The sequence below is a fragment of the Leptodactylus fuscus genome, chromosome 5 (assembly GCF_031893055.1).
Source record: "Leptodactylus fuscus isolate aLepFus1 chromosome 5, aLepFus1.hap2, whole genome shotgun sequence".
In the NCBI taxonomy this organism is placed as follows: domain Eukaryota; kingdom Metazoa; phylum Chordata; class Amphibia; order Anura; family Leptodactylidae; genus Leptodactylus; species Leptodactylus fuscus.
This window is the reverse complement of record NC_134269.1, coordinates 188653350-188879643: the sequence shown is the minus strand read 5'-3', so window position 1 is coordinate 188879643 and position 226294 is coordinate 188653350. Positions and strand designations below refer to the sequence as shown.

Genomic DNA, 226294 nt, shown 5'->3' with positions numbered 1-226294 from the left:
TTTATTTTATTTTTTTGGCAGTTTCATAACCCACATATTCATCACTTCATGCTCCGGGATTTTTACACTAATAACCGAGGTTCTAAAAGAGGAATGGAGCCAATATATTTATAAATTCCGAGGGCGCACTTACTTATTCCGTGACCTGAGAGAAGGACACACGGGCTAAAAATGATTCAGAGGATGATTCCAGTGCAAAGTATAAAAAAAATTCTGGTTCATCTGACAAAGTTCCTCTACCCAGTCTGTATTATGCTGGGGCCCTAAATGGCGTAAACACTGCGGTTTCGATGCGGCAGAAATGTAATAGTTTTTCCCACAGTGCTTTTTTGCTGCGGCCTGCTACGTGGAGCCTTAGCGTTATAGGGGTTTTCTGGGACTTATATATTGATGACACCTGGGATCCCACTGGGGATCCGCTGGGTGAAGGGGCCACAGCATTGAGGTCAACACCTCGGCCATTGTATAGAGGCTGTGTTTGGTATTGCAGCTCAGCCCCATTTATTTGAATGGGACTGAACTGCTGCTGTACAATGTGACCAATGAACATGATGATATCATCAGAACAGAGAAGAGGCCACAGCACTCGTGAGCACCGCAGCCTCTTCAAACATGTGATCTGCACCAATAACATATTGATTAACTATTCCAGCGGTTCTCCAAGCATACGCCTATGGGTGCGTCCAATTATTCCCAGGGATAGGTATGGTGAGTCCCCCTCCTTCCCTAATGGTAGTTCATGGTGTACAGACCCCAGATTATAATGGGACGAGGCCCAGGGACTTGATCAAACACAACAAAATGTTAATCACCTCTTCTGGGCTTCAGCACTGTTCCCCGTGCTCCTCCGGCCTCCATGATGATGTAATGGATGCTATGTAATTGCGCTACATGGCTGACATCACCTCTACACAGCGGAAGAAAATAGGGAGCAGCACAGAGCCCAGGAGAGGTGAGTAACATGTTTGTTACTGTTGGTCACTGCCCTGGAATCTCTGCTAATTATACTCTGGACTCTGAAGAGACTATAATTGTAGTTTGAGGGGGACGAACCTCCAAAATTTTGGGTTTTCTGAAAATTGTTAGAAAATCTTTATGTATCTGACATTATTTAAAGGTGTTTTCTGGGCTAAAATTTTATTTTTTAACTAGGAGAGGTGAAAAGAATAAAAATAAAACATACAGCAGACTTTTTAGTTCATCTGATAAAATTCCAAATTGTTCAGTTTTGTTAAAATCAAACCATTTGGAATATACGGGTTTGGGGAATATTCCCATCTCTAGTAAGGACGAAATCACATGTGCAGTTTTTGATGCAGTTTTTTTGACCAAATCTAGTATCCAGCAGATAGGAAAAGTGCATGTCCTTCCTTTATCTTTCCCATTCCACTCTTGGCTTTGGCTCAAAAAACTGCATCAAAAAGGCAAGTGTGATTGCAGCCTAAAGCTGCCGAAGAGAGAGAGCAAATTCTACAGAGGTTCCAAAGTCTACAGAGACCCAAGCAAGTGATCGGGGACATGACCGTTATTTTGAAAGTTTTTTAACGTACATTTGTGTAAAAAAAAAAAAAAGTAGCAAGTTACTTTGCAACTCATAATAACATGGTCCTTCCCCTGCTGATAAGCTCCACCCAATTGGCTCCACCCATGCTTGAAGAGAAATGTAGCTAGCCAGAATTTTAATTGGAAAAAAGTTGCAAATTTTTGTGCAAATGAGATGTGACTTTTTCCCACCACAACCCTAGCACTTTATATATAAGAAAATATTAGGGACTGATGGATCTTTCTATCTAATAGGGCAATTTGAGATGTGGCAGATTTATTACAGATTTATGTTATAATACATGAGGGGGGGGGTTAGTAAATATAAGATTCATGTCCAGTCCACCAAGAAATAGTTTTAATGGAGACAACAAGCCCCTGACATGTGATGTCACTTCCTGTGGCCACGTCACTCTCGGGCCAAAATCCGCCTGCCACGACTATTGCGGCTTCCAACAGTCATGGCTTCTGCCTCCGGAGTAGGCTCAAATAAATGGGCCGACTCCGGAAGTTGCTGCCGTGAGGTGGATGCCTGAAGAAAGGGCAGCTGGTTAAAATGCATCCAAATGAAAACAGGAATGCAAACAATGACCCATGTTAAGCCATAACATTGTGAGTACCGGCAACCACCATCAGGTTGTCGGGAATTACGGTTTTAACCGCACTTTTAGTTGTTTTGTTGGGGGCAATTCACTCTCCTGATTAACCCAGTAAACCAGTAAATGCTGGGGGAAACGCGTTGAGAGATGTAGTTTAGTCTAGCCACAACTAGTATCTTCTCCTGGTCACTATGTATCTTAAGGCCGTATATTGAAGACCTAGATTGCTCTTCGCTCTGATTGAGCACCAGGTTTGAGGCACTTAGCTCAGTTTGGCCGCAACAAGTATCCTCTTTTGGCCACTTTTTCTGGCCATCTTTCTGGGCTGTGCTGAGGACCTGGATTGCTCTTTATTTTGCCTTAGCATCGGTTTTAGGATAAGAGAACAATATGAGATGTCTCTGTTATTAGAAGGCTCCTCAATTCACTATGGGTGATTGTTTGCATTCCTGTTTTCATTTGGATGCATTTTAACCATTTTGGGTCCAGATGTCAGACTGCCACCATGCAGACACCGAGGAGCTATCCTATGGATTAATCATCAGTATAAAAAAAACTGCTGTTAGGGCAAAAAAAAAAACCCATTTAAGTCCAGGCACCTAAAAGATCTTGGGATGTCCCAAAATAATTGGCAGATTGGAGTTTTTGTAAGCCATACATTTTTCATTCTGAGACATGCCCAAATTTGCAGGAATTGTTTCTAAAAATGATGTAATTTTTCCATAGAGAGCGCCACTGTCATTCCATAGGCTATGTCTGGTATTACAGCTGTTACTTGAGTGGAGTTGCAATAAAACTCTTCTGAGACAGAGACTAGGTCAGGAGAGTCACCTTTCCTTTGAGGAACAACATCAGAAGTGGACCAACACCCCCAAAAGGTAGGTATAAAGGCAGCGCTCGCCCAAATGGAAATAAAAGGAAACTTTATTCGCACATAAATAAATGGTGCAAATAAAGTTTCCTTTTATTTCCATTTGGGCGAGCGCTGCCTTTATACCTACCTTTGGGGGGGGGGGGGGGGGTTGGTCCGCTTCTGATGTTGTTGCCTTGACGTCTCCTGGATGTGCTTTCTAGCTGCTGCCCTGCCTGTGTCATCTTTGTGATATGCCCTAGAGGTTGTTCTGTCCCACACAACCTCATCAGGTGAGCAGACACTTTGACTACCACTGTGTTTCTAAATTACTGCACTAGGGTCGGCTCGGTGCCTCTCCCCTTTTTTCTTTCCTTTGAGGATGCCTCTTTGATGAGCCCTGGGTGCCCAGTGGTGACTAGGATAAGGTTGCCATGTGCCAGTGACTGCCTTCAAGGTCCAGCTGGACAGTTGTGTTGCCTGACAATATAACTCTATATGAGAACTCCAAGGTGTCAGGGACTACAGATATACATATTCATTGCATTCTTGGCCTTGTAGCCCTGACTAATGGAACGGTGACGGCCGCTGTTCCTGAGCTGCCATTATTCTGCAGTCCTCGATGGTTGCGTACCTAATAGATATTCAAACAGCGAGGTATTCAGAGCGACATATGGTGGAAAAAGCATTAGTTTGTATTTACCATGTCATTATCCATGTCCTGTTTAGTGTATTTACTGTCCGCCATGTGGAGTATTAGCGATATCATGTTTTCGGCTCTACATTACACCTCTGCTTATAGAATGTACAGTCATTGAGTTAAGTATCACTCAGCGGGATAGCAAAGCAAACAGCGAGGAGAGTGGCCGGGTAATCTGTATGTGCATTACTGGTACGTGTTCACAATGGAAACTACCTCTGTCCTATTAACTATAGGGCATACAATGGCCTCCTATTGTCCGCCACAGCTTCTGCATGTGAATTCTTGGCCGGCTTTCGAGAATACAGGTACAGGAGGGATTTGTCACATACTTACCCATCAGCACTGCGGTGAGCTCTTTGCTCTCTTCCAGCTGCCATCACGATGAGTCTCGCAGCGATAATGGCTAAGATGCCAGGAGGCACATTCATAAAGCTCACCTCACCTGACCTTCCTGAAGATTCTCCGTTATAGCATGTCCTGATCCTGCTCGAATCTACTTACCGGACTCCCGTCTAGTCTGACGAGACTCATGTTTGGCCCAAGGTACCGAATACCTGGTTCAACACACCTGACTACGCATTACAATTTCTCCATGGTAGTGCATACCCAATACTTACTGACAAGTTACCGCCTATGTCCCCAAAAATCCTGTCTCTTCCTAGAACCCTCCTCGATACTTTTAAAGTAATTTTATATGTTGTTGTTACCCATAGTAAGTACACCCCATTATGTTTGACTCCACTCTGGTAATACCAGGTTCACACTAGTGCTGGGGGTACTGGTCTGTTGGAGGACACATAGATCACTAGGAGTCCCCCACAGACCCCATTGGCTCTAATAAGGTCCATAGAGTATTCATTCTTCTGAAATCAATTCTTTACATCATATCCAAGGGAACAATTAAATGAACAGTCAAAGCAAAAGAATAAGCAAAAGGGTACAAAACCCAACTAGGAAAAGAGGGGAGAAAAAGGGGTGGGGGGCAGCAGGCTAGCTGGAGTACAAGGGGGATTCAAAGGGAGATCTGTTAATTTTTAACTTTGATCTCTATGTATACAGTTGGCCTCCACTTCAGTTTTTTGTTTGCTAAATGAATGTAAAGAACAGGTCAGAGTGGAGCCTTAGACGGCTATTGGCCTGAACCTTGACCCAAAGTGAAGGGTCCCGTTGGTATACTGTATGAGACAAGACCGTAAGAGTATGTTCACACAGACAATTTTGTGGTGAATCCTACCATGCAAAATCTGCTATGGAAATCTTCCTACCATCAGCTGAAAGATTTCCTATTCTCTATCAAGTCAATGAGAGTTTTGGGCAGAATCCAACCATAGATCAGACCAAACATCTGCCTGATCTATTTCTGCGTTCCATTGAAATGAATGAGGAAAATTTTGTCGTGTGAACTTACCCTTACAATAATGATGAAAGGGAGTAGAAGATGAGAGAAGCCAAACAGCAGGGAATAGGAAAACATCACTTCATATAGACCATACTTGCCAACATTTGGATAAAGATGTGTACATTGTGAAAAATTTTGGGCATGGCTATGTCCCATCTTTGTATTGACTTGCTCCCATTTTTGTGATATGGGCACAAAATGAGATGCTATGCCCATATTTCTGGACATGACTGGCACAAAGTCTGCCCAAGTCACATATAAGGTGATTGGTTGCCCAAAGGCCCAGGAGATCACCCATTTTCAGGAGCATCCCTAATTTTCTGGGGAACAAATATCATATAGACCCCGACAATGATAGCTGCCCCCTCAACTCCTGCTTCAGATGGCTGAACAGAGGGTACTCTACTTGTAAGCATTACTCAAGGCTAGACACATAATGGGTGGGGGATCTCCTGCTTATGTTCTTCAGGGTTCCTCGAACTAAATAATGTAGAAAACTACACAAACACCTAAGCCATCCACATAAGAGTAGCTAAATTCATGACTGGGGTGAAAGCAAATACTCCCTTTCTCCTTGGTATACCCTAATATCAGATAAGATGTTTCGACCCAGCTCTAGGACCTTCATCAGGTATGGAATAGATGTAGATAGCCACTCCATTAGCTCCTGAATGGTCCTGAGCCTGCAGAATTATCAAGAGAATTTACAAGAGCTTAAATTCTGTTTTATGGCCCAAATGTCTCAAAATTGGCATTGTTTTTCGGTGAGTGCGGAGCTTCTGAACTCCTACAGACAGTAAAATAGTTGGCACAGGGGAAAAGAGACATTTTTATTTCCAAAATATTTGACCAAATTTGTTATCTCTGCCTACAATTTTGATATATAGGAAAAAATAACAAATAAAGAGTGCCATCACGCCAGTTTAGAGCGGTTGAATTGATGTTTGTCCCTACTGTTCGAGCCCCTGTGCTATTCTGTTCAATGGCCGCTAAGTGCGTCTTAATGACACGCTTTGTGAGATCACAGACAACACCAGTGAATTATAGAGTCTTACTGCCTGAAGTGTTTGTGTACAAGTCTCAGCAGGCTCGGGGTTACAGAAAATACAAGGTGAACATATTTCATTAATCAAGACACCAAGATGCCAAAGTAAGATGTTTTCTCTGCCATCTACGGGTATCCCCATCTGTCACCTGCTGGGCCTTGGCATCTGGGAACTACAAACCTGTCACTTTGTTGGAACAAAACATAACATCAGACCTTAACATGTCGACTTAATATATGTACGTCGATGAAATGCGGCGCGGGCTCCCTGTGCTGTGAGCGTCTGTGTAGCGAGGGAATGAGAAGAAGTAATAGGTGGCATTTTCCATCTGTAGATGTGCTGCCTTCTGTCTGCAGCTTTCTGCAGTTTGATGGATGAACATGGAGATAAAGACCGTAGACATCTTATGTTACTATGTAAAGGTATCAAATCATGATATGGTGAGGTACGAGGTTAGTCTGTTAGTACACTATGGAAAATACGCATACATATAGGTTAGAGGGTTTTTCTGGACTAAAAATATTGATGTCTATCCTAAAGATAGATTATCAATACTAGATCGGTGCAGGACTGACACAGAAATTAGCTGTTACATAGAGAATAGAGCAGGAAGCAGATTCTCTGAGTAGTGGCCAGACCAGGTATTGCAGATCAGTTCCACCATTACACAGAGAACAGCGCTGTCTGCTTCCTGCTCCATTCTCTATGTACCAACTATTGACAACAGCTGATCGATAGCATGTTGCCGCTAGCGGCAAAAAGAAACGAGCTGCTCTTTCCCCCAGGCGGAATCCGCAGCTGACTTAGCCACCTGGCGGCAGCACGCTCCGGGCTAGGCCCATTCATTTGGGTCTAATCTGCAGCAGAAAGCCGCAATGGGATGCCATGCACTTGAGTGGCATCCCGTCGCAGCAGCCGCGACGGAATATGCACACGCAGAATTGCGTGTGAACTAAGCCTTACACTGCCAGGGGCTGAGACAGGGGCTAAGTGGTGAAGCAGGGAGTGAAAACCCTGGGACAGCAGGACAGCACTGAAATCCAGGATTGTCCTGCTGAATTCAGGACAGCTGTGAGGTATACATAACCCAGCACCCCCGCTGATCAGCAGTGATCGGGCAAGAGCTGCTTCCTCTTCTCAGGCCAGGGCCTCCTGTAACATACATGTTCAGCCAAGTCACACATGAGGATTGAATGTAAAAACATGTCAGGCGTCTGATAGGGTATAAAGTCACGACTAGATCCGTGGCTGTGGAAGGGTTAAAGTTGGATAGCAGTCTTCAGATGTAAATTTGATGCAGAGTATAGGGTGTCGGCCATGACTACATTATATCCCGCTCCCCATCTCTACCACTTAAAGCGTCTTCTTTCCTCTCACAGTGATTGCATAAGAAATATTTAATACCTCAAATCTGAGGCGAGACAGAATTACAAGTATCACGTCCACAGGCCTGTAAGTGGGACATACTGCAATTCCCAGTTATTCATGTTGATTTATAAACTAGTTTATAGGAACTGACAGACACTTCTAGCCCCGGCAAAAAAAAATGTCTGTTCTCGACTTCAGTGTTTATCAAGAGAAAGAAAAGCCCTAGAGGAGCATCTCGGAAGGAAATCTGCTGAAGGAAATGCGGCGGTGAAGACGTGGCTGTGCGCTCAGCCAGAGGTGATAGAGCGGGCCCAACACATGTCCTCATAGGAGAAAGGTTAATGGGCCCATCACCTTCTAGGAAGCCCCAGCATGTCCCCTATCATATAAGGATTACTGAATAGTCAATCTACCTTCTCTGCTCCTACTGACTCATACTACTGACCCATAGTTATGGCCCTTAGACCAGTGGTTCTCAACCTTTCTAATGCCGTGACCCCACAATACAGTTCCTGATGTTGCGGTGACCCCATTCAGTTTGGAATGTGTGTCCATAATAGTGTGCGTTCCAGCTGAATAGTGTTGCTGCAGACAGTAGCGCGGCTTCTGAGTGGCTAAAGCCATCGGAAATATGTATTTTCTGATGGCTTTAGGCATACCTCCCAACTTTTGAAGATTAGAAAGAGGGTCAAAATATGCGGCGTGCGCAGCGTGCCACTGTGAATTTAGCCCCGCCCACTTTCATGTAGACTCCGCCCATTCTCATTCATTTTTCATGTGCTCCCACACAGTATAATCCTCCTACACCCGTACATTATATGTCCCCTTGCCATCTCTCCCCCAGTTTCATATAACCCCCTCATCTGCCCCCCAGTTTCATGTCCCCCCTCCATCTCTGCCCCCAGTTTCATGTCCCCCCATCTCTGCCCCCAGTGTCATGCCGTACCCCCCTTCATCTGTCCACAGCTTCATGTCCCCCATCTCTTCCCCCAGTTTCATGTCCCCATCTGTTCCCCAGTTTCATGTTCCCCCATCTCTGCCCAGAGCTTCATGTCCCTCCATCTCTGCCCCCAGTGTCATGCCATCCCCCCTTCATCTGCCCAGAGTTTTATGTCCCTCCATCTCTGCCCCCAGTGTCATGCCGTCCCCCCCTTCATCTGCCCACAGTTTCATGTCCCTCCATCTCTGTCCCCAGTGTCATGCCGTTCCCCCCCTTCATCTGTCTCAGTGTCATGTCGTCCCCCCCTTCATCTGCCCCTTCATTATGTTCCACCTTAATGTTTAAAACAAATGAAAACTCTTTATAATCACCTTCCAACGCTCCCCCGCCGCTCTCTCCACAGTCTTGCTTACTCACATAGTTGTAGGCGCGTTGTGACGTCATCACATCACGGCTACACATGCAGAAGTCGCAGCACAGCGTTAAAGCAGGAGCTGGCTGTGACAACTCCTGCTTTAATCGCCTGTGTGTTCAACTCATTGGCGTCCTCCGAGCGCCGATAAGTTGAAACCGGGCCATACCTCCCACCGCCCGGGACGGTTGGGAGGTATGCTTTAGGCGACCCCTGTGTTTTGGTCGTTGGACCCCACCGGGGTCGCGACCCACAGGTTGAGAACCGCTGCCTTAGACGAATCCATCTAATCCAATCCAGTAGTGCTAATTTTTTGGAAGGTGGAAGGGACAGCATTGCGAAAATTTTCAGGCCTCACGTGCCTCATACAGTATAATGGCCCCATCTTGCCGCTCCCCCCTTCACAAAATAATGGCACTCATTAATGGCCCCTATAAAATATAATGGCCCCATTACAGTCCCCCATACTGTATAATGACCCCATCACTGCCCCCCACACAATATAATGGCATTAGTTTTACATAGAATACGGCAACACACGCGACATTATTTACGTTTACTATGTGGTGATTTGTTTTCTATAAAGTATGACAGTATTCTCATACACTCTCAGGCAACCCCCGACATGCATGCCAAGAGTGGCACGCAATGCTTATTTCCCTGGCACGGCAGCCCGAGTCCTCACTGAAACAAAACTGCTATTATTATACTGTGGAGTATAATACTGTAATACTATATACTGTGGAGTCTCTTCAGACTCCAGAGTAAAATAAGCGGATCCCCAGGGGAGGTGATCAAAGATAAAAAATAATGTTACTCACCTTCCCTGCGCTCCAGAGCCGCTTTGCTCTCTTCGGGGGTTCTGCCTGATCTAGGAGACCACTAATAGGGCCTCAGGGGACTCTGAAGAGACCTCACAGTATAATAAGAGCTAGTGAGTAGCACAAATTGGAATTTTATTAATGTTAGTATAGTATACTATGTGGAGGGTCCACTATGGGACATAATACCGTGTGCAGAGGCCACTATGGGACATTATTCTGTATAAGGCTATAAGGCCCCACGTTGCATCGCTTTTTTTGTTGCAGGTTTTGTTGCGATTTTTTAAGCCAAAGCCAGGAGTGGATTGAGCAGAAGTATAAGAAGCTTCCTCCATATTTCCCATTCCTTTAGTAGCCATTCTTGGCTTTGGCTCAAAAAAACGCAGCAAAATCTGCAAAAATAAAAGCTGTGTTTCTGCAACATGGAGCCTTAGCCTAAAGGTGTTTTTTTTTTTGCACAAAACACAGGCATTTTTTTTGTGTGTGTAAAAAAATGCACCATGTGAACGCAGTTTTACATACAGTCATGCCCAAAAGTTTTGAGAATGACACACATATTATATTTTCACATGATCTGCTGGCCTCTGGTTTTTATGTGTGTTTGTCAGATATTTTTATCACATACAGAAATATAATTGCAATCATATTCTGAGTAACAAAAGCTTATATTGACAGTTAGAATGAGTTAATGCAGCAAGTCAATATTTGCAGTGTTGACCCTTCTTCTTCAGGACCTCTGCAATTCTCCCTGGCATGCTCTCAATCAACTTCTGGACCAAATCCTGACTGATAGCAGTCCATTCTTGCACAATCAATGCTTGCATTTTGTCAGAATTTGTAGGTTTTTGTTTGTCCACCCGTCTCTTGATGATTGACCACAAGTTCTCAATGGGATTAAGATCTGGGGAGTTGACTGACGTTAAAACCCAGTTGGAGGAATACTTTGTGAGGGAAGAGTCATCAGGGGTTGATCCGTCAGTTGTGTGGGAGGCGCACAAATGTTTGGTCCGTGGAATTCTGATACAGCACGGTTCCCGTCTGAAAAGAGAGCGTCGAGCTCAGGTTGACTCTCTGCTTCAAAGGATCCGCACTCTGGAGCTTCTGCACAAGCGACAGCACACTGCCGATGTATATGCTCAGCTGGCTAGCGCCAGGGAGGAGTTGCGCACGTTGGTTCTTGATAAGGCTAAGGGGACTTTGGCCAAGTGTAGACGGCACTTTTATGAACACGGCAATAAGTGCGGGCGCTCACTTGCCAGGGCCCTGCGAGCTCAGAGGTCTTCCACGTATGTTCCATGTGTGCGTTCCACTCAGGGGCCCCGGGTGCATCTGCCTCTGGAAGTGGCAGCGGCGTTTCGAGATTACTACGCCTCCTTATACTCTGTTGATCCTGATTCCTCTTCGGCCCCTGACTCTGAGTTTCGTGATAACATCCGTGCCTACCTCTCTTCTTCTTGCCTTCCTTCGCTGTCCCCAGAGGATCTGGAGTCCCTGGAATCCCCCATCGGGGAGGAAGAGATCTCCCAGGCGATTTCTAATATGGCTTCGGGCAAAGCTCCGGGTCCTGATGGCCTCCCTCTTGTCTATTATAAAAAGCTCGGCCCTGAACTTAAGCCTCAATTGCTCCAACTCTTTAACTCCGTTGCCGGTGGTTCGGCCTTATGTCGTGATTCCCTACGGGCGCACATTACAGTCATTCCCAAACCGGGCAAGGATCCCCTCCTTTGCCCGAGCTATCGCCCCATTTCCTTGATCAATGTGGATCTGAAAATTTTGGCCAAGATCCTTTCTTCACGCCTGTCCCCTCTTTTGGGTGACATCATCCATCCGGACCAGGCTGGTTTCATGCCCGGCCGTGAGGCTCGAGACAATACCACGAAGGCCATTAACCTCATCCATGGGGCCAGGTTATCGAACTCTCCTCTTGTGCTTCTTTCCACGGACGCCGAGAAGGCCTTCGATAGGGTCAACTGGGGCTTTATGGAGGAAACCTTGCTCCATATCGGCCTTCGGGATCGTATGATGAAGTGGATCCTGGCCTTGTACTCTTCCCCTTCGGCCATGGTCAGAGTGAATGGGTTACTTTCCGAACCTTTTCCCATACTTAATGGCACCAGGCAGGGCTGCCCCCTGTCGCCCCTTATTTTTGTTCTGACTCTAGAACCCTTCCTTCGGCAGGTCAGGGCTAACCCGCAGATTTCAGGTGTTGCTCATTCCTCACTGATCTATAAGGTGGCAGCTTATGCGGACGATTTATTGTTCTTTCTTTCCTCTCCTCTTCTCTCCTTGCCGGCCTTAATGTCTGCTTTCCAGGAGTACTCGGTGCTGTCCAATTTCAAGATAAACTTCTCAAAGTCTGAGATTCTCAACGTCTCTCTCCCCACTCATCAGGTTGATTCCTTGAGTCGCTCTCTTCCTTTCCGTTGGGCGCCTTCCTCCCTTAAATACTTGGGGATCTACCTTACTCCAGACCCAAAAGATTTGTTTAGTTGTAATTTTCCCCCATTACTTACCTCCATCCGGGCTGATTGTTCCAGGTGGTCTCTGAATGCTTTCACTTGGTTCGGGAGATGCGCCATTTTTAAGATGAATATTCTCCCGCGTCTTCTCTACCTCATGCAGGCTTTGCCCATCCATGTCCCCACTTCTTTTCTGACGCGAGTTGTTGATTGGTGCAGACACGGTTCGTCCAAACCCTGGGTGTATATCGAACAGGCGTTTTCCACGGTCCCTTTGCAGGCGGCTCCCTGGTTGTCTTCTTCCTTTCTCTCTTCCGTTTCCTCTCATCCCACTATTGGTCCGACTCTTCGGGTCTGCTCCAGAGGTCTCATCCGGTCCACCTTCCTTCCCGGAAATTCATCCTTTTTCCCTGTATTGGGTAACCCTGGCTTCTCTCCGGGACTTGTTGATCGTGTTTTCCGCAACTGGCGTCGCCTAGGGATCCACCGCGTGTGCCACTTCCGCAGTGATACGGGCTGGCGTACTTCGTCGGGTCCCCGAGCCCCTCCTGACTTGCCCCCTTTGGATGCGTGGCGGGAGATGCAACTCCGTCACTTCCTGGCTTCTCTTCCCGACCCCTCGGAGTTCCGCTCTGAACCTACGTCCTTGGAGAGGATTTTGGTTGGGGATGGCCCCCTTCGTCATTCTCTCTCGCTCACATATCGACTCTTAATTGAGCCTCCGGATGACTTTGTGCCCCCATTTCTGTTGAAATGGGAAGGTGACTTGTCTCTTTCTCTTTCCCGGGAACAGAGGCGTCGAATTTTCCGCCTTTCCCACTCCACCTCGATCAGCTCCCGCTACCAGGAGGCTAGTTATAAACTTTTGTCACGGTGGTACAGGGTCCCTACGAGGTTACACGCTATTTTCCCTCAGGTGTCTCCTTTGTGTTGGAGATGTGGTCAAGAAGACGGTGACATGCTTCATATCTTCTGGTCCTGTCCTGCTCTGTCCTCTTTTTGGGATGGAGTCAAACGTGTCACCTTGCAACTCACCAATACCCCCCACCACTTGGGTCCGGCCCTGTTTCTTCTCAATCATTGCGAGTCCTCGGTGAAAGTTTATAAACGTTCTCTGCTTCGCTTCTTGGTCATCGCTGCCCGTGCGTGTATCCCGCTCTTCTGGAAGCGTGTAGAAGCCCCTCCTCTATCCCTCTGGATTTCCAAGGTCAATGAGATTATGCGGATGGAAGAACTTACCTCTTTCCTGCAGGACTCGACTGATGCTTACATCAAGACCTGGTATCCTTGGTTCCAGTTTCAGGGTACCGGAGAGTATCGGACGCTCCTGGGTTCTGGTCCTCTCTCTTAGAACTGACGACCTTCACTATATCTGCAGGTCTCACTGGTACGTGGGTTTTCGGGTTTGTCTTCTGCTCGCTCCCCCTCCCCCCCTTCCCATTCTCCCTCCCCCCCCCCTTTTTTTTTTTTTTTTTTTTTGTTTTTTTTTCTTTTTCTCTTTCTCTCCCTCTCTCTCTTTTTCTCTTCTCCTCCTCTCTATTCTATCCCCTCTTTCTTTCCTACTCTCCTGCCATGGTTTGTTACTTTTTTTTTTTTTCTTTTCCCCCTTTTCATCCCTTAATTTGCCTTACTTGGTTTGTCCAGGGATTCTCCCTGATGATTCCGTTTTGTTCGGTGCTTTCTCTTTTTTAATTGTTATTTGTCATTTTGCTTTTGTATATTGTCTTTGTACATCTCTGGGCGCTGGTTGGCCCTGATGTTCACTGTTTTTGTGTGTTATAAAAATTTGCAATAAAAACTTTGAATTCAAAAAAAAAAAAAAAAAAGATCTGGGGAGTTTCCAGGCCATGGACCCAAAATCTCTATGTTTTGTTCCCTGAGCCATTTAGTTATCATCTTTGCTTTATGGGAAGGTGCTCCATCATGCATGAAAAGGCATTGTTGATGGCCAAACTGCTCTTGGACGGTTGGGAGAAGTTGATCTTGGAGGACATTCTGGTACCATTCTTTATTCATGGCTGTGTTTTTAGGCAAGACTGTGAGAGAGCCGATTCCCTTGGCTGAGAAGCAACCCCACACATGAATGGTTTCAGGATGCTTTACAGTTGGCATGAGACAAGAATGGTGGCAGCGCTCACCTCATCTTCTCCGAATAAGCTGTTTTCCAGACGTCCCAAACAATCGAAAAGGGGATTCATCAGAGAAAATGACTTTGCCCCAGTCCTCAGCAGTCCACTCCCTGTACCTTTTGCAGAATATCAGTCTGTCCCTGATGTTTTTTCTGGAGAGAAGTGGCTTCTTTGCTGCCCTCCTTGAGACCAGGCCTTGCTCCAAGAGTCTCCGCCTCACAGTGCGTGCAGATGCACTCACACCTGCCTGCTGCCATTCCTGAGCAAGCTCTGCAAGAGACGGTCCTGGCGCTTGCTGGTCTTTCTTGGGCGCCCTGGAGCCTTTTTGCCAACAATGGAACCTCTCTCCTTGAAGTTCTTGATGATGCGATAGATTGTTGACTGAGGTGCAATCTTTCTAGCTGCGATACTCTTCCCTGTTAGGCCATTTTTGTGCAGTGCAATGATGACTGCACGTGTTTCTTTAGAGATAACCATGGTTAACAGAAGAGAAACAATGATGCCAAGCACCAGCCTCCTTTTAAAGTGTCCAGTGGTGTCATTCTTACTTAATCATGACAGATTGATCTCCAGCCCTGTCCTCATCAACACCCAAACCTGTGTTAATGGAGCAATCACTGAAACAATGTTAGCTGGTCCTTTTAAGGCAGGGCTGCAATGATGTTGAAATGTGTTTTGGGGGATAAAGTTCATTTTCTAGGCAAATATTGACTTTGCAAGTAATTGCTGTTAAGCTGATCACTCTTTATAACATTCTGGAGTATATGCACATTGCCATTAGAAAAACTGAAGCAGTAGCCTTTCTAAAAATTAATATTTGTATCATTCTCAAAACTTTTGGCCATGACTGTATATCTGAATCCGGATACATAGTGGGGTGCCAGCATAAGGATGCTGCCATACGGTGCTCCTGGACACATACATTTACCAGTAATTGGGGGCTGCACATGGACTTTCTTTGCTTCTAATGGAAAAGTACAGATGTGTCCCCACGAAATAGCAGTAAACGCATATGGCCTGAGGCATCTGATGGCAGCACTTCTGTGTTATGGTTTGTGGTGTATGACTTTAGTATAGGGGTCGTCAGCCATATTGACCAGCACTCCGAGAACCTCATCTTTGATTTTTATTTTTTTTTTCATTTAAATCGGCACGCCGAACAAAAAAAGTTGCCTAACCCTGCTCTAGGGTATCATTATTTATGTATACTATATGGTGGCATTAGTTTTGTGTAAAGCATGACAGCACCTGCATACACTCTATGGTAAAATTATTTATGTGTACTATATGGTAGAATTAGTTTTGCATACATTATGGCAGTACAAGTATACACTGTATAATAACATTATTTACATTTACTATATAGTGGCATTAGTTTTATGTACAGTATGGCAGTACTGTATGGTGACATTATGTATTCAGCATTGACTATGGCAATAGAGTGGATAGTCATTTACTTGCTGTGTATGCAAAACCATTCTGGTGACACCTCCCACCAACCACCACAAAATCCTGCATATGCCCCTGATGGTCCTTATTACATCCTCTGACTATAGGTTTTACTATGAAGAAATAGAATTATTATATGTTCAATGCTATGTAAGTATAGTTGAGACTGAAATTTCCCCACAATTAAAGGATTATTTTATTACATATTATGAAGACTGAATCTGGAGTATACCGTATATACAAACAGGGCCGCCATCAGGAATTTTGGGGCCCCATACAGCCTAAGTGTCTGGGCCCCCCCCCCCCCGCCATTTTAAAACTACTTTATTTTGCGACATACCAATTCTGTATTACATTTACCTTTATTTAGCAGCTTTACAAGGCTTAATCAGGCCCCAGTTCCCTCTCCGCAGTGCCACACACCCGATGCCCCAACAATCCCCCTTCCCCCCCCCCCCCGTCCACCTTCTAACATCTTTCCACTGCCCCCTGTACCCATACCTCCCAACTTTTGAAGAACCAAAAGAGGGTTTGCCGCGCCGCGGCAAATTTAGCCCCACCCACCGTTATGTTGACTCCACCCATTCTCATTAATTTTTCATGTGCCCGCACACAGTATATTCCTCCTACAGTCACCCGTACATTATATGTCCCCCCTCTATCTCTCCCCCAGCTTTATATACACCCTTCATCTGCACTCAGTTTCATGTCTCCCACCCAATCTCTGCCCCCAGATTCATGTCCGCCCATCCATTTCTGCCCCCAGTTTCATGTCCCCCCCCCTCCATCTCTGCCCCCAGTTTCATGTCCCCTCCATCTCTACCCCCAGATTCATGCCCTCCATCTCTGCCCCCATATTCATGTCCCCTCCATCTCTACCCCCAGATTCATGTCCCCTCCATCTCTGCCCCCATATTCATGTCCCCTCCATCTCTGCCCCCATATTCATGTCCCCTCCATCTCTGCCCCCATAGTCATGTCCCCTCCATCTCTGCCCCCAAATTCATGTCCCTCCATCTCTGCCCCCATTGTCATGCCATCCTCTCCATCTCTGCCCCCATATTCATGTCCCCTCCATCTCTGCCCCCATATTCATGTCCCTCCATCTCTGCCCCCATTGTCATGCCGTCCTCTCCATCTCTGCCCCCATATTCATGTCCCCTCCATCTCTGCCCCATATTCATGTCCCTCCATCTCTGCCCCCATTGTCATGTCGTCCTCTCCATCTCTGCCCCATATTCATGTCCCCTCCATCTCTGCCCCCAGTGTCATGCCTTCCTCTCTCTGCCCCCAGTTTCACGTTCCACATTACACTGACTGACTTACCTTCTCCTTCGTTCCCTCGCAGCTCTCTGCGCGCCTCTCTCTCACTGGCGCACAGTTATGGACGCGATGTGACGTCATCACATCGCATCACATCGTCATCACATCACATGACGTCAGCTCCTCGCTTCAGCTGCATATGTGTCAGGGAGAGAGGCGCGCAGCGGCGAAGCGAGAAGCTGACCTGTGTCAGCTCCTTGCTTCAGCCGCGTGTGTCTTCAACTCAGATCTGCGTCCTCTGGATGCAGATCTGAGTTGAAATAGGACATGCACAATGACTGCTACAGGCGCCAGGGGGCCGGCACACGGTGGCGGGCCAAAACCGGGCCCCCCCCCATTTTTCAATTTGGCCGGGCCCCTGACGCCAGTAGCAGTAGTACTGCCCTATCGGCGGCCCTGTATACAAATATAACTTTCCTGTGGGTTGCCTTAAAGGCGCAGTGTGCACATCTTCAGGCAGGTAGTGCTGCAATTTTGCAGTTTTTAGATTTAACATCCAGAACAGTCAATTTTCTTAAGCACTCGCGTGTCATGTACGTCTTAAAGTCTTTATAAGAAATGATCTTAGAGTGCGATAAAAGTAAGTGCTTGGATTCCTTCTGCATCACATACCAGTTAAACAACTCGGTTTCCTAGCAGGGGAGCACTTATGGCGAGGTTCATGTCGGGCGACTGGAATGTTAATTTCTGTGATTCTTGGGCTACGAGAATTCATGGTCATCAGGGGCAATGTGAAGGTAGCAACAGATTTTTGGCAGACACTAGATGTGCCAAGATGCGCCACCTTTACGCCAATGTCTAGTCTTCATCACAATAGCAAATCCGGGCCATTGTGTCAACTACTTAACTGTATCCACTGTGTGTGTATATATATATATATATATATATATATATATATATATATATATATATATCCGTAAGCCACGGGGGTTGAAAAACAGAAGTTCTAACATTGTTTATTGCTTCAGTTTTTAATGTGTAATGCTCAACATGGGGTATAAATGACTATATATAAGTAACTGCAGCTCATCTCTATTTCAGTGATACCAAATTTCTAAAGTCTTTTAACCTAAATAAAGGACTTTGTATGTGGAAATATATAGATTTTTGTTAATAGTTCAAGCACTTCTCTTTTTTATTTCTAAACTTATGGCACATTTTCTAGCGTAAACTAAGCCCACTGAAAGGAGGTGTAAGGTTAGACTAGACCATCTAATAATGCAACAGAATTATCAAACCGGATTAGACACTGTGATAAATCTGGTGTAGTTTAAGACTGTCTAGGCTAAGTTTACACTGTCAAAAACTTAGACAATTGTTCCCATTGCTTATGTTTCCTTGGCTTCAATATGACAGGCGATCAGGCACGGCCTGATACAGTATGTGGATATCCAAACATGGTAGCCCGGAGGTCCTAGGTAATCACCTGACTACCACTGTAACCCCTTGGCACCTCATGATTGTATTATCAGAGGGCTGATAGGGTGAAAAGTAAGCCCATACAACACGGCATCTAAGGGGTTAAACACCTAGACTATGTGTTATATCTTATCGTGGTTCTTAAAGTGTTGTGTCAGCTGTATTATACACCACAAGCAATGTGTGGGCGCAGGCTGTGTGCTGTTACTATCGCTGTAGGATAGTATGAATGCGGAGTATTGACTTACTTTTGTGTCATAACATGCTATTAAGGGCAAGAAGGGGTTAAAAAGTACAACTCATACCTCAAAACAAGCCCTAATTCCACCAAATTACCAGAAAAGTGAAAATGTCTGACTCTCGAGAGGCCAACAAAAAAAATCACTGCGTTCTTCAGGTCAAAATAGTCCTCTAAAGCTGCCGATCCACTTTATAGTGCATAGAGTTATGTACTGCTGGCCCCATGCACTGTATAGCAAAGGAAATAGATGCACCCATGAACAGCTGATCTGTTGCAGTGTTCGCCTGTCATCCAGCAACCAGATATTTATATTTATCAAGGAATGGAGAAGCGCAATAAATAACTCCAAGAAACTCACTGTGTCCCAATCCCTACAAAGGGACTACACCATGGCCACCTACCTGGAGAGAATACGCCACCCCAAACACAGACAGACCCTGAGCCGGTATAGACTGAGCGCCCACAACCTGGAGATGGAGACGGGGGCGACACAGGCAGATGTACAAGCCACGGGAGAACAGACTGTGCCATCACTGTGACCAGGGGGCCCTAGAAGACGAGACCCATTTCCTGCTACACTGCACCAAATACTCAGCTGTGAGGGCCGTCTACTACCAAAGACTCTCTGCCCACATCCCAGACTTCATATCTGAAGACGAGAAGAGGAAACTCTACATCCTACTGGGAGAAGAAGAGGCCACCAGAGGAAGATGAGACTCCACGGACTGTTATACCCCAAACCACCCACCTCACCCCCCATATAGCGGTCACCAACTAAGAGGAAGATGAGACCCCACGGACTGTTATACCCCTAATCAACCCCCCCATACTCTCCCCCTCGACTCCACCCCCCACTTTACTAGCTTTGGCAATGCCAAATATCTATTCGGACGTGCCAATAAAGCCTATTTGATTTTATGTGATTTAGTCTATCCCAAACAGAAACCCTGGACAACCCCTAAAACAGATTTAGGGCTCGTTCACACGGTGTAACGTGCCGCGTGATGTGGCACGTGTACGCCGCGTGACCCTTTGCGTGCCGTACACGCTCCCATTCATTTCAATGGGAGCGGGGATCGTATGCGCCGCGCTAGTTTGCGGCCATGAATAAATGCAAAATATATGAATATATGCAGCTACAGCTATACATATCTCAATCCCGACTGTGTTTTTGACCGACGATATCTCTGTAAATCTTCCTGTGCATCTCCTCTTTCAAGTGACACCAAAAGCAAGTTTCTATGTTTTATGATGCCCGAGATGTAGCCAATTGAATTGATCCTCCCCTACCCTCATTTGCTCTTCACACAGCCTGTACACCATACATAGTGAGGAGCAGGAACAGCTCTCAATAGAGAAGCAAGGGAAAGAGCGAAATATGCAGGATTTCACAGAAAGGAGCCAAAATGTGTAAATTATGAAATTTATGAATGACACAAATATTGCCCAAAAATCTAAAATTTGGACAACTTTAGATTTAGTCACACTTTAAAGGTGGACCTCAACTTTCTGGGCCAGCAAACTACCAAAACCTTATCCAGGTTATAAATCTTATAAATATGTTGTAGCTTTAAGATTCCAGACGCTAAAAAAACCCAAGTAATAAAATAAGAACTGTGCAGAGGTGGATTTAAGTAACTCATTTCCCTGGAACACAATCCAAGTATATGTTTTGAAAGTAGATGCTGGCTCTCGCCCAGAGGCTGTCATGGTAGTTAAAACTTTTCTTAAAGGCTTAGTTTGCTAGTGCATTGTGACATTTCACCATCTGTCATCGGTGCTCTCGCTTAATTATGTCTGTCCCAATTTCTCTTCTCCAGCTATTTATTTGCACCATCTACAATGCAAATAACCTATTACTGTTAGTTAATGATGCATAAAATGGGACAAGCCACTAACCTCGCCATATCAAGATCTGAAATGACTTGAGAAATCAACATTTACTGTTATTTAAAGCACACGGAGTCGCTCTTACAATAAATCTTCCTGGGCATGTACAAGTTTTCCAATGGGATTCATGACGACAGGCTGCTCTACATAAGAAGAGACCCTCTGTATACTCACAGCTTTATGTCAGCTCCTAAACGTGTCTTCTTATACTTTATATGCGTGTATGTGCAAAAAAGTGAAGGTTAAGCAAAATTCGGTGGCTAAACCTAGATGGTCATATATAGTGTCCCTGCTCAAGACAGACTAGCTACAAGGGATGGCACGACCTCACGAGACTCAATTTATGAATATTCAAAAGGTTTTTCTGTCTTCTTGGTACTAGAAATGCTATTATTATAGAAGTGCTATTATTACAATGTGGGGGTCTTCAGACCCCAGAATATAATAAGTAGAGGCCCAGGGGATGTGCGGAACATATTAAACGGTTATTCTCATCTCTCCTGAGCTCCACCCAAGCATCTAATGGTCCATTCACATGGAGGAAAATGGTGAGGGATTTGGTGTGGAATTTTACACGTGGAAAAAAAAAGCCTCCCATTGACTTCAATGGGTTCTGCTAGCTTTTTTATCCACTAGCAGAATTTGATATCAGTCAATCAATCATTGAAATCAATGGGAGGCTTTTTTTTTCCAGCGTGGAAAATTGCACACCAAATTCCTCACCATTTTTCTCCATGTGAATGGACCCGTAAGCTCCCTCCAGGTACTCTTCAATCATTTTCTGGCCTCCTGGGTGACACCTGTACTTCATGTAGTCCATTTATTACACTATGTATTGGATATGTAGTCCATGTTTCCCTGAACGCTGTATTGCCATCATATTGCAATGTGTTGACTGTTATGATTTTTTGCACTTGCATTGTGTACGGCAGAACTGTAGTTGCACCCACTGAAGGAATTACTTTGGTCCAACCCATGGTATAACTCTATACTGGCTGCTGCATGATGCTTAGGTTATGCCAGAACAAATAAATACTATATAAGAGTGGCCGTCTCGTGTTTTGGAGGTAGTCAATGTGGAGAGTCCATCTGGTCAGTTTAGTCCCCGTCATCTCAGGAAGCAGGTACCATGACACAAGGTGCTGGAAGCCTAGCATGGGAGTGCAGAATGTTAGGACAAGTAGCAGAGGAACAAACATAGCGGACACCTGAAGGCTACTGGTAGCAGAGGTATAATAGAAGCCCAAAGGCCACAGGTAGCAGAAGTGCAACTACACGTCCTCACACGAATAATCAACAGAAAGATACACTGTCTACCAATAAGTATTTGGACACCTGTGGTAGAATAGAAAAACAACATTTATTCCTATCCAATAGTTGGTAGAACCAGCAGATGCTTCCTTACGGATGGTATTGAGCGACACAATACTCTGGGATACCTGGTGAAACTCCTGGTGTATGTGAGCCATCGGCTGGTTGCGGTTTCTCTGGCCAGCACCCGTCGGTCTCTATCTCCCAGTTTCGGGGGTCTGCCGACTTGGGGCACATTCCGACAATCACCATTCACCTTCCATTTTGTAATCACATAGGCCACTGTCGATTTTGGGTAATTTGCTATGTCCCTTAAGGATCGACCATTTCTGTGGTACCTGACAATTACCCCTTTCTCGAAATCGGACTCTGCACTTCGTGGCATCTTGCATGCGACTAATGCTAATGCTAATTCCTATTTCACAACGATGTCCACGACTGCAGATATCTTCATTTGCACGGGTGTCCAAATACTTATTGGTAGACAGTATTTGTCCACATGGTAGCAGATACACACATGGCAGAAGCCCAGATGCCAATCATATAAAGCTGAAGGACATGTGTACAAGTAGGCAGGAAAAGGTTAGGATATGACAGACAGAAGGACTAGCGTCCAAACAGGGAAGATGGAAGGACTAGTGTTGAAACATTGCAGATGGAAAGACTAGCAATCAAACATGGCAGACAGAAAGATTAGCGCTCAAACAGGACAGATGGAAGGACTAATGCAGGGTAGGCAGAGACTAGGACATAGATCAGGCAGAACAGACAGAGGACAAGCATCCATAGACTCATAGACAAGACTCAGATATCAAACAGAAACATAACTATATACAGACAAAAGGAGAGCATGCACAAGGACGCAGGAGCCAAAGAAGCCACCAGATGCTCTCAGTTTTACCAAAAAGAGACTTTTCTTCGTTTGAATGCAGACAAGCTACATGTAGGATACAGCACGAAACAACAATGGGAAACACATGAGACTCGCACGAGCTAGCCATTCCCTCCTGTTCTCACAGTCAACACTGCTGCTTTCATGGACATGGCCTTAAACTCCTGTGTCACACAATGGCGGTGTCACAATGGCCTCTTTTGAGGACAACACAGAACCAACCAAAAGAACTTCACTATCGCCACTCCTTTGTAGACTTATACCACAAGCCCTATGGTATAAGTCTACAAAGGAGTGGCAATAGTGAAGTCCTTTTAGTTGGTTGGTTCTGTATTATAAAGTTATCCTAAAGTTATCCTCCCATGGTGCAACTACAGACCACAACCAATGTTTCACCCTCAGACTAGGTACCCAAGAAAGGACAACATTGTATCGTACACTCCACATCTGAATAAATACATTGAAATAAACTGTTGTGTATGCGAAATGCGGATGTGTCAATTAGGCCCAAGGCGGTTAACCCTTTCACCCCATTACAGTGGCATCATTTGTGCTATAACTAAAGCAGTCCTGAACTGGAGAGCCACAGATTGAGAACAGTTACGCCAAAAGAGCGGAAGACTACAGATAAGATGTAATGGGATTATCGTCATATGTTCATTTACAGTACAGTATATGTAGCATCAGGGTTGATTTATCTGCACTCATTGTCCTAGTGAACATTATACCAAATCCACTTGGCTGCTCATTCATGTTGACAGCAAGACCATAGGAGATAATAGATATTTTATGTAGTCTGTCCAACCAGATTATAAAATATCTTGAATATCAATAATGCATCAAACCGCCATGTAGTGTACCGAAGTCTAATCTGAATAACATAATTGCCAGACGCCTGTTGCGACACCGGAGAGAATCAGACAGTATTGTGATAGCAGACAGAGGACGTACAGCTTGTTAGAGGAGAGCCGCTACATCTATTTTTGCAGACGGATTGCCTTTGTCTAAATGCTGCAGGTGCTTTTAATTCCTCAAGGAAAGCGCCGATGACACAGATATTTAGAACGGTCTCGTCTTCAGTTAAATCATGGATAAGGAGCCATGCATACATTGATCTTTACAAGCTGGTGCAGGGCCAGGTGCCAGCGACTTAGGTAAGATCAGTTCAATCCTTCTCGAGCGGCTGCCGGAACATTCCTGCCAAGACCATCTAATTGTTGTGCAGCTTTTCTTATCATAAAAGTTCCACTTTGAAATATGTTGCACATCCAGATTGCGTTGCCCAAAATAGGATTGAAAATCCTGGCTCAGTCACATGGGAACAAATGAATCCAGGGTTAAGCCTCTGGCCTTTGCAGCACAAACTCATCCATATTCACATATTGAAAATAGAATTTGCAAGTCTTTGACGGCATTGTCAGTTCTACATAGTTTTACGGTTATTGATTTAAGTGGGAAAAATATGAGGAGAAAAATCTGTGACTTAATACAATAATACGGCATTCAGTGTTTGCTTCCTTGTAGCTAAAGCTCGGGTCACTAAACGGTGGTCCCATGACGGGGGCTGTAGCTGGAGGGACCACAGAAGATAAGTACCTAGGCTTCATGCACGTGGCCGTGTGTGCTAGGCGCGTTTTTCACATTTAGCACACTGACCCCTTCATTTCTATGGCCCCATACACATACTTGTACATTATTATGGACCCTGGGGTGTAACTAGAGAAGATGGAGCCCCATGCAAAGCCTTTGACCGGGGGGCCCCCACATGGTATAACGAAAAGAAAAAAAATCACCCACATACAAGGATAGAAACAAGGTGAAAACAAAACAACCCCCATGGCTTCCCCAGTAGCATATAGTGTTGCCTTGCTTGCTGTGATCTTTAGCCATCATGGGTCCACAATCTTACCAAGCATATGTATAATCTCAGACCAGACTCTGACCATGAGCACATTGTCTGGACACAAGAAGTAAAGAGATGGTTTCTGTATAATGCCCCCTTTACTTGCCCCCATATGGTATAACGTCCCCTTTGCTGATCCACTATATTGTCCCTTTATTGGCCCCATACAATATATTGTTCCCATTACAGTATGGCGATACAGTATAATGTCCCTGTTACAGGCCATAATACAGTAAGTGCCCTTTTACAGGCCCCATAGAATTAAGTGCCTTCATTATAGGCCTCCATACAGTAAGGGTCCCTGTTATAGGCCCCCCTTATACAGTAAGGGCCCCGGTTATAGGCCCCCACAGAGGTACTTTATGCTGCTACATACTGGATTACTCCACCAGGCAACAGATGATTTTTACTTACCTATCCTCATTCCCTAAGCCTCTCAGGGGTGCCACATATTATGACCCTTTTTGTGGTTTGGACTCACTCAAAGCAGTGAATGAGGCCATGGTGGCATGGGTGGCACGTGGATGATACCGGTCAACCATGTACCCGTCACATGCACACTTAGACCTTATTCACATGATTAACACAGGCCTAATGTCCATAAGAAGAGGGCATATCAGTCCATTGAAGAGCTTTTCAGGGCTTATTCACACAACAGTGAATGACGGCCATCCCACGGATGAATGCCTATGGCTCTATTCTCTTGCCTATTTCAAAGCAGACAAAGATAGGTTGTGTCAGTTTTTTGTCTGTCAAAACAACGGACATGTGAATAGACCCATAGATCGTCATAGGTTTTAAAATGACTTTGTGACAGCGACTGTAACATGGCCATTATTGTCTGTGGGGCAGCCATTTTCACAGGTCCCTCATAGACTTAAGGAATCCTTGGAAATGGACAAGTACAGAATAGGTCCTAGTTTTTGACAGTTTTTGTCAGTTTGTGTGAATATCTCCATTTTAATCAATGGCTTTGTGATGTCCCCGCCCTGGCCGACTTTGACCCCAGACGTGGTGCAAAGTGTAGAAAATGAGAAGATTGTGCACCTTGGGTGTAAATATAGGCCATGTGGCAAGAAGATGCTCCACATCTGCACCAGATGAGATACTACATTCCCCAATATCTCAGGGGACTTCTAGGATTATTGTCTGACTTTAACCTTTAATAAATATCACACTGTTATTTCAAGCAGGGATTTTAGCTAATAAATTGAATATATACCAATGCCAATAGACTAAGAAATGCCAGACACTGCAAAATAATGTGACATTAACTCCAGAAATCCAATAAAAACATGGAAAGAAAGGGAGTCGGGAAAGATCAAATAGCAAAGAATGAGATAACTCACAAAATCATAATGTTACATTATCTTCTTATAAGACATTAAATGGAAACTATTACAGCTTGGGACTTTATGTGCAGGTCTTCTTTCCCACGATCACTAAAACTTGCAGCAGTTGTTCAGCCGACAGTTATCCCTCCTGTTCCTTCCATACACATGCACACTTGGCTTGGTCGAGTATGCTTCTATTCTCACTAGGGGCTGCTTGTAGACACCTTTGAAGGCAAATTATCTCCATGTCTAAGATGAGGATTAAATACAACATGTCCCACACGTCTCTCCTCTGATACTAGGGAGAGTCGAGAGGCCACCATGTTCATTAGATGGGCAGCGCTTTTGGCAAACATACCGTATACTGTAAATAATGCATATGGCCGCCATAAATGGCTAGCCTGTTATGTTAAAATGTTAAAACATCATATACAAATGTGCAGGGACTCACTTGGCCAGAACACAACCAACACAATTGTTTGGGCCCCCAGAGATCAGGGGGCCCGCAGTGGTGGGCTGTATTAGGGCTTTTTTTTATTGCTGTTCAGTGTCAGGATGTAGTGTGCCGAAGCAGAGGCCGTCCTGACCAGGAGTTGGGAATGGTGAGCGAATTACGGCCATTACCTGTTGTAATAATCCAATAGGTAACAGCCTACGATGGGGACCTTAAAAAAGGACAATGTATTTTTTTGGGGCCATAAAAAAGGACAATATATTGTGTGGAGGCCATAAGAGAGGACAATGTATTGTCTGGGGGCCCTAGAAGGGGCAATATATTGTATGGGGCCACTAATGGGAGAAATATACTTTGGGACAAACTAAAGGGGTGCTATACTTTGTGTGGTCTAAACAATTGAGATTTTTTTTGACCTGCAAATGTGTGGGCAGTTTCAGTGAAAAGTAGGCCTAAAGATTTTGATTAAGGGGCCCCCAGATATAGTTTTATTTATTGCCCATGAAATTACAAGTTTATCCCTGCAAATGTACAGTATACACGGTAAACATCACAGATGCAAAGAAAGCCCATGGAACAAACCCAAAGGGGGCACATGACTAAAGTAGTATAAGGAGCAAAGGGTGGGTGAGTGAAGGGTCAACAAGGCAAGAAAGTGTAGTAGGTGGAGTCAAAACAAGGATATTTAAAATGAGGCAGGGGTCTTCGGGGGTATGGGTTGAGAATAAATGGTCACTTATGGTGGAGAAGTAATGGGTCACCTTCACCTAATTTGTGGTATTGGCACTTGGAGGTTGGTTTGGTCAACCAGTCTGGTTTTAGATTTCCTGCAGTCAGGGTGCCAAGGATGGAATCAGGTCTCTGATGGTGGTGTCCATGAGTCGGGTGATTACAGCTGGAGAGTATTATTGTGGCCTGCAGAGGTTATACAGATATCAGTATGTGCCTTTGGGGACCCCTCCTTTTTGCTGGAGATAAACCTCTGTTTTATGTAAAATGGCTATTTATTGGCAGCTAATTTTGTGACATATTAGGAATGTTTTTATGACTTAAATTTAAAAATAGCCGCTGTGGCCTTTCCTCCAACCTTGGTGTTTTTGTCCCCATTGGGTGACAAGGGACAGTTCAGGTGACAGTGGCCAAAGGTGACTCTTTGAAGCCATGTATAATTAAGACTTACGCACATACACAGCCTTCGAGGACCCCGCTTATGTCTCCCTCCTCATAGCATACTTAGTCAATGATATGCAACCTGTGGCTCTCCTGTAGCAAAATGACAACTTGCAGCTTGCCCAGACAGCCATGATAGGAGATGTAGTTCTACAACAGTTTGAGAGTCACAAGTCAGAGACCTCCAGTCTAGAGCAGCAGTTTAATGGTCACATGTGGTCAGTGACTACCAACTGTGTAACACGCACAGCCGCCTGTACTGACATGTCCCTGCGCCTGTGCAAACAACGATGGACACACAACACACACAGAATGTCATTGTGCTCATTGGTGGCGGTCCCAGAGGTCAGACCACACATCAAACATCGCTGGTCTATACTAAGAATGAACCAGCTATGTAAAAGCCCAGACTTTCTATATTCTACTGCTCTATAACAGTATAGGATGCCATCCAACGTGGAATTTTTTTTTTTTGTTTCATAACTAAAAAAAACCCAAAAACAATAAAACACAAATAATTTATATCTAAAAACAAATTTACATTTTTTTCTGTTGCCTTCAATCACTCGCAGCGGGTCCGGAGAAGGCAAATGTTTTGCAGTTTGGAACAATAATCTAGGATCACAGTATGATCCCGCTGCCTCCGGGGAATCCAGCACATATTCTTTGTAAGAAACATCCAGGGTAATAATTGGATGTCAGATCCATTCTCTTTTAGCTGGTAGCGAGTAAAGTGGAGTTGCCTGAAGGATGAAATGAAGAGATATCTACTGACAGTTACATGAAAACACTCCTGTCTATTCATAACATGGCGTTTAGGATTAATCTGTCATATCGGCAGTATCACGCCTCCCACCGACCATCAATGACCCCAAACTATTACTTCTTATTGTGTGATCTATACCTAGCACAGGTTACCTCCTTGTGTTTTGGACCAACTTTCTTGAGAATCCAGACCTACTTTTAGACACGACGGTGCTGGACATGGACTCCTCTGAGGTCATGATGAATGGTCTTCACCAAGTACCGCAGAAGGAGATGTGGATTCTGTGCGCCTTGAATGTCATGGACACCAATACCAAACCACCCATAGGATACTGAAGTAGACAAGCCAGGATACTTTTCAGATCTAGGACAGAACTAGAATCTGAAAGTTTCATGAAAACTTCCTGTCTAGTCATAACATGGCGCTTAGGCTTAATCTGTAGTTTTGGCAGTATCACACCTCGCACCTCTCACCAATGTCCCCAGACTATTACTTCTTATTGTATAAGCTATAACTAGCAGAGATATAGTCTTGTGGTGTAGTCTTGTGAGTATCATAACTCATACCTCCCATCAACCCCCAGACTATTACTTTTGACTGTGTTTTCTATACCTAGCAGAGATCTTCACCTTGGTTTTTGGACCAACTTTCTTGAGAATTCAGATCTACTTCAGATAGTTCCCTGATGTTGTTGCTAGACATGGACTTCTCCAAGGTCAAGATAAATGGACTTCACCTGTATAATTAGATGTGGGTTCAGTGCCATATAAATGTCATAAACACCTTCTTCAATCCACCAATGGCATTCTGAGGAAGACAAGCCAGGACGTATTTCAGATCTGAGGCAGAACTAGGAGTATAGACAAGCCAAAACCAACACATGGTGAGATACAATCTCTCACAGCAAAATCTCATATAAACCAGGAGTAATAGAGATCAAAGTGAGTCTAGGATATTCAAAACCAAACCAAGAAACAAAAGTGCAGTCGAAACGGCTTAAGGCGTTAAACCACATCTTGATTGAAGAGATCCAATGTTGAGAATTGGTAATGATGCCCCATGGTAATGGTTGAACCTCGGTCAAGTCCTTTAGATGGGGCAGCTTAATTTGCATGGAAGTTAAAGGGAATCTACCATTAAAAACTATTTTTTCTAGGTAACACGTCGGAATAGCCTTTAGAAAGGCTATTCATCTCCTATCTTTGGAAGTGCTTTCCACCGCGCCGTTCGTTCAAAATTCCGGTATTTCAAACAAACGGCGCGGTGGAGAGCACTTCCAAAGGTAGGAGACGGATAGCCTTTCTAAAGGCTATTCCGACGTGTTACCTAGAAAAAATAGTTTTTTAATGGTAGAATCCCTTTAAAATTCACTGTTAGTAGCTTGATCCTGACATTCAACGCTAGATTCTAGAATTGAACTACAGTGTACAGAGCCAGGAGCAGATGGGTCATTGACCACAGTGCTATACAATGTTCATAGCAATCTGCCTTCAACTCCCAATCACTTTAAGAGCACGTCGTGAACTGACATGATGTATTAATGAATACACAAGACACACATGGTAAGCTTTCCTCTTTCAGCCCGTCTATGCCAACGACATTCTTCGGATACTGTGGTTACCAGATTATTTTCTTCATTGAGACACATTGTGTTGCCATCTGGCACTTGTGAAGTATGTAGTGGTTACAGTGGCCGTATGAAAAATACACAACTTGAAAACATTAAGGATTCTACGTCTGCACGGAGGAAAAAAACAACATTTTTTTAAAGGCAGAAGAGTTTGTCACAGACTAGGCATTACACTTATGGGCCCCAATGCAAAATCTGTAACAAGGCACCTTGGCTTATGTACGATTTGTAATACCTGTACCCTGGTATGGGGTAGAAGGACCCTTTGCAGCCCTTAGCCTCCAGAGTCTATGCACAAGCATGTAGAGCAATCTGCTAAATTATTCATTCTAAGAAGACTGGTGAGCAGGGCCATTTTAACATTGGTGTGCCCCTCCATCACCACCACGTAGAAATACCTGATCTGCACAAATTATGAGGCTCCCTCAATGACCCTCACATAGTATAACGCTCCTTAGTGGCTCTCACATACTATAATGGCTCCCTAGTGGTCTCATATAAGTTGCCCCCACTCAGGTTGCTCCCACAGTATCATGTCCTCACCCCAGGTTGTCTCCACAATATCAAGTCGTTCAATGCCCCAGGTCTCCCCTACAGTATATGTACTCACCCCAGGTTGCCCCCACAGTTTCATGCCTACCTACCCCCCCCCCCCCCCGGTTGCCCGATAGCGTCATGCCCCCCCCATCCCAGTTGCCCTATAGTGTCATGCCCTCCCCCCCATCCCGGTTGCCCCAACAGTCTCATGCCTCTTCTCCCCGCTCCAGGTTGCCTCCACAAGTTGCCCCTACTCAGGTTGCTCCCACAGTATCATGTCCTCAATCCAGGCTGCCTCCGCAATATCAAGTCCTCCTATGCCCCAGGTTGCCCCCATAGTATCATATCCTCACCCCAGGTTGCCTTCACAGTATCATGTCCTTACCCCAGGTTGCCCCCACAGTATCATGTCTTTACCCCAGGTTGCTCGCACACATTCATGGCTCCCCCCCCCCATCGGTTGCCTCCAGAGTTTCGTGTGTCCCCCACCCACTGGTCACCCACATAGTGTCCAGCAAAAAATAAAACCTTATTAATACAAAAATAAGAAAATGATGGATATTGTAATGCCTGGAGGTGAAACAATTTCTTATCTGTTTTATTATATGTTAACATCTTATTTCTCACTTCCATCAGTAGTATTCCTCATCGTATACCGCCAACAGGAGACCGCAATGTATTCCAAAATGGCAAATGCTGCCCAATCCCAGCCCAACTGTAGGTCTAATGACCCAAACTAGCTGCATTACAGATGTATAGATCCCTAAGACTGTAATCTGTAATACAGTCAGTATAATACAGTCCATCTGAATTAATCCTTAAAGGGTAGGGAATAAGTTTCAGATTAGTGGGTGCCCAATAACTGGGACCCCCTCGATAACTAGAATGGTGGGTTTTGCTTCTCGTTCTATTCATTTCAATGATACCACCAAGGACTGGATCTCCAGAAGTTATATTGAAATGAATGGAGACACGGATTTCTGACCACTGCTCCATTCAGACTGAGACAGACGTCCCTGTTTTTATGATCGGTGGAGGAACAACAATCCGCAACCTGTTCCCTGTCTGGTGAATAAGAGATAAGCTGCTTTGATAAAATTTGATCTGATGATAATGTAAGTTAAATGGGTTGTCCAGGATGTGATAAAAATTGATACTGCTGGATAGGTCATCAGCATCAGATCTGATGGTGTCTGACACCCAGACCCTGTGCTGATCAGCTGTTTTGGCTGCCATATGCCTTATACTAGGTATACAAGTGAATAGTAGCGGTGCTGTAATTTCAGGCATCATCACTACAGTGTATGGACCAGAAGCTGTATACAGTATACGGCGCACCATACTCTATAGTATAGAGTATACTCCATACTCTATACATATATATATATATATATATATATATATATAGCTTCTAGCCCCCACATCAGTTGATCAATTATTGACCGGGGGCGTCATGTGGCAGAAATGCAACGGCAAAAGCCTAACGAATCCCATCCACACATTGCATTGATCTCTGAGGGGGTCCCACCAGCATTATCAAGATAAAAGGGGTCCCATATCCTCTATTTCAATGGAGCGACAGCCGCGCATACATGCTGTTACTCCATTTAAAGTCAATATTACTGATAAAGTATATTCTCACGTAGTGGCGAATATTTTATTGTATCAGTGCAGCAATATACAAGATCTTTTCTGATGACAGATCTTGATTATTTATTCTCCCCTATGATCACCGCCCCCTCGTAACTGCATGACAATGCGCCAAAGCGGAGTAAGGCACAGTGGGTGTCAGTGACTTTCATGGCAGTCTAGTATCATATTAGAATTCCACCTGACTGCTATCCTTCCCTGACCCTGTAATTGCTATGTGCGGTTTTATTTTATTTTTTATTCCATGCTGATTGCCTGATGCCCGCTGACTATTGATGCAATCACAATCCTGTTAGATATTCCGCCATATGCTCGCAGGGTACTCCTATGAAACCACCCCAGGTCGGATAGAAACTAAGTAGAGCTCAGCCCTCGTGCGGCCGCCTGTAACAACCGATTCTGATTAGAGGTCATTTCTGACTTATTACCTAGACTCGTACAATGTAAGAAATCGACCAGGTTATAGCAATGTGCCGCAGGGTACAGGGATAGCAATTTGCATCAATTCTAGTCTGCTCCAATTTTTTTTTATAATATACAAGTTTTTTATTATATATATTATTCTGAACAATTTTGAGCTCATTTTGGAATATGCTATTGAGCTCCCGGGCTTCAATGTAAAATCTGTAACAATGCCCCCTCAACTATCACACATAGCGCTGGTCTCCACAAATGGGGCTGATGATTTTTGAGCACCCACAGGCTTGGATTTATTAAAATCTGATTTTTTTTTATTATTATTTTCTGTTTCCAACAAAACCCCACGTGAAAAATAGTCAAGGGGCTCCCTCCGGTAACGTCCGTCTGTCTATTTTTACCGATCCATTTTTTCATTCTTCTGGTCCTCTGATGGATCAGAAGAATGGAAAAGAAAGGGCAGATATGAATATCGCGGAAGAGAAAAATTGTCCCATCCCATGGATTTCAGCCAAGCCAAGCTTGTTGTGTATAGGCCTCTGTATATAAGGCTGCGTTCACAGCTGTCTATTTGGGACCGATCCATCAGAAATCGCCAGATGAAAAAGTTGCAAGCCTGATTTCATCCATCACTTTCGGTTAAAAACATGGACCCCATTATAGTCAATTGGATCCCTTTGCGTCGGTTTCTTCACTGATCCGTTTTTTATTCTTCTGATCCTCTAATAGTCCATAAAAACAGAGAAGAAAGGGTAGACATAAATGTAAGAGAAAAGTTGTTGGACTCCATTGATTTTAGCCAAGCCAAGCTTGGATGTGTATGGGGTAGATGAGAAGAATAGCTGTTAGATCATTGCGCCGACAGCTATTGAAGGTGCACTTATGATGTGGGTGAGTTGAAGGTACATGGTGTATTAGTAATACGCAGTGCCCCCTACTGATGTAGGGGCACCATCGCAATGTGAAGTATTTGTTTACAGTTGTTTTCCAGGCCTTGTATTCCCATCGTATCCTCAGAATTACAGTATCACTGATTTCCTATTGTGCTTATCCCGTCTCTTTTGTTGTAATGTTTTTGTCTGCCGTTAATCACATCCATTTATCTTTTTCTTATGTGAAAAACTAGAAAAGTCACATTTTGTCCTTTTCAGCGAGAGAACAAACCGTAAACAATGGATATCTATTAAACCCCCCGCCCATGCTAAGTACTAAAGACTGCGAATCCTACAATGGCGCGTGTGGGTGGGTGTCCAGGGGTTACATTACACGTTCGGTTTGATATGCTCGCATTGTCCTGGGCAGGCTAATGATTGTGTATAATTCCTTTGCAAATGGGACAACATATATAGTAATAGGTATAATGACAGTACTTGACAAAGGGATCTTGAAATGTGAGGCTTGTCCTTTTTTTTAATCCTTTCATCCATTTTTACTTTGTAGTTTTCGGCACATGGTTGTATAGTATCATTAATTGTAATTCCCAGCGTGCCGTCTCTTATTCGGAGACTATTAAACTGTTCGGTTAGCGAAAGAGTCCGCATTTAACGTTATAATTTTCCCTGTCATCAATAGGTTAACTTCACTATGGAAAGGAGAAACAGCGTAATAATGGAGTCCCATTGTCCTGTCAGATTTTGCGGTCCTTTTATTCTTTCAATATGGTCATACTTGTAGAATTGGAGAAGTTATAGCTTGAGAAAAAAAATATATGCCTTAAAAATAGTCTTGTTGACTTAAAAAACAACACGCTCAGATAAAAATGTCGGATTGCTGCAAAACACGGCCTTCAGTTACGTTAATCAATACAGGTCTTGCACAAGAGGGTATAAAAAGTGTCCCTTATATAAATGCTCTCAGAGGCTACTTTTGGGTAGTGTACCTCTTGTTAATAGACGACCTTTCACTGCTTTATATACCTCAAAGAAATTTTGCCCAGTTGCCAGATTTGGGGAAGGGAGTCCATCACTGGACTGAGAGAAGCAAGATGGTCACCTCAATAAATTGTCCACCATCTTGGCCATTCTGACCTAGATGATAGGACTTGTTGCGAGCAGTGGTTAAATGAGGGCATGCACACGTGGTGAACAAGCTCCATACAGTCCAGTCCAACCACCAGTAGAGAGGATCATTTGATCCCCAACCAACACAAGCAGCTCACACAATTTCCTTGTCCACTATCCAGACACATATAGTGCCTTCATTTCACACCCCTGTCTCTGTCGGGATCATTTCCACGTAGAATGGTGTTTGGTGTCACAGTGCACATTACGTGTCTTGCCACATGTCAGCCAACCACCGTCACCTTCATTTGTAGTGGTGTCACGAATGAGAAGTGAGAGGTCTCCAGGAGATCGCCCCTTATTTCAGCAGCCTCCCAGATGTTCCGGTACAGTTGGCAAGTATAATTTAACAGCTAAGAACTGGTTATGTTTTATTTTATTTCCTACTCATGGTCTCAGGCAACCCCTTTAATTCAAGAAAATACATATTCATATATATATAATACTCCATTTAGTGTAGACCTTGGATGAAGACCATCCCACCAGACCATATCTATGGGCAGAGGTCATGGTGCTTACATCAGTCTCTTCATCACGGGTCTCTGCGGTTTTCTACAAAGATTTTCCTCTTGATACGGAGGAGTTAACAGCAAGTCCTTTCACCAAGATTAATCTTAATCATGGATAGACAGAATTATTAGCCCTAGTAAATGAGCTAAATTATTCCGAGCTGACAAATTCACTTTAACTTGTTTTACGATACCGTTTACGGGACTGAATATTGATCGGTGGTCTTTTGTTTTCCGTACGTTCGGCGTGACATTTAATTATAGTGACATCATTAATCAAACGCATTAAGTAGATGATAAACATAACTGTAATACTCTAGGCTAATACACACCCAAGGATACAGCAAGGAACAAACACAAGGTTTTCCTTTAGAGTATGACAAATCTTCCATTTCGAGATTTAGAATACTCGACTTCTACAAGGACTCTGTAATACGTTCATGCATAGAAAGTGGAGCAACCCCCAATGCAGTTGGCACCACACTCTTTATAAGGACTGAATCGAGGGTATATGTAGCATGCAAGTCACCTGATCGTGACCACCAAGGGAGGAATGGTGCAGCAAGAAATATGCAAGGGCTCACTTGTGGCAAAGACAACGACTCAGCAGAAGACTCTGAGTCTTGTTGGACTTGATTCAGTTGCCGGTTACACAGAATGTACACAGTCTTTTAATTTTGGAAAATAACAGTAAATAACATTTGCCCTTGATGGTGGTGTTGCTGTATATTGTAACGGGATTGTAGACTACTGTGCCACCTATCTGGTTTGACATTGGGCCACTCCCAAGGGTGTTGTCTGAGTAGCCTCCCATTTAGCTCCTGTACAGGGATTCAGAGTTCAGTGCAGGAAGACTACCGGGTCACTTCCACTTTGAGTGGTCCCAGTGTAAGTGGCAGCTGACCAGGAGCCATAGGGATCTCGATGTGGAGCACCAAAGGGTCAGGAAAATTGTGGTTAGGCCAAGGAGTCTATAACAATTAGGTAGCTAAGGATGGACACAGTCAGGTGCAGTGTCAGGGTGAAATTTGCTGGGGAAAGAGCACAGGTGTATGTTCTTTAAGGGTTCATGCACACGACTGATTCTGAATTCCGAGCTTCTTCCGATGACACCCTGCAGTGGAGAGGCTATACATGTGGTAAGTAGTGCTTCATTTGTTTTTTCAACATATCCCCTGCCCATGGCCCATTTTTTTCCAAAACGGATCACCCTTTTAAGCCTTTCAGTATCTCATGAATGTGCTCACTTTTTGGCATACTCCACAACCATGACAATCCAAGGTCTTTCACAGATATCTATCAGGTGGCATCCATCATGGCCTCACTAAGCACCAACACTTTGGCAGTCCTCTGGCACTACAGCAATTTGCTGAGATCCTGTTGCAGACCATAAGTCTATTCAGATGGATAGCAGGAGGCCCTCTTTCTTAAATAGAACGATACAGGGCGATTTGGCACATTAAACCATCCATAGATCCTTATGAACCGAGGATTTAGTGCCCGAATATAATGCAATCTGTAGATGTAATAAAAATACTTTATACTCACCTATTGGCTGTACTCCCCGCACGGGTTCAAGTTCTTCAGTGAAGCAAGAAGAGCAGAGGCCTCTGGCGCATGCACGGTGAAGCTGGAGTGTACATCTCTGGCTTCACTGAAGAACAGCGCAGGTACTGGAAGCACCAATGAAGAGTTAGTGTCATTGGGCTCATCTATGAACAAGTATAAAGCTTATTTTTAATGTGGCCACGGATTGCGTTTTAACATGGCAATTCAGGGCACTAAACCCCTAGTCTATAAGGACCTGTAGGTGGTGTAGTGTTATAAATCGCCCTGACAGATTCCCTTTAAGATGAATTTATGTGTCCGTGGTTAGACCCGAACCAATATGGGGCATAAATAATAGGCTCTGCTTCCCTAGGAATCCAAAGCAGAGGGGCTACGGTCATGGTGTAAAGAGCACCTATATTCTGCACGACAGAAAGCAGCTGCAGGGAATTTGTTTTCCTGTGTTTGCTTATCCCTATTATTCACGCTACTTCCACCCGCTAGACTGTGTACACATTACAGTCAAACCCCAAGGAAACCTGCAGAAAGATGCGCTGCTAAATTTCTCATATACTTGTATATTATTTGCCTAAATAGGACTTGGGTCCAATGTACATACCAACACCATGTGCATAGCACCTGTACAGTGGCGGACAGGGTCCATACAGCTGGTATCCATATGTAGTACAGTAATGTACTATCTGATGGAGAAAGCCTGAAGGCAAAAAACACATTATAAACTTCTATGGGTGATATATATAAACCTTCTATATACTAAGTGAGAGAATAGCATCATAGACGGGAGAGATAATAGTAAAGCTGCGTAGTCCATTCACACTTACCAGATTTACTGTGGATGACAAATGAGCATTAGACATCGATGTTGACACCGGGGACCCAGGACCGGAGGAGCGGGCTGGATTTTTACGAAGTTACAAGTGTAACAGATGCATTGATTGGTGGAGGAGATGACAGGAGGAAAGATATATTAATTCTCTTGACAAAGTGCATTTATCAAAGTCCTTCCTGCAATCCCATGCCAAAATATATTAAATCATAATCTGCCACTGCAATGTGGTTTTTTTAGCTCACGGTACGTGGGCACAAACTATGTGAAATGTCTGTTTCATTTACTAGTTAACAGCGTGAATACTATGTGTATATATACAAACATATATATATATATATATATATATATATATATATATATATATAATTTATTTTAAAAAAAATATTTATTTATATTGTGGGAGAATAGGCTCAGCGGTAGCAGCAGCGGACCCAGACAGTCAGAGACAAACACCAAAATCAGGTTTATCAGGTTTCTAAGTCTGTGCATTTATTTTTGCAACAAAAAGGAACTGGCAAAATAAACAGGCCTTAGCTTCAAGGGGCTCTATCATTGGGAAAAGTCATTTTTAAAGGGATTCTACCACTAAATCAACATTTTTTCCAATTACCACGTCGGAATAGCCTTACGGGGACGCTCAAACAGTGATGGGGGCGTCCCCACTGCTGCCCGAGAGCTCTTTCCAGCAACGTCTCCATCTTCAGCTGCAACCCCGCCTCTTGTGTCTTCCATCTCGGTCCAACTTCCGACGCCTGCGCAGTACGCTCCTGTATTGAACTACAAGAGCAAGGCCGCTCTTGCTCTTGTAGTTCAATTCAGGAGCGTACTGCGCAGGCGTCGGAAGTTGGACCGACTGAAGAAGACAGAAGAGGCGGGGTTGCAGATGAAGATGGAGACGTCGCTGGAAAGAGCTCTTGGGCAGCAGTGGGGACGCCCCCATCACCGTTTGAGCGCTGGGGCCCGCCCTCATTGCTGCGGAGAACTCATTTGCATACCGGTTAAAACTGGTATTTCTAAGGAATGGTGCCGCGGAGACCACGTCTAAAGGTAAGAGACGAATAGCCTTTCGCTGGGACTGAAGATGGAAACCTGACGGAATGCATACACCAGACACCGAGCACAGGTGTGAACACCCTCTGAGGTGTTATTTATCTTACAGTAAGATATTATACTGCTTACTTCAGGGGCACAGGTAGGGTCCGTCCAGGAAGGCAGCAGGCACTAAACCTGACTAGTGAGACCACTGCTGAGCGGCACAGCAAACTGTAGTACGGTAGTGGCTTTGCTTACTGTAATTTGGGCTGCGTCAGGTCAGGTCACGTTGCTAGGCCTTGACCTTACTGACGAAGTGACGGAGGGGCACAGTTGACTATATTGGGCCAGGCCATGGAGACAGTGCGCTTCACTTTACCTATTGGAGGGCACCGCTCCTGATGTCTGTGCGACCTGCGCTGCTTCCGGTGTCCGCCTGTGTCCTCCTGTCACCCTACTTGTATGTGATGTAAGGAGGATACAGGAGGCACTGCTCCTTATGTCTGCGTGGCCTGATCAATTGAATGGGTTTGTAAAGGTGACCACCAGTGTCCGCCTGTGGCCTGTCTGCAGGGAAACCGTTTTTTTTTAAGCACAAAGTCCTGCATGTCTGACTTTGTGTCCAGCTTAAAAAAACGGACACTGGTGGTCACCTTTACAAACCCATTAAATTGAATGGGTTTTAAAGGTGACTGCCGGGTTTCCGTCCCCTGTCCAGTTTCGCTGGGACAGAACATGGAAACCCGACGGAATGCATACACCAGACACCAAGCACAGGTGTGAACGCCTCCTGATATTGAAAATTGAGTGTCCCCCTCCACCCCACGGTTGCATTCATCTCCATTTTTTCTCAATAACACATAGGAATAGCCTTAAGAAAGACATCTAAAGGTAGGAGAATATATTCCTACGTGTTATCGAGAAAAAATGTGATTTTAATGGTAGAATCCCTTTAAAGTGAACTGGCCCACTGTTTAAAAAGTTTGAGGACCCCTGATCTAGAGGCATAGATATCTTTAAAATGGGAGGGCATGGCTGTTACTATATCCGCATTTGAGGTCACCACTGTCCCATCACCATTTTCCAATCTTGCAATATGAGAGGAACTCCCCTGAGCCCTAATGACTAATCCTTGGCTCCATCACCAACATGTATCGTATCCATCATTCCACTATAATTACCATTTGCCTCTCCCTCTGACCCAAGGGTACCATAAATCTTTCCATCCACAAGGCCATGCGGAGGCATGCCCGCCCAAGAACCCCCAATATAACTTACAAATCCTCATTTAATGCACAGCACTTATCTCATGCACCAATCCGGTGTTTCTGCCTCCAAGGAGCCCCTTTACCCTGTCCCTGACCAACAAGGCAATCCACAAGTACTGATCTCACTTCCTGTCTCCTCAGTCCAGTCAGGTGGGAAACTTTTCTTGTCCCTCTCCTTTGGGAAGTAATGTACTTCCAATGAACTCTAACCTTTTATGTCATCACCAATCCTCAACCCTTGCTAGAAACTTAATCCCTTATGTAACCCTATCCCAACAGTTACCTAATTCCCTAAACGAAGCCATCCTGCTTCCCCCTAAGTCATATCGAATTACGCTTCTGGATTAATGGGCAAAAATACCCATAGACACATCCCAAAAAGCCTTCCCAGAAGAGTAGAAGAAAGGGAGGAACAACTCCATAATAATATCTATGGATTGAGAATGGGATGTTATAAAAGATCCTATTATCCTATTAAGTGTATTATCTGTGTCCCAATACCTTTGTCCATATAGTATATGTATATTGCATAAAAACTCCTTCTCAGAGTGAAGTGACATACCCCATTGACATGAGGAATAACAGAGGAATCTTACATTCCAAATGCTCCTGAATTGTTATTTCACGGATAATACAAGTATTTACTCTGGAGAGAAGATAGATCCTCTTTAAAGAAAATAAAAAAACACACCCTATTGTAAAACTTCTGCAGACAAAAACACGGTGATAAATGAGGATTTTTATTTCCATAAAAGCCTTTCTTTGTCATTATGTGACAATGATCGCTTTTTGCTACACTTGGAGGACGATAAAAATAATATTAAAAAAAAGTCACGCTTCCTTTGGCAACCTCGGATCCAGCCAATTAGTCTTAAAATGAGAAGTGCGCTTATTTGTATTCCACGATAAGTACATCTCGCTTTATTTTTACCCAGGGAACAATGTTCTTAATTTATAATGGCTGACATGTTATGACATCATAATCACTTAATGGGCCTATTACCATGATGTCTACAAGTACATGCTAATATTACAGGGGAACGTCTTGAATTTGTACTAATTTGGACTTGCCTTGAACTCCTACATGGCCCTGACTTCTTCAGCCCCATTGTTTTTTGTAAGGATTATTAGTAGGAACTATATTATTGATGTGGAGAAAGTTGCCACCTATTGCCATTCCGCACACTAAGAATTGAGCAGAATATGGCCTATCAGAATGGATGTACTATAATTGGCATATAACATATACACTGTATAATCCAAATAATAAAGATCCATGAAACAGCTAACTCTGCTTTGTGTTTTGTTGTTTCATGGATTTTTGTTATTTGGATGTTTTATTGCTTTTTATATTTTTTTATATGAATTAAAAGTTAGATTTTATTTTTATGATGCTGGAATTTAATATATTTTCATCCACATGAACCCTTTATCAGTCCAGAGCTGTTTTTCTGTGCTTCCATACTATTGCATTTATTTTTAGAGATGAGCGAACAGTGAAATATTCGATATTCGTTATTCGTTTCAAATAGCCTCTCAATATTCGACTATTCGAACGAATATCGAACCCATTATAGTCTATGGGGAAAAACTGTTTGTTTCAGGGGAAACCCAAATTCGACTCAGGAGGGTCACCAAGTCCACTATGACACCTCAGCAAATAAGGACAACACCTCTGGAATGCAACTGGGACAGCAGGGGAAGCATGCCGGGGGGCATCTAACAAGCCCAAGTCACAGTTTTACCCCACCATCACAGCCTATCAACTACACACTTTCCACACTCAAAAAAAACTAACTATGACAGTGGAAAAATACCTGGAAACCTTCTTTACTCCCCAATTGGATGGACAAAACCTCAAATTTTAAGCTAAAGAAACATTACCAAGCACCCCTTTAAATCATGTTGCCCATGACAACCACAGATGTAATAGGCAATGGGAAATCCAAGAGTACCCACCCTGAACTGTCATTGTGTGTGTGTGTGTGTGTGTGTGTATGTGTTTGTGTGTGTGTGTGTGATGTGGTAAGACCTTCCAAAATTCACTTTTCTGGCCCTTAACGTGAGCCCTTCCAAATTAAGTTACAGGCCCTTAAACTGAGCTACCAGCAGAGATTGAGGCCCTTTAGGTGACTTCAGCATTTTACCAGCAGAGTTTTAGGCCCTTTAACTTAGTTCATCCTTGCACCAGCAGTGTTTTTTTGCCCTTTGGGTGAGTTGAGCCTTGTACCAGCAGAGTGTTAGCCCCTTAAACGGTGGTTCCAGAACCATCACTCTCATTGTGTTGGATTGATGCAGTGGATTGGACTGAGGACCCAGACATTGACCTTGATTGTGATTGGGAAATGGATAACATTTTGGCATCAAGTCCTGGGGGTAACTTTTATTTAGAGGACTGCAAAGGTGGAGAATTGGCTGCAACCACTACTACCGGTAATGGTCCTCTAATATCGGACTCTACATTACCTCTACAGATTCTGATCAGGTGTTAATAGTCCAAGCAACATGCTCCAGTACTTTAGATGTAGAAACCACTTTCCCTTCCGACACCAGATTTAACCAAGCTTCATCATCATCATCATCCTGAGGAGATGGAGCCACTAAAGGAAACCTTGCCTTCAAAGGCATGTCCTGGAGCTGCGACTGAGCCAAATCTAAACACAGAGTCCTTTGGAACTGAAGAAAATTCACCAGCAGTGTTCTTGGCCCTTGAGGTGAGCCTTTAAACAGCAGTGTTTTTTGACCTTCAGGTGAGTTGAGCCATGCACCAGCAGTGTTTTATGTTTTGGCCCTTGGGGTGACCCTAAAAAATTAGATTTCAGGCCATTGGGGGTGAGCCCTAAAACATTAATTTTCAAGCCCTTGGGGGGAGCCCTAAAAATTTCTTTGCAGGCCCTTGGGGGGTATCCATGAAAAATTAATTTTTTTTTTTAAATTAAGTTTTTTAAGAATTACATTAGGGTGAAGGGGCTCGGGTTGGAGGAGGATGATGAGGGAATTGGGTGCTGGCAGCCCCTCTCCAGCACGTGGACTGTGGACTGGATACCCAGCTGGATATCCACGTCCTCGCCCACGTCCCCTGATGCTACTGACAAGGGGCACTGCTGGCAGCCCCTCTCCAGTACCTGGACTGTGGACTGGATACCCAGCTGGATATCCACGTACAAGTCCTTGCCCACGTCCCCTGCTGCATAATTGAGAGGTTCACTGTATGTTTCTCACACTGAGAACAAGCGCTCTCTATCACTCCAAAACGAAAACGAGACAAAGATGGCCGACACTATTCTTATGAATCAGAGGTCACATGTTTTCGGCAGCCAATGGGTTTTTCCAATTTTTTTTCAAGACCTACGTTGTCGTAGTTCCTGTCCCACCTCCCCTGCACAGTTATTGGTGCAAAAAAGCGCCAGGGAAGGTGGGAGGGGATACGAATTTTTACTGCGTTTGCCGCGTGTTATTCGATTGGAATCGAATACATCGAACAGCCTGATATTTGATCGAATACCAATTTGAATTTTACCAATTCACTCATCTCTATTTATTTTGGTCTGAGCGGTGATTTCTTTGTTGTTGGTGTTTGCACATTGTTTACACCTGTTGAGAGTCCTCAGACAAGTCTCTCCTTGTTATACAGTCCCCAGATCTTCCTGTACATTGATATCAGGTCAGACTCTCCACCCATATACAGAACCCAGACCAGACCTTAGAAAGGGCCTGTCCTGTATACAGATCTGACCAGACCCCTCCTGTATAGCAATCCCAGACAGGTCCCTCCTCATTTACAGACCCCCTGTATAGATTCCAAACCAAATGTTTACAGACCCCAGATGATCCCTGACCTATATACATAACCACAAACCAGATCCCCTTTACAGATCCAAGAACAATTCACTACCTGCTGACAGTCCCCCAGACCGCTCCCTTCTCATATACAGACCCCAGACCACCATATATACAGTTTCCAAACCAAACCAACTGTTTACAGACGTCAGACAAAACCCCTCTATACAGTCCCCAAATCAGACCCCCAATTTCCAGATTATAATATTTTTACTTGTTGACAGACCCCAGACCAAACCCTAAAGTTAACAACCTCTTTAAAGACCTGCTACTAACCTCTCCCTTTCCTCTGTTTCCTTCTGCTTGGTGTCCAGATGTTGTCTGTGGAGGTTCCTGGAAATGGAGAGGTCAGTATGTCGACTTTGAGAGAACTTTGTATTTTCTGAGAGCCTCCTAGGAGAGTTGGCAAGTAATTTTATATACCATAGAAATGCACTTGGCCCACGATCATGTTACTTAGATACAATACAGTAAGGAATATATTATTGTACAAGTCGGTAAGACAAGTATCAAGTATATAGATTTAGCAGTCCTTCTGTATTCTAATAAGTCCATTATACATCCTCTATTGCGTGTTGTACATGAGAAATAACCTAACTATAGAGAGTACATCAACAGTGAGTGATGACGGGGGGTCATAGTACAGATCTGACATTGGGGTCTAGGAGCCTCATGTCACCCCCTGTATATGGGGTCCAGGAGCTGTCTTTTTTGTTATTCCCGGTTTCTCCTCGTTTCTTGATTGTTTATTTTTAGCAGATTTCCGCTCTATCATAAAATTACGGTTAATCAGCCGTAATGAGACACCTGGAGTGAAGGTCTGAGATGTGTCTAGTGCTTTAAGACTTTATTATTCCACAACAGCCTTTAATTCTAGATTTGCATCTATAAGTGGTCCATGTCTAGTCACTCGTACTGTGGAATATTAACTAAAAACCCTTCAAATGAATCTCTCTCCCATCGACATGCACCCGCACCCTCAGCCGATGACTAATCTAATGTGTATAGTCAGGGTAAGCTCAGGTCCCTGTGCCATTTATAACTCTATAAAGTAGGGTGAGGCAGATTCCAGTATCCATGACCACCATAACGTAAATGTCTATCCTTTACAACCATCTCTAAATTGGTCCAAAGTCTTATGCTGACGAATTTCTTTATAAACCTAATCCCAGGGGCGTAACGTGAAGCTCATGCGCCCCAAAGCAAAATCTGTAAATGGGCCCCTACCTAGCTTGTGCCACAGTTATATATTAGAAGCTATTAAATCCTGTAGTCTGTTCCCAGTCAGTCCCATACATCTGTGAGCTACTTAAAGGGGTTGTCCCATCACAAGGATCCTATCTATACTGCTTGTTAATGTGGATGTAAGGCAGCATTCACACTGAGTAACGCTGGCGTTTTTTGTGCTTATTTTGGCACGTAGCGCCGCGTAAACACCGCGTTTGCGCCGAACAACGCGACCACAAAATAGCGCGGTGCAAACGCGGCATTTACGCGGCGCTACGTGCCAAAATAAGCACAAAAAACGCCAGCGTTACTCAGTGTGAATGCTGCCTAAGACTTTTCCGAAATACACTGCTTCAGTAAATCTGCTTTGTTTGTCCACTATCTTACTTTATTCAACTCATTGTTGACACAGCCCTTGACTTATCTGCTCATGAGTCAAGTGATGTATCTGCTGCTCTCAGGGGGGAGGGAGGAGGGGCTAAGTGCACGGGAGCCAGCCTGTGTATCTAGCTATTCCTGTGTCTACACCATGTGACCTAGCTTCCTGCTCTCAGATAGAGGAGAGGAGCTGCTTTCATTTCTTCTGTTCTCCCAGTTATCAGGCTAGCTAATTCAATTGTGTTCATTATGGCAGAGACAGGCAGTCTGTGTATGTAACACAGAATGGAGTTGCTGCTGCCTGTACTTCATAGTACAATATGGGTGGGCGGAGCTAAACGGCAGGTTGCATGTGAAACCCCGCCCACCAAATGATGCAAGAAACCAAGAAGAAAGAAGATTTTACAGCAGTGAAGACTGGTGAGTATGCTTCGTGGGAATACCCCTTTAAGGTACCTTACCATACTCAGAGGGGCCTGAGCAACTAATTTTCTAGCTTGCTAGTTCCCATATATTCTGTTACTGTCACTCTGATTGCCCCTGGTCTGATCTCTACTTCTTACCTGACTATGGACCTGTTCTGCCCACCTTGACCTCAGCCTAATTTCCATATTGAATCTGTGTCACCTGCTCTGACCTTTGGCTTGTTAACTGTGATGAACAAACCATGCCTACCCCGACCTTGCCTGGCCATGCACCACAGTCTCTCGACCTGGGTCAGCGGCCACTAGACTGGGACTTCTTGGTTCCCTGCAGCAAAGACTAGATCTCTGTATAGGGGGTTAATGGGTGAAAACCAGGGATCAAATTTCTGTCACATCAGTCCTTCTAAAAACTACAAACCCCAGACCAGTCCCCTAAATATATAAAAACTCCCAGATCAGTCCCCACAAATAAAAAATCATAGACAAGACCCTTTAAATATAGATTTTCCTTAAAGGTTGTCTACCACCTCTCCCAACCATATTCATCTGCCACCACCATGTTACAGTGTTAAACATTATATCTTTGCTATTTATGTCACTTTTGTAGATTTTGAGAAAAACAACTTTGAAATGTTATGCAAATAAGGCATTTTGTGCACTGTAGGCGGGCCTTCATCTCCCTGGAGCACTAATATTGCCACTCAGACTCCTACCTGTGCCATCCCATGTAGTCACAGTTGATCCTCCCACTTCTATGACATTACCCATCCTACTTGAGCAACAAGAGCTGAGAGTCTGGAGCTGAAGGCCCGCCCCTAGTGCACCAAGTGCCTCATTTGCATATCAATTATTTTTTCAAAATCTACGGAAATGACATACAAAACTCAGTTATGTTGTTTATTTCTGTCATGTGGTGGTAGTTGAATATTCTTGGAGAAGGTAGCAGAAAAAACCCGTAAAACATGAAAGTGAAATAAAATAAAATGGGTCTAAGATTTTAGTAGCCATCATCTAATTCTTGAGACGGCCGCCCGCCTGCTAAGTTTCTATGAGTGATTGCCCCATCACTATGATAACATTGAGGGAAGGAATGAACATCTAATTTCTTTGCGTCTATTCTTAGCACAGTTAATTGTGGGATTGACAGGTACCATTTCTATGGACCAATTTACTAGAGTCAAGCGATTATGTTCAGGAAGGAAAGACATCAATATATCAATATGCGCAGAGGCAGAGATTACAAGATAGAGGTTTTACAGATCAGGCACAGGAGACGGGAGCAGAACAAAAGAGCAGCTTAGTATAGACGGTATAATGACCAGAGAGGAGTCTATGTACAATTACACCGCCTAATAAAGATGCTGCAGAAAATTTACTTGTTATCTCGCTTTTCATCACTTGCCCTTAGGTCTGCATTTACATCACATTCAGTATATGAGCTGGCAAAGCTCCAGCAAATACGTCAAATGTATCTATAGGGCCCCATTTACCCTATGCATGCCAAAAGAGGATTGTTTTAGCAGTTGGCAGGTTAGGTTTTTTATACTAGCTTTACACTGGCATTGCCTCTCTGTTGTTCTGGTCCATTGGAGGATGAAACAAATGAGGAGGTGGACCTCTAAAATAATGGTAACACGTGGAGTATGACGGACTCCTTTCTCTATAATGGGGTCTCCATGGATTTTCAGACATACACTGTGATGAAAACTTTAACAGAGAGTCCGGTGCAGATGTGTGTGTAGCTTTAAAGGGCTTGTCCAGAATAAAACAATAAAATAAGATCTTCCCCCACCGTCCAACTTTGTAATTTACTTGCACTCTGTAATTTGCTCCAGTTTCCTGTTTTGCAGATATGTCACATGACCACCCCAGGCGCACATTTGATATTGCATGGACTTATACTAGATCTTTTTTTGGGCACAGGACGTCACCAGATGGGGAACACTCACCGCCCACCTATCCCTCATACTTACATGGCCTTCCATCCGGTCACTAGGCTCAAGGCAAGGGATGTCACTTCTTGCTTTCGGCAACTGGCAACTCCTCTTCATAATGTGTGTTGGCCGCCCACATGTGCGCAATAAAGCGCTAAAATAGAATAATGTCGGCACAATATAGGGGATATGTTATAGAGCTTAGGATGTGTGCATACACAAAAGAGATATATTTTAAACAAATTATTTCATTGGCTAAGATAAAAAAGGGAGAGGTAGTGAGTGAGAATCGGAGGGGTAGTGAGTGAGAAAGAGAGAGGTAGTGAGTGAGAAAGGGAGGGGCAGTGAGTGAGGAAGAGAGGAGGAGTGAGTGAGAAAGGGAGAGGTAGTGAGTGAGAAAAGGAGTGGTAGTGAGTGAGAAAGAGAGGGGGAGTGAGTGAGAAAGGGAGGGGTAGTGAGTGAGAAGGAGATGGGTAGTGAGTGAGAAAGGGAGGGGTAGTGAGTGAGAAAGAGAGGGGGAGTGAGTGAGTGAGAAAGGGAGAGATAGTGAGTGAGAAAGGGAGAGGTAGTGAGTGAGAAAGGAAGAGGTAGTGAGTGAGAAAGAGGGGAAGTGAGTGAGAAAAGGAGTGGAAGTGAGTGAGAAAAGGAGTGGTAGTGAGTGAGAAAAGGAGTGGTAGTGAGTGAGAAAGGGAGGGGTAGTGAGTGAGAAAGGGAGAGATAATGAGTCAGCTTAGTGCAGCCTAAGGAATCATGAGAGTTGTTGTAAAGGCACAGAACAGGAAGATGCAGATGTAAACAAATAAAGAGGATGCCAGGAGCTCTCAGAGAACCCGGAAATCACTTTAAAGGTATTTTGGTGCACTTATTAACCTATTAATAACACTAATAGAACTTTTTTGAAAATGCAGTTTTTGCCTGGAAAACCTTCTTACTGTATGGAAAGCATGTACAGAGGCATGCATTATATACAAAATTGGTACCTGATAATCCAAAAGGCAATGGGGGAAATTTATCATTCCCTCTATGCCAGTGTGCCATGACCTTTCTTGCGCCCAACGTATGCCACAACCCCCTTTTTGAACCTCACATTGTGTGAATAAGCGTCTCAGCCTGTAATATTTATAACTCTCGCCAACTCCAGTATGAGTTATAATGGTACACCATTATACACTAGTTCCTAATGCCTGTCAAATCGGCCCCACAGTGTTTCATTGTATGCCTGTATAGTAGCATAGAACGGAGCCTTACATCTGAGGGATCAGGAAACTCTCCCAACCAATGGAAGATTGTACCCGCTGAAGTTTAGGCCTTGTACTTGTACCTTGATGGTGTCTTGCGTTCCGTAGTCAGAAGCTCCAATAGCCCCAGTGCTAAATGTATAACAGCCCCCACTTATAATATGTGTCAGAGGTATCCGGACTGGCAACACAGCTGACAGTATGGCATCACAACATGGCTCATCATTGACCAAATGATAAGCCGCTGCCTTGGCAGGCAAAGATTGGGAATGAATGTTCCAAGAAGGGTTCACTGTATAGGGATGTGTCTGCTACTGCGGCTCAGCCTATAAAAGTGAATAGGGCACACCACCATTTATATGGATGTCACTATATGGCGTGAAGGGTCGGCAGCATTCTGGTGATCTGCATATGGGATCCCTGGTGTGGACATTAAAGAGGACCTTTCATCACTTGGGGCACGTGTGATTTTATATACCGGTAGAAAGCTAGAACATCGGCTTTCACAATCTGTGCCCAAACTATTGGTGCCGGTACCGTAGCTCTTCACCGTCAGAAGGGCATTCCTAATTGTCAGTCGGGAACGCCCTTCCTCACAGCAGTGCCTATAGCGCTGTACTGTGAGAGCGGGGAGGAACCCCCCCCCCCAAATACCCCCCCCAATACTCATCTATGGACAAATACACTCAGGAGCGTTCCTCCTCGCTCACACTGTACAGCGCGATAGGCGCTGCTGTGGAGAAGGATGTACCTGACTGACTGTCAGGAATGCCCTTCTGACGGTGAAGAGCTACAGTACCGGCACCAATAGCTCTTCACCTGGGGCACAGATCGTGAAAGCCGACAGTATATATACATACTGTATATAACTGTTGTAGCCAGTTGGTTGCACCATACTCTCAGAGAGCCATAGATTTCATTTAAACTAAAATCCCAAACTGGCTGACAAATCTCCCAAATGTCCCACGTATATACCTCTCCATGTTTGTGAACTTCTTCCTGGCTGAGCAGCAACAGCACCAACATAGTCTGCAGCAGTGCCTGAGACCGGAGGGAAGCACAAGAATAAGACAGTGTCTTATATTAAATTGTTGACCTAAATATAGGACCTGTCTTACTTTCAGGGGATGTCTTTATGACAACCGGCAGTTATGCCGACACTTCCTTAGGGGAGCGCCGGCATGACTGCTGGTTGTAGGTAGTGTAGGGGAGGGGGGGAAGGTATCCTACTTACCTTTCCCATCTTCATAGCAGCGCTGGTGCTGCTGTTCGTCCCAGAACCGGCAGGTGGGGCTTAGCGATGCTTCCAGCGGTTGTGCTGGAGAGCCTCACTTCACTGGCATTGCAGCCGGCTGGATGCCGTGCTCTGTGCTCCGTGTGCACAGTAAAGCCAGCTGCTGCCTCTGCTGTATGCTGGCTGCTGCCTCTGGGATGAGCTGGGAGAGCTTATCCTACAGCATCAGGGATGGTGGATACCACAGCAGAGGCATCAAAGATTTTTGTGCACGTCTTATTTTCGGGGGGGGCAGTGCCGCACCTCCCATGAGGCGACCTGAAGCGACCGCTTCAGACGGCGCTATGCCAGGGCCCCGGGGAGGGCGGCATTTTTGCAGACCTAAGCCAGTCCAGGACTAGCTGACGGGGCGGCTTTCTGACGTCTGCCTCAGGCGGCAGAAACAAATGGTTCACCCCTGGGGGGGGGCCTTATATTAGGCAAATCAACAGAAACCCCTCACATGCCTTACTTTCGGGGGTGTCCTACTTTCGGGAAAACACGGTAGTACTTGGACGTTGACCTCTTCAGTCAATAGAATATCTTACATAACAAGACTATCATCAGGAGGAAGGTCACTCTCCACACCCAAATCTATTCTTGAGACCACCCCCCCTCCCCAGCCAACCCCTCTTTCACTCCTATCCAGGAACTATTCAGACAGCTGAATTTCTCACACTAGGTTCACACTAGTGTTTGGAGACCCAATTCGCTTGAAAAGTGGTCACCCACTTAAACCCACGGATCCCATAGACTATAATGGGGTCCGCCAGGTTTCTGCCTGAAAATTGCAGAATGAGGAACGAAATCCCTGAAAGGAGACTGAGCGCTAGTGTGAATCTGGCCTCAGTCATGTGTAGTCTGTGATCTGTGAATAAATAGGATACGGGCTTATTCAGACGCCAGGGTTCATCGGCCATGTGTTACCCCTTGTATGAGAGGCCAGCACATAGCCCCATAGTCTTTAATGGAGTTATTCATTCGACTGTTGTTCTAATGGTCCATGTGGATGAGCTGAGGAACGTCATTTTTCAGGCTGGATTCATGGATCCCATGTCTATGAGAGATCAGTGAAATCATATTACCCTCGGGTCTGAACTTGGTTGTGAAAAAGTGCTTGTGCAGGGTTCTGTTGTGTGAATGCAGGCTAAGGGGATGTTCAGACTTGCGCCCGTGTCCGCCCTGTGCCATTCCGCCGGGTTCCCGACCTCAGCCCCGGGGAAACTGGACAGAGGACAGCTACCTGGTGGTGAGCTTTAAAACCCATTCACTTGAATGAGTTTTAAAAGCAAACCGGCGGTGCCCGCATGCAGGGAAAGCGTTTTTTTTCAGCCGGACACAAAGTCCTGCATGTCCGACTTTGTGTCCAGCCAAAAAAAACGGTTACCCCCTCAGAGAGGCCGCAAGCGGACACCGGCGGTTCGCTTTTAAAACCTATTCAAATGAATAGGTTTTAAAGCTGATCAACAGGTAGTCGTCCCTTGTCCAGTTTCACCAGGGCTGAGGACGGAAACCCAGCATAATGGAACAGGGCGGACACGGGCGCAAGTGTGATTGCCCCCTAAGCTTGGAGCACTATGTTTGTAATGTATCAGATGTGAATGGATCCCAAATGGCATGCAAATTAGTCGTGAAAAACATCCAAGAATCAGCACAGTTGTCTGAACATGGCTGAACACAGATCAGGCAGGCACTAGCTATGCCCCGGACAAAAATCTTTCCCAGGCTGACATCTCACATAGCCACTCCTAGACCCAGCTCCAGTCTCCCACAGCCCAAACTACCTTGGCTCCCCTCCAGGCTGCCATGTCTCACAGCCCCGCAGACCTTCCAGAGCTGAGGTCACAGCGTCTATGCAACAACCCGCAAAGAAATCCTGCCGTAGGTACCATCAGCCCCAGTGACAGTCACCGCCATCAGGTCACCATCTCCAGGACATGCTAGGCAATACCAACATCCTGTCACCTATGGGACCCTATGAGACTTTAGGTGAACCCAAACTGGAAGTGGACACGCTGTGTTTTTAATGCTGCAGAAACTCAAAGGAGAAGCATTTACCTTCCCTGCAACGTGGATGAGATATTTTCCATATCCCATCCACACTCTGCAGAAAAAAATCTGCAGCAGAAACTGACCTGTGCTGTGGACTTTAATGCTAGGCCCCCATGGAGCGGGAAGTACTGTGGAAAAACCGCCACTACAACGCTTCACGTTTTTCCCCGCAGTGCTTTTCATTGAAAGGACACCTGTGCAGACTTTCTGCTTCCATAATACCTATAGGGAAACCGCTGGCGTTTCTGCAGGTATAATTGACATGCTGTGATTTCCAAAACTGCAACGATGTCTGCTCCGTGTATATTTCTGCAAGGTCAGAATGGAATTCGGCCTAAAGGGGTTTTGCAGGACTGATTAATTCAATTAAACACTGGTAGGGGTCAAATAACCCAGGCCCCCGGCTGATCAGCTGTTTGAAGAGGCCGCAGCGCTCGTGGAAGTGCTGCAGCCTCCTCAATACTAACCAAGCACAGCGCTGCATATTGTATAGTGGCTGTGCTTGGTACTGCAGCTCTGCACATTCACTTGAATAGGATTGAGCTGCGATCAGGCCATGTGACCGCGTATCCCAACGCGTTTCCTGTGCGGACTTTCTGCACCTATTATATCTATATGTAAAATGCTGGCGTTTCCATAGGTATGATGGACATGCTGTGATTCCCAAAAACACAAGCAGAATTTTTTCTGCAATGTGTGGATGGGATTAGTCAGAACCTCATACACTTTACTGTAAAATGCAGCATTTTTTTTTGCCACGGCCGCAACACTGCGTTTTTACAAAAACTACAGAAACTTTGCAGCGTTTCCTCACTTGGCCACACCTTATAGAAAAGATATCTCGGCTTAAACAATTCCACAAAAACTGCAACAAAACACCCAGCTTTTCTGCAAAGTGTGATCTCGCCCTCAGAATCTGCAACAGAAATCTCCCATTTGGCGATTTTTTTTTTTTTTATTCCTGTAGCATTTCAATCTTGTGTGTTCTTTCCTTTATGATAGAAAACCCCTGTCCAAGGATATATTCACACATAGCAGTTGAGTTGCTGTTCTGAGCTCTAGAATATAACAGTCGCTGCCATTCTCCATTCATCTGCTGGGCTCTGTAGTTCCTCAGCACAGGCAGCCACAGGTTGTCGCCTCACTCTGCCCTCTAGCGGCCGGCACGGTCACTGCTCGCTTCTCACATACTCGGTGTCCAGCCTCGGGCGCGCTTGCTGAGAGGTAGCGGGAGTGCGCAGCGTGTCCCCGCCCCCTCTCCCGGCAGCGGCGGCGGTGGTGGAGGCTCAGTGCATGTAGCGCTGCCCGGCTGTGGCTGGCTCGGTGTCCGGGGCTGTCGGTGCGGAGTTTGGTAGCAGGGCGTGGGCTTCTTCCCATGCGGCGGAAACAGAAGCGGCTTTTGCAGGCGGTGGGGCTGGGGCTGGCCGCCCTGCTCTTCCTGCCCAACGTGGGTCTGTGGTCTCTGTACAGGGAGAAGCTGCTGGAGGGCGCAGGGGGCGGCAGCAACGGGGACGGCCAGGTAAGTGCCACTCTGTGTCTCCATGGTAACTTCACTCACCTGGCAGTGTCCCATACAAGTGAGTGCAGTGTCCTGTGCAGAGTGCTAGTGAGGGATTGTGTGTGAGAGCACTGGACCTGGACTAGTACCTGTACTTGTAACCTGTGAGTGGCGCTAGACCTGTACCTGTCAGTGCTTCTGGACCTGTACTTGTACCTGTGAGAGGTTCTGAACCTGTACTTGTAACCTGTGAGTGATGCTAGACCTGTACTTGTACCTGTGAGTGGCAATAAACCTGTTCCTGTACCTGTCAGTGCTTCTGGACCTGTACTAGTATCTGTGAGAGGTTCTGAACCTGTACTAGTACCTGTACCTGTACTTGTACCTGTGAGTGGCGCTAGACCTGTACTTGTACCTGTGAGTGGCAATAAACCTGTGCTTGTACCTGTCAGTGGTTCTGGACCTAGATCTGTACCTGTACTTGTACCTGTCAGTGGTTCTGCACCTTTACTTGTAACCCGTGAGTGGCACTGGACCTGTACTTGTACCTGTGAGTGACGCTAGACGTGTACCTGTCAGTGGTTCTGGACCTGTACTTGTAACCTGTGAGCGTTGCTAGACCTGTACTTGTACCTGTGAGTGGCAATAAACCTGTGCTTGTACCTGTCAGTGGTTCTGAACTAGTACTTGTACCTATCAGTGGTTCTGGACCTAGATCTGCACCTGTACTTGTAACCTGTCAGTGGCGCTAGACCTGTACTAGTATCTGTGAGAGGTTCTGAACCTGTACTAGTACCTGTACTTGTAACCTGTGAGTGGCGCTAGACCTGTACCTGTCAGTGGTTCTGGACCTGTACTTGTAACCTGTGTGCGTTGCTAGACCTGTACTTGTACCTGTGAGTGGCAATAAACCTGTGCTTGTACCTGTCAGTGGTTCTGAACTAGTACTTGTACCTGTCAGTGGTTCTGGACCTAGATCTGCACCTGTACTTGTACCTGTCAGTGGTTCTGCACCTGTACTTGTACCTGTGAGTGTTGCTGGACCTGTACTTGTAACCCGTGAGTGGCGCTTGACCTGTACATGTAACCTGTGAGTGTCACTGGACCTGTACATGTAACCTGTGAGTGGCGCTGGACCTGTACCTGTGAGTGGCGCTGGACCTGTACTTGTAACCTGTGAGTGGCACTGGACCTGTACTTGTAATCTGTGAGTGTTGCTGGACCTGTACTTGTACCTGTGAGTGTCGCTGGACCTGTACTTGTACCTGTGAGTGGCGCTGGACCTGTACTTGTACCTGTGAGTGGCACTGGACCTGTACTTGTAATCTGTGAGTGTTGCTGGACCTGTACTTGTACCTGTGAGTGGCGCTGGACCTGTACTTGTAACCTGTGAGTGGCACTGGACCTGTACTTGTAACCTGTGAGTGGCACTGGACCTGTACTTGTAATCTGTGAGTGTTGCTGGACCTGTACTTGTAACCTGTGAGTGGCACTGGACCTGTACTTGTAATCTGTGAGTGTTGCTGGACCTGTACTTGTACCTGTGAGTGTCGCTGGACCTGTACTTGTACCTGTGAGTGGTGCTGGACCTGTACTTGTACCTGTGAGTGGTGCTGGACCTGTACTTGTACCTGTGAGTGGTGCTGGACCTGTACTTGTACCTGTGAGTGGTGCTGGACCTGTACTTGTACCTGTGAGTGGTGCTGGACCTGTACTTGTAACCTGTGAGTGTTGCTGGACCTGTACTTGTAATCTGTGAGTGTTGCTGGACCTGTACTTGTACCTGTGAGTGTCGCTGGACCTGTACTTGTACCTGTGAGTGGTGCTGGACCTGTACTTGTACCTGTGAGTGGTGCTGGACCTGTACTTGTACCTGAGTGGTGCTGGACCTGTACTTGTAACCTGTGAGTGGCGCTGGACCTGTGAATGTCCACAGAGCTGACACTCAGATTTTCACTCCATGATCAGTGTATCTGGGGCTCTGAATCATTACTGACAGCTGAAATCCGCCCAGACGTGGTTAAAAATTTTTATGGTTGTAATTTATTTCTACAGCTGTTGGAATGACAAAATCATTCACAACGGTGCGTAGGTTGTCTAAGATGTGTATTGTTCATGAATATGACCCTTGTCACACATCGTGTTCGGTATATCTGAGTGTATGTGGTTATGTCACTGTCTGCCAGAGGAAACTGTAATAGTTATGTCAGTAACCTACAGAGGCGACTGTAATCTGTCAGTGTCCAGCAGACCGAGGTGACTGTACTTAGTTATGTCAGTGTCTGGCAGAGGCGATTGTACTGTAAGTGGTTAGGTCGGGGTCTGGCAGAGGCGATTGTACTGTAAGTGGTAACGTCGGGATCTGGCAGAGGTGATTGTACTGTAAGTGGTAATGTCGGGGTCTGGCAGAGGCAATTGTACTGTAAGTGGTAATGTCGGGGTCTGGCAGAGGCAATTGTACTGTAAGTAGTAATGTCGGGGTCTGGCAGAGGCGATTGTACTGTAAGTGGTAATGTCGGGGTCTGGCAGAGGCGATTGTACTGTAAGTGGTAATGTCGGGGTCTGGCAGAGCCGATTGTACTGTAAGTGGTTAGGTCGGGGTCTGGCAGAGGTGATTGTACTGTAAGTGGTTAGGTCGGGGTCTGGCAGAGGTGATTGTACTGTAAGTGGTTAGGTTGGGGTCTGGCAGAGGTGATTGTACTGTAAGTGGTTAGGTCGGGGTCTGGCAGAGGTGATTGTACTGTAAGTGGTAATGTCTGGGTCTGGCAGAGGCGATTGTACTGTAAGTGGTTAGGTCGGGGTCTGGCAGAGGCGATTGTACTGTAAGTGGTAATGTTGGGGTCTGGCAGAGGCGATTGTACTGTAAGTGGTAATGTCAGGGTCTGGCAGAGGTGATTGTACTGTAAGTGGTAATGTCAGGGTCTGGCAGAGGTGATTGTACTGTAAGTGGTAATGTTGGGGTCTGGCAGAGGTGATTGTACTGTAAGTGGTAATGTCAGGGTCTGGCAGAGGTGATTGTACTGTAAGTGGTAATGTCAGGGTCTGGCAGAGGTGATTGTACTGTAAGTGGTTAGGTCGGGGTCTGGCAGAATTGACTGTATTTAGTTATATCAGTGTCTAGCAGAGGCGATTGTACTGTAAGAGGTTATGTCAGTGTTCAGATTAGCCGTCTGTCAGTCCCCCCAGTACTCTGGGACCTGTTCCGTTGCTTACTTGGTGTAGCAGAGCTGACTGCTCACAGCACAGTTGTCTGATATGACTGGGTTACTAGTCATCACACAGGTCAGTGACTGGTTGTACTCGCTTTTGAGGGTGACTGTGTTGCTTGGATGGGTACCGGACAGTTTTACCCCCCCAGTCACCGTACACAACCCATTCCAGGTGTGAGTGTGAGTTTTGGCAGATCCGGGTTGTTTGCTTTGTGTAATACGGGCAGAAGTTAGCTAGGGCTCGATGGCTGTATCAAGGATGGTGGTATGGGGGGAACATATAAAATTTTGCCCTAATATAATTGCACCCCCTTGGCAATGAGCGTGCATGTAGTGGGCATTACTTCTATCACATCTCTAAGTGTACCCTTATATAAGACGCACCCATCACTGTGGGCACGGCTGAATTTTTGGCATTTCCTACAAAGCTTCCAAATAAGATGTGTTAAATTTTTTTTCCCCCTGAATTGAGACAGTGCTAAGTCAGCTGTAAGAAGGTGTTGCTGGCACTGGCGTCCTGCCAGCCAGGTGTGCGGTCCTGCCTGCTGACGTGGGCACTTGCTGTCTGTTTGACTTGTCATTAACTTGAAAGTTTCCTAGTTCCGGGTGTGAATATGTCTGGATGTGGCGGCTGCTTAGATGTGCTCTGAATGAGAACGCCTGCCGCTCTGCAAGTTTGAGGCACAGGAAGCTGCCACTCCATAGTCTGCGCAGCCAGTACATACATGGTACCTGCACCCTCTGCCGCCCAGACACTTCACTGCCAGACAGTCATACTGCAGATTCACCTATTCTAGGAACTGATCGGAGGTAAACCCGTCTCCTCCTGTTGTTCCTCCCTGAGATGTGCCGTGTGCTTAGCAGACACTTATTTTATGATCAGCTTAAAGGGAAAGTCCTTACCCGATCACTCAGTGTGACAAGCTAGTCGCCTAGGCAAGCAGCTCTTGCTGCAGTAGTGCAGTATGACATGGCACCTTCTTAAAGGAGTGTTCCTGTCTTCTAAAATGATGGCATATGTCTAGGGTATATGTCACTTTATGATTGTTCCAACCACCAAGCCTAAGAATGAAAGGGCTGCAGTCCCGCACAGCTCTGGGCAAGTGAATAGGGCCGGTTGCAAAGACTGTGCCAAATCACTATTGCAGACCCTTCATTCTCAGGGCTGGGGAAGAGTCCAGAGGTCGGACCCTCACAGATTATAAAGCCGAAGCAATATGCCTTTCTTCTTTCTGAGTTCAGAATGCCCCTTTAAATCACAGATTACATTGGCACATTGATTCTGATAAATTGGGGGGCTACATTTTAGTGAGGCTCCCCCTCTGACTAGTGTAAGGGAGGTAGTGAGTGGCGTACCCTACAATGATGTGCATGTCTAATATATAACGTACAGGGACCTGGACCTCCTCGCTCTATGTAATATACATGACCTGGACCTCCTCGCTCTATGTAGTATATATGACCTGGACCTCCTCGCTCTATGTAGTATACATGACCTGGACCTCCTTGCTCTATGTAGTATACATGACCTGGACCTCCTTGCTCTATGTAGTATACATGACCTGGACCTCCTCGCTCTATGTAGTATACATGACCTGGACCTCCTCGCTCTATGTGGTATACATGACCTGGACCTCCTCGCTCTATGTGGTATACATGACCTGGATCTCCTCGCTTTATGTAGTATACATGACCTGGACCTCCTCGCTTTATGTGGTATACATGACCTGGACCTCCTCGCTCTATGTAGTATACATGACCTGGACCTCCTCGCTCTATGTAGTATACATGACCTGGACCTCCTCGCTTTATGTAGTATACATGACCTGGACCTCCTCGCTCTATGTAGTATACATGACCTGGACCTCCTCGCTCTATGTGGTATACATGACCTGGACCTCCTCGCTCTATGTAGTATACATGACCTGGACCTCCTCGCTCTATGTAGTATACATGACCTGGACCTCCTCGCTCTATGTAGTATACATGACCTGGACCTCCTCGCTCTATGTAGTATACATGACCTGGACCTCCTCGCTCTATGTAGTATATATGACCTGGACCTCCTCGCTCTATGTAGTATACATGACCTGGACCTCCTCGCTCTATGTAGTATACATGACCTGGACCTCCTCGCTCTATGTAGTATACATGACCTGGACCTCCTCGCTCTATGTAGTATACATGACCTGGACCTCCTCGCTCTATGTAGTATACATGACCTGGACCTCCTCGCTCTATGTAGTATACATGACCTGGACCTCCTTGCTCTATGTAGTATACATGACCTGGACCTCCTCGCTCTATGTAGTATACATGACCTGGACCTCCTCGCTCTATGTAGTATACATGACCTGGACCTCCTCGCTCTATGTAGTATACATGACCTGGACCTCCTCGCTCTATGTGGTATACATGACCTGGACCTCCTCGCTCTATGTGGTATACATGACCTGGATCTCCTCGCTTTATGTAGTATACATGACCTGGACCTCCTCGCTTTATGTAGTATACATGACCTGGACCTCCTCGCTCTATGTAGTATACATGACCTGGACCTCCTCGCTCTATGTAGTATACATGACCTGGACCTCCTCGCTCTATGTAGTATACATGACCTGGACCTCCTCGCTCTATGTGGTATACATGACCTGGACCTCCTCGCTCTATGTGGTATACATGACCTGGACCTCCTCGCTCTATGTGGTATACATGACCTGGATCTCCTCGCTTTATGTAGTATACATGACCTGGACCTCCTCGCTCTATGTAGTATACATGACCTGGACCTCCTCGCTCTATGTGGTATACATGACCTGGACCTCCTCGCTCTATGTGGTATACATGACCTGGACCTCCTCGCTCTATGTGGTATACATGACCTGGACCTCCTCGCTCTATGTGGTATACATGACCTGGACCTCCTCGCTCTATGTGGTATACATGACCTGGACCTCCTCGCTCTATGTGGTATACATGACCTGGACCTCCTCGCTTTATGTAGTATACATGACCTGGACCTCCTCGCTCTATGTAGTATACATGACCTGGACCTCCTCGCTCTATGTAGTATATGGGAGGTCTTAAGCGGTACCCTACTAAGATCTCAAATCTGTCACAGATTTTTCTGCCACATCTGAACGTGCTCCAGACAACCTCTGTACCCTAAAATTTTTGTGAACTTTTCCCACAAATTTCAAAAACTTCATTCTCTTGTACTTTGTTGCGGTTTTTCATTGACACGTGGCCTTATTGTACTATACGTACTAGAGATATGGAGGATAACTGTGTGTCGGGGATATTTCAGTCCCATCATCTTGTGCCCAGGCTGAGGTGGCTGATAACAGGGAACAATAGATTGTATTTGGCGTATACCATTCTCTATTACAGTATGCAGTCCTATGGAGAAATCCCAAGAGCCAGATAGCCAATGCAGCCAGAAAGGTTTCCACAACTGCAAAACTTTTTGTACTTTTTTTTTAAATTACTTTTTACATTTTTTTATTTTTTTTTGTAAATTTTTATTTTTGTTAAGGTGAAGTTCAGGCACAGCTGTGTATGTAATGCTTGGCATTCATTGGCATTTTGGAAGATGATTTGCCCAGCGTGTGCCTGCTGATTGAGCAATTCTTTGGGCATACTGTGTGGAAATTTTTTTTTTTTTTGCAACTTTTCTTTTTCTCCATACAACCCCCTATTATCTATCCTGCTTTGGGGTCATGCAACAAAAAATATTGAGACTCTCTCCATAGATTACAAGGTAAATTGCTGATCGGAGGGTGTCTGATTGCTGAGACCCCTCCCCAATCCTGAGAACGGGGGGGGGGTGCACCTGCCTCCATGTCGTCATTGATTGTAATATTACTGATCTATCCTTGGATAGGTTATCGGTATCAGATAAATGGGAGTCCAAAACATGTGCTTGGCATTACAGCTCATAGGATCACTCTTCTCATGATTAGTGGTGGGGGGTCCCAGTGCTGGGACCCCTACAGATCAGACTTCCTTACTGCAGAGATGATGGACCATCCACGTGTGTGTGAACGCTGCAGCCGTCGCATGGATGTGGACTGTCAGTCATCTGGGCAAGTGAGTAAGGCGACAACAGAGGCGGTCAACAGAATGGGGGCTCCAGTGGCTGGGAATTAAAATGTGGGTCCGCTGCCAGAGGGGAAAGGAGACTGATTTTGCCCAGAGACCACCCCTTTAAATGAATTTTGAGGAAAAAAGATGTAACATTTGATTGAAGTTTCCATTATGTCCTATGGGACAAAAAGTTGACCCAACGCTTATTTCATCTGTTGCCAAGTTACTTGCCGTGTTTTCCTCCACACTGTGTGTATTATATTGTTGTAAGTCATCGGTGTGCTGTAGTTTGGTCTCGCCCCTATCTGTGTCTGGGCCCTTATAGATAACTGAGATTAAACTTTGACCCTGTTGCCTCCCGTCTTCAGTTCCTTCATGTCACGTTATAAGATATGCAGGTTACTGGGTTATCGTACCCGCTGATGCCCAATTGTGATGGGAGGTTAGTAGGTTCTGTTTTGGCTACGACACCTCTGTAGCACCTAGTGATGTTTTGTGTTTTTCTTAAATCATACGTGTATTTATATATGTATCTGAGATAGAAAAAATACCTGTTTGTCAGGCGGAGTTCACATCTACATAAGCATCTCCATTTGGAAAACATCGAAAGACAAAAAAGTCACAAGTCCAACTTATTCATCCGGCGACTTCATTACAAAAGAATGGACTCCATACTGATCCCATGTAAGTCAGTGGTGTCCGCTGATGCTCCCGAGCTTTGAGGCATGGCCTTCATTGCCGAAATTAACTGCGCCAATATCTCCAGCACCTGGGGGCATATCGGCAAAGCTGAATCCGACACATTGTCGACTTTGTAGCGGAATATAATACCGCTGATGTCTGAGTAGCCTTGAAGATTCCAATTTAAAGGGATTCAATTATTAAAAAGCTATTTTTTTGTCCCTAACACGTTGGAATAGTCTTAAGAAAGGTTATTCTTCTCCTACCTTTAGATGTCATCTCCGGGCCGCCGTTTGGTAGAAATCCCGGTTTTCTTCTGTATGCAAATGAGTTCAATTGCAGCACTGGGGGCGGGCCCCAGCACTCAAACAGCACTGGGGGAATCTCCAATACTACAAGAGAAATCTCCAGCGCCGCCTTCATCTTTGTCTGGACTGGCCTCTCTCTGCGTCTTCTACCGGTGCTGGCTTCAAACTTCTGGGCATGTGCAGTCGGCTCTGCTGTCAGGCCTTGGACAGAGCCGACTGCGCATGCCTGCTGCCATTTTCTTGTCTTGCCATTTTACCAGTTTACTGTGTAAGCGGCCACAGGAAAATTGCCGCGGGCATGCACAGTCAGCTCTGCCGAGGCCCTATAGCAGTTCCGACTGCACATGCCCAGAAGTTTGAAGCCAGGGCCGGAAGAAGACGCAGAGAGAGGCCAGTCCAGGCGAAGATGAAGGCGGTGCTGGAGATTTCTCTTGCAGTATTGGAGACGCCCCAGTGCTGTTCGAATGCTGGGGCCCGCCCCCAGTGCTGCAAGAGAACTCATTTGCATACAGAAGAAAACTAGGATTTCTACTGAACGGTGGCGGGGAGAAGAATAGTCTTTCTTAAAGCTATTCCTACATGTTAGGGACAAAGAAATAGCTTTTTAATGATTGAATCCCTTTAAATCAGAGTCTGTCACGGCTACTCAGGACACTAAACTACCCTCAGGACCTTATGCACCGTGTGTTTAGTGTCCCAAATTGCTGGGTATGATGCCATCCGTGGCTGCATTAATAATAAAAAAACTTCATACTCCCTTGACCTGCACAGTTCTTTAGTGAAGCCAGGGGAAGCCACCTCAGCTTTAGTGTACATGCGCCAGACCTCGGGGGCGCATGCACGGTGAAGCTGAGTTGTACATCTCCAGTGCAGGCGCCAGAAGCACCAGAGGTGAGTCCAGTGAGCCTTTTCTTTAGGCAAGTATAAAACTTTTTCTTTATCTTTAATTCACCCATGGGTTGCGTCCGTAAGGACCTGTAAGTAGGTTATTGTCCTAAATCGCCTTGAGAGATTCTCTTTAACATCGCTGGGGTAAATGTCACCTGCACCAATTTTGAGGACAAGCATTGCACACCACTTGTATCAACTCCTTAGGATTTTTCCCAGACACAGCGCCCCTCTGGCATTCTTTGGTATTGCAGTCTAGTCTCATCGTGGCCTCTATGCTCTCATTGGGAGGCCCCTTGTAGTGTATGACATAAATGTGTATACTCCGACAAAGCCCTCCAATCTTCCATTTTACTGCAATGTCAACAGATGTGCGAGCGGCGATTCCCGTAATTGGATCTGTTCAGACAGTCACTTATTTGCAAACTAGGTCATGAGGAGGAAATAAGGAGAATAAAGAGAAGTTTCTTTAGCCTGGGTTCCTGGGGTGCCCAGTATTTGTGGCATGGCTTGCCCCGGCCTGGTATGTGTTTGTATATTGGAGATACCGCTCTGCCAGCATCCTGCATTTCTGTAATTTCTTCCCGCATCTATTTGGTAAAGCGTGAAGGGTTTCTCATTGGGGTCTTCTCATTGGAGATAATGAAGTTAATTGTCTGCCCCCGGGCTCCCCGAGCGTTTTCATGCTTTACTAGCTCCTGCCGTATACAATGACAGCGCCTGCAAATGAGCATTACAGCCAGGATTGCTGGGCCCACAGCTCTGCCTGTGCCCTTTGACTGCCGGCTCGCAGGAATCTATGAAGGTTAACGTGGGTAAACGCGGTCAAGGTAGAAAAGATGAATGGTAGCATTGACTATGCACAATACATAACAGAGAGGACAAAGAGATATGAACAGCGGGGAAGACAACGGTGCAGAACACCTCATATTGTATGTAATGCTCCAAGAAATATTACAGATCTAGAGGTCTCGTATCAAAGAGTTACAGAACAGAAAACAGGATACGTACAAGATATTCCAGCCCTTCACACTGCACGTCTACATTAGTCATTCCATTAGAACACATTCCCTTTAAGCCTTAGGCTGTATTCACACAGAGTAACGCCAGGCGTTTTTTGTGTGTTTTTTGCACATAGCGCCGCGTTTACGCCGCGTAGCGCCGCGTATACGCCGCGTTAACGCCGGGCAACGCCACCGCTAAATAACGCGGCGTATACGCGGCGCTACGCGGCGTAAACGCGGCGCTATGTGCAAAAAACACACAAAAAACGCCTGGCGTTACTCTGTGTGAATACAGCCTTAAAGGAGTTTTCCGGGATTTATATACTGATGACCTCTCCTTATTTAGTTGAAGCGACCGTAGTGTTCGGATAAGCGCTACATTGGACTCTTCACTGAATACCAAGCACAGCGCCCTACACAGCATAAAGGCTGTGCTTGGTATTGCAGTTCAGCCCCGCTCACTTGAATGGGACTGAGCTGCCGCTGTACTGTGTGACCATTGAACATGATAGGGAAGTGGCTGCAGCACTCGTTCTGGCCGTGGCCTCTTCAAACGGCTTATTTGTGGGGTCTGGGTATTGGATCACATATTATTAGTATTTTTTTTTTTTTCATTTTGTAGAAGACACTCTTTAAAGGGGTTGTCCACCCAGACTTCTTAAAGGGGTTGTCTAGGATGTGAAGATTGATACTGATCGCCTATCCACAAGAGAGATCGTCACTATCAGATCTGTCAGGATCCAACACTGATCCCGTACTGATCAGCTGATGCAGTTGTCGGAAGCTGTATATAAAGTACATGGCTGGGAAAGGGAGCAGACCTGCAGTGGCCCCTTGAATAGGTGCAGGGCCGTATTCTTTATATACAGCTTCCTGTGGCTGATCGCTGTGGGGTCCGAGTGTCCGTCCCATTTTTTTTTTTTTTTCTTTTCCCGCAGCGTTTTATTTCTGCAGCCCGCTACGTGGGGCTTTAGCCTAAGGGAGGCATCTTTGGGAAATTGCAGTATTACATGACACATGTTGAAGTTGTAATGTAATGCATAGTGGGTGTCCGCCATAGGAAGAGCCGCTCTTTACTTCTTATCTAGGTGTTTTATTGTTAGTGGATTTGTTTTGGTGGTGGCGACGGCTAGTCCACCTGACTCTCACATGCACACTTTGTTCTGCCAAGTGTGCATGTGTTCTGATAATGAGGAATGTAGGAAGCTACCGCCATACTCCTGTGACTAATGGGAATGGGGAAGTTATACCCTCCCTCCTGATATCTAGGTTCTATAATCCAGGACATACATCTAAGGCTACATTGTAGACTCCATCGCAGTGAAAGTTGCCGGACATAAAAGTGCAAAAAATCCCCTGACGTTTTCGGCCAGAGATTCAGTGAATGAACTGGACTCCTGACATATTCATCATAGTCAGTGGGGTCCGTTGTCCTGATCCCATAGTGTAATGTGTATGACTACCTAAAGAGCTGGGAACATCTCACGACTGCACCACCAAACCCGTAAGCTGTACAACAGTCATTACTCGGCTCGTAGATCATTGTATCCAGTGACTCTGGGGACTGCAGCCAGATCTGGGGCTCTAGCGCGTATCTCCTTTTTCATTTATCGTTCTGCGCCGATCTGTCAGCGTCGCCACCTGCAGCAGGATTGGCAGAGAAGACTTTGTTCTGTTAGCACGAGCAGCTGCAAATCTGTCATCTGTCCCTGCGACTGCATCAAAAACGTCTTTCTTATCCACTTCTCTGGCACTGCCGCTCCTCTAAAGACTGAAATTTACAGCTACATGCAAAAAAAAATAAAAAATATGGAGTATGCTGTGATCTTCGACTGGTTCAGGCGTCCGTCGGCGTCTTTCAGATATTTTCGCTGTGGCTTGGCTTGGTAATTTACAGCCTTGCAGATCTTTACTGCCTCATTAGAGCCATTTAGGATGTATATGTGTTACATTTTACAAGCATTTTCCTCTGCTAATTTAGTGCTAATGTACAGAAGGTAAAGTCATAGCGTTTAGTTTCCCCCGCGGTCGGCCCCGATGGTCTGAATGCGAATTGGATGTATTATTATTGATTAATTTCCATGTTCAGGCGAATCTTAAAGGGATTATCCGGCAGCATGATACTAATTGCCGCGGCCCCTTCACTACGTACCAAGCACAGCGCCGTACATTATATGGTGGCGGGGCTTGGTATTGCAGCACAGCTTGTTCATTAGAATATCAGAAAAAAGTTACCGAATCTGGCTTCAAACTAAGATGTTTTATTTTTTAATTACATTATAGAATTATTAATATTGTATGATTAATTACATATTTATGTTCATAGGAATCAGTTCGTGGCCTTTCATGGATTAGAGGGTCGTTACATGGCCCTTTATATAGGAGTCGGCTTATTGACGGCATCAGAGCAGAGAATGTCTCCGCAGCCCTTGGAATTGCTGGAAAACCTATTTAATGGTTTATTGGGAGCGGTGCTGCAATATCCCAAACCCGGCGCCATATAGTGGATGGTGGCGCATCCAGTAGCAGCTTCTAGTACCTGATGTAGTAGCTGATCTGTGCGGTTTCCAGGAACTGCCCCACCTGTTGGTAGTGGCTGGCTATGACAGTGGCAAGGATTTTGGATTCCACGTTCTCATTTTATACATTTCCAGGAGGAACAATAGAGGAACGTCACAATGTAACCTTCTAAGATGTTTTGCAATTGATATTTTATGGGAAATGAGGTATTTACTAAAACAGGGAGAACTGAGAGAGGTCTCCATTAAGAGGCGGCTTAGGAGCAGTTCACATAGAGGAATTTGCAGTTGATTTTGAGGTAGGTTCAAGCTCCAAATTCCGGCTGGAATCTGCCTTTTTCAATGGGCGGCATGATGACTCTTCTCAGGATGTTGAAAAACAAGCATCATGTTCAATCTGTCCTCAGGTTTAGCCGCAGACTTCGCAGCATGAGCCCCTTAGTGGCTAATCTGTGGGGAAACCCGTGGCGGAAAACCGAAAATCTGCTGGTAACGCAAGGCTGGAATTAGTAGGGGAATCCGAGCTGCATCAAATTTCTCTCCAAATTCGGTTGTACACGTATACCCTTACGCTAGGTCCACACTAACATTTGCCTTTCTGACGGACCCCAATAACTATATTGGGATCTGCTGAGTGTCTGTTCTTTAAAACTGAAACCACTTGAGGAAACAGTTGGACTTGCAGGAGACTCCAAGGACCCATGCACACGAGTGAGTGTGCCCTCAGATTTTTTTCTAGTGGAATGTACTGGGATGACAAGTGTCACTGGAGTACATTCTGTGAGGTGCTGTCCTCTATGGGGGCGTCTAATGCGCTCTGTTTCGATGACACAGGATAGGACCTTCTCTATGTTCCCTGGAACAGACTGAATTGGCCTGTACGCTCGGCTTTGTTCATCCGCCTCTGTTGATCTGTAATCCTAAACATCATAACATCGTACCCAGTGGGGGCAAACGACAAGCCCAGCTCTGCTACATCCGGCACTTAGTTATTTCTATGCGCCTCTATCTGTATATACACAAAGACGTCTCACACACCTCGCTTTAGAAGCCGCGGCGGTGAGCGCAGTCCTTAGAAGTACACTGATATATTCTTTATCCTGATTCTTTGAACTCGCCTGTGAAGTCCTGGGTAGGGATCTGAATGACAGACTACACATTCACCGCGTTCTGTATGCGGGCTGTATGAATACGCCTCAGTATGTATTCCTATTTTCTGCGGTGCGCAGCTTTAGACTGAAGTGAAAGTGTGAATTTAAGAGTAGAATAGCTGAAAGGAATCTGTCAGAACTCAGCTGTGTAAAACAGGCGGCGAGAAAAGGCAGCCCGCTGTAAGTGGTGCACGCGGAGTACCCTGGTGCCTTCTAATCTTAGGGTTATTTCTTGCTATTTTGTTCCAAAATGTATGAAAGGAGCATTAAAAATATACAAGAATTTGCCAGCGATTCCCTCCTCTCCTTTGATTATGTTCTGTGCCGTGCTAACTAATATCTTGTAAGAAACAGAGAAAGAATTCTTAGTTTTTTTGCCATTTTCTCAAACCTTAGATGAGAGGTGTGTCTGCCTGTAAGGCAACTGGCTGCAGCAGAAGCCCTCCCCCACTGCAGCAGGAGACCAGGCACGCTATGTTCCACCTCTCGGCCAAAATTTTTTTTAGTTTTATCTGCTTTTATCAATTGTTTTTGTTCTTCGTGTAACTCCAGGAAGCTGAAAGTTCATCTTCTAGTTATCAAACCTCTGATTTCCCCAGAAGTTTTATTTGAAGGGGTTGTCCAAGTCTTTTTTGGGTTCAGTTTTAAAACAACGGACCCCTTATGAACTCCATTACTGTCAATGGGGTCCATCGGGCTCTGTATGTAACCGCCTGTTTTAGTGGTCCACCTATGTTAGTATGGTCTTGCCTCCCTTAGACCTGGTTCACATCTGTGTTTGTTATTCCAGTCGGGAAGTCCGCTTGGGGACCCCCTGAACAGAATACTGAACGCATTAAAAAGCTGTGAGCCATTAAAGCACACAAACTCAATAGACTATAATGGGGTCCATGTGTTGTCGGCATGAGTCATGCGGAGAGGAAAGTAGTGCTTAAAGTACTTTTCTCTCAGCATTCTTCGTGTGGACACTGTGTGGAAAACACACGGACCCCATTACAGTCTATAAGGTCCGTGTGCTTTCATTGCTCACCGCTTGTCAATGTGTTCGGTATTCCATTCAGGGGGTCCCCAAGCGGATTCCCCGAACGCTGATGTGAACCGGGCCTTACTGTCCTCGAGATCAGAAGTCCTCAAACACCCGGCCACGAGGAGAAGTAGCCAATGAGGAGTGACCCAGCTGGGATCTAAGCATTCGCTCCGAGTTGGCTGCCACTCCCCGCACATACCGCTCAGTATAAAACAGCGCTCACCGGACACTGCACTTTCACACTACCGAGTGTCATATGTGAGACTCATCCCGTATGTATCTGTACATTATGCTGGGAGAGAGGGACTACTAGTAGTATAGTTATGTATGATACTAGGTGTCCCTGCCTCCCAGTGATATAATGCCCCCTACTTGAAAGGGATCCTATCACTCAGACACAATTTTTTCTAGGTACCACATCGGAATAGCCTTAAGAAAGGCTATTCGTCTCCTACCTTTCGTCGTCTTCTCTGTGCAGCCGTTCGCCTACAATCCCCTTTTTTCTCAGTATCCAAATGAGCTCTCTTGCAGCACTGGGGGGGGGGGGAGCGCTCAAACAGCACTTGGGGTGTCCCCAATGATGCGAGAGAACTCTCTCCAGCGCCGCCTCCATCTTCGTCAGCAGCATCCTCTTCTTCCGGCGGTGGCTTGTAACTTCTAGGTTTTGGGCAGAGTAGACTGCGCATGCCCACAGGCCATGAGAAGACGGCCACTTGCACAGTATTGTAAGCAGCCATTTTCTCGTGGCCTGTGGGCATGCGCAGTCTGCTCTGCCCGAGGCCTAGAAGTTACAAGCCACCGCCGGAAGAAGAGACTGAAGAGGACACTGCTGGCAAAGATGGAGGCGGCGCTGGAGATAGTTCTCTCACAGCATTGGGGACGCCCCCAATGCTGTCTGAGTGCTGGGTCCCGCCCCCAGTGCAGTGAGAAAACTCATTTGCATACCGAGAATAACCGGGATTGTAGGTGAACAGCGGCACGGAGAAGACAACGAAAGGTAGGAGTTGAATAGCCTTTCTTAAGGCTATTCCGACGTTGTACCTAGGAAAAATTGTGTCTGAATGATAGGATCCCTTTAATCACTGTGTAATAGTATATGGCTGGGAGGCAGAGGTTCCTATCATCTTATATATTTATACTGCTAACAGTCCATCTCCTGGCATAAGGTGCAGGCCGGTAAATCAGAGTCTCATGCCCAAAACCTGTTAGTGTGCAAGCAGCAGAGAACAAGACAAGGGCTGTGGGAAAATTGTCTTGCTTGGAAGTGGTCCATGGGGAAGGAAAGGTTGGGTACCGCTGCTCTAGATAGTCACACTTTAGGCTAGTTTCACACGGTCCGAATACGTCTGTACATTAGGGACCATATTACACCCCCAAATACTGTCACGGTTGTGCGTCTTAATGACCCAACAGGCAGTTTTCCTTGTGTTTGCTTGAGTTGCCTCTCCTATCATAACAAAAATCTACTGATGGATAAATTGGTTTTCCATAAAAGCAGCTGACCCTTGTGGGTGTTGGGGATGAGAGACTATATGGCAGCCACTAACCCCCCTACTCTACAATGCTTTGTGTCCCCATAGTAAATGTTTGTCATTGTCATCTCCGATGAAGGGTCGTTAGACCTGTGGTCAGGACGAGAATTGTGGCTGTTATATGGCCCATCCAATATAGAAGGAGTATGGCTGCTTGAATCCAGCCTAAAATTGGTTTTGGAACGTAGATGTAAAGAGCCCCCGTGGAGTTATTTCTGGACAAGTCTGCCATTGGGATATACAAGATACTTCTCCATGGTTTTGCCTTCCACGTCTTTCCTGCTGGCAGCATTGAGAACAATCTGACCTAATACTACGGACATGAGGGTGTTTTAGGTTACATCTTAATAATATGGTTGCTTACATACTTGTCCTTATATGATGTAACATGTGGAAGATCAGGTTAAGTAGGTGACGAATATAACATAGGTAATGTAGTGAGCCATTAATAGCCCGATGCTAATCACCTAATCCTGGATAGGACCCAGGTAGGCGGCACTTTGTAGCTGCAAATCATGGTGGATATCAATGATGAATCGCTGCATGTGGCATTAAACGTCAGATGTATATGGGCCAAACCTACTAATTTCAATGTGTATGGGGATCTTCTGACCCTCCTCAACCGATAAGGATCAGGCAGTTCAGATGGAGATGAGTCTCGAGGGTCCATTCAATATACATGTGCTAAGCCATGAGTAGAGGAGTCAGGTGAGATAGTCGTCAGACTAGTCTAAAGATAAATATGTCATCAATGGCCGATCTGTTGGCATCCAGCTGCTATGGCCCTCTCTGAGAGGCAGTGACAGCAGTTCAAGGGAAAGAAGCTGTGCCACTTTGTTGGCGCTGCCCAAGCTTTTATGTGTTTGGCCCATGGCTGTAATTCAATGGCCAATTATGCCATCAGAAGACAAAGGCATGGGGCTTTCCCTAGCAATGATATCGATTTGTTCTAGTGGTTGGTAAGGGTCACCATGGTTAGATCCCAGCCAACCAGACATTGATGGCAGTAGGGTACCTGTGTCAAAATTGCCATTATTCTGGTCTGTTGGAGGACCAGAACAATGGACAATTGGACCATGGCAGACACACATGGAGCTGATGGACCATATTGACTATAATAAGGTTCCACGGGCGTCCATGGTTTTTATCTGAACAGTGTGTACAGGACTGCTTCATCTACAATGTGATGGCCATGTTCATGCTGGCGTTGCCTAACAGTTATTCTGGACTGTCGAAGGACCTAAACAATGGATAGGTGGCCTGAATACAAAACTGTCACACATGGTGTCCAACTGACTATAATGGGGTCCTCCAGGTTTTATATATTATGGGGTCCTCCAGGTATTCTATATAACGGGGTCCTCCAGGTATTATATATAACGGGGTCCTCCAGGTATTCTATATAACGGGGTCCTCCAGGTATTATATATAATGGGGTCCTCCAGGTATTCGATATAATGGGGTCCTCCAGGTATTATATATAACGGGGTCCTCCAGGTATTCTATATAATGGGGTCCTCCAGATATTATATATAATGGGGTCCTCCAGGTATTATATATAATGGGGTCCTCCAGGTATTATATATAATGGGGTCCTCCAGATATTATATATAACGGGGTCCTCCAGGTATTCTATATAATGGGGTCCTCCAGGTATTCTATATAATGGGGTCCTCCAGGTATTCTATATAACGGGGTCCTCCAGGTATTCTATATAACGTGGTCCTCCAGGTATTCTATATAACGGGGTCCTCCAGGTATTATATATAATGGGGTCCTCCAGGTATTCGATATAATGGGGTCCTCCAGGTATTATATATAACGGGGTCCTCCAGGTATTATATATAACGGGGTCCTCCAGGTATTCTATATAATGGGGTCCTCCAGATATTATATATAATGGGGTCCTCCAGGTATTATATATAATGGGGTCCTCCAGGTATTATATATAATGGGGTCCTCCAGATATTATATATAACGGGGTCCTCCAGGTATTATATATAATGGGGTCCTCCAGGTATTCTATATAATGGGGTCCTCCAGATATTATATATAATGGGGTCCTCCAGGTATTATATATAACGGGGTCCTCCAGGTATTGTATATAACGGGGTCCTCCAGGTATTCTATATAATGGGGTCCTCCAGATATTATATATAATGGGGTCCTCCAGGTATTATATATAATGGGGTCCTCCAGGTATTTTAAATCTGAAACCAGGGGAGGAAAAATGCCTCCACGCAGGACTTTGTTCTCTGCCGATGTTCAGGTGAACATAGCAACGGAGTCAGGTGTGAATGTAGCCTAAGAGGTATATACTGTATATTATCAATTATCGAGGCAAGTTTAATGGGACTTTATTGCAGGAACTGTAAAAATTCTGGGTGAAATACCACTGCGGGCAATGCCTGGTGCCGTAACGGAGACAAGACTGGCTGTATTATAGCTGTGGGGGTCCTCCGGGAGAAGTTTATATCCCGTCCTGTGATGGACCTATCCCGTCCTGTGATGGACCTATCCCGTCCTGTGATGGACCTATCCCGTCCTGTGATGGACCTATCCCGTCCTGTGATGGACCTATCCCGTCCTGTGATGGACCTATCCCGTCCTGTGATGGACCTATCTCTGTCTTACGTTCCACTTTTCTTTTTCTACAATACAACAGAAAGCCGGCCGGAGTTGTGAGCTCTGCCTTACCCAGCAATGTATGTTCTGAGCCCGAGTTATATTATTGGGGAACTGAATGGCAGCGCTTCCACTTGGGGACGTCTCATGGTCTGGCACATTCCACACAAGCCTTGAGCATATGGTTTGTGTTGCGGTGGAAGCAATTATGGTTTCCGTCTCCTTGCCTGACCAGACCTGCCTCCCGTCCCACAACTGGCGACTTCTGATTTATTAACTCTATCCCTTCTGTATTCTACGTTGTCCGAATCAGCCCTTGTACTGTTGTAAACATACAGCGGGATTGTAGGATCAGCAAGGCCGGAGTCTTATTAATAAGGGTCCATGCACCTGGCTTACCACATGTGTTATGGACCTATGGGCACTCCATGTGCACTGTATGGTGGCGCTATAAGAGGAGAATATCTCCATTTTAGGTGAGTTATTTTGCCTGATATTATACTTCTCATAGCTGAGGGTTTGCTGTAGTCATATTCATTCTAGGTAATCCTCTGTCATTATATTGGTTAAGTATATCGATATTGATGTAGTTCGCCTCTAATAACTCCGATTGAAGTGAAAAGGAGACCGAAAAATTCCAATTGGCTGGTGCAGAATTTGGACGAGCAGAAAAATTCAGTTTTAAACTCCTGAAGTAGAATTTTTCAGCTTATACAAATTGCACGTATGTCATTCGTTTATGAAGGAGTCAGAGCAGGAGTTGTAGTCAGACTGGAGAAAAGAATCCATGCTTTGCTCTACTGACTCCACAACCCCTGAAAGTGTCACACAACTACTGTTTACCTCCAGCAAAAGCACTGCAAGAATAATACATGACCTGGTCAGCGGCCATATTGTCCATGATCTACGGTTATGTGTGAGGACATAAAGCATCCATTAGTAACATACAGAGGTGACAGTCCCGGACATGCAAATATCCAACCCCACAGTACAATGACTGGCTCGGGGTGGAGTGTCGCTTCTCTTTGTTCCTTCCGTTGATTGATGGCTTCCCAGCAGTTATACTGGTTGTGCTAACAAAACCAGTCAGCTACGTGGCACGTCGCTGACTCCAGAGCTGCCGCTTTGTTATGTGACCTAGGTGTGAATATTGTCCTGACCTTGAATCCTTTATTGCAGTATAATTCTTACACCTAACTCTCACCTACTAATTCTACTCGCTGTACAGGGCGGCTTAGAAGTCCCCTTTATATCCCATGTGTAGATTCTCTCCTGACCGATCGGACAGTCACTTGTGTCAGTAGTCGCAGGACGGGGACCAGTGATGTCACTCACACCAGGTCACTGCTTCCTATTACAGTCAATTCACATGCATGGCAGAAATTTCTATGTCTGACCCATTGTCTTAATGAGACTTTAGAAACTTATTTTTGCTAAAATTTCTGGCATGCGTAGACAAGCTCATATACTGGGGCTTATACAATACCATGGGGCGGACTGCTGTATAGTACCACACCTATCCGTCATCTATAGTCCCAGATGACTGTTTATTCATGTCTGTAAATATACACATACTCTTATGTTAACTATGTGTATTTACTTACCTAAGACTAACTAGAAGTATAAATAGACAAGGTTTGCACGGACAAATAGATAAAGTTTGTTCTGTGCAGCGCTGCGGATTATGGCCCGGTTCACATCTGTATTATTATCCGCATAAAATGCGGTTGGTTACCTTAGGAAACCCGTAGACCCCATAAAATATAATGGGGTCCGTGTGGTTTCCGCACAAAAATGCAGAGAGAAAAGTGCTGCCTACAGGACTATTCTCTCCGCATATTTCATGCGAGTAGGCGAACGAAATGGCCCGATCGCAGATGTGAACAAGGCCTATGTTGTGGTCATGAAGCCAGATCAATTTATTATTACAGCATGCTTCAAGTCTTCATGACACTGGGTTCACTGTATAGGTGTGCATAGAGAGAAGGCTGTCAATCTTCCTGTGTGGGTATTCAGGCCTCATTGTCTCTCCTAGGAGTCCTGTCTGGATTTATTCTGCTTTTTACTCAGATGTCCTGCTCCTAATCATATAACCCTATATATCACAGAGCTCAGCTTCTCTCCTCTGTTATATAACCCTATATATCACAGAGCTCAGCTTCTCTCCTCTGTTATATAACCCTATATATCACAGAGCTCAGCTTCTCTCCCTCTATCATATAACCTTATACAGTCCTATGAAAAAGTTTGGGCACCCCTATTAATCTTAATCATTTTTAGTTCTAAATATTTTGGTGTTTATAACAGCCATTTCAGTTTGATATATCTAATAACTGATGGACACAGTAATATTTCAGGATTGAAATGAGGTTTATTGTACTAACAGAAAATGTGCAATATGCATTAAACCAAAATTTGACCGGTGCAAAAGTATGGGCACCTCAACAGAAAAGTGACATTAATATTTAGTAGATCCTCCTTTTGCAAAGATAACAGCCTCTAGTCGCTTCATGTAGCTTTTAATCAGTTCCTGGATCCTGGATAAAGGTATTTTGGACAAACAATTCAAGTTCAGTTAAGTTAGATGGTCGCCGAGCATGGACAGCCCGCTTCAAATCATCCCACAGATGTTCAATGATATTCAGGTCTGGGGACTGGGATGGCCATTCCAGAACATTGTAATTGTTCCTCTGCATGAATGCCTGAGGATTTGGAGCGGTGTTTTGGATCATTGTCTTGCTGAAATATCCATCCCCGGCGTAACTTCAACTTCGTCACTGATTCTTGAACATTATTCTCAAGAATCTGCTGATACTGAGTGGAATCCATGCGACTCTCAACTTTAACAAGATTCCCGATGCCGGCATTGGCCACACAGCCCCAAAGCATGATGGAACCTCCACCAAATTTTACAGTGGGTAGCATGTGTTTTTCTTGGAATGCTGTTTCTTTTTGGACGCCATGCATAACGCCTTTTTTTATAACCAAACAACTCAATTTTTGTTTCCAAAATGAAGCTGCCTTGTCCAAATGTGCTTTTTCATACCTCAGGCAACTCTATTTGTGGCGTACGTGCAGAAACGGCTTCTTTCTCATCACTCTCCCATACAGCTTCTATTTGTGCAAAGTGCGCTGTATAGTTGACCGATGCACAGTGACACCATCTGCAGCAAGATGATGCTGCAGCTCTTTGGAGGTGGTCTGTGGATTGTCCTTGACTCTTCTCACCATTCTTCTTCTCTGCCTTTCTGATATTTTTCTTGGCCTGCCACTTCTGGGCTTAACAAGAACTGTCCCTGTGGTCTTCCATTTCCTTACTATGTTCCTCACAGTGGAAACTGACAGGTTAAATCTCTGAGACAACTTTTTGTATCCTTCCCCTGAACAACTATGTTGAACAATCTTTGTTTTCAGATCATTTGAGAGTTGTTTTGAGTAGCCCATGATGCCACTCTTCAGAGGAGATTCAAATAGGAGATCAACTTGCAATTGGCCACCTTAAATACCTTTTCTTATGATTGGATACATCTGGCTATGAAGTTCAAAGCTCACTGAGGTCACAAAACCAATTTTGTGCTTCAGTAAGTCAGTAAAAAGTAGTTAGGGGAATTCAAATCAATAAAATAAGGGTGCCCATACTTTTGCACCGGTCAAATTTTGGTTTAATGCATATTGCACATTTTCTGTTAGTACAATAAACCTCATTTCAATCCTGAAATATTACTGTGTCCATCAGTTATTAGATATATCAAACTGAAATGGCTGTTGCAAACACCAAAATATTTAGAACAAAAAATGATTAAGATTAATAGGGGTGCCCAAACTTTTTCATAGGACTGTATATCACAGAGCTCAGCTTCTCTCCTCTATCATCTAATCCTATATATCACAGAGCTCAGCTTCTCTCCTCTATCATATAACCCTATATATCACAGAGCTCAGCTTCTCTCCTCTATCATATAACCCTATATATCACAGAGCTCAGCTTCTCTCCTCTATCATATAACCCTATATATCACAGAGCTCGGTGGTGGCTGCCAGAATTGTGGAAAAACTTGGGGTAGAGGGGTAGGTTCCGTGACTATGTAAGTTGAGGTGAAGCGGAGACTATGGAAAGGGTTGAGGAGGTGGAGTAAATGCCTGGCCTAATGAAGAGCTTGGTGAGAGGAATGGTGGCGGTGACTATTGCCGTTGGGGTGAAGCAGTGGCTTCTGTGACTACTGAAGAATTTGCGGTGCTTTTGAGACTTCGGAGGAATACACATAAACCCTCTCATACTATAAAAGATCTACCGATTGAGGAACAGTAAAGCGGTGCCTCGAATCTCCTATTGAGGGGCGATCACTTTCCCGGCTGTGCCTTGCATACATTTTTCTCCCTTATGCAGCATGAAATGGCAGGGTTGAGAGCGCTGCATAGTAATCACTATGTACATCATATATTTCAGATGCTCAGCCTCGTCTTGCCAAGACGGTGACAAGTTAGATTGGATGTCTCTTTGGCAGCCGAGAACTCCTGAGCTGCAAAATAAATGTTGAAACATTAAAAGACAACATTGTTCCAGTCTCATTTAATTTCCTTTGTACTTCTAACGAGAGCGCCGCGTCTTCCGCCGCTCCTTCCTGCCAGCAACATTGTCGACCATTTTTTTTCTTTCTTCAATATTATGTGAAATATGTTACACAAATGGATTTTTATATGAAGGTTCAATAGCGATTTCAGAAAGATCTGTCACACACCAGGTTTTCTTCTGGGGTTGCAGAGAGTTTCCGCAGATTTTTTTTTTTTATAATTGTCTTAAAGGGTACCTCCATTTTGGACTAGTTTTTCGATAGGTGTGAAGAGATGTGGAAAAGCATGGCTGCCGCCTTCTGGAAGGGGGACTACTTTTTTGTCATGGGTTGTATATGTTATAGATATAGGTATATGTTAAAGGATTTTTCTGAGAGTTTAATATGGATGACCTATCATCAATATCAGTGGTGCACAACACCCAGGACGCCTACTGGGTTTATATCCCATGCAAGCGCCGTTCCGTGACGTCACTTTCATTAGTCACATCGCATTTTTGAAGCCGAGTCCCAATCAAATGCAATACCATGTACAGCCACTATGGAATAAGCAGCGCTGTGTGTGATGTGAAAAGGCAGCAGCAGTAAATCTGGATGTGGCAGCTTCTCCAACCAGCTCATCAGCGAGGGTAGTGGGTTTCAGACCCACCATCTCATATTGTTGTTCTATCCTAAGGATAGGTTATTGTTAATTTGGCATACTACCCAATTGTGATGTGCCACACATATAGTTAATTTACTTATAGTAAGATCCACTTCTTCTTTGGCTCCGACCAATTCCCATCAATGTCCTTTTGTCTCCTACATAGTTTAATGCTCCTGTAGTGTCCCTGACACTTTATGCTCTCACATTATAATGTCCACTCCAGTTGACCCCAAAGTTTAATGTACCCCTACAGTGTATATATAGTCCCTCCCTGGTGCTTCCATAATGTATATAGTCCCCTTCTGGTGCAACCCTTAGTATAATGGATCAAACAAAAAAACTAATCCTGCCATCACCCCGTTCCCGTCCTGTTCTTTCCTGGTGAGGGATGTACCCAGAGCCTTATCTGTGTGAAGAATTGAGTTGTCTTTAATCCCACTGGGGAGAATTTATGAGGAGCGGTGTTTGAGATGCGTCTGTCTCCTAATAATACAGGAGCACTCCGATGCACCAGAATGGAAATCTGCATCCGTCAGCAACTGGCACAGATTTTCTATATAAGCATATGCCATTTTTGTGCTGCGAGTTGTAGTAAATTTGTGAGGCCCTCTCTTTTCTATACCCACATTAATAAAAAGTGGGGAGCAGGGTGCAGAAATTATGCCTATTTGGCACAAAGAAAGGCTTATGCACCAAAGATGTGCCACCACTATTCCCATCTATGCCACTTTTCTGTAAATTCTCCCCGGTATCTCTGCTGCTCTGTCCCAGTCTACACAGCAAAACTGACAAGTGAACTGCAGTAGGCTCAAAGCTTATGCTATGCTCTTAGAATGGCTAATGACATTAAAAAGTTAGGAAACGTATTTATATGTTCCCTTTTAGGTATACACAGAGCGATTATATGAGGTAATCCATCAAAACTAGTCAGAGCAATCTCCTGCTTGTCAGTCACCGCAGGTAAGTACTTAATGAAAGTGATGCGAGATGTTTTCTACTTCACCCACGTGGCCGATTATTCATCCGTTTACACAGCCGAGTGAACAGATATGAAGCCCCATTGACTGCACAAAGCTACAGTGAAAGCGTCAGATCGTAAAATAAATGCCACAACTAATGAGATAATTCCGATGTGTAACCGCTCGGAGAATAGCACTTATGTGGCGGCGTAGAAAGCATGGCGTCGCCGCCACGTCTGGGATCCCCTTTCATACTGTTAGTCACAATGAGATGGCTGTTCCATGCGCTCTCAATACAAAGGGACAATTAATGCGGTTCCATCAGAGCTGAACACATAATAAAAGAACGTGGCGGATGGAGGTGGGAGGAAATTAGAAAACAAAATTGGATTCCTATAAGGATGGGAGTTTATTAAAGGGGAATCCCTGAGCAATAAACTGTTACCCATCAGCCCTCCTACCTGCAGTGTATATCTATCTCCCGTATAGCCAGAGGTGTATTCCCCAAATCTAGAAAAGCAGTGATCGCTAATAGCCGTTTCCATTTCCTATACACCACATCCCATGGTATACTTCTATTACCCCTAGCTATCAGGAGAATGGGGGCCAAAAGTCCCTGAATTCTCCCAATACGCTTGAGTGACCTTTCCCTTCATATCTCCGGCAGCCTCATAGAAGGGAATGGAGTGCCGCTCACGCAGGTCCACTGGGGCTTCATTCACAGGGCGGATGCAGGGGGTCTTTCAGCGGTTGGACCCCCAGCAGACTGACACTTATTCCCTATCCTGTGTCTGTAATGGCAAAACCTCTTTAATTAGAAGATGCAGGGAAAATCCATTGCCAGCTAGGCAGTTCCCCTGCAGTGGCCACTGCAGGCGAAACGTAGTATTACATGGTGGCCGTACAGAATAATTTAAGTCCATCATACAAGGAGCTTTGTGTTCCTCAGCATTTGGGGATGAGATAACATAACATAAAATCTCATTCACATTGTTGGGACAGCATTTTGTGTTGCATTTGTACAATAAGAGGTCTTAGCCTAAAGAGGTTGGTCACCTCAACAAAGTCGGTAGAACATTGGGTAGTTCAATAAAGACCCTAAGATGCAGGACCAAAGCTTATAGTTGGCATATGTTACGTGTGGGCCTCAGTACAAATTTTTCTCTGGGGCCCAGGAGCTTCAAATTACAAGTCACAAGATGCCTCCATATTGTGGCCTTGTGTTGCCAACCCTCATGTCTACTTCACTATAAAAATAGATGGTAGACTATGGAGATTCTCCACCTACGTTGACTATAGACCGGTCGTACAGACTTTCCTCTAGATCCCTGTTAAGTTTCTCTCTGTAGTGAGTTTTGGCGCGTCGGGTTTCCTGCAATACTTTCATCTCGTATTGTATTGCTCACCTTTTGCCATCTTGCAGAGGAGAAGGAAATCATTAGTTTACCGTCGCAGCCTTCTTTCTCGCACCGCTTTCACCCTGGGCTCTGATGAGAACCTTCACACGTGAAGCGAGGGAGAGGGGCTGCTCTTCCAGGCGATACCTTTGATTTGACAAGAGGTGGCAGAAGTCTTGCTTCTTTGGCTCCTGATATAATACTGATTAACAAGAACCTCCACATGTGATGATGCCCTGTTCATTAACTAACCAGCCCACTGCATTGTTAGGACAAATCCGCCGTCGCCGCCGTGTGCACTGACTGAGAAATGGGCTCATTAAAACCTGGAATACAGGGGAACGAATGCAGATTTTGCTCTCGCTACTCTTATTATGAGACTTTCTGGCTGAGATAGAGGTGGGGGGGGCTAGGAGGTGATGTGAAGAAAACTTGCGGCACAACTTTCTTCTCTGTCTGATGACTGACCAAAAGATGGTCTTTAGATGGTATATAATAGGGCCAGGCAATTCATCGAAAAATAACCAAAATCGGACATCAGCCAGGATAACCAACATCGTTTTGTTCACGTCGGATATTTTGGTTCCGTAATTATTCTAGTTGCAAAATTCTACCTTCAGTTACGTTCTTATTGAACATGGCCAAATCGGAACTGCTGTTATACTGTGGGGTCTCTTCAGGGGCCAAGGGGAGTCGGCAAATATAAAGAACAGCGTTACTCACCTCTCCAAGACTCTTGCGCAACTCCTTGCTGTCATTAGGCCCAATCACAGGCCTCAGCCAGTCACATGGCGACATAATTCATAGACGCAAGTGTCACAATGCTGCGTGACCGCTTGGATTTCAGCGGTCTCTGACATCAGTCAGAAGACCCGAAAAGAACTGAGAGTCATGCCGGAGGCCAGGAGAGGTGAATAACCCTGATTTTTATGTTTGACCACCTCTCCTAATTATACTCTGGGGTCTGACGAGAACGAAATCACTGAGGAAACCTCACGAGATGAATCTCATGACGTTCGCCCCAGCTGTGCCATGTGACCAGCAATAAGACTCTCCAACTGAGGCAATGTCTTATGTGTGGAAAGGATGTCCGTCTCTCTAGTCATTCCTGCCAGACTGAGGTTGAGGATGCCATGGGACTGTCCACATATAAAATGCTGGTCACATGACAAAGCTAAGGGCCAGAAGATAGCCGATAATTCACGGACTCCAATAAGATTATTATCTTCACAAGTTTACATCATCTACTTTCTTTCGGGCCAGAGAATAACAGTCTGTGGGAGTTCTACTTTAATTACAGTTATGAGTAAAGACTTGAAGTGCGGAGGCTGCACAATGCCAAGTCAAGTTTTACCGTGAAGAAATGAAGAATTTTAGGAATTTTAGCTGTTTAAACAATAGATTTTCTTAGATATTCCAACAGCAAGAATCATCATGAAAGCTGATCAATCATCGGAGATGCCATTTTTAGATGAAGGGTTGTATCTGTCAGGTCTCCTGACATACAATTTTGTGCAAAAGTTTTAGGCAGACATGGAAAAAAATGTTGCTGAGTAAAAATGCTTTCAGAAATAGAAGCGTTTTTTTTTTCAGTGAAAAAATTGAAGTGATGAAAAGTAAAATCTAAATCTCATCAATATTTGGAGTGTTTTTTTTTGTCTTCCATCAGTTCTTCTCGGTACTTGCAGACAGTTTTTGAAGGAAGTCGGCAGGGAGGTTGTTTCTGCCATCTTGGAGAACTAAGCCCAGATCTTTTGTAGATGTCGGCTCAGTCCAATCCTTCTGTTTCTTCATGAAATCCCAGACAGACTGGATGATGTTGAGATCAAGGCTCTGTGGGACCGTATCAGACTCCTCCTCCAAAGGTCTCGCCAAATATGTTTGGGATTTAGATTTCTCTTTTGCTTCATTTTAGACAATGGCAAAAAATAAACTATTAACCCTTCTATTTCTGAAAGCATTCTTTCTTACTTTGCAGCATATTTCCGCATATTGTGCCTAAAACTTTTGCACAATAGCGTATGTGTTAACAAATACTTGCATTCCCTATGAAATAACAAGGAGCAGATTTATTTATTTATTTTTTAAATGTAGATTGTGAGCCCCACATAGAGCTCACAATGTACATTTGAAATCCATGCAAACACGGGAAGAACATACAAACTCCTTGCAGATGGCTTTTTGCCCTTGGTGGGATTTGAACACCAGGACTCCAGCGCTGCAAGGCTGCAGTGCTAATCACTAAGCCACTGTGTGGCCCTAATTAAGGAGCAGATTTTGTGCTGTTACACGTCATGGAAATGTTTCAATACATGAACAACTGGACATAACCATTCCTTTTATTAGTTGAGTATGCCCCATTGCAAGTGTGACAGTTTTGAAGGGGTTTTGCCATTACAAATACTTATCCCTTATATTGTGTTTGGTCTCTGAGACCCCCTAACGTTCAGAAGATGGGGGGTCTGAAAGTCCCTTTGAATCCTTTCTTGGTCAGATTTGGTTTAAAATTAAAAACAAAAAAGCACTTTTGTATTCCTGGCGCTCCATTCCTTTCCAGGGCCCGGGCTCACCCACGCCAGAGGTGAAGAGGTCACATGACTGCAGAGACCAATCACTGCCTTCAAGGGTTGTTGGAGTGAGACTGGAGACGTCACTCACCTATGTCACCGGTCAGTGACGTGATCCTCTCCACTTCTGGTCTGGCGAGCCCTGAAGCGCTTTTATTATTTCAGCTATCCTGACTGCAACTAAATTTGCTCGAAATCATGGACTATCCCTTTCAGTCAGTGCTGGCAGCATCGAACTGGAAATGGTAACGCCCAATTGTCAATTTATTGATACACTTTCAAAAGGAACAACAGAGTATGGCACAATGCATAGATAGAAGAATATGTGTTTTTAGAATTGAGCTCTTATGGGGCCTATATTTCAGTAGGAACACATCCAGCAGATTCCATTATTCATGTTATATTCTAGATAACCGAAAAGAAAAGTTAGTCGTCAGGATGGAAACTCTTCACTCGCTGCGGAGACTTGTAAATCTGCTCTGAATTTTACCTCCCTTTAATTATTAAGAGGATCATTACGTGTCCTTATGGCTCTTCATTAATCCAGGAAGCGGTTCTGGATAGGGAAGCTTTAGTAGCTGTGATGCCCCGGGGTAAAAAAGGCTTAAATGAGTGGCGGTTATGGCGCACTTCGTAAATGTCTTTTTATGGAGCCTGCATGTCCTGGGAGGGCACTGGAGATTGCTGGTATATATCAGAAACCAGGACAAAAATCAGATTGAACAGGGCTCGTGTTAAAGCAAAAATACAGTACTAGAAATATAGGCCCTTCAGGCATCCCAGAATCAGAACTTATCACCTATCCACATACACGTGACCGCTGCTCGATTGGCGAGGGTCCCACCAGTGCTGCCCCCAATGATAAGACACTTACCTGTGGATACATAAGTTTTGAGTGTGGGCATCCCCTTTAAAGGGATTCTACCATTAAAAATCTTTTTTCTGTGGCTAACACGTCGGAATAGCCTTTAGAAAGGCTATTCGTCTCTTACCTTTAGATGGGATCTCCGCCGTGCCGTTCCTTAGTAATACCGGTTTTTACCGGTATGTAAATTAGTTTTCTGGCAGTGATGGGGGCAGGCCCCAGCACTGAAAATGCGATGAGGGCGTCCCCACCGCTGCCCGAGAACAGGATCCTGTGCCGCCTCTGTCTTCTGCTGGGTCCTCCCCTTCTTTCTTCATCAGTGTCACCTATGTCGGCTCTTACACTAGTAGAGCCGACTGCGCATGCGCGGCCATATTTCCGAGGCATAGTTGCGAGCATGTGCAGTCGGCTCTACTAGTGTAAGAGCCAACAGAGGTGACGCTGCTGAAGAAAGAAGGGGAGGATCTAGCAGAAGATAGAGGCGGCGCAGGATCCTGTTCGCGGGCAGCGGTGGGGACGCCCTCATCGCTGCCAGAGAACTAATTTACATACCGGTAAAATACGGTATTACTAAGGAACGGCACGGCGGAGATCCCATCTAAAGGTAGGAGACGAATAGCCTTTCTAAAGGCTATTCCGACGTGTTATCCTCAGAAAAAAGTTTTTTAATGGTAAAATCCCTTTAAGGGGTTGCCTTTGACAACAGCCTCTTTCTCTGTTAAGTTCTATGACTATTGAAGAGGCGGGATCTCACTATCTCATAGTAGTTCTTGTAGTTCCCTTCCATTGGCATTCTGATCATGAACCTGGAAGATTAGGATGAGCGGTGCTATAGGCTTTCTCATCGGAAGAATGCACACTGCCATATACGACACTAGTGAGGTTATTGATTAAGTGTAATACAATATACATTTACTATATACAGCTGAAAACTGTGTCCCTGTCGGATATACTGACTTTTTGTATTCTGTAGGAACTTCTGAAAACTGTATATCAGTGTGCACTGTGAGTACTTGCACGTTGAGTACAGAGAAAGTATACAGTCTGTTTTGGCACTATTGTCCACTGTCATGACTACATACAGTGAGGTATGGCAGGTCCATCCACTGTAGGTACTTGGAGGCTGAATACTGTTATTATATACAGTCAGTTATGATAATCATGTGCACTGTGGGTACTTTGATGTTGAATAAAGTGGCCAACCATTCAGACACAGGGACACAAGTCTTGCAGCAAAGAGGTTTATTTACAAAAACACGGCAAAATAAATAAACCTTAACTTTAGGCACAACCAAAATAAAATACAGCCTTAACTTTGCCAAAACCGTAAGAAACAAAATCCTGCTCGTCTGAGCAACAAACTAAACAGTAATAATAAGCAGTTTCACCGGACTCAGAGTGTCAGGACAGACCCAGACACCTCCTTTCACTCTCTGGATCTGCACTACAAAGCAGGATCTGTAGCCTTTTCTGGCCCAGTAATGAGCCTAGGACCCACACCTTGGGGCTGAGGCATACTCAAGACACACACTGGACTATGCATAAGTTAAAAATTTGGGGAAGATATAGTGTGATTCCAGCACTGTCATGTTCTCACATTATATGTATATATTATATGTAGTGGGGAAGGTAGCTCGGTAGCAGCAATGGTGTGGACCCAACCAGTCAACGAAAGGGACACAAAATTTGTAGCAAATAAGTTTATTTAGAAAAACCAGCAAAATAAACAAAGCTTTACTTCAGGCACAAAATGAGCAAAATGAAATACAGCCTTAAGTTCAGGTAAAAGGTGGTCAAACAAAAACCCTGCTTGTCTGAGCAGTAACTAAACAATAAGGTACGAGAATTTTAAATCCAAGAAGAACAGACGGATTTATGAGTACAAATGCATGACCCTATTTAACACTCTGGAGAATGGAATGAACCTTTCACATGGGTTCATGGCATCCTACAGAAATCAGTGACCTTAGACAGGCATAAAGACACTCTGAACTGATAGGAACCTGGGAACTGGGGATTTGTTTACGTGCACATACCAATAAGCCTCTTCCCTCCTCCCTCCTAAAATTCTATCCCTATGAGTCCTGTTGTACATAAATATGCAGCCTTCAGAAATTGTTTTTAGTTATATCTGAAGAAGCGGGGAGCTTCGAAACGTTGTAATCTGTCATCATTATGAGTTAGCCATTAAAAAAGGTATCAACTACTGAAGACTTTCAAGTTTTTTGTTTTTTTATATATTAGTCTGATGTGGATAATTGTGATACTGTTAAAAAGTGACAGTACAGTATCAGATGTAAATGTGAACTGCGCAGATCTATAGTTGACTATAAACATTGACTATACCAATCCAGTTCTAGCAGCCGTGAGGAGTCTTGAGACTTGTAACACTGTAAACAATTTCTGTTCACTATAAACATTACCTGTGTGCATGATGGGGATATGTAACACTGTCTACAGTCATGGGTGTCACTACTAGAATAGTAAGAATAGCTGTTACTAATGGGGACCATCTTCTCTCAGACATAAGGTACAGTTATGCTAGATTCACATTAGCGTTTGGGTCTGCACCTGGAAATTATAATGGGGGTCCACGGGATTTCCACTGATTTTATACTGAAACCAGCGGAGAGAGTTCTCCTTGCAGGACTTTTCTTTCTGCCGATTTTATGCAGATTCTGTAGCAGAGTCTACAAAGACTCCAATGTAAGTGCGAATCCAGCCTTAGGGCTGACTATGACAGATGGAAAATAGGACGTAGCGCCATCACACCCTGACATCATGGTGCACATTATCCCTGTATTTGTACTGTGACTACGTGTATTGTTGTGATGTCACCACTGTGTGCACTGGTGCTGTCATTTGACTGTTGATCTTCTTTTTGTGTACTGAGACTTATAGTCCATACATTTCCTGCTAAGGATTCTGGGAGAAGATTATGCAAATAACTGTTACTTGATGGAAAAAGAAAAACTTGCTCAAACATCATCTTTTGGAAGACTTCCTATAGATCATTGTCTAATTTATGATGTGGGATTAAAGGGGTATTCCCACGTCGCACACTCACCAGTCTTCGATGCTGTAAATTCTTCTTTCTTCCGGCTTTGTTGCGTCATTGGTGGGCGGGGTTACATATGCAAAGCCAGCGGCAAGAAGTCGTCGCTTCTATGCCGCTGGCCCTGCGTGTGAGCTCCCGATGCTTAGGCATCGGACGTACAGCCTTCACAATGCAATACAGACCCGGCATCCCCTGTAATAGAGAGGCAGATGCCGGGGAGTGTAGACGCCGGCACAGGTGCCTGCAACATCGCTACGCTCCTGCCCTGCATGAAGCCAGCAGCGGCAGGAGCGATGCTGCTATTCCGCTCCTCTGACCCCCTCCCCTCCGGAATAGAAGCATCGCTCCTGCCGCTGCTGGGTAGAAGGCTGTTGTCATGGGTCAGAAGGGGGTACTATGTCTCCTTTTCAGGCCACGTTTCCCCCTAGAATAGCTGTCTGCAGAAGAGTCTATCTTCCTTTTGGAGCAGATCTTGTGGCTTGGCTTTTAATGCCATATCCCCATTGTACTGTGACATCACTGTGTGTATTATCCCTGTACTGTGACATCACTGTGTGTATTATCCCTGTACTGTGACATCACTGTGTGTATTATCCCTGTACTGTGACATCACTGTGTGTATTATCCCTGTACTGTGACATCGCTGTGTGCATTATACCAGTGCAATAGGGAGACCGAAATCATTCTGAGCATTTCATGTTGTAGTGTTACTGCGGGAGTGGTCCTGGTGGAGTGGGGGCCCACTGCGCGTCTTACTTTGGGGCCCCATGTCTGTTCCTTACCCCCCCTGTGAGAAGGCAGCAGTTTTGCCCCCCTACGGTGACTTAAGTCTGGTGACTTGTGACTCTGCATAGATACTATAGACAGGGAGAAGACATTGATGGCCACGACCCAGGAACCTGCTGTATAATTTTATCTCTGTTATCCTTTTTTTAGCCTATAAAGAGAACAGTAATTTACGTTGTGTCTTCTGACAACTCGCTCGTAGCCAGATAACCACACTGGGTTGCCAGCTCCCACACGAATACTGTTTGACATAAATCAGTTTTGTTGAATCCACAGAATATCTGGCATGTCTTCCCTTCGATCTGTCCCCGTCGGAGCTGTGACAGCTTCACATTGATGAAACTAATCAGCATTAGCAATGCATCCAACCTGCCAGTAAAATGGTGGTGCTGGTCCAAGCCCATGTCTGCGGTAATCGGCTTCACATTGCCGTGACATCACGCCATCCTGGGCTAATACCGCCATATGCTTTCTTCATTTGCTTGGGAGAGCTCAGGCTATTCAGATTTTGCAGGTTATTCTTCAAGGGCTGTTTCTGATGCTACTGCAGCTAGTAGTAGATTGTCGTACATCGAGCTGCTGCCTAACACTTCATTATGTGTCCGTACAAAGAATTTAGATGAAATATAAATTATAATGTCAGTGGGAATCATCCATGTTATTTTTGTTTCTGCTGTTTTAATCTATTTTTTATTCTCTGTGTAGTGTGCACAAGTCTTTGTTCCAGTACATGGAAACTGTCAACAAGTTGCTGCTTATGAGTCCAATGTCCATTCAGATGACATTTTTTTTCTTTACATTTGTTTAGCACAGTGACATCAAAGGTGACACACATTGTGCCATCTCTGAACCAAGTGGCGGCTGACAGCATCCTTAGCAACCACTGGCATAACTGATAGCGCCAGTGGCATATATACCGTGGCTTATACGGGGCCCACAACCTTAGGGGGCCTGATGGGCCCCTGCTGCCTTTTTTTTAAATAGGCCATTACATGTTGGAGAAATGCCAGCAGGTCATGGGCCCTATTTGCTTACTGATCCCAGGTCCTGCTCAAAGCCGCCTCTGCCTCCCCTTCTGCCCTCCAAGCAGCCCCATACGTTCCAGCGACGTGACGGAGGAGGCTGGGGATTGGTAAGCAAGGCCATGGGCCCACAGCAAGAGTATTTATTGGTCAAGCCACAACAAATACTACTATTATAATACTTTGGGGTCTATTTAGACCCCAGGGAATAATGATCAGGAGACCCAAGGGAGGTGAGCGAACATAAAAAACAGTGGTACTCGCCTCTCCTGGGCTCCAGTATGACTCCTTGTTGTCAGGTTTTTTATGTTGGTGACCTCCCTGGGGTCTCCGATCATTATATTCTGGAGTCTGAAAATACCCCAGAGTATAAATAACAGTTCATTGGTAGTGTACCCCATAATACTGGGGCAATGCTGGGTGGAGGGGCCACTATGGGACCTTTATTTCTAGATGTTACATGGCATTCGAGTTAAGCTGGGTTTTTCGTTTTTTTTTTTGTTTTTGTCTTTTTTTGTTTTTACAAATTTGACACACCAAGCTCAAAAGGTTTAGTACATGCAAAAAGCTATCGCAACTGGTCGGCCAATCAATTATATAGACAACTGATCCGTTTCTGTCCGACTTTTTGGACAGACACAAAAATGTTGCATACAGAAACTGATCCTTTTTTTTTTTTTTTTTTTTTTTTTTTTTTTTGGTATAAGATTGATATCTATGTAAATGGCTGATCAGAATACTCTGATCGCTTATCGGTGTATTACATAATTTCGGGGGGTACAACAGAACTACAACTCTCAGCACTTGTTGACAGCTGGAGTTCGACTCCATTTCTTGCTGCGGGGGTCTCTGTCATGGAGGAAGGGCCGTTCCATTCGTGTAGCTTTCCAGTCAGTCACATGACATATAAGTGACCCTACTGTTTATGAAGTGCTGTTAACCGCCCCTCCCCTTCCAAAACATGTCCCTCATTTCCAGAAGTTCACACTTCTTCATTGTCGATGGTGCTTGCAATATATCCCTTATGAGACATTGAGTGGAGCGAGGCGAGAGTAATTTTAGCTCGGCTTTGTACAATCACGGCGCTGAATCATTTGGGACTGGAGGTGATTGTTCCCTTCAGATCTGATCAGACAGAGAATGAATCACTTAGCAATCACATGTAAAGCCTTTATTATGTGCACAAACACCGCCGCTTTTTTTGGGTTTTTTTTTTTTTTTGAGTCATAAGCTTTCTTCCTCCTCTATACTAGCGGCTGACTATAATATACCCTCTCTCCTATACGCCACGTATACCAGCTGCAGTGGTGTATACTGATACTAGATGAGAAGTCAGCAGAATGTACAAACCACTAGAGCTCTGAGGTCTCAGTCTGGTGAGAAATGGGAAAAATACCTCCGAAATCCTCAGAAGGAAATAATCTGCACTACGCGGAGGAATTTACTGCAACCACCACTTCCTGCTTTTTGTTTTGTTCGTCTTACTGGGAAGTATTCTTAAAGGGATTCTCCACTTTTAATATTGATGGTCTATCCTAAGACCTCATGCACATGACTGAGTGTGCAGGCCGAGGAGTACCAATTTTATAAAGAAATACACTTTCATGATGCTCGTGCTTTCTGTCCCCTGCCAATTTCGATGGGGGGGGGTTCCATCCCATTCCAGTCCGATATCACAGAACAGGATAGGACCTGCACTATAGTTTTTGAATAAGGCTCTATTCACACAGAGTAACGCCAGGCGTCATTTGTAATTTACGGCCGTCATTTACGGCCGTCATTACAATGACGGCCGTAAATGACGGACGTCTTTTCCTATAGAACTCTATGTAAACGTTTTATGACGGCCGTAAAAGACACACAAATTACACACAAATGACGCCTGGCGTTACTCTGTGTGAATGGAGCCTAAGAGCGCACTGTTGTGTATATGGGGCTCCAGGGTAGGTCATCAACATTGGATCTGTGGGGGTCCTGGGTGCTGTTACCCCCATTGATGTCTATAGAGCCACCATAACAGAAGGCATGACACTGTGTCCTCTACACCAGTCAAATTATATTAAGATGCCATTTTGAGGAAGGTCATTTCTTCACCAAATGTGCACCTCAATCCCAGATCTATACCTTACCTGGCACATTCTGGGATTGTGGGTGTTGTGAGGTGGGGACACTTTGGCCCAGCTGATTTACTAAAACTCACCCCAGTATTCTGGCATGTGTTAGAATGGAAATCTACACCAGTTCCTACCAGGTGTAGTTTTCCATTCTGGTATCGGGACCTGCACGTGAAGTGTAAAGAAGCTAGCTCTGTAGGGTCCGGTTTTGTGCACTTCCCAAGTTTTAGGGTAAGTGCACATGGGGTTTTTTGGTCCGGAACCTGAGGCGGAGGCCGCCTCAAGTTCCGGACCAAAATACGGGTAGCTGTGACTGGATGCCGGTGCAGTACATACAGTGCACCAACATCCAGTCGCGTACACTACTCTGGATTAGGCCTTGAAGAATGAGCATGTCGCTTCTTTTTTCCGGGAGCTGGAACAAACGTGTCCTGGAAAAAAGAACTGACTGGCTCCCATTGATTTCAATGGGAGCCGTCTTTTTGGTCAGGATTTTGAGGCGGATACGGCCTCAAACTCCTGAAAATACCCCATGTGAATTTACCCTTATACTGCTAAGAAGCTCAGTTTGGGTGGGTGGCACAGCTGTGCCCTGACACATCAGGGCTTGTTACGCCACATTCCCTTGCAAGAACACCGCAACGACTTCAGGCTGAATTCTTCGAAATGTCTGTTAGATGTAAACATGTTGGGAATGCTGATAGTTATCTCTAGGCCCAGCTTCACCCGACATTGTATATACCTTCACTTGGCTGGTATATACAATAGTGCTATTCTACACAGAGGCATCTCTCAAAAATATATATACCATGCTATAGGGGACCTGTAGACCTCTATACACATTAATATAGTCTATAAGGTTTGAGAGAGTCCATCCTATAAACTTACCAAGTTGATCCAGAGGAAGACAAAAACCCCATTGGGTGGACGCCATTAGCCCCATCAGAGGAAAAAGTTCCTGTTGGACTAAATCCCTGGATCATCATCCTATCCTAAAAATTCTAGTTCCCATAACCTGTGATATTTTTGCTCTCATTGAAGGCATCAAAGCCCCTCTTGAACTTGGGCAAACTTCAGAGATTTACTTTGGGAAATCCTCCAGACCCCCAGTGTGAACCTGATTTTACCAGGCCCATGGCTATTGCAGCAGCCGCTAAAGGGCAAATGTAATATTACAGATGGCCATACGGGTACCTGAGTAACTATGTATCACATGGAGAGTTCAAAATGTGTGTAAGTGGAGTGTCCCTTTAAGAGCAGAGTAGTACTAAGCCTCCTTTGTATAGTAGCCGAGGACCCCGTTGCCCGCTGGCCTGTTAGTGCAGAGCGGTTTCCTTGCACTGAGCCGCTACACTTCTGTCTTCCTGTTCTCTCGCTGCAGATGTCAAATCCATTAGTGCTTGTAAACGTTCAGCCGGTGATAAATCTTCCTGCTTTCTAAGACCAGAATGTAAATTTCTTCCCAATGTTCATGTGCGGTCTCTGCCGCTTCGCCACGTGTGTAACAGAGCTGTTCTCAAGATTTTACATTATTCCTATGAATCTTAATAGGGAAATAATGTCATGTAAAAAATTTCCCCTTCAAATAAAAAAAAATTCTGTAGTCTTTGGTTGTTGAAACCAATATGGCTGCCATAGAGTGTGTCCTAGGGGTTATCACCTAGCTTTTCTTGGACCTTGAGAAGTGAATCTGCCTTAATGAGGAGAGGAGTCTGAAAGCTGTGAAATGGGGGCCATATTGTTTGTCACCCATCTTTCCCAGTTCAGTGTGTGTATTGCTTTGTTCACATTTGCGCCTGGTGTCCTTCCGTTTTGAATCCGCCTTAAAGAAGACCTTTCCCCACCTGGGGCATATAGGGTGTAACGCCCAGTGAAGAGCTATGAGAGGGGGGCGTTCCTTACTGTCCAGTGATGACGCTGAGCGGTGAGGAAACGTTCCCCCTTCCCCCCCAGTACTTGTTCATAGACGAGTACTATCAGGAGTAGGGGAGTCAATGCGTTTTTCAAACAATCTGCGGGGGTCTGTTTGCAGGCTCTACACCAGGGGGCCATTTCAAACAGGGGGCCAGTTCACTATCCCTCAAACCACTGGAGGCCCGAAATATAGTTTAAAAAAAAAAAAGTAAAATTAGATACTCCACAGTATCTCCCCCCCACAGTATTATATGTTCCACAGTACGCCCCCCCCACACACACACACAGTGCCCCCCCCCACTGTATTATATACTCCTCAGTAACCCCGCCAACACTGTATTATATGCTCCTAAGTACCCCCCACTGTACTATATGTAACACCCCTCAGTACCCCCCCCCCCCACTGTATTATTTGCTCCTCAGTACCCCCCGCACACACACACACACACACTGTATTATATGCTCCTAAATACAACACTCACACTATCAACACTACAACACTATCATAATTACCCATGAAGAGCCGCCGCCACCACCGCGCGTCCTGCTCCTTCAGACTGCAGGAAAGATGACGTCATCGCGCCTGTGTCAGGGCAGAGGTCACTTTCTGCAGTCTGTTTAGGCCGCGGCCTACACCGACAGCTTTCAGTTCTATGTGCATTTGCACACAGAACTGAAAGCAGCGATCTGCTCACTATTGGGGAATCGGATTCCCCGTTACTGAGCGATCCAGGTGACGCAGGCCACATGCGGCGGGACGAATAAATAACCTCGGCGGGCCACATGTGGGCCGTAGTTCGAGGACCCCCAATCTACACCATGTATCCACTCTTTTAGACAGAGACCAAAAAATGTGTATTCATGGTAGAGAGGCCATTGAAGCAAATCCCAATCTGTTCTTCTGATCTTAAGGCGGATTCACAACAGATGGACGCCAGGCGCAAGTGGGAACGCCCCCTTAGTATACATATAGATATCTTTATGAAGACTACCCGTCTTCATTATCCCAGCCTCCCAGTGTGTGTGTGTGTATATATATATATATATATATATATATATATATATATATATATATATATATACCTATACCTATAATAACCCTAAAATAACACTAAAAACGTAGAGTAATACAACACCAAAGCAAAAAAATGAATAAAAATGAAGCATATTAAGATTATTTGCCAAGTTGCCTCTGAAAGTGAGCTGTATGAAGTTCTGGCCATGAATCGGAGGCCACAGTGTGATCCAAGCGTCATCTCCCCGCTAAAAGGATTACATTGCTGTCATCTGTCCCCAGCGTGTAAAGCCTCTCCAGTCCTCATGCACTAATCGCACACAATTTATAGATCCATTAAATCTCACTTTATTGGTGCTTCACACACTTAATTAACCTTGTAACTTTACTTGGCCGAGAGATACGTCTGAAGAATTGTTTGATGATTTAATAGCGGCAACTGTTGCAAATGCCACAATTAATGCTTATGATCTGAGGGTAGCGCGGAGAATATCCAGCCGGCTCTCTGCTGCGCTTCTCCCTGATACTGAACGATGCTGACAGAATCTGTCCTCTTCAGGCTGAAAGGGTTAAAGGGGCATTCCCATCTTATAAAGTGATGGCGTACCACTAGGTCGATCCTGAGGGTAGCAGAGAGGATATTCAGCCCTTTCTCTGCTGTATTTCTCCATGAGACTGAAAAATACTCAACGCATCTGGGCCATTTAGAATAAGAGTTAGGGTATTCTTATCTTGCAGCGTGATGGGATATCACTATGGGACCTCCATCCATCCTGATGGTAGCACAAAGGCTATCCCTTCTGTTATCTGCAACGTTTCTTCCTGACGATGTACAATACTTATAGAATCTGCCCTATTTACAAAAGGGGTAGTGGGGTTCCCATAGTATAAAGTGATGGCATATCTATAGGTCCAACCACTGGAACTCATGTCCTCTGTTTTTGTTTCTCCTTGAGTCTGTCTAATCCCGAGGCTTTACCCCTACAGGGGTAAAGCCTCGGGATTAGACAGACTCAAGGAGAAACAAGAGTTTCTCCTTGAGTCTGTCTTGAGTCTGCATCTCCCTACACAAGAGCGACCCTGAGGACATGGTTGTGCAGGGAGATGCAGCTTGCCCTATTCACTAAACTGGGGCTGTGCTGCAGTGACTTGTAGCACCACTGTACTTAGAATAATATTGAAGGGGACACCACAGGTGCAATGATTTCAATAGCTAATCGACAGGTGTTAGACCCCTGCCAATTTTAAGGATAGGTCATCCATATACAAGTCCCAAAAACTCTTTAAGGCTAAGGCCCCAAGTAGCGAAATGCAGCTAAGGACATTGCATTGCAAAATGTTGCAAAAATGTGTCTCATCCGCTGTGGTTTTCATTCAATTTTTACAAATTTTTCTTTCTTTATTAAATCTGTAGGAAGACAGTCCGCGATTCTGCAGCAAAAATGAACATACATACAGACATATATTTTTTCCTGGCAATGTGTGGATGAGATTAACTCACATCTCCTTCACTTTGCTGGTGCTGTAAAATGAAGTTGAAAAAATGAATGTTTTTTTTTTTCCTCTGTATTTCTGAAACGTTGGGTCTTAGCCTTAAATCTCCTGGACCCCAATATGATCTTGAGGCTTTAGGTGGCTTGGCCACTGGACTATCTACAGCCCACCAACTGATCAGGATACATTCACATTTGTCTCAGGGTTATTTCACATCTGCATTTGGTAGTCCGTTCAGAGGGTCCCAAACAGACTACCGAACACATTTGCAAGTGGAATGCAGTGAAAGTACACAGACCCCATAGTCTATAATGGGGTCCGTGTGCTTGCCGTGAAATCTCCTCAGGGAACGTGCGGACCAGAAAGTACTTCACAATCTACAGTACTTTTCTGTCCGCATGACTCGTGCGGAAATCTCGCGGCAAGCACATGGACCCCATTATAGTCTATGGGGTCCGTGTGGTTTCACTTCATACCGCTTGCCAATGCATTCGGTAGTTCGTTCGGGGGGTCCCCATGCAGACTCCCCGAACGGATTACTAAACGCAGATGTGAACCAAGGGTCAATGTCAATCTGAAATTGGGTTACAAAAAAGTCCTGCACACACTGTGTTTTCGGACGCTGCTTTCAGTTTGGAGACAGTGGGCCCCATTATGGGCTCCATATGTAACTGCTATTTTAGTGGTCCTCCAACTGACCAAAACAACAGAGAGCCAACGCTAATGTGAAATTAATATGTGGGATTTTTGTGTTGCTCTTGGCGAGCTATTTGGAAGCAAAGTTTGGTTTATAAAGAACCAGTCACTTTAGGATTTCCACTTTTTTCCTCTATAGTTTTATAACCCGCTCCCTCTATCCCATTTATATTCCATAAAATGGCCGCATCCAGAACCGCTCATCCCTCTCCTAATGGGTTAAAGAGCAGCTCGGCCTTTCGTGTGTCTGCAGTGATCGCCATTAGAGAAGTTGCAAACTGCCGTCCTACCCGAGCCGATGTTTCACAAAGAAATGTGTTTACCGAGCATGAAATTAACATTTCTGTACAGCGGCAAATAATTGCTTACCAGATAGCTACTTCAGTAGGAAAATGTGCTGGCGGGGCGGCGATTAGTAAGGTCACCTGTATCATGGAGCTATACAATTAGCAAGCCATACACGAGCCAGCCAAGGGGAAGCCAGGACGGTCGTCTTTGGCGCAGAGATCTTTTATGCGTCTTCTGAAAGACGTCCTTAATAAGCAACAGCTTGAGCTGTCATCTAAGAACATATGCTCAAGATGCACATTTACAGGTACAGAAAATATCACTGCGGAGTCTGCTCACTGAAGGATTATTCATGGGCTCCTTTAGTAAAATTGCCACTTCATAAGCGGTGAATGACTGTGACCTCGATGGCACCGAATATGGGACTATTTTCTTCCAGAGATGGTGCCATCCCTGCCTATGGTTGACTGCTTTCCTCAATGGAAGTGAATGGAGTTGTAATGTCACACACAGCCTATAGACAGGGGTGGAGCTGTTTTTAATTTATAATGCAGTACAGCCACTTAAGTGTTCCACGTCTAGATCAAGGTTTATCCCAAAAATGGAGGGGTTGCATGAGTAGCAGTCAATGCTGGGCCCCATAAAACACAAAATATACCACTATTCTAAATGGCACAGGGTAAAATTGGCCCCATTACAGGTTTTGCATCAAGCTACACCTCTGCCTAAAAAGACGTGGTCCATGTTCACGCCATTGATATCCTAATGATAGGACATCGATATCAGACCAGTGGGTATCACGACTCTTGGCCCGTCTGTTTATATTGGTTGGCTATAACTTGTGTTCAGCCATCACACACAAAGGCTAATCTCTCAACTCCTCCATACACATTGTCAGGGTCTGAGGTTGCTAGGTGGGGTGGCATAGACACACAAGTCCAGATTTTTAGTCCAAAAAGGTAGAGTATTATTTTTACTCCACAAGAAACAGTGCAGCAACAAAAAAAGAAAAAAATACAATACAAAATAAATACCTGCCCGGCTAGGCTCTAACTAAACCGATCAATAGGTTACCTCACCTATAATAGCAGATTCATTAGCAAAATTGAATGGTACAAGACACAGCTCCCACAGTTTGACCTTCCAGCTGGCCCTGCAGCCCAGCTCTGTCCCAAGTCTTGCTGCTGGAGCTGACCTTTTAAACCTCACTGATGAGGACAATCCACAGCAGCTGACACACTGCAGAAACATCCACAATGTGTGGACTGGAGGGGGGTGGAATGACAGGTCCCACAGCCAATCCTACCTGCCATTCCTAAAAAATCCAGCCCAAAACTGAGTAACAAAATGCTCAGCAGACAAAAGCTGTCTGCTGAGAACAAGTCATTCCTGGACTTTCTCTCATCTTGCCCACCTGAGTAGTTTGGTGAGATGTACACCCCCTCCATTATTTTGCCGGACATCGTCTTACAACATGTATGCTCAGTGCAGCCGAGGGAGATTGGAGAAAGTGGTGTCTTAACTTCCCAAGAAAAAAGGATGATGTATGTTAAGTACAGCTGCTAAAGCCTTCTATCCCCAACATCTCTAGTCAAGGTAAAATCAGGAGGCCCCCAAACATTAGATGGATGACATGAAACCGGCATGATTCTTGTTTGTTTTGCCAGCCTAAAGAGGACCTTTCACTACCTCCACCATCTCCAGTTCTTAGCATCTATTAATAGCCGTCCCTCCACTGATTCTGGCACAGTTGGAATTTTTTTCTCTAGACCCCATCGTTCCCGAGCAATCACTGTTGTTAGTTTTGGTGCCTGATATACTATTTAGTCTCTGTACTGTCAGGAGGGAGGTGTCAGGCAGGAGCAGACAAGGGAGGTGATTCTGAGCTCTGTCACTGGCTACCTCTGATTGGAGCACCGAATCACACGCCCCCTGCCAGACACCACCCTTCTGATATTACAGAGCTTAAATAGCTCATCAGGCACCAAAACTAACTGCTCTTGTTGCTCAGGTATGGTGGGGGCTAGAAAGAAAATTCCAATTGTGCTGGAATCAGTGGAGCAGTGACTATTAACAGATGGTAAGAAGTAGAATTGTTAGAGGTGTTGAAAGGTCCTCTTAAAATCTCAAATAGAGGAGTATGAGACTTCAGAATCAGTGCCCCTTTTGTCCATTGATGGATTCTGCTATTACCTCTCTGAGATGACAATTTATGCATTCATCCGATATGCCAAAAATATCTGTCATGGTCATATACTCCATTTAACATTTCAAGGACCAGTTGGATTTGGACTAGAGCTGGTCACACACACGAGCTTCAAGTCAGCCCGCAAATTATCAGGATTAAGCTTCACAGTGGCCAACGGCAAACTTCTGTGTGCCAAAAACTGATCGGTCATATTGCAGATTTGTGCCTGTGACTTGGCTGACAATATAAGTGCATGGTATGAATGGCCGCCGCTGCCATTTTGCAGGTATTTTAGCCGGTTATGTTGATGGTGGTACTTTTGTATGACCAGCCTTACATCTAAGCTTAAAAACTAAAAGCTTCAATCCCGCTTCAGATGGATGGAGCAAATGACAATACGCAAATCTCCTCGATGAGACCGGTGTATATAAATATGATGTCCTTTACTGGTTCTCCAGCGTACTGCAGTGACATGCGCTGCCCTTCCATCTCTCAGAGTAAGATTTTCTGAGACGCACAGAGTCGGAAGACGTTGCAATGGTTATATATCAGTATGAATTCCACATCTCTGCCATCTCCCATCCTCAGTAAGTGTATCCTGTTGGGAGAAGGAGATGTCCATCGCCATCCCGGCTAATGACATTACAGCCCGCAATGATTCTAGACAAGGCCGCCTCCCAGCTGAGGTCTCCGGGTCCCACAAGTAACCTTTATTTTTTATTTCGACAAGTGGTCTTCTGAGATCTGAGCTCAGCTAATCCTGGATCTGTCTGAATTTCTCTCTTTTATGCACCTCTACAAACAAGCCGTACGTACTTTGTACTACTTGCTACAAAGCAGCACCATGGAGCTGCCTTTAGGGAATATATTCGGGAATTTCTTAAATATTTCCTTATAAAATAGTAAGAGATTTGTTTCTAAAATCCAGCAGTAACAGTAACATTTTCTACTGTTGCTTAAAGAGGTTGTCCAACAGAGATTTTTTTTTTTTTTTTTTTTTTTTGGGGGGGGGGGGGGGCTTAGAATGGGTTAATCCCATCACATAAATACAGGTGTCTGTGACAGGGTTCGCGCCATAGTTTACTTATGCGGACGAGTCACATGTGTAGAAAGCAGCTATTGTATTTAAGGCTAAAGCCCCACATGGTGTCCTGTAGCAAAAATGCGGTGTGGGAAAAACCGCTGCGGCAATGCATCACAGTTCTTCCCGCAGTGCTTTAGACAGAAAGTTCGCAAAGGTTTCGCGGCGGGAAAATTGCAACGTTTACACCACGAGACCCTGGCCTAAAGCGGCTTTTGTGTTGAAAGTAGCAGTATTGGAGGTAAAAATATTTATGGTTGGGGATCACCACAACATGAGGACCTGTATTAAAGGGTTGCGGCATTAGTAAGGTTGAGAACCACTGCTCCAGATACTCAGAGGATGCTGCTCAACCAAGAGGGACTGGAAATAGAGACTGTTGGGGGACCCTTAAGGCTTTGGGAAAGGTTTGATAAACCCCTTCCTCCATTAAATTTTATTGCCTTACCCCCCCCCCCCTTTTTTTTTATATCCACTGTATTGTAACATAGCTGCTGGTTGCATCCATTAGAGGCACAGAGGGTGGAAATGCTATTGTACTGTGAAATTAATAGGGGGACCCAAGGGTGTGTTAAAAATACATTAGAAGGAGATGGAGTGCCGAGTCTCCCACCTGAGCTGGTGTCCCTACACTGGGAGCTTGTTAGCAGCGTATCAGTAATATCTCCACCGTCTGACTGGGAGAGGTTTAATCACATTCGCCGCCTCGGGCCTTTCCTAAGCACTTCTATGCAGTGAATTGCAGGTCAAAGACTTGTGAGTAACACATTGCTGCCCGTGTGATACAGATGCAGAACAGATAGCGGCCAAACATTGGACAGATGTCACGGGGTGTACACAAAGCTCGCCCTCTAAAATAAATGGCCCACAAATATAGGAGTGCAAGTAACATGTAATCTATAAAAATGGATATATTAATGTGTTCGAAAATCTGGGAATTGAAGTGTGACTGCTGCAAACATTCCCCTCCTCCCTAAATAGCACACATGGATGCAAGAAGCTAAGATATTAGATATTGTTAGCTGGGGCCCCAGATCGGAGCTGCACTAGTTGTCCCTGTGGCCACCAATGATTTTATATAAGCATTGAAGGGGTTAAAGCCTGTATTTACCCCCCACACACACACACTGCCTTAAAGGGGTATTCCTACTTTCTATATTTATGGTATATCCTATGGATCGTTGCTGCAGGTGTCACTTCTCCCATGAATCTCAAAGGACAGGGGTTCTTGTCACCAGAGCTAACACTTCATTCTAGTATATGGGAGTGATGGGCTTCTAAAGTAGGATCTGCACCTCTTAATGGGATATCCCAACCCTCATAAGTCATCCAGGCAGAGAATGAAAGGAGAGGTGGACACGCTTGTGCGGGGCTCTCTCTTTTCATCGCTAATGGAGTTATGGATCAGATAAGAAAGTGTAGACATCTCTTAATATATTGTCCACTTGCATGTGGTAGCGAGAAGCAGTGAGGTGGGATGCAGGCCTAGAATTTGTTGAAAATTTATGGCCTGTCCAAAGCATCTCAACCTTCCAGACAACACTGCAAACCATATCTCCCCAAACCCCTGTAAGGATATCAAGGTGGAAGTCGGACATTGGGGCTACCCAATTGGGTCTTATGGAAAGCATAATAGGGGTCATCTCCTCTGGATTCCTTCTGTGAGTTGAAGTTGAGAGCCCCTAGTAAGACGCTTCCCAGTGGAATAGCCTGCTCATGAACTATATGGACCACCATGTAATGCTACTTTGTCCCTGTTGTGGCCATTGCAGTGGAAATGTTTTGTTAGCCAAGGCAATTCTTCACTAGGGTCTTCATGCACATTGTGACTAGATGTAATTGCACACACATTAAAGAGGTCTTCCAGGTATACTGGAAAATCCAGGGGAAGCCAGGAGTAAGGTAGAGAAGAAGAATACTTACCCACTCCTGATCATACGTTCCAGCTTTGGGTCCCATATTCCATTCTGTGCAGGCACTGGCCGGCCTGGATCTGAAGTGGCTCAAGTGACCACTTCGGCTAGCCAAGGGCCTCAGTGGTAACATGTTGGGTATTTTATATTTTATTACACCCTACCTCCAGCTTTCCTTTTTGTTCCAGGTAGCCTGCAGTTGTCCAGGCATTTGGGTATCATGGCTTATCCTAAGTAGACTATTTCTAATGGCTGTATTATACACAACATGTAGCCGGATACAGGTCGTTCTGTTCCCCGTGTAGTGGCCTGGTAGTGGTACTGTAGCTCAGCTTCCATTGACTTTAGTGCGAGCTAAACGGCTATATCGGTGTTGTGTATAGTACTGGAGTCGGAAGGACCCCCTGTACAACTGATCAAATCAGACCCCCTGCCACCCTCTCCCCCCCCCCCCCCCCACACACACATATCAGTTATTCATGGCCTATCCTAAGAACCAAATTCCTGGACAACCCCTTTAACACTACTTGCTATGGTTTTGATGTGGTTACGATGGTTCGGCCACTCTGTTTACGGGCAGCCTTAAAGAAGTAATGACATAACCTGGAGCAGTATGTCTACCGGCAAGTGACAAGTAATTACCGTATACGTGACAATTTAATGCTGGAAAGCAGAAAGCTGCGAGTCTGAATACTAAAGTACTGAAATATTGACAGCGTGGCTAATATATGAGAATCGTTACTGCTTAATTAACTATTACACAAAATGCTTTATTTTTACGGCGTGCGTGGAAAGGTTTCAGATAATGACTTTCTACCTGGATTTCAGGGGCTGAGGCATCGGGATGGGCCTGGCTGAATAATTTATTGGAAATGGAAAATCTTTAGTGTAGACCAACCATTCACAATAATACTGTCGGGGGAAAATACACTATAATGCCCAGAGTGCACTATAGAGGAATACACCGCATACTGGGATCTGCACGCCCCAATACACGTTAGATCGGCTAAATGTTTTGTCCCTCTGGACTCTCCTCTGGGGTGGATATACTGTGCTCTGAATATGGAGATGGGAGTAAGCTTCGGCCTGTGGACACCTCTGATCTAGGTTTGTCTCCTTGAGAAGAAAAGACTGATATGTTGAAATTCAGTGGCCTGATCCTTCTTTGCCTCAGCGTAGGCCCTCAGGGGAGAATTAGGAGGACCTCGTACACAATAGATGGTTGGCCGAGGACCTCGTAAACATTAGATGGTTGGCCGAGGACCTCGTAAACATTAGATGGTTGGCCGAGGACCTCGTACACATTAGATGGTTGGCCGAGGACCTCGTAAACATTAGATGGTTGGCCACCTGAACCCTTAAGGTACCATAACATAACAGTACGTAATTGTACCTCATAGGTTGTAATTCATTAAGGCATATGATATTTGGTTATAGCCTCAGCAAAACCACCTGACTAATCTTTAGGATAGGTCACCAATAACATTATCAGTGAGGGTCCGACACCCAGGACCCCACATATCGGCTGGTTGAAGAGGCTGTAGCATTGGGGTGAGCGCTGCAGCCTCCTCAGTGCTGTACATTACATAGGGGCTTTGGTTGGTATTGTAGCTTGGCCCAATTTATTTGAATGGGACTGAGCTGCTGCTGTTGTACTACAGTAGGGAGAAAAGTATGTAGTCAGCCACCATTTGTACAAGTTCTCCCACTTAAAAAGATGAGGTCGGCCTGTAATTCACATCATAGGTAGACCTCAACTATGAGAGACAAAATGGGAAAAGAAATCCAGAAAATCACATTGTCTGATTTGGAAAGAATTTATTTGCAAATTATGGTGGAAAATAAGTATTTGATCACCTACAATCAATCAAGATTTCTGGCTCTAACAGACCTGTAACATCTTCTTTAAGAGGTTCCTCTGTCCTCCACTCCTTACCTGTAATAATAGTGTATGTTTATAAAAGACACCGGCCCACAACCTCAAACAGTCAGACTCCAAACTCCACTATGGTGAAGACCAAAGAGCTGTCAAAGGACACCAGAAACAAAATTGTAGCCCTGCACCAGGCTGGGAAGACTGAATCTGCAATAGGCAAGTAGCTTGGTGTGAAGAAATCAACTGTGGGAGCAATAATTAGAAAATGGAAAACATACAAGACCACTAATAATCTAACTCTATCTGGGGCTCCACGCAAAATCTCACCCCGTGGGCTCAAAATGATCACAAGAACAGTGAGCAAAAATCCCAGAACCACGCGGGGGGACCTAGTGAATGAACTGCAGAGAGCTGGGACCAATGTAACAAAGCCTACCATCAGTAACACACTACGCCGCCAGGGACTCAGATCCTGCAGTGCCAGACGTGTCCCACTGCTTAAGCCAGTACATGTCCGGGCCCGTCTGAAGTTTGCTAGAGAGCATTTGGATGATCCAGAAGAGTATTGGGAGAATGTCCTATGGTCTGATGAAACCAAACTGGAACTGTTTGGTAGAAACACAACTTTTCGTGTTTGGAGGAAAAAGAATACTGAGTTGCATCCATCAAACACCATACCTACTGTAAAGCATGGGGGTGGAAACATCATGCTTTGGGGCTGTTTCTCTGCAAAGGGGCCAGGACGACTGATCCGGGTACATGAAAGAATGAATGGGGCCATGTATCGTGAGATTTTGAGGCAAACCTCCTTCCATCAGCAAGGGCATTGAAGATGAAACGTGGCTGGGTCTTTCAGCATGAGCACACCACCAGGGCAACGAAGGAGTGGCTTTGTAAGAAGCATTTCAAGGTCCTGGAGTGGCCTAGCCAGTCTCCAGATCTCAACCCTATAGAAAACCTTTGGAGGGAGTTGAAAGTCCGTGTTGCCAAGCGACAGCCCCAAAACATCACTGCTCTAGAGGAGATCTGCATGGAGGAATGGGCCAACATACCAACAACAGTGTGTGCCAACCTTGTGAAGACTTACAGAAAACGTTTCACCTCTGTCATTGCCAACAAAGGATATATAACAAAGTATTGAGATGAAATTTTGTTATTGACCAAATACTTATTTTCCACCATAATTTGTAAATAAATTCTTACAAAATCAGACTGTGATTTTCTGGATTTGTTTTCTCATGTTGTCTCTCATAGTTGAGGTCACCTATGATGTCAATTACAGGCCGACCTCATCTTTTTAAGTGGGAGAACTTGTACAAATGGTGGCTGACTAAATACTTCTTTTCCCCACTGTAATGTAATATCATTGGTACAAGGAGGAGGCCGCAGTGCTCATGAGTGCCTGATCAGCAACATCCTGGGTGTCGAACTCCATCAAGTACATATAGATGACCCATAGTAAAGCTAGGTCATCAATACCGAAATCCTGGAAAACCCCTTTAAAATGTATCTGTCTGTCCCTGACTATAGTAAAGACAGACCCCATAGCACAGGGTGAGATCAGGAGAGGAAGGAGGCAGTGGAGCGATTTTGATCACATGACTTGGAAGCCAGAACCTCTGGGTCCATGATGAAGATTCCACCGAATAAATCAATGTAAATTTAAGTCCCTGGACAAGCCCTGTCAGCTGCTGTCAGAACATAGGGATTGGGCATATTAAAATCTAACATGCCTGACCTTGTTTGCCCCAAAAGTTTGCCCCAGATGTGTCAAAATCATTGGGTTGACCCAACATTCATCTAATGTTTATGGACATCTTGGGTTGTATATGATTAGAAACAGTCTCCATTTTTGTCTAGAGACTGTTTGTTGTTGCACCCAGTAGACAAGGGTGGCGCTGTATCTGGGAACTGAAAGCAGATCCCATACAATCCTTGCTAAACGTGATAAAACTGATTCTGTTTCTCCTGTTGCTATTTGCACCCTTTGTCTAATGCTTTTCAGCAGCTGACTGATGCCGGGGATAGTGTGTATTCTCCTGGATGAGAGGAAGTGTAGGGATCGGTTTACTCCCGGATGGGTTACATTGTAATTTGTCCACTTTCTCAGGCTAAGTACTGTCACATTAGAAAAGTATCTTTCATCAAGACTCATTGTATTGTCTAATCCGCTTGGACGGGGGAAGAAGAGCGGAGATAGTGGCGAGCCAGGTTGTGTTCTCATTCCACGACTATGATTTTCTATGGCAATATAAGCGGGTTCATAGGGCGCCAGGATCCATTACAACAGTGGAGGGGCAGAGCTGTATTATTACCCCGCTAAGTGGGGTAATGTTTTCAAGCCTTGGCGTCTCATTGTAAATGAATCCACTACAAGTGTTGTCAGGCGAATGTCGCTACCAACAGATTGCAGTGTTTACTCTCTAACCATGTTAGCCATATTGACATTAAATAATATCAAGTTATGCATAAAAATAGCTCAGTAGCAGTAGTACGGACCCAACCAGTCCGAGACAAGGACACAAATCTGGCAACAAACAGTTTTTTTTTTTACAAAAACACAGCAAAATAAATAAACCTTGACTTCAGGCACAAAAAAAAAATGAGCAAAATAAAATACAGCCGTAACGTCGGCAAAACAGTAAGAAACAAAATCCTGCTCATCTGAGCTACTAGCTAAACAATAAGCTAACTATACCTGTGGCTTACTAACAGCCACATGAACAAACAGATAAGCACAGTCTCACCAGACTTAGACCTGCTCCTCCTCTCACTCCCTGGGTCTGCCCTGATGTGCAGGTTCTTCAGCCTTTTATGGGCCAGTAATGAGCCTAGGACCTATACCTGGGGCTGAGGCCTACTCCTGACCTGCACTGGACCATACATAGGTCAGAAACCTGGGGCTGATATAGCGTGATTCCAGCACTCTGCCTGTCACCTTCTCCCAATATATATATATATATATATATATATATATATAAATTTATATATTATTTTTATGCATATATAATAAATTGGTCAGCTATATAAAGTATCACAGGAGGCTATATAGGAGTCTACAGTGGGCAGAATAGATGCACTAGACTTATACTGAGTTACTGACAGACTCCATTTATCAACCATGCTCCGCGGATCGATCGGTTAGGGTTACCTGTGTTTTTCCCTTTAGATTCGCTGCCTGCGTTGCCAAGATATTACTGTTTTTGCAAACAAGCTGTTTGGAGCAGTGAGGGTGTTGACATTGCTCCAAACAGCTAAAGCCCAGTTCTTATCTGCACATGGGTTTCCGTTCGGGGAGTCTGCTTGGGGATCCTCCGAACAGAAACCTAATCTGCATAAAAAAGCGGTTACCTTAGGAAACCTATGGACCCCATATACTATAAAGGGGTCCATGTGGTTTCCGCACAAAAAATGAGGAGAGAAAAGTTCTGTTTGCAGTGTTTTTTTCTCTCCGCATTTATCATGCACAGAGGGGAACAGAATGGCCCAAACACAGGTGTGAACCAAGTCTAAGCGGTAACAAGGGCATTTGCATATTGACAAAAATGGCAGTATCTTGGCAACAATTCAGAAAGGGAAAACTTTGCTTCATTCAGGTGACCCTAACCTATCTACACTACAAGGTTGGGTTATGGTGACGCACTCCTTCTAAGAAGTCAAATACACAACTACAGGTGCCAACTAGTGCTAGCAATAAGCACTTGTCTAGATCCAAAGAGAAATAAGCCAAAATGTTAGGTGCCAATGATGACATTAACTCTTAAAGGGAGTCTACCATCAGGGTGAAGCATAGTAAACCAGCGACACAGGTAGGTCAGGCTCACCTGAATGCAACACTTTTTTTCCCCATAAACGTTCATGGCTCCGTTGCCGAGATATTCCTTTATTTCACAATATGCAAATGAGTAATTTGGGGCACCAAGGGTGGTTCAGATGCTCCAAATGCTGTAACACGCCCTGCTCCTTCCCTCCTCCCTTCTTTAAGTCACAGGGCCAGGAAGCTGAAATCTTGCCTGGCCCTGTATTCCTGTGGGAGTATTAGAGGGCTGTGGGGTGTAGCAATTTGGAGCACGGGGACTGCCCTCAGTGCTTCAGACTGCTCATTTGCATATTGTGAAATAAATGATTACCTCTACAATGGAGGCACAAATGGGGGGGAAAAGGTGTTAGGTCAGACTCGCCTAAATATATCTAACACTGTTGCTGGAACTAGTATGCCTCACCCTGGTGACAGACTCCCTTTAGTTCTTCTCTGGCCCTGACAATATATAAGACGACCAGAACAATGAATAGGCCAATGCTGGTGTCAGCGTAGCCTAAGAGCGTCCTGTGCCCGATGGCTGAAGAGAGGACGACCGTCCTGCAGTCAGGAAGAAGCGCATTCTCTTCTCATGTCTCTGCTGGATTCTCGTCTCTTTGGTCTACGCATGTGACCCGCCTCGTGCTGGGCTGACATTTACAGTAATGGATTATTATTCATCTCCACAACACAGGCAAAGACTCACACGCCGATAATAACACCTTGATGTTTGGTTTCAAAGAGCGCGCGTTGCTGTGAGCTGCCCCATGCAAGGAGATAAGACTAATGGGGTTTAGAGTGGTACCTGCAAGACTTTACTGGTGACTCAAGTACTGTAGTTACATACAACTTAGGGTTTTCTGGAAAGAAAGGATCTTGAAATTTAGTGGAAGATAGACTAAGCACCCACCTAGGGCATCATTAATGGGGGGCACAGTTTCTAAATAAAATTACCTTCAAAACTCGTTGTACAACTAATTGGATTGCTGGGAAGGAGAAGACTATGCATGGATATAGAGAATATGGATTGTACATATGCATGATAGGGTTTGGGAATTGGGGGCCATAAATTAGTGGCAGGGAACAGGGGTACATTACAGCTGGTAGTTACAGCTGGAGATGTTTTTTGGGGCCTTATGTATACAATCTGTTTGCAAATCTCCACTCTTGTAAATGACTTTGTCTAGTTGAGAAAATCCATTTTAGGTACCCTAATAAGGAATTCTGCATTCATAGAGTGTGTCCCCCTTGTTCAGGACTGTAGACAGAGCATATGGAGTGTCTCTGCCTTTGGAGGACCCAACTGTGTAATTCTTTAGCTTTCCTGCGGAGGCACTGGAGATTCCACAGATTGGCGCTGATCACAATGAATCCTCAACCTGCTTTTGTCTTGAGAGTTTTTAGCAAATTTCTTCAAATAGATGGGATTAATGGGATGTTCAAATATTTGTTGCCAATTTTGAGGTGCGTTCCACCTCAACATCAGTGCCAAATTCTATCCTTAAACTTTAATCAATGGAAGGTAAAGCAGGACATGGAACAAATAAGCATCCTGCTCAATCTTTCTGCAGATTACAGAAGGCCAGAAGTCTGCTTCAAATTCCTGTTGACTGTCAACTGTGTGAACATACTCTAATATTCACGTGTCTTGGTCCCAGTGTGTGAACATACCCTAATATTCAGGTTCACTTCTTGTGCAGATACCTGGTAAATTCTGCTTTTCTCTGTAACAAACCTGCTTGACCACAAGCTAAAAATTCCCTTACTATTCTGTGTCTGCCTGTAGCGGGTCTCATTGGCGTACATACTATTGATTTATCTATGCTCGGTATGAAAGTCTTCAGGATTCTTTCCTATGGCTCTTAAGACAAGCCAGCGTTCTAGGTTTCCCAAGGCTAAAATTCTCTAGTTGAGAATGTGGAGACGTTTCGTCAATGAAATTGAAGATTCTCACGTATGGAGCAAAGTGTGATTAAATATTGTATTTCAGGAAATTTGGGCATATTGAAGAGGGGGAGACAACAGATGGTATATACATGTGCAGTGTCTATGGGCGTCTTGTGAATGTATGCACAGTAATATGTCATTCACTCCAATGTCATTGAGATATCCCGATTGCGACTGGCACTGGTGTAACTTAAGGGGATGCAGAGGGCATAGTTATACCTGGGCCTTGGGGGTCCATAAGGAGCCTCTTCCTAATATGAGGAGACCAGTACTATGAAGGATACATTATATTCGGGGCCTGGTACAGGTTTTACATTGGGGCACGGGGGACTCATGTTACGACTCCAGCTGCCGGATTATAAATTGGATATAAAACCCCCTCTGACAGTACAGAGCTATGGACGAGGCCCCACAGGGCGGAAATGCAGCTTTTTTGTTACAGATTTTGCTGCAGTTTTTGCTAGGAGTGGATTTAGCAGAAGGTAGAAGTATAAGATCTTCCTATAGATTTTCTATTCCTTTTGTAGCCATGCTTGGCTTCGAGTCAAAAAAACGCAGCAAAATCGGCAACAAAAAAGCTGGGTTTCCACAACGTGGGGCCGTAGCCTTAAAAAAGTTTCTGGGACTCTGACATTGATCACCTATCCCTAGAGTTGATTGATACCCAGCACCCCTACTGATCAGCTGTTTGGGTGAGCACTGTGATCCCTTCACTGCTTGGTATCACAGCTCATCCCATTCAGTTGAAGGGAGCAGAGCCTCTACGTACCATTTGATGGATAAATGTCAGCACTGCGACAGTTTTAAATATTTGCTCGGCAGGGGTGTGCGGTATCGATCATTATAGGTTATCAATATCCTAGTTCCCGAAAACTCTTTTTAAATCTTCCACATTTCTATATTCTCCTTTTGTTCTTTGGTGGGTGGATTATCAGATTTTCTGGCGTATCCGATGCTGGATTAAAAGTTTTTTATGCTCTGCTGCGATTGTAATCTCATAATCTGGAACCTGATGTTTCAGAATTCTTGGTAATCTCCATAGTAGCTGGCACAGGTCCTGCGGGAAAGCTTGGTAGCCGGGGTTCGCTGTGCAAGGCTCAAAGTCAAATATGTTTTTTTGCAGGACTGATATCGGGCCCCACTTCCTCTACAGCACTTTCATTGGACTCTCAATCATACTGCAGCTCAGGCCCATTTTAGTGAGTGGGGCTGAGCTGCTATACCAAGCTCAGACACAATACAATGAGCAGCGCTGGACTAAGCAAGTAGTGAAAAGTTCATAGCAGTCAATATCGCAGTCCGTGAAGCCAACTTCTTTTTTCTTTTCTGTCCGCCATCTTTTGTTTTTCCTTAAAGGGGTTGTCGCACGGCATCAATTTATCACCTAGTAGCTACAGTATGCCTGTGGCCGGGGGTCCCACCAGTCCTGAGAAGGGGGGTCCAGTGTCTCCTATGGTCATGGTTCATTGAAACTTTATATTTGGCTACCTCTGTTGGTCCTATAGAGTGGTGCGGCAGTGAGCATGCACAATCAGGGGACACAACACCCCAATTCTTGTGATCGTTGGGACCCTCAGCCATCAGATTCTTCTCTATAGTGTAGATGGTATTGTGGGATAGGCACCTGAGGCCTGTAGCCGTGGCTTCTCCTGTGCCAGTCCTATTGCCCGTGTGCCCTCCTGCCTTCTCCTCCGATCATTGAAATCAAACATGTAGTTTACTTTTCTGCACAATAGAAATGCAAATGTGGTCGCAGGTAACCGCGCACAAAGCTTTTACAGCCTCGCTTTTCCAATCCCTCCTTGGGGGATGCCTGACCGCAGCAAGTTTTACGAACAATACACGCACTATTACACAGGTGAATGCACAGTATTTACACGTGAATAGGGAGCTGGCACCAGACCAGGCACTGACTGGAGTAGGCATTGTTTAAGAGGCCTGCATAAAAGTAAGATTCTGCCAGCCTCTTACATTGCCTCCAATGCTCAGATCCAACGTCTCGGTGGAACAAACATTGCGGGATTTGTAGGAAGAGTAAGAGCTCAATGCATGTGACTGCTGCGCTTAAGGCACTGTTCACATGACGTCACAGCTCTATGATTAACATGTATACTGGGAAACTTCCAGGTGTATACGTCAAACCTATTCCATAGAGCTGCATTGACCCAGTTGATGCCAGGACTATGGTTTAAGCATCTGCTGGGGTTATATAAATTATTCTCTCTTTTTTTTTTTGCTGTATAGAATAATATAGTAGACTGTACGATCTGCATAAAAGTATACAGCACAGTATACACGTTTGTTTCATCATGTGGTCTTGTGGGCGAACTGTTATTCCTATACAGGGTAGTATGTCGGAGTATATAGAAGGAAACTCATGGAAGAGAGGACTCCTATGTAATGTGAACACAGGCTTATATGGCTAGGTTTTCATCTTTTTACTACAATTTGACCATTAGGCTACATGCACAGGAACGTGTACATCTATGGGTCAGTGTGGATACAACACGTAGAACACATGGATGATATCCATGTGCTGTCCATGCCCTTTCATGTAGCAAACCTGGGCCACAATATGGACCTGCTGAGTTTTGCCTCCAGGCTCACAACCTCCTACATGGATCAGGCTTGGTTCACATCTATGCACGGGTTTCCGTTCAGGGGTTCTGCTTGGGGACCCCCTGAACAGAAACCTAACCTGCATAAAAAACGGTTACCTTAGGAAACCTGCAGACCCCATAGACTATAATGGAGTCTGCTTGGTTTCTGTTTGGTCTCCACCCGAAAAGGGTGAAAAATGCGTAGAGGCGAACCCAATGCCCGTATGGAAACAAGACACAGAGGTGAACTGAGCCTCAGTGATAATATATGGGTGTGTGTGTATGGGGCCATAAGAAATAATGTACATAGTCATGAGTGTGGAGCCTAATAGTGTCAGCAGAAACACCTCAGGATTAATGCTGGAAAGACCAAGGAGATGGTGGTGGACTTTAGGAAGCCGAGACGTGCTCCAAAACTGGTGGACATCCAGGGGACAGGCATTGAGATAGTCAAGACCTATAAGTACCTGGGCGTGATCCTCAATAATAAGCTGACTGGGCTGATCACCTGGAGGCGCTGCACAGAAAGGGTCACAGACACTTCTTAGGACCTTTTTCAACTCTGTGGTGGCATCAGCCATCTTCTTCGGAGTAATAATAATAATACATTTTATAGTGGCCTGTTGGGGGAGCAGTATATCAACCAGGGACAGAAATAGACTTGACAGGCTGGTTAAAAAGGCCAGCTCTGTCCTGGGGAGCCCCCTGGACCCAGTACAGGTGGTGGGTGACAGAAGGATACTGTCCGTGGTGACCTCCATGCTGGAGAATAAATCCCACCCCATGTATGAGTCCTTGATGGCACTTGGCAGTACTGTCAGTGACCGACTGCTTCACCCCAAGTGTGAGATGGAGCTATCGCAAGTCCTTCCTTCCAACCACGGTCAGACTGTATAATCTACATCAGGCTAAGCAGAGATCACTCTGCACAGAGAACTAAATGATCCTGAAGTTGTGATATCCCTTTCCTGATATCTTCTTTCCTATATCTCTTTATCTGAGCTTTTTTTACATTGTATTTTATTATTACTGTATTATCATGCTGCTGTATCACACTGAATTTCCCCATGGTGAGACTGTTAAAGGATTATCTTATCTTATCTTAATAAGCCTCTACTACATGTATATATTTTATGTATTACTTTATATACTTTATGTATGTAGATAAGTAGATCAAAAAAATAGCATGTGGTAGAATTTACGATAAAAAAAACCTTTTTTTTTTTTTTTTTTTAATGGGATATTGGGAAAACATATCTACATGGAGGTACTGATGGTAGGAAAGTGAAATGATGATGTCCCATTCACTTGAAGGGAACATTTGTTGATTGGTTGTATATCTTTTAAAATGCTGCCCCCTGGAGGATGAATGGTAGCACCCTGCTGGCATTGCCTGTGGAAGGGCACTTTGCTGGGATTATTGGTGAGAAGGCACTCTATTGGTATTATCTATAGCCCATCCAGCACACTTTAGATAGATAAGATATTATCGGATATGCGGAGACATTGTTTGTGATCCGCAACGTCCATGTTTTCGACGCAGAGCATTATAACCGACCTCGGTACACAACCAGCAGAAAATGACCGGGGCCCCGCTGGGTTATTAAGCCCGAACCGCAGGAAATCAGGTTTTGTGTACTGGAGACTCTCATATCGGAACATGAGCTAAATTTATAATCCATTGCTAAAAATACATCTCCAACCATTTTCTGAGCACGAGCTAAAGATGAATGGTAGATAAAACCTGTTACTCCGATATGAGAAGTGTCTCGCCTGTCAATCAAACGTCTATATATTCTCTTCTCCAAGTCTGAAAATATTAGAAATGGCGTCATTAACTATGCGCAGCAATATAACCCGTGCCGATAACTTATTACGTTCTGGGAAGGTTCGGACTGTGTATTATAAATTAGTTTTATAATGCCAGGAATGAGAGGTGGCCTGAATAAGAACGAAACCTGCCTCCAGAGACAGGGTTTGAGTATTTTCACTTTATGGTCTGGTTCTAAAATTCTGGGTTAAAGGGAGTGTGTCATCAGACTCCAGAATATTAAATCAGCCCCGCAGATAGATAGGTTAGGATCTCCTAAGCCAAACAGTGTCCTTCCCTGGTGAATCGCTGCCTCCATTACTGAGATATGGCAGTTTTTGACAATATGGAGTAACCATGTAGTTGCAGCTTATGTCTATGGGGTCACGGCCACACCCACTTTTCTCCGAAGAACTCATTTGCACATAGACACAAAAGGCATTATCTCAGCAATGGAGGCAGCGATTCACAACGGGAAAAAACTGCTTGATTCTGGTGACTCTAACGGTTAGAGTCACCTATCTATCTGCAGGGATGGGTTTAGATGACAGTCACCCTTTAAAAAAACAGGTTGTCCTCTTTTAGGGCCACAATCCACTAGCCTGAATGACTAGAAAATCTGTCTCTTGTTATGGAGGACCCTATACTTGGAAAACGGTATAATACTGTATTTCTCCTGTGGGGGCGCTGTAGGGAAATCGAGCTCTCGTTGAATTTCCCCACATGTTATAGCTAATCTTTGGACGTTTGAGCAGTGGGACACCTCATGATCAGTTTTGGATAGGCTTTGAGTGCTAGACTTTTAGGGGATGGGATGTACAACTTTAGCTGCCATGATGTCTATGTAAGCAATGGAAGGCTCCCTCAGTGTTTAGTACTGGTGTCCATACACAATAGATGAGCATTGGCCATGCCAACCGATTTTAGTGAGACCAGCCAACCTTTTAATATATATGGCCAGACTCTCCTCGGTCAGCAGTTCTCAGAGGAAGAATGGGCCAGCATGTTTGATTTTGACATGGCTGGTCCTTTGTTCTCACAGGATATAAGCCACAGATTTTGGTAGAGGATTGTTCCCCTCTGCTCATTCAGAACACACGCATGCTTAGTCTAACCAGTTGTGCACTTGCATGTGGTGAAGAGCTGAATACATCGTCCTTGTGGCTTGGCAGGGAGAGTCTGGAGGCTTTGTTCACACCTATACTGGAAAATACATTGCAGTGACTGCGTGGAGGGCTTTTTTCATCCAGCACTCTCTTTTAAAAACCATGGACACCTGACAAGACCCCATTATAATCAATGGGATCTGTTGGGCTCTGTATGTGTCCACTGTTTTAGCGATCCCTTTGTCCATTGTTCTGTTTTTTTGTTGTGTGCACAGTCAGCGCGTTGGCCGCGTTTCTCACGGATAGCTCACTGACTCATTCATTTCTATAGCCCCATACACACAACCGTGTATTTTCATAGTCTGGTGTATGGAGCTGTGGGTCGTGCTCATTGGTACCAATAAATGGGTCTCTGGAAACATGGGCGGTACATGGAACACATCCGTGTGCCGTTCCATCACATTGTGTGCGTGCCGCCTTATCTGCATTTATTTCAGCGCTTTAAAAGTGATTTATGGAATTTTAATATTGATGACGTATCCCTTGAGCATCCATATATGATCAGTGGGGGGGGTCTGGCACCTGGGAACCCACAGATCAGCTGGTTAAAGAAACGTCAGCGTTCAGGTGAGTGCTGTGGCCTCTTCACTACTGTGCTTGGTATTGCAGCAACAGCCCCATTCACTTGTATAGGACTGAGCTTCATACAGACGATGTGATGAATGAACATGACATCACTGGCCTGGCACATACTCTAACACTGTTGTCTCTTTGAGCAGCTGCTCAGTAGAGGTCCTGTGCGTTGGACCCTTAACGATCAAATATTGATCCTAAGGTGATCAATACTTATGGGAAACCCTTGAAACTGTGAAGAAGCAGCCAAATCGTAGATAAGGGTGCAGGGAATTTGCATGCTCATTGCAGTCTGTTATGGCCTAAAATTCCACAGATTTGGATTTTTCGTTCTACTTTAGGTTACCTGTCACTACGCGAGTCATCAGATATGATGTCACTATATAAGTGATATATACTCGCCTGTACCGCTTACCTAGCACCTGTATCTATAACTGCAGCCCTGGATACTGGCAGTATTCATGTCGCAGTCGTGCGCCGATGCTCTTCCCCCGGGGACGATAGGCATTGTTATAAAAGGCATCATTAGGTTTCCGGCAATTAACCCAAACCGCAACCCAAATTAGGCCCTAATAATGTGGATTTGCTGGTCTCCATGATATGTGTGAACCGCGTGTAATTGAGGATTAGTAAATGGCCGGCTATATATAGCAGCCTGGGCTGTAGCGATGGGAGACAGTGACTTTTGTCATGGTCTGGAGCTTTCCGCAGTCAGCCGGGAACACTGTGCCACTTGTGTAAGGCACAATACCACGGCAAACTCCATGGTTACCGCTGGGAGCCGAGTCGCAAAGCGTCATGCATCTCAAATTGTACTTAGAATGAGGAGCTTGTTATATGCAGCTGCAAGGAACAGGTGAGGGTATTTATCTCTCCCCCCCACCCCCCTATTCGGCCCACTCAAATCCTCATCTTTATGTACACTTTATGAAATGCCGGGAGTGGATTTACCGCCGCCGCCTGCTGCGGACTGTAGTGGTCCTGCGGGAGGCCGAAACATTGACTCCTCAACAGCCCTCATCTGTATGTATCACCGTGACCCTCACCGTGCCGTGGTCGTGAAATCGCTCAGAAGATTACTGGAACCTGAGCGGGAAGACCAATCCGGAACGGAAAAAAATACAATAAGATTAAGTTAAAAAAAAAAGAAGTCATCTGCTTGTGTTTTTGTCTAGTTAACACCTTCAGTCCTGTTCACACTTAAATAGAAGCACATGTGCCATTGTGACAGCTTCTAAGGGGTCCTTAGACCAAGGGAGCCCACTCCCGGTTTGCCCAATCCTCACTTTGTGAAGGACTCAGCGGTGATTTTTGAGGTGGATTCTACTGAATTCTGTCTTGAATCTGCCGACTATTGTTTCAGAGGGAGTCGGAGACCGACGTAGGATGTGTGTTGCGAATTCCGTGGCTGATTCCTCCGCAGAACCCGTGACGTGAGACACTACTGATCAGACGCAGCGGAAAGATGGAGGTCCAGAAAGTGGAGAGGACTTTGAGGAGGAAGTCTCCATGAAATTCCTCTTTACTTTCTGCCACGTGAACATACCATGTAAGGGTGAGTTCGGATGGGGCAGTTAAAACCGCACAAAAATACACGTGGTTTTTGATGGGGTTCATTTAAAGTCAGTTGTATAAACCTGAAAATCTTTTTTAAGCCTTAGCTCTCGGCCACATTGCTGGTCTATTTTGTATGGAGACCCATAGAGATTCATGGACATGTTCCTGTACGTGCTTTGCCTCCGATATGATAGTCCAAATATAGCACCTAATGAAGCTTGTATGGCGGTATACGGCAGGTCCCTGTGACTGGTAATGCAGTGCAACAGGGAAATCCAACTATCAGGCTCCATTCACAGCTCTGCTGCCGCGTCCACAGAGTAGTGCTTGTTCCATGACTTGACATGACACCAGCGGTGCCCAATAGACCTCCCTGGCTTATAATGAGGTCCATTGGGTTTCGATGAGGTGTCCATTACTGACAGCAGTAGGATTATATGCAGTGTTGTTCTAAAGACAAAAGTGGTAGAAACTACCTCAAAATCACATGTGAACATAGCCTGAGGCAGAACATATACATGTATCCACCAAACCTATTGATTTTGACGGGGTCAGTCAACCATCTTATATGTTTTGGGTCATCCCACCTCTTCCTCGATTGTAAGTCTAAAGGATATATGGATTTCAACTTCTCAATCCTTTTGTTGTCAAGGAGAAGACTCTTCTAGCAGCGGCTTTCTTTTCTCAGATTGTTTAGTGTGCACACTATTCGGCCGAGTGTGCACGTATATGGAGCTGGGTAAGGCAACTGTGGACCAATCTGGATATCTTTTTGGGCTAAATGCTTGTTTGACACCTATTGTTCCAAATCGCCCATCATAGACACATGCACGCCTGGTTTGGCCAAGTGTGGATGTGTACTTAAGATGAGGTAAGTTTATGCCCTCTGAAAACCAAAAAGATCGGGAATTTTGAAATCCTACGGCTTGTCCCTCAGTGTCTGCAATTGGCAGGCACTCGGTGACCTCCTATACATACTGTAAGTATGTTTACGCTTTAAAGGGATCCTATCATTCAAACTCATTTTTTTTCTCACTAACACATTGGAATAGCTTTAAGAAAGGCTATTCTTCTCTTCCCTTTCGATGTCTTCTCCGCGCCACCATTCGCTTGAAATTCCATTTTTTGTTGGTATGCATATGAGTTCTCTCGCAGCACTGGGGGGCGTCCCCAATGCTGCGAGAGAACTCTCCAGCGCCGCCTCCATCTTCTTCAGCAACGGCAATTTTGACCCCCCTTCCCCACGCACGCGCGCCAGAAGAAGACACGTGAAGAGGCCGTTGCTGAAGAAGATGGAGGTGGTACAGGAGAGAGTTCTCTCGCAGCATTGGGGAAGCCCCCAGTGCTGTTTGAGAGCAGGGGCCCTCCCCTATTCCTGCAAGAGAACTCATTTGCATACCGGCAAAAACCTGGATTTCAAGCGAATGGCGGTGCGGAGAAGACATTGAAAGGTAGAAGAAGAATAGCCTTTTTTAAGGCTATTCCGATGTGTTAGTGAGAAAAAAAGAGTTTGAATGATAGGATCCCTTTAAGCAATCCTGCTGGGTTTCCGTCTTCTGCCCTGATAAACTGGACAGGGGACAGAAACCCGGCAGTCAGTTTTCAAACCCATTCAAGTGAATGGGTTTGAAAAGTGAATGCCCGTGAGCATTTGGTACCAGTTCGCGGCGAAACCGTGTTTTTTTTTTTTTGTTTTTTTTTTAACCAGACACAAAGTCAGACATGCAGGACAGCTGGACAGTCCTGCTGAAGTTGGCAGGTTTGGCCAATCTACACGTAACGTGTAGCTAGCTTTAAAGAGGACCTGTCACAAGGTCTGAAAAGCCTAAAGACATCCATCGTCTCATCTCAGTCACACAGAGCATTTTGATATTTTTGTTTATCCAACTCTGTTCAGCTATTCCAAAGTTATAAGCCCTGTTAATGTTGATGGAAGTTAGGGTCTAAAAGCCAAGTGGGCCGTAACACTATGGTTTCTCTGGGGGCGGGATCTCTGTGTTGTATATCATGCAGTGTTACCGCCCCCTTGGCTAATTGACCCTTAAAGGGCTCATATCTTTGGAATGGCTGATCTGATTTTTATAAACAAAACTCCAAAATGCTCTGGGTGACAGCACTGATCAGATGACGTATGGTATTGGGTTTTTCAGACAGGTCCACTTTAATCTACTTGTGCATAATAAGCACTCTTTCACAGCCACTGGATACTGCTATAATGTACAGGGGCAGCTGTCTCTTTCTGATCTCTATATAAGATTAATCAGTCGGGATTTGTGGTTCTTCGTTCCGCCTCTTTATCAGGCGCTTCATTACACAAAGAGCAATCTATTTGTAATGAGCCGCTTTAGGTTTTATTCTGAATCCTTCCAGCTCTATTGACTATTCAGCACTGACGTCAATCCTACCATAGTGTAAAGACCTCGGTTTAGACAGTGCTTGTGTCAATGTGATGCTATTAAAGCTCAGGAGATAGGGATGCTAAAGCCAAAGTCTTTATTATCTCCATTTTAAATGAATAATGAAATAGTGTATTGTTTATTAGTTGGATTGCTAAGAGGAATGGCAGCCTTCACCACCCTAAACCCCAGTCTTGATGACATCGTTGTATATACTTCTGGCCATGGAGTATATGGATGTGGCCTTCCGATCCCTATTAGTTGTTGGGTTTGTTCTTCATTGCTAATAATATAGGAGGTAAAATACTATTTGCAGGGCCATTGACTATATGGTAGGAAAGGAACCGGGTCCTTTTGATGGGAAGAATAGTGCTACATCACCTGTAACTACCCTGCTTACTGTCAAAAAGGGGCAGAAACATGCCCTTGTGGCAACAAACTGGTGAAGCAATGCAAGGCTAATCCTCTTTTTATGGGTAAGCAAATCAGCCTGCAAGTGCACTGGAGGCGGGCCCAGTTTGATAGAGTTGCCTGCAGACAGACGCAGGTGTTCCAACTCTCCCCTGAAATTACAACCAGTGCCATCCATTATCTCTGATTCATTACGGCTTTCTACAGACACATCTGGTAAATCAGGCCCCACCCCCAATGCACTTGCAGACTGATTTGCATATCCTTAAAAATATTTGCATTGCTTTATCAATTTTTTGGCCACAATAGCATATGCTCACTCCTATGAAGGCTCCTATCAGAAAAACAAAGCTCCAGCTGTTCTAAAGATATGTTAAGAAATGAATCCGTACAGGCTAGTGACGTTCACATAACAAGGTCCTTTCCTCTTGTGGCCATGTTTTGGCCAGCAGGAGTGTCTATGGTTATCGGGACATCCTGCTTTAAAGGGGGTTACCCCATTACGAACACTTATTTCCTATTCACAGGACAAGGGGATGTGTCCAATAGCTGAGTCAGTGATCAAAAGGACCGAAAGTTCCCCTAAAGCCTCCTAGTGTGCTCTTGTGTGACCGCTGTTCCATTGACTACGATTGGCTGCAAGAGATTACAGTCCCAGTAGTGAATGGAGTGGCGGTCCATTGACCAGGAGTCCTTACAGGGACCTCCAGTTCTTTGTTGTCTTGATCACTGGGAGATCTGGTAATTGGGCCCCCAGCAATCTGACACTTGTCCCTAGTGGATAGGGGATAATAGTTTGTAATGGGACGGCCCCTTTAAAGGATTTTCAAGCCCCAAACTGAATTCTCATACTGATGGCCACAGGATACTGATTATCCACAGGATATCTGTGGGGGTCTGACAACCAGATCCCACACAAATCAGGTTTTAGCAGTCTCTGGGTGTCGGAAGCTGTTAGTGGACTGGCGACGTGTGCAGCCTGCTCGTATTCACATAATAGGAACAGCTCCACAGCGCCTTGCACTGCATGGTGGTGGTTTCAGTAAACTGCAGTGTCAATCCGATTACTTGAATAAGAGCGGTGCTGCATGTGCCACTCATCCACTAGAAACCTCTGGTATCTATGTGATCATGCCAGACCCCGACAGATCACATGATGGCCTATCCAGTACGTATATGTGATTTGAGGCCAGAAAACCCCTTTAAGAGCCACATTTTGGAGACATCTCTGACATTCCTCTTGTATTTGCTTTTTTCCCTGGTAACGGAGAACACACTCATAGGCCATATTTTACTATTGTAGTATTAGACTATTACCCATGGCGACCAATCACGGCTCTACTTTCACTTATTAAACTGCATTTGAAACATAAGAGCTGAGCTGTGATTGGTTGCCATGGACATCAGAGATAATTTTACCATTAAACAGCTTTGATAAATAAGCCCCAATGTAAAGTATTATGTCCATTTAGTAGACGTAGCCTTGAATTAAGATGCCGCGGCGCTCGGCGAGATGTTTTGGGTGTTGCGGTGTTAGTTTCTCCCTTAATGCCTATAAATGTCTTTAATGATGTAATTGCTGTTGCCGTGCTTTCTCCTCCATCACGTATATCATATATATCAACGCTTGCCGTGATTCTCGTTTTCATCGCTTAATTGGTGTAAACATCTCGGGGGCTTTTACTGGTCAGGAGATACATGCGCCGACTCTGGAGATATTTACTTTGCTCACTGATCCACTGAGGCCTCCATAAATTTAGGAAACTGATGCAGTGGCCTGTATTGCACCGTAAATAATGGCTTTTCATGCAAGAACACATCTTCTGACCCTTTTCTATTCTATATTTTATACGTTCTGCTTCAGCTATGTACTCAGATGCAGCGTATTCGGCACTGTAATAGTGTTCATCCTGAGCCGCCTGGTTCAGGAATAGAATTCTAATTAACATTTACACAGGCAAGGCAGAAAAAGTGGATTGGAGAGAAGTGACTATGATAATTCAGTGACTAGGCCCCTGCTTGGGCAGTGTAAATATATTTTCAACTAAAGGGGTTAGATATTGATAAGCTGTTCTTAGGATAGGTCATCTATATCAGATATGTAGGGGTCGGACACCCAGAACCCCCTGCTGATCAGTTGTTTGAAGAGACTTCTTCTCTGAATACCAAGCACAGCACCATACACTGAGTAGTGGTTCTTCTTGGTATTTCAGCTCAGCCCCATTCAAGTGAATGGGACTGATCTGCAAACAGACCAAATGATGAACTAATCTGACACCACTGGCCTGTGAAGTGGAAGCAACGCTCAGCTGAGAGACCACAGCTGCTCCAAGAATCTGTGGTGGTTCTGGGTATCGCAGCCCCACTAGTCAGATATTGATGAACTGTCCTAAGGATAGGTTATCGATATCTCACTCCTGGAGATCCCCTTTAAGTGGGGTCTTTCACCTCTGCCTAGCAATGGCAGATCCTCTTTAAGGTATGGGATGGGATTGGTGGGAAGAGAAGAATATCGAATCAACAGGGTTTTTTTGTTTGTTTGTTTTTCTTCCTGGAATATTTTTTGGGCTTTAATTTATGACTCCAGTGATCCCTTTAAATAATCCTCCGTAGTTAGCCCCGCCTCTCAGACTCCTTAAACACACAGCACAAAAATATCACATGACCTCTTCTTGTTCTGCTATATGGCAAGTAGGGCTTTGGTAGTGATGTATATAACCTGTATTTAACACTTACCTTCATCCTATTTCTAGCTTGTGCTGATCAGACATAAAGCTGAATATGTCAATGACAAAGGGTCGGCAAAGAAGGACTGGCATGACTACGACTACATCAGACAAGACCACGATCGAATAGGTAATGTTGGCCATCCTTTCTCATGTCATTTATTGAAGACGCTCACATATTTCATGGCCGTAGGTCCTTATCATGTAATTGTGATGTGTGTAGTGAAAGCCCACTTAGTATTCTGGTGCAGGCATCTCAAGTACCTCCAAAATTTTGCGCATGTGCACTCATGTTTTAGTTCCTGCACATGTGCAATGAAGTAGGTTTGACTTGAACCTAGAATCTTTTTCTGAGGCAGGTGACTTCCATTGCATATGTAGTGCACTCCTGAAGACCCCTTCCCAGTACATAATAGGCACTTGAATGAGTTTGAGATGAGTGCTATGTGGATGGGTTTGGGGTATGGCTATCCTTGACTCTTCACACAAGTGGTTCAACTTCCTTGACTTGAGAGAAAGGTAACTCCTATGCGGTTCATGCAGGGATTGAATGGGTTTTCAAAACTCATGTCCTATTCATAGGGTAGATCACAGCAGTGACCTCTCACTGCTGTGACCCCCACTGATCAGTTGTTTCCATGTGAGGAGGCGAGATGCAATGCTTACTTGCTGTACATTAAATGACAACTGTAAGTACGACAGCGGATGTCCCATAGACTTGAATGGAACAGCTGCTGCAGCACTCAAGACTCAGAAGCTGAGCACTGCAGCACGCGCAGGTACAGGGTAACAGAAGTTGAACCCACAAATCTAAAATTGATGTCCTATGAAATGTGGAATGCTGGAAACCCCTATGAAAGGTTTCGTTTCTCAGAACTCTGTATTGTACTGTTCCTCTATTACTCCTCCAGAAAATGTGTGAATTATCACAATACTTACAACGGCAATGTGTGAGCCCTACAGCTAGCTCCAGCATGGGGAAAACAGCTGATCTGCATGGGTCCTTGCCATGAGACCCACGCTAATCTAAAATTAATGTCTTAAGCCTGAAGTCACACTAATAGCACAGTATTGAAATAATGTCGAATTCTAAGGAATGGGGAATACAAATGCTGTCAAGAAAAGTGACAGCTCCTCCTCTAGTTTCTAATACAAAGTAGCTACTTAATCATAAATCTAATGTCATGTCTCTACGTCTGCTCACCAAGGTCTAAACGGTGCGCATGGCGTAAAGTCCTTGCATTGACCTTGTGATGTCCATACGGTTTGTGTGACTACATCGTCCTTGGCTTAAGTGTGTACAGATGTACAGCGTGTTCTGTCGTACATTATGTGCCCCCATGTATCATATAGAAATATATGGCTTATCCTTTATTGCTTATAATCTCCACAGGAAATGGCGAGCAGGGCAAACCTTTCCCGATGACAGATGCAGATCGCGTGGAGAAAGCGTACCGTGAGAATGGCTTCAATATATTCGTCAGCGATAAAATCTCGCTGAACAGATCGCTCGCAGACATCCGGCATCCAAAGTAAGTAAATCATCCAGTTTAAGTGCAAAGCGGAGTCACCTACTCCTCTTCATTCATGGAAGTCAGTGCGATAGATCTGCGCATATATTCTTCATATGGTTTAAAGGGCTAGGTTTTATATATTAACCTTCTGCCAGACGTTCAGCTAATTAGAATGACTGAAAGGGTTAATCCAGGGCTACTATCAGCATCACATCAGTGGGGCGCCACTGCCCCTTTAAAGAGATGATAGGAGGGGGTGGACAGAGTCTGAGCGTATTTTAATAACTTAATTGTTTAATACTATTAGAAAATCTGAGATGCATTGTAAAGACTGCCAAGAAAAGTAAGGATTTATTAAACTTTTTTTTTATTTTATTAATATAAAGGCGGCGCATCTGACTATTTGCTGCTATATAGACTTAACATACAATGTTAAAGGGTTGAAACCCATTTAAAAGTTAAAGGGATTTTCTAGGATTTATTAAATGATGACCTAGTCTTAGGATTGGTTATCAATTACAGATTAGTAGGGCACCGAACCCCGGGCCTCCAGCTGAAGAGGCAGCAGTGTTCGGGTGAGCCTTCTTTAGTCCTTACCAAGCACTGTGCTGCACACTTATATACTGTGGCTGTGCCTGGTATCACAGCTCAGTCCATTCACTTGCTGGGACTGAGAAGCGATTAGGCCATGTGACCAATGAGCATGACCTCATATGGCCTGTGAAGTGGAAGAGGCCCTGGGGGAGTGCTGCTGCTGAGTCAACCAACTGATCCTTGGAGGCCCAGGGTGTTGGAACCCCCCATGGATCTTCAGTTGCTGACCCATCCTAAGTCCAGGAAAATGCTTTTAATCCAGATGGAGGCGATAAAGATTGTTAAAGAGGTTATCCTGGATAAACAAAAAAAAAAAAATATTAGGCTGGGGAAGGTGGAAAAAAAATTCTCTCGTCCCAGGTGCACTATAGTCTCCCAGTGTGGTCTGGTCCTGCTACTCTACTGTCTTCTTTTTTCGGAAGTCCTCTCCAGCTGTGACGCCCCGTGTCTCTTTCCTTAGGCCACTGATTGGCTTCAGTGGTTTCGTGCAGCGGGAAATTCTGCTGGATGGAAAAATAGGAGCAGCGGGACCAGATTGTGCTGGGAAACACCTGCCCCAGCATGTTATAGAGCAGGAGGAGCTGATTCACATATAGGTTTGTTTCTATTCACTGAAAGTTATTCTTTTTTTATGGTGAAAAGTCCAGTAGGGTGGACCCATCAGTGATTGACAGATCTCTGTATACAGAGTCATAGAGGACAGGCTGTCAATCACTGATGGGACCGCCTCCTAGATTTCCATAGATATATAGACATGGTATACTGAATCATTTTCCAAAAACCTAGATATCAATCTTCTCAGCTCCTCCTGCTCTATAACATGTCACCTGCACACTGTACGCTCTTTTCCATGTCATAGGTTCGCCTTAAGTGAAAAAAAATCCCTTCCTGCCCCCTGTGGACAATTGGATTGATCCCTGGATCGACATTTTACATTAATACCATTAGCCCTGTTTTTGTTTACTATGCCTAACCCTTTCCGCCGCGCTGCGCCACCTTCTCTATCAAATCCTGCCGGAGCCCGCTCTGTTATTTTACAGTTTGGACAGTAAAGTAATGTGAAATGTGATGACTTTGTACTAGGTTTAAAGTGGCACTCTAACTTAAAGGAGTGTTCCAAGACATTATTTTATTTTATATTGCTGCTAATAGACCTATAAACATAAAGAGTACTTGCTTGCTCTCGGACCTTCGTCTCCAGTTGCGGTAGGTGCATTCATTTGTATACAGTTTTTCCTGGCTGTTTGTGGTATGAGCGGCAGCCGGTCCCAGGCCTCAGCGGTCACCTCTTCACACAATATGTCACAGGAGCCATATGCCATTTGTGAAGAGGTGACCGCTGAGGTCGGTGTTTGGCTGTGGTGGTCCCCTCGCATAAACTGGATATTATTGGTTTGGTCAGGCCGGGGATACATATACAAGAAAATGGAGCTCCCACGAGAGGCGAGTACTGTTTATGTTCATTAAAAAAAAAAAAAAAAAATTTCTTGGAATGCCCCTTTAAGCCACTCCTCTTTTCTGCTAAGCCATGCCCCTTTGTCTAAAAAATGTCTAAAACACCTAATAAGTGGGGGACGCAGCTTGTAAACCAGTTTTTGGTGCATACTAATTCAGGCGCATTCAGCTTAGTAAATTTGCCCCATTGTTCGACAACCATAGTTGAACAGTGGTTTTCTCAGGTTACACATGGCTGATAACAGGGGACAATAGACAGATCCCTTTAAACCATTAGCTGAGGGAAGGACTGGGTCTAAAACTTCCGGGATCAGACCATGTTTTCAGGAGGTAACAGCGCTCTTAGCATATGATCTGACTGTGTAGGCTTCAGTGTGCACGGTGTCTAATTTCCTCTCGTATAACCTATTATTTGGAGTGCAGTGACGGAGAAACTCGATCTTAATTCTCGGTACGTGCAGCTAGCGCACTGGATTTATGCATTCAGCTGAGCTAATAAGAGCCATGTCCTTAAGGAGAAGCTCCTTGTGATGGTAGAAGACACCAGTCTGCAGTCTTCTCTGCACCGTTCACACCAAGGGACTGCCAAGCGTCTCACTGATCTAGATTACATATGTACAGATGGCCTATATTCACTGTACAAGGGCGGACATTTACAGATATGCGGGTAAAAAAATGTATGAGATGTGTCGTATATAGAGAGGAGAAAAGAGGGATGGAAAGAAGGAGACAACAATGAAGAGGAAATAAAAAGAGCGAGTCGGAGAAATAGAAAGACTGAGAGAGACAAATAGAGATGTCAAAGAGGAATGAGAGTGAGCAGAAGGGATAGAAAGTCTAATAGAGAGATAAAGAAAAACCGAGTGATGGGTATACAACAAGAGATGGAGAGAGACAAAGGGATGGAAAGACAAATAGGAATTGAAAGAAGAAAACAAGGCTAATACAGAGGGAGAGAAAGAGCGAGAGCAATAAAAAGAGGTGTAGAAGGGAATAGAAGAAAATATGGAAAAGAGAAACATCAATAGAAGGGGCAGTGAAAGAGACATCACACTGAGAGGGGGGACAGACAGACAATTTGTGAGAGACCGAGATGATGAGGTAAATAGGAGTGGAAAGAGAAAGAGTGATAGAAAAAGAGACTAGAAATAGAGTGAGCGCTAAAAAGATGGAGAGAGGAATAGAAGAAAATATGGAAAGGGATAGAAAGAAAGATCTATAGAAGAGGGAGTGAAAGAGACAGAAATAGGGATGAAAAGTGAGTGGAGAGAGAGAGAAGGGATAGAAAGGGGAAGAGCAGGAATAAGGAGAAGGGGGAATTGAAGGAGACGTAAAAAATAAAAGAGCAAGCAGGAGGGATAACAGAGAGAGCGGAATAGAACAAAAGATGGAGAGAGAGAGGAATAGAAAGAAAAAGATTGAATAAAGGGCTATGAAAAGAGACTGAGAAAAAGGGATAGTCAATGTGAGAGGGATAGAAAGCATAATATAAAGCGATAGAAAAGGAGAGCGAAGAGAGAGAAGCTGAGAGAGCGAGGAAAAAACCTGGATAGTGAGAGAAATAGACAGCGAGAGAGGAAGGAGGATAGAGGCGAACTGAAAGAGATAAATAGGGATAGAAAGAGAGCCAGATAAAAAAGAGTGACAAAGACACGGGAAAGATTTCTTTATGTAAAGTCTATGGGTCGTATTTATCAAGACTGGAGGCTTATATGCCAGTCTTGATGATCCCTACAACAACCAAGGATTCGCCAGATTCATGACAATGCACAGGGCCCGTCATGTATCAGGCACATCATCCATCGGGCTGCGAGAATCTGCAAAGATCTACTCCACCTTATAGCAAAACAGAAGTGGCATAACTAGTTTACTTGTGCAGAATCTTAGTGAATCTGCCCCATGAGATTAGATGTATTTTTATGTATACTGTGTGTGTTTTTGTACAGCTTGTAAATTCCATTTCTTAAAGTATCTGCTACTTTTTTCTGCTGATATTTTGAGAATGTTCACTGAAGCATCCCAGAGTCTCAGAATATTTTATGTTCTTGGTATTAAAGTGCCCGGCCATCCAAATCATAAAACTTACATGTGTTCTTGAACATTCTCCCAATATACTGTAGATGTAGCAGCTTGTGCTTCAGATCTGCACCTGCCATAACAAGGTTGTAGGGATTAGAGTCATTATCAGCCACTTAGGAAGTAGAGAGCTATCTTCCAGCCATTCACCGGCATAGAAGCTTACACAAACACAATCCTGTGCCCCCACCTATATTACTGTATCTGTCACTCATGTGTAATACAAGTCAAGGGTACTCCTACATTAAAGGACTTATAGTATATGAGTGCAGCCCCAAAGAAAAAGAGACTCTCTCACTTTGGATGACCTGGACTGGACTAATTTAATTAGGAATTGTGTAATACTCCATTTTACCTGCGGAGGTGCTGCAGAGAAAATTAACATTTTGTTGCTAGATTCCACTTAAAGAGGACCTTTCACCATTTTGCCCACAGGCAGTTCTATATACTGCCGGACAGCTGACAGTGCGCTGAGTTCAGCGCACTGTCGGCTTTCCCGATCTGGGCCCAGTGTGAAGAGCTTACGGTCCGGTACTGTAGCTCTTCTATGGTCAGAAGGGCGTTTCTGACACTTAGCCAGGAACGTCCTTCTTCACAGCACAGCCAATCGCGCTGTGCTGTGAGAGCCGGGAGGAACGCCCCCCTCCCCTCCTGATAATGCTCGTCTATGGACGAGTACTGCGAGCAGAGGGAGGGGGGCGTTCCTCCCGACTCTCACAGCACAGCACGATTGGCTGTGCTGTGAAGAAGGACGTTCCTGGCTAAGTGTCAGAAACGCCCTTCTGTCCATAGAAGAGCTACAGTACCGGACCGTAAGCTCTTCACACCGGGCACAGATCGGGAAAGCCGACAGTGCGCTGAATTCAGCGCACTGTCAGCTGTCCGGCAGTATATAGAACTGCCTATGGGCAAAATGGTGAAAGGTCCTCTTTAAAGATCGGAGAACATAGTAAAATTGATTTCCCATTTAAAAATCATCAAAATCTGCAACAAACGCATATTTTCTGCAATATGTGACCTCAAGGTGAGAGATACAGAGACTTATACAGAGAGAAAGAGAGATGCAGAGACCTACCCAGAGAGAGATAGAGACTTGTAACACACAACACTATGCTTTCTAGAGGAAACCATGAACCAATAAATGGAAATATTCTTATGTGTCAACATCCACATCCAGGCTCCCAAGTTCCATTTCTTTTTGTGTGTAGTTGAGTATATGTATCTCTCTCTCTCTCTTGTTCTTTCTCTATCTGTGTCTGTCTCTTTCTGTAAGTCTCTGTGTCCCTCTCTCTCTGTATGTAATAAATTTATATTATATATAATGAAATATGAATTATATAGCTCCATCCATCTTTAATGTATATATAATAAATATATATAAACACTCACACATATCCTGCAAGTCTCCAGCCAGTTTCAGCGCTTCCCTTTAAGACCCATCAACGCCAGGTCTGTTCCTATGACAGCTTGCAATTACTGAGGGGTCTTCAGGGCAAGGGCTGGAAGCTGGAAATGGACATCCCGTAATGCATGTTAGCATTATTTCAGCAGTCTAGGCCTGTCAAGAAGTCTTAAGAGGAATGGACGGTAAAAGTAAAATAATGGTTCCACAGTTTAAAGTGATGCATCTATCGTATAATACTAAAGTGTGTATGGGGGAGGGGGGTCTTATCTATTTATCTATGTAAAGAACAGCTACAAAGAGTGTCTCTTGTGCTGGCAGACCCCCTATACATCCTTGTAGTACAGACCTTTTAAGAGGGCTGAAAAGGCCTATTGTTCCCATTGCCCAGTATAGAAGTCCTTTAGTTCGGTCCATAAACAAGCCCATGTGTCCACTGATGTGTAACACTTAATGACAGATCTCATCTGATCGGTTCTGTCAGCCTTGTTTATCCAAATATGTTGGGCCGTTCCAAAGATATAAGCGTTGTGGCCCGGAGGCAGCTTGCACCAACAGAAACCTTCCCACACTCTATGTACAGTCTGTAATTGTTCTTAGGTGCACAATGCAGCCCCTCTGCTAGCTCCAGCTAAAAATAGGGAGGACCAGGATGGGTTGAGCACTTGACTGTGATTTATTGTGGGGGTTTTTTCTCATGAATTTCCATGTTTCGTGTCCCTTTAAGACCTAGCAGGTGTAATATACTGGCTCTAGTGTCAGCATTGTTTGCCAGGGTGAGTTCATAAAGTGGCTTCCTACTGTAAAGCTCATAACCCAAATAACATTGCCCTATGCCAGCACAAGGCTGGCGCGTTTCTTGCCCATCTCCTCTTCTTTCATCTTGGCAGCTCTGTATGGTAATAATGGAATTGCACACAGCAGGCTAAACATAAAAGACTTGTAGTGAACCGGCCTGACCCGTAGCCCAAATGTAATTTCACTTTCAATGTTATCCATTTCGCTGACCACGCGTTAGTGTCCGAAAGAGTCGCAAGAAGTCTCCGAAAGAAAGTATGTGTCTTGCCACGCTCTGCAGTTTTTTTCTTTGTACAAGGCTGAAGAACATCCGAGTCTCTATAAATACTGTAAGTCATAGAAGATACTGCAGGAAATAGGATTTTCTTTGGTATAGGTTCTTTTAAAGTAACCAACATAGAGACATGATGTGAGCCGGGACCCCCTCTGAATTAAAGGGGGCACAAGACTGCCAGGCTCATGTTGAATAGGACTGTAATGTAATTCTCGGTGACCTGGCAGAAGGTTTCTAAAGTCTACAGCCTAGGTCCTTAACCTGTAATTTGTATGGTGCGGGTGTACCATGTTTCTATGGGTACTGGCACTCATGAATATAGCTAAGCTGGAGTCTGTCGTTCTCTTTATAGGGGCGTTTAGACAACAGGCAAAATTATAGTCACATAACCCATTAGCTCTCCTAATATTACTTTTACAAAAGTCTGATTCATAATGAATCATGTATAAAAGGAGTCCATCACCAGAACCAGCATATCAACCCAGCCCCGCAGATAGATAGGTTAAGGTTGCCATAACCCAGCATATCAACCCAGTCCTGCAGATACAGTGTTGGCCAAAAGTATTGGCACCCCTACAATTCTGTCTCATTTGCATATTGACAATTAGCAATATCTCTGCAACGGAGGCAGCGAATCATAAGGGGATAACACTTTGGTTCAGGTAACCCTAACCTATCTATCTGCTGAAGTGTACTGTTTCTTGGCCGAGAGAACAATTCATCCGGGCATCCTTGTCTTGTTCACCTGGGACGTGAGTGATTACTGCATGAAAACTTTTTCACATATGTATATCTTGCAAGTGGACACTGGTTTCTTTCCTCCCCCCTGTTCCCCGTTTTTGTATTTATCTATCTGCTGTGCTGGGTTCTGGGTCCTTTAAATGGTCACTAACTTTTCAAAAAACTTTGGATGAATCCATAGCACAATGTAACAAATCCATATTGTTTCCGCTTATGAAGCAGTTTTTGTCCTGCTCTGCCTGCTGCTAAACTGACATCCACTCTGCAATCTGCTGAATCTATCTCCCAAGATAAACTGAAGCATCAAATTACATGTGCCCATAGAAGACTGTAGACCAGTGATTCTTAACCTTGTTTGAGGTACCGAACCCACCAGTTTCATATGCACATTCACCGAACTCTTCTTTAGTGATAAATCAAATATGATTTTTTTTCCAAATTCAAGACATGGGTATATGTTTTTTTTTACTGGTACACAAAATGAACCGTGCATAGGGCCTAGGGTTCGATTGAACCTCGGTTAAGAACCACTGCTATAGAGAGATGAGTAGAGGCCAAGAAGGAAAGACACGGCATAAGTGTCCTCTATAATGTAAGGGAGCAGAATCTCCTGTGTTCTCCAGGTGCTCTCTAAGGGAGACATGACAGTAGCTGGTCTCCACCGACTAGCTCCAAGTAAATGAGAAATAGACTGAGCCTGCAGAGGGTGAAACTGCTAAACATGTTGCATACAAGTCATATAATCAATAGCTATAGTATTATAACCCAGGTATACAAACATTGTATTCTTATTGTGAAAGGTCATCCAAAAGGTTAGGTGCGCTTTAAATGCCTTTTCAATGATCTGGTGGTAGAAGATGTAGTAATAGGCCTTCATCTCAATGGTGTTAATCCATATGTACTCTGAAATCTCTGTTGAATCTGTCTTGGTGTCCCAAGACAGTATTGATGTTTAAATGAAATGTGTCCATAGAAGTCTGTAGAGAGAGGAGTAGAGGCCGATAAAGGTGTAGACGTCCTGTATGATGTTAGAAAGCAGAATCTCCTGTGCTCTGTATGGGCGACCACATTGCAGCTAGTCTCCATTGACCAGCTCAGAATAAGTGAGAATTAGACAGAACCTGCAGAGGAGAAAACTGCTAAAAATGTGGCGTACAAGTCATGTAATGGACAGAGAGAGAGTTATACAGCACATGTAACAGATATGGAAACTTCTCCCTAAAGGTCATCTTAAAGGTTAGGTACCCTTTAAATGCCTTTTGGATGATGGGGAGGTAGAAGGTGCATTGATAGGGTTGTAGGGCTGACAGATTGCTTCATGACATCCTTCCATAGAGACCTGTGCTGCCTGGTTATCTCATTACACGTAGCTATACAGATAGCCAATTGTGCGTCCCATCTGTACTTTCGCACCTCTCAGCTGGTGTTTTCCCAGACATTACCAAGCTGTCCTCATCTGACATGAGCTCAGGGCATGTTCTGCATATGAAGCTGACAGCTGTCCCTTTTATGTCCTCTCTCGTTTTTTCTAGCTGCAAGAACAAGCTCTACTTGGCGAAGCTGCCAAACACCAGCGTGATCATCCCCTTCCACAACGAGGGCTGGTCCTCCCTCCTGCGTACCGTGCACAGCGTACTCAACCGCTCTCCCCCCGAGCTCATCGCCGAGATTGTGCTTGTGGATGACTTCAGCGACAAAGGTGCGTGCGTCTCCTCAGTACACGCCGGTGGCAGAGGTCCAGCTTTTGATGGTGGAATGAATTTCAAGGCAGTGAAAGGGATGTACAAGTATAGATAGCATTGTGGAGGCACTTCAGAGAGAAGACCGGGTCTAGTCTCGGCAGTCTGTACAGAGACTGATGAGCAGAAAGCCAGCATTAAATGCACATTAAAGCCTTCACATCGCTTTAATGTATTGTGGATGTTCTCTGGAAACTTAGGACACACCGGGCTTTTATTTTAATGCCTTTTTTCTGCTACTTTTACTCATATCATTATGTGAACAAAATAAAATTGATCTTCTATTGATGTGATCTATGGAACGGCTCTGCTAAACTTAAAGGCATTGTCCAGGGAATTATTATTTTTTTTTGCTTAGAGGCCGGGTAAGGTGAAAAAAAATAAAATAAAAAAAACACTCACCTGTCCCAGGAGTACCAGTACCAGAAGTCTCTCTATCTATCTATCTATCTATCTATCTATCTATCTATCTATCTATCTATCTATCTCATATCTATCTATCTATCTATCTATCTATCTATCTATCTATCTATCTATCTCTCTCTCTCTCTCCTATCTATCTATCTATCTATCTATCTATCTCTCTCTCTCTCTATCTCCTATCTATCTATCTATCTATCTATCTATCTATCTATCTATCTCCTATCTATCTATCTATCTATCTATCTATCTATCTATCTATCTCATATCTATCTATCTATCTATCTATCTATCTCATATCCATCTATCTACAGTATCTGTCTCCTGTCGTTCTCTCTCTATCTATCCACAGGTATCTTATGTCTGTGGCAGCCAAATAGACTTGTTTATTTCAAGGTTTAGACAAGTTGTTATAGGGCTTTGTTCACATTTCCATTGTCATTTCCAGTTTTCTATTCCGTCATAGGATCTTTTCCGTCAATGGATCCTGCTGATATTAATCTAATATGTAAGGGCAGACTAAGATGACTTTCAGCAAATAGCTGTGTACTATAAACCTATATAAATGTGCAGAATCTGGCTATAGGAATGAAGTATTGGCATGAGGAGTCGAAATGAAGCATGCCAGTGGCAGAGTAACATCAGTCAGACTTCATCAGTACATGGAGGGAGCAGATTTACTAATATTGTCTAAAAAAACAAAGCACACTTGTGCAAATTGTGGCTGACAGCTGGCTCATATGAATTCTCAATGGAGAGGAATAAACCACATCCAGCTACCTGAGGCAGCTGCTCATCTCGCTTGAGAACAGAAGATCGGGCATGTTGAAATTGAACATGCTTGATTCTTTTTATCTCAACATTGGCTGCACATAAGTCTGTGCTCTCATCTTCACCTAGGTGTCCATTGTTCTGGTCCTCTAATGGACCAGAACAACGGACCGCTAAATCAGCAGACGCCAATGGTTCCTGACAGACTCCATAGGGGCCACACGGTGGCTCAGTGGTTAGCACTGCAGCCTTGCAGCGCTGGAGTCCTGGTGTTCAAATCCCGCCAAGGGCATAAAACCATCTGCAAGGAGTTTGTATGTTCTCCCCGTGTTTGCATGGATTTCCATCCCATATTTTCAAAGACATACTGATAGGGAAAAATGTACATTGTGAGCTCTATGTGGGGCTCACAATCTACAACAACAAAAAAAAAAAAAGACTCCATTGACTATAACGGGATCCGTCTGGTGTCCATTGTTTTAAGCTGAAACATCCAAACAAAAAATGTTGGTCTGTCAGTACTTTTTCATCCAGTGATTTTCGTTGGTCACTGCTATAGGGTCTCCAGGTGGAGGCACAGATGTGGATCCAGTACTGCCAAAATCGGTGGCCGATAGTCTAATGTGCAGGTCCTCCTTAAAGAGGAGTGTTTTGATACACATAAGCCTTAAAGTAACTCTTTGGAGCAACAATGGAGCTGCCATTGCTCCAAAGCGCACATTTGCATATCAACAAAAATAGCAATGTCTCTTTAGTAGAGGGGGAAGCACTGTATGATCCAGGTGACCCTATCTTATGTACCCGGGGGCTGGAGGCAGACTCCCTTTAAGGCTTGCTGACGTCCTTTCTATAAAGTGAATAAGACGCCTGAGTCCTTGCAGAGCCATCTCTATGGTGAAGTCTTCAGTCAGATACAAGGATGCAGGAATAGCTTGCCGGAGGGCAGAGTATACACCCTCCATTCAGTAGATTTTAGTGATTTATCACTTTCTTGTCTACAAGGAAAAACTGAAGAAGTGATTCAATTTTTTCTTTCATCTCTCTCTCTCTTACTATATAATATATATATATATATATATATATATATATATATATATATATATATATATATATATATGAGAAAATATATAGATTGTATACCAATATATATATTTTTTATTTTCTAGACGCTTCAACAGCTGAGACTGTGCACATAAAAGGCCATGAATCAGATTTACCTCCCAGTTTTTGTGAGCATTGTCGGTTCCCCCCGCTGCCTTATCCAGACGGCTGTGCTGGGAACAAGCTGGAGGCGATGGGTATTAATTGAGAGGCGCGTGATGGTGGCACAGACTGGCAATACAAAGTATAGGAATCCTTCATGGCTCCAAAGCCTGCACTTCAACTGAAGCTAAAAAGTGGCCGCACTGCCCTGAATTGTTTAGTAATAGCCTCAAGATGTGATCTTTATCCAGTACCAGATAGATCTGCAGTGGATTCAGAACCTCGGCCTAGCTGGATGAATACAATCCTGATGCAAACATGCATTAAAGGGGCTGTCCAGGAAATATTTCTCTATGGCTCATCCTTAGGACAGGCCATAAATATTTCATCATTGGAGGAGGGGGAGGTGGGCGAGAGCAGCTCCCCATACGGATCAGCTGTTCCAAAGGATCGTCTAGCCCTTGTATTACAGTGCACAGAGTCGGGAGCAGTGGACTATTGCTGGGCAGCATTGAAGTCAATAGGAATTGACTATATTGCTTCTGGCCCCATGTTGTTTATAGTGCGGGTGAAGGAAGCGACTCTGTAGAGTTAATCGGTGTGTCCTCCATTGATCAAATATTTATGGCCTATCCTAAAGCTAGGCCAAATAGACATAAATCATTAACGGCCCCTTTAAGGAGGACCTGTCACCTCTCCTGCCATGTCTCTTTTAGTAAATACTTGCATTCCCTATAAAAACTAAATTCGGGCCGGCGGTAGAGTCAGCAGGTCAAACCACCGATTCCTCGATTTTTCCACAGCTCAACTCCTTCATAAATGGCCGAGATCCATGGGCAGACAGAAACAGTAGAGATATTCTAATTCACCAAAAATCTAGTCATTGATTTCTATGAAAATAAATCTGTAACAAACTATGCAAATAATTATACAATATTAAAAATTCTGTACTTTATTTAAAAATAATCATTTTATTTTGAAGCCGAACTCGGAGTCCACCCAAAACTGTCCCTGATCTCCGACCTTACAAGTGACTCCACAGCCTTATATTTTTATAGAACTCTGAATTGTACAGTTCCTTTATTATTCCTTCTATACAATTACTCCCTATCACTACACAAAGGGTGGGGGTGTTTTTTGTTTGTTTTTTTTTTTTTTAAAAAAAAAAAAGCCTCTATACACTTCTCACAAGGGAAGAAAGTAAAGTGTTTTTCAAACTTTGTGTCAGGAGTGTGGACATATCCTCGTTGAGCCGACGGCTATTTCAGCCGATTCCAGGATAACCATGCAGACTCAGCTTGGCCTCACATGTTTGGTAGCATCTTAATCTTCTATGGGAAGCAAAGATTGGGCATGTTGAAATCTAGCATGCATCTTCCTTTTTCTCCCCCTGGACATCTACTGTTGGGGGCGGTTTTCAGGTCCCATACCCTTAACATCATTGGCAGAAATGAAAGTATTTGGCTTGCCGTTCTCTTTTTGCGTATGGCCAGTTGAACACGGACAAGATTAAAGAGAAAGTGTCACCAGGAAATGACCTACAGTTTAAATCATATTTTTTATATTAAATATATTTTTGAAGAATTTTTGGTGGTGATCATTTTAATTCTCCATGTTATTATCTGTATTTAAAAATAAATCCTAACAATCTCGCAATATCAGCCCTTGCCACTAAGCCTAAAATAAGTTGTGACTTCTGGAGATAGAAAAACCTCATCAAACATTTTTTTAAAAAATGTTTCACATAAAATTTGATTAAAAAATAGGTCATTTTCTGGTGATACATTCCCTTAAAGAGACTGGGTGGGTAGAGACAAGTGGGATGAATTAGCGGGGAATGTGCAAGCAGGTGACTGAGTGACTAAAACTTCAACTTACTTTTAGTTCACATCTGCGCTCGGGGATTCCGTTCCCCATTTTGCTTTACATTTTCTGCACAGAAACTGGGTAGAAACCCGTCGGACCCCATTATAGTCTATAGTACCGTAACTGTTTTTAAAGTGGATTGGGTTTCCGTTTTTCGAGAAGAACAGAAAACGAAGGGCAGATGTAAACCTAGTGCGAGAGCTCCAACATACCCACTGTATTAGGCATAATCTGTCGCCAGATTTTTTTTCTACCTGATGTTTTTTTTCCCTTCCCTCTAGCTGATTGTTTTGAACTAGTGGGGAAAAAAAATCACCATCATGCTCGATCATCAGGTGGATTCCACCAGATTCTCATTTTAAGTGAATGAGAGGTCAAAAAATTTTGCCTGACAAATTTTGACATGATACTTAGTTTTTCAGTTTGCACAGAAATTTGGGCAGAAATGTCTGCATGAAATCTGCAAAAATGGGCTGCTCTGCGCTCCTTCAGTGATTTTGCACTTGAAAAAGTGTTCCTTTTAACCCGAAACGCGTTGTGATGTACTGTATTGTACTGTACAATATAGCTTCTCTTATCCATACGATTTCTCTCCGATTTTTTTTGCACGGCCTCTGAGCGCGGATCCTCTTCTACTCTTGTCGTCATGTCTGCTTCCCGGTTTTCCGGTGTCTGCTGAAGGAGCCACTGCAACTCTCGCCTGTACCACCTGCTATATAATCGAGATTTTGGGTGTTGTGATTTGTCACGGCCCAATCATTTAATTTAAGACCTGTTCTATCCTGACAGTGTAATATTGCACTTAGTGCGCTCGGTGTCTCTCTTTCTCTCTTTGAAATCAGAAAAAGTCCTGCACGTGCGGCTTTTTCGTCAGTCGCTGCCTGTTTGAAAACAGTCAATGGAGTCCGTACATAACCGCTATTTTAAGGGTCTGCCTGTCCGTTGTTCTGGTTCTCCATTTGAAAGCCGGCGCTAATATTAGCCTAGCATCTAGGGGGTCCTTGGACATGTCAGTTTATTAAAATAAGATGTAAACAGAGCCTAGGAGAAGGAAGCACAGCACTGCAGCACCGACTGCTGCTCAGACAAGTGGCGCACTGAACATGCTGAGAGTTCAGAAGTTTTACTACCTGTCCGGTGAGGCGCTATAATAACATTTATAGGATTATTTTTCTTCAGAATTCCCTAGATTTGGGATCTGCTAGCGGCAAGCTGTATACCCGCAGTAGCCTTGACAATCAAGATATCAGAAGACTTATTTATTTCCTTTTCCCTGATAAATAATTTCATACGCCTTGGCAGCTCCATCAATACAGGAATCTTCATGCTAAATCTGAACAGCTGTTCTTTTTTTTCTCGGCAATCAGAGTAAATTATTTAGCTGCGCTCTGTCTGCCAGAACCCTAATTGCCTCCCTGAGAGCCTCTTTATTTTTCCACAGACCTCCCGTCTGTTCCGTCCCCAAAGATCGCGCGCCGGTAGAACAGTATCCGCTCCACTCTGTTGCCCTTTGGTTGCACGTTGCCCTTCATCGCTGATTAGAATCTTAATGGCACATTCGGTGCTCATGTTCTAATTGCAACCTGTTGGACCCATAAACACCTCGTCTATCACACTTAAAGGCAATAAAGCCCGCCATAGATGGCTAATTTTGGGAGTTGTGGAGATCGTAAGCGTACTCTACAGTATTACCATATACCGCATGAATATTCTATTAAACTTTCTTCCGCAGATTAGTCTTGTCTTAAGGGTCGCTGGGGGAAAAAAAAAAGAGAAAAGACTAATCTTAAATCTTGTAGCATTACCTCACATTTCTTGGCAGCCTAGATAAGGAATTCACACTGCATAATAAAGATGGGCTACGAGCCCTATTTTGTGGTGTCAAACGGAATAGGGAATAATCTGTGGCTCGCCGTACACAAGATCATCGGCTCATCCCACCAAGATCTCTTACGTCATAAGGTACGGTATATCACCCGATAACATGTCAGAGCCGTCCATGAAAAGACCTCAGCGAAAAGATGCCCCCTACCAGTGCCCTGTGTGAAGTCCTGCACCCACCTCAAAGGAAGCCACAATCTCCTTGGAGGCTAGCCAACTCCACTGGGAGATAACCAACCCTTCAGATTAGGCAAGTGTGAACAAAGCCTAAACTACACCCTCAACGCTGTTGATTTTGTAAGGATGCGTTATGGAAAGGTCTCGGAGTATTCTACAACACTTCACATTATTGGCGTCATCCTTTACTGTCTCCCCGAAAAAGGAAGCTTGTTCATCTAGAATTTGCGAGCAGAAAGTGAGCAAAGATTGAATGGAACTTTTCACAAAAAAAAATTATATATCCAGAGTTAAAGTCTGGAGAGTCCTTGATGGAGCGTAGTTGATTTTGTTTGTCCATAAAGCAGGCCATATATATTTGATGACTGCTGGCTCAAGGTAACTTAGCTGGCAGTTATTACATCTTGTCTACTTAAGATGCGGCACTGGCGTCACTTGCCTTGGGGTTGGAGGCGATGGAGGATTAGACAGAAACGGTCACAGCCGATCAACTCTTCTGCCTGGAGAATGAACAGTCGATGGAGTCTTCTAGTGCCCATTAACAGAGGACTGTCAGCAGAGATCCAGTGAGGTGATGGAAGAATCTGCCAAAATGTGACTTTATATATCATTATGATTCTAAATGTCTCTGGTAGAACATTCAGTAACCACAGTATCCTATCTGAGAAGTACAAATTATGGCTTGCACTTTGACTTCGCTTTGGATTTTCTTGCTGTCACGGGCAACTAAAATCTGAGGACAATTGGAATTTCAGTTCAGCACTACCTGCTTTCTTTTTTTAAAGGGGTCTAGTCATATAATGGTACCGTTACAGCCTTTGATGAAACAATGTCCACCAGATCTCTTCTTGAAATGGTCCACCAGAACCTTTCATATAAAGATATCCTCAGGAGCCCTCCATCCACCAAATCGTCTCTTCTTGATGTCTAATGTCCTTCACGAAATGATGTCCATCTGAAGACTGAATGACATTGTTCAACAGATCCTTCCTTGAGATAACATGTTTCAGAGCACCCCATGAAAGTGTTCACCAGAGTTGTACTTGAAATAACAATTTCTAGAGACCTTTCTAGAAAAGTATCCACAAGATGTCCTCTTATTGATGTCCACACAGCCCTTTTATGGAACGATGTCCACCAAGGGCATCCATTGAAATGATATTCATTAGAGCCCTCTATGGAGTAGTGTTCACTAAAGCTTTCCATGGGACAGTGTCCACCATAGCGCTTCATGAAACAATCCACAGTCTCTTCTGACGCTTACCAACTCTACTGGAAGACAACCCTTCAGAGTAGGCTGGCTTATGGACTCAACATTATCAAAATGTGTGTGAAGAAACTAATTTTCGGACCACTGTACCCAGAGTTTCTCTTTAAAATGTGGTTGTCCTGGGTTAGTAAGATATGGCTGTTTATTTTCAAAAACAGCGCCTTGCCTGTCCACAGGTGGTGTGTGGTATTGCAGTCAAATAACAGGTCTGGTGATGTTTTTGGCAGATGTTTTGTCTAATCCAAGAGAGGCCTCTAGGAACAAATAGTTATTGTCCGGTGTAGCTCACTCCATTCACTTCAATGAAGATGAACTGCGGTGCCACATACAGTCTGTGGTCAGGTGTGGCGCGGTTTTTGAAATAAAAGCAGCCATGTTTTCCCAATCCTCGACAGCCATTGGGTAAACTTTACTTTATCGAGGAAAATAAGAGTAAGCAACTTTCTAGAAGTAGAAGCATTAACGTGCCCGTACCTCATTATTTTGTTCCGTTTTGACGCTGTTCCTCGTTTCGATGTAGCTGTGAGAATCCTTGGCAAAATACATCTATCTGATCTCTCAGCTCCCCGCTGAGACCACTCTTGCCATGTCTATTCCTTGAAAGCCACACACAGTTTCTAAATTATTAAAACTGTAAAGCTTTAATGTCTGGCACGGTGCCCCAGAGGACTGCAAGCGAAAAAGTTAAAACAGTTGTTTTTTTTTCCTAAAGCACTGGAGGAAAGAAACATTATTTCGCAGGAGCTGTGTAAGCGAGCCGAGCGGCGGCACAAGTTTACTTTATAAATAATGACCAAAACCTACAGAGTCGAAATGATTTGATTTACAGAGATACCGCTCTACAGGTGCCGGAGAACCCAGCAGCAGTGCCAAGGGGGAGGCAGTGTGAGGCAGGGGTCCATCTGCTGCAGGGCTACTCCTGTCCAACACTGGGCAACCTTTTCATTCTCTAGTTTATTATATGTTTATGGCTTCTGGGTCGTAGAAGACATTTGCTCCATTGATGAATAACTGCTATATTGCTTACGTCTTAATTGAGGCTTCATGCACACGGCTGTTTTCCAAGCCAAGTGTAAGCCAAATGTCTTCCGGATCCGAGTGTATGTTCCGACGGATCTGAATAGGACCTGCTCTAAAAATATCGGAACAGAAGATCTGAAGGCACTTGGATAGCACACATAGTCCTGTGCATGAATCCTTAGGAAACACAAGCAAAACAGTAAAAATGGCCTCACGTACAAAATATTTTTGAGCCTTATTTACTGAGGGCCCTAAGTCTTTTACTAATGATGGTGTTTGGGGCTTCCTCCTTGTCTTCTAAGGATAACGCTGGGGACTTCATCCCTTTACTAATGATCATGTTGGGGTTCTCACCCTCTTCTAGTAATGTTAGTTTTGGGGTTTTCACTTCTTCTAGTAATAATGGTACAGGGGGCTTCCTCCTCTTCTAGTAATGTTGGTGTTGGGGGGCTTCATCCTCCTTACATGCCATAGTGTTATGTCAGAAGATTTGGACTTTAGAAATCTGGGGGCTTAGACTTAACCCATTGATTGATAAAACAAAAGGGTGGAAGTGCTGATCTGAGTGATGCGCCCCCTTCAGATTCATTGTCTCAGCTTGTCTCTCTTCGAAGAGTGGAGCAAATGATGTATGAGCTCAGAGAAAGTCTAGCACCCCACTTACTTGACGCTCGTAGTCCTCCACTGATTTCCAGTACAAACAGCCTTATAGAGTGCTGAAACTTCTTTGGCACAGTTTTAGAGACTTCAAGTGAGAAGTAATCTTAGTGTTCCTTCACTTCTGCTTTGCTATCTTTGAAGAGTGGAGAGAACACCATATGGGGCCATAGGCTTTCTCTGAGCCAATACATTACATGGAGAGTAGAGTAAGTGATATATGGGCTCAGAGACAGAGTCTATGTACAGAATCTGCACAAAGTTATTTCTTCAGCAAAGGGGCAAAGCACTATACTTGGCCATATACTTTCTCTGATCCCATACATGACTTGCTACCCTTTATATTGAGAGTCAAGCAGAGCTGATTAAAACTAAAGGGGCTTCTGCTGATACGGATGGAATGACCGTTTCATCTGAAGTTTCTAAACCGTGCCAAAGGTGTTTTAGCATTCTAGGCCTGGTTGTCTACTGGAAACAGTGGTGGTCTGAGACTACAGACTTGACTAATGTCATCTTGTATCAATGGTAGATTGACTTGTCATCTTCTTTAACTTTCACAGTGTCGTCTCTTTGCCTGACATTAATATCTCTATATCTTCTCCACTGTAGATCATCTGAAAAAACGCCTGGAAGACTACATGGTGAATTTTCCCAAAGTACGAATAGTCCGCACCAAGAAGAGAGAAGGCCTCATTCGCACACGTATGTTGGGAGCCTCTGTGGCCATTGGAGATGTAATCACTTTCCTTGACTCGCACTGTGAGGCCAATGTGAACTGGCTCCCTCCGCTGCTGGGTAAGAGAACTACCGATACTGTTCCGCCATATTGACTCCTTTAAGTCAGTGTGCTGACTGTACATACAGCAGTATGTGAATCCTACTTTTTCCGTAAGACAAAGTCCTGTTTGTGTTCTCCCTCCTCTGCATCCTCTTAGCAATCGTTCTCCAAAGGACTGGCGTTTGTCACTTCTTTTCTTGTTTTGGCGGAGTGTCTGACCTAAATCTCTTACTACAGGGTAGATCATGTACAAACAGCTCATTGCTTTGTTTCTACAGTTTGCTGTAATTACAATACATGCCAGCCGAATGACATTCACTTCAAAACAGGACTTGGATTTGTCTAAAATTATCCTCTATTCTCCCGCAGACCGTATAGCCCAGAACCGCAAGACAATCGTTTGCCCGATGATTGACGTCATCGATCACGACCACTTTGGATATGAAACTCAAGCGGGAGACGCCATGCGGGGAGCCTTTGACTGGGAGATGTTTTACAAACGTATCCCCATTCCTACAGAGCTACAGAACCCTGATCCCAGCGAGCCATTCGAGTGAGTGCTTAACATCTGTGCCCATACAAGCAGCTATGCAAAAAGTCTGCAGGAAAGATTTCCTTCCATTTGTGTATACAGCAGCCCTGTTCACTTATGTGTCTCTGTAGTAACAGACAACAAACAGACCATGTGTAGTCTGATCCACCAGAAATACTTTCTTAAATATATCCCCTAATTCTTTCTAACTAACATTTAGTGTAGTAGCAGGACGTGGGACATAGAAGAGATATGACTGCAGGACTTGTTTGTCTTCAGTTAGCTTGGAGACAATAGCAGTGGTTAACAGGAAGGGGGAGTTGTATGTAGATTGGTGTTTTTTATGTCCATTTTCGTTTCTCCTGCTCTGGCAGAGGATATACCTTATTTATAAGGAAGCGCATACCACCTCCTAAATCAGGTCCACCCTCCATCCAGCCACGTGCCTGCACTAAAATCTGCACCATCAACGTTGATGACAATTTCCATTGAAAAGCCCAATTTCATACGTCACCTGATCGGCGCTGTCACCCTGCCAGTCATTCCAAAAATATCAGCCCTTTTAGAGCTGATGCAAAGTGGGCAGTAACACTGTATGACATACAAAACAAAGCGACCCCATCCCAGGGAAACCACAGTGTTACCACCATCTTGGTTTTTAGACCCTAATTTGCATTAACATTAATAGGGCTTATATCTTTGGAATGGCTGAACAGATTTGGATAAAGAAAACTCCAAAATGCTCAGGGTAACAGTGCCTATGAGATGATGTCAGTCACTGGGCTTTTCAGACCCGTTGGCAGCTTCTCTTTAAATGGAGATAGGCACCTTAAGTGGTCCCCACTTGCCACGCAACGGACAGGGCTGTGCTGACTTATCAGGGACAGTCAGATGAGTTATAGACATGTGCCTCAGCGTCCTTCTTGTCCACTGCCAGGAGGTCGCGTATCCAAACAGAAACCATTGTTCCTGTGTTGTTATCCTTGGTGTAGACTTTCCACATGGCTGTGATAGTCCTTAAAGGGGATGTCTCATGAGGACAACCCCCGTGTATAAGGAAAAGCAAAACCAAGCTACTTCTGGTCAAACAAAATGAAAACATCCATCCATATAATGCATATGTGGATGGTTCTGCCAGTTCAGCAGCCATTCTGCAGGTGGCTTTCCATTCTGTTTCAAAAGGGGGCCCCGTGTTTGACTCCTTTATGTCTTCAGATAACCCCTACAAGGATTACCTGACAAACACTGTTCTCCAGGGCACAAGTTTTATTGTGTGCCTGTCAATAGCAATGCCGACCACATAAAACCAATACAGTGTAAACACCGACCTAGTTTGCTTGGCACAGTACCCACAGTGTGGCATCTGCCCATTATCGTACAAGGTATGGATGATTGTCTGTTCAACAATTCTAGCCCCAGAAACTTTCAATGATTTTTTTTTTTTTTTTTTTTTTGCAGTTTGCACAAAATATTTCCTTTTGTCATGCTGAATGTTTGATTGCCTAGAAAATGTGTTTCCAAGGTTGTCATGGTAATGGATCATTTATTACTGGACTGGGAGATTTCAATAACTGGGAGCACTGAGCACCAACCTGTATGGATGAATGCTGCTTAACCCTTCCTCTACCAACCCCTTCCCCCCATACATGTTTGTGCTCTTTTGTAGGTCTTATTATTAAGGTGAAGGAAGGGTTACCTCCCCCCTCCCCCCACTACATTGTTGGATTTGTCATAAATGCAGAAATTTTGTGCTTCCATCAGAATGAAAAGTATTGGATGTGTCTTGTTACCAAGATACAGCATTGGAATTGAGATATTAAAGAGCAAAAGAGCAGGGGGAGCGCGGAGGGGATACATTAGGAATTAACACAACCCTTTCTGAGGGCTTCAGTAAGTCAGATTAAAATTTTTTGTTTTTTTGGTGTTGCAGCTCTTCATAGTGATCACCCCCCTTTCCCTTTCTGAGCACTTGGCCATTCCCGTCCGCCATCTTCGCGTTCACAAAGTTATTTTCAGTTTGCCAGAGCCTGGGTCCTGCTAACTTTGTAACAGAAGCTAGACACCCATTCAGCCAAATTCTATACAGAAAAGTCAGTCGCTATAAGAGAACCCTCCTCTTCCATGTTGTCTATAGCTGTGAGCAATAGAAGTGTTCCCTGGTAATATTAGTGAAGGAGGAAGTAGCTGGCTTCTCCTCTCGTCCTATAAATGATGTAGCTGGCAGCCATGGGTATAATTCTTACAAATTGCCTGTCCTTCTTCTGGATACACAGATAGAGACATTTGTTAAGGGTCCTTATATAAACCACACGTCTGTTTTCCTCGTTCCTTCTATGGCCTCTCTATTCCTAAGCAGTCGGGTTTGATATCTTTATCTCGCTCTCGCCGCGCTGACAAGTCCTAGGTGCCGCCATTATGACTAATTACGTGATTAGCATGGCCTTTGTTTCCCGACACAGCGTGATTGAGTGAAATGTAGAGAGAAAATAGCGACACCAATACTTACTGACGTTCTGTGCCACTTCATTCTCTGAATTCTCTTCTAAAAAAAAATTGACTATTTGGTTGCCTATAAGGTCTTAGTATAGGGATATATACTGGAGCAGAGGTGTACATCTCAAGACGCATCAGTCTGACTCGTGAGCGTAAGACCTGACGGCTGCACAGGACTCTGATAATAGCTATTACATAGGATGAGAAGCGAATGATACATAGAAGGTGAGGGTCCTATCTGATCGCTGGATTATACCACCACTTTGTCATATTGGGGTTATGACCTTCAAGTGTTATTCACCCCCCCCCCCCTTTCCCATAACTCCTAAGAATGTAGAGGCTGCAGTGTAAGGAAAACCTAGGTGGGGTGCGTTTCCAAAGGTCAGACCCAGCCAGTCATGAGGTGACGGAAATACTGTAGATTTGTCGCTCACTGCGTTATAGAATGGTATTAAACCTTTCATGAGCGACTGATGCATTGTCAAAAATGTCTGACTTTTCGTGTCTTAGTAGTCAGATTAAAGCTACAGGAATAGTCCCTTCTTTACTTCCTCAGTGGTCTCCATGTGCCCAGCAGTCACAGCAGGCCCCTCTCCATGTGCCCAGCAGGTCACAGGTTGCCCCTCTCCACGTGCCCAAGTGGTCAAAGCAGGTCTCTGTCCACATCCCCAGCGATCACAGCAGGCCCCTCTCCACTTCCCCACTTTTTCACAGCAGGCCCCTCTCTACTCTCCCACTAGTCACAGCAGGCCCCTCACTATGTCCCCCGTAGTCACAGCAGACCCCTCTCTACTCTCCCACTAGTCACAGCAGGCCCCTCTCTACTCTCCCACTAGTCACAGCAGACCCCTCTCTATGTCCCCAATAGTCACAGTGGGCCCCCATTTATTTCACTAGTGACTAAAACAGGGAACGCACACAAACGCACCTTCCTGAGCAGGCAGACATACACCAGCCCACCCCCATTGGGAGTAGTCACAGTAGCAGGACCTCTAATCCAGTAGTCACGACAAGGCAGGCATCATCCTCTCTCACAATCCCAGCAGTCACATCAAGACTTGGCTCACATCCCTGTCTCCGCCATTTGCTTTCTCTGAGCGTCCTGTCTTAACTTTCTGTGGATCCCATCACAACTGTCTTGATCCTCATTAACCTTTGCCTTACTAAAAAGAGGAGAGACAAGCTCCAGCAAGCTTCACTTCTTCAATTTACAACCTACAGACATAGGGGCTTCTATACGAGAAGTGAAATTTGTAGGAAATAAATGAAGCGTGTAAAACACGAGCGAGGTGCGAGACATATTAATGTACAAGTCTAAGACCAAGGTAACATTTTTATTCTTTGTTATACGCGGTCCCCATGGACTACAGTGTACAGTTTCTTGCCCTAAACAGCTTCATGTTGATCATTCTCAGCATCTTAAGTATAGAAAATGCCCCGCGTCTTGCGGCCTTCCGGCTCAGTAAAGCATAGCCGCACACATCTGCTGTAAGCCGCCCCAGAGCTGTGGGATTAATGGTTAAGAACATGGAGCACAATCAGAGAATCCTTCAGACAGCGGCGGTCATACAAATGAAGTGTTGTCCGTGCCAGCAGGGCAGGCAAGTGATCTGACCAGGGAAATATATTGTCTCCATCACCTCTCTTCTCATTGCAGGTCTCCCGTCATGGCTGGTGGGTTATTCGCAGTGGACAAAAAATGGTTCTGGGAGCTCGGAGGCTACGACCCGGGGCTGGAGATTTGGGGAGGAGAGCAGTATGAAATTTCGTTCAAGGTCAGTCTGCAGCTTCGCCCGTCCTTGTGCCAGGGGCATATGCACATTGCCATGATAGGTTAGAAAGAGGACACACTCCTCCAAGCCTCCGACACCTGTAAAAGCAACAAACCTGCCGCCTGCCACATTCCCGTTTACCAGATAAAGTCGCAGCCCGCACCCCTCGTAATTAGTCACCCGCCGCCAGCCCCTTTGACGGGGTAGGGACAAGTCGCACAGAAACAGCTCCGTTTATTGTCCTGAAATTAAGATAAAGTGGCGCAGTCATCTGGAGCTGATAGATTAATAACTGAGCCGAAATCACAAGCACAAAGGGCTGGCTGCTGGGAGGGGGCGGACGGAATCTGGGAAATGAAGGATAGCGAGGCTATAGGGGCTAACTAAGCCGATTTATTTTCATGCTGAGCTCATTGCATTGCACAGAATCGTACAGAGGACTATCTGGATGGGTATGTTAAACATGAGATGAATGGCGGCCGCTGACTGCAATGGCCTCTGCAGCACAACAAGGCTGGCACAAGTACCGCTCTGGGAAAAGGTACTAAAGACATAATGTGGTCCCCTCCAGTGATGTCTCCTGCAGACGCTGACACTAATGGACTGTCCTTAGAGACCAAATAGCAAGTGTATTTGTGAGTTTACATAAGGTTTCATTCTAGAGTTTTATTGTATTAAGGTGTGTGGAAAATTAGGATTAGGGATGAGAACTTCTATGGGCACAGCTAGGAACATGACTCGACAGACAAAGGCAGAATCTTCTTAGGCTGGGTTCACACAATGTCTTTTGGCTCGTAATTTGGCACGTAGATGCCGCGGGAGCTTTTGCGGGCCGTATACGCTCCCATTGATTTCAATGGGAGCCGGGACCGTATACGCGCCGCTATTTTGCGGCCGTGATTTTGCGTCTACGTGCCACATTAAGTGCCAAAATACATTGTGTGAACCCAGCCTTATACTGCATTTGGGGCAAAGGGACCCATTTCTGTAGGGCCCTAGTATGACTATAGCCTCTGCATGGCCCACTACCTTACATATATGGAGTATAATATTGCTTATTGGTTCTCATACACATTACATATATGGTGTATATTACTACTTTATATATACTATTATACTTATAGGATCTCATACACATTACATATAATGTATGGGATATACTAGTACTTTTAGGTCCTCATAAACATTACATATAAAGGGTATACTACTACTGCCTATAGGTTCTCATACACATTACATATAGGGGATATGCTACTAATAAGTTATCATATGCATTACATATAGGGGATATGCTACTAATAGGTTCTCATACTTAAAATAGTAGTATACTCCATATATGTAATGTGTATGGAACCTATAAGTAGTTTATCCCCTATATGTAATGTGTATGGAACCTATAAGTAGTACGTTATTCCCTATATGTATTGTGTTTGAGAACCTATAAGGGCTCGTTCACATCTGCGGCCCGGCACTCCGTACTTAGGTTTCCGTTTCCTGCCTAAAACAGAGGCAGGAGATGGAAACCTGCAGGAGTCTCTCTCACCCATTCATTTGAATGGGTGAGAGAGATGTCCGGCCGTGCGCGGCGGTGAGCGTTTTAGGCTCTCCACTGCGAAACCGGGTTTTATAATCCGGACACAGAGTTGGACATGCAGTACTCTGTGTCCGGATAAAAAAAATCCGGTTTCGCGGCGGAGAGCATAAAACGCTCACCGCCGCGCACGGCCGGACCCGGTCTATGGTTTCCGTCTTCTGGCATGCAGAAGACGGAAACCATAGAACGGAGACCCCAAACGCAGGTGTGAACCCAGCGTAAGTAGTATACTTATAGGTTGTCATAGAACAATACATGTAGGGTATATGCTACTACTAATAGGTTCTCATACATATTACATATAGGGGATAAACTACTGCTTATAGGTTCTCATACACATTACATATAGGGAGTACACTAGTACTTATAGGATCTCATATTTTAGGTATATGGGGTATATGAAGCGTAGAAGTGTACTTACTACAGTTTGTAGGTTCACATTAAGTAAGGAGAATGGAGGTTGTAGTACACGTGGTAACGTTCAGTCAGTCACCATGTTTTCTTCCTCATAGGTTTGGATGTGTGGAGGCCGAATGGAAGACGCCCCCTGCTCACGAGTCGGACATATATACCGAAAATACGTACCATACAAGGTTCCTGCAGGAGTCAGCTTAGCCAGGGTAACTGTAACCGATACACTCTTTTCTCACTTTTGGTGGGGGGGGGGTCTCAAGGAGACCGATCTGTCCCAGTCATACACTAAGGAGACATACATGTGTCTATAAAGCATCAGACAACCAATATGGCTGCTGTTGTATTTCCAGCAGAGGGTTGTCACTCAGCTTTCTAGGGTGCAGAATTTGGAAATCTGCCTTGTTGCGCAGTTATAGCCTCCATATCATACAAAATAACTAGGGAGATTTGCTGTTCAGGCTTCTGGAAAGTTGGGTAACACCCAATACAGCTATAATTATAGCTGGAAATGGATATCACCTATGGAACACAGATCCATCTGTAGGATAGCTGAGTAGCTGTAAACTTAAAGGGGTTGTCCAACCCCTTTAAATTTACAACTAAAGATCAGAGTGGAGTAAGGCAAGTAAATCCGATTCTGGCGGCCGCTGTCCCTGGGCAGTCAGCTGAATACATTCACTGTTACTGAACAGAGACACCCGCTGACAACCCGGATGACAGGATGGAGACGCCAGGGATAGCAGCCCCAGGGAGTTCACAAAAATAGCAGCCCCTGCGTCCCTCGGCGTCAGTCTGTTTTAGGGTGTATAACACCTTGCAGAATATAATCTAAGCGGATGGAACCACCATTATAGCAGTACAGTTGTAATCCATGTGGTCTTCATGTCCAGGTATGACATTCTCACAGTCTTCAGCATTATTCTGCATCCCCAGGCGCTTTCATGAATAGCGATTTCCATTTATACATGAGCGCCATCTAGTGGACAGGGCATGTAAGTGATCCAAACAAGTCTTCATGTTATGAAGACGCTCAGTACACAGTATATGTACTTTTTAGAAATATATCTTCACTTTCTGTCTAATGATGTTCCAGGTTGTCAGTTCTAATGATTTCTATAGGAACCAGATGCATGGTGTGAACTACACCCAGCAGCTGGAGTAAATATTGCATGGACATGGTCCACCTTAGTCATTCTTTGATGAAACTTCAGTCTAATTTTTCTTCTTCTTGCAGAATTTAAAGAGAGTTGCAGAAGTTTGGATGGATGAATATGCGGAGTACATCTACCAGAGGCGTCCGGATTACCGCCACCTGTCACCGGGTGATGTGGCGTCTCAGAAGGAACTACGTGCCAAACTGAACTGTCAAAATTTCAAGTGGTTCATGTCCAAGGTGGCATGGGACTTGCCCAAATACTACCCTCCTGTGGAACCTCCTGCAGCTGCGTGGGGAGAGGTAAGAGAGCGGTCTATCTACATGACTGATTTTATCTATAGATATGCACCATGTGAAATAATTGTTCACCAAGAGGAGTCTCTTATGGCAAGGAACCAGATTAATAAGATAGATAGAGTAGGGAATAGAGCTACTCCTTATGATCTCCCATAGACATGCATACTTGGCTCAACTGCATGTGCATGTCTTCTTAATGGGGAGAAGGACTGATATTTTCTGAGAACAAAAGGAGTGGGTGTTGAAGTTTAACATGCCTGATCCTTCTTGCCTCTAACATCATCTCTTTGGGACAAAGACATAAGATAGTTGGTCGATCCTACCAAAGACCTCAAAATTACAGGTTAGAGACAATATGTGTGGCTTCACTGCTCGTAACATATACAGCTATCTAGAGAGGGGTTATAATAATTTTTTTTATTTATTTATTTTTTAATGATAATGACCCTTTCAAGGGGTTTTCAGGGACTTGCATATTGTTAACCTATCTTTAGCATGTGATCAGTGGGGGGGGTCCAACACCTGGGACCCACACGGATTAGCTGTGGTGCTCAGAAGTACCCTGTACCAGTGACATCACTTACATTGATTACATGGTAGAGTATCATCTCAGTCCCATTCAAGTGAATGGGGCTGAACCGCAATAATGAGCACAACCACTCTTATATGTACAGCGCTGTGATTAGTGCTCAGTGAAGAGGTCGCAGTACTTACCCAAATGCTACAAAAAGCTGATCTGTAAGGTCCCTGGGTGCCAGATCTCCATGGGTCACATATTGATGACCTATCCTAAGAATATGTCATCAGATTTAATATACAAGTCCCTTTCATTTAACTCTTATCTGACCACCTGTCACCCTCTACTGTACAGATTCGGAACAAGAAGGTCGGCCTGTGTGTAGATGCCAAGCACGGATCTATGGGGTCTGAGCTGCGCCTGGACACCTGCACCAAGGGGCGTAAGGTCGACGGTTGGAGCAGCCAGCAGGTACACGTGTGACCCTTCTGCACGGCGAGACAGAATGGCTGCTATGTGAGAAGGACACTGACATGTTGTTTCTTACAGGTGTTCACCTTGGGCTGGAGGGAGGATATTCGTCCTGGAGACCCCTTACATACCAAGAAGGTTTGCTATGATGCCATATCACACACAAGTCCTGTCACACTCTTCGACTGCCATGGGATGAAGGGGAACCAGCTGTGGAAGTACAGAAAGGTGAGCGCCTGCTTTATGCCACATACAAGTCTTCTCATGACATGGTAATCACATTGTAATATTGAGCTTTTCTTGGAATACTGGACTTACTAACTAGACATACTGTACCGTCTGGTGACCAGCCATTCCTTCTGACCCCTCATATACACGCACACTCTGCTTGGCAGAGCATGGGTGTGATCTGAATGCCCCCAGCTTCACTGAAAAACTGCGCAGACGTCGGGAGCACCTGAGATGGGACTATTTGGGCTAATCTTTGGGCAAGTATGCAGCTTTTTTTATTTTTAATGCAGCCACAGATTGTGTTTGTAACAGATCGATTTTGGGTCCATACAGACCTCTGGGTGATATGGTGTCTTTAATCTCCCTGACATGTTCCCTTTAAATGGTCCTTATAATACTTCATTTCCCAGTGGTTGGAGGCTCAGTGGTGTCCCAGGGATTCTCCCACAATGACCACTTAGAAACAATTCATAGGGTAAGTTATAACCACTATCCACTTTAGACCCCCATGATCAGGCAAAAGAGTCCCATGCCCCCATTTGAATGTGGGGACTGTCACAAAATATTGGATGTTCCCAGTGGTTAGACTCCGGTGATCAAACGCTTGTCATCTACCCATAGGATAGATGACTGTAGGACAACCCCTTTATCCACCTAACGGCCCAGACCCCCGGATCAGTGTGTTACTTCCCAGCCTGAGGACTCATGACAATGATAGGCTATGTAGGAACACAGCAAATTACAAAGGGAATGTAACACCCAATGGGGGCGGCTGGGTGATTTTGCGTAAAAATAAAATATCCTATTTTTTTTTTTTTCCTTTAATAAAAGTTAATGGCCGATTTCAAGAAATTTTTTCTCAAAATTTTTTTTTGATTAAAGAAAATATATTTTTTTAAAAAGCGCTGAGTGATCTGTCATAGGGGGAAAATATAATTATATATACCTACTGCCGCTTTCATTGTCCTACCCCCCAGCTATTCACTACATGAAGGAACTATCAATCATAGCTTATACAGGGAGAAGAAAGCCTGCGTGTGACTTCAGGGTGGGGCAAATATCATTTCACGATTTTAGTGAATATTTTTGAAATGGTGAATTGATTAAATTTGATGAAATTCCCAGCAGTGCACCCAGTTGTCAATTTACTGATACCTTCCCAGGAGGAATAAAAGAGGAACAATACAGTGCAAAATTTTAGTAAAAGACATTTAGACTGGAGATCTCAAAAAGGCCTCTTTGGGTACTAAATGTTACCGATCTCCAGGTCAGTGTTGTATTTTGGGTTTCCAGGCTGGAACGGGTGAGGTGACAAACATAAAAAAATAGTGTTACTCACCTCTCCTAGGCTTCGGCGCAACTCCTTGGTGTCTTCTAACTGATGTTAAGAACTGCTGAGGCCTGTGATTGGGCCTTAGTGGTCACGTGGTTTTGTGATACATATATACTAGTAAAGAGGAAGTCGATCAACTCTGGTGCCGATTCCAATCACGTGACACTGCCTTGAAATCCGACATGCTGCACTGACAGAACTAGGCCCGAAATAGATCAAATTTAGTCTCTCCTGGTTGAGCGTGTGACATATCGGAGCTGACGAGCATATTTGTCTTCTTCTAGGACAAGACCATATATCACCCCACCAGCAACAGCTGTATGGACTGCAGCGAGTCCGACCGCAGGATATTCATGAACATCTGCAACCCGAGCTCCCCCACTCAGCAATGGACATTTGAGAACACCAACTTCACAGTCTTAGAGACCTTCAACCGAGACCGGGGCTTATAACAGCGGAGGAGGAGTATACATATATAAATAGGAATATATATATTTTAAATCTATATTTTTTACTGTTGGGTGAGAGATTGTTTCCTTCTGGCAAGAAGATTTATTTTTCTTTTCATTTTTTTTTTCCATTTGTGTTATAGGGTTAAAAAAAAAATTAAGATGGGAGACGTTGAATGTGTAAATGTAGGCCGAGTTGTTTCTACATGATGCTGCGAATAAATTAGCGTAAATTATCCATTGCCGTTACCTATAGCAACCAATCAAACCCAACCAATGAAGGCAGCAAGCAGATGGGTGCTGTGGGTGACGTCTCCCCCTACTGGGCCTCATGAGAAGAAACCAGTTAGACTCCAGTATTTACATGCAGTGTTAAAAGTGCTGTGCAGGACTTCAAAAACATGGCTGCTTTCTTCTTCTCCGGATGTGACATCATGTCCGTTGGTCACATGGCCAAAACAAATGGGACTGAGCTGCAGAATGGCCATGTGATCAGTGGAAATGATGTCACTTTCCGAGAAGACGACAGCAGCCATGTTTTCCAAGTCCTGCACAAAAGACGTGATCTGATTGGACGCTACGGGTGACGTCTCCACCGCACTGGTTTATAGACCTGGGACTCGTATAGCAGATGCTGTGGTAATCTAATAATGGCTATAAGGCTTTATAATACAGAGAGCTCTGCAGGCATGCTGGGCATTGTAGTTTCACAGCTGTTGTCGAGCCGGTGTTTGCCGACACCATAGTAATGACTTTGTGAATTATGCATAAGACAATTGTTACTTATCAGACCGCTCCGTCATGCATGTATTACCTTCCAAGACAATCCCTCAAAGTAAAATTCACCTTCTTGTGATACAAATGCAAGTGACAATCCAAAATGTCTGACCATAACCCTAAAATGCCCCATCAAGGTAACTTCTGCCCGTGCTTAGAGAAGGTTGCCCATATAGGCCCTTATTCTTTTGTCCAGAAATAAGAGGTGCAGGACCCACCTTGTCTGGGTGCTGACAAAGGGGCTTCTCCCGCCTATTTAATCCTTTTCCCGGATAGATTTGGGACCTATATGGCTAAGCGATTTTTTTTTTCTATTTTTTATGACTTTACAATAAAACAGAACAAAAAATCTGTATCTGAACTTCTCAGAGTTTGTTTTTTGCGGGACATATTGTAGTTTTCTTTGGCACCGTTTGGGGTACATGCAATTTTTTGCTCGCTTTTTTAAATTTTTTCGGGTGGCAGGGTGAACAAAAAAATAAAATAAACTGCAATTTTAACTTTGTGTTCCTCATGTGGTATAAATAACATGATAACACTCTGGGTGGATACCACTTTTTTTTAGTGTGTTGGGCTTTTTTGTTGTTTTTTTTAATTTTTCCATTAAAAAGAGGTACTTTTTTTTTTACTTTGCTTTTTTTTTTTTTACATTTTATTTTATTTTTTTTTTAGTCCAACTAATGGACTTTGACTTGTCTATCCTATTTTAGCTTTCATATTTATTTTTATCATGTTTCTGTTCTCAACTCTGTGGAAGGTTATCCAAGTGTCTGCAATATGGGCAGGTTCCTTGTCGACATCCATCTTACAGATAGTGTTATATTACCACAGCATCTACAAAGTAAGGGGTTTAAACCTCCGCTTTGGGGTACACCTTACCTTACTTAATGTGTAGGCAATTGACTGATGAGCTGGCTCATAGAGGGGATCCCAAGCAGAAGGCCCCCTCTTACTTTTTGCCATTGAGGATGAGCTGTGGACCAAGGATTCGGAGCTCCTTTCCGTTTCAGGATCAGTAGGGATCCCAACCCATGAACACTCCCCTTCCTTTAAAGGAACTTGCTACACATTGGGGGAAGGTGTACCGATATTTAGAGCTCTCCTTTAAATGCAGCATCATTGGAATAACCACGTTGGAGGCTTACATGAGGAGCAAATAGCGAAACTTGAACTATTACTAGTGCCTTGCAGGACAAGAGGAAAGTGAACGTAGGTGGAACGTGGCGATTGTGCAATTTGTTTTCTCACCTTTTACCTCTCCGTACCCACAAAGCCATGTGTGTGAGTGAGTATTACTGACCAATGAATGAGTGTGGCGTTGTACATGCATGTCATAGCGAAGGCTTACAGTCCGCACAAAAGTAATTACCCCCGTGTGCCCTAACAGAAGGGACACGGATACTATTAGCTTTATACCCCATAAAGTCTCCCAGTACAAAAAATATCCCTTTTGGAGGTTTGTACAGTATATACATGGTGTGTATCATATACAGTACTGATTATTCTTTCGTAAATTTTTAGATATTTTGTTATTTAAATGAACACGTTATCTGTCATTAAATTGTTTTCTGGGGCCAAGAAGATTTACCTCATTAAAAAAGTATCCTATTAATAATTATCCATTAATAATGTACCTTGATATATAATCTATGATAGAGCAGTCACAGATCTATGTCAGCAACATGGCCGACATTACATAATACAGGCAAGTGACATCATCATTTGTTCAGATGATGTCACTTGAAATATATATTAGAAAGTTATTGGGGAGTTATGGAAAAATAAAATTCCTTTTGGTCCCAGAAGACCCCTTAAAGGGAGTGTGTCACCCAGCAGCGCAGATAGATAGGCTATGGTCATCTGAATCATACAGTGATTTTTCCTTGTGAATTGGTGTCTCTGTTGCCAAGATATTGCCAATTTTTTCAATACGTGAATGGGCTTTTTGGAGTAAGTGGCCATTGCTGCTGCTTCTAAAGAGCAATGGCAACACCCTCATTGCTCCAAGAGTTCCTTTTGTCACAAAAATGGTAGCAAAGGCCGCGATCCCCAAGGGGAAAACACTGCTTGATCCAGGGGCCTCTAACCTATCTATCTGTGGGGTTGAGTACTGGTGACAGACTTCCTTGAGAGTCTTAGGTTATGTCGTTTCATGCATTTTGGTCACTGTCTATGGTTTAGACCTGTTGGATTGATTCTCAGATAGGGAACATGGGATTTCTCGCTTCCTGTGCAGCTATGCTACTGACTACATTAGGTATCTTCTGATATTGCTCTCCTAAAAGACTCCGTCTGTATAGATAAGTGTAGGGACCATGATATTGCTCCGTTTATTTACTGAGATGTGTCTAGTATTATAGTTCAACTTGATTGACTTGATTTAGGTTGAGCTGCAGTACTATATACAACCTATATACAGGAGTGGCGCTGTTTCTAAAAACAGCACCTCTGTGTATAGGCAACTGTAGGGACATTATAGCACTCTGTTTATGTACTGGATTGGTGTAATATTGTAGCTTGACTTGAATTAGACTGTGCTGCAGTACCGCACACAACCTTTATACTAGAGTGGCGCTGTTTCTGGAAAAATTAAAAAAATAATAATAATTTCTAATTCTACACAACCCAAAACTCTGTTGACCAGATAGATTGTTATTCATCTGGTGATATTGGCATCACAATGAGGGATGTCAGCCATCATATAAAAACAGGGCACAGCCGAGCGATCTTGTGTAAATACACATTACTGTAGCCGTATGTTTCCTTATCTCTCGCTATAGCTGACGTTTAGCTCGCGTGGGTGAAGTGCTGTGTTATCCTGTAATCTACGACCTACCTCTGCTTCCATAACGCAGCCGCACAAGTCTCTGTTGTGTACGTTTTATAGGTGTTCCAGGTTGTTCTATAGAAATATATAGTAGATATTCTACATTTCATACGGGCAGTTCACAGTTTATCACTCCATTATATGGTGACTGAAAACGACAAGAAACTCGCAAGCAATTTCTGTTATTCCCTATGGAGTAAAAAAAAGAAAAAAAATTGCATGAAATCTGTTTAGTCGCCATGTATGTACCACTACGGCTGGGTTCACGCGTGGCACTGGCACTGCCAATAGAAAACATCAGGTCTGGCATCAAACTACACCACGTCCCCTGATATACAGTGCTGTGCAAAGGTTTTAGGCACAGGTGAGAAAATACTATGAAATAACAATGCTTTGGGGTTAATAGTTTAATTTTGTCAGTGAAGAAAAGAAAAATGTCAATTCCACCAATATTTGGTGTGACCTTCCATCAATTCTTCTCCATACTTGCAGGCAGTGTTTGAAGGAACTCGGTGGCTATAGGCTTGCTCCAATCCTCCTATCTCTTTATGACACCCAAGGCAGACTGGACGATGATGAGATGAGAGCTATGTAATCTTGTCATCACTTGCAGGATTCCCAAGTGCAAAGGACACGCCAAATATTAATGTGATTAAAGGGGTTCTCCGGTATAAAAGAGCATGTAGACATTAAATTAACCCCCCCCCCCCCCTCCTTCAAACTTTACAAATTACCTGCATTACCAAAAATGCATATTTACCATTATCACCGGGACGGTCACGTGATCACCCCATGCATATTTTCAGAGTATCCTGTGACATTTCGTTTTGCCGCTTCCGGAAATGGATCGTCACAGGATTCTGCTTTAAAAAAAAAAAAAAAATTGACATCAGTGGGAGGCATAAAAAACACACTGCGTTTTATTTTGTGTTTTATTTTTTGTTTTTTTGCAAAAATGGATCAGGATCCACCAGCGTTTTTTAAAATGAAGTTTCCGGGTCCATACAGTGTACTGGAGCAAAAGATTTTTACAAAAAAAAAACTGCATCATGTAAGAAAAAAAACACCTCAAAAACTGTTTTCTAATTCCTAAAGCATTTTTTTTCAGCTTGTAAACGAAAACTGTGTGAACATCTCCTTAGACTTCTTTTTTTCTTCATTGACAAAAAAAACTATTAACCCTTCTATTTCTAAAAATATTTATGCTTTGCAGCATTGTTTCCACACCTGACAAACTTTTACACAGTACTGTCCGTGAACCTGCCCTTACCTAAATATACCCCTACAGGACTACACTTCCCATTCTACCACTCCACTCTCTCCATTGTGTCGTTTCCAGCAGATGTCAGTATTATATTCTCCTGTAATAACTGGATCTCCCCAGACATGGCGCAGTCACAGGGTTGGCGACACATCAGACCAATGGAAGGAACAAACTATATAGAAAATATAGTTCTAAATAAGACCAGGGGGGTGCAGGGGTCGGACACCCTCTGATCTGATATTGTTGACTTAGCCTAAGAATAGGACAACCCCTTTAAGTTGCCATATACATCAGATGTATGTTGGCTGAACCTGGCAATTTCGATGGGACTGGCCATCTATGTAGTGCGTGGGGGCTTCTTTACTTTCTTCAATGGCATCGGAGGCAAGGATCAGGCTGATAGACTTCAACATGTCCTATCATTTCTCTCTCTCAGACGTTTGGCAGCAGCTTATTTCCCTGTCCCTATTGAAAACCTGTGGATGCTCTCTGAAGCCAAGTGTGCATGTGTACAAGGGGATCGGGAGATATCGCTGTCAGCCAATGGCTACATCATGGGTACGGGCTGTTACTTAGGGGGCTGACACGGTAGATCTTCATGGGTTGGCCATACACTGCCCAATGCTACAGGACAATCCAACCATTGTGTGGAGGGACTAGGTCCAAAAATCTGCACATTTTGGGAAAAGGATAATAATAGTATTAGACAACATAGAGGTGATGATTGGTCCATGAGGTGTCACCAACATTGAGGAGGGGGTGTGTAAGTAGTGGCAGATCTCTCCAACGCTGTGGACTCCATTAGTCAGACCTGTTGCTAACCCTTAGTGTGGACCTCGCCATGACTGTACATTGAGATATGATCGATGTATAAGATGCTACCACAGCATTGTCATCTCTTACTATAGACCGCGGATTATAAAACCTTTAATAATGATGCCAAAAATCCTGCACAGAGTTGAGGTTGTCACCACGACATCTCTTAGCTGCATGCTGAGTATTTTTGTGTCCAACAATAAACAGCCGTGTGAATTGTTCCCAATTGTCTGTACTGTAACTAACCTTCTGGTGGGTTCCTAGTGGCGGGGTGGTGGAGCCGCTGGTGGCCCATTAAGGGGATGTGCTCTAATTCTAGGACATTGTGATCGGTGGGGGGTGGGGGGGACGATTCTAGCACTTTAACCTTAGTGGCTTGGATAATCCTTGATGATTTTTCTGACATAATGCATTGCTAGGTTTTTAAAGGCTGAAAGAAAACTTATTTTGTAATGTATTTAAATGAAATAAATTTTACAAAGATTTCTTTCTTACCGTGTCTTGTGTTATTGAGGCGGACATCAAATTCTTCTGGTTTATGGACCCAGAGCTGGCCATAGGTGTAAGGCCTCATGTACATGACTGTGTGTGTTGTCACAGCCAGCACGCTGACCCATTTATTATTATGACCCCATATACACAGGCCTGTGAACCCAGGGCAGAACTCAGGCGAGATCCTATTACGCTCCGGTTTCCAGCCCGGACTTGCTGAGGGCAGTGGAGGGGCCATGCAGGTACCGGCAGCACATGTATGTCATATATGAGCTGTCCAGTCATGGCCTAGCTACATGCACACAATAGACAGGCCCGGGACGATCAACTTCATCAGCCATGTGACCCCACACAGATCCTACTCTCTGTCGAGTCCCTATCATGTGAATAGGCGCTAACTTGGGCCTGACTAACCACCTAATGTTTTTGAGGATGTCCCCGCTTTCCCCAGTGCCAGATATCATGTTGGATGCTGTTACCTCCTCTCTCCCCTTCAAAACACATTCAAGCTGAGCATGCATGTTTATGGGGAACTGGGAGGAATAGCTGTGGGCCAAATGAATGCTTAACTAGCAGATATCTTAAGGCTTAATTCACACATGAATAGGGGGTGGCGGAATTTAGTACTGAAAAAAACTGCTTCAGGAATTAGGAAGCGGTCTTTGGACACTGAGGCGTTTTTTGGAGCGATTTTTGTTAAAAAAAAAAAAAAACGCCTCAAAAAACGCCAGGCGGTTTTTTATATATATATATATATATATATATATATATATATATATATATATATATATGTGTGTGTGTGTGTATATATATATATATATGTATGTGTGTATATATATATATATATATATATATATATATATATATATATATATATATATATATATATATATATATATATACTAGAGGGAGGACCTGGCTTCGCACGGGTATATTATAATTTATGTTTGTGTACTGGCCCCATAAGAATTGTCCAATTTTGCACTGATGTATTTTGTATGTGGTTTGTGTGTATGTCCATAAGCGTCATGTGATTATGTGTATCTCATTTTGGATGTCAGTGAAAAACCTGTGATCAGTTGTTATGGATACCTGGAGTAAAGCTGTATCTAATCCTTCCCCGTGTAGTACTGTGTTTAGATGCAAGTGTCTAATCCTTGTTGGTGTGGTACTTTGTGCAGATGCACATATCTAATCCTCCCCATGTGATATTGTGTGAAGAGGCGCGTATCTAATCCTCCAGTAAGTGAAACTGTGTGCAGACGCGCGTATCTAATGACTCTGGCGTGTGGTACTGTGTGCAGATGCACATATCTAATCCTCCCCCATGTGGAACTGTGTGCTGAGACGCGTATCTAATTCTCTGGCATGTCGTACTGTATGCAGAGGCCTGTATCTAATCCTCCCCTGTGTGGTACTGTGTTCAGATGCACGTATCTAATCCTCCCCTGTGTGGTATTGTGTGAAGAGGCGCGTATCTAATCCTACGGCGTGTGGAACTGTGTGTAGACGCGCGTGTCCAATCCCCCGGCATGTGGTAATGTGTGTAGACACGCGTATCTAATCCTCCCCCGTGTGGTACTGTGTGCAGACGCGCGTATCTAATCCTCCCCCGTGTGATACTGTGTGCTGAGACGTGTATCTAATTCTCTGGCTTGTGGTACTGTGTGCAGAGGCATGTATCTAATCCTCCAAAGTGTGATACTGTGTGCAAACACGTATCTAATCCTCCCCTGTGTGGTACTGTGTGAAGAGGCGCGTATCTAATCCTACTGCATGTGGTACTGTGTGCAGACGCGTGTATCTAATTCTATGGCGTGTACAACTGTGTGCAGACGCACGTATCTAATCCTTTGGAGTGTGGAACTGTGTGTAGACGTGTGTATCTAATCCTACGGCATGTGGTACTCTGTGCAGACGTTTGTATCTAATCCTCCCCATGTGGTACTGTGTGTAGATGCGCGTATCTAATCCTACAGCATTTGGTACTGTGTGCAGACGCGTGTATCTAATCCTATGGCGTATACAACTGTGTGAAGACACGTGTATCTAATCCTCCCATGTGTGGTATTGTGTGAAGAGGTGCGTATCTAATCCTACAGTGTGTGGAACTGTGTGTAGAAGCATGTATCCAATCCCCCGGCATGTGGTACTGTGTGCAGACGTGCGTATATAATCCTATGGCATGTGGTACTGTGTGTAGACGCGCGTATCTAATCCTCCCCCATGTGGTACTGTGTGGTGAGACGCGTATCTAATTCTCTGGCTTGTGGTACTGTGTGCAGAGGCATGTATCTAATCTTCCAAAGTGTGGTACTGTGTGCACACACACGTATCTAATCTTCCCCTGTGTGGTATTGTGTGAAGAGGCGCGTATCTAATCCTTCAGCGTGTGGAACTGTGTGTAGACGCACGTATCTAATCCTACTGCATGTGGTACTGTGTGAAGACGCGTGTATCTAATCCTATGGCGTGTACAACTGTGTGCAGACGTGCGTATCTAATCCTCTGGAGTGTGGAACTGTGTGTAGACGCGTGTATCTAATCCTAAGGCATGTGGTACTCTGTGCAGATGCGTGTATCTAATCCTATGGCGTGTACAAATGTGTGCAGATGCGTGTATCTAATCCTCTGGAGTGTGGAACTGTGTGTAGACGCCTGTATCTAATGCTTCGGTATGTGGAACCGTGTGCAGATGTACGTATCAAATCCTTCAGTGTGTGGAACTGTGTGCAGAAGCGCGTATTTAATTCTCTGGTTTGTGGGACTGTGTGCAGACCCGTGTATCTAATCCTCTGGCATGTGATACTGTGTGCTGATCTGTGTATCTAATCCTCTGATGCGTGTATCTCAGTTTGGATATCAGTGTTGTATTGTGCATGTGGAGTGACCGTGTGTATTGCAGTTGGAATATGAGTGAAAGTCTTGCAGGTTTGTATTGGCTATGGGGGGGGGGGGGCACTGTGTTTGGAATGCTGTATCTCAGCAACGGTACGTCTGAGCGAGTTGGAGTCTCCTCTTAAACCTTCCCGGATATCTGAAGTATCTCTGTACCAAATTTGGTGAAGATCGGTCCAGTCGTTTGGTTCGCATTAGAGCACAGACAGACAGACAGACAGACAGACAGACAGAAATTCATTTTTATAATATAGATACACTGTATATACACACACACTCTCAGAGTATCACATGGTCATACAAAACTCCTTTATATGACAGTCTGTTACAAAAGGAGAAAACCTTTCCACAAGACATTACTGAAGGTTTCTTACTGTATCCATCTTGGCGCTCATACACACAGGCATACTTAAACACCATATAACTTTCAGTCAGGAGCCATAATACAACATAGACAAGTATAGGGGCTGCCCATAGGTTCCATCAGATGCTATAGGACTTAGGTACAACACTCTGCCACAAGGTACTTGGGGTGAATCCACACATGGCAGATTTGTTGTGAACATTTTAAATCTTGCAGTCGTCTGCCTAGAGCTTGCCTGAGCCACCATGTACACGTCTGATGGTACGCTGCGTTCCTCTGCGATGCACAAACAGCAGGTCTGGTGGTCTGTCATCTGAACAGTATGGACCAGAAGCCCTGATACATCACACAATACACTGGGGTGTCATCTGAGTTCATTCCGCTCTACCCTCTGCCATATATTTGGGGTCACCATGTGCTTGCTGCCTAATCCCATACCGTATGTGAATACACCCTTTAGGCTCCCTAATGTTATCAGAACCCAAGTGGTTCTAGTCTCAGATTGTCAGGAGATGTACAAATTAATTAATTATTACGAGCTCGGAAACGAAAGATCACCAGGACACAACGTGTGATCTCTATGAGAATTCTCTCTGGTTTATTGAGGCTTCCAATAATGGCGTCATGCCAATTTACTCATCACACAATACATCATATAGAAATGCATGTTATAATTGGGTAAAGAATAAAATGGGCGGTTACACATGATGAGCACGTGGACAACACATTAGTGCACACATGAATATCCGTGTCCGCCATCTTGTGCACCTGCCAACACTGGCTCATTGTCAGTAGACCTTGGAATGTTTCACAATAAGGCCGAGCTCTTGTATCTTGTTTCCCGCATGAAGGGAGTGAGACGGACAGCGGACCATCTTATCAGGAGACCTTGAGAAGAACTTGCTGAACAATAAGACATTCTAATAACTCGGCTTCTTATAATATACTGAATATATTCTCTTAAAGGGATTCTACCATTAAAAACCTTGTTTCTGTGGATAAGACTTCGGAATAGCCTTTAGAAAGGCTATTCGTCTCTTACCTTTAGATGTGATCTCCGCTGCACCGTTGCTTAGAAATACCGTTTTTTACCGGTATGTAAATTAGATTTCTCGCAGCGATGGGGGCGAACCCCAGTGCTGAAAATGCATTGGGTGCGTCCCCACTGCTGCTCGAGAATAGGATCCTGCGACGCCTCTATCTTCTGCTGGATCCTCCCCTTCTTTATTCGTCTATCTTTGGCGGCGTCACCTCCGATGCCTGTGCAGTTGGCTCTGCCAGTGAGACACTAGTAGAGCTGACTGCGCATGCACGCAATTGCGGCCTCGGAACTATGGCTGCCAGCCGGCATGCGCAGTCGGCTCTACTAGTGTCTCACTGGAAGAGCCAACTGCGCAGGCGTCGGACATGACGCCGCCGAAGAAAGACGAGGAAAGAAGGGGAGGATCCAGCAGAAGATGGAGGCGTCGCAGGATCCTATTCTTGAGTAGCAGTGGGGACGCCCCCATCGCTGCGAGAACTAATTTACATACCGGTAAAAACCGGTATTTCTAAAGAACGGCGCAGCGGAGATCACATCTAAAGGTAAGAGACGAATAGCCTTTCTAAAGGCTATTCCGATGTCTTATCCACAGGAAAAAGGTTTTTAATGGTAGAATCCCTTTAAAGCCTTAGACACAATTACCAGTGATTATTGATCCATTGAAGCCATTTTCTAATATTTTTCCACCACACTAACTACAAGCTGTAGGGCTCTCCCCACTATAGACACTTAGTATGGACTGATGGGACCACCAGCGATCGCCATAGTGGGGCCCCGTGTGAACAGACAATAGTGCACATGCATCGCTCCATTCACTTCTATGTGATGTCAGTTCTATAGAAGTGGATGGAGCGCAGGTCAGTCTGGCACTTCATTCACAGGGAGGATTTCGGGCCCTTGTCCTCCTGATCACGGAGGGACCAAGTGGTCGGACCCCCAGCGATGTAACTCTTATCCCCCATCCCATGAATCCAGATGGGAAGAGGCATGTTATTGGCTGCCAGCATCAGATGCTGCATGTCTGAGGTCACCATGTGACTTGGGCAATAGTTATAAGTAGCCCGAAAGTTCACTTGGACAATTCCTTTAAGTACCCACGTGACAACCAAGAAGCCCTCCGGAGTTCTTTTCTATAGCACTACAAGTCCCATCACAATGTCTTGGCCCTTAGAGAAAACTTATAGAAGTTTTCAGAGTCTCAGCGCCACAGGTCTCCTCTCCCTATAATATAAGTAACGGACCAGAGGGAGGAGCCGTCCCCAATGCGCCTCGTCCCCTCATTGGTCAGCACTTATACCAGGAAGAGGCGTGTCCGCACCCCTTCAAATCGACAGCCGCTACAGCCAATCATACACCGGGCTGTCAGTAATATCCCCGCCCTGTCCAAACCTCCGGCCTGCCAGTGTGAAGAGGACGAGGGCGGGACTTCCGTTGTCAGGGTGCTGGCGGCTCGGTTGCTGCTGCTGTTACTGCAGTGTGTCTGGGGCAGGCCCGGCATGTCCGGACGGTTCTGCGACTAAACGAGGATGAACGGCTTCAGCACCGAGGAGGACAGCAGGGATGGGCCGCCCGCCCCGGCAGCTCCCTTCTTCGGCCAGACGTGTTGTCTCATAGACGGAGGGGAGCGCTGCGCACGGCCGGCAGGGAACGCGTCATTCAGTAAGAGGGTGCAGAAGAGCATCTCCCAGAAGAAGCTGAAACTGGACATAGACAAGAGTGTGAGTCACCTGCATAGACCGGCGCGGAGTACACTGAGGGGGAGATCTATACTGTACTAGTGTATACTGCCACTACCTGTACTATAATGTACTCGTATATCACCTACATAGACCGGCGCGGAGTACACTGATGGGGATCTATACTGTACTAGTGTATACTGCCACTACCTGTACTATAATGTACTCGTATATCACCTACATAGACCGGCGCGGAGTACACTGATGGGGATCTATACTGTACTAGTGTATACTGCCACTACCTGTACTATAATGTACTCATATATCACCTGCATAGACCGGCGCGGTGTACACTGAGGGGATCTATACTGTACTAGTGTATACTGCCACTACCTGTACTATAATGTACTCGTATATCACCTGCATAGACCGGCGCGGTGTACACTGAGGGGATCTATACTGTACTAGTGTATACTGCCACTACCTGTACTATAATGTACTCGTATATCACCTGCATAGACCGGCGCGGAGTACACTGATGGGGAGATCTATACTGTACTAGTGTATACTGCCACTACCTGTACTATAATGTACTCGTATATCACCTGCATAGACCGGCGCGGAGTACACTGATGGGGATCTATACTGTACTAGTGTATACTGCCACTACCTGTACTATAATGTACTCGTATATCACCTGCATAGACCGGCGCGGTGTACACTGAGGGGATCTATACTGTACTAGTGTATACTGCCACTACCTGTACTATAATGTACTCGTATATCACCTGCATAGACCGGCGCGGTGTACACTGAGGGGATCTATACTGTACTAGTGTATACTGCCACTACCTGTACTATAATGTACTCGTATATCACCTACATAGACCGGCGCGGTGTACACTGAGGGGATCTATACTGTACTAGTGTATACTGCCACTACCTGTACTATAATGTACTCGTATATCACCTGCATAGACCGGCGCGGTGTACACTGAGGGGATCTATACTGTACTAGTGTATACTGCCACTACCTGTACTATAATGTACTCGTATATCACCTGCATAGACCGGCGCGGAGTACACTGAGGGGGATCTATACTGTACTAGTGTATACTGCCACTACCTGTACTATAATGTACTCATATATCACCTGCATAGACCGGCGCGGTGTACACTGAGGGGGATCTATACTGTACTAGTGTATACTGCCACTACCTGTACTATAATGTACTCATATATCACCTGCATAGACCGGCGCGGTGTACACTGAGGGGGATCTATACTGTACTAGTGTATACTGCCACTACCTGTACTATAATGTACTCATATATCACCTGCATAGACCGGCGCGGAGTACACTGAGGGGGATCTATACTGTACTAGTGTATACTGCCACTGACTGTACTATAATGTACTCGTATATCACCTGCATAGACCGGCGCGGTGTACACTGAGGGGATCTATACTGTACTAGTGTATACTGCCACTACCTGTACTATAATGTACTCGTATATCACCTGCATAGACCGGCGCGGTGTACACTGAGGGGGATCTATACTGTACTAGTGTATACTGCCACTAACTGTACTTTAATGTACTCGTATATCACCTGCATAGACCGGCGCAGAGTACACTGAGGGGATCTATACTGTACTAGTGTATACTGCCACTAACTGTACTATAATGTACTCGTATATCACCTGCATAGACCGGCGCAGAGTACACTGATGGGGATCTATACTGTACTAGTGTATACTGCCACTAACTGTACTTTAATGTACTCGTATATCACCTGCATAGACCGGCGCAGAGTACACTGATGGGGATCTATACTGTACTAGTGTATACTGCCACTAACTGTACTATAATGTACTCGTATATCACCTGCATAGACCGGCGCGGAGTACACTGAGGGGATCTATACTGTACTAGTGTATACTGCCACTAACTGTACTATAATGTACTCGTATATCACCTGCATAGACCGGCGCGGAGTACACTGATGGGGATCTATACTGTACTAGTGTATACTGCCACTGACTGTACTATAATGTACTCGTATATCACCTGCATAGACCGGCGCGGTGTACACTGAGAGGGGTCTATACTGTACTAGTGTATACTGCCACTGACTGTACTATAATGTACTCGTATATCACCTACATAGACCGGCGCGGAGTACACTGAGGGGGATCTATACTGTACTAGTGTATACTGCCACTACCTGTACTATAATGTACTCATATATCACCTGCATAGACCGGCACGGAGTACACTGATGGGGAGATCTATACTGTACTAGTGTATACTGCCACTACCTGTACTATAATGTACTCGTATATCACCTACATAGACCGGCGCGGTGTACACTGAGGGGGATCTATACTGTACTAGTGTATACTGCCACTACCTGTACTATAATGTACTCGTATATCACCTGCATAGACCGGCGCGGAGTACACTGATGGGGATCTATACTGTACTAGTGTATACTGCCACTGACTGTACTATAATGTACTCGTATATCACCTGCATAGACCGGCGCGGAGTACACTGATGGGGATCTATACTGTACTAGTGTATACTGCCACTGACTGTACTATAATGTACTCGTATATCACCTACATAGACCGGTGCGGAGTACACTGAGAGGGGTCTATACTGTACTAGTGTATACTGCCACTGACTGTACTATAATGTACTCGTATATCACCTGCATAGACCGGCGCGGAGTACACTGAGGGGGATCTATACTGTACTAGTGTATACTGCCACTAACTGTACTATAATGTACTCGTATATCACCTGCATAGACCGGCGCAGAGTACACTGATGGGGATCTATACTGTACTAGTGTATACTGCCACTGACTGTACTATAATGTACTCGTATATCACCTACATAGACCGGCGCGGTGTACACTGAGAGGGGTCTATACTGTACTAGTGTATACTGCTACTAACTGTACTATAATGCACTCATATATCACCTGCATAGACCGGTGCGAAGTACACTGATGGGGATCTATACTGTACTAGTGTATACTGCCACTGACTGTACTATAATGTACTCATATATCACCTGCATAGACCGGCGCGGAGTACACTGAGGGGGGATCTATACTGTACTAGTGTATACTGCCACTACCTGTACTATAATGTACTCGTATATCACCTACATAGACCGGCGCGGAGTACACTGAGGGGGGATCTATACTGTACTAGTGTATACTGCCACTAACTGTACTATAATGTACTCGTATATCACCTGCATAGACCGGCGCAGAGTACACTGAGGGGGTCTATACTGTACTAGTGTATACTGCCACTACCTGTACTATAATGTACTCGTATATCACCTACATAGACCGGCGCGGAGTACACTGAGGGGGATCTATACTGTACTAGTGTATACTGCCACTAACTGTACTATAATGTACTCGTATATCACCTGCATAGACCGGCGCGGAGTACACTGAGGGGGGATCTATACTGTACTAGTGTATACTGCCACTGACTGTACTATAATGTACTCGTATAGCACCCATGTAGACCGGCGCGGAGTACACTGATGGGGATCTATACTATACTAGTGTATACTGCCACTAACTGTACTATAATGTACTCGTATATCACCTGCATAGACCAGCGCAGAGTACACTGATGGGGATCTATACTGTACTAGTGTATACTGCCACTAACTGTACTATAATGTGCTCCTATATCACCCATATAGACCGGCGCGGAGTACACTGAGGGGGGTCTATAGTGTACTAGTGTATACTGCCACTAACTGTACTATAATGTGCTCCTATATCACCCACATAGACCGGTGCGGTGTACACTGATGGGGGGGGGGGGCTCTACTGTACTAGTGTATACTGCCACTAATTGTACTATAATGTACTCGTATATCACCCACATAGACCGACGCAGAGTACACTGAGGGGGATCTATACTGTTCTAGTGTATACTGCCAATAACTGTACTATAGGTGCTCATGTAACCCGTATAGACCGGCGAGGAGTACACTGATGGGGATCTATACTGTACTACTGTATACTGCCACTAACTGTACTATAATGTACTAATATGCCACCTGCATAGATCAGTGCAATGTGTGCTGAGGTGGTTTCTACTATGCTGATGTATACAGCCACTAACTGTACTGTATTGATATACTGCTATGTAATATACTATAATACGCTATGCTGTTCTGGTATATACTGTACTGGTGTATACTACCACAAACTATATATGATGATGTACTGATATATATTGTGCTACTGTATGCACAAACATATAATATGCTATAAAATAGTATTCTACACACTGCTGTATACTATACTACCATATACTGTATTCTATGATGTAATAACATGCTGTATACTTATATACTGTCACACTATACTTCAGCTCTAATATACTGTACACAAGAATTATATGTATAATACACACTGTGTAGTACTGTACTGATACGCACCGTACACATTACTATTACATTGTATACTATAAGGTACTGGTATATACCGTATTTTTCGGACTATAAGACGCACCTTTAGGTTTTAGAGGAGGAAAATAGGGAAAAAAAATTTTGAAGCAAAAACTGGTAAAATATTTAATATATGGGAGTTGTAGTTTTGCAACAGCTGCAAGGCCACATTGACAGGTGACCCTGCAGCTGTACGGGGACGCATAGAGTGGTTTTTTTTGCGGGGCCAGATGTACTTTTTAGTTTACCATTTTGGGGAATATCTATTGCTTAGATCACCTTTTATTGAAAAAAAAAAACCGGTGGTTTATGATATATGATTTTCTACATATATATATATATATATATATATATATATATATATATATATATATTCTAGGGACAGGAGGTGATTTAGAACTTTTATTTATTTCATATTTTTATAGCTTTTTTTTTTTTTTTTTTAACTATTTTATTCCCCCCGGGGGCTTGAACCTGCGGTCACTTGATCGCAAGTCCCATAGACGGCAATACAACTGTATTGCCGTCTATGGGACATTCTGTCTATTAGTATTACGGCTGGTCATAGAGACCAGCCGCAATACTAATACAGCAGTGACAGGCCTGGGAGCCTCATTAGGCTCCCGGCTGTCACCCGGACAGGTCGGCTCCTGCGATATCGCTGCGCAGGAGCCGGCCTGCAACTTTACAGGTACGGGGCTGGTGGGGACCGGCCCCGGGGGAGAAGGGGCCACGGATACTGACCCGGCATCCGCTGTACTAGAGAGGCGGATGCCGGGGAGGGATAGACGCCGGGGCCTGAGACATCGCTGCCCTGCATGAAGCCAGCGGCGGGGGCACGGAGGAGCGGAATAGCATCACTCCTCCCGCTGCTGGCTTCATGCAGGGCAGGGCAGCGATGTCTCAGGCCCCGGCACCTGTAATGGCGTCTGTCACTTGCCGGCTTCCGCCTCTCTATTAGAGCGGGTGCCAGGCGCCACATTCGGCCTATAAGACGCACCCTTCTTTTCCCCCCAAATTTGGGGGAAAAAAAGTGCGTCTTATAGTCCGAAAAATACGGTACATATACTATCACATATGGTACTAATAGTTAATGTACTGGTATATACTGCAAACTATGATTCTGATTTACACAATTTACTGTTATATGCTGCCTTACTATTCTGTAATGTACTACTTTACACACATATAGTGTTGTATTTAGCAGTGTATTATATCATACCACATACTGTATGATATAATACACTGCTATACACAGCACTCTAATACCACATACTGTATAATATACACTCACCGGCCACTTTATTAGGTACACCATGCTAGTAACGGGTTGGACCCCCTTTTGCCTTCAGAACTGCCTCAATTCTTCGTGGCATAGATTCAACAAGGTGCTGGAAGCATTCCTCAGAGATTTTGGTCCATATTGACATGATGGCATCACACAGTTGCCGCAGATTTGTCGGCTGCACATCCATGATGCGAATCTCCCGTTCCACCACATCCATAAGATGCTCTATTGGATTGAGATCTGGTGACTGTGGAGGCCATTGGAGTACAGTGAACTCATTGTCATGTTCAAGAAACCAGTCTGAGATGATTCCAGCTTTATGACATGGCGCATTATCCTGCTGAAAGTAGCCATCAGATGTTGGGTACATTGTGGTCATAAAGGGATGGACATGGTCAGCAACAATACTCAGGTAGGCTTTGGCATTGCAACGATGCTCAATTGGTACCAAGGGGCCCAAAGAGTGCCAAGAAAATATTCCCCACACCATGACACCACCACCACCAGCCTGAACCGTTGATACAAGGCAGGATGGATCCATGCTTTCATGTTGTTGACGCCAAATTCTGACCCTACCATCCGAATGTCGCAGCAGAAATCGAGACTCATCAGACCAGGCAACGTTTTTCCAATCTTCAATTGTCCAATTTCGATGAGCTTGTGCAAATTGTAGCCTCAGTTTCCTGTTCTTAGCTGAAAGGAGTGGCACCCGGTGTGGTCTTCTGCTGCTGTAGCCCATCTGCCTCAAAGTTGGACGTACTGTGCGGCGTTCAGAGATGCTCTTCTGGCTACCTTGGTTGTAACGGGTGGCTATTTGAGTCACTGTTGCCTTTCTATCAGCTCGAACCAGTCTGGCCATTCTCTGACCTCTGGCATCAACAACACATTTCCGCCCACAGAACTGCCGCTCACTGGATGTTTTTTCTTTTTCGGACCATTCTCTGTAAACCCTAGAGATGGTTGTGCGTGAAAATCCCAGTAGATCAGCAGTTTCTGAAATACTCAGACCAGCCCTTCTGGCACCAACAACCATGCCACGTTCAAAGGCACTCAAATCACCTTTCTTCCCCATACTGATGCTCGGTTTGAACTGCAGGAGATTGTCTTGACCATGTCTACATGCCTAAATGCACTGAGTTGCCGCCATGTGATTGGCTGATTAGAAATTAAGTGTTAACGAGCAGTTGGACAGGTGTACCTAATAAAGTGGCCGGTGAGTGTAATATAGCGCTATAATACTACATAGTAGTCACATTAAGATAACCAGATATCTTTTTTTCGCAGATGCTATCATTTGGCTTCACAGACTTGTGTATTGGGCCATAGAAATACATAAGTCTGTATATTATTCATGGGTAATATATGGCATGTACATGAAGCGTGTGGGTCACTGGTTACTGTAGGGGGCAGCACTGACGGCCTTCACTATTTATTTCTCATCTCCCGCTCCTCTTTCTCAGGTCCGACATCTTTATATTTGTGACTTCCACAAGAATTTTATTCAGAGTGTCCGGAACAAAAGGAAGAGAAAAACCAGCGATGATGGAGGCGACTCTCCAGAACACGACACGGATGTCCCAGAGGTGAGAGATGAAACCTGCACATGTGTGAATATGGCTCAGATGATCCAGCCTGTACATCAGCCATATTATCCAACCTAAACCCAGGCAGGAGATCACCAGGGAACATAGTGACGTCTGATGTTAGAAGTTCCTGCCTATGCAGCTGTAATGTCTTCTACTATGTACAGTATGGCATGATGAAGCTGTGGGGAGGGCAGGACTCCTAGAATTATAGATTCGGTCCAGGCAAGGTTTGGTCTGGATTTTCCAATTCGTACTTTCCTTGTTACCTGGGACTTTACCAGATGGGTGGGTTGTCTATAAGCCAGTCCAGCGTTCAGTTTACCTCCATTGCGCTGCAGGGGAAGTGGCACCTTGCACAGTTAAAATACCTTTAATACATTTTATCGATGACAATAAGGTAAATGAAGTGCTCAGGTACTTGTCACCAGGCGCAGCCATTGCTTTATAGCGATGCTGCTATTGACCCCTATAATACCGCTCTCTCCTTCTTTTGCAGGTTGACCTCTTTCAGCTTCAAGTGAACACTCTGCGCAGGTACAAGCGGCATTACAAGCTGCAGACTCGTCCTGGACTCAACAAGGCACAACTTGCAGAGGTACAGTCCTAATACCGTGTGACCGTAATAGTACTGAGCACTATAGCAAAACATGTACATGATGGATCAATGGACACCATTCATGTGACTGTTACAGGCTGTCAGTGGTCACATGACTGATATACAGTGCCTTACAAAAGTATTCATACCCCTTGAACTTTTTTTTACAAAAAATTTGTATTAAAATTTTATAAACTCATGTATCATTTTCCCTCCAGTTCTCAATTACCTGCTACTTTGCGTTGTGGTTGTAATGTGACACAACATGAAAAAGTTCAAGGGCTGTGTATACTTTTGCAAGGCACTGTCTATGACCCCATCACTGAAGGGTTAAAAGGACAGGACATGTAAATGGGATAAACTTCACGGCCTATAATGAAGTTGGCTATTCTGACTGCTGACAGATGCAATATATCGCCATATAAGTTTCCTAGTCTAATATTTCTCCCACCTTTCACTCACTTTCCCCAGACGGTGAGTCGGCACTTCCGGAACATTCCTGTAAATGAAAAGGAAACCCTGGCCTACTTCATCTACATGGTGAAAAGCAACCGGAGCCGTCTGGACCAGAAATCTGAAAGCAACAAACAGCTGGACGCTTAGCTGCAAAGACTATGGCACCCGGTTGGCAAAACAAGCAACAGACATTTCATTTGTACATAGGATATGTGAATGCCCCCCTGTGCCATATCAGATCGTCCTGGTCCACAGGAGCAGACGTTGTCATATAGCATGGACAGTGACAATGGTGGCATTGCACACTGCATGAGACCAGAAACCATTTTTGGAAAGAAGCTTGCCATCTTTTTACTGTCTTGTATCTGGATCATGTGCCACTCAATGCCAGGAGGATGGAACGTAAACTGCAGCCAGAGTGACATAGTCCTCCCTCATAGCTTATTTGCGATCACAATTGGAGAATGAAGAAAATGGTTGCTATAGATCCGCGCCACGTCTGTAACTGCAAGATAATACTGGAAGGGATAAGAATGGTCAGGACGGGAAGGGTTTTTTTGGCGAAGACCGAGGTCTTTACATCCAGATCTCAGGACCTTTACCTGTGTTATATGCCAGGATACCAAGTGACTGCCCGCTGCAAAAGAGAACCTGTCAGTATACCAGACCTCAATATCTATAGTGACTGCATCCACTGGACAGCCCCCAGAGTGCCAGACCAGGGAGGGGGTGACCAGGGACGTACAGGGGTAGAAAGGGTATTTATTGTCAAATAGAATGTCAGACAATTTCCAATATTCTTTTTGTATCAATTTGTCAGTCTTCAATATCTATGCTTGCTGTCTCTCAATGGAAACCATAAGGCCTCATGCCTTGACAGAGTGCGCAGGCAATGGCTCTTCTGCAGGCCTAATGGTCATGTGACGGACAGAAAGGTGCACAGCTAGTTACAGGACACCCTTATGGATAACTGTACTGTGACAAGCCCCATCATCACATGACTAGGTCAGATAATCCGCTGGAAGTCTTCACTATAGAGTGGCTGCAAGCAGAGATCTGGAAAATTGGAATGAATTGATACATAAAATATATTGGAAAATTGTATAACTTCTATTTCCACATTGACCAAGTGGAATCTGTTCTGGGGAGCTCTGAAAACCATTGGTGGAGATTTACGAAGACGGCCATTTTCAATAAATTGGGTTCCCCCCCGGGCGTGCACCAGCGCTGAACTCTATGCCTGCTTATAGCTAGCTTAATTGTCAGATGTCACCAATTTTCTTAACTAATGGGACTGATGGGGTCTGTTATAGTGGTGTAATTTTATCTATTAGTATACCACTATATCATTAAAGGGCTTGTCTAGGATTGCTTTCTTCCTGAAACCGTACTGCCCCTGTCCATGGGTTATGTCTGGTATGCCAGCACAGCTCTGTAGAAGTGAACAACCAGTGGACAGGTGTGCTGCTGTGCATGGAGTAAAGCAGCCATGTTTTTCTTATCCTGAGCAACCCCTTTAAGAGGTCTGTTCTCTAGCAGTGCTCTTCGGGTAGTACATCAGCCCTAAATCCTTGTGTCTTGGATGTCCCTCTTCCACAGAGATCCACATTGTCGGCAGCTTTCGTGTGATTCTCAGCAATAAAGGGCGCTCGTAGTGGCAGCCGCCGCCTCTCCAGGACCGGACGTGATCATTTTATTTTTTTACTACATGTTTTAATAGTCCCCCCTCTATTCCCAGGACTCGCCTTTACCCGTACCCTCGCACTGCTTTACTTGTACATTAGTGACTTCCAGGATACCTCCATGTTTTTACTTCAGACTCCTCCATATGTGGATGTCCAATATAGTGTTAATAAAAGAAATATCTGGAGCTGTGTATATATCACTTTCCAATTGTAGCTTGTTCGGAGGTTAGGTCTCACGTGGCTTATGTGGACAAGGTGCATGTATCACTACCCCTTCTGCAGATATGATCCCCTGATGCACCCTGGGGTCTAATTTTTGGAATCTGTCACACTTTAGTTGTTGTTGAACTACAACTCTGTACAAGTCCAGGCATGCTGGGAGTTGTAGTATCACAAAGTAAACTCTTCACTAAGATGGAGATATATTACCCAGGAGCAAGTCTTGAGGCATATAGCTCTAGAAGAGGATCTGCAAATCAATGTTTCCCTTCTTATGCCATATATGTCAGATTAAACACAAAAGTGCCCCACCTGTGCAGTGGCTGTGCCTGGTATTGCAGCTCCATTGAGTTGAATAAGTTTGAGCTGCGATATCAGGCAAAACCTATAGATGGGAATAATGTGATTTTGGAGGAAAGCGCCAAGGTTTTGCTAATCCTTTAGGCCCAGAGTTTACCTTTTGAGTAATATGTTTAAGGCTAAAGCCCTATGTTGTGGAAATACAGGGTTTTTTTGTTTTTGTTTTGTTGCAGTTTTTTGAGCCAAAGCTAGGAGTGAAGCGAGAAGAAGGTAGAAATGTAAGCTTCCTATATAATTCCCTTTCCTTTTGTAGCCATTCTTTGGCTTGGCTCAAAAAAAACACAACACAACAAAATCTGCAACAAAAGCAGCTGCGTTTCCGCATGTGGGGCCTCAGCCTAAAGGGGTCTTTGAGGTCTTATTAATTGATGCCGTATTCTTAGGTTAGATCAGCGGGGATCCAACACTGAGTTTCGGCGGATTAGCTGTTTGAAGTGTTAGCGTCATTGCCTGAGTGCTGCGTCTATTTCACAGGTCATGTGACCTAATTCACTGGTCATATGGCCTTTTCATAGCTCAGCCCCACTCAAGTGAATTCTACAAGCCATTCTACTGTGTTTGGTAAGTAGTGAAGAGGCGACAGCGCGCCCCCAAATACTGCAACCCCTTGAAACAGCTGATCTGCTGTGAGTCAAAACCCCGATCTTCAATTGATTAAGATACGTTATCCATTATTAATCCTGGAAAACTCCTTTCAGGCCAGGGCCCCACGTTGCGGAAATGTCGTGGGAAAAAACACGGGGTTTTCAGAACTTTATGAAAAGCACTGCAGAAAAAAACTGCCATGCTTTTCCAATGTGGTCTGTACCGTAGTGACTAGCTACATGGGGCCTTAGCCTGGACGGGTACTCTGGAAAATACAATTACTGGATAGAAGACCATACCCATCATGTGAATTGGGTGTTAGGGGTTGCAGATGTTACTTGTATGGGACTTCCAATGTTCACTTGTTGTCACTTGCATGATCAGTTGCTACATACAGGGTACTCTGAACCCCCTTTTTATGATTGGTGGGTTCCTAGTTGGCAGATTCCTACTTATTAGCTAGTTCTCCGCTATCTGGGAATCTTACGTAATGCAATCTATAGGGGGCTGGATATGAGAATCCTACATAAGGCCCCATTCCCACGGAGTAATGCGCCGCTCATTCTGACATGTAAACACGTGTCAGAGTGAGGCGCTTCGAAACAGATCCCATTGACATCAATGGGTGCTTGCTTGCGTGTGCTACACATTGAAATCAATGGGTTAAAAAGCCTCCAATTGATTTTAATGTGTAGCGTGCGTAAGCCTGCACCCATTGAAGTCAATGAGATCTGTTATAAAGCGCCTCACTCTGACACGTGTTTACGTGTCAGAATGAGCGGCGTGTTACTCTGTGGGAATGGGGCCTTATGTAGGATTCTCATATCCAGCCCCCTATAGATTGCATTACGCATTAGTCTTGTTCTGTGTGCACTGCCGCAGCAATAGGGATCACTGACTCCTGTGTCATAAAGCCCTTGTGTAACAATTTAGAAGTAACATGCTGTGTGCATACACCGCCCCCCTTCCATGGCCCCTAATATCACAATTTGTATAGCTGTTTTATGGTCTAATAAAGCTGTTTTTGGAGTCCAAGCCACAAGGAATAGAGACTATAAAGGGAGGACAATCTTCCAGGTGGATTCACTTCTGGCTCTGGCCCCAAAAACTGCAGCCCAAAGCAAATGCCAACCCCGAGCTGATCCCCTCTGTTACCTCTTGCAGTTATAGGATGAGTTGCTCCATAGATTTTGTAGATGTGACATAGTATGAGCATAATCTGCACACACATCCTAATACAACTCCTAACATATTCCCCCACCCCACCCCTCCCTCATCCTTTTCTTGTACCATTTCTACTTTAAAACCATTTTTACACTTTTTTAAGTATTTATTGTATTGCAATCTAGTATGTTCTATTAAAGTTACCGTTTGCTTCACAGCTGCAACTTCATGTCTGCTTTTCTTGACCATATTCCTACAGTGATGGTGCTTAAAAAATATATGGCCTTTCCGCCATATATTCACACCTGCAGCAAAGACTCCTTCAGTGTCTGCAGAGGACGAGTCCTGTACCACCGCTATCAGTTTTAAAACGTTAACGCTCAACAGACCCCCACTATAGTCACCGTTGTCTGTCACAGTCAGGGCTTTACAGCTACTTTAGTGGTCCACCCCTCTGTTGTTCTGTTCCTCCAGTGGAGATAGGAGTGATTGTATAGTGGATGGTATTCAAATGCCATTAACTTCAATTGGGGTGGGGGGCTCCATATCCATGGAGAAGGATAGGACCTGCGCTTTAATACTCTGAACAGAACATCTGTTCGCCCCATTGAGCGTCGGCCTACACACCCAGTCATGTGCATGAGGCCACATATTACAGACATGTATCCCGTCTATGGGGTAGGAGATAAGTCACATTACTGAGGGTCCGAACACTAGCTCCCCCAGCGATCAGGAGAATGGGGGACGAAATGTAGCACTGTGTGACCGGCACGCCATTCGCTTGGTCAAGCCAACACTCACCAGGAGGATAAAGGGCTCCTCCATACTCCTGATTTCTAGGGGATCTGGCAGTCGGACCGCCAGCAATGTGTCTATAATGACACAACCCCCTTAAGCTTTGCTCTGGGGCAGCACCAGACACTCGCTATAAGTACAGCACCTTAATGATTGCTTTTGGAGCATCAATTGGCAACTCTAAAGGGGTTAAAGTGGAACTGGCATTACACTAGTTTGTCCTATGTACAGTATATAGTCAATGGGTGGTCTGGGATCTGTTAAAGGAGTCCCCTCTCAACAGGACTGTGTTTCCAGTGACGTCCGTTCCGGTTTCGGCCCCCCCCCCCCTCCTCCGTTGATGCTAGCCACTGGGCTGTTTGTGCTAGAGGACCACTGCAACCTATCACAGACCTTAGCGGTGACCTCTGAGCATAGAGAACATGAGGGAAGAAGGGCAGTTTGCGAAGAGGTCACTGCTGACACCTGTAAACTGAAGACAGGACCTGCTATCACTGGAAACGGAGGCCCAGGGAGAGGTGAGTAATATTTCTCATGTTCATGGGGGTGAGTTGGAGTCGAGGGGGAGAGTATGGGGGGGGGGGCTGACTTGGGGTATAACAGTCCATGGAGTCTCAACTTCCTCTTAGTTGGTGACCGCTATATGGGGAGGTGGGGTGGGGTGGGGCGGGTGGTTTGGGGTATAACAGTCCGTAGAGTCTCATCTTCCTCTGGTTTGGTGACAGCTGGACACGTATTGGGCAGCGATCTCTAGAGTGGCCTCTTCTTCTCCCAGTAGGATGTAGAGGCCTTCTCGTCTGCAGATATAAAGTCTGGGATTAAAGATTAATAAAAAAAAAAATGTCAGAATACCCATTTAGAGACTGAGCTAAACTAGTACAAGGTGAAGAAGTTTTCTGTAGTAATAAAATCTCTCCTATTTACATGGGCTATTTTGCAGCTGATATGGCAAAAACTCACCAGCAGATGGCAGCATTGCCACAGAAAAAAAAAATAAATAAAAAACACATTGCATGCCTATCATATATAATATTGAGAGTCGGAGCGCTCCTTTAGGCTGAGGCTCCACATTGTGGAAATGCAGCTTTTTTATGGCTTTTTTTGAGCCAAAGCCAAGAATGGCTACAGAAGGAATGTGAAATATCTAGGAAGTTCTTATACTTCTCCCTTGTGCTTAATCCACTCCTTTCTTTGGTTCAAAAAAAGAGCAACAAAATCTGCAACAAAAAAAGCTGCGTTTCTGCAATGTGGGGCCTTAAAGTTCACCTCCACCCAAAATCAAAATTTAGACATGGTGTGTGGACTTGACTCTTCAGGCATATTCTTACATGGCAACTCTGTTCAATTAACTGGAAGGCTATCAAAAACAGGGCGATCTTGGTAAAGTGGGCAAATCTCCCAGGGTCAGCGGAATGCTGCCATATCTCATATAGTGTGACATAGTTAAAAAAAAAATAAACAGAGTACCACATCCCAGAAGGTGGCATTGCCTTACCTATCCGCTGTTCTCTTATCCACCCCTGAAATTTTGGCAAGTATGGACATATTGAAGTATCCAATGGCCCATGATCAGCACCGGCCTACAGTCAGAATTCAGTTGGTTTAGGCTGATCCACAGGGGTTGTACTTACAGCAGACTCCAGAGATATGGTCAAGTATCAGTCAAGAAAACCAATCTGTCCATATCACTGTCTCTTTAACCCTTGTGACAGGTGTCTTTCCTAGGACTAATGACCCGCTTACGACCCCCTGGTGAGTCCTGTGACTCTTAGAAGACCTTTCCAATGGTTTAAGGATGATGAGTTAGAACTAGATAGATGACTGAAGGGCTTAGCGATCCCCTCCACAAATATCTTAGAAGAAAAGTAACCTAAATGTGTATGTGTGTGAACATACACTAAAATGGTCCATAGACAAAATGGCGGGCAAAAAATTATTCTGCCAATTTACCATTATGAATATTTGGCACTGCTGAAAAGGTAAGAGGGTTTCCATTTCCAGATGCCAACAAGCCCCTTTTTCCTATTATGCCCATGTACTATGTCACCCAATTGGCGCCACTCTCCTGCCATTGCATGTGTAGAGGGATGGTCCAACTTGCCAAATGGCAGATGTCTGAGAATAGAAGGCTCAGGCTTATGGGATAGGGGTTAAGTATCTGATCGATGGGGTCCCACCACGCCTGTTGTCAATTATTTTGACCGAATATGGCTCCATTGCTGTATCCTCGGACCTCCAGGTGAGCAAAGATGGATGGGGGCTAAAAGTATAAAACCCTGTACACATTACGCTGTCATGGTGTACGGTAAACACCACCATCACCATACCTCCCAACCGTCCCGATTTCCGCGGGACAGTCACGATTTGGGTGACATGTCCCGCGGTCCCGGTTGGAGGGAGGTATGTCCCGATTTCAACTCAGATCTGCGTCCAGAGGACGCAGATCTGAGTTGAACACATATGCGGCTGAAGCAAGGAGCTGACACAGGTCAGCTCCTCGCTTCGCCGCTGCCCGCCTCTTTCCCTGACACATGCGGCTGAAGCTGCTCGCGTGCTCGCTTCGCCGCTGCGTCTCTCTCTCGCTGACACATGCGGCTGAAGCGAGGAGCTGACCTGTGTCAGCTCCTCGCTTCGCTGCTGCCGCCGGCTCCTGGCTTGTAGACGCGATGTACAAGCCAGGAGCCGGCGGCAGCGGTGAAGCGAGGAGCTGACACAGGTCAGCTCCTCGCTTCAGCCGCATGTGTCAGCGAGAGAGAGACGCAGCGGCGAAGCGAGCACGCGAGCAGCTTCAGCCGCATATGTCAGTGAGAGAGGCGGGCAGAGAACGGCGAGGGAGCGGAGGAGAAGGTAAGTTTAATGTGGAGGTGGAACGTGAATCTGGGGGCAGATGAAGGAGAGGACGGCATGACACTGGGGGCAGAGATGGAGAGGACGGCATGACACTGAGGGCAGAGATGGAGAGGACATGAATCTGGGGGCAGAGATGTGGGACATGAATCTGGGGGCAGAGATGTGGGGACATGAATCTGGGGCAGATATGGAGGGACATGAATCTGGGGGCAGAGATGGAGTAGACATGAAACTGGGGGCAGAGATGGAGAGGACATGAATCTGAGGGCAGAGATGGAGGGACATGAATCTGGGGGCAGAGATGGAGAGGACATGAAACTGGGGGCAGATGAAGGGTGTATATGAAACTGGGGGAGAGATAGAGGGGGGACATATAATTTACGGGTGACTGTAGGAGGATTATACTGTGTGCGGGCACATGAAAAATTAACGAATGGGCGGAGTCAACACAAAAGTGGGTGGGGCTAAATTTGCCACGGCGCGCTAAGCGCGCCGCACATTTTGTCCCTCTTTCGGTTCTTCAAAAGTTGGGAGGTATGCCATTACCATATAAATAACCTAAAGATAATAGACTCATGGTTATTTTCTGGGTAAATTTCACCTTCCTTTACAAACCCCTAGAAAAGGAAGGATCATGGCCATTGTAAGGATATTGTGGACATGACAGGAATATTAAGGCCTTCCTCCTATGATGTGTTAAGTGCCATTCACCTGCCAACCCTACACGGCCCAATCCTTGTGTGAAACCATAAAATGTGTTCTGTCATATTTATGGCTGCCAGAAGGCCGGAGCCAAGGAAAATGATTAAAGATTTATTTGTAGCATATGTCTTAAAAGTATGGAAAATCTTACAGAATCTTTTACTAAAATACTTGTTATTGTCAGGAAAAGGGGAGCAAAAATGTAAAAATGAGGAGAATTCTAAGATGTCTGGTAACCTGAAGAGTCATGGAGGATCATTCATCATAAGGTTATTAGATAGACATGTCTTCAGATGGACAGCTAAAGGCTAGGTTTCACACTAGTGCTTGGTTTCTGTCCTTAAAGGTCCGCATGGGGACCCAAAAAATGGAAACCCTGTCCGCCTAAAAAAGGTTACCTGCGGAAACCCGCGGACCCCATAGACTGTTGACTCACTGGGACTTAAGTAGGCAGTCTGATAATGGTGATGGGTCCGTGTTCACGTGGTGTGAGCCAGAGAAAATCTGCACTCCTACTACAAAGGGGGAGATTTATGAAGACATTGTCTTCAGAGCCAGTCTTCACAACCCCATCGCAGGCGGAGATTTCCAGGCTCACTTATCGCGTCCTTGATCATTGGTGTACATTATAAGAAATCTGGAGGGAGAGACGATCCCGTCCTTCCATCCCCTTAGGCTAAGTTTACGGGGGATTTTTTTGGTCCTGACTAGAGATGAGCGAGTACTATTCGGATCAGCCGATCCGAACAGCACGCTCCATAGAAATGAATGGATGCACCTGGTACTTCCGCTTTGACGGCAGCTGGCCGCTTAACCCCCTGCGTGCCGGCTACGTCCATTCATTTCTATGCGAGCGTGCTGTTCGGATCGGCTGATCCGAACAGTACTCGCTCATCTCTAGTCCTGACCAGTTCCGTACCAAAAAACGGGTAGCCGCGACTGAATTCCAGTGCACTGCACCGACATCTAGTCACGCACTCCTCTCTGGATTAGGCCCATTGAATGGGCCTAGTTGGGAGGAGGGAGTGTCTTCAGGCCGAATCGCGAGGCGAATCAACCTGAAGAATGAGCATCTCTCAGAAAAAAAGACCTGACCGTCAGGATTTTGAGGTGGACACGGCCTCTAAATCCTGACCAAAAAACCCCATGTGAACTTACCCTCACCATGCTGCAACACTTATCCACCCTTTAACATTAACGCCACCCTTAACACTTCAAAAAAGTGTTAAGGGTGGCGTTAAAAAAAAAGTCATCAATTTTTTTTTATTTTTTTTGCAAAAAACAATTTGAGCAAGAAATTTGCAATCTTTTTAGAAAACTGCCTCACAAGACATGATATATCTGCACTAAAAAGGTCTTCAAGAAATTCTGGCCACCTTGTTGCTCCACATATATAATTAGAAGTCAGGGGTAGATTCGGCATAAGTTACATATATGATTTCTCCTTCCACTACAGTTCAGCTTGTATGGGACCAGGATCAAGGAAATGTACGTAAAACCACTATCAACAAGGGTGGAGAAAAACATTTCCAGGCAGTTGACTTATTGAGGACTTGTCACCACTCCTGCTATATCTGTCTATAGTAAATAGTTGTATTTGTGGTGTGTTGTGCTGTTCTTCAGTTATTCCTCCTGGAATTTTTTTTTTATTTTTAAAGATTTTACCCTTCTCTTTGTCAAAGGGGGGTGTGCTGATGCAATCGGCAAAGATTAGAGAGTGTCAGAATGTGTAAGGACCTTACCCTACCTAGTAGTACCCACTGTCAGTTCATTCATAGATCTCCAGGAGGAATAGCGGAGGAATGATGCAACAGTGCAAAAATTATTTATCCCCCATAGAATCAGTGAGGGTCTGACCACTCCTGTTCAGAATGTAGCAGTGAGCGCAGAACCCCCCACTCCATTCACTTTAAAGATAATGTCGAAGATGTACCGTATATACTCGAATATAAGTCAAATTTTTCAGTACAGTTTTTGTGCTGAAAAAGCCCCCCTCGGGTTATACTCGTGTCAAGCAAAAAAAAAAAAAATATTTTTTTTTTTGGGGGGGGGAGGGGGGGGGTCTATGACCAGCCGCAATAATGATGTATAGAATCTCCTATAATAGTTAAAAAAAAAAAAAACCTTTAAAAAATATATATAATAAAAAAAAATTAAGTAAATAAAAGTTCTAAATCCTTCCTTTCCCTAGAATACATACAAAAGTAGAAAATGACTGTGACACACAAACACATTAGGTATCCCTGAGTCTGAAAGTGCCCGGTCTACTGAATATAGGGGATCTGCAGTGCTCCTCTTCCATCGGGAAGGGGTTAATAGGAGCACTGCAGATACCCTGTATTCAGCCAGACTGAATTCCAAGTGTGTGTGTGTGGGGGGGGGGGGGGGGAAACAGTCCTCAAGCTCAGGGAAGGGGCAGACAGACAACCAAAACACCCCCTCCCCTTCCCCAGCAACTACTGCACCCAAAAACCCCAACCATTTTAATTGTTGACATTTTCCAGTAGCTGCTGCATTTCCCCCCCTCGGCTTATACTCGAGTCAATAAGTTTTCCCGTTTTTTTGTGGTAAAATTAGGGGCCTCAGCTTATATTCGGGTCGGCTTCTACTCGAGTATATACGGTAATTCGACTATTTCCAGTGTTGAAATGACAGCTCTTGGTATTGGTGGGGTTTCCAGCTGTCGGAATAAGTAAAAAAAATTTTGGCGTAACCCCTTTAAATTTCCAGATTCCATTCTTAAAAGCAGATTTTTTTTTAAATTTCTACCAAGTGTGAATGGGATGTTATGTCTATTTGAGCGTCAGATCCAGTGATCGAGGGGATCACTGATGGTTCTTCATGTACCTGAGCACAATGGCTACCCCAAGCCTTGTTTGTTTTGTGTAAGGCCTAGGCCCGGCAGTCCCACAGGGAAGCTCAGTCATGATAAATGGGGCTGTCGGTAAGTGATTGATACTTCTAATGAACCTGGCATCATCCCACAAGTGAGGCCCGGCTGTAAAAAAAATCAGCCTCCCACTAAGAATTACTAGAACGGCGACTACGACTGACAAGACGATGGATCCTGCAGTGAGGGCTCAGTAACGCCTTGGCCCCTCAGTGCTTGGGGATGACTGGACCATAGACATGTTTGTTTCTAAATAAAGGAGGTTTTGGCTATCTTTGTATACGTTAACTTTACTTTACAGACTAACCCGCCATGTGCTCACTAGACTCAAAACTACACCACAAACTGTAAATGTGTGATAAATGGGGCGGTATCCATGCCATACACCAGCGCTTAGCTATAAGCAACGCTTATTTGTAGTCTGTTATCATGGAGACGCATAGAGCTGAACTAAAAAATGTCTGCATATTACTTACAATTGACTCTCTATGTCTCAAAATGGAAGGAGATGGACTAGATGAAGAACTAGTAAGGACATGGCGGGCTCAGCCAGGACCTTGGTTCTATGTCTGGTTACAAATTAGCTATTCCTACCTACTAAATGGATAAAATCTAATTCCTCCTGAATCTGACCGAGTGACTGACTGGGCTGATGATCTCCATTGATTTCAGCGAGAGATTCTGCTCCGCTCCGGTTCCAATTTCACCCAGCTGTATGGTCACATTGAAGGGTTTCCTATCATGTTGTTACCTATACACATCTAGTGGATAGCTTGGGGTACGACTACTGGGACCTCCATGGATCACAAGAATGGGGAGAAATAACGGACTAATCGTCCGTTTTTTTGGGGGGGCGGGGGTGTTTTTTTGTTTGTTTGTTTTTTTTTAGATCCATTTGCATCTGCAGGTCTTCATTGATGATAAGTGAAATCTAAGCCAGCTACAAGCTGACGTAGATTTTATCATAGGTGCAAGTAGGAGCAAGTCCTGCGGAGGAGCCATTACATTTATGAAGAGGGGTGCTGTCTCTCATAAATAAGGTTGTCTTCATAAGTACTGTATGCCCCACTGAAATCAATGAGGTAGATTTATGAAGACTGGCATATGAGGAGGTGTATCTCTCTTCATAAATCACGTGTACTATGCACTGGCCATGCGTCTGCATGCGCACATCTACGCCAGCTTGTCGGGGATTTCAGTGATCATTTTTTACACCATAAACTGGCCTAAATGATATTAAATTTGCCAAGTGGGGCCACACGGTGGCTCAGTGGTTAGCACTGCAGCCTTGCAATGCTAGAGTCCTTGGTTCAAATCCTGCCAAGGGCCAAAAAAAAAAAATAGAAAATCTGCAAAGAGTTTGAATGTTCTCTCCGTGTTTGTGTGGATTTCTATCCCATATTCCAAAGACATACTGATAGGGAAAATGTACAGTGTGAGCCCTATGTGGGGCTCACGATCTATATTAAAAAAATAAATAAAAAATTGCCACGCTGTCCACGTCACATGCACATCTACAAAAGTGGCATGGTGAGGACCGAAAACAGCTTGAGGTAGGGGAAACATGGTGGCTCAGTGGCTAGCATTGCAGCCTTTCCTGCGCTGGGGTCCTTGGGTTTAAATCCCACCAGGAAGAACATCTGCAAGGATTGCATGGATTTCCTCCATTTCTACAACAAAAGACATACTGATAGGAAAAAAAAATGTATGTTGTGATCCCTATATGGGGTTCACAATCTACATTTAAAAAAAAAAAAACAAAGAAAGAAAACAGTTTGAGGCTAAGTCCCCATGTAGTGGTCCACAGCAAAAAAAGCGTAGCGGGGAAAAAAGCATCAGAAACGCAGCGCTTTTCACAGAAAGTATGTTCCTCTGTGGACTTTCTGCTTCCATTATATCTATAGGGAAACTGCTGGTGTTCTCGTCGGTATAGTTGACATGCTGCGATGTCCAAAAAAACGTGGTGGTTTTGGAAATCATATCATTTTCAATGCGCATATTTTTTTTGCCATGTGTGGATGGAATTCGCTTGTAGCTGGCTTAGATTTCACTTATCATCTATGAAGACAGATGCAAACGGATCTAAAAAAAAACAAACAACCCCCCCCCCTCCCAAAAAAACGGACGATTAGTCCGTTATTTCTCCCCCACTTTGCAGAGACTGTAAAACGCCACTGTTTTTTCACGGCATTTATGTATCGTGGAGCCCGGGCTAAAATTTTTGTGCAAAAAACTATTTGCACAAAAAACTGATATGCTTTTATGCCTTGTACTCCAGAAAACTATCTGTCCCAAGTGATGGCCATTACAAAAAGAGCATGGTCATTTCTGATGTTTGTGTATAAGGCCTTAGGGAACTGCTAAATGTTCTGTGGTTCACCAAGATGAATCTTGACATTTGGCTAAGTCCTGGTCTCTCCAGATGCAGTGGTCACCTGGACAATAATTGTGTAAGATTCTTCAGCATCTCACCATCTTCTTCACCATCAGGAAGTGTCAGAAGTTTTTGTGATATTGGTTCATCCTTTAATCAGAGAATAAGATAAGATATCAGCAGATTGCTAGCCCCAGTACTACATAGTGGTGGGTTCCCTCTTCCAGCTTAACCAGATGACCCCACAATTACTCTCCCCTTGCAGCCCCCCTGTCCACCTTCTGGTTCTGGTGTCAACATGCTGTTTTATTTGGCTCCGAGATGTCTGGAGAAATCTCCACGTTAACTATTCCTTAACCACTCGCAAGATAAGACAAGGCTCCCAGGAGATCAGATAAACAGATCTATAACAGCTTGTTGAGATACAGAGGTGTGGGCTAATACAGGGCTATGGAGAGGCCTAGCAAGGCCTCCGATTGTTGGAAATCTCACAATTTAGGTAAACAATTAATAAAAAATAATAATAATTAAATAAGAAAGTTACACCTGAGGGGGGGGGCCTTATAATTTTTTTTTTCCATCTTTAATACTAGGTTTTTTAACCCTTTAAAGACTAGGCCAATTTTAGCCTTAAGGACCACAGGAATTTTTTGTTTCCTCCCAGTCAAATTTTTTTATAGCTGTTTTTTTTGGGGGGGTTGGGTTTTGGCGAGACTGGTTGTAGATTTTAAAAAATTATTTTGAGGTACTTATAAGCAAATGCTTAATTTATTTTTAGATTTTTAAGAATTCCGGATGCTGTTTCAAAAATCTAATACAAAACTATAGAGGAACCTATAAAGGCGACGTATGTGTCAGAAATCTCAGAGTGTAGTAGTGTAGTGTATTTTTTTTTTTACACCACTAATGTAAAGTTGTTTCACAATTTAAACACTGGGCAAATTTTGGTGTTAAGGAACACAGGAATTTTTGCCTCACAACATTCTGACTCCCATAACTTTTTTACATTTGTTTAGGACTGGTTGTAGATTTATTAAAATAAAAATATTTTGAGGTGCTTATAAGTAGATACTTAACATGATTTATTTAGATTTTAAAATTTTTTGGAAAATATTAAAACATACATTTTTTTTTAATATTGATACATTTACCATAACCCCAATAACTTTATAGTATTTGTCAAATAGGCTCCGTTCCCACGTAGTAACGCACCGTTCATTTAGACACGTAAACACGTGTCAGAGTGAGGCGCTTCAAAACAGATTCCATTGACTTCAATGGGTGCAGGCTTACGCGCGCTACCCATTGAAATCAATGGGTTATAAAGCCTCCCATTGATTTTAATGTGTAGCGCGCATAAGCCGGCACCCATTGAAGTCAATGGGATCTGTTTTGATGCTGTGTTTACATGTCTAAATGTGCGGCGCGTTACTCCGTGGGAACGGAGCCATATAGTACAAATTATGAATCTGGAAATACCTATTATGTGTGTGGTTTTTTTCTACTAATAAATCATTTTTATTTCGAAAAACATTTTAAGAAAAAAATTGCTTATTGATTTCTTCATTTGTGTTGCTATTTTATGTAATCGTGGCCTTTAATTATTTTAACATATTTTTTTATCTAGTCCTAGAGAGCCCTGAACTGGCTAAGGAGAGGGCTCTGGGGTGAGCGATTGTTTATTTTGTAAACATGGTGACGTGTTTTAGAGGGTCCATATAATAAGGGGCACGTAGGCGTGGTACTCACCTTCTACCATAATGGTGAAAGGAACACCCGCCCACCCTGCCCTTCTGGTTCTGTGGTTATGAACTGGTGTTTTTTTCCTTTCTTTGGACCCGTGCACACGATGTAATGCGGTGCTGATTCTGACACGTAAACTCGTGTCAGAGTCAGCGCTTCAAAACAGAATCCCATTAACTTCAATGGGTTCCGTCTTACGTGTGCTACACATTGAAATCAATGGGAGGATTTTTAACACATTGATTTCAATGTGTTACGCGTTAAACGGAACCCATTGAAGTAAATGGGATTCTGTTTTAAAGCGCTGACTCACACCAGTTTACGAGTCAGAATCAGCGCCGCGTTACATCGTGTGCACGGGCCCTTTGGCTGTCTTTTCTTTCTTTCAGGTTTGTCGTCACAGCGTTGCGGGAGTCCCTGCCTGAGGGTACAGCAAATTACCTACGTGCTTGCTGTCCTTACAGCGGAGCATTCAGGAGGAGGAGGAAGAGCAACTTGGAGGAGGGGCATGGACGCGATATTTGTTGTTTTTTTCCAGTTTGTTTTTTTCATAAATAAAAGCTGTGGCATACCCCACTTATACCACATTTAATGTTTTCTGTTTTTTTCTTTAAAGGGTATAGCAAGGAGTAAGTCGCCAGAGGTTTTAAATAAGAAGAATATGGGTCCAATGAGTCCAATAAGGAACTTTTTTGGCTGAAATGTATTGTTATGCAGTATTTCAATACAATATTACACTACATAAGAGGGAAAAAATACATTGCATTTTACAGTCACAGCAAAATGATTAAAGAGATTTTATTTCATCATATCCACACATTTACCAGAAAAAAACCCACAGCATTTTCTTACATTTTCCCTACAGACATACATGGTCAGAGGCAAAACGCAGTGGTTTTTTCCCATAATGTTTTCTATCTGTGTTTCATGTGTGGCCTTAGCCTAAAAGGTTTTCCATAACTCTGATAATTGGTGACTTATTCTTAAGATCGGCCCAGCACCCCTACCGATCAGCTGGTTGAAGCAGTTGTGGGGCTCGGGAATACAAAGTTCAGCTACTATACAATGTATGGCGCTGTTTTTGTAAGTAGTGAATGGGCCTCAGCGCTCAGCTGAATGCCACAGCCTCTTCAAACAACTGATCAGTCAGGGTGCTGGGCATTGGACCCCCATTAATCAGTTATCAATGACCTATACTAAATGATAGATATGAAAAAAAAAATTATTAGGGAAAATGTGCAATTAAGAATACTGTTCCTTCTACAACTGGCCCTAGTATGATATAAAAATCCCTTAACCCCCCGACTACTGCAGGAGTGGTGACGGATCCTGCGTATATGGCAGCGCACCTCAATATATCCAGATATTTGGGTGTTTTCTGACGTGACCCAGTACAATTAGAAATATATTGCAGTAGATACCAGTAAGAGTGCAGGCGGTATTATTTATGACTGAAGATATGGTAAATCCATGAACATCAGGATTCTGCAGCAAAAGTCGCCATAAACATTTCTTTCCCTATCTTTTGCTTACATGAGGCTGACACATGGGAAAGCTGGGTGCTTGGATGTGAAATACTCTCGTTGGCTCATTTGAAGATAGCCCATACTTTACATACTTTCACTCTCTAAAATTAGACCATAACTATACTACAGCGGCGGCCCTGGTGAATGACTTCTCATACTGCTCAGGCTTCTGGGGATATTGACCTGGGGGGCCAATAATATTAAGGGCCAAGACCTGCTCCATTCTGATGAAAAGTCACTTTATTACTTTCCTAAATATTCTTTCCCCTCATGGATGTAAGTTGCAGTACCAGGCACAGCCACTACCAAATATGAGGCGCTATGTCTGGTAAACAGTGAAGGGGACACAGAACTGGATAACTGTGTCACCTTTAGTCTATTGATCATAGGTGGATCCCATTTAATTGATATTGATTTTCTATCCTAAGGACAAAACAGATCAATGGGAGGCTTTTTTCCCTATTGCTCTCAATGTATTGTCACAGTACAGGAATAATACACACAGTGATGTCACAGTACAGGGATAATATAAACAGTGATGTCACAGTACAGGGTTAATACACACAGTGATGTCACAGTACAGAGATAATATACACAGTGATGTCACAGAACAGGAATAATACACAAAGTAATGTCACAGAACAGGAATAATACAAACAGTGATGTCACAGTACAGGGATAATACACACAGTGATGTCACAGTACAGGATAATACACACAGTGATGTCACAGTACAGGGATAATACACACAGTGATGTCACAGTACAGAGATAATACACACAGTGATGTCACAGTACAGAGATAGTACACACAGTGATGTCACAGTACAGGGATAATACACACAGTGATGTCACAGTACAGGGATAATACACACAGTGATGTCACAGTACAGGGATAATACACAGAGTGATGTCACAGTACAGAGATAATACACAGTGATGTCACAGTACAGGGATAGTACACACAGTGATGTCACAATACAGGGATAATACACATAGTGATGTCACAGTACAGGGATAATACACACAGTGATGTCACAGTACAGGGATAATATACACAGTGATGTCACAGTACAGGGATAATACACACAGTGTTGTCACAGTACAGGGATAATACACACAGTGATGTCACAGTACAGGGATAATATAAATAGTGATGTCACAGTACAGAGATAATACACACAGTGATGTCACAGTACAGAGATAATACACACAGTGATGTCACAGTACAGGGATAATATACACAGTGATGTCACAGTACAGAGATAATACACACAGTGATGTCACAGTACAAGGATAATATACACAGTGATGTCACGATACAGGGATAATACACACAGTGATGTCACAGTACAGGGATAATACACACAGGGATGTCACAGTACAGGGATAATATACACAGTGATGTCACAGTACAGAGATAATACACACAGTGATGTCACAGTACAGGGATAATATATATAGTGATGTCACAGTACAGGTATAATACACACAGGGATGTCACAGTACAGGGATAATACACACAGGGATGTCACAGTACAGGGATAATATACACAGTGATGTCACAGTACAGAGATAATACACACAGTGATGTCACAGTACAGGGATAATATATATAGTGATGTCACAGTACAGGGATAATACACACAGTGATGTCACAGTATAGAGATAATACACAGTACAGAGATAAACATTGTGTATGTGCATACAGAATTGTCATGAGCTTCCTAAGCAACCTCATCTACTATGTAACTATGTAAGCTACCAACTAGGAGACAGTAGGGGGCGCTATCCTTCACTGCTGCTGAGAAAACACATCTGATCCTATGAGATCACTGGGCCTGACAATGTTCCTGATTCCCTTTTATGACCGTCCCTTCCATTTTCCGCGTTTTATAGGAAGCGATATTACTAATGATATACATAGAGCATATTCCCTCAGTGGAGATTATCTGTGTCATAACATGGAGCGCCCTGCTACGCTTCCACCGCGCCTGCTACTTCCATTTTGTCACATTTGAACCTCAACACTATATTTCAATCCTTGGCAGCTGCCCCTGGAAGTCCCCGCACAACACAAAGTGCTTTGCGGCCCCTCTGGGTTTCTCGGGCCGGCCTTTTGCAGTCCCAGTGTGATCATTACTGCTGAGGTGTTTTTCCTCATTAAAATGGTTTGGGTTTTTTGATCTAATTTTCCTTGGCTTTTCTTTGAGTCTGTTATTTATTCCCCACCCGGACTAGAAAGAGGGTCTTTATAAAGGCCAGATTGTTATGTACAGGCAGCGCTGGGGATAAGTATAAAGGTGCCTTTCAGTTTGCCACATTAACACTAATGGGCCTTCCACCTCCAGCATTAAACCGCGCTGCGGAATAGACTGTTATGTTACATAGTCAGCCCTTTGACACTCCTTATTGGTGTCTGAGCCTATTATAGGACTACAAGAGAATTTCTAGCATTGTGTAATGTAACGTGAAATCTGAACTCTTGCCTAAATGGAGCTTGGCAGCTATTCGGCTACGGCCTGTGGGAGGAAAGGTCCGGATTGGTCGCCTATATTGGGATTTATATATAATAGCACGCACCTGAGCGGATCTGCATGCGCCTGAACTGCGTGACCATATCATATGGAGGAACATTCATGGGACACCATAGTTAGTGGCGGATATCAAATCCGCTATAAAAGTGCCCACTTTAAAAAAATAAATAAAAGGCACCTTCATCTCACTTGTGTAACTATATGTGTTGAAGTGGCTGCAGCTGCAATTGGGCCCAGAACCCAGCAGGGCCCACAGGTCACTCTCTACATACTAAGGCTGGTTAGACTTCTATGTTGGCTGGAATTATATATTGCATACATTTATTACCACTGCCCCCTATATTGTAGTGGGAAAAAAAATGATCATACACAGCCTTCCACTGTCAGTAAGGAGAAAATTAAAAATAACAGTTGATCAGCAGTATATAGTCATGGAGGGATTCTGTGGGAGAGACTGGGGCATAAAATGAAGCATGGTGTGAAACGGTCCCAGTGGTTGCAACACCACTGATCAGTTATTGACTTCCTTTGAACATGGGGAAACTTGTAGTAAGTAGAATACCACATTAGAGAGGATGTGCTGCCAAGTCTGAAAAGCCCAATGACATCCATCATGATCAGTGCTGTCACCCTGAGCATTAGCATTTTGTTTATCCAGATCCATTCAGCTTTTCCAAAGGTATAGGTCCTTTAAGTGTTGATGTAAATTAGGATCTACTAGTCAAGTGGGCGGTAGCACGGCATGATATACAGTACACAGAGATCCCGCCTCCAGAGAAACCACAGTGTTACCGCCCACTTGGCTAGTAAACCCTAATTTTTATCAACATTAAAAGGCCTTAAATCTTTGGAATAACTGAAAAGATCTGAATAAGCAGAACACCAAAATGCTCAGGGAGTCAGCACCGACTAGATAATGGATGTCACTGGGCTTTCCAGACTTGGTGATGAGATGAGATATGTCACTGGGATTTTTCAGACATGGTAACAGGCCCTCTCTAACTGGATCCATGATCCCCCTGATTTATAATGGGTGTATAAGGCTGAGTTCACACTAAGTTTTTTGGTCAGGATTTTGAAGCGGAATCTTCCTCCAAAAAACACCTCACCATACAGTTCTATGTAATCCACTTGTAATTGTTTTCTGTTAGCGGAAGAAAAAATCAACATGTCCATTCTTCAAGCCTGAAAAAAAATCAATGCAAATCAATGGAAGGCGGAAAATCCGCCTCACGGTTTTTGGACACAGAGTTTTTTGACATGGAATTGACAAAAACCGCCTCAAAAACCGTGAGGCGTTTTTAAGAAGATAATGCTTGGCCACATTCAAAAAACGCCTGGAAATAGCCTAAAAAAAACGTGCCAAAAAAACACCACACAAATTTTACTAAGAGTATTTTTCCTGACCAAAATCCTGATCAAAAAACTCTGTGTGAACTCATCCTTAGGTTTATATTTACTTTAGGGGAGTATGGGTTCTCCCTGGAAAGACCCAGCGGGTGTATAAAGGATTATTTACAGGCAATGTTCCATGGGAAAAAAAAATGTAATTAGGTTATCTCAGCCAAGCCAAAAATTCCTCCAAAAGTAAGAGTGACCCATCTGAATATGAATATGGCCATCTTGGAACTGTTCCCAAAGGCTTGCACTCCCTTATCCGGGTTTCTCTTGTTTCAGGGCGTCCCGGTATTTCACCCTACTCTGGATTCTGTTCCTGAGCCATGTCCTGTATGCTACATCTTCTCCCCCTCCCCTCTCGCAGCTTGTGTTTTGTGTCAGATAAGCCAGGCAGCAAAACATAAAAGTTAATTGATGGATTTACAAGTTGAGGTTTATTTGCTTCAAATCTGGATTAGGTCTGAGCGCATTAATAGGGTGTCTGTGAGTTTAGATCACTTCCTGTCATCCCCCGTCATGACACATCTCGGGGTGGCCCGAGAGACATGGCGCTCCACAGCTCTGACCAAATTATTCGCCTTGCCCCTTCCTTGTGTGATGTGGAGCAGCTCTCGGCTTTGCCTCTATATGTTTAACCCTTCCCACCCTCATGACTTCCCTTCTAAGTAATTATTTTTTTATATACTAAGACGCAGTTTACACAGTGAAGATGGAGCCGTGCACCACCATAAGAGAATATAATCCAACGCCACTGCATATAAATTATAATGTGCCCCTAAAATTCCCCCGACAAGAATGATAAAATTTGGGTTCACCCTATATGAATGTATCCGTGTCCAGGTGGATCTTCTGTACCTTCTTCATCCTGGCAGCCATGTTTCAAAGCTTCCTAGTGGGTTGTGCACACCGCTATAATGTATGGGTTAGCATTGATCTAGTAATGAAAGGTAACTCCTTGTTGACTAATCCAGGCTGACCCCGGATGATAACACCAACCTCCTTATTGTTCAGTCTTTTGGTGACCCTGTGATATGGTGCCCATTCCTTGGTGGCCGAGATATATATAACCTACTCCTTGTTGGCCAGGAGGGGCAGGATGTGGATTTTAAGGAGTATTCCCATCTTGGCATTTATGACTATATCCTTTAGGATATGCTATATATATGTCCCACCCCTGGAACCGCATCTATCTCATGACCAGGGCCTGGTTGTCAGCCACAAGTGAATAAGAAAGGGTTGTGCAATCGCAAATTTCTCCATTCACTTGTACAGGACTGCCAGTCATAGCCAAGGCAGTGCACTATAGCAATCTTAAGTATTTTCAGAAGTCCTGTACAAGTGAATGGAGAGACTTGTATATTCCCAGCCCTCCCTCACTTCACTTTACATCCATCAGGCATTTTTGGCATATCCAATAGATCTAGTCATATATGCCATGATAGGAATACTCCTTTTCACTAAATTCTCGGCTCCTCCATACACACGCAGCTATTCGTACCTATGTTTTAAATGGGGATAGAGTAGAAACCGGCTGCCAGACACATCAGTAGTAATCCAAGTCAGGAAATTCCCATACCCTTTAGGTAGTGGGCCGATCTTGCAGAATTTGGTGGGTGCAGCTAACATACATCTAATGTATATGGCCAGATTTACACTGACCACAGATATCTTCCCTGAATTTCCATTACCATATCTGTTCAACTCAGACTAACAGGCGACTGGATTTGACATATTCCAGATGGCAGCCTTGTATATTTAAGAAATATATATTTATATACACACACACATACAAACACACACACACATATATATATATATATATATATATATATATATATATATATATATATATATATATATGCAAAAGCAACAAAGAAGAATGCTTTCAGAAATAGAAGGGTTAATTATTTTATTTATTTTATTATATATTTTTTGTCAATTAATAAAAAAGTTGAATGAAGAAAAGGGAAATATAAATCTCATCAATATTTGGTGTGACATTTGGCCTTTGGAGGAGCAGTCCTGGAAGTGATGATATGGCCCCCACAGAGCCCTGATCTCTACATCGTCCAGTCTGTCTGGGATGACATGAGGAGACAGAAGGATTGGCGCAAGCCTACACCCACAGAAGATCTGGGCTTAGTTCTCCAAGATGGCGGGAACAATCTCCCTGCCAAGTTCCTTTAAAACTGTTTCTGAGAAGAACTGATGGAAGGCAAAGGGCAAATGTCACACCAAATGTTGATGGAATTTACATTTCTCTTTTCTTCATTCACTTCATATTGTTAATTAACAAAATTAAACTATTAACCCTTCTATTTCTGAAAACATTCTTACTTTACAGCAATTTTTTTTATGTAGATTGTGAGCCCCACAATGTACATTGTTTTTCCCTGTCAGTATGTCTTTGGAATATGGGATGGAAATCCATGCAAACACGGGGAGAACATACAAACTCCTTGCAGCTGTTTTTTGTCCTTGGGGGGATTCGAGCCCGGGGCTCCAGTGCTAACCACTGAGCCACTGTGTGGCCCCATTACTTTACAGCATTTTCTATACCTGCCTAATGTTTTTGCACAGTACTGTAAATATAGCAATTTGTGGAGACTGCTTAGGTTTCTTCATCAGTCATGGTCTGATGCGCAATCATTTTGGTTATTTACGTCCATGGTTAATAATCCTTGAAACTATACCAAACCCGTACGGCTAAATCTGAATTGTCCCAAAATAAACTCAGGTATACGGTAGTGTAGAATTAGAAATATAGACATAAATAATGTAGAAAATCTGCTAAATACGAAACCAATGCAAATGCTTTTTTTTTTTTTTTTTTTTTTTTTAAATCATGGCAGCCCCCGTGAGATAAGTCTTAATTCACACGCACATTTCTGAAGATTTAGAGGAGATTTGGGGAGCGGGAGGTTGTCAGTATATAAAATGTCTTAAAGATACCAAAGTTGTAGAACATTGTATCACAGAGCAAAGTTTCTAGAGGAGAATACTGTGAATAGTATGTAAGTAACCACTCATTGGGGGTCCGACCACTGGGACCCCAACCAATCAATGGAGCAGTAGCAGATACATGCAGCCGCCATTCCACTCTAACAGAGGTATTAAGGACCCCTAACAATTTGAGATAAGTGATATTTATGGGACAACCCCTTAATACCATAATACATATAATAGAATACAGTTTTCTGATGCAGAATTTCTTGTGTATCTGAAATAAAACATCATATGTCTTGGTATAAAAGACTCCAGTGGGTCCCGTATTATGGCTCCATACCATAGTTCAGCTAATGTAGCCGATACTAAGGACTCATGTACATGGATATATTAGGACTCTCTTCTGTAGGGCTGCCATACAGGTATATGAACCCTCCATTGTAGGAATTACATAAATCAGACTCTGTATGTACAGACATATTCTCCACTAACATCATGGCTTCAAACGGAGAACGTTTTGGTACACAGGAAGTCACTTTTATCCTGTACAGAGTAACAAAGGAGGCTGTGTAGCTCCTTATAAGATGATATGCAAGACGATAGACAGAGCACAGCAAAATAATCCAATCCAAAGACAGATAAATAATTATGAGATAGATAGATAGATAGATAGATAGATAGATAGATAGATGATAGATAGATAGTAGATAGATATGATAGATAGATAGATAGATAGTAGATAGATATGATAGATAGATAGATAGATAGATAGATAGATAGATAGATAGATAGATAGATAGATAGATAGGAGATAGATAGATGATAGATAGATAGATAGATAGATAGATAGATAGATAGTAGATAGATAGATAGATAGATAGATATGATAGATAGATAGATAGATAGATAGATAGATAGATAGATAGATAGATAGATAGGAGATAGATAGATAGATAGATAGATAGATAGATAGAAGATAGATAGATAGATAGATAGATAGATAGATAGATATATAGATAGATAGGAGATAGATAGATAGATAGATAGGAGATAGATAGATAGATAGATAGATAGATAGATAGATAGATGATAGATAGATAGATAGATAGATAGATAGATAAATAGACAGAGATAGATAGATAGATAGATAGATAGGAGATAGATAGATAGATAGATAGATAGATAGATAGATAGATAGATAGATAGATAGATAGATCAAATTCAAAACAAAGACAACACTGGTCATAGTTCTGCATGTCAGCGTCAGAGTACAGACTATAGTCCCAATAAATAAAAGCACAACTTTAGACACCACTCCAATGTAGTGAACAAAGTGTGGGTAGATATAGACATAGATATAGATAGCTAAATAGATGTAACAGAAAGGTAACTATATATCTATGTTATAAATACATAAATAGATATGAAAATCATAGATAGAGATATAGATAAATATGTTATAGATAGATAGATAGATAGATAGATAGATAGATAGATAGAATGTATAGATAATAGATAGATATGTGATATATAGATAGATAGATAGATAGATAGATAGATAGATAGATAGATAGATAGATAGATACTGTTGATAGATAATAGACTTACTTATATGATGAATGTGAAAAGCAGGGCTGTAGTTATAGAGGGGGCAGCGGTAGCGGTCGCTACTGGGCCCTGGAACCTGATGGAGCCCCAAAGCCCCTCTGCTACATAAACTATTACACTATTCTAAATAGCAAAAGGTACTTAGGGGCCCCATTACAAATTTTGCATTGGGTCCAAAAATTCCAAATTACGCTTCTGTATTATTTGTATATTACAAGACAGTTTTTCTCATATTTCTTAAAATTAAAAAAAAAAAAAAACACTTTTAAAAGAAAAAAAAAATACAGCCAGAAATTAATCTCATTTCGAGTGATATTTTTTTTCTTTTTTTATGTTATAAACAACAGAAACATTTCTTGTAGTGAGTGATGGAAACATGAGGTAGCATACATATGTTACAGTCTGGTCACACACATAGGTAGTTAAATGCATTCAACGTCTGATCATTGAAACATATTTTTTATTATGTACAAAAGGAAAAAAAAGAAAAGAATTGGGATAAAAAACACAAAGTCAGAGTTCACTTATTACAGACAACTAGACGGGTAACAAGGGGGCCGCCCCCACCACGGGAAGCCAACGCACCTAAAAATGGTCAGCGCTCTGTTTTTAATTTACAGATTATTTTATGTGCCCGCAGTGGTACCATAAAGTTGACATTTAAAGATGGGGGAGACAGATCACAAAATATGATTTATGATGGCGGGTACAAAAAAAAATCCAATAATCTCCAAATATGATTTCCTAAAAATCGCATATTATCACATAAAAAATAGTTGTCAGTGTAAAAAATTTTTAAGGAACATAATAATCGTGAAGTTAAATTTTAAAAAGACCAAAAAATTATTTGAATTATTTTCAGTGTAAAACTTCTTGTGCTGTAAAAAAAAAAATTTCAAAAATTTGCCTAGGCCGTACCGAATGAAAGCGATATAACAAAAGAAAAAAAATTCACAAAAAAAGTCAAATTAAATTAAAAAGAAAAAAAATCCCTGAGTCAATGGAACAAATCTCTAATGGTCCAGCTTTATATATATATATATATATATTTTTTATATATACAATTTTCTAGGCCCTTCAAGACGAAATCTGTTGAGGGCAGTTTATAATTTGCAGTCCTTTCATGAAAACACATGGCAATCATTTGTGCACAATCCTGTCTTCAAAAAATTCTTTAAAGTCTTTTTTATTGTCCAAAAATATATAGATTTTTTCTTTAATTGCACATAAATACAGATGACTGTTCTTTCCCTCCCCAGCCTGAAGAAGAGCGCTCATCACATATATTCCTTGTAATCTCTCATTGGTAGGATACAGTTACAGTGCATTCAGAGCCTTTAATATGACTTTCTTAAGGGTTTAGTTCTAAGGCCCAGACCTGTTGTGGCCACCCCGTCCTTCCCTTTATTTTCTTCTCTCCTTGGGATGTACCATTCCAAACGCCTTCAGTTTGCTGCAAAAATTTAAAAAAAAAAAAATCACAGTTAATTCAATGGAAAAAAATAACATCTATATACCGTATATATACATTGTTAAAAAAATATAATAATTGTTATAATTAGAACTTAAAACAACATTATTATTATATTGTATTTTTTGTAAAATAAGTATAAAATAAAAATGATAAATGAGATTTAAAAAAAAAATACAAAATTTAAGCGTTTTAAAATTTTCTTTTTGATATATTTGAAATTTCATCAGATATTTGACTTTTAATTTGTAATTTTCTAGAATAGCAAAAAAAATGTATATTTTATTTCCAAGAGGCACTTGGGAGGAAGAATAAACATTCGTTGCTCAGCTGCTTTTCTATGGTTAGCGTCATGTATCATGTGTATGGTAAATATAAACCAAATCAGCGAAATTATTTGCAACCTTGTGTATACTAGAATTCAGCAACATTTCAGGATTATGTTTGGAGACCTCTTGAGAATCATTAATGTGTTTTATGACTCAAGAACTTTCTCACTTTTTCTTATGAGAACTTGAACAGCAAACACTGGACATGTTTACAGAGCTGAGAGCTGAATTATAAAATGTTATTAAGTGTGTGACATAATATGTCAGTAATACAGGAAGAGATGTGGGATGGGAGAGAAAGGAGAAAGAAAGAAAGAAAGAAAGAAAGAAAGAAAGAAAGAAAGAAAGAAAGAAAGAAAGAAAGAAAGAAAGAAAGAAAGAAAGAAAGAAAGAAAGAAAGAAAGAAAGAAAGAAAGAAAGAAAGAGAAAGAAAATTAGAAAAAGAATGACGTGTTATATGAGATTAACAAAGAATATATTAAGAAATCAAAACTCCTGCATTTATGATATTCTGTGTCATCACAACAAATGCTTTATGGGGCCTATATAAGAATTTAGAGTTCAAAATAGATGTATGTAATATATGTAAGTTAAAATATGTAGTTAGAAAATATATATAGAACTAAGAAGGAAGGGAAAATATGGACTGGTTAGAAGAGGCTCTAATAAAAAGGATATAGATAACTGGAGAGAGAGAGAGAAAGAATGATAGATAGATAGATAGATAGATAGATAGATAGATAGATAGATAGATAGGAGACAGATACTATAGATAGGTGGATATGAGATAGATAGATAAATAGATAGATAGATAGAAATGTAGACAAAAAGATACAAGAAACTGACAATAATATTTGGTATACATTTGATTCCTTTGTCATTGTTATATATTTTACTTCTATCTTCTTTCTTTCTTTCTTTCTTTCTTTCTTTCTTTCTTTCTCTCTCTTTCTTTCTATTTATTTATATATCTAACTATCATCTTATCCTCTGTTCTTTCATTATATATATATAAAACTAACTATCTGTTCCTTCTGTCACATATATATGTGTTTATCTATCATAGTCATATCTATCTATCTATCTATCTATCTATCTATCTATCTATCTATCTGACATAACACACATATATGAGTGGATCTACTCACAGCTTCTCTCTTCCTCTTGCAGTCCCTATTGTCAATCTTCTTGAGCTCGGCTTTGAAGCCCTCTGTACCCCCAGGTTCATTGTCCTTGGCCAGGACATCCATTAGGTAGCCGATGTAGCTGGTGGCCAGCCTGAGGGTCTTTATTTTGGAGAGCTTGGTGTCGGCTGGCACATTGGGGATACATTCTCTGAGCTCTGCAAAGGCACTGTTAATACTTTCTGTCCTTCTCCTCTCCTTTTTTGGGGGGACTCCTTTCCTCCTGGCTAGCCGACCCCCTAGAGCCTCCAGGCGGCTGCTGCTGCTTTGGGCAGGCCCCACAGTGCCATATTCAGGGCTATAGGGAGGCTGAGTGGAAAATTCTGATGGGGACACTTCTCCTGGATTTAAGACCCATCCTTGGAAGAAAGGTCTCTCCTGGTGGCATCTCGAGCCAGGGGTGAAGATATAAGGTTCTGGCATCATGTGATGATGATGCTGGTAACTCCCAATGAGGTTCATGGCAAAAGCTTCCAAGATCTCCAACCTCCAGCAAATCTATGTCCTTCTGTAGCTATCAGGCTTCTAGGAACTCCCCATAGACTCAAGATCCGAGAAGATCCTCAAACTCCAAGAAGAAGGAGCAGGCTCTAGGCTCCAGCATCCAGCAGTACACTGGGCTCAGCTCCTAAGCCTACATATATATATGGAAGATTAGGGAGGCTCAGAAAAGTCTGAGATACAATAACAGATCTTATCCAGGCTCCAGCTCTGCACCTCAGCACATTAACCCTTCTGCCTCTCCTCAGGGTCTTTATAACCAGCTCAGGCCCTGATGTCAAAATCTTCAGGGAGCCAATAAGAAGCAGAGGGAGAGGGGAGGAGGAGGAGGGGGCAAGGGGTGCAGGAGGCTGCTCATTCACCTGGAGTCCCACTAACCTCACCTAATACTACAGGGGTCACAGCTGCCATTAAACCAATTAAACCTGCAGACCAGTAATGCTCAATGTCTGATTTACTTTTCTATTTTAATAGATGTTATTACTTTTATTTTTTTATATATATTTTGACACCTTTTATATTTTTTTTTATTGGATTTTCCCCCCTTTTTTTGCATTCTTATATAATTCGATGGGATTGATGGGTAAGAACAAGTAAGTAGAATAAGATTATCCATTGTGGTCATGTTTGGGTGAGCAGAGTATACAGGACAGATAATATACATGGTACAGTATGGAGAATCATTGTTATCATTACTATAGATGGAGAGGTAACACTTTTATTACATTGTTATGTCACAATAATTAGAAATAATTATATATATTTATTCATTAGGACTTGTTATTACTACTGCAGAATGTTCATTTTATATTGTAGTATTTATGCATTATATATTTTTATATTATTATTATTATACATATTTAGACTATAAAACATCATAGAATAACACTACTACTATTAATAATTATTATATCAATGACTACTGCTGCAGACACTAAATGTAAGAATGATTATATAAAAGTTATATTAACAGTATTTCAACTACAGATTTACAGTGCAGATATAGCTAATAATATTGTTATTATTATGAATAATAATATGTGTAGTATAGTAGTCTATACAGTGTTTGTGTATATATATATATATAAAATATGTTATATATAGTGCAGTATTTATATAATAATATCACAATATATGTAATATATGTGTGTGACGCAATGTATGTCTATTGTGTAGTATATACAGTGTATATCTATGTGTGTGTGTGTGTGTGTGTGATACAATGTATATCTATCTATAGTGTAGTATATACAGTATATATATTGTATTTCTCCATTACACTATAACACTGAATTATAATGAAACTAGAAAAAAACCCTGAACAATACACATTCGCTAAATAAAAATCTCATCTAACAAATCCCCCCCTCCCATATGATGGCCATACAGTTGGGATTCTTAGGTGTATACAGATGTGTCCTATAATATTAGGTCTGCAGATATTCTCTGCAGATTGTGACTCTTTGGACTCCGATAATTTTACAGCTAAATCTATAATGTCGGGAGTGTCATAGGGGGATATAGGACCGATAATATAATGTCATTGACTTGTAGGGGCTGGTATCTACTGTATCTTACTATTATACTATATGTAGCTATATGTAATATCTGTATCTACATTGTATATACATATATCATACACACAGATAGAGATATTACATATATATACACCCATATATACAGTGTAACATCGTGTATTCTCAGTATTATATCCCGGGTATTTCCTCTGTGTTTAGAATATCCTGTCACAGATTTAGTTGCTTGTCTTAAACTTGCATTTCCCGCAGGATATTATATACTGAAATACAATATTAGTTCTGAGTAACCTTCCCTGACATCAATATAGGCTGGTATAGACTAGTGTGGAAGTGTGTATTTCACAAATTAGTATATTGGGGCTGGATCAATCAAAGTGCCCAAAATAATAAAAACAAAAAAACAAACACCCATTATACATATATATATATATATATATATATATATATATATATATATATATATATAAGAAATATGGGCACAGTTTGCTATATATACTGTATATATAGTATATATATATATATATATATATATATATATATGTAGCTTATATATTTGTATATTTTATATATATATATATATATATATATATATATATGTTTATATATTTTGTTTAATAAAATTCTCATTTATTAAGTAGCTTACATGTATCATTTCTTCTATCATTTTATTATTTTTAATACATTATTTGCCTTATCGTTTCCTTTATTTTACTATTATTTTATTGCATTATTTTTATTATAATTATAATTAATACTATTTTTTCTTTTATTAGATCTACTTGGATCATTTCAGTTCCTATAATAAATCCTACCATCTTCCTACAATAATAGTAATACTTATAACATAACTCCTTGCAGTAGAATTACTATTGGTTTTGTATAGCAGAATATTGTGGTCATGTGACATTTTCTATTAACCCTTTGTGCTGATATAATAGGGGGAGGGGGGGGGGGGGGAGACACCCAGTGTCTCCATTCTCCCCAGAGTAGAGAGCTGGCTGATACTACTGTGTGATCTGGGGCTTATCTTATCAGCTGTTTATGCTATAGGTCTCTGCTTTACCTCCCAATTCCTTACAGTTCTTTCATTTATTGGGGAGCCATAGATAAGTACAAAGCATTAGGGGCCATATAACTATTAGCTCTGCCTTGCTGCCCATATACACATACCTACAGTCCCTGGGTACTGGGCATTGCACGGATGTGTCAAGGAATTTTCCTTTACAATTTAGAGTAAATCACATAGAATTACTAGAAGTCACAATGCTGAGAAAGCTTTTTAGATTTCATCCTGGAAAGCTGGGTGACGACCAATTTGGCTGCAGTTACAGATATCATAGAGCTTGTCATCGAGTTTTCCTACACTAATACCTGTCTATGATGAGATGTATCAGCCTCTCTGGTTACTACTATTCAGGACTCGTGGAAAGTTGAATGGTAACAATGGATAGCTCAAAATATGCTTTATGGGAAAGCTGGGTGACAACCAATGTAGTTGTCTTCTTGTGATTTCCTAGATTCGTAAAAGGCAAACGATCAGGAAGACTTTAGGAAGATTAAAATTGTAGGAAGACTGGATGGGAACTGAAATGATAGCAGCATCCTCTCAATTTATATTAGTTGGGGAACTACAACTCCCAGCCTAAAGAACTGCTTAGAATTATTAACATGGTGCATACTATTAAAGAGAAACAGAGAGGAAATATCTATCTATCTATCTATCTATCTATCTATCATCTATCTATCTATCTATCTATCTATCTATCTATCTATCTCCTATCTATCTATCTATCTCCTATCTATCTATCTATCTATCTATCTATCTCCTATCTATCTATCTATCTATCTATCTATCTATCTATATATCTATCTCCTATCTATCTATCTATCTATCTATCTATCTATCTATCTCCTATCTATATCTATCTATCTATCTATCTATCTATCTATCTATCTATCTATCTATCTATCTATCTCCTATCTATCTATCTATCTATCTATCTATCTATCTCCTATCTATCTATCTCCTATCTATCTATCTATCTATCTATCTATCTATCTATCTATCTATCTCCTATCTATCTATCTATCTATCTATCTATCTATCTATCTATCTCATATCTATCTATCTCCTATCTATCTATCTATCTATCTATCTGTCTATCTATCTATCTTAGATATAAATGGAGAAAACTGAATAAATAAATGAATAATGAATAGAGAGAGATAATATGGAAATAGAATAGATAGATAAATAGATAACTTTGAGAATAATAGATGATATATATGAGATAGAAATATAGATACATAGAAAGAAGATAAATATTTGATTAATTTATAGATAAATATGACAATAAATGGATAGAAATATATAGAAGTAATAATAATTACATGGAAAATAGATATAATAGAGAAAGTAGATAGATAGGAAATCAATTTAAAAATAGAAATGAAATAGATGGATCAAAAGCTGTATATATATATATATATATATATATATATATATATATATATTTATTTATTTATTTATTTTAGAAGATAGATATTAGAGATTAGATGAATTGATGAATTTATAGATAGCACAGATATGTGATAGAATGATAAAATAGATAGAATGATAAAATCTAAGCTATATACATAGAAAATAGATATAAAAAACAAAAAAAACTTTGCAAGTCTTCAGTAGGTGATACATTTTTTAATGGCTAACTCATAATGATGACAGAATATGATGTTTCAAAGCTTCCTCTGAGCTTCTTCTTCAGATAGATAATAGAAAATAGATATGAGCTAATTATATATTATATACAGTAAGATGAAAAATAGGATAATATTAGATACATAATAGATAAATAGGTAGATAGACATTATACAAATAGATATAACATCTATGGTATGTAGAATTCTCTCAATTTACCTGAACTACAACTCCCAGCCTAAAGAACTACCTAGAATTTTTTATATAGTGCATAATATTAAAGAGAAACAGACAGAGGGGATATATATATATATATATATATATATATATATATATATATATATATATAATGTTAATATAGATAAAGAAAACAGAATGATAGAATAAATAAATGAATAGAGAAAGAGAGAGATATGATAAGGATGATAGATAAATAGATACATAGATGCTAGATAGATAGATAGATAGATAGATAGATAGATAGATAGATAGATAGATACAAACAGATAGATAGATAGATAGATAGATAGATAGATAGATAGATAGATAGGAGATAGATAGATAGATAGATAGATACAAACAGATAGATAGATAGATAGATAGATAGATAGATAGATAGATACAAATAGATAGATAGATAGATAGATAGATAGGAGATAGATAGATAGATAGATAGATAGATAGATAGATAGATAGAATAACAATGATAGATAAATAGATGAGAGATCATTACCTATCGATATGTGAAAAACAATAAGATAATTTATTTGAAGATATACAGATTGATAGATAGATAGTAGATAGATGAGAATTATAGAAAAGAGCAGCACCAAAATCCATAAATATTCGGTGCAACTCCCACCATTTTTATAGCCAAGAACCAAAATGTGCATAAAAAACTAGGCAGCAGACCAAATGAAGTGTAAAAAATATAATAACTCCACACCTTTATTATTAGCCCCAAATCTAACATTCTGGTCAGTAGACCCTTTTGCAGTCCTTTTTCCCACTTCATTTGGTGTGCCGCCTAGTTTTTTTTAGATAGTTATTCTAGATTCTTCTTTGTTACATGAAGCTATCTCTTCTCTCTTCTCTTTGATCATCCCCCAAATATCAGACACCCCCTTGTAGGTTTCAGCAATGGAAACTCTGAGTCGAGTTGGTTGTGGGGTTTGCGGGTGATTTGCATATTGTTCCATGTTCTTCTCTTCTCCCTCACATCTGGCCTGTGTTACTTTCATTGTGTCTGATGTCTCACGGTGTAGTTTGCAGGAGTTAGTGAAAGGGTAAGTGCAGCATTGTAAAGTATTATAGAGCAATGCCTGGTGACAGACAGAGCCAGGAGCCGCCATTGCTGCATCACAGGATATATGATGTGTCCTCAGATGGAGACCTGGCACATTCACCATCATATGCTCACCATTTCATTCATTCATTCACTATATATAAAGACTTAAAGGGGGTTTGAATATAATTGAATATTGAATTGAATATAATCTGGTACAAATACTCAAACACCGAGTCACTTCATACATCCCTAGCCACTCCAGTGTCTACGGTTCTGCTGAACATGGTTCATGGGCTGTGCGTAGAGATCATATTAATTCTCCCTCACCTCTCCTGAGCTCCCATGTGGCATCTAGCACGCCCATGGGGTCCTCCTCCGCCCTTCTGGCTGACATCGTGTACCTCAGGAGACTGCTATGGCCACTCCATAAGTCCATTGAGGCCCAGTCACAGGCTTCAGCAGCTTCAGCCATGAGGCCAGAAGACAACCCTGAGGCAGATTGACCCCAAAAGTTTTGTGTTTGAAATGTTTTTAGTCCGGTCATCTCTATGTGTGTGGTTTTGCAGCTCAGCCCCTTATTGGAACTCTTAGTTATGGGCTGTATGTGATGTTGCAGCTTTTTGGGGTACTTCAGTCCAATCCCACAGCGCCACTGTTGGTCATGGGCTGTGTGTAGTACTGCAGTTGTTGTCTATGGGCTGGTTGGAGTATTGCAGCTCAGCCCTACACTGCCACCCAGCCTATAGACACAAGGGTTCTGTGTCTGACATAAAGTAGCCATGTTGTTCTAACCCTTCTGTAGAGGTCTTCGCCTCTGCACTAGACAGGCCCGGATCCTGTATATACAACTGTATACTCTTTCCTCCATTCTTATATTATATTTCTGTCTGCTTTGTGTATGGCACCTCCATGTATGGTACATGAGTATATAGTGAATATAAGTGCTGTGTATGTGCCTGTATATCAGATAGTACAGGGCGCTCCATGAATACCAGCGCTGCCTGGGACGCAGTCATGTGATACAAAACTGTTTAGAGAGGAGTAAAAATAGGCCTGTATTTTATGTTTATGTGACTAGAAAACAGCATGAGGAAGATCAGCATGGCGCTGAGAAACCACCGCTTTAGTGAAGGTGAAAGACAGATCTGTGCCCTGGAAAGTAAAAGGTTAAAACACAGAAATAGTTTGGGTTAAATGTAGTGTGTGGGATTATAATGCAACTGATAGAAGAAAGTGCAAGACCCTCCTATCCATCATATCTATCTATCTATCTATCTATCTATCTATCTATCTATCTATCTATCTCTATCTATCGCCTATCTATCTATCTATCTATCTATCTATCTATCTATCTATCTATCTATCTATCTATCTATCTATCTATCTATCTATCTCTCCTATCTATCTATCTATCTATCTATCTATCTATCTATCTATCTATCTATCTATCTATCTCTATCTATCGCCTATCTATCTATCTATCTATCTATCTATCTATCTATCTATCTATCTATCTATCTATCTATCTATCTATCTATCTATCTATCTATCTATCTCTCCTATCTATCTATCTATCTATCTATCTATCTATTTCCTATCTATCTATCTATCTATCTATCTATCTATCTATCTATCTCCTATCTATCTATCTATCTATCTATCTATTTCCTATCTATCTATCTATCTATCTATCTATCTATCTATCTATCTCCTATCTATCTATCTATCTATCTATCTCCTATCTATCTATCTATCTATCTATCTATCTATCTATCTATCTCCTATCTATCTATCTATCTATCTATCTATCTATCTCCTATCTATCTATCTATCTATCTATCTATCTCCTATCTATCTATCTATCTATCTATCTATCTATCTATCTATCTATCTATCTATCTCCTATCTATCTATCTATCTATCTATCTATCTATCTATCCATCCATCCATCCATCTATCTATGTGATACTGAAGTCCTAATTTTAAAGATTACACATGAAGCTGCTCCTATCAGGAGCGATGGCGCTACCAAACACAGTGAGCACATTCATGTAGTCACATGACCCACAGGATATACTAGCAATAATACCATAAATAACAAAGGATTATGTAGATAATCTTGTTTCCCTTAGTCCTAACAGCGGCACAATGTGGGGTATTTCGTGCCCCTGTGTGCTGGTAGGACAGGCGGAATTTTAATTAGCCATGTATTAATTTCACATGGCTTGTTCCCTTTAAGAGGGCACAGATACCTCCCCCCTGTGCGTAAATAACAAGTAATAATACATACATTCCAAAATAAACAACAATAGGGGGGGAATCCTTGTGCCGCTGTTAGGACTAAGGGAAACAAGATTATCTACATAATCCTTTGTTCCCTGTCGTCCCTACCAGCGGCACAATGTGGGGAAATAGCAAGTAATCCCCATAAGGGTGGGAGATTAAACACAAGCAGAATGTAATACAGTACGCCCGAAGGCAGTAGCTTCTGAGCCATACCGATCAAGTCGGTAGTGCTTCACAAAGGTCAATTCTGAAGACCAGGATGCTGCTGCACAAATCTGGTCCAAGGTGAGAGCCTTGACCTCTGCCCAAGAGGTCGATACTGCCCGCGTCGAATGGGCCCTTAGGACGGTCGGCGGAGGTAAGTTCTGACTCACAAACGCCAACTTGATTGCTTCCTTCACCCAGCGAGAGATGGTGACCTTAGAAGCCTTGCGGCCTTTATGGCCCCCTACATAATTTATTAACAAGTTCTCAGATCTCCTGAAAGCGCGTGTGCGCTGAAGGTAAATCTGCAGGTTCCGGACTAAATCTAGGGTATGCCACTTCTCCTCCTCAGGGGAAGTGGGCACGGGAAAAAAGGTTGGCAAGCAAATGAGCTGACTCACATTCGCCCTAGAAGAAACTTTCGGCCTGAATCCTGGCAGAAATCTCAACTGAACACGGTCTTCAAAGAAGGCAATGTAAGGAGCTTCCGATGAGAGTGCTTGAAGCTCCCCTACTCTTTTTGCCGAGGTGATAGCGAGGAGAAAAGATACCTTATAGGTCAGCCACTTTAGATCCACCTCCTCCAGAGGTTCGAATGGAGCAACACAAAGTGCCGTTAGGACCTTGCTGAGGTCCCATTGGTGGACAGGAGCAGAAACTGCTGGTCTCAGCCTAGTTGCCCCTTTGATAAAGGTGCTCACTAAAGGATCCTGAGACAACCGCCTCCCCAGATAGGCGGACAAAGCGGCTACATGTACCTTCAGGGTAGAAGCTGCAAGCCCTCTGTCTAGGCCGTCCTGCAGGAAATCCAGGATCGCCCTCACAGGGGGATCGGAGGAGTCCACTTCGTGTTCCGTGCACCAGGCCTGGAAAATATTACCGATCCTACGGTAATTCTTATTGGTCGAGGTGGCTCTGGCGCTGGCTAAAGTCCTTAGGACGCCTTGAGACAGTCCTCTATTCCTTAATAGGGACTGGTCAACCTCCAGGCTGTCAGATTGAATCTCCTCAGATCGTGGTGTCTCAGCTCTCCTTGTGTCACCAGATCTGGGAGGGGGGGAAGCCTCCAATACCTGCCTTGACTCATCCACATGAGCTGGGCAAAACAAGTCCTTTTCGGCCAGAACGGGATTATGGCAATTCCCGAGACTTGGTCCTGTCTGATTTTCATCAATACCTTGGGTATGATGGAAACTGGAGGGAAAATGTATATCAGCCTGAACCTCCATGGGATGGACAGGGCATCCACTGCCAAGGCATTGTCCTCCTGGTACAGAGAGCAGAAGGTTTCCACCTTGGCGTTGAGTCGGGTTGCCATGAGGTCGACATCCGGAAGGCCCCATGTTTGGACAATCTGATGGAATATGTCTTGATTGAGAGACCATTCTCCTGATACAGGGATACCCCGACTCAACTGATCCGCTACTATGTTCAGGGAGCCCTTGATGTGAACAGCGGATAGGTGGGTCAGATTCTTCTCTGCCCACGTGAAGATCAAGTTCGCCTCTCTCAGTAGGGCTGGAACCCTGGTGCCGCCCTGTTTGCTCAAGTATATTACCGTCGTCATATTGTCTGACCGGACCTTGACTGCCTTCCCTTCGAGAAAGGGGGCGAAGTACTTCAGCGCCAGATACACTGCTTTTAGCTCCTTCAGGTTGGAGGTTCCTACCTCTGGATTCCTCCACAGACCCTGGACAGTCCTGCCGTCCAGGTGGGCTCCCCATCCCGAATGGGACGCATCTGTTGTCAACAGGGTCCAACGAGGTTGAACCGAGGACCTTCCGTCTTTCAGGTGTCTCCACCATCTGAGGGAAAGACGGGTACCGGGAGAAAGGCAGATCTTCCTGTGCAGTCCCCGTGGAGATCCGTTCCAGGCTCTCAACACTTCCATCTGAAGGGGACGCAAGTGCCATAAAGCCCAAGGGACCGCCTTGGCTGAAGAAGACATCAGGCCTAGGACCCGCATGGCGGTGCGAATGGTGATCCATCGGGACCTGAGGAGGCCCCGAACCGAAGCTTCTATTTTTGCTCGCCTTGGACGAGATAGGAAAATCTGCATGCTCTGGGAATCCAGAACAAACCCTAGGAATTTCTTCCGGGTGGATGGCACTATTTCTGACGTCTCCCAATTGATCAGCCAACCTAACTCCTGGAGGAAGGCGATGGCTATCTGGAGGTGGTGATGGAGAATTGAAGTAGACTGAGCTTTTATAAGCCAGTCGTCGAGGTAGGGAACCACGAAGAGGCCTTGAAGTCTGAGAGCGGCGGCAACTGGTGCGACCATCTTGGTGAATACATACGGAGCTGACGATATGCCGAATGGCAGAGCAGTGAACTGTAGGTGCTCTCTGTGACCAGCCATAAGAACGGCTATACGTAGATATTTCCTGTGTGGCGGGAAGATGGGGATATGTAAGTAGGCATCCTTCAGGTCCAGGGTGACCATGACCTCGTTGCGCAATAGGAAATTGGTTACTGAGTCTATGGACTCCATCCTGAAAGGTTTTTTCTTTATGAAGAGGTTGAGGAACCGAAGATCTATAATCATCCGCCACCCTCCTGTGGACTTTGGAACCAAGAACACGGGTGAATAAACTCCTTGACCCACTTCGGGAGGAGGGACCCTTTCCAGGGCCCCCTTTAAGAGATATTCTGCGACGGAAGCCTCCAGGCAGTCTTGTTGTAGGGCTGGTAAGACCCGCGTAGTGATGAAACGATCCACCGGAGGATGGGAGAACTCTATTGCGTATCCTCGCTGAACAACTTGAAAGACCCATGGGTCCAGAATGTGAAGATGCCATGCCACAAGGAAATTCGAAAGGCGCCCTCCTACGGGAGAGCTGGTCACAGAGAGCGGCGTCTCCTCAAAACCCCTTCTTCTTAGGGTCCTCCTTGGGGATCCCGCGACCCGCCCCTTTCGGACGGTATCTGGGGCGTCTCTGGCTTCCTTGTTGAGGCCTGTATTGAGACGTGGAGCCTCGACCCCTAGAAGGGGGAGGCCTTCTTTCTCTGGTTGCTTGTGGTAGTGATCTCCCTCTACCATCAGCCAATCCCTCCATCAGATCGTCCAGCCCTTGGCCGAAAACCTTCCCAGGTTGAAAGGGGAGGGAACACAAAGAAAACTTGGAGGCGACATCAGCCCGCCAAGGTTTGAGCCACAAGGGCCTCCTGGCGGCGGTATTGAGGGCCATGGCCTTGGAAGCCAGCTTCACCTGCTGTCTTGCCGATTCTCTCAGGAAATCCGTAGCGAGACGGATCTCCCCCATGGATGCCAGGATGTCGTCCCTGTTAACCCCGGAGTCGATATCCCGTTCCAGGCGGTCCAGCCGGGCTTGAAGCTTATCAGCTACTTCCGTTGAGGCGATGCCCACCGTCACCTGGGCTGAAGCAGACGAATACGCCTTCTTGAGCGTTGAATCCACTCTTCTATCAAGCAAATCCTGAAGATTTGACCCGTCATCGATGGGCACGACAGTGCGACGGGAAAGCTTAGAGATGGCTAAATCCACCTTGGGTGGCGGACCCCAGCGATCCAGCTGGGAGGGATCAATCGGATACACTGCTTTGAAAGCTCTGGTGGTGACGTAAGCCTTCTCCGGCTGCTTCCATTCTTGTTCCATTAGGCTGGCCATGGAGGCGTCCACTTGGAAAACCCTCCGCTTCCCAGAGGTGGACGCAGAGGCTTCCCCCTCGCCAACCTGGTCCCACGACCGGATGGCCTTCAGCAGTTTATTAGTCTTTTCCCGATGGAAAATTGGTCTGCTGGTACAGGAGGACTGATTGTCCGATGATATGGACACCTCCTCCACCTGGAGGCGCTCCAGGGAGGGCAGTGAAGCAGAACGCCTTTCCACGCGCTGCTTCTTGGTGAGCTGAGCCAGTGAAGTACGGATATCCTTTAAAGAATCATCCTGCAAAAAACACAAGGATACTTAGAAGCCGGAGGGGACCCTTCCCCTCTTTGCGGCAACCGTACTCACCATGTACTCCTTGACCCATGCTACCATATCACTGGTAACGGGTTCCTCCCGCAGAGGTCCCCTGCATTGCTGGCAGCGTGACCAGTCATAGCCTAAAGGCAAAACAATGACATTCAGGATACTCCCACCATTGGGAGAATTAGCAGACGAAAAAACCGCACCTACCATCAGGTAGTGGAACGTCACAATCAATGCAAGCCAGGTGTCTCCTTTTAGAAGACTTCTTCCGTCTTACTTGATCCCCGGGAGGGGTAGAAGAGGAAGACATGACAAATAGAAGCTAGCTTTCAGCGATACCTAAGCATGGAATATGAAACATCAGAGGAGTACATTCAAGGAACCATATGAGGAGACTCACCCAGCTTCTGCAGGCCACTTACCAACCTTCAGCAGAGTTTGCAGTAGAATAAATGCAGATTGAAGCGGTAACCACAAGCCACAGCGGAGAAACCAGCTAGGGATTAGACTAGCAGGCAATGAGGGATGCAACCTGCCCCCTTTTTTACAGCCCCATATCCGGAAGGGGCGTGGCCTTAGTCAAAAGCTCCGTTCCTTTGCCCTTCATAACACTCCTAGCCCTTCAAGTCACGCTCCCCCTTTGAGCCAACTACATTGGCACGTACCTTAATCTCCTGAGGACCTCCAGTGTCCAACGCTGCTGTTCGCGTGGTCCCGGAGCGGCGAATGCCGAAAACCGGAAGTTGCCGGTGTTACACTTCTAAACGACCGGCCGGAACCCTCCTACACAGAGGAAAGGTTCCGCGAAAACCGGAAGTTCCCCTCATGGAGCCGCGCGAACACGCCGGCTGGCTGCGCGCGGCTCCGAAGCCCAGCAGGACTGGATGCCGGGGAACAGGAGGTAGGATTGCGTGAGGGAGGTGGGCAAAATAGGTAACTTTAATCTTACCTATTCTCTTTGCAGGACCGACAGAAGTCCAAAGGGGCAGAGTGCATCATTGAAGACACCTGAACAGGTCTGAGCAGGTAAGTACCTGAAACTTCTTCTTACTCTTTCTCTTTAGGAGGACACAGAGTCCTCCCCACCTGTCCGATCCTTTACACAGGACAGAAAAAAACGCACAGGGGGGAGGTATCTGTGCCCTCTTAAAGGGAACAAGCCATGTGAAATTAATACATGGCTAATTAAAATTCCGCCTGTCCTACCAGCACACAGGGGCACGAAATACCCCACATTGTGCCGCTGGTAGGGACGACAGGGAAACATCATTATTAAACCAAATATAATTAAATAAAGACACGACAACTTTTAAGTGGTATAAACTTGGCCGTGATGTTTTATTAAGAGGTTACATAAATTATTAAATATTTTAATGAACCAATAAAAATAATTGATAGATAAATAAACAAATAAATAATCAAATAAATACACAACCGTAACAACAATAATTTGACTTGCAAAGATGCACGTAGGTATAGGTGGCACTACTCATACAGAGGTATATATCTGCACGGGAGACAAAAAAACGCTAAATGTGGTGGTGCTCTAAGTCCAGAGTAAAGAAATGTGAAAAAATGAATAAAAGGAATTACTTGGCACTCACCGAGAATAGCGTAAAAAGTTGAAACTTTATTGTCGCCCGGTTGCTGAGCGTGCCTCCTCCCGCTTTTAAAACTTTGTATGGACATTCTTCAATAAAGTTTCAACTTTTTACGCTATTCTCGGTGAGTGCCAAGTAATTCCTTTTATTCATTTTTTTAATAATTTGACTTGACCATCAAGTCCTCCCAGCAGTAGCTGGGCGACTAACACCCCCTCTAAATAAAACTTCACGACAATCCTGATAACCGTAACCAATAGGGTGGGCGCTGCCTTTCTTCCTCAGATGATTCTCCTCAGGGAAACTGGCACACGACTACAGCTGAGCTGTCTTTTATGTCCAAATCTGCCGCCACTGGAAACATCTGCCCAATCAGCTGTTGACCTGGTTGCCAGGCAGAACATCTGTAATCCAATCAGCTGATGACCCGTTACTGGGCAACTGGGAAACTTCTAGAGCCTGCTCGTGCTGGGCACAGCTGAGCTTGCTTAACCCCATGGTAAGCACCATTCGTAGATTACCTCAGAAAATAGGGGAGGACATAATTAGATCAAACCAAATTAAAAATTTATCAAAAAACAGCACACTTTACCACTAATTATTATAAATTAACCAGAATTGCTTCCTGGGGACAGTGATACCATGTGCCCCACCGTTATGTCACTTTTGGGGGCATTTCATTAGACCAGTATTTGAATATCTGTAGTCTGCAGACAAAGCCGCTTAAAGGGGCTCTATCACTGGGAAAAGTCATTTTTAACTAATCACACCTTTGTATAGCCTTTAGAAAGTCTATTGCACACCTACCTTTAGTATGTAGATTGCCTCAGTGGTTTCTGAATAAGTCCATTTTAATTCATATGCTAATTAGATTGTTGCACGATAGATCGTGAACTCCTCTCCTGTTGTTTCCAAGTTGTAGGCTGATGATGATGATGACTCAGCTTCCTGTTTGCACACACACACATAGAAGATAATAGGAGAGAGGAGGCTGCTGGGAACTTCCTGAGCTGGCTGGAGGCTTATTAGCATATTAATAAAAACGGACTTATTCAGAAACCACTGACGCTGGGTTCACACCTGCGTTCAGGGTCTCCGTACTATGGACCATAGACCGGGTCCGGCTGTGAGCGGCGGTGAGCGTTTTAGGCTCTCCGCCGCGAAACCGGATTTTTTTATCCGGACACAGAGTAGTGCATGTCCGACTCTGTGTCCGGATTATAAAACCCGGTTTCGCGGCGGAGAGCGCAAAACGCTCACTGCCGCGCACGGCCGGACAGCTTTCTCACCCATTCAAATGAATGGGTGAGAAAGTCTCCTTCAGGCTTCCGTCTCCTGCATCTGTTTTATGCAGGAAACGGAAACCTGCAATAAGGACCCTACAACACAGATGTGAACGAGCCCTGAGGCAATCTACATACAAAAGGTAAGTGTGGAATAGACTTTCTAAAGCCTATGCAAGCATGTGATTAGTTAAAAATGACTTTTCCCAGTGATAGAGCCCCTTTAATAATGTGGCACATCTCAGAATTCCCATGGAGAAGAGTTTTTACCATAAGGATTATTGAAAGGGTTTTCAGATCAAATATTATTGATGATATATCCTTAGGCTGGGTCATCAATATCAGATAGTCCAGGGTCCATTTTTGTCAGTGCTCTGTCGGCTAATGTCAGCTGGTCAGAGTGGGTGCCAGGTATCAGACCTCCTGCAACCAAAATCCTAGTAGACTCTTCTACTCTTTAAACTGGTCGTGCATATTAGACTACAGCTTCATGGACATTCTGATATTGCAGAACAGGTTCAGACCTGCTCCATAGTTATCAGAATGGAACATAGTATCCGACCCCTTGGAAGAGCCCTGGGCTACACACTCAGTTGTGCGACCGAGGCCTACCATTGGTTGAAATCCCTTGATGTCACTGGGATCACTATTTCATCTATAGTGGATATGGGGGTTTTCCAACTCTTCCAGGATGTGAGATGTTGGATGAATGAAGGATTGGGCTGTAGGATGTCAACATGCCCAATCCTTTTATTTTCAAGGATAACCTATCATCAGAGTTATCTGGCAGGACTGAACCACAAACATCAACTTTGCTATATATGGTGGGACTTTGCTATATATGGTGGGACTTTGGGACTTTGCTATATATGTAATATATATGGGGTTTTTTTCTTAATTCCCGGAGTAGTTCTTAAAATGCCTAAAATTCTAATGTCAGGAGGTGTCCATTATTGAACTGAAATACTTCTCCTTTAAACTGCTCATGCAAAGTTGACAAGATCCAGGTGCTGGTCCAAGATGAAGTTGCAAATGTCATATAAAGACATGTCAGGTGATAACCAGCTTGAAAGTTTACATTTACATGTGGTCCATATACAGTACATAATATATATATATATATATATATATATATATATATATATATATATATATATATGGCTTAAACTATATAGCTAGTTCCGAGAGCGGAAGTGACTAACTTAAAAAAAATGAATTACAAATTAAATAAATATTGAAATAAAGCGATGTTCTTTAGTAAAAGTTGCAAGATGGTGCAAACAAGATAACTAAAGTTATCTGATGACGGAAGTTTTATTTCATTTATTTCCTAGCGTTCCCTACGTGTGCGATGGGAACCTGCTGGGTAGAATTCCTCCATGGTCTCGGTATACTGCTCGCATTACGCTACTTTCATCTGATTAATCTTACGATTGCAGCTACATATGTTTTTTTTCCCTTTGGTTACTTTCCAGGCCCGACATTAATCATTCACTATAACAGCCCATTAATGTCTCCTAACTTTTTAAAGATGACAAATTTGATTTGACTGATTTCAATCAGAGTTACAGGCCCGTCCCTTGGGGTCCGGTGGCCACTTAAACGCCTTAGTATTTCCCATTCTGATTTGTTACAATCCAGCCTCACAGGCAGTTAGAGGGTGTGATAACTTTTTTACTGCCATTCACTTCTAAGTGGTTTGACTTCTGATCATTCACTCTCTGCAACACCAAGTACTTCTCTATAGTGGGAAAGGTTAAAGGTGAAGTCCACTTGAGTTCTGAGGATTGATAACTGTAAGGAAATGGATTATGAATGGTCCCTAGTTGGATAGAATATACTTACAGTCAATCAGTGCACGTTTCTCCGACAGACACTGTCTTAGGTGATTGGCGCACAAATCACATCACCTTTAATGCAGAGCCATGTTCCCTTTTAGTGATATGGAAGCACAATGTGCCAGCCTTCAACTATGCCTCCTGTTCTCCAGAGTGTTCTCTGTCCCCCACATTAATATTCCCCTTATATAATGCTCCCTTGTATTAATATTCCCCCAATGTTCCCTGATGACCCCTCTAATGTCCCCCTATATTATTATTCCGTCCAGAGTTGCCTGATAACCCCTCATAATAATATTACCAATTCCAACTAATGTCTCCTGAGGCGCCCCTTATATTAATATTACCCCCCAATGTCACGTGATGCCTCCTCTAATGTCTTCCTATATTATTATTCCCTCCAGAGTCCCCTGATAACCCCTCATAATAATATTACCGACATTAGCCTCATAATAATATTACCAATCCCAACTAATGTCCTCTGATGCCCCGTTATGTTAATATTAACCACAATGTCATCTGATGCCCCCTCTAATGTCCGCTTGTATTATTATTCCCTCCAGAGTTCCCTGATAATACTTTATAATAATATTCCCAATCCCAACTAATGTCTCCTGATGCCCCCCTTATATTAATATTACCCCCCAATGTCACGTGATGCCTCCTCTAATGTCTCCCTATATTATTATTCCCTCCAGTGTCCCCGATGACCTATTATAATAATATTCCCTATCCCAACTAATGTCCCCTGATGTCACTCTTATATTAATATTACCCCCAATGTCACCTGATACCCCTTTAATATCCCCCTATATTATTATTCCCCCCCGCATCCCACTCTTCCCCTATTCCTCTTACTAAATTTGGCATATCTCTGCCTATCCTTGCACTAGAAGGCAAACAGACAGTTCATAGATATTATGTCATAAGCCTGCAAGGCTATTTAATAAGTATCTTACTTTAATTTCCCAGATATAAAAAAATAAAAATAACATAAAAATAAAAGCGTATGTGTCACTGAAAAATGACACGAAAATTATTAGAACAACCCAAATGAAAAAAATGTTATAGACCTCAAAACCGCATATATATATATATATATATATATATATATATATATATATATATATATACACACACACAGTATATGAAATATACAGTATATGAAAAAGCTGAAAATGAGCCAGAGAATTTAGCCCAGTAAAGAAGTGGTAAATAAATTCTTCTCATTTTAGGAAGCTGCAGAACTTTTTGTCATACAATTGTCTACTTTGAACAATCCCTTTTTGTTAGACGGGTCCACACAATAAGTAGGTTACAAGGCATCCTACAGTTTTTCACACAGTGGTCAACTGTGTTCTGTGGGAAAATCTGGCACAAATGTTTAATTCTCCCACAGCGCCTCCTCTGGAGAAACAAAGTATTATACATTGTCCATTAAATCATTGGGCTTCCTGTTTAGCACATGGACTTGTTGGGTCCTCCAATGGGAGAGACTCTCTTTGTAGCCACTATTGGGGTCCGGACTCAGAAGGGACTTCTAAACTTGGCCACCCCTTTTATTTCTGAAAAAACCCTGTAGTTTCCAAGCAGTAGTTCAGTGAGCAATATGGGTAAGAGATAAGATATAGATGTGTTAGGAAATTGCTCTTAGTACACGAGTAATCCTTCTCTATAGTTCCTTTCATCACATTGATCTGCCGTGTAAAGGGTTACACCAAACTGAATATCCAGATCTTACATTTGTTCCTCATTACACAGGCTTTGGAAAGGCTGTGGGCTCTATACTGGTTGTGTTAACTATAAAAAGTTGACTCCCTCCCAGAACTCCTCTTTTTTTTTCTCTCCCACTTCCCAGTTTCATCTGAAAATAACTTCATGAAAACTTCTGTTCTCAGACTGGCAGCCATGGTTTTCATCAGGGTTTTACTTCGTTTTTGGTGGTTTTAGTCAGGGTGTGCGCTGTGCAGACAAATCAGCATACAACCCAATGGTTAGTGTATTAATGGCAGTGCCAGGGTGGGCCGTTACTCTACCTTCGGGGTCACAATTAATAAAGTGTTAGAGACTATATAATTAAAGGGGGTTTCTCATCAAGTCAACCACAATCCAACCCCCTCATAGAGGCCTCCAGATGTCACCTCTATAAGCCAAAACATAGCACCCCTCTACAAGTGCAACTCCTGAACTGGTGGACTCCAGCTGTTGTATGACGTGGATAGCCATCAGACGCTCATGCGCCCCATTGTAAACTCTGTAATGGGGCCCCTACATACCATGTGCCATATGGAATAGCGGTACATATTATAAGGAGGAACATTTTTGGCTCTCCTAGGTTCCAGGGCTCACTAGCATCTGCAACCTCTGCACCCTCTATATCTAGGCTCCTTACAGCCATTCTTCTCACCATGTCATACTGTGGGTACAAGCTGTAGGATTCCCATGGTGAAAAGCTGACACAGTGTCAGTTGTACTACTGTGTAATAGGTTGTTTCTGGTGAGACATCCCCTTTAAGATTACCACTTTGCACTACAACTGCTACTGGTATAGAGGAAATATTTTACATACCCTTCAAGTATATCCATTTGGGCAGCATAGTATCACCAAAAATCCTACTAAAGTTAGTAAATATTGATATATACAAACTCATGATATATACATATATACATTTATTCATTCATTCATTTAAACTGATGAATATTTGTTAAATTCATGCAATTTACCAGGCTTTAACAGGGTCATGTACACGAGGCCTAAGGCACATGGCTATATTATCACTTTCTTTTGTACAAAGACTTCATTGGGCTGATTTTACCTGTAGACTTATAGAATTGTTACCTCTTGGAATACATGGATCATACAGATATTTTCTAACTTAAAGGGATTCTCCAGTATTTGAATCTCTTCCCGCAGAGGCTAGGCTGAGGGGTAAAAGAAAAAAAAAAGTCATATTCACCTATCCCGAACACTCAGGGGTGAACCTACCCCTTTCGCCGCCCGAGGCGAACTACAGAAAGCCGCCCCCCTCCCCCGGGCGGAGGGGGCGTGGCTGAGCGAAGAGGGGGGGGCGAAACGAGGGGCAGGGCTTAGCGCCGTTCGCAGGCAGAGAACAGGCACGGAGAGGACCTGCTCTCTGCCTGAGCGTGAGGGGAGGCTGCTGGAGCAGCGCTGCTCCAGTGGCCTCCCCAATCCACTGCTCGGTGCTAAGCTGTCCTGGACTGGCTTAGGAAAGGAAAAATGCCGCCCTCCCTGGGGCCCTGACATAGCGCCGCATGAAGCGCTCGCTTCAGGTCGCCTCATGGGAGGTGCGGCGCTGCGAACACTCCATTGTCTACTCCTGTTTCCTCACGTTCTGACGTTCGCCAAAGCAAGTCTCATATGATCGATTAGTGTACTAAGTTGTTGCTACTAAGAAATCTGTGACAGATGTGAGTGATGTCATTGTCCCTCTACAGCGACGTTTGAGGCCACCGATTGCTCTCAGAATTCTTGTGAACCTCATGGATTCTAGTGTGGCAAGCCCCAGCACGTGGGGGAACCAGGTATGTCGGGTATAAGTGAGTACGCCTTTTTTTTTCTTTTACACCCCACTGCCCCTGAGTTTGCTCCAAATCCTGAACAACCCCTTTAATATTGACCAAACCCACAGGATAAACATTTATCTAATGTGTATGAGAGTGCCATGACTTCCCCCTAGCAGCAGATTTTAGAGGAAAGGAGGATGGGGCTGATAGATTTCAGTTTGCCCAATCACTTTGCTTCCAGGGAAGATAAGCTGCAGCCAGAGTTATCTGGTAGCAACTTATTTTCCTGTCCCATTCAGCATGCATGTGTATGGAGAAGGGAGGGATTGGAAGGTTTGTCTTCATAGAAGGGTTGTCTAACGCTTCCTATCCTATCTATACAACATGTATAACTGGTATAACCATTTTATAAGAGTAGTCCAGGATGGCTGCCGAATGTCTGAACCCAGTTCCTGTTCTGAGCGTTCTCCAGATATTTACTATAAAAATCTCCTTTTCCATAGACTATAATTGATTTGTCTTAGCTGCGTCATATAAACAAGCCTATAATAAAACTGTAATGAAGTCTCATTCATGGTCAGTCTCTCCATCTACAGAGAAACAAAATGGCTGCTCCCTTGGGCATTATTACTTCTTAGTTTTGACCATAAATCCACTAATAAAATAACTACACACATGAAAGGGCTGGAGATGGCAGTGAAATACTTATGAAGTAAGAAATGTCGCATTTCTGCTGCTAATTATTACAAGGAGCTTATGATATACGTCTTCCAGTCCGCCCCTCATGCAATGTATTAGAACAAGGCCTCATGTTTGGACCAGCTGTTTGCAAAAAAAATCTCCAAATAAGCAGTTTTTGTTGTTTTATAATTGAATTGTAGGACAAAACTATAATATATGGGATAACTCAGCCCAGTGATGATACAATCTAGAGAACTCTTTGGATTCACATTGCTCCATAACTAAAACGGGCCATAGATTAAGAAGGTTTTCATGGATTTATTCGGGGATTATCCTTAGGAAAGGTCATCAATATGTGATTGGTGAATATTCGACGCCTGATCAATTGGTTAAAGATGCTGAAGACAACGGCTTCCTCACTGAATACCAAGTAAAGTGCCCTACATGTCATAGCCGCAGTGCTTGATATTGCTACCCTCCCCCCCCCCCCATTCGCTTGAACTACTGCTGTACCATGTGACCTCATCAAGACACGGAATATTCCACAGTTCTAAAATAGTGGATTTGCTGGTGTCTTGGGTGTTGGACCCCCACCAATCACATATTGGTGAGCTATTCTAAGAATAGGTCATCAATATAAGTGTGAAGGGGTTGGCCCATGATACACTTTTATGTCGTATTCCCCAAACCCTGTCCTGGCTTATGCCAGCACTGGAGTTGGCATTCAGTGGTGGTCAGGTTTATTGAAATAGCCCAACTCTCTGATGTCCAGCCAACATCTGTGTTATGTGTATGGCCATGCCCACTAAAACCAGCGATCAACTATGTTGCCCACCAGCCAGTGTTCTTCAAGAAAAAAAACATCTTTTCATTCATGTGTATTGTATGTCTGGACAGAATGTCACATTTATTTAGTCAGCCGGTGTCATGGTATTTCAGGAGCTGATCTCTAGCTGCCATCTGTCCAGGAAATTCATCTGCCCATCAGGTTCTGACATAGTAATACCATAGTAATACGGACCTGCCATAAAAAAAATATTTCCTTTGGTTGGCTTCAGGTACCCTAGTTTAAAACTAGACTTGGAGTCAGAGATGTAACTTTAAGATCATGGTCCCTAATACAAAATTCGTATCGGTGTCTTCTTATGTTGTAAAGAGGCATTTGGGCCCCCTCAGGCTACAGGGCCCAGTAGCAATTGCTACCTGTGTGCCCCTATAACCCCCCTTGCTGAGGTTTGGTCAAGGGTGTAGATATAGGAGGTTTAGAGAAACTGTAACAGTCGCACCTGGGCCCTATGGCTATAGTGTCCCCAAAGGTCCTTTGCCACATAAGAGGCACATGATAAGTGGGGGGCATTGCTAATAATTTTAACTTTAACTCTGGTCTAGTTGCCATTTCTTAACCCCTTCCCGACATGCGCCGTAATAGTACGGCGCATGTCGGGTCTGTAACTATGGCGACCGCCCGGGAGCCGGGCGGCCGCCATAGCCGCCGGGTGTCTACTGCTTTAAGCAGTAGACAACCGGCTCTAATGCCTCCGATCGGTCCCCGGACCGATCAGAGGCATTAACCCCTCCAGCGCCGCGGTCAAAGGCGCCGGAGGCGCCATTTTCCCGGCGGCGCATGGGCGCCGCCATTTTGGCCGGGATCGTCGGCTCCTGGAGCATGCTCCAGGGCTGACGTCCCGTTGCCATGACAGCTGGGAGCCTTGTACAGGCTCCCAGGCTTGTCTGCAAATCCTCTCTTTTGCAGGCTGGTCTATGCAGCCTGCAAAAGAAAGGATGCTTTTTTGCAATGCATTGCAATGCATTAGCATTGTAATGCAT

At 43.8% G+C, this 226294-nt stretch overlaps 3 protein-coding genes across 4 annotated transcripts; 2 read left to right on the top strand and 1 right to left on the bottom strand.

Moving 5' to 3' along the window:
* The first annotated feature begins 53555 nt into the window (after positions 1–53555).
* On the top strand, positions 53556–155149 carry GALNT10 (polypeptide N-acetylgalactosaminyltransferase 10). The gene is made up of 12 exons (XM_075274872.1): positions 53556–53807; positions 122279–122381; positions 123645–123783; positions 132638–132804; positions 142719–142904; positions 143257–143440; positions 147570–147687; positions 149791–149898; positions 150927–151148; positions 152017–152133; positions 152212–152361; positions 153982–155149. The coding sequence occupies exons 1-12, from the start codon at positions 53664–53666 to the stop codon at positions 154147–154149; spliced, it is 1806 nt and encodes a 601-aa protein (XP_075130973.1). The 5' UTR covers positions 53556–53663; the 3' UTR covers positions 154150–155149.
* A 10904-nt stretch (positions 155150–166053) lies between these two features.
* Positions 166054–177097, top strand: SAP30L (SAP30 like). Of its 2 annotated transcripts, XR_012716123.1 has the most exons (5): positions 166054–166344; positions 173545–173667; positions 174167–174265; positions 174737–175374; positions 176321–177088. XR_012716123.1 is itself a non-coding variant. In XM_075274809.1 (4 exons), exons 1-4 carry the CDS (start codon positions 166153–166155, stop codon positions 174866–174868), a joined length of 546 nt encoding a protein of 181 aa, XP_075130910.1. In that variant the 5' UTR covers positions 166054–166152; the 3' UTR covers positions 174869–177097. The 2 variants fall into 2 exon arrangements, 1 of the variants encoding a protein (XP_075130910.1); XM_075274809.1 differs by having other exon boundaries at positions 174737–177097.
* Positions 177098–201453: 24356 nt separating this feature from the next.
* HAND1 (heart and neural crest derivatives expressed 1) lies at positions 201454–203548 on the bottom strand. The gene is made up of 2 exons (XM_075276400.1): positions 203051–203548; positions 201454–201555 (listed from the first exon to the last, which is right to left on the bottom strand). The coding sequence occupies exons 1-2, from the start codon at positions 203546–203548 to the stop codon at positions 201454–201456; spliced, it is 600 nt and encodes a 199-aa protein (XP_075132501.1).
* Between the last annotated feature and the right edge of the window lie 22746 nt (positions 203549–226294).

What these genes read in the sequence shown, in the direction of transcription:
- GALNT10 (XM_075274872.1), top strand. Translation starts at nt 53,664, where the DNA reads ATGCGGCGGAAACAGAAGCGGCTTTTGCAGGCGGTGGGGCTGGGGCTG. An exon ending in GCAGCAACGGGGACGGCCAG is followed by an intron (nt 53,808 to 122,278) that starts GTAAGTGCCACT and finishes TCCTATTTCTAG; the next exon opens with CTTGTGCTGATCAGACATAA. An exon ending in AGTATGAAATTTCGTTCAAG is followed by an intron (nt 147,688 to 149,790) that starts GTCAGTCTGCAG and finishes TCTTCCTCATAG; the next exon opens with GTTTGGATGTGTGGAGGCCG.
- SAP30L (XM_075274809.1), top strand. Translation starts at nt 166,153, where the DNA reads ATGAACGGCTTCAGCACCGAGGAGGACAGCAGGGATGGGCCGCCCGCC. An exon ending in AACTGGACATAGACAAGAGT is followed by an intron (nt 166,345 to 173,544) that starts GTGAGTCACCTG and finishes CCTCTTTCTCAG; the next exon opens with GTCCGACATCTTTATATTTG. An exon ending in ACGACACGGATGTCCCAGAG is followed by an intron (nt 173,668 to 174,166) that starts GTGAGAGATGAA and finishes CTTCTTTTGCAG; the next exon opens with GTTGACCTCTTTCAGCTTCA.
- HAND1 (XM_075276400.1), bottom strand. Translation starts at nt 203,548, where the DNA reads ATGAACCTCATTGGGAGTTACCAGCATCATCATCACATGATGCCAGAA. An exon ending in GCAAGAGGAAGAGAGAAGCT is followed by an intron (nt 201,556 to 203,050) that starts GTGAGTAGATCC and finishes AAATTTTTGCAG; the next exon opens with CAAACTGAAGGCGTTTGGAA.